The sequence below is a fragment of the Schistocerca gregaria genome, chromosome 1, assembly GCF_023897955.1.
Source record: "Schistocerca gregaria isolate iqSchGreg1 chromosome 1, iqSchGreg1.2, whole genome shotgun sequence".
Classification (NCBI taxonomy): domain Eukaryota; kingdom Metazoa; phylum Arthropoda; class Insecta; order Orthoptera; family Acrididae; genus Schistocerca; species Schistocerca gregaria.
The window spans coordinates 973,897,519-974,127,548 of record NC_064920.1 but is presented as its reverse complement, the minus strand read 5'-3'; the positions used below and the strand labels follow the sequence as shown (position 1 = coordinate 974,127,548).

The 230,030-nt window shown below is 42.0% G+C and overlaps 1 protein-coding gene across 1 annotated transcript; it reads right to left on the bottom strand.

Moving 5' to 3' along the window:
* Positions 1-55,550: 55,550 nt before the first annotated feature.
* Positions 55,551-178,157, bottom strand: LOC126282995 (uncharacterized). Its single transcript, XM_049982241.1, has 5 exons — positions 178,098-178,157; positions 148,310-148,587; positions 128,620-128,957; positions 74,878-75,039; positions 55,551-55,729 (listed from the first exon to the last, which is right to left on the bottom strand). Exons 1-5 carry the CDS (start codon positions 178,155-178,157, stop codon positions 55,698-55,700), a joined length of 870 nt encoding a protein of 289 aa, XP_049838198.1. The 3' UTR covers positions 55,551-55,697.
* Between the last annotated feature and the right edge of the window lie 51,873 nt (positions 178,158-230,030).

The following is a 230,030-nucleotide window of genomic DNA, read 5'->3' as shown; positions in this document are numbered from 1 at the left end:
AGAGGCCAGACAAACGTGTGGTTCCTGAAGAGGGGCAGCAGCCTTTTCAGTAGTTGCAGGGGCAACAGTCTGGATGATTGACTGATCTGGCCTTGCAACATTAACCAAAACGGCGATGCTGTGCTGGTACTGCGAACGGCTGAAAGCAAGGGGAAACTACAGCCGTAATTTTTCCCGAGGACATGCAGCTTTACTGTATGATTAAATGATGATGGCATCCTCTTGAGTAAAATATTCCGGAGGTAAAATAGTCCTCCATTCGGATCTCCGGGCGGGGACTACTCAGGAGGATGTCGTTATCAGGAGAAAGAAAACTGGCGTTCTACGGATCGGAGCGTGGAATGTCAGATCCTTTAATCGGGCAGGTAGGTTAGAAAATTTAAAAAGGGAAATGGATAGGTTAAAGTTAGAAATAGTGGGAATTAGTGAAGTTCGGTGGCAGGAGGAACAAGACTTCTGGTCAGGTGATTACAGGGTTATAAACACAAAATCAAATAGGGGTAATGCAGGAGTAGGTTTAATAATGAATAGGAAAATAGGAATGAAGGTAAGCTACTACAAACAGCATAGTGAACTCATTATTGTGGCCAAGATAGATACGAAGCCCACACCTACTACAGTAGTACAAGTTTATATGCCAACTAGCTCTGCAGATGACGAAGAAATTGAAGAAATGTACGATGAAATAAAAGAAATTATTCAGATAGTGAAGGGAGACGAAAATTTAATAGTAATGGGTGACTGGAATTCGAGTGTAGGAAAAGGGAGAGAAGGAAACATAGTAGGTGAATATGGATTGGGGCTAAGAAATGAAAGAGGAAGCCGCCTAGTAGAATTTTGTACAGAGCACAACTTAGTCATAGGTAACACTTGGTTTAAGAATCATGAAAGAAGGTTGTATACGTGGAAGAACCCTGGAGATACTAAAAGGTATCAGATAGATTATATAATGGTAAGACAGAGATTTAGGAACCAGGTTTTAAGCTGTAAGACATTTCCAGGGGCAGATGTGGACTCTGACCACAATCTATTGGTTATGACCTGTAGATTAAAACTGAAGAAACTGCAAAAATGTGGGAAATTAAGGAGATGGGACCTGGATAAACTGAAAGAACCAGAGGTTGTACAGAGTTTCAGGGAGAGCATAAGGGAACAATTGACAGGAATAGGGGAAAGAAATACAGTAGAAGAAGAATGGGTAGCTCTGAGGGATGAAGTAGTGAAGGCAGCAGAGGATAAAGTAGGTAAAAAGACGAGGGCTGCTAGAAATCCTTGGGTAACAGAAGAAATATTGAATTTAATTGATGAAAGGAGAAAATATAAAAATGCAGTAAATGAAGCAGGCAAAAAGGAATACAAACGTCTCAAAAATGAGATCGACAGGAAGTGCAAAATGGCTAAACAGGGATGGCTAGAGGACAAATGTAGGGATGTAGAGGCTTATCTCACTAGGGGTAAGATAGATACTGCCTACAGGAAAATTAAAGAGACCTTTGGAGAGAAGAGAACCACGTGTATGAATATCAAGAGCTCAGATGGCAACCCAGTTCTAAGCAAAGAAGGGAAGGCAGAAAGGTGGAAGGAGTATATAGAAGGTTTATACAAGGGTGATGTACTTGAGGACAATATTATGGAAATGGAAGAGGATGTAGATGAAGACGAAATGGGTGATACGATACTGCGTGAAGAGTTTGACAGAGCACTGAAAGACCTGAGTCGAAACAAGGCCCCCGGAGTAGACAACATTCCATTAGAACTACTGACGGCCTTGGGAGAGCCAGTCATGACAAAACTCTACCAGCTGGTGAGCAAGATGTATGAGACAGGCGAAATACCCTCAGATTTCAAGAAGAATATAATAATTCCAATCCCAAAGAAAGCAGGTGCTGACAGATGTGAAAATTACCGAACTATCAGTTTAATAAGTCACAGCTGCAAAATACTAACGCGAATTCTTTACAGACGAATGGAAAAACTGGTAGATGCGGACCTCGGGGAGGATCAGTTTGGATTCCGTCGAAATGTTGGAACACGTGAGGCAATACTGACCTTACGACTTATCTTAGAAGAAAGATTAAGAAAAGGCAAACCTACGTTTCTAGCATTTGTAGACTTAGAGAAAGCTTTTGACAATGTTGACTGGAATACTCTTTTTCAAATTCTAAAGGTGGCAGGGGTAAAATACATGGAGCGAAAGGCTATTTACAATTTGTACAGAAACCAGATGGCAGTCATAAGAGTCAAGGGGCATGAAAGGGAAGCAGTGGTTGGGAAAGGAGTGAGACAGGGTTGTAGCCTCTCCCCGATGTTATTCAATCTGTATATTGAGCAAGCAGTAAAGGAAACAAAAGAAAAATTTGGAGTAGGTATTAAAATTCATGGAGACGAAGTAAAAACTTTGAGGTTCGCCGATGACATTGTAATTCTGTCAGAGACGGCAAAGGACTTGGAAGAGCAGTTGAACGGAATGGACAGTGTCTTGAAAGGAGGATATAAGATGAACATCAACAAAAGCAAAACGAGGATAATGGAATGTAGTCCAATTAAATCGGGTGATGCTGAGGGAATTAGATTAGGAAATGAGACACTTAAAGTAGTAAAGGAGTTTTGCTATTTAGGAAGTAAAATAACTGATGATGGTCGAAGTAGAGAGGATATAAAATGTAGACTGGCAATGGCAAGGAAAGCGTTTCTGAAGAAGAGAAATTTGTTAACATCGAATATAGATTTAAGTGTCAGGAAGTCATTTCTGAAAATATTTGTTTGGAGTGTAGCCATGTATGGAAGTGAAACATGGACGATAACTAGTTTGGACAAGAAGAGAATAGAAGCTTTCGAAATGTGGTGCTACAGAAGAATACTGAAGATAAGATGGATAGATCACGTAACTAATGAGGAGGTATTGAATAGGATTGGGGAGAAGAGAAGTTTGTGGCACAACTTGACTAGAAGAAGGGATCGGTTGGTAGGACATGTTTTGAGGCGTCAGGGGATCGCAAATTTAGCGTTGGAGGGCAGTGTGGAGGGTAAAAATCGTAGAGGGAGACCGAGAGATGAGTACACTAAGCAGATTCAGAAGGATGTAGGTTGCAGTAGGTACTGGGAGATGAAGAAGCTTGCACAGGATAGAGTAGCATGGAGAGCTGCATCAAACCAGTCTCAGGACTGAAGACCACAACAACAATAATGGAACAAGTATTAAATCATTAGCAAAATGCGCCATAATGACTCAAAATCTGATTCAGACTGTGGTCTCGCGGTTCTAGGCGCGCAGTCCGGAACCGTGTGACTGCTACGGTCGCAGGTTCGAATCCTGCCTCGGGCATGGATGTGTGTGCTGTCCTTAGGTTAGTTAGGTTTAAATAGTTCTAAGTTCTAGGGGACTAATGACCACAGCAGTTGAGTCCCATAGTGCTCAGAGCCATTTGAACCATTTGAACCTTATTTTGGGTGTGCAGGATAAATAAGACAACCTGACGGGTGTACACCGATCGGTACTGGTAGATACCTAAAACGTGCAAGAGGGAAACCATTATGTGCTTATGAGAGTTGATGGCAGCAGACCGTATTATTCGTTTCGGACCTCTTGATAAGTATGGAGGTGTGATTACACATGTCAATCACATCGCGATTACGGGCAAAATGGGGTTCACGCCTCAGGACGTGCGCTAGCAGCGCCTGTCGGGTGTTTCAAGCGTCAACTTCGCGTCTCAATATCTCGGGGTGTAATGGGAATATTGCGATGCAATCAACGCCATTGTGTATGTGCTTTGTCATGCTATGGATTGCTGAAGAAAAAATATGAGGTCCATTTAAAAAAAAACATAAGTTTGAGTTAAAAAACACTTATGCTTTCGTTTTAGAATGTTCCCAAATATATAAATTCATGCACCCCAGCCCTACATTGATACCGGTGAAAGTCGTTTTCCAATAGCTGTAATTGTTCCAGAGATATTTTGGGTGGACAAGATAGCGGGGACACCCTGTATATTGTATAATGCTCGTCTCTCTCTATAGCTTACCCCTATTTTTCTCAGAATTTCTTACATCTTACACCATTTGACATTGTCGGCCGCTTTTTCCAGGTCGACAAATCCTAAGAAAGCGTCTTCATTTTTCTTTAGTCTTGCTTCCATTATCAACCGCATCAGACTTGCCTCTCCGGTGCCTTACCTTTCCTAAAGTCAAACTGACCGTCATCTAACAAATCCTCAGTTCTATTTTCCATTCTTCTGTATATTATTCTTGTCAGCAACTTGGGTGCATGAGCTGTTAAGCTGACTGCGTGATACTTCTCGCACTTGTCAGCACTTGTAGTCTTCGGAACTGCGTAAATGATGTTTTCCCGAAAGTCAGATAGTATGTCACCAGACTCATACATTCTACACCAAAGTGAATAGTTAGTTTGTTGCCATTTCCCCCAATGATTTTAGAAATTCTGATGGAATGTTATCTATCCTTTCTGCCATATTTGATATTAAGTCTTGTTTCTTCTTCTATTACGTCATCATACAAGTCTTCCCCCTCATAGAGGCCTTTAAAGTACTTTTTCAGCTACCCGACCTCTCATCTGCATTTAACAGTTGAATTCCCGTTGAACTCTTCCTGAATTCTTCGAACTTTTTTGTACTTCCTTCTTCCATCGATCAATTGAATTATTTCTTCTGTTCCCAATGCTAACTTCGCAGTTACCTTCCTTATACCTACGTTTCTATCCGCAAACTCTGCGATTGCCCTTTTGAGAGAACTCCATAGCTTTTCAACTGTCCTTCCTACTGAGTTATTCCTCATTGCTGTATCTATAGCGTTAGAGAACTTTAAGCGTATCTTGTCATTCCTTAGTACTTTCGTATCCTACTGCATTGCGTATTGATTCTTCCTGACTAATCTCTTAAACTTCAGCCTACCAGATTGTGATCTGAGTCTATGTCTGCTCCTGGGTACACCTTACAACCCAGTACCTTATATCGGAATCTCTGTCTGACAATGATGTAATCTAACTGAAATCTTCTCGTACCACCCGTCCTTTCCCAAGTATACCTGGTCCTCTTGTGATTCTTGAACAGAGTATTCGCTATTACTAGCTGACACTTATTACAGAACTCAATTAGTCTTTCTCCTCTCTTATTCCTTGTCCCAAGCCCATATTCTCCTATAACCTTTTCTTCTACTCCTTCCCCTACAACTGCATTCCAGTCCCCCATGACTAATTGATTTTCATTCCCATTTACATACTGTATTACCCTTGCAGCATTCTCATACACTTTCTCTCTCTTCATCTTCAGCTTGCGACGTCGGCATATATACCTGAACTATCGTTGTCGGCGTTGGTTTGCTGTCGTTTCTGATAAGAACAACCCTTTCACTGAACTGTTCACAGTAACACACCCACTGCCCTTCCTTCCTATTCATAACGAATCCAACTCCCGTTTTCCCATTTTCTGTTGCTGCTGATATTACCGTGCACACGACATATGCTGAGCTGAGACACGTTATGGCATGCCTGCCCGAACTGTTCACGTAGTCCTGTAATAGTTGTCGCTTGACGAGTCGCGCTGGTCACTTCTCGGTCCATCACAACGCACACTTTCGCGATTGGAGACACGTCCGGAGACCGTGCCGGTCAGGGAAGTTGTTACAAGTCTTGCACAGCACGATGAGTTGCACGGGCAGTGTGTGGGCGACCGTTACCCTGTTGGAACACCGGCTCACCTTCTGGTTGCAAGAACGCAAAAGAACGGGTCTAAAATCATTTTTCACGTACCGAATGCTGGTTAGCGTCACCTCCAGAAACACTGAAGGTGAACGAGGGTTATAGCTTATCGCACCCCAAACTATAACGCCTGTGATGGGGCCAGCGTGTCTTGGACGAATGCACTCTACGAACCAGCGCTCTCCCGCTTTACATGGTACTCGCAGACGACCATCACTTGCGTGCAGGTTGAATGTGCTTTCATCGCTGAAGACCTCTGCCCGCCGTTCCATCTTCCAAATGATCCTCTGACGGCATCAGTCGAGCCGTGCTCGCCGATGCTGTGGTATGAGTGGAAGACGCGTTAGAGGTGGCCGTTCCTGTACTCCCACTGCTAATAATCGGTTCGCAACAGTTCGTGTTGACACATCTGGGCCACGACCGCTCTCATCTCTGCTGCTGCAGCTGTACGATGTGCCGCTGCTGCCCTTACAATACGACGATCCCAGCGGGCGTGTGTGCTGCGCGGACATAATAACCTCGTCTATGGGTTTGAGAATGTTCACGTGACCACTGATACCAGGATCGTTGCACAGCTGTCGCTGCACGTCCAACTTGGGTAGCAATTCTCCGAAAGGACCATCCCGTCATATGGAAGCCCACTATTTGATCCTTTCAAACTCGCTCAGTTGGCCGTAGAAAGCACAAGTGCATTTCCATGGCATAGTTGCCTGCTTGCTTCACACGTTTGCACCACACTGAGCCCTAGGGCTGTAAGCATTCCCCATTACAGGAGAGACACAGTTGGCTCTTTGATTGCTATGTCACTACCCCTCTCTGTTGGCGGACGACGTTGATTTTTGGATTGCTTTGGGGGAAGAGACCAAACTGCGATGTCACCGGTCTCATCGGATTAGGGAAAGATGGGGAAGAAGTCAGCCGTGCTCTTTCAGAGGAACCATCCCAGCATTTGCCAGGAGCGATTTAGGGAAATCACGGTAAACCTAAATCAGGATGGCCGGGCGCCGGATTGCACCGTCGTCCTCCCGCATGCGAGTCCAGTGTGGGAAACATTGAAACCATTATTAGTACAACTACTGTCCTACAGACAGCAAACGCCGTCATCGGATCAAAATCGACATCATCTTTCGAGGTTTAGAAATTTTTTCCTTCAGCGTTTATATTACAAATGTAAACATAAATACAGAAGCAGCTTGAAATTAGACATTGCAAAAAAAAAGTGGTTCAAATGGCTCTGAGCACTATGGGACTTAACATCTGAGGTCATCAGTCCCCTACAACTTAGAACTACTTAAACGTAACTAACCTAAGGACATCACACACATCCATGCCAGAGGCAGGATTCGAAAACCTGCGACCGTAGCGGTCGCATGGTTCCAGACTGAAGCGCCTAGAACCGCTCCGCCACACCGGCCGGCAGACACTGCAAGCCAAAGCATTATTTTTCGTCGTGAAATGACAATAGGATGCAATGATTTTCATTCTAACATACTCTTTATTTGCAAGTCGCAGAACATCTATAACAAAAGGATTTTACACACTCCATGTCTTAGAAAGTGAGCATTACGAATCAGAGATAAAAATGTCTTGAACAGCTCAGTTTCCGACAACATATCGAATGAGCAAGTTCTGCTGGGGACCACATGTGCTTGGAAGAAGTGCTGCTCAGGAAAAAAATTTAATTACTAATTTCAGGATTCTGTTACGAAATGCGAATCAAATATCTAATCTGAGAGGAGATCTGTAGTAACGAAACGGATGCAAAGTTAATTCCCTCTCCCGTATAAGCTCAGCGTGGCACAGCAACGTTATCTATCACTCAGCTGCTCCAGTAGTGGCAGAGAGGTCCATCTCCAGCAGTATCTTCCACACAAGTGTGTGTGTCACCAGCTCCTGCTTCCACTAAATCCTCTGCCTGAGCACCCGAGGTAGAATACTTTCCATTTGGTCATACATTCATCGGTTAGACTGTCACTTGTCAAACAGACACAGGGTTAGACTTTGCACCTTCGAGCAACACGAAAGTCAGAGTACGGGCGAGAAATGATAAACTGTTGACGAGTAATGGAAAGCTCTCTCACTACACAAACATGCTAACTAGGGATGCGATTTGGTATCAAAATCGATAGGAATACTACTATGCATTATAAAAACTGATAATACAGTGTTATTAAGTCCGTCTCACCTTTCGGTATTTACTACTATTTATAACCCAATAACGCAAAAACAACTGATATGAAATAAAATCTGACTACAGCAAACTGTCAGAGGGAATTAAGACCAGATAATTCTGTCAGTCGAATAAATGAGACGTCTCAAGGATACTGATCGATGTTCCTTCCATTCATGCCCTCCAACGCATGTTGCAGCCACTGTCCAAACTACTGCAGGTGGCTAATACATTCTGATTTCTGGTAGGTATTGATGGAACTAGGCTACTGATTACAATTCCATTACCCTTATCAGCGCAGGGTAGCCGCTCGGTCAAGGGCGCCTTGCACAGTTCGCGCGGCATTCCCCGTTGGAGGTTCGAGTCCTTCCTCGGGCATGGGTGTGTGTGTTGTCCTTAGCGTGCTGGTTCGCAGGAGAGCTTCTGTGAAGTTTGGAAAGTAGGAGACAAGGTGCTGGCTTAAATAAAACTGTGAGGATGGATCGTGAGTCGTGCCTGGGTAGCTCAGATGCCTGCCGACACGGTAACTCAGCGTGTTCGGTCAGATGGTGAGCTGCCCTCTGTAATAAAAAGACGTAGGTTGCAGGTGCTACTCTGAGATGAAGAGGTTGGCACAGGAAAGGAATTCGTGGCGGGCCGCATCAAACCAGTCAGTAGACTGATGACTAAAAAAAATAAATAAAAAAACTGAGTTAATGGATCAACGATGAACTGAAATTGGTGACTTGCGACGTCCGCCCCGAGCAAATTCAACGTTCGACACCGAAAAAAAATGAGATTAAAAAAAAAGATCACTTGCCTGAGGAAGGTAAAAGTCCCGAGTTCGAGTCTCGGTCCGGCACACAGTTTTAATCTGCCTCGAAGTTTCATGTCAGCGCACACTCCGCTGCAGAGTGAAATCTCATTCTGGGGTCCATCTTTTGCTTAAATCAGTATAGAAAACTACGTAAAACCACTCTTATTCTGACCAACGCCCGTTGATGCGACGATGCTGCACTGCCGGCGTTGTTAAGAAGAACGATAGTGTTCCTTCACACAAGCATGTCCGAAGGAACACTGCGCCTGTCTTCTTCACCAGTCATTGTCTTTCAATTAAAATTTCCTCTCGGTATGGGAATTTCATAAAGTGTGTACGAGTACAGGTTGTGATGCAGAAACGACGGCATATGGAAGGTTGGCCCTGACCGTGTACACTTTACGAACAGCCTTCACTGTTCGCATTCGGTGGCGAAGCAGTGCGAACGGATCTGTTTACGTCCCTGCCGCGATGTGCGCCTCGGGGGCTGTTTACTTTCACAGCGGTATGCGTGCGTGTTAGAATCAACGATGGAATGGCCAATGCTATCGCGAAACCACACTCAAGTTCCCATTTTCGAACGAATATGCACGACCAAAGGCACTTGCCCTCGAACAATGCCTATGTGACGAAGTGAAGATTCCCCGTGAAGACATGGGCGTGTGTCAATTACTAAGGGACCAAACTGCGAAGGTCATCGGTCCCTAGCCGGCCGCGGTGGTCTCGCGGTTCTAGGCGCGCAGTCCGGAACCGTGCGACAGCTACGGTCGCAGGTTCGAATCCTGCCTCGGGCATGGATGTGTGTGATGTCCTTAGGTTAGTTAGGTTTAAGTAGTTCTAAGTTCTAGGGGACTAATGACCACAGCAGTTGAGTCCCATAGTGCTCAGAGCCATTTGAACCATTTTTTTTCATCGGTCCCTAGTCTTACACACTACTTAAACTAACTTATGCTAAGCACAACACACTGACCCATGACCTCCGGCGGGAGGGGCTGCGCAACCCGTGCATGGCGCCTCAAACCGCGCGGCCACTCCGCGCGGCGTGAAGACATGGCTGGAATATCTGTTCATCGTAAGTAGCGTGCTTTACGTCACACTGACAGTTCAAAATGCCGGTAAAGCCGAGATGGCGGCGTTGTGCCCTTACGGAACAGTACTCAGTCATGTAGCAGAGATATGGGCACACTTCACTATATACCCAGCTATCAACGGAGTGCAATAAGTCACCATTAGCTAAAAATCGTGTCCCGTATGTCTCGTCCTACCCCTCCATTGGCGGTTGCCGAGCGACAGCCATATAAGATGGTCAGCCAAAGACGTGTTCTGAACCTGGGAAAGTAGGACATGTGCAGAACGAATGTCCCCAACTCTGAATTACGCAGCTGCGGACCGACAACGCTTTCTCCCATTCCGGCAATGAAATCCCTTCTACATACCTAAGCGGCGGCACTGAGACCCGATGCCCTCCAGACACCTGGACGGTAAGTTCCACAAGATCTTTCACAGCCAGCAGCGACTGGACGAGAAGAGGCCGGCCATCTACAGCAGCGACCGGCCCCCCGCCTGGAGAACCCAGTACCGCATGAAAATGTTGACTGGCGTGAAGGTGATACGCATCTCGATACCGTGGTTGTGCCTACAGCCGCCTTGGTTCCTGAACTTGGCGACTCCATCCCTCAGTATGCTGCTCAGGCCGCGTGGAGTGGCCGCGAGGTTTGAGGCACCATGTCACGGATTACGCGGCTCTCCCTCGGCATGTGTGTGTGTGTGTTTGTCGTTCTTAGCATAACTTAGTTAGTTTAAATCGTGTGTAAGTCTAGGGACCGATGATCTCAGCAGTTTGACCGTTAGGAATGCACACACATTTGGACATATGCTGCTACATCCGGACGAAACGTATTTTCCACCATCAAAGATGCTTGCGTTCACCTAGATGAAGGGTATGACCGTCCTTTATCTTCCCAGAAAGTGACCCGAGAACATAATCAACTTTTTAATGTTTTTGCTAACTACTGCTAACTGCGTAGGGAGCATTTTTTCCAATCCACCTCGCTCTTGGAACCTACCTGTTGAGCGGTATCGAGAGGAGCATCTCTATTCTCACGGCTGTCAAAGGCTCGGCGTTCGCTTTCCGTAGGGATGTCCCCAGTCAGCGTGCATGTCCCCAGTCAGCGTCTGCAAAACGAGCGGATTTCCTGTGTTAAATAAAGGAGTTTTTTGTTATTCTTTTCACACTGCATAACGGAAACAAAGAAAAAAGAAGACCAACAAAAATTGATTCCTTAGCTACCTGTACTCTGTAATTTCTAGTCAGTGGATAAGAGTTAATTTGAGAGAAAAAGCTGTTTCATTTAAAAACTAGATTATTATGTTCATGTAAAGAAAAGCAGGCGGTTAAGGCCAAAAGTAGCCTAAAGCTCCAATAAACATGGATTCGCAAATTAGCCATTGTCGAGATATGGCATTAATTAGAGTTGGGAACCAAATGTAAACGCCCCTGGATACCGGGGTATTTACGTTTGGGTCTCAAGGTTTGGGATCCACTATCTGTTGTTTGCGCATGCGCAACTGATTCCCTTTCCCCCACCGTGCACTGTACCGTACCGGCCTCACAATCAGGTACGAACGTGAAGGCACCGTGGACAGAGATTACATAAATAAAGAGTAGGCTGAGATGCACTTAATCTATGGTAAAGCGATTTTTCCTCTCCGCAGGCAGCCCGAGAGGCGAACATTTTGCCGGTTACATCAGCGCCTTAGAGAAGCCTGGAGTTCTACATACCATGTACGAAAAAGTCGAGACAGACCCATATACCCGATGTTGAGGAATGGTTGATAGAGTTTGTACACGAACGTCCAAATACTTCAACAAGGAGGATTGCTGCCTAAGAGCGTGTCCTGGGTCATAGCAGTGTGTGGCGGATTTTACAAAGGCAAGTGAGAGCAATCCCTCAACAATGCAGACTTCTCTTCAAGACAGAATTTCTGCCAGTGCGTGCAAGAACAGAGTATCCTGAATCTCCTGTTTGTAAGCAGTATTCTTTTCACGGATGAGGCTTGATTTTCCCTGGTGGTATTTTTAACTATCATAACTGTCACATTGGGGCAGATGTCAATAATAATGCAACAACGTTATTCGTTGAACGTCTGGGAAGGACTGCTCGGAGACCGCATAATTGGACCACACTTCCTACCACAGAGACTAACCGGACTGTACTTCCAGATGTACATAAAGATGTCCCACTAAACCATCGCCTGAACTTGTGGTTCATGCACGACCGTGCTCCAGCGCATTTTCATTTACGAGTGCGCCGGCTTCTAACTCGGACGTATGGTCAACATTGGACAGGTAGATGGGCCCCAAGGTCTCAGGATTTAAATGCCATGGATTTCTGTCTGTGGGGTCATGTCAAAAGAATGATCTCCGCTACCGAGGTCAACAGTCTTGAGCAATTACTCTCCCCAGGACTGCCTGAGAGGATTCGCAAAGCACTTCAGAGACGAGTTCAGTGTTGCATTCAGACGCATGGACAACATCCCGAACACCTACTTTAACGTTTAGAGATCCCACGTATACCTAGACACTGATGAACCGCAACAGAACATGCGCTGTATCTCGACAACGGTTTATTTGTGGACCCATATTTATTGGAGCTTTTTAGCTACTTTTGGCCTGTCTTTCCATGTCTGAATTATGGACTACACTTCTGAAACTTGCTCTATGTAATAGTACACATTACTTGAACTATTTCTTTGTAAACTTGAAAAATGTTAAACTCTACCGTGGTTCGGAGTCCACGTTAACTCATTGGGCAAGTCAATACGAAGATCGAGGAAGGTAAGGTTGTATCACTTCCAATATGACGAACTTTCTGGTTCAGGTGAGCTTGAGCTTTACTTTCAAACTGTTTAGTAGATGAATAATCATACTGAAATACAAGGAAATTAGCGTTTTTCGATCAGGGAATTTAAGTTCAGTATGAAAAAAGCGCGGCGCGGTTTGGCCGTGCGGTTAGAGGCGCCATGTCACGGATTGCGTGGCCTCTCCCGCCGGAGGTTCGAGTCCTCCCTCGGGCATGGGTGTGTGTGTTGTTCATAGCATAAGTTAGTTTAAGTAGTATGTAAGTTTACGGACCGATGATCTCAGCAGTTCGGTCTCTTAGGAATTCACACAAATATGAACATTAGGGAGAAAAAAAAGTTTGAAATTATATTTCGTTAGTGAGTACTTGAAGATCGCTCAGCATGTTAGAATGATGTAAGACATAGCGTCAACTACTTAATAAAATGTTAGATGAAGGTTATAGAAACTCTAGAATATAATAATTAAGACGTCAATCTCACTTTCGTTTGCTACTTAAACCTTGTGATTTACGCTACAGGATTCTCCTTAACCTAGCAACACAAGAAAAGAGAGCACAATTCAGTAACAAAAATGTGTTCTTGGTATAGGAAAGTGACTGAAAAAAAAGGAAATAAAAAGAAAAAATGCGGTTAAAGCTACCGCTCCCGTAAAGCGGAATACCCAGGAACGAGTCCCGGTCCGGAAAAAACTTTCACTGTCGTCAGTACCTTATACAGATGATGTATTTCACGTCTGTCGATGCAACACGTAGATTCGGTCACCTTCCTGCCCCGCAAGCTAGTGTGTCACTTTTGCTAAACAGAAAAATCATCCTACCTTTTTTAATATTTCTAAATGCGGCTGCAATCATCGATACAGTAACCGCTTTATGATCGCTGATTCCCTGTTCTGCGTTAATTGTTTTAAATAGTTCGGGTCTGTTTGTCACCAGAAGGTCTAATATGTTATCGCCATGAGTTGGTTCTCTGTTTAACTGCTCAAGGTAGTTTTCAGATAAAGCACTTAAAAAACTTCACTGGATTCTTTGTCCCTGCCACCCGTTATGAACCTTCGAGTCTCCCAGTCTATATCCGGCAAATTAAACTCTCCGCACAGAACTATAACATGGAGCGGAGCTATTTCTCATATAAACTTGTACTACTGTAGTAGGCGTGGGCTTAGTGTCTACCTTGGCACAATATTGCGTTCACTATGCTGTTTGTAGTAGCTTACCCGCATTCCTATTTTCCTATTCATTATTAAACCTACTCCTGCATTACCCCTATTTATTTTATATATGTAACCCTGTATTCACCTGATCAAAAGTCTTGTTCCTCCTGCCACCGAACTTCACTAATTCCCACTATATATATAACTTTAACCTATCCATTTTCCTTTTCAAATTTTCTAAACTACCTGCCCTATTAGGGGTCTGACATTCCACGCTCCGAACCGTAGAACGCCAGTTTTCTTTCCGCTGATAACGATGTCCTCTTGAGTAGTCCCCGCCCGGAGATCCGAATGGGAGACTATTTTACCTCCGGAATATTTTGCCAAGAGGATACCATCATCATTTAACCCTACAGTAAAGCTGCATGCCCTCGGCAAAATTTACTGCTGTACTTTCCCCTTACTTTCAGCCGTTCGCAGTACCAGCACAGCAAGGCCGTTTTGGTTAGTGTTACAACGCCAGATCAGTCAATCAGCCAGACTGTTGCCCCTGCAACTACTGAAAAGGCTGCTGCCCCTCTTCAGGAACCACACGTTTGTGTGGCCTCTCAACAGATACTCCTTCGTTGTGGTTGCACCTACGGTACGGCCATCTGTATCGCTGAGGCGCTCAAGCCTCCCCACCAACGGCAAGGTCCGTAGTTCAAGAGGGGGGGGGGGGGGAATTGGATAAAAAGCTGAAATAATGTCCAATAGAAAAAACGGCAGCGAGCATTATCTAACTTTATTTCTACGCTTTCTTACAGTGTAAGTACTCGTATTTGATCCACTATGGAACAAATAGGCATGCCACCCAGTGTGTTCACTGGGAAATAATAATTGAAATGCTAATGGATCCGGTGAGGAACCTACAACCAAGATGTTTTTGATGTACCGGTGCTTTTTTTTTAAATACACACCATATTTCTTTCAAATGGTGGTTCACCATCAACTGCGGTACAAATAGCACTTCAGTTTGAATTGAATTGCTGTAGCGCTGTAATAACCATACAAATTTCTCTTTTTCATTAGTCGCTCTTGTATCATAATCTTTCATCCCCTTGAAAGAACGCACAAAAGGATTAGCGCATTCCAAATAAATAGGAATGATCTGCAGTAGATTGTTGTTGTTGTTGTTGTGGTCTTCAGTCCTGAGACTGGTTTGACGCAGCTCTCCATGCTATTCTATCCTGTGCAAGCCTCTTCATCTTCCAGTACTTACTGCAACCTACATCCTTCTGAATCTGCTTGGTGTATTCATCTCTTGGTCTCCCTCTACGATTTTTTCCCTCCACGCTGCCCTCCAATGCTAAATTTGTGATCCCTTGATGCCTCAGAACATGTCCTACCAACCAGTCCCTTCTTCTGGTCAAGTTGTGCCACAAACTTCTCTTCTCCCCAATTTTATTCAATACCTCCTCATTACTTATGTTATCTACCCATCTAATCTTCACCACTCTTCTGTAGCACCACATTTCGAAAGCTTCTATTCTCTTCTTGTCCAAACTACTTATTGTCCATGTTTCACTTCCATACATGGCTACACTCCATACAAATACTTTCAGAAACGACTGCGTGACACTTAAATCCATACTCGTTGTTAACAAATTTCTCTTCATCAGAAACACTTTCCTTGCCATAGCCAGTCTACATTTTATATCCTCTCTACTTCGACCATCATCAGTTATTTTGCTCCCCAAATAGCAAAACTCCTTTACTAACTTAAGAGTCAGCATCACCCAACTTAATACGATTACCTTCCATTACCCTCGGTTTCCTTTTGTTGATGTTCATCTTATATCCTCCTTTCAAGACGTTGTCCATTCCGTTAAACAGCTCTTCCAAGACCTTTGCTGTCTCTGACATAATTACAATGTCATCAGTGAACCTCAAAGTTTTTATTTCTTCTCCATGGATTTTAATACCTTCTACGAATTTTTCTTTTGTTTCCTTTACTGCTTGCTCAATATACAGACTGAATAACATCGGGGAGAGGCTACAACCCTGTCTCACTCCTTTCCCAACCACTGCTTCCCTTTCATGCCCCTCAACTCTTATAACTGCCATCTAGTTTCTGTACAAATTGTAAATGACCTTTTGCTCCCTGTATTTTACCCCTGCCACCTTTAGAATTTGAAAGAGAGTATTCCAGACAACATTGTCAAAAGCTTTCTCTAAGTCTACGAATGCTAGAAACGTAGGTTTGCCTTTCCTTAATCTTTCTTTTAAGACGAGTCGTAAGGTCAGTATTGCCTCACGTGTTCCAACATTCCTACGGAATCCAAACTGATCTTCCCCCAGGTCGGCTTCTGCCAGTTTTTCATTCGTCTGTAAAGAATTCGCGTTATTATTTTGCAGCTGTGACTTATTAAACTAATAGTTCTGTAAACTTCACATCTATCAACACCTGCTTTCTTTGGCATTGGAATTATGATATTTATCTTGAAGTCTGAGCGTATTTCGCCTGTCTCATACATCTTGCTCACCAGGTGGTAGAGTTATGTGAGGACTGGCTACTTCAAGTAATCACTTGCAACTTGGCGTCTAATTATCAAGCCCAGTGGACACAGCCCCTGCACTACTAGTACTGTGTCAACGTGGTACCAAACTTCACAATTCTTCGGATGATTCTACACTATCTGTTCAAGAGTGCCCCTGTGTAATGCGGAATCGAGCACTTAATGTTAAGACAGGCGGATCCGGTAGTATAAAAGAGATTGTGAGTATTTTGTTGTCAGTAGAGAAGTATTAACAGTAGAATGTGTCCACCAGGAGAACTCAGTGATTCGCTCGTGGACTAATCATTAGATGTCACCTAAGTAACAAATCCATCACACCCATTTTAGCCCTTCTCACGTTGACCAAGTTGACTGTTGGTGACGTGATTGAGAAGTAGAAACGCAAAGGAACAATCACAGTTAAGCCAACACCAGCCAAACCTCATAGCACGACCGAGAGGAATCGTCGGATGGTTTAAAAAAAATTGCAACATCTGCGGAAGGAATCACCGGTGACTTCCAAAGTGTTACCAGTAATACAGCTAGGACAGTGTGAGTAGGGATTTAAAAAAAGTATTAGGTGCAGTGCTCCAGCAGCTGATCATAAAGGTACTGACCTTTATAGTCAGTGCTAAACAACGGTTAAGGTGAGAGCGGAGCCCCTGATCAATGGATGATTGGAAACTTTTGATTTGGAGTAATGACTCACACTATGTTCTTTGGCAGTCTGACTGAAGGATTTGACTTCGGCAAGTGCCGCAAGTACATAACTTGCCATTATGTGTAGTGCAAACAGGACGTAATGTTACGGTTCGGTAGTGTCTCCAGTGGTTGTGGTCTGGTGCTCTTATTGTGGTCACCAAAACGCTAAATGCGGAATGATGTGAATGTATTTTGCAACATTATACACCCCGTATAGCAGAGAAACAAAGAAACATTTGCGACCCAATGATTTGTGAAAAATAACCTTCCTGAAATGGACTGGTCTGGCTGTAGCCCCAAAATGAGCCCAGTGGAACACCTTGGGGATAAGTTGGAACGCTGTCTTCGCTGAAAAAGCCATTGTCCAATATCACTACTTCCTCTGGTTTAAATCCCTGTTGATTCATTGTGAACCCGAAACAGATATTAATCAAGGAAGACTGCCAAAAAGCTGTATGTATTTGAGATGTTATTTTATTTTATTTTGACCACAAGTTTCGACATTTCAGTGTGCCATCTTCTCGCTACATATGCACTTCATATGCAAGTATCGATGTTGGCACATTGGAGCCATCAGTGCCTAGATATCTTGAATTCGTTATTAGTGTGTTCCCTTCTAAGATTTGTTGTCAAATATTCGAAGGACTTAATTAATCAATTGTGTTAATGGAAATTCCTTATCATTCTTTATTTTTATTTTATGCAGTCAGCTTGCGTGCTAGTAATAGTCAGGGCCAACCGGTTACGAGACTTCGTAACCGGTCACACAGCTAGTAAAATTATTGAATTTATTCATTAATATTGGTCTTTTCTTTTTAATTGAGCCCCCATGCAGTAAAAATTCTCTGGTTTCAGCTCTTCAGGAAGACTGGGCTGCTATTCTTTCTACAAACATGCATGCTGTCCGTTGAACGCGTCCCCAACAGAGTTGGAGCTGTCATAAAGGCGAAAGGTTAACGCATTCCATATTAACGTCCACTAATAGGTGTCCGGATATCTTTGATCGCATAGTGTACTTCTTTCGCTAGAATTAACGAGATCAAACTTCTGAGGCTACGCTCGAGTCGCGGCCCACTACTTAAGCAAGCCAGACCTCAGAGACTGCTAATCACGGCTGGGGCTCCGTCTGCTTGGCGGTGTTCAGTTTCTCCGCAGCCGAGGGCGGGGCGTGACTCACTGTGGGGGCGGCGGTTGGCGTGCTTCGTCAGACGCGATTCCTCGCGAGCAGGCCGGCGCGACGAGCGCGGCCCGCGTGCCGGCGGCGCTGATGGCAAATGCCAGAACGCCTGCTAATTACATACGCAGGCCATGCGTCGGCAGCTGCCGCCAACGGCGTCACCTCCAGTCAACGACTGCCAATTCTCCTCCCACGCCGGCCCCATTTTATGCCCGAATGTGGATCCCGCATGCCAGGAGCCACAAACTACCCGGCCTCTCCTAACAACACTGTACCGTTCGTGATATTAGATCGCTGCATAAGAACGTTGAGTTTCTTCCACAGGTTTAATAAAGACAACTGACTTTATTCATAAATAATATTTTCTCCTTCGCTGTTTACAAACCTTCCAGCGCTGGGTCAACTTTTCCGCGACTGTAGAAATCACGTGGTTTTGAGGCGAAGAACTCGTCGAGCCACGTTCGTAGCGCATTTCCACACGGAAAGGAAGTTGCTAGAAGGTCGTTCGACATAGAGCGGAAGAGGCGAAAATATAGGGCGCAAAATCAGGTGAATAAGTGGGTGAGCTATGACTTCCCAATCCAACTCCTGTCTAGAGTTTTTGTCAGTCTGACAGAATGTGGGCAGACGTAACTGTGGAGTAACATCACTTCAGGCAATCTTCTTGGTCGTCGGCTTCGGACTGCGCCTGCAAGACGTCTCAGCTGTTGACGATAAATGTCAGCAGTGATGGTAACACCTCGGAGAAGCAATTCGTACGGCACCACCCTGTCACTGTTCCAACAGATGCGTAGCTTTATTTTCTGTGAATGCACCCAGGTCTTTATACGGAGTGTTACTGCTTTTTTGGTCTTAACCATTCCCTTCTTTTCCTTATGTTAGCATAAAGACACCGTTTCTCGTTACCTCACAGGATAGGAATGGTCGGTGTTGATCGCGAGACAGTTGATGACGAGTAAACAGTGATGCACATAGGGCCACACGCTGATTTTTGTGATTTTCGGTTAGACCGTGCGGTAGGCATACACCGATTTTTGAACCTTCCACGCTGCTTGCAAATTTAACATTATGGTGGAATAAACAACTGCCACTTCTCGAGTACGCTGATGTGGATCATTGAGGATTTGCGCTTTTAAACGCTCCTCTTCATTGCCTGAAGGTCTTCCTGAACGTGGAGAACCACTAATGTCAAAACGATCTTCCTTAAAACGAGGAGAACCATTTTGTTGCCGTGCTCTGTCAAATGCCATTATCCCCACACACAGCGCAAATGTTTCTGGCTGCCTCTGCTGTTCTCACCTATTTATTGAACTCAGAAGAATATTCCCATTTCTGCACTTCGCGAACTTTCTATGGTCCACAGCTCCAGTCACTATCTCCAAATGAAAAGACAATATGTAAACTCAAATAGAAACAGTGAACTGTAAATAAATCGTGACTATAGATTAATAAGCGAATAGCAACCGCAATACCAACATGAAAAACAAAAACGCTACGAACTTTTGCACCAACCTACTATATCACCGCAAAACCTATGTTGACACGTCGCCAAAGGAAATAATGGAAATACTTATGACTGAAATTTCTATTACGAAATTCGCATTATAACCAAAGGAAACATTCAGAAACCTCCCCAAAACGGGGACTGGCACTATTTTAAATTACACTGCTCAATAAAAAAAGTGAAGTACACGGAAGACATGGTCGCATGTGATATAACTTCTGACACGCTCCATCGGCGGATATGTAAAGGATTAGATTTGCAGTTCTTTGTGACAGATAGAGCACCCACCAGAGAGCATTAGCTTGACAAAAAATAAAAACACCTACAGACGTCCTTACGATTTTATTTTATTTTGTCGCTACCAGTTTCGACGCTTCATTGCGTCTTCTTCAGGATGTTTTGATGTGGTACAGGTGGATACGATCCCCATGCATAACCCATCAGTTGCCAGTCTTACTGGATTTGCAGATAATCTGAAACTCACATGTCAGCACACCAGCCATCTACTCACGTGAGTTTCTGTGAATCCAGTAAGGCTGGCAACTGTTGGTTTACGCATGGGGATCGTATCCACATGTACCGCATCAAAACTGTTTGAAGATGACGCAATGAAGCGTCGAAACTGGTAGCGACAAAATAAAATAAAATCATAAGGCCATGTGTATGTGTTTTTATTTTTTGTCAAGATAGTAAACGACTGTTGTCCTAGGAATGTCCTGCTAAAAGGATGGACATACAAAAGAGAACATTACTGTTGCTCGTATTTAGTTGTGCTGCCTGTCCTTGTAGGATATAGTGTATTAGGGGTGCGAAGAGCGTCACATATTGAGTGATCTTTGTTATCGATACGGAGACGTCGCGTACTAATGTGAGACAGTTTTAGCAGTACCTTATATAGATTGAAAGAGATTCCATTTTGAGTTTCCATTTGGTCGGCTGTTCGAATCGTGAAATATCTAGCCCTTTGGGGCATTTAGAAGCGACAGTGGCTCCATGTTGGACTGCACAGGAACGTGTAGACTAGCATATTCGTCCTCAAGGTTAGGTCGACCACGTCTCACCACCACAACGGAAGCTCGCCACATTGCGCTGCAATAACATCTTAACCCCTTGCGTGCGGTAAATGCAGAAATCTGAAATATGGCGACATTATTACCAAAAGAATCCAAACAGGACTAACGTGCTGTTATTCTTTTCTTGAATGCCGAAGCAGAAACATCGATAGACAACCGTAAGAGAATGATGAATGTCTACAGGGGAGCAAGTCTATCGAAAACCACATTTGTGCAATGGTGCGACAGGCTCCTGATAAAGAAAAATCACCACACCGCAAATGTCGTAAAGTAGAAATTACAGCAACTCAGATGGGAGACATTTGATTAGCCACTCTATAGTCCTGATCTCTACTTCTTCGATCCCTTAAAAAAAGACCTTTTCCACAGCAGGAGACTCGACTACACAGGACACGTGTCTCTTGGACTGCCTGCGTGGTATTGAGCTACTCTCATGGCGAGCAAGATCCTCAGGTCTGTCCCCCATGGAACAAGTGTGGCATCAGCTCAGTGCTGCAGTATTATCGCGTGACCAGATGTCTTTATGCTCTTCCCATTTTTCTCGTGTAATGTTTTCTAACTTACCGCAGACGTCTCTCTCTTCAGACTGTCTTGTCTCTGATGACCTCGTCGTCGACGGGACTTTAAACACCAGTCTTTCTTCCTTTTGCTTCAAAGTTTCCAGTTCTCCATAACTATCAATCTTCTAACATTCCACTCCTACATTCCGATTTGCAAAGCTTAGCCTACTGCGCTCTTCTGATAACTTTATTAATGATATGTCTACGTTTTCACATATTTCTATCGAAATGATGTGGAATATCACATTTTACAGACTTTGTGTATACGATTTGTTTGTTTGTATGACTGTATGATGGGCGTTTTCAGATTACTAAATAGGACTATCGCTTAAATTAAAAATCAACGTATTAGTTATGTCACTAATCGTGATACAAGTTAAACAGAAATTTAACAACAAAGCAAACATATTTACGTACTGTACTATGAGACCGTGCTGGAAAGTAATGACTCTGAATTTCTTATGTGAAAACTATTAAACTTCTTAAATAAAACAAACTTTATTAATATTCTACACCTTTATTTTTCTTTTCAAAACGTTTATTTTTCAACATGGCCATGCTAGCAACGAACACATTTTTCCCAACGAGAGACCATTTTGTGGAAACCGTAACTGTAGAATGTTCGAGTTTGTTGACGGAGCCATAACCGCTTCATCACCAAAGTTACGTACTCAAAGGTGTTCTTTAAGTTTTGGAAACAGGTGAAAACCATATTGTGCCACGTCGGAACTGTATGGAGGTGATCGATGAAAGTGAACCCAAAGCCTCGAATTGTTGCAAATATAGCAGCGCTCGTGTGTATTGTGGCATTGTCATGGTGAACGAGAGGGTGCACCATGTGTGGGCAGTTAGAAACTTGATTACAGCACTCTGTTTCTCATGCACCGACACAGTTATGTTACACACCACCATGTTACAGCCGACAATTTGCAGCCCTCTAGTGGCTGAAGGTTGCAATATGCGCAAGCGAAGCGAGAAAGTCTGTAAGTAGGCCGCTTAGATTTTTATGTTGGTAACGTCACGTAGCGCTCTGTATGAAAATCACTGGTTGTGCTGTGTGCAGTCTGTGGCTCGTTGGAATTGTTGAAATATTCGCTATTGTGGTTTTGGTTCAAGAATCATAAAAGAAGGTTGTATACATGGAAGAATCCTGGAGATACTAAAAGGTATCAGATAGATTACATAATGGTAAGACAGAGATTTAGGAATCATATTTTAAATTGTAAGACATTTCCAGGGGCAGATGTGGACTCTGACCAAAATCTATTGGTTATGAACTGTAGATTAAAACTGAAGAAACTACAAAAAGGTGCTAAATTAAGGAGATGGGACCTGGATAGACTGAAAGAACCAGAGGTTGTAGAGTGTTTCAGAGCATAAGGGAACAAATGTCAGGAATGGGGGAAAGAAATACAGTAGAAGAAGAATGGGTAGCTTTGAGGGATGAAGTAGTGAAGGCAGCAGAGGATCAAGTAGGTGAAAAGACGAGGGCTAATAGAAATCCTTGGGTAACAGAAGAAATATTGAATTTAATTGATGAAAGGAGAAAATATAAAAACGCAGTAAACGAAGCAGGCAAAAAGGAATACAAACGTCTCAAAAATGAGATCGACAGGAAGTGCAAAATGGCTAAGCAGGTATGGCTAGAGGACAAATGAAAGGATGTAGAGGCTTATCTCACTAGGGGTAAGATAGATACTGCCTACAGGAAAATTAGAGATACCTTTGGAGAAAAGAGGACCACTTGTATGAATATTAAGAGCTCAGACGGAAAGCCAGTTCTAAGCAAAGAAGGGAAAGCAGAAAGGTGGAAGGAGTATACAGAGGGTCTATACAAGGGCGATGTACTTGAGGACAATATTATGGAAATGGAAGAGGATGTAGATGAAGACGAAATGGGAGATACGATACTACGTGAAGAGTTTGACAGAACACTGAAAGACCTGAGTGGAAACAAGGCCTCCGGAGTAGACAACATTCCATTGGAACTACTGACGGCCTTGGGAGAGCCAGTCATGACAAAACTCTACCATCTGGTGAGCAAGATATATGAGACAGGCGAAATACCCTCAGACTTCAAGAAGAATACAATAATTCCAATTCCAAAGAAAGCAGGTGTTGACAGATGTGAAAATTACCGAACTATCAGTTTAATAAGTCACAGCTGCAAAATACTAACGTGAATTCTTTACAGACGAATGGAAAAACTGGTAGAAGCGGACCTCGGGGAAGATCAGTTTGAATTCCGTAGAAATGTTGGAACACGTGAGGCAATACAAACCTTACGACTTATCTTAGAAGAAAGATTAAGAATAGCCAAACCTACGTTTCTAGCATTCGTAGACTTAGAGAAAGCGTTTGACCATGTTAACTGAAATACTCTCTTTCAAATTCTGAAGGTGGCAGGGGTAAAATACAGGGAGCGTAAGGCTATTTACAATTTGTACAGAAACCAGATGGTAGTTATAAGAGTCGAGGGACATGAAAGGGAAGCAGTGGTTGCGAAGGGAGTGAGACAGGGTTGTAGCCTCTCCCCGATGTTATTCAATCTGTATATTGGGTAAGCAGTAAAGGAAACAAAAGAAAAATTCGGAGAAGGTATTAAAATTCATGGAGAAGAAATAGAAACACTGAGGTTCCACGATGACATTGTAATTCTGTCAGAGTCAGCAAAGGACTTGGAAGAGCAGTTGAACGGAATGGACAGCGTCTTGAAAGGATGATATAAGATGAACATCAACAAAAGCAAAACGAGGATAATTGAATGCAGTCAAATTAAATCGGGTGATGCTGAGAGAATTAGATTAGGAAATGAGACACTTAAGGTAGTAAAGGAGTTTTGCTATTTAGGGAGTAAAATAACTGATGATGGTCGAAGTAGAGAGGATATAAAATGTAGACTGGCAATGGCAAGGAAATCGTTTCTGAAAAAGAGAAATTTGTTGACATCGAGTATAGATTTAAGTGTCAGGAAGTCGTATCTGAAAGTATTTGTATGGAGTGTAGCCTTGTATGGAAGTGAAACATGGACGATAACTAGTTTGGACATGAAGAGAATAGAAGCTTTCGAAATGTGGTGCTACAGAAGAATGCTGAAGATTAGATGGGTAGATCACATAACTAATGAGGAGGTATTGAATAGAATTGGGGAGAAGAGGAGTTTGTGGCACAACGTGACAAAAAGAAGGGACCGGTTGGTAGAACATGTTTTGAGCCATCAAGGGATCACAAATTTAGCATTGGAGGGCAGCGTGGGGGGTAAAAATCGTAGAGGGAGACCAAGAGATGAATACACTAAGCAGATTCAGAAGGAAGTAGGTTGCAGTAATTACTGGGAGATGAAGAGGCTTGCACAGGATAGAGTAGCGTGGAGAGCTGTATCAAACCAGTCTCAGGACTTAAGACCACAACAACAACAGTGTTGGGCAGTTGGATGTGAACAGCGCGTAGCGTTGCGCAGTTGGAGTTGAGCCGGCCTCAGTGGTGGACGTGGGGAGAGAGATGGCGGAGTTTTGAGAGCGGATGATCTGGACGTATGTCCATCAGAAACAGTAAATTTGTAAAAATGGATGTCATGAACTGCTATATACATTATGACTTTTGAACACTATTAAGGTAAATGCATTGTTTGTTCTCTATCAAAATCTTTCATTTGCTAAGTATGCGTATCCGTAATTAGTGCCTTCAGAAGTTAGAATCTTTTATTTAGCTGGCAGTATTGGCGCTCGCTGTACTGCAGTAGTTCGAGTAACGATGATTTTTGTGAGGTAAGTGATTCATGAAAGGTATAGGTTATTGTTAGTCAGGGCCATTGTTTTGTAGAGATTATTGAAAGTCAAATTGCGTTGCGCTAAAAATGTTGTGTGTCAGTTTAGTGTTGATCAGAATAAGTAAAGAAAGAAATGTCTGAGTACGTTCAGTTTTGCTCAGCTGTTTGAAAATCAAATAACGTAAGGGGTTTACCAGCACGGTAATTAATAAATTTTTCTAATGGGACGTTACAAGTCGATCGAGTAATATCCATGACACGTAATGCCTCAACAGATATTGAAAACCGAATAACAAATTCGGAAGCATTACTTTTCAGCACGCAACTGTGCATGTGTTAACAGCTTTTAATGAAATATTTTCTGTATAGAACAGAAGGAGTTGTTGGAACGACATCTTTTCGGATTGTAGTTAAAATGTGCTTTACTACTTGTCACACATTTCATGTTATTAAGCAAATGGCCAAACATGGTTTTCACTGCTACTGACATCTTTATGGATGAGTGTCGAAAAATATTTTTCTTCTGACTTTGTGATTGTGGTCATTATTACTCATTTCAAATTCCTATGGACTTGTGACTTTTTTTTTCTGGGGGACGTAGTAAGCGCAACTATATAATTTAAAGGTGGATTAGCGACCACAAGGCAGTTGCCACTAGGCTGAATACGGTAACACCCTCAACCATCAAAAGGAAACACAAAGTGCATCTGTTTAAAAAAGCTAAAAGAAAATCTCTTAAGGTCATTTTGAGGGACAGTTTCCACTCCTTCCGTTCTGATCCTGCAAGCGTAGAAAAGTTGTGGAATGTTTCCAAAAACATAGTATCGACGGCAATCGAGAGATATATACCACATAAATTAATATGTGATGCTACTGATCCCCCATGGTACACAAAACTGGTTATATCGCTGTTGTAGAAGCAACGAAAAAAGCATGCCAAATTTAAAACAACGCAAAATTCGCAAGATTATAAAAATTTTGCAGAAGTTCGAAAGATAGCGCGTACTTCAATGCGAAATGCTTATAATAATTTCCACAAGAAACTCTGTCTTGGAATGAGGCAAAAAACCCATAGAGATTCTGGTCATACATCAAACACACCAGTGGCAAGACGCAATCTATACCTTCACTGTGCAATAAGAACGGTGAAGTCACTGATGACAGTGTCACTAAAGCAGAGTTATTATACACGGTTTTCCGAAACTCCTTCAACAAAGAAGACGAAGTAAATATTTCTAAATCGCATTCGAGAATAACTGCCAAGATGAGAAACATAAAAGTAGAAATCCTCGGTGTAGCAAAGCAGCATAAATCACTTAATAAACGTAAGGCTTCCGCTCCAGATTGCATGCCAGTCAGGTTCCTTTCAGAGTATACTGATAAAATTGCTCCATATTTAGCAATTATGTTCAACCACTCTCTCACACTAAAGATTCGCACCTAAAGATGGAAAATTGCTTAAGTCACATCTATACCCAAAAAGGAAAATAGGAGTAATCCGTTGAATTACAGGCCCATATCACTAACGTAGATTTGCAGTTGGGTTTTGGGACATATACTGCGTTCGAACATTATGAATTACCTCGAAGGAAACGATTTATTGACGCATAGTCACAATGGATTCAGAAAGTGTCCTTCTTGTGAAACACAACTAGCTCTTTATGCTCATGAAGCAATGAGTGCTGTCGACAGGGGATGTCAAATTGATTCCATATTTTTAGATTTCCAGAAGGCTTTCGACAGTGTTCCTCACAAGGGTCTTCTAACCAAACTGCGTGCCTATGGAATATCACCTCAGTTGCGCAACTGGATTCGTGATTTCCTGTCAGAAAGGTCACAGTTCGTAGTAATAGACGGAAAGTCATCGAGTAAAACAGAAGTAATATCCGGCGTACACGAAGCAAGTGTTATAGGCCCTCTATTGTTCCTCATCTATATTAACGACATGGGAGACAAGCTGAGTAGCCTTCTTAGATTGTTTGCGGATGATGCTGTCATTTATCGTCATGTAAAGTCATCAAAACAGCAAAGCAAATTATAAAAAATGGTTCAAATGGCTGTGAGCACTATGAGACTTAACAGCTATGGTCATCAGTCCCCTAGAACTTAGAACTACTTAAACCTAACTAACCCTAAGGACATCACACAACACCCAGTCATCACGAGGCAGAGAAAATCCTTGACCCCGCCGGGAATCGAACCCGGGAACCCGGGCGTTGCAAATTGCAAAATGGTTTAGATAAGATATGTGTGTGGTGCGAAAAGTAGCAATTGACCCTGAATAAAGAAACGTGTGAAGTTATTCAGTAGAGTACTAAAACAAATCCGCTAAATTTCGATTATGCTACAAGTCACACAAACTTCAAGACTGGAAATTCAATTAAATACTCAGGGAGTAAAAGTTGGTACACGGCTGCACGTTCAGAGACCGTGAATAGTTACAATTGAAAGAAAACAGCCCTCGGTCACTATTTTTAACGAATTAACCGTTTTTCAACCCTGCTAGGAATGTCTTCCTCAGAATTTAAATCAAAGAATGGTCTATAATATGGTCACAGAATTATGACAAAAAACGTATGATACAGATTATAAGTTCGGAATCATCGTGAAAGACTGGCAGTACTTATATGCAATTTATAAAATAATAAATATGCCAAAAGGGCATTAGTCACAAAGCTATTTGAGATAAGGAAAACTGTGATGTAGAGCCACTAAGGGCTGCTCGTTACTTGCGAGGTGCACGTTGCAAAACGGACTCTATCTTTGTGACTAATGCCCTTTTGGCTTATTTATTAAGTGACATATAAGTACTGCCACTCTTTCACAATGATTTCGTACTTATACTCACTCTGTATCATACGTTTTTAGTCGTAATTCTGTGACCACGTTATAGACCATTCTTTGATTTAAATTCTGAGGAAGACACTCCTAGCAGTGTTGAAACCCTGTCAATTCGTTAAAAATAGTGATCGAGGGCTGTTTTCTTTCAGTTGTTAGGTATTAAAATTACAAATAACTTAAATTGGAACGATCACATAGTGTTGTGTTTAGAGCGAACCAAAGACTGTGATTCATCGGCAGAACACTTAAAAGGTTCATCAGGTCTACTAAAGAGAGTGCTTACACCACGCTTGTCCGCCCTGTTCTGGAGTACTGCTGTGTGGTGTGGGATCCGCATCAGGTGGGACTGACGGATGTCATCGAGAAAGTTGATAGAAGGGCAGCTCGTTTTGTACTGTCGCGAAATTGGGGAGATAGTGCCACTGACATGGTCCGTGAATTGGAGTGGCAATCATTAAAACAAGGCCGTTTTCGTTGCGACGGGATCTTCTCATAAAATTTCAGTCACGAATTTCCTCCTTCGATTGGCACCCACCCACATAGGTAGAAATGATCATCTCGATAAAATAAGATAATTCGAGCTCGCACAGAAAACAATTAAGTACTCGTTTTTCTCTTGCGCCGTGCGAGAGTGGAATGATAGAGAGACAGTTTGAAGGTGGTTCATTGAACCCTTGGCCATGCACTTTATTGTGAATAGCAGAGTAATCATATAGATGTAGATTAGAAGCCTCGACTCATTAAAGAGCTGCCTATAAGATTACCATGGGTAAACAACAAATATTACTTTCACCGCTCGCTTTTGTGAAATCGATACACTCATCGTTATTGATGCGGTGACTCCGTATATTACTCTGTAAGGCAGCACTGAATGGAAAAATGCAAAATATGCTAAGATTGGGAATGGATGATTATCCAATAATTAACAATTATGTGAAGAGGAAAAGTCGCTGAAATCAACTAAGTAGCTCAGTAATATTTCTTCCCATTCGCTTAGCCGCTCATACGTATGTACATGAGTCGAATGAAAGTGTTTCATTTCACTAGCTCCACAAAGGCTGCATCGACTATATTGTGACCTCCTCGTCTGTTAACACGTGCTACCATTCTACACCGATATCACACATCAGAATTATTTAAATCTAATACAAAGTCTAAATTCTAATGTGTTTTCTTAGTGATCTCCTACAGCGTGCGAAGGGTGTACCAGAAAATGACTGTAACACATATGTGGGCCTCAGATTGGTCATTTTTCAATAGGGAATCCATTTGGATACTGTGCAGCGTTGAAGCTTGAGAGTGGTGACGTCCGTGGGTCTTCGCGTTGGGTTTGCTAGCCTGAATGTTTATGCAACCTACTAGCCGTCAGTACAATGTGGTTTAACGGACTGCGCGTCCCAAGAGTCCTTTTTTTTCTCGCCTTAATTAATTGTTTCCTGTACTAGTGCAGTAACACTGACAACAATATATGGCAGGCACCAGTGCACAGGTAACGAATTGATCCCTGTATTGCTTGCATTCGGCGAAGGCAGCTGAAGGATAGCCCGTATCATTCAACATTTTCAGCAACTGAGAGAAGACTACCTCTGAATGAACAGTTGTAAGTGGACATTGTGTTTTTCGTCTTTAATTTTTCGAAAATTGTTGCATGTATATCGTTTAAAACATGAAAGAACTGACACACCACGAAGGAATTATCCGAATGGGACAGAAATCGGTAGAATTAATGTATGAGACTAACAAATGGTTAAAATTTCAGAAGAACCGGATGATTTATTCGAGGAAAACAGGTTCACAAACTGAGCAACTCAATAATGCGTTTGTTAACGTCTGGCCTTTATGTAAGCAGTTGTTCGGCTTCACAATTATTGATGGAGTTATTGGATGTCCTCCTGAGGGATATTGTGCCACATACTGTCCAACTTGCACGTTAGAGCATAAAATTCCCAAGACAGTTCGAGGGCCCTGCCCATAATGCTCCAAAAGTTCTTAGTTGGGGAGATCAGCCGACCTTAGTGGCCAAGATAGCATTAGGCAAGCACGAAGATAGGCCTTGTGCGGGCAAGCATTATCTTGCTGAAATGCCCAGGATGACTTGCCGTGAATGGCCTCAATACGGTGCATAGACTGTCGTCGACGTACTGCTATGCTATAAGGTTGCCGCAGACGACAACCGAAGGGATCCTGCTATGAAAGGGCAAAAAAACTCGGGGGAAAATTTCGTCAACATACCGCTGTGGTGTAAGAGTAACATAGATGACAACCAAAGGGGTCCTGCTACGAAATGAAATGGCACCCCAGACCATCATTGGTCACTGTCGGATCGTATGACGGGTGACAGTCAGGTTGATATCCCGTCGCTTTCCATGGCCTCTCGAGACATGTCTTTGCTAGTCATTGACGGCCAGTTCGAAGAGGGATCATCACTGAAGACAATTCTACTCCACTCAATGATATTCCGGACGGCTCTGGAGACGTCTCGGACCGAGATGGGAAACCAATCTGACTGTCGTCCGCCATATTGTCCTACAACCAGGAGTGATAGTCTGGGGAGCCATTTCTTTCCATAACAAGGCACATTTGGTTGTCATTTGTGGCACACTTAAGCTCAGTGGTAAGTCGACGATGTCCTGTCCCGCTATGGTGCCCTTCATTGCAAGCCATTCTGCAAGATACTACCCCTTGTCTTCCTGTGTGCCAGACCTTACCTTGACCAGAAAGATCGCCAGATCTCTTCCCAACTAAGAAATTTGGATCATTATTGGCAGGTGTTTTGACGCTCTAGTGTTCCAATTGAATTGAATTTGGCATGATATCCCCAAGGAGGACATTCAACAATTCTGCCAATCAACGCCAAGCCGAATAACTGATTATATATGGGCCAGAGGAGAACCAAAGCGTTATTGACTTGCTCAATTTCTGAAGCTCTTTCTCTTCAATAAACTAACTAGATTTTCTGAAACTGTAACATTTTTTTTGTCTGTACGCGTACATCATGAGCCGTGCTGCGGTTGGCGTTGGTGCCGTGTGTAGGTTTCTGCCATACCTTGTCGTTTAGTTGGCATGGTTGCGTTGTTTGTCTTCTTCTCGTGTTCACTGGCCCCACTCGGTTTTGTAAGCTTTGCCTGTCCGCTAGTGACAGCAGCGGAGCTTATTGATATGTAGTTCTGCTTCCCTATCTTTGGGGCGACCTTGTGCATCTTCCGTGGGATGTGAGTGAGGAATTCGGTTGGGGACGCAGGAGCAGAGAGGTCGGCACAGAGCAACAGTACGCTTGGACCGCTGACGGCGTGTATGGACTGCCGGTTCGAAGGGCAGTGGTCACAAGGGTGTACGACCTCGTCGAAACCGGATCCTGCACGTTTAAGTTGAGTTCATTGCAATTCGTCTAGAGAAACCTCCACCATTGTGATATTTTGCGATTTTCCGGTGACTTGCCTTCGTGTTGTTGCTCGTAGTGTTGCCGAGGCGAAAAGCAGCGAGTGGAGTTCCTGGGGAAGGCGGATCTGATTAGCCTTCCTGAGCTTCTAATTACTAATTACTGTTTTCAACTTCTTACATTTTTAAGTTCAAGTAGCGGTATTTTTCTGTCTTGTGGCCGCTACGCCCCAGTTACCTGCCATGGGGATCAGTGTATGAAACGTCAATGTACATTTCCTTGCCGTGCCGCCGCTGTCCGGTGAGGAGGTTGTGGGGCGTTCTTCTACCTTTGTGATAGTCATTCCTTCTTGTTCCGGGCACTCTGAGCACAGTGCTCTGCGGTCGGAGCCCAGACTGCCAGTTCCGGCTTTGGCGTAATTTTACATCTTGGATTTGTTTTTTTGGATGCCAGATAGCCTCACCAAGATTATCATTAGTCGCTCGTTAGACTGCCACTAGTCCGAGTTGCCATCTTGTGATCTGAATGTAAGTCTTGGCTGCCTTTCTCTTCGCTTGCCAAAGTGTTTTGGTGTGACCTACTCAGAGGTCGATTCCTGGAGCACCGTCTGTCACTGGCCCTTGTGATTTATTTTATTATTGTATTATTAAAAAAGTTACCATCATTTGTCTCACCTGTTTGGTGACCTGTTGCTTTCTTTAATTAACTTTTGCTATGCCATTCGCCGTTTGACAGTATATTTGTTAGATTTTTTTATAATTCCCATTTTGACGTTAAAGGCCTTCAGCCGTGATTGTGGTTACTTGCTTTAAAATTCTGATTGAAACCACATTGGCTTGTTTTCAAAAATTATTTGCTGTCTGTATTTTATGTACGTTTGCAAATTTTTTTTATAATTGCCATTTTGGGCATTAAAGGCCTTCAGCCGTGATTGTGGTTACGTGCCTTAAAAGTCTGATTGCGGCCTTATTGGCTTGTTTTCAAAAATTATTTATTAAAATAAATGAGTGAAATTGCAAAGCTAACCAATAATAATTGATGCGGGCCCCGTCCACAATCGTAACCCAGTCCTGCCTTCATTAATTACAAAGTTTCACATCACATCTACCGATTTCAATTCCATTCAAATAATTTGGATAGTGCATATTTTTTGTCTTAGTGTGTGCACAAAAAAGTTGCGTTTTGAATTTTTTTTACCTTCCACTGCGCTCTGTAGCACCGTGTTGAAGTGAAAAATTTATATTGTGTTGTGTAGGCCTCAGGAATAGTGTATCAGTTATTTCTTCTTTTTTGCCCCAGAATTAGGTGTGGACCACGTACGCTTGATTTTAACAGCTGTCTCTGAAGAGGAAATTTATGTACATTTCTAAGAGGAAGAACAAGTTTTCTCAAAGTTAAAGAGGAAAAGTCCTTCAGAACTTGTAAGGGAACAGTATTACATTTGTCTTTTCTATAATGTGTTGTTGGTAGCAGCAAGTCAATATCCATTATGTAAATACATCTGTTCTGTGAAACCACTGACGTTAGTTCTTTCGGACATGTCCAGAAGGACGGACACCACACATTCATGACCCCATGGTCTTTTATATATGCTAGTATCACGTGTTATCAAAATTCGACTAGTTGTGTTTATAAAGTAACGAATCTCATTTATTTATGTAAGTGATTGGAATTTATTTGCGAGCAGCTTCTTAGTCATTACCTGATCACTATGCAAATTTTTGAGTCTTACCTGACTGCTATGAGGAAAGGATTAAGAAAAGATGAACAGGAAGTGTGAGAGAATGAAAGACACAAATCAGGAAAATAACTGCTTTGTTCTACAATTTAAGGATACAAATCCCCTGCAAAAATAATATTTTTAGTAAATATTTTTTCATCGCTCGCTAAATGTCCTTGCTCGCCATGTTCACGAATATAAAATTTCAGACCATTCAAAGCTCGAGCTCTACTTGTCGCAAAATACAACTGAGCATCTGTAAAAACTGTTTGTCTCAATAATGTTGTCCTTGCAACCTATTAACGGTAATTGCAGATGTAGGTATACTTGGGAATTGTGTTCTCTGAAACTGAAAATGTAATATAGTACCCAATTAAATCACGTGTACACATGGAATCAAAATTGGCTTGTTTTGCGTGATTCCTTTTAAAACTTGGTAATCAGTAGAATTATTAAGTAAACATTTAACACACATTCTGGTACGATTACCTAATCCTCCTTTTGTGTTTATATTTCTAATAAGAAGAAAAATACATTTCATATTAATTGTTATTTATGTGGCGGTACAGAGAATTCAAAAACTTTAGTGGATAGTAATGATTAATTTCGTAATCCTTCTCACAAATTATTTTATTATAGCCGTGATAAATGTTTGCTTACCTGGTGTAGCACTGAATATAACGTTATTTATTATGACACAGTCTTCATATTTTGTGTTAGAATAACTGAATTAAACTTTGATTGTGATAAACTTTTTCTGCAATATTGCCATAAGTATAATTAATGATGTTAGTTTGATCACTGCCTGTGGTATTTCAATAATATTGTTGCTAAATAGTGGAATGTTTCTTACTTGATTGTTACCAATTTGTTTCAAAAAATCACCAGCTCTGCTTCGATGGCAATGCCCTCATATTTTTTGAGTTAAAGTAACAAGATGAAATTTATGGAACTCATTCTAATTTGTAATAAAGCTATTAAGTAAAATAGCCAGTGTCTCTGTGGAAGAACTCGTAAAATTTGTCGAAAATCACTGCACAAAACATCATTCTTACTTCAAAAGTTTTATGTTCATTACATTCATCTGTACATAGATCACTAAATAGTCTGTCTATAAGTTTCAGTATTTGAAGTGGACATATAGCAACTTCATCCGTAAGAATCAATGAATATAAATTAATGTACTGTCCAAAACTGGAACAGACAATTTAACCACATTGTGCAAGGTGCTGCCTTCATTTAGAGGAGTTCAAGCTATGCCATTAAAGGCTGTTGCAATGCAATGAAGCGTTAGCGAATTTAATTTGTGAGTAATTGCTGTTTTTGTCAATGTTTTAGCACAAACTTCATGAGCAGTTACGCAAAACGCTTCTGAGCCATTGTCATGGTGCTGGACTTCACGAATAAATAAGTACTCTGTTCAAAGTTAACTCTTTCGTAAAATTCATTACACTGTAACTCTTCATGAATTAGATCTAAAACATGTACTTACTTCATGAAATTCTGGCATTAACGTTGGAACAGTAATCCAATTAATCAACGTGTCAGATTACGACCATTGAAAATATCATCAAATTCTAATAGTACTGTTGTAAGAAACCTCTTTATTGTATGCCCTTAAGAAAAATTCGTAAATAAGTAATCTAAATTCAAGCCACCATACTAAAGCATCTGCTGGTATGTTCAATGCACAAATTATTCCAAATAATTGATGCATTTCCAACAGCGAATTTAAATCTTCAAGCCATTCATTGTCATTTGAAGCAATAGTACGAGAGTGACGTGTTTCAGTAAATGTATTGTAAGCAATTCAGTTGTAACTTCTAACATCTTCAAATGATTTAGCAAACGTGGAATAATAGCAGACTCAAATGAAAAAGTTCTATTTTCCTTGGAGACAGCCAGCCGTGGTGGCCGAGCGGTTCTAGGCGGTACAGTTTGGAACCGGGTGACCGCTACGGTCGCAGGTTCGAATCCTGCCTCGGGCATGGATGTGTGTGATGTCCTTAGGTTAGTTAGGTTTAAGTAGTTCTAAGTTCTGGGGGACTGATGACTTTAGAAGTTAAGTCCAGTAGTGCTCAGAGCCATTTGGACCTTGGAGACACTGCATAAATGCTTGTAATAATATTATCACACTACACACTCTCTTTTTCCATTTTTTTCAGTGTCTACATAATGCAAAGAGATGTCAATACAACAGTGAACATTTGCCGATGCATGAGTTTCACAGAATGCAAAGAATTACAATAAATCTTTTCACATTTTCAGCAACATCCCATTCTTGTCCTACTCTGAATTAAACTTTTTGTCTATATGGTAAATGAATATCAAGCCTAATGATAGTGCACAATAGAAAACGGATTGGAAATTCACAAATACACCATACCACATTAGTTGATCCAAATAACGGCCAATCACAAAATTGCAACTACATCTATTTAAATTTCTTCATTCCCATTTGTTATTTCATTTCCTCCTTCTATAGCTGCACTGTCATGTCCTTATATATTGAAAATGTATTTAACAATTTTAATTCTAGTGAAAACTTCAGTATTCACGTGGCAAACAAAATCAGTAAGTTAATGTAGACTCTATAGTATAATGTAACGATTGCCATGTGACTGTCCTAAAACATTAATGCTAACACCATTATTATGCCATCTGTACAATGGATATCCATTAACAGGCTGTCATGTGATTTCAGAAAAATGTTTAGTAAATGGTTTTGTGCATTTTCCATCTCTCATACATAAAGAAATTTGATTGAGTGCACCACATGGCTCATGCATTGTATGCTTCGTAACATATTTTTATAGTTTATTGTATATTATAATATGTGCAGTTTTTACATAAATGACCTTATAAATATCACAAATGTCTTCTATTTTATTTATTTCACATAAATTGATTGAATACTCACACAACAGTTTCTGGATGGAAATTAGCAGATTCATGTGGATAAATGTTAATTATTTCTGGACAATTAGGATTACAATGCATTGTAACAAATAGTCGAAGGTTTCGCAAACGTTGAACAAAGAACATTTCATTCAAGTAATTTTGGTACATATTACTTCCCAAACGATTAAATGAAGAAGGCAAAATAAGCGTTGTTCCAGTATTTAAAGTATCATTTGGGTCCAGTTGAAAATGATCATGTAAGTTACTGTAAATTTAGGACCTCAGAGCAGACTGATTTTGCCTTATGAAATGGAGTCTTGCAGCTTCCAATACATACATACATATCAAAAATCCACTGCAAAAATAAATTTGTGGATTGGACTTTGTTGTTGTTGTCTTCAGTCCTAAGACTGGTTTACTGCAGCTCTCCATTCTACCCTATCCTGTGCAAGGTTCTTCATCTCCCAGTACCTACTGCAACCTACATCCTTTTGAATCTGTTTAGTGTATTCATCTCTTGGTCTCCCTCTACGATTTTAACCCTCCACGCTGCCCTCCAATACTAATTTGGTGATCCCTTTATGTCTCATAACATATCCTACAAACCGGTCCCTTATTCTTGTCAAGTTATGCCACAAACTCCTCTTGTCCCCAATTCTATTAAATACCTCCTCATTATTTATGTGATCTACCCATCTAATCTTCGGCATTCTTCTGTAACACCACATTTCGAAAGCTTCTATTCTCTTCATGTCCAAACTATTTATCGTCTATGTTTCACTTCCATACATGGCTACACTCCTTACAAATACTTTCAGAAACGAGTTCCTGACACTTGAATCTATACTCGATGTTAACAAATTTCTCTCCTTCAAAAACGCTTTCCTTCCCATTGCCAGTCTACATCTTATATCTTCGCTACTTCGACCATCATCAGTTGTTTTGCTCCCCATATAGCAGAACTAATTTACTACTTAAAGCGTCTCATTTCCTAATCTAATTCCCGCAGCATGACACGATTTAATTCGACTACAGTCCATTATCCTCATTTTGCTTTTGTTGATGCTCACTTTATATCCTCCTTTCAAGACACTGTCCATTCCGTTCAACTGCTCTTCCAAGCCCTTTGCTGTCTCTGACAGAATTACAATGTCATCGGCAAATCTCACAGTTTTTATTTCTTCTCCATGGATTTTAATACCTACTGCAAATTTTTCTTTTGTTTCCTTTACAGCTTGCGCAATATACAGATTGAATAACATCGGGGATAGGCTACAACCCTGTCTCACTCCCTTCCCAACCACTGCCTCCCTTTCAAGCCCCTCGACTCTTATAACTGCAATCTGGTTCCTGTACAAATTGTAAATAGCCTTTCTCTCCCAGTATTTTATCCCTGCCACCTTTAGAATTTGAAAGAGGGTATTCCAGGCAACATTGTCAAAAGCTTTCTCTAAGTCTACAAGTGCTAGAAACGTAGGTTTGCCTTTCCTTAATCTTTCTTCTAAGATATGTCGTAAGGTCAGTATTGCCTCCTGCACAGTGTTCCACTGGAGTTTATCTATCATCTCCGTAACGCTTTCGCGATTACTAAATGATCCTCTAACCAAGCGCGCTGCTCTCCGTTGGATCTTCTCTATCTCCTCTATCAACCCTATCTGGCACGGATCCCACACTGCTGAGCAGTATTCACGCAGTGGGCGAACAAGCGTACTGTAACCTACTTCCTTTGTTTTCAGATTGCATTTCCTCAGGATTCTTCCAATGAATCTCAGTCTGGCATCTGCTTTACCGACGATCAACTTTATATGATCATTCCATTTTAAATTACTCCTAATGCGTACTCCCAGATAATTTATAGAATTAACTGCTTCCAGTTGCTGACCTGCTATTTTGTAGCTAAATGATAAGGGATCTTTCTTTCTATGTATTCGCAGCACAATACACTTGCCTATATTGAGATTCAATTGTCATTCCCTGCACCATGCGTCAATTCGCTGCAGATCCTCATGCATTTCAGCACAATTTTCCATACTTACAACCTCTCCATATACCACAGCATCATCCGCAAAAAGCCTCAGTGAACTTCCGATGTCATCCACAAGGTCATTTATGTATACTGTGAATAGCAACGGTCCTATGACACTCCCCTGCGGCACACCTGAAATCACTCTTACTTCGGAAGACTTCTCTCTATTGAGAATGACATGCTGCGTTCTGTTATCTAGCAGCTCTTCAATCCAATCACACAACTGGTCTGATAGTCCATATGCTCTTACTTTGTTCGTTAAACGACTGTGTTCGTCTTCTGGACGAATAGTGCGAGCTGGGTTTCACACGATCGTCGTTTTCGAAACCCATGCTGATTCCTACAGAGTAGATTTCTAGTCTCCAGAAAAGTCATTATTCTCGAACATAATACGTGTTCCAAAATTCTACAACTGCTTGACGTTAGAGATATAGGTCTATAGTTGTTCTCATCTATTCGACGTTCCATCTTAAATGGGGGATGACCTGTGCCCTTTTCCAATTCTTTGGAACGCTTCGCTCTTCTAGAGACCTACGGTACACCGCTGCAAACAAGGGGGGGGGGGGGGGGGGGGCAAGTTGCTTCGCGTACTCTGTGTAAAATCGAACAGGTATTCCTGAGGTCCAGCGGCCTTTCCTCTTTTGATCGATTTTAATTGTTTCTCTATCCCTCTGTCGTCTATTTCGATATCTACCATTTCGTCATCTGTGGAACAATATAGAGAAGGAACTACAGTGCAGTCTTCCTCTGTGAAACAGCTTTGGAAAAAGACATTTTGTATTTCGGCCTTTAGTCTGTCATCCTCTGTTTCAGTACCATTTTGGTCACATAGTGTCTTAACATTTTGTTTTGATCAACCTACCGCTTTGACGTAAGACCAAAATTTCTTACGATTTTCTGCTAAGGCAGTATATACGACATCACTTTCGAATTCATTGAACGCCTATCGCACAGCCCTTATCACACTACATGTCACTTCGTGTAATTTTTGTTTGTCTGCAAGGCTTTGGCTATGTTTATGTTTGCTGTGAAGTTCCCTTTGCTTCCGTAGCAGTTGTTGTACCACGGTGGCTCTTTTCCATCTCTTGCGATCTTGCTTGGCACATACGCATCTAACGCATATTGTACGATGGTCTGAACTTTGTCCACTGATCCTCAATACTATCTGTACTTGAGACAAAACTTTTGTGTTGAGCCGTCAGGTACTCTGTAATCTGCTTTTGTCACTTTTGCTAAACAGAAAAATCATCCTACCTTTTTTAATATTTCTAAATGCGGCTGCAATCATCGATACAGTAACCGCTTTATGATCGCTGATTCCCTGTTCTGCTTTAATTGTTTTAAATAGTTCGGGTCTGTTTGTCACCAGAAGGTCTAATATGTTATCGCCATGAGTTGGTTCTCTGTTTAACTGCTCAAGGTAGTTTTCAGATAAAGCACTTAAAAAACTTCACTGGATTCTTTGTCCCTGCCACCCATTATGAACCTTCGAGTCTCCCAGTCTATATCCGGCAAATTAAACTCTCCGCACAGAACTATAACATGGAGCGGAGCTATTTCTCATATAAACTTGTACTACTGTAGTAGGCGTGGGCTTAGTGTCTACCTTGGCATAATATTGCGTTCACTATGCTGTTTGTAGTAGCTTACCCGCATTCCTATTTTCCTATTCATTATTAAACCTACTCCTGCATTACCCCTATTTATTTTATATATGTAACCCTGTATTCACCTGATCAAAAGTCTTGTTCCTCCTGCCACCGAACTTCACTAATTCCCACTATATATATAACTTTAACCTATCCATTTTCCTTTTCAAATTTTCTAAACTACCTGCCCTATTAGGGGTCTGACATTCCACGCTCCGAACCGTAGAACGCCAGTTTTCTTTCCGCTGATAACGATGTCCTCTTGAGTAGTCCCCGCCCGGAGATCCGAATGGGAGACTATTTTACCTCCGGAATATTTTGCCAAGAGGATACCATCATCATTTAACCCTACAGTAAAGCTGCATGCCCTCGGCAAAATTTACTGCTGTACTTTCCCCTTACTTTCAGCCGTTCGCAGTACCAGCACAGCAAGGCCGTTTTGGTTAGTGTTACAACGCCAGATCAGTCAATCAGCCAGACTGTTGCCCCTGCAACTACTGAAAAGGCTGCTGCCCCTCTTCAGGAACCACACGTTTGTGTGGCCTCTCAACAGATACTCCTTCGTTGTGGTTGCACCTACGGTACGGCCATCTGTATCGCTGAGGCGCTCAAGCCTCCCCACCAACGGCAAGCTCCGTAGTTCAAGAGGGGGGGGGGGGGGGAATTGGATAAAAAGCTGAAATAATGTCCAATAGAAAAAACGGCAGCGAGCATTATCTAACTTTATTTCTATGCTTTCTTACAGTGTAAGTACTCGTATTTGATCCACTATGGAACAAATAGGCATGCCACCCAGTGTGTTCACTGGGAAATAATAATTGAAATGCTAATGGATCCGGTGAGGAACCTACAACCAAGATGTTTTTGATGTACCGGTGCTTTTTTTTTTAAATACACACCATATTTCTTTCAAATGGTGGTTCACCATCAACTGCGGTACAAATAGCACTTCAGTTTGAATTGAATTGCTGTAGCGCTGTAATAACCATACAAATTTCTCTTTTTCATTAGTCGCTCTTGTATCATAATCTTTCATCCCCTTGAAAGAACGCACAAAAGGATTAGCGCATTCCAAATAAATAGGAATGATCTGCAGTAGATTGTTGTTGTTGTTGTTGTGGTCTTCAGTCCTGAGACTGGTTTGACGCAGCTCTCCATGCTACTCTATCGTTTGTAAGCTTCTTCATCTCCAAGTACCCACTGCAACCTACATCCTTCTGAATCTGCGTAGTGTAGTCATCTCTTGGTCTCCCTCTACGATTTTTACCCTCCACGCTACCCTCCAATACTAAATTGGTGATCCCTTGATGCCTCAGAACATGTCTCACCAACCGATCCCTTCTTCTGGTCAAGTTGTGCCACAAACTTCTCTTCTCCCCAATCCTATTCAAATTTCCTCATTAGTTATGTGATCTACCCATCTAATCCTCATCATTTTTCTGTAGCACGACATTTCGAAAGCTTCTATTCTCTTCTTGTCCAAACTATTTATCGTCCATGTTTCACTTCCATACATGGCTACACTCCATACAAATACTTTCAGAAATGTCTTCCTGGCACTTAAATCTGTACTCGATGTTAACAAATTTCTCTTCTTCAGAAACGCTTTCCTTGCCATTGCCAGTCTACATTTTATATCCTCTCTACTTCGACCATCATCAATTATTTTGCTCCCCAAATAGCAAAACTCCTTTACTACTTTAAGTGTCTCATTTCCTAATCTAATTCCCTCAGCATCACCCGATTTAATTTGACTGCATTCCATTATCCTCGTTTTGCTTTTGTTGATGTTCATCTTATATCCTCCTTTCAAGACACTATCCATTCCGTTCAACTGCTCTTCCAAGTCCTTTGCTGTCTCTGACAGAATTACAATGTCATCAGCGAACCCCTCAGTTTTTATTTCTTCTCCATGGATTTTAATTCCTACTCCGAATTTTTCTTTTGTTTACTTCACTACTTGCTCAATATACAAATTGAATAACATAGGAGACAGGCTACGACCCTGTTTCCTCCCTTCCCAACCACTGCTTCCCTTTCATGTCCCTCGACTCTTATAACTGCCATCTGGTTTCTGTACAAATTGTAAATAGCCTTTCGCTCCGTGTATTTGAGCCCTGCCACCTTCATAATTTGAAAGAGAGTATTCCAGTCGACATCGTCAAAAGCTTTCTCTAAGTCTACAAATGTTAGATACGTAGATTTGCCCTTCCTTAATCTAGCTTCTAAGATAAGTCGTAGGGTCAGTAATGCCTCACGTGTTCCAAAATTTCTACGGAATCCAAACTGATCTTCCCCGAGGTCGGATTCTACTAGTTTTTCCATTCGTCTGTAAAGAATTCGCGTTAGTATTTTGCAGCTGTGACTGAACTGATAGTTCGGTAATTTTCACATCTGTGAACACCTGCTTTCTTTGGGATTGTTATCAGTATTAAATGACTGATTTGGTTATTCATCCAGTATACAACAAACAGCAGTGTCAATATCATAACCATGGAACTGAGTATAACATCGGGATAAACGTCATTGGACCAGACCTATGATAAAAAAAGTCATGTATCTTAAATCGATACACTCCACGTAATACTGTGTCTGAAATTTTGGCCTCAGGACTGTCCATACCAAATGTTGCATTGTAGCTAAGAAAATTACTGAAATAATTCTTTGATTTCTCTTGAATTTTCGGCTCATTTGAAGTAGATCTTTAATAAGGTGCATTGAAAAATAAATTCTGTGTTAACGCTGGCAAATTAATTTTTTCCCTTATAGCAACTCAATGTAAATGCCGTTGTACAACGCTGAATAACCTCTGATCCAAAACGTTTTGCATCACAAACTCTGGACTGTATATTCATCAAACCGCAACTGTAACTGTCAAAATTATTTGGAATTATCGTCAGTGCACATTTAAATGCTCAATAAAACAGTAGCATTATAATTATGAATGCCCACATTCCTATCACTTTCCCTACGGAAAATGTGTGTCTCTCGAGCTCTGTGTCTTTCACTACGACCAGTTATGATTCCCCTTCTAGACATACCCTAAAAAAAATATAGTTTCTCTATGATAGGAAAGACAGAAGTCGTAATTATTGAAAATTAAGAAATTAAAAATTAGAAACTTACTTCAAATTTTCTGATAACAGCGACAAATGACCACAAAGTTGCTCCTACAGAAAAGTAAGCGAAATTAGACTCCAAAACGCAACATTGTTTATAGACTTCGTTACTACTACATTTTGATTTCCACTACTGACAACATCATCAATCCAGCAGTTGTCACATTGTAGCTTCCTGGTATGTTCATGTTACTGCGAGTGAACCACATAAACATGAAAGTCTCTAGAATGTAGTTTCACAAAACATTGTTACTTTCGTGTGCCATTTTTACTATAGCGCCTGATCGGTGTACAGGACAGAGGTTGGAGCCACTTCAATTTTCTGTGTTTACGTATTGGAGATTGTAATGCGTTATAGAGAAGGTATCTTCGAGGTTATGAATATGAAGACGTCTACTTCCTTTTACCACTCTTAACGGCTATGTACACACGCGATTTTTCCTTTGTGCTCATCTATGGGAAAGTACCTTATGTTTCATTGGCCTTCTTGTATAATCAATATTGAAATACGTTACTCCAATTTTTGTGTTCACTTATTAATATTTTGGTGTTCACTTACTAATATTGTGATGATGAAAGAGAAATACCGACGCCAGCCGCTTGAGGGCGTTGAAATAATTCATTGGTCACAAGTGAAAGTTTATGCTGGAAATCTGTGGTGGACCGGAACTCAAACCCAGATTTCCCGCTTTTTGCGGGCGGTCGCTTTAACTTCTTTGGCTGTCGGAATATACTACCCGTCTGATCCAAATTCCCAACTTGTCGCATACTATATAAAAGACATCATATTTACGCTAGTGACTGTAGCACTTTATTTATTTCACGATTGTAGTTTCGGCCTTAGGTCATTATCAAGTGAAGATGTTATGGCCTAAGGCTGAAATTCCAATGGTGAAACAAAGTGTTACCGTTACTAGCGTAAATATGATGTCTTTTATAAAGTTCTAAATGACTGTGCATCCCAGGTATAAAAAGTTAATTTGTCGCATACTACTTCTGTAGCGCACCTCCCGTCCACCATCTCGTTTGCTAGTAGCATTTAACATGATTCCCATAAAAGGTCAGACCTAGGGTGCAACCATACTGGAGGTATAACATGAGATACCGTCAAGGCTTCTAGATACCACTATTATATGTGTGGCGCCTGTTCATTCCGACACGCTGTGAGCAGTGAGGATGGTCGACAAGTGGGTGCTATGGAAACAGTGCGTAATAAGTGGAAAATTTTGGTCGAACGGGAAGCATGTTCGGAAAGAAGAAGTGGCTCAATTGTCTGATCATGTAAAGTAAGAAACCCGGTTTCATGTCCCGATCCGGCACAAATCTTCACTTGTCGTCATTAAATTATTTCAATGCCGTCATGCGGTTGGCGTCGATGTTTCTCATTCATCATAGTGACGTTAAACCGCCATGCCGGTAAATTGTTCTTAAAAGATTATAGTATAATTTTCATTACTCCAAATTGCAAATGTGTCTTCAGAGTCTATCACAGTAGCATACCTGAATATACACTAATAGCCATGAAAATTGCTGCACCACGAAGATGACGTGCTACAGACGCGAAATTTAACCGACAAGGAGAAGATGCTGTGATATGAAAATGATTAGCTTTTCAGAGCATTCACACAAGGTTGGCACCGGTGGCGATACCTACAACGTGCTGACATAAGGAAAGTTTCCATCCGATTTCTCATATACAAACAGCAGTTGACCGACGTTGCCTGGTGAAACGTTGTTGTGATGCCTCGTGTAAGGAGGAGAAATGTGTACCATCAGGTTTCCGACTTTTATAAAGGTCGGATTGTAGCCTACCGCGATTGCGGTTTATCGTATCGCGACATTGCTGGTCGCGTTGGTTTAGATCCAATGACTGTTAGCAGAATACGGAATCGGTGGGTTCAGGAGGGTAATGCGGAACGCCGTGCTGGATCCCAACGGCCTCGTATCATTAGCAGTCGAGATGACAGACATCTTATCCGCATGGCTGTAACGGATCGTGCAGCCACGTCTTGATCCCTGAGCCAAAGGATGGGAACATTTGCAAGACAACAACCATCTGCACGAACAGTTCGACGACGTTTGCAGCAGCATGGACTATCCGCTCGGAGACAATGGCTTCGGTCACCCTGCATTACAGACAGGACCGCCTGCGATGGTGTACTCAACGACGAACCTGGGTGCACGAATGGCAAAACGAAATTTTTTCGGATGAATCCAGGTTCTGTTTACAGCATCATGATGGTCGCATCCGTGTCTGGCGACATCGCGGTGAACGTACATTGGAAGCGTGTATTCGTCATCCCCATACTGGCGTATCACCGAGCGTAATGGTAATGGGTGCCATTGGTTACACGTCTCGGTCACCCCTTGTTCGCACTGACGGCACTTTGAACAGTGGACGTTACATTTCAGTTGTTTTACGACCCGTGGCTGTACCCTTCAGTCGATCCTTGCGAAGCCCTACATTCAGCAGGATAATGCACGACCGCATGTTGCATGTCCTGTACGGGTCTTTCCGGATACAGAAAATGCTCGACTGCTGCCCTGACCAGCACATTCTCCAGATCTCTCACCAACTGAAAAGTCTGGTCAATGGTGGCCGAGCAACTGGCTCGTCACAATACGGCAGTCATTAGTTTTGATGAACTGTGGTATAGTGTTGAAGCTGCATGGGCAGCTGTACCTGTACGCGCCATCCAAGCTCTGTTTGACTCAATGCCCATGCCTATCAAGCGGCCAGATGTGGTTGTTCTGGGTACTGATTTCTCAGGATCTATACACCCAAATTGCGTGAAAATGTTATCACATGTAAGTTCTAGTATTATATATCTGTCCAATGAATAGCCGTATATCATCTGCATTTCTTCTTGGTGTAGCAATTTTAATGGCCAGTGGTGTTTTATTTCGAGCTTACGACGCCTCTCTCGACTATCGTCGTCAGGTGTCAAAACAACTGATTTCCGGGGCTAGAACGTTGTTCTGCTTATATAGATGCTACAGCGTCTGCAGCCCTCCAGTGTGGTCCGAAGTATCGCACACATGGTTATGGTAGTGGGGCAACTCATAGCAGCTCCGGCCCCTTGCGGGATCGGGTAACGTAAGGTGGCGCGAGGGTCCGGCGTCAAATTACACCTATGGGTTGTTACGAGCTGTCCATCTAGCCTACCCGCGTCTGCGTCATTTTGTCCCTCTGTGGAAGGCTCCAGACGCTGCACCTACAGAGGAGGACAAAAGTATTCAGAATTCTAAAATTTAAATGTGTTTTTAACTCAAAACTTATACTTTATTCTTTACAGATGTATAATAAAAATGTCAGTCTGAAAATACGCAGAACAACGAGTAACAATACACGCCTTATATAAAAAAAAAGGAAAATCGAAATACAGAATGAGCAAAAGTATTCAGACACTCAGAAGTCAGTATTTGGTAACGCGCTCTTTTCTCTGTATTACTGCCCTCAGTCTTTGTGGCATGGAGTAAACAACCTTTTCCGTCATATTCGAACAAATATCCACTCATTCTTCTTCTATAAATGCACGTGTACATAGTTTGTATAGTTTCGTTTTCAATTCATTCCAGGTGTTTTCGATGGGACTGACATCCGGAGATTGCGTCGGGGTAATGAGGCGATGAGGCGTGTTGTACAGTTTCCACAGTTTGACAATTTATGCAGTATGCTTGGGATCATTGCCTCGTTGGCAATAAAACTCACCTCCAAGATCACACTTTGCGGCACTTTATCGTTAGATTTTGTTTGAGTGTATCAAAATTGTGCGTGGTGCCTTCAATAAGGAGAAGCTCGGCAACACCTCTGGAAGACATCACCATCACACTGCCGCCTCCATGTTTCATGGTTGCTCGCATGTCTTTGGGCTCCCACTCTGTGTTGCTTGACGCCACACTAAACTGCGGCCATCCACGTGGCTCAAAGTAAATTCGCATTCGTCGCTCCACAGAATCTTGTCCCAAAAGGTCACATCCTTGCCGACAAATTCTTCTGCAAAAGCCACCCGTTTCTTGCGTTACACTTACTAACGAACGATTTGCGCCTTGGAACTCTGGCATTGTACGCAGCACTGTTCTAACATTAATTTTCGTACCAACGCCTTATGCGAGATCTGCTGCTATAGCAGAGGCCATTGTCTGGGGGTCGTTTTTCACCATTCTATCTTCCTCTTGTCTCTTTTCGTGAGTTTCTGAGGACGCCCCTTTCGTGGACTATTCACGAGAGTTTTTTCTTCTTTCATTTCTGGACGACACTAAATATAGTTTTTCGACTTCGGTTGACGACCTTGCCTATTTCTGCATTTGATTTTCCCTCACAATGCAACTGCACAATAAGCTTTCGCTCTTCCACTGTCGTTTCCCTGCCTTTACAGGGCATCGTGCTACACTGGTCTTTTTGACGAGACAGCTGCCGCCGAGTTGTGCCTTCAGACAGCTGTTTACTTGTCAAGCAGGGTGTCGTCTGGTTACTTTTGTCCCGCGTTCCATGTAGAGCCTACGGTGACACTCGCATAGCCGACAGCTTTAGAAATATTCCCTGCTTATGGCACATACGAGATACACATTGCGTGACTGCATCAATCACAACTGACCCATGTCTAAATATTTTTGTCCGCCTGTGTATACAGGGTGAAAATGATTTAAACCGGCAAACTCTAGGATGTTGTATGGGACACCGAAACAAATGTTTTTCCCTAATGTTATATTTCTCTGTGAGGTTTTTTTTTTTACCAGTGGAGGTAATTTTCTCTGGATGAAAATTAATTAAAATAACAAACTCTTGGAAGTTGCATGGGGCAATGAAAACCCATTTTCTATAATGTGTTTTCCTGTGAGGAAAACAAGTAACACAAACAAGGCCCGCATCTCGTGGTCGTGCGGTAGCGTTCTCGCTTCCCACGCCCGGGTTCCTGAGTTCGATTCTCGGCGGGGTCAGGGATTTTCTCTGCCTCGTGATGGGTGGGTGTTGTGTGATGTCACTAGGTTAGTTAGGTTTAAGTAGTTCTAAGTTCTAGGGGACTGATGACCATAGATGTTAAGTCCCATAGTGCTCAGAGCTATCTGAACACATACAAGTTTTAATTCTTTGTTATTCAGAGACAGCAACATTAACACAACACTATTACATCAATTATTGTAGTAGAGGTTCAAAAATACCCCCTCCCCCCACCGCCATGTAATTGTAAACGGTGGTTACTCCGTTGGGTCTTGTTCTGGCTAACACTGCTAAGACTGCAGGAGTGTCATTAATTCCTACTGCTGTTGCTACTACCCGGGCAGCTAGATCCTCTTCTGATTCAATAGGGGTTTTGTAAACACGTCACAAGTAGAAGTACAGATGGGTCAATACAGGAAATCGACTAGGCCATGATACAAGACCACCCCTGGCAGTCCACTTTTCTGGAAACAGTCGCTTCAAGATTCGACGCACAAGACGATTGAAACATGCCGGAACTGCTGGAACAACATACGCTGCCTTGCAACTAGCAGCACGTTATCCAGCAACTCCGGTAACGCTCTCGCGAGGAAACGGTAATAATTACTATCATTTTGTGGCCTAGGTAGGAGATATGGCCTAATTAAACAGTCATCAGTCTGCCCTCACATTCATGTAGAACTGCACTTGATGAGCACAAGTAAATGTGGAGTACTGGTTAACCTCATTCAAATTCGCTAACTGTGAGTATTGAAGACTCCATACCACTTGAATGTTGCTTCATCTGTACATAGTATGGAGGGAAGGATGCAGTTGAAACTCTGCTAGGTAGCACTGCGAAAACCGTGCTCTGAGTGGATTATCATCTGGTTTCAGGTTGTGCATACTCTGTGAGTGAAATGGATTAGCATTGCCTCATGATCGACTTTTCTAAGATTCGTCTGATTCGTCCCCATGTTATGAGAAATTGTACGAGTGCTGAGAGCGAGTCTCCCTCCATCGGATTAAAAAATGCTCATAGGTAATTACATTAGAGAAAATTGTTTGTTTTGGTTTTCCGAGCAACCTCCCAGAGTTCGTCGTTTGAAATGATTTTCACCCTCTAATAGCAGAACACTACGCCAATCGCGGCAGTCACTGGATTTTACTCCTGATGATCTTGTCGGAGACAGCCATCGAAAGCTCGAGTGTTTTGTTCTAAGTGAAGTGGATTAAACCGAGAACGTTTTATTCGTACATTGCAACAGACTTCGAAGACACATTAACAGTTCAGTTTGTAGTAACTAAAATAGTGCCATACTCTGTAAAGCACATATTACTTACACAACAGCCTAACATCAATAGTTTCACAGAACTGGCGTATCCATATAATCGATACTGACTTATTACTACCAACAACACAATATAGAATATGTAAATGTAATGCTGTGGACAGTTGTCAAAGTGTGGTCTTCTCTTTCCACAGTAAAGTCAGAAGTGTGGCCTCCAGCCATTGACGCAAGGGAAGCAGAATGCTTTGTTTTACCTTTCCGCGCCTGGACGTATTTTGTCAAGGCGCTGTGTGCAGTGCGCAGAAAGTTGTGACACAGTCTCTGCCAGGCAGTGTTTAAGTGCACATTAGTCCGCTCTACGCAAAGCTGATAACTGTGCAGGAATGTGGTGCAGTTTATGGAAGAATGCGCGGTTTAGCAACTTTTACAGTAGCAATTCGTGTCATATAAATCATTGTTCTGTATGCAAGGTATTTCCGGAAAAATTCCTTGTTACAATGGGTGGCACCACAGGTATATCAAGCGTTGTGAAAGGTAGACAATATGGTGTGCTTTCTCTGTCTATCTAATGCGACACGTGAAGATACTGTGAAAGCCAGTCTACACAATATTTACAACTACACTGCGACTGTAAAACCGAGAAATTTTCCATTTCGTTTTGTATGCTGTTTCAAAGCAATGGTACATTGACGATGTCCCGAAGTCACATTATTTTTTATTCGATTTCTTATAAAAAGATGAGGGGAAACGACCTACCAGCGGTTAAAGGCCTTTATTTATTGATGTTCTTCGTATTATAACTTCTGTGTTATGAAAGTATGCGGTTTCAAGGCACCACAGCATTCAATATTTATCGTTTTTGTTACGATCTGTCATCGTTAAATGTCAGGTCATACCATATCTGTGGTCCAAGCCTTCAGGACATAATGTGTGTCACCTGTAGTGTATCAGATTGAAAAGTGACCTGTGAAGTGAAAAGATTGTTTTATTCGCCGTCACGTTGTCCAAAAGATAGTGTGCTTTAATTGAATAGAGGCATACTCTGGGGTATTCGATGTTATGTATATGCAAGGGGGTCGTCGTTCATGAGTTAGTTAGTTCGATTTTGTAAATGCGCCAGGGAGCTTGGACAGCGAATAGCAAGATACTTGTCTACGTCACTGGCTGATCCACCCGCAATTCAATACAGTGACAGAACAACATAGAAGTCATGTGGACATTGGAGCACGGCGGCGTTTCAGTAACATCAGTGAAAGCGAAGCATTGGTTGTATATATTAAAAGTAACATACACGGCGTTCCTCAACCAGTTGTTCTTTGTCCAATCCACTGACGTGTCCAGAATCTTCTTTGCGATGTATCTCGCTCGTCTTCGACGATCGCTAGCAGAGCTAAGCAGCTATATCACTCACCTCCACTTTTGTAACATGTTATTTCCGTGCCGGTAACTGCCGCAAGAGAGCATTGTGGTCGCAAATGACACTTTGAAGCATGTTCCGTGCAATCTTCTTTTTTCTAAGCGTGCGCTAACCACAGTGCAAACCATGTTTCGCGTGTTTCATGTTCAGAAACACATCTCGTGTGAGGACAGCACAGATGACGTTCTTCTCATGCTAACGTGTGGTGAGTTGTCTGTGGCCAATAGACACATCCATACTAGCCACAGAAACTCCAGGCAGTAGTTCGGTAGGACTACCCAGCTTCTGCGCTATTGTATATACGGTAATACATATTACCCACATAATCCCATACTCCGGTGCTATAAATACACGTTCACTCGATACGGCATTCTAATCTTTGCAGCAAATTTATTTGGGTAGACGAAAATCCACGTACGCAGCAGGTTACATAACTACTATCACAGGTTCAGAGTCAACGTAAGGACGAGCCCTCAACCGGTGTTGGGCGGTATGAGGATGTCACGTCCAACTTATCAATGTGTATTACACAAGAAATTTCCATATTGCGCATTTGTATTTCTTAGTAGCTTTCGTTCAGTTCATACTGAACGTTAGTAGTGAATTGTCATTCTTGCGAGGTGCTATCAATTTGATCTTGTAAGTAGAATAAATTGCTATATGTGTACGCGACCCTATCACACTGTTTACGTTACGAACTCAGTAATTTTATACTTCGCATTACATACAGAAATATCACTCAGCACTATTGTCACTCATTGGTTGCATGAGGTGGCTTATATCGAAGTCAATGATGACGAAACCGCCAACAAAAGTGATCCTGAACGCAACAGTGATCACGCTACCGAATCTGAACCGAACATGTACCAGATAGTGATGAGGGTGAATGAGGTAGTGAAGGAACACTACGGAACTCTTTCAACGGGCGCAGCCGATGTAACTGTCTGCTTCGAGTGTGTAGTGAATGAAAATATGCTTAAGTTTAGAGTTTGTAGATTTACCTTCAATTAAAGCTTGCCTGATTAAACTTTGTTTTGCTTTACTTTTAGAACACTTCTGCATATAACTGCACTGCTTTTAATTATCAGAGTTATGATTTAAAGTATTTTTTCAGTAGTTAACAGATACATTGGAACTTGAAGCTAGTGCCATAACGAGATATTAATTTTTAAACAGGCCACTCTTTTCTGATTTTGTGAAGTTGTTCTAACGTCAATATATACTAAATAAAAGTGAGAACTGTCTGTATTCATTACTTTTTTATTTCATTCCATATGCCTGTCCAGAAAATGCAGTAAGAGTCTGCAGTATGTAAATACCCCACGATACAATTTACTTCATAAAACGTTCACGATACCGATCGACGACTAGGATAACCTGTGATCAGACCACGGCTAACCATACTAATAGGTCCGATCGATATCAGTTTTGTCAGACATCTTTTTCTTACATTATTGGACGAGGTGGATTCATCAGATAACACATCAGATAACACGGATGCACGATGACGAAGCTCCAGCTCCAATTGATGGTAAATATTTAGCACCTCTTGGACACTACATACCCTAACATTTGAACAGGAAAGTGGGACCTTCTCATTTGCTACCACGGCCACCCTATACTACATATGGGGAATATTTTCTATGGGGTAATATGAAGACTGTGGTATGTGTTACTCCTGCTACATCAGAGTAGGATCTTGTACCAATCTACACTTCTGTTGAAACTCTGAACGCAGGTCTGTACTTATTTGACCGTATACGTCAGTATCTACACCATAGCGTTCGCCCTACAATCTACACTCATGCTCATAAATTAAGGATAATTGCAGAATGTGGTGCCACACAATGTGGCACAACACAAAACTGGCGCTAGTAGCATAGGCACATAGGTAACACACAGGATACAGATCTGTAAGTCCACTGTATTGGTGATAAGTTGAGAAAACCATCCCGAAACACATGTGCTACAAAACGCCACTGTTTCCTGCACTTGTACCCCGACATCAATGTGGGATGTTATCACCATTCACACGTGCACAGGCCGCACTACGGGTTGGCATACTCTGGATCAGGGAGTCGACAGGGCGTCGAGCAGCTGCTGGGGTATAGCCTTCCATTCTTGCACCCCTGCCTGTCGGAGCTAATGAACTGTCGTAGGGGTTTGAAGACGTGCAGCGGTACGTCGACTGACAGTATCCCTGACGTGCTAGATGGGTTTTAGGTCTGGAGAACAGGCTGGCCACTCCATTCGCCTGATATCTTCTGTTTCAAGGTACTCCTCCACGATGGCAGCTCAGTGGGGCGGTGCGTTATCATCCATCAGGAGAAAGGTGGGACCCACTGCACCGCTGAAAAGGCGGACATATTGGTGCAAAATGTCGTCCTGACACACCTGGCCTTTTACAGTTCCCCTGTCAAAGATATGCAGGGGTGTACGTGCATCATAGTCGTACCCAACACCATCAAATGACGACCTCCATATAGGCCACTTTCAAGGTCATTAAGGGGTTGGTATCTGATTCCTGGTTCACGCCAAATGAAAACACGGCGAGAATCACTGTTCAGACTATACCTGAACTCGTCCGCGAACATAACCTGGGACCACTGTTCCAATGACCATGTACTGAGTGCTTGACACCAGGCTTTAGGGCTCTCCTGCGACCAGGGGTCAGTGAAATGCACCTTGCAGGTCTCCAGGCGAATAAACCATGTCTGTTTACTCGTCTTTGTACACTGTGGACGTCCCGCACTGTAGCGCCTGGACACGTTGCTGTCTGCTGGAATCGTTGCCATAATCTTGAGATCACACTTTGTGGCACACGGAGGGCCTGCTGTGTTTGACGAGCCTCCAGTCGCCCTAGTATTCTACCCCTCATAACGTCATCAATATGTGCGCTTCGAGCCATTTTCAACACAGAGTCACCATTAGCACGTCTGAAAACGTCTGCACACTTACTCGCTGCACCGTACTCTGACATACACCAGCACCCTCTGTGTATGTGGACTACTGCCAGCGCCACCGTGCGACGATCGCACGTCAGATGGACCGCATGGTCATACCCCTCAAACCGTCCACCAGAGCGTTGTTTCACCATGTATCAGCATTATCCTTAATTTATGAGCATGAGTGTAGTTGGGGGAGAGGGGGGAGGAAAAGTTTGATTGCCTTTGGTAATTGAAAGCGTGATGAGATTCTCTTGTCTGTTTCTTGATGAAATGTGAAACATTAACTCATCACGAACTATGACCTCCCTTGGGACCACAGCGAACAAATTATGAATTTTCTGTTACGGGTTCCGTTTTGAAAAATGATCACTTTGCCACTGTGCTCCACATACTAAGCTTTCCGCAAGTGCATTCCTTACGCCTAATATGCTCTGATAAGCTAGTAGGTACTAAATGCAGTTCGAAGAAGTTTTGTCATCACCGTTCTCAATCTTCGATATCCTTCACAACCGAAACAAATCCTGGACAAGGGCTTCCTCTCGTAAAATGCCCAGTTTTCCCTGTCGGAGAACGAAGTAAGCGCAGTTGGTATTTTTCCGACATGTCTTATATTACGACAGACTGTTGAGGATTAAAGTAACTTTTTCTGAAGTCTCTGCTTCTTATACTCAATTAGACCGAGAAATGGCGCATTGGCTAAGACACTGGTCTCACATTTGAAAGGGCAGCGGTTCAAGTTTCTTTCTGGACCCTCAGATATTTTTCCTTGGTTTCCTGAAATCGATTGATGCCGTGACGGTTTCTCTACCAAGCCGAGCTTGTGTTTCGTCTCTAATGACCTAGTTGTCGACGAGAGTTGAACCTTATCTTCCTCCCCTGCTTACACTCATTTATGAGGCGCTTTTGCTAGTTCTTGATGATAGTGTGTGCCTGTGATTTGTATGATTTCGAAGATGAACTGCATAACTGCTGAGTGGATTTTAATTTCTTGCTGTTCTTCTTCCTCTGATAACAGCGTATAGTTTAAAATAATTTTTCTGGTTTTTCGAAGTATTCTATCAATGCCTGTCGAAAAGTATTTAAGATTGTTTGATGATATTCTTATATGAGAGCGAAAAGTGTCAGAGCTCCAAAAAATGTTTGTAGTAGGAAATTTAGTGAGAAATTAGCAAATGCTTGGAAAAATTTGGCTCTCATATATGACGAGTCCCATTCTCGTTATGACAGTTTTTCTTCCTGGTCACTGTAATTAACTGCAGCAAAAGTTTTTTATATTAGATTTGAGCATAGATACATTAGCAGTAACCGTCGATGATGTTTTCAACTTCTCTAAACAAAGTATTGAGGCAATAAAACGATAACTTGCTTGAATTTAGAGGTAAATGTTTTCAAATTTTGTGTCGTTGCTGTTGTTCGCCTTTGGATTGTGCTGTTGAAACTCAGGACTGATTTACAGCACACTAGGATGATTCTGAGCAGTAGCTGTAGATTATACTATTTTCTGGATTATCACTTTCATTGTCAGAAAGTGACAATGGAGCAGAACTCAATTGTAACACCTGAAGTAACGCAAAAACGTTCTTACGAGAAGGAAATCAGATCATCGAAATGGATTGGTAGAGCGGAACAGTTTAACACGATGTAGTGTAAGGGAAGTGTAGTATGTATAGCTGCGGAAGATTAAATTCTGTATTTACCTGATATTGTCAGAAGAGCGATCTCTACATCGATGTAAAAATAGCTTCCAAAATATATTAGTTTTATATTATAAATTTTATATTATAAATTCACGTATCCGATGACATGAATATGGCAGTGTAACTTCGCTGAAACTAGTAATCGCGATATGTATAAACTGCAATCTGAGCTATAAAACTGCAATACTGGAAGCTTTTTTACACATATAAATTTTTTGTGTCTAGTTCTCATTTCACCATCGTTTTGGTCGTCTGTCTTTCACATGGAGAGGAGAGAATGTCACAAATGTAGGCATCCAACCATACTAAACTCAGGAAGTACTACAATATAGCAGACACTGTTAAGCATGAACGGAGGAGCTGCGACTTATTACACTACAGTATGTTTGACATCTGCGTTCAGAAGAAAATCACAGTTTACTTTGATGTCACGTTATTATTTATATATACATTCTGTACATCACTTGATCGTAAATTCAATGGGCAGTGTACTTGACCCAGTGATGAATATGTTAGTCATGTCGATTAGTTTGTACCAAGCTATTTAGGCTGAAACACAAATGGTACTTTTTGTATGTAAATGCTACTAACAAACCGATAAGAAAGGGTGAATAATCCAGGAAAGTTAAAAAATACTTATTTATTAAATACAAATGTTAATAATAGAAAATATAATGATAGTATTTGCATGAAATATGGGATAAATATATCTTATTGTCATGCTGGCAATTAGCGTAATAAATAACGATGATGGTCGGTGTCTTCATCTGCGTCAGCATTCGCCGGGCTTCAGCATCACGAAGTCTGCAACAGAAGAACGAAAGTCCACTGAGTCTCGTGCAGTTGCATCTTCTAATCGTAAAAAAAAAATGCTATCAGCTTTCGATGAGGTCCACTGGTTACGAGTGACGTAGGCCACGCCCGCGATAAGAGACCAACACTGACGCAAACAGCCTCTGTGCGCTAGCGTCAGAGCCGTCTTCACCGCTCCCCAGCACAAGTTCTATTGTATCTTTCAACAGATGACTCTTCCGGGTCATCTGCGGATCCTATACTAGGTAGAAATTTGGCTTTTGATGTCGTAAAACTAAGAAACGAGAGAATAATTTAAGATGCTTTCTGAAATTGATCGAACACTGTTGTAAGGTGTGCTTATTTATTACTTTAATAATTGTTTACTCGAACATTTTCTAACAATTTCTTCATGTTGAAATTTCAGGTTATTTTCACTTGGTATATATGTGAAGTACCAGTTAGTGCCTGTTAGGAAGAAAGGTTTCGAGGTTGCTTCGACGAAATATATTCCGAGGATACTTGAAAGACAAGGCATCAAATTAACACACACTTATTTAATAAACATCTAGTCTATCTACTGAAAGCGACGGCTAGATATTAATCTAGCAGTACCGTCACATTTTTCATAACATGTGTCACCAATTGGGGGATGGGGGTGGGAAGGGGGGTACTTTATGCCCACCATCTTCAAAAAAGCAGAATTTGTCAATTGTTGTTAATCTGACAACATACGATTTCAAGAGCTACTAATGTCTTAGTGTGGTCCAAAAAATATGTTTTAGCAACCTGCCAATAACGTGAACTACCAAAAAAGTTTTAGACATACAAACTTAGTTAATTATTGCTTATATTTACTCTTAACATACATTTTAAACAAATACTGATGTGTAAGCAGGGTCATAAAAGTGAAAGTGTTCAATATGATATGTACGACATGCATTGTGATAAGTCACATCTACTAGGAATTAAATTTTTGAATTAGTTAACAAAAGCAAAACGTGGATAATGGAATATAGTCGAATTAATGCTGAGGCAATTAGATTAGGAAATGAGACGCTTAAAGTAGTAAATGAATTTTACTATTTGGGGAGCAAAATAACTGATGATGGTCGAAGTAGAGGGATATAAAATGTAGACCGGCAATGGCAAGGAAAGTGTTTCTGAAGAAGAGAAATTTGTTAACATCGAGTACAGATTTAAGTGCCAGGAAGTCGTTTCAGAAAGTATTTGTATGGAGTGTAGCCATATATGGAAATGAAACGTGGACAATAAATAGTTTAGACAAGAAGAGAATATAAACTTTAGAAATGTGGTGCTACAGAAGAATGCTGAAGATTAGATGGGTAGGTCACATAACTAATGAGGAGGTACTGAACAGAATTGGGGAGAAGAAACATTTGTGGCACAACTAGACTAGAAGAAGGGATCGCTTGTAGTATATATTCTTAGGCATCAAGGGATCACCAATTTAGTATTGAAGGGCAGCGTGGAGGGTAAAAATCGTAGAGGGATTCCAAGAGATGAATACATAAACAGATTCAGATGGACGTAGGTTGCAGTAGGTACTTGGAGATGAAGAAGCTTGCACAGGATAGAGTAGCATGGAGAGTTGCATCAAACCTGTCTCTGGACTGAAGACCACAACAACAACAAACAACCGAAAAATTTAAAACATTTATGTAATCGGATAGATTGTTTTTCAGAACTTTGAAACATAAAATACCTGACTTGAGTACTATATTTTGAAAAGGTGGGCATAAAGTGCCACCTCCCCCTTGGTACTGCGAGGGTTAACTTAACTGGCAAATCATGTTCAAAGATTTAATTACATCTAAAGAGTTGTATGCCATTCTTCTGCATTTTCCGGATGGAAGAGCAATAATAATTCACCACCCCTTTAATTGTTACAGAATTTGCAACCAGCTAATCAACATAGTAACATTGCTGCTGCCATGCTAGTGTCACGGGAAGCGGACCATCCTTGGAACGAGTTGCAGCAAGTGCGTCAGATGACATACGAATACTGTACATTTAGGTCAACCTCGGGCCTGGGAACGGGAACCACATTACTTGGTGATGTTAAATGTAGCAATTAAAAATCTAACACCTTGTTATTATTTCCCTTTTGGCGAGCACAAGGATGTATTGACATAGATTGATTTACATATTTGTTTCTTTGACACGGAAAAAATTCGTCTCAACCCACAGACTTCTATTGTAGCAATGCCTTCTAAGCGTCTCATGAATTTATAAGGAGAATTTGGACCTTGGATCTGAATGAGATCTATATCCAGTAACAAATACTGTTGCTTATCTCAATACTGAGGACAAACGTAGTGAATAAAAACTTTTATGAGTGCGAAATTTTGTAGTTGTGACGCCTCTTCCGAATTATTTTTTATTGAATTTTAGAAGAATTCCGCGATGGTTTCTTGGAAAACCAGCCTAATTTTCCTTACCCACCGATATCCAATAGAGTTTTGAAATATGCAACAGCTTTGAAACGTCATTTAACTTCGTAGGGATGATTTAGAAACACCTGCTATTTGTAAAAAAAAGAATTCTTAAAAAATGGCTGCTGCTGCTGCTGCTGGTGGTGGTGAAATGATATGAACATATTGCGTTATTGACCAGGAGGCTCCATTTAGGGTAGTTCGGCCGCCTTGTGCAACTCTTCCTATTTGAATCCACATCGGCGACTGGCGCGTCGATAATAATGAGTTGAAACTATGTGTGAACATACATAACTGAGTAACAAGGCTAACCATATAGTTTGTGTATTTTGTTGATAAGAGAAACTTTTTGACATAATAGAGTTCACATATTCAGTTGCTAAACTCATGACTTTTCAGGGCTTTCCCTCTTGAATTTATTTATCATGCATACAGTTCTGCACGTTGAGGAATGTATCCTTTGTGATTGTTACCAGGTGAAATAGCGCAGTGTTATGCTTGATTCCGATTCGGAAAGAGAAGACTGGAAATCCCATCCCACCGGTATTTTCCCTGCGACTGTTCAATGCAGACGCCGAAATTAAAACGGGTATTTTCTGTTATGTACCTATGTGTTCTGCGAGAATATTATTTTCTATCCTCTATTTCTTATGTTTTTATGTAAATTACTTGTGTGTATTTGTTGATTTATTTATTTTTATGCTAGTATGAATTGTTTATAGACGTGTACTGTCTAAAATGTAAAATTTGTGCTATGTAAAAATTTATTATAAATTTATACATGTGCTCTGCCCGGTTAGGAATAATGCTGTCTGAGATTCTAAGCGAGGGGGAGGAGGACGAAGACAGTTGAAAGTCGACAATGAGTAATGGAAGTACGCTGGTGTACGGACAGACAATGTATTTCGATAAAAAAATTGGAGTAATGTTCGAACTGTCACTCGAAGAGAAGAATGCCAAAGGAAGTAGCTTAACTAGGACATAAAGCTAGTTGGTTTTAAATATTCGTTGGTGTGGAGACGAGAAATGCCAGGGACTATGTGGTGGCATCGTGCTATAATAATACAGCTCGGTGAACTTCACGTTGATCCATTGCGTGCGTAAAACTGGAAAGTGAAGCGAGGACAGAAGTATTTACTGGGTGAGATTTTACGAGCGAGAAGAGTAAAGCTCAAGAAATTTTGGAAATATTAATGGCGAATAGCATTTGCATTAAGTTAGAGCAGTTTAATAGTTAGTTGATGGACACTACAGAAAAACGTAGGGGTGGAAGGAGTACAAAGAAGCGATTGCAGTTAACCATTAATAATCTTCTTAGAAAAAGGGCTGACGTGTCAACGGACTGTGACTATTGAGCAAACTGTATGTGGCTGAATATAATATTACGTGAACATTCGGGCATAGCACGGACTTTGAGGGAAGTGAATTTCTAAATAACTGTGCACAACTTCAGACAGATAAATCCAAGTTGGTTTGCACTCTTTGTTACTACAGTATTGAGTTTTTCGTGAAAAATCTCATGAAATCCTACCGAAAGTTATCCCTTAGGTTATTTAAAACTCTCGTTCTAATCTGTGACGTTCAGGAACAAGATTTTGGGTGTAACGATTTTCAACGAAATTAGCGGAAAGAGCGGCATTTGTAGCACATAACGATGATCGACAATGACAAGAGAGGAACATAGATCACGCAACATCCTGCAGCAGCAGCTGGTGACGTAATTCAGGTAAGAAGCATAGACCACAGATAACATAGAGAGCGCATGTAGTCATTTTACTGAAACCAACATCTAGGTCACGTGACTCGGGGGACGAAGCCGAGCATGTCATTACACATTTATAGTACACAATTTACGACATTTTTGTTACAGACCAAATCCTGTGCTTTTTACTAGATGCAGAAGTGAAGACCTTCCCATATGCACAGACAGTTGTTTTATATCCTACAGATTAGATAAACTGATGAAAATCTCAGTTGTGTAAGTGAATGACTTTAAAATACTTGCTGTTGTATTTGCATAAGTTGAAAGATAGTTCGGATGTTAGTCCTTGGTTGTAAAGCTTCGTGAATGGCTAAGATTTTGAGATTACATATCGCTAATACCTAGCTCACTACACTAGTATAATCAACATTTTGTAATCCCATTTTGATATCATTCCGGTATATGTAATGGATTAAAGAAACTACAGAACACATACGCGCTTATTTTGCGTAAATACCTGACATTATGCACATAAATGGATTTCCTGTCTTACCAAAGCTGACTAAAGCATTTCACACATATTCTTGTGCAATCGTTAGAAAACTAATGCTGCGTTCGAAATTTTTATTTTGTCTTCCACTTCTGTGGACGCGGCGAACTACAATAATTAAGAGCGCAAAAACAAAAAGGAGTGTCTTCACTAAAGAACAGTCATTCTATCGCTCCTTAGAAGAACTGTCAATACGTTTCAACTTGACCACACGTAAAAACGATGTCCACTGCTTTATTATCAGGAATTTCGTAGGATCTACTAAATGTGTAAGAGTAGTACTACAGTTCGTTGAATTGTCAAAATCAATGCTTGATTTCAGCTACAAATGAGAGAAACTGTAACTGTCAGCTGAACTTGATATAGCGCGTAATGAATGATAGGAACTCGGCTTTCTACCCCGAGTCACGTGACTTAGATGTTGATTTCAAGTGTTAAGACGGCAGAGATGTGGACATGCGCGGTCTATGTTATAGGTGGTCTATGGTAAGAAGCATAGAGTACGTATCTCTGGAGTGAGCATTCACATGCGCAGAACAGATTTTGTGTTGTCAACCTACATTGCCGGCCTGGTCACGTGATCTCGGGACGTCGTGTGTTTGTCCGTATAGCGCCCTGTATTGTTTAGAATGTCACTACATCGCTAGTACAGACGGATTCTTTTCTTACGTGTCGTGGATTATTTATATGTGTTGCGCAGACATTTTAACAGCATCCATTTGATACCGGGAATAAACCAGCTACGTAACTTTTAAGGGCAAGTGATATTACATTCAGCTTCTTTGCGATAGGTGTCATAGTTCAGATGCACTCGATTTTTGGTAGTTTTTGGTATGATACCGCACTTTATAGTATTACAGAGCCTGAAGTACATTTTTGCAGTGATAGTCCTGCAAAACGACTTGACAGTACGTTAGTACTTTAGAAAGTGTCCGAAAAACACCGAATTTGCCACACATTAGCGATTATATCCCTGCTAATTCGTCCTTTTTTCTTGTATTTCTGTACTTATTTTCTCTTTTTTGCGACCTATAGCACAATTTTTCTTACTGGTGGCACTTTGAGGTATTTAGTTAACGCATTTTAAGTACTTGCTCCCAGTTTATTAAATAAATAGTAGACTGAGTAATCTATATACATAATTGACAAGTCACTGATAAGTGCACGGAGGATAGTATTTACTGAAACAACTAAACATTCCCTTTCCTGTTTCACTAGCAAATTTACGAGAGGAAGCGATTGTTTGTAAGGTTTTGTACGAGCCGTAATATCTATTATGTAGTCATAAAATCGTAGAAAAATAGGTCTACAGAATCAAGTCTTAATTACAATGCGCCTCGAAATTTTTAAACGTATACAGAGTCTCTTACTAAAATGAAAACTATAATTAGAGCTATATGGAATGTACCCATGAAAAGTTACCATTCATCCTTTCACATATTTTTCTTTGCATCCGTAGCAACAACAGTAATTCACCATCGCTATTATACTATCAACAAACGGTGAAATACAACAAAAACTCTTGGTATTATAAACTTCAAACGTTGCAGAAAGCACACACGCACAGCGAAGTCCTGAAATCACGTGACAATCCTGGTTTAATGTTGACAACATGCGCAGAACGCAATGCTCACTCCAGAGATATTTACTCTATGGTAAGAAGCACCGAGACTCATATCGCTGATCAAGAAAAGAGAAAACTACCGAAGGCTGCAAACAGAGTACAAATGTAGTTTTTGCTATTAGCGCTGTGTTTGATCACGACTCGAGCTGTTCGAACTGTTTGCGTACGGTTCGGGAACACTCTGGTTCTGTTCGATCATTCGATCGGCCTGCGATCTAGTGACTTTTGTTGGTTCTATCACAACGTGTCATAGTGTTTTTAATGTACTATGGGGTTTTAATTATAGAAACAACAAGGAAACACGAACTGAAAAATCCCCTAAGGAGCAGGTCGTATGTAACAATGGCATATAATAAATAAAGAAAAGGTTGCAATTATAATCCTATACAAGTATGTTACAATGGCATCTAATAAATAAATAAAAGGTTGCAATTATGATCATATACAATTCTCAAGCTTTTGCTCATCCCAGGATGTAGTGACGTCTGGCGGTAATGTCTCCAAGACGGGTCCCGCTATTCTAATTTTTTTTTCGTTTTGAATATTACAATATATTTTGTTTTCTCAGCATTTAATTTATATTAATTGTTTTGACTGTTTCATCTGAATGTTACTGTCGTGGTTTCAAACCGATTAAAATCTGGTAATGTTTTTATCCGTTATTCTGTGAACAGGGACTGAATTGCTCCTTTGCAACCTGCTTGGTAAACCATTAGCGCCTCTCGTAAACTAATTAAATATCATACTGGGTTCACTCAAGTAGTACTTTTTGGGGACAACATATTCGCGTTTTGTCGAATATCTTTACTTAAAAACCAGAATAAATGTTTATATACCCTACTGATATTGGATAAGAATTATTGTGGTAAATTTCAAACACTATATGAGTTTAGCTAGTGGTAGGATTTAATTAACGACATTTTCTCCATTGTTTTACGAAACAGTCAAGTTTTAAGCAGAGGAATAGGTTATTATACGTTTCCTTTAATTTACGTCTATGGTCACAAACTTCTTGTTAATAGATTACCGGTTTCGGTCTATAATGACCATCACCATTTTTATAAAAACAAAGTCCTAATGTACTACAGCCATAGTGGCATCGTCAAATGTTAAATGCCAAATCAGCACCAGCATCGTGAAATACATATAAATAACGTCACATGCACGAGTCATGTTATCAGTAGCACATGTCTACGAGGAAGTAGTCCCTTTTTGTCTCCCGTTAAACTTACTTCCAATATTTACAAGTTTATTGCACATCATACTCATTGTATGATGTGCATTAAACTTCTTACATAATTTATAAGGGTTGCGAAATTTTTTTTCCTCTAATTTCTGCGCGTAGCCACACCATTAGAAATGACTTTAAGTCATTATCAATTTGCAGTATTTTTAAAGTCTTTGCAACAGTCTGTCTTAATGGCTGACTTCTTTCTTCTTCTCTCATCGGCCAAAGTGGTGGCCGTCATACTCTGCGTCTTATGGAAGATTTTTCTCGAATGAGTAAAAATTTAGATGAATTTTTTACATTAATGTATCTTTCCTTCGGTATCATCCTTTAGAAACATGTTAGGGCGATGGCGTCCTCCACTGCAGTTCCACCAGCAGTACGTCGCAGATAGCGGCAGATAGGATGGCGTATTCTACTTCTGGAACAGCCTGCTTGGACATCCACTGCCTGACTGTGTTTTGGGGTCAGCAAAATTGTCAACATATTCCACCGTCGCACAGATGTAGCTCGGTATAACTGTCATAAACTCATCTTATGTTAAAATTAGATTGGCTGGATTATCTAGCCCTAGTATTCAAACATTTATGGGGATGTTAAATGCGTGTCACCCATATAAAACGGATATGTTGCCCATGTTCTTAAGTACAATAAAATATAGTAACTCAGAGCACATATTATTAGTTGATTTAGTGACAGATCGTGCTCTCAGCTTCCGAGCACTCCCGGGCCAGACACTTGGGTGTGGGGAACCCTAGCTCGGTTAGGGCCGTCTCTCTATCTAATCCTCCACATTGTTGGCACTACACATATGCACGAAGACCAAGCTATCTTAAACACATTAGTGGAGTTTCCTGCTCTATTCCACAAGACATAGACCTACAAGTTGGTCGGGTTACGCTATCCACAATGTTAGCAACTACGTACGTAATAAATCAGTTTTTTACATCATGCTAACAACGATTCGTAGATTCTCCTATTCCACTGTAGAACTGTCCCACAATACGTTTGGCTTCGTAATTTCCGACCAGTGGTTTCTTTACGTCAAATCAATAAAACTGTCCTCCTGCTTTACCCTGAAAATATGTATCGTCATCACGAAAACATCCTGTGCGTCAGCGTGATAACTTGCCCTTTCCTTAGTGCAGCGCTTCAAATCCACGACTTGCTATCCAAGATTTGTTTTTCATGGTTTCTATAAACCGATCAAGATAAACGACAGGATCGTCCCTTTGAAACGGACGCTGTCGATCTTCTTCTATCCATTGCCAATCCAAGCCTATTCCGCGTTTATAATGACATCGTCATTGGTGGGACTTTAAACTCTAATCTTCCTCGTATTAAATATTGTCGGCATTTATTGAGTTAATGTTCTATAAAAATCCTAGCCTTCGACAATGTTCACCATCGCCTTTGTAGAGAGAACAACTGACAATCAAAGAAGTAATGGAATCACACAGACGTAAATGAAACTTTAGCGTTCAGTGCGACAACAGATAAATTGGGCCACTAACGATACGTCCTTCACATTGATTTTGTTCTCTTCTTATTGTGTAATATAGGATACACTTCTAAGCAGTTTCTGGGTATCAAGTGCCCGCTTCCACGCATTACTGAAGTTCGTATCTCTATTAAAGTCTGACACACGTTCTAGGTTCCACAGCGTCTCTGATGATTCAGCAGCCGTAATTTGAATCGTCGGCTAGAATCCGAGTCCCCTCAAGCAAAATCTTGTGCTTATTCGTGAGGGTTTGTTTGATAACAGATCATTGTACAATATCGGACATTGAAATTGCAACACTGGGGAGAATTACGTAACTTGCATGTACAGTATAATACGAAAAATACTTGGTTAACTAGGTGGTTTACTCTACAGAGCTACCACATATGATCAACAGTTGCTCTCACATGGCTGCGTATAGAATGAAAGTTAGTTTGGATGACACAAAACGATACGTATTATGTAAACTGAAGGTGGAAGGGGGATTAAGGAAAGGGAAGGGAAGGAAAGGTAAGGAACTATTGATGTCAGCTGCAGCGGAATCAGCGGCGACGAGTGAAAGTGTGTGCCGAACCGGGATCGGAAGCCGGGACCTGCTGCTCAGTAGACGGTTGCGCTAACCCTTCACTGGTATCGTGGGTCTCTGAGTCGGCTGTCGAACATTCTGGAAGACATCTCCTCCTTTTCCGGAGTCTTTTCGCCTCTTCCCTCAGTGTACCTCTCTGTTGTAGTGCAGGCTTCTAGTTGTGAGGGTGGGATGCCGATACACAGTCATGTCTCCCTTACGTCTAGCAGATGTATGATACCTATTACGTTGTTATTATTCAGCTGACTTGTTTCTGATTATTCCGTGTTTATTGCGATAACTCTGGTATAATACGGAATGATTATTACTAGCATTATCTCGTAATTAATTTGCAGAATATCGAACCTCTACAAGGACGATCTCACCTTTCAAAACTTTCTGAACATAGTGGTTATTCAGAACCATTTTTACGAGTAAATGAACTTAACTTCGAAAATCATTCGGAAGAAATGATGAATGAAGTTTTGGACGACAGTGACATTGAGCCGGATTAAGAGATAGGAATTCAAAACAGGAAGTGGATGATGGTGATGATTGTACAACGGAGGGCGTACAAACAGATGAAGATGATCTGAGTAAGAAATAGTCATATCGCTGTGATTCATGTTTTTATGGTAGAGGAAACTGCGCTTGAAATGGAGAGAAGCACAACCAGCAACTAATGTCATAACAACACAACATAACATAGTGTAGCAGGTTTCTGATCTGCGACTTAGGAGTAATGCCTGCTGTCTTGTTCTTTGAATAAGTATGGGGTTTCCTTTTTACTCTTCACATTTCAGATGAGAATCTACAGTGATAATAAAACGCCGGCCGCGGTGGTCTCGCGGTTCTAGACGCGCAGTCCGGAACCGTGCGACTGCTACGGTCGCAGGTTCGAATCCCGCCTCGGGCATGGATATGTGTGATGTCCTTAGGTTAGTTAGGTTTAAGTAGTTCTGAGTTCTAGGGGACTAATGACCACAGCAGTTGAGTCCCATAGTGCTTAGAGCCATTTGAACCATTTTGATAATAAAACAAAATTGTTTAAGTAAAAGTAGTCTCAGAAGAACACATATTTTGCTCATGATATTGACGTTCTTGAATTGGAAGCTTTTATAAGCTTGCTGTTGGTATTCACAGGACCCTCCAAATCTGGAAGCGAATCTCAGTGCATGCAATTGGACGTATTATTTTTCATAGTATTATAAGAAGAAGTTTTTGTTCTTCTACTCGAGAACCCGGGTGACAGCGCAGCGAGGAGAAGAGTAGGTGCAACTGTCGCAGTATCAGACAGTTTTAACAGATTTATTGCGAACTGTCTGTAGTGTTATTCTCCAGGCTGTACTATTTCTATTGATGAAACGCTTGTGCCTTTCTGTGATGTAGATTTCGGGCGAATCAGTTATATGAATGCGTGGTGTATGTTATTTTGGACAGGCCCGAATAACAGACATCCCGAATTCATAAAACAGAAGGAACCGTCGTTCCATAGTGCTTCAACTCTAAGCCAGAGGTCATCAGTCGTAGGAGCTCGCGAGTCATGACGTGCCAGCCTTTACACGACACCTGATCTGTTGATTTCAGTGGGTGAGAGATCTGGGGATCGCGCTAACCCTAGTAACAGGACTCCTTGCCGATGTTTTTTTAGTAGAGCAGAGCGACCTGCTGTCTTTTGTTATCTTGTTAAAAACGCTACGGAGGCTTGACCCCAGCTGTCAGAATTACTGACTAAGAACACCAGAGGTCCTGTTGTTGTGTAATGTCTGGCAACTTCGTTGTCGTAGTAATGTCCACACATTGATAAGTATATATTGTACAAAGAACACTGAGAGTTTCGAGAAGACAGCATGGTGCCATTCTTACGTTCAGTATTGTCGTTGGGTGCACCACTGGCGACGCTACTCTGTGCTATCCCGTCAAGAAAAGACGTAACAGTGGTTCTCGCACTGGCAGAACACTTGTCTTTCTGAAACCAAGCCCATTTCCTGACTCTAGGTAAATGGCTGACTGTTTAATGAAAGTCTGCATATTGGAAAGTATGACTCGTCAACCAACGATCCCATATCCGCACGAAAGTCGTGGGATTCCGACCAACGCGAGGAGCAGTATTGCCAAACGGTAAACTGCACTTTCGACGGACCACGATCCTGCCACTTTCTTCTCGCAGACAGCTGACATTCCAATGCGATTTCTTTATGAGAAACCTACTGTATAATCTTTCTGTACAAAAAAAGACTGTAGTTAACTTTACTCCTACCTATTTTGTGTAGTTGCTATGAAATTCTAATAATTTGTATATCGAAGTTTGCCAGTTTTACGTCCATAGAATTCGGTGGTCGATGTGTCTCTGATATTCGTTACAGTGCTCGAAAATGCCCTAATAACTCATCATTCCCTTCTCGTCATAGTTAGTCAGCTACATGTTCTATGGATCGTTTTGCACGATAGATCGTAATGGTGTGGAACGAGACATTTTACATTCACATCGTAATTAATTTGTATTCACAGATACATTCTGAACATTTGTGAGCGTTTTTTTTATTACAAAAAGGAAAAAGAATACAGTCGTGAGTTAGTAATTCCTACCCACCAACTTTTACACATTATAGTAATAGAAATACTTCTACGGAGTGGAAGGAGTTGTCAAGGAGAAACTTTCTCAGTTCATTATCGGATTTTACTTTTCTGTCTGTCAGACATTTTATATAACTGGGTAAGTGATCAAAAATTTTGTTGCACCCCTTGTGTTCTAAACACAACCTTAATGGGGAGAAATGAATATCATTTTCCTTTCTGATACTGTACTGGATTTTTTACAAGAAACTTCATGAGGGAATAAATATACTGCGAAGCAGTAGTTAGAATGCCCAAATCCTTAAACAGATGTTTACAAGATGATCGTGGGTGAACACCACATTTTTTTTTTTTTCAGCACATGTTTGTCCAATGAAGACTTTCTTCCTTAAAGATGAGTTATACCCAGAACAGTATTCCATATGACATTTTTGAATGAAATTATGCAAAATGTGTCAGCTTACTGATTTGTCTCTCCCCAAGATTTCCAATGATTTTAACTGCAAATGTGGATGAAATAAGATGTTTTAGGAGTTCCAAAATGTGATATTTCCAATTTAAATTCTCATCAATAAGGACGCCTAAGAATATTGAAGTTTCTACCGAATTTATTATTTCCTTACCATGTGTTGCACTTCTCATTGGTGTAGTACCTGTAGTTGTACAGAATTGAATAATTTGGGCCTTTTTAAAATTGAGGGTGAGACCACTCGCGGAACACCAGTCAATGATGCTTTCAAGAACTTTGTTTACCATTTCTTCTGTTTCTGTATGTATGCTCGGATTGATTACAATATTAGTGTCATCTGCAAAAAGAACTAATTCTGGTTGTTGTATACTAGATGTAAGATAATCGGACAAAAATGTTGAAGGAGTACAGTGAGTATTAAAAAGAATCATCCGATTAAAAGAAATCATAACTATCATGTTATTCGCGATATGTGCTTGAACAACGTACTGTTGGAAAGAGCAAACTCTCGAGTTTTACATGGTTCCCGCTAGCTAGCAGCAATGAGCGCCCGCTTCAGTCTAGCAAAAATTGTTTCGGGAAGACAGAAAGCGTTTTGTATGCTACATTTTGCGCAGTGCGGATGAGTAATAACTGTTCAGCGTGACTTTTATAATAGGTATGTATGGTTCCTCCTACAGCACAGAGCATTGGATGACGGCATGAACAATTCCAAGAAACAGGTTGTTTGTGTAAAGGAAAACCCCCCAAGTGTCTTAGACAGGGTCCGCAAAAATCAATTCGCCGTGCAGCTCGACAGCTCAACATGCCCTCGGTGTCAGTCTGGCGTGTGTTGCGTCGACGTTTACACGTGAAACCATACAACATTAACCTACTGCAAGCTCTTCGCGAAGGTGACAAACAAGAACGTGTGGAGTTCTGCAATTTCGTTGTTGGCAAGGTGGCGGATGGCAGTTTTCTTCCACACTTCGTGTTTAGTGACGAGGCAACATTCCTTTTAAATGAGAAGCTGAGCCGTCGTAATGCGAGAGTATGGGGTACGGAACAACCACATGAAGTTTTACTACATGAGAAGGACTCCAAAATTTAATGTGTTTTGTATTGTTTCACGGGAAAAGGTTTATGGCTCATTTTCCTTTGCCGAGAACACTCTTAAAGGAAGCATATACCTCGATCTGCTTGAGAACTTTCTTCTCCTACAGCTAGATACTAATTCCAACGACTTCATTTACCAAAAGAGTGCGGCACCGCCACATTGGCACCTGGAAGTGCTGGGATCTTTAAATCAAACGATGGAGCAGTCGCACTGGACCAAATGATTCAGCCTCACATTACAGGCCTCCAGGGTCACCACACCTCACTGTATGTGCTTACCTCTTGTGGAGGCTTATAAAAGATTCTGTTTATGTGCCTCTGTTACCAACAACTATGAATGAACTGAGACATCGCATAACAGCAGCTGTGGAAGCTGTAACTCAAGATATGCTCGCTGCAGTGAGGAGACAATTTGAGTACCCCATTGGCATATGCAGTGGATCTCGAGGGAGCATATTGAACACCTATGAAAAGTTATAAAGAAACTTTTTGAGTTTCCCGATAATCAGAATCAAAATTCATTATATACGAGGGGCATTTGAGAAGTCCGTGCAAAGCCTGAGAGATGGCACCACCGGTGTGGATCGAGGTCATGTTTAGATAGTAGCACCTTTGGAAAAAACGCACACCAAGGAGACGAACACCTCAGGAGACTAAAGAGAAGCTTGATATACATTACAGTGACTCTGCACCTTCGATTAGAACAGTTAATAAGTGGTTCCAAAATTTTTGAGTCAGCCGGAGTAGCCGAGCGGTTCTAGGTGCTACAATCTGGAACCGCGCGACCGTTATGGTCGCAGGTTCGAATCCTGACTGGGGCATAGATGTGTGTGATGTCCTTAGATTAGTTACGTTTAAGTAGTTCTAAGTTCTAGGGACTGATGACCTCAGAGGTTAAGTCCCATAGTGGTCAGAGCCATTTTTTGAAAATTTTCGATGTGGCCATATGAGCACAAGTGATGCTGAACGTTCTTGATATGGGGATGGGTGACAGAAGAGTTAAGGGGCATGAGATTGTTAGTGCTGCATGCATCTCGAATGAACGGGTACATAATATTTTGCATAAACATTTGGACATGAGAAACCAGTCCGCAAGATGGGTTCCGCGATTGCTCACTCTTGACCAAAAACGGAATCGTGTGAAGTGTTGCAAAGTTGGTTTGCAGCTGTTCAGGAAGAATCCACAGGAATTTAAGCTCCGTATCGTCACTGTGGATGAAACATGGACACATTACTATACTCCTGAAACCAAACAACAATCTAAACAACAGGTTACCAAGGAAGAAACTGCACCGAAAAAGGCCAAGATCATTTCTTTGGCCGGAAAGGTTATGGCAACTGTCTTTTGGGATTCGCAAAGGATAATCCTCATAGACTGTCTGGAAAAAGGTAAAAGTATTACAGGTGCATAATATTCATCGTGTATGGACCGTTTGAAAACCCAGCTGCAAGAAAAACGCCGACTACTGGACCGCAAAAAAGTCCTTTTCCATCACGACAGTGCACCAGCACACACCTCAGCTGTTGTGGTCGCAAAATTAATGGAAATAGGATTCCAGCTCGTTTCACATCCCCCCCTATTCCCAAACGTGGCTCCTTTGGACTACTTATTTGTTCCCCAATTTGAAGAAATGTCTGGTGGGGCAAAGATATTATACACACGAGGGGGTGACTGCAGCAACTAATAGCTATTTTGCAGTCTTGGACCATTCCTATTATTCGGAAGGGTTCAACAGATTAGAACAGCGTTGGACGAAGTATATAAGTATGTGTTCAAACATCGTGAATTACGTCGAAGAAAACGGTCTATTGACACACAGTCGACATGGATTTAGAAAACATCGTTCCTGTGAAACACAACTAGCTTTTTATTCACATGAAGTGTTGAGTGCTATTGACAAGGGATTTCAGATCGATTCCGTATTTCTGGATTTCCGGAAGGCTTTTGGCATCTGCACCACACAAGCGGCTCGTAGTGAAACTGCGTGCTTATGGAATATCGTCTCAGTTATGTGACTGGATATGTGATTTCCTGCCAGAGAGGTCACAGTTCGTAGTAACTGACGGAAAGTGATCGAGTAAAACAGAGATTTCTGGCGTTCCCCAAGGTAGTGTTATATGCCCTTTGCTGTTCCTTATGTATATTAACGATTTTGGAGACAATCGGAGCAGCAGTCTTCGGTTGTTTGCAGATGACGCTGTCGTCTATCGACTAATAAAGTCATCGGAAGACCAAAACAAACTGCAAAACGATTTAGATGGAATATCGGAATGGTGCGAAAAGTGGCAGCTGACCCTAAATAACGAAAAGTGTGAGATCATTCACATGAGTGCCAAAGGAACTCGTTAAACTTCGGTTACACGATAAAGCAGTCTAATCTAAAAGCTGTAAATTTAACTAAATACCTAGGTATTACAATTAAGAACAACTTAAATTGGAAGGAACACATAGAAAATGTTGTGGGGAAGGCTAACCAAAGACTGCGTTTTATTGGCAGGACACTTAGAAAAAGTAACAGGCCTACTAAGGAGACTGCCTACACTACGCTTGTCCGTCCTCTTTTAGAGTACTGCTGCGCAGTGTGGGATCCTTACCAGATAAGACTGACGGAGTACATCGAAAAAAGTTCAAAGAAGGGCACCACGTTTAGTATTATCGCGAAATATGGGAGAGAGTGTCACAGAAATGATACAGGATTTGGGCTGGACATCATTAAAAGAATGGCGTTTTTCGTTGCGACGGAATCTTCTCACGAAATTCCAATCACCAACTTTCTCCTCCGAATGCGAAAATATTTTGTTGGCACCGACCTGTATAGAGAGGAACGATCACCAAGATAAAATAAGGGCAGTCAGAGCTCGTACGGAAACATATAGGTGCTTATTCTATTCGCGCGCTATACGAGATTGGAATAATAGAGAATTGTGAAGGTGGTTCCATGAAAGCTATGCGAGGCACTTAAATGTGATTTGCAGGGTATCCATGTAGATGTAGATGTCAAACGAGACTATGTAGAAAAATAAAAAAGGTTTACCCCCAAACACGTAAAACATGTCACCACCGGCACAGTACACAAGGCAATTATGAGAATCTCTTCCGAGGCAGTAGGAAATGATGGAGTCAGCATTGGCATGATTAAGAACGTCGTAGACACTATTATTCCAGTTATCACAGACATCTTCAACCTGTCTCTTGTCAGTAGTACATATCCTACTGAGTGGAAGCAAAGTTTAATTAAGCCTATACCCAAGACTGACAACCCTAAGTCGCCAGGTGACTACAGGCCGATCAGCATACTACCTGCAATTTCTAAAGCCCTAGCGTACATCGTCCATGAACAACTGACGGATTACCTCAAAACTCATAACATCCATGACGAATATCAGTCAGGCTTTCGAAAGCACCATAGTACAGCAACCGCATTAATCAAAGTAACTGATGACATTAAACGTGCTATGGACAGACGTGAAGCTACTATCCTAACACTGCTTGACTTTAGCAAGGCTTTTGACACAGTTGACTTCGATATATTACTAATTAAAATGAAACAGCTGAATTTCTCAAACAGCGCAATACACTGGTTCGACAGCTACCTCAAAAACAGAAGTCAACAAGTCATTTGTGGGTCGGAAAAGTCATCATGGAAAAGCGTGCGCTCTGGAGTTCCCCAAGGCTCCGTCCTTGGTCCACTACTCTTCTCACTGTACATTAATGATATTTCTTCAGTGATTCACTCCTGCAACTACCATCTTTATGCCGACGACATCCAACTGTACATAAGTGCAAGCCCCAAAAACATTGCTGGCGCAGTAGCGAGTATGAACGCAGATCTTTGCTCTGTTTCTCGATGGGCACAGAACCTAGGTCTGAAACTAAACCCCAAGAAATCCCAGGTCATACTTATATCTCATCCAAAGTTAATCAGCCAGTACTTTCGCGAAACAGTCCCTAAAATACTCCTCAATGGTACCCAACTACCATACCAAAAAACAGTAAAAGACCTTGGCATAATCTTGGATGAACACCTAAACTGGGAAGAACAAACAGTCACAGCTTGCTGGAAATCGCTCTCCTCCCTACATGCAATTCAAAAATTTAGAAAAATATTTCCAACCCATGTTAAACAAAAATTAGTCCAAACACTAGTCTTGCCTAATCTTTACTACTGCGATGTAGTTCAACTCGGCACAAATAGTGAAAATTCTAGATGCCTCGAGCTAATGATGAATGCTTGCGTTAGATACGTGTGCAATATTCGGTTGTATGATCATATCAGTCCTTCATACTCCCAGCTAGGTTGGATACGCCCACATACGGCACGCGATCTCCACACGATGTGCTTACTTCATCGATTTCTTAGCCACTGGTGCCCCCAATACTTATCTTCTCACATTAAACACCTATCATCATTCCACAATCGCAACACCAGATCGGATACGTCTATCATCTTGGCTGTACCTTTACATAACACAAAATCTTTCTCCGTGTCATTCTCCATCTCAGCCATACGACTATGGAACGCGCTCCCCTGTGATGTGCGTCTTATCCAGAACTACTCAACATTCAAGAGGGAACTCAAAACTTACATATTAGGGACGGTATAGCCACCATTCTTGTGCCCCTCCCATCTCTTACTTCCTCCTCTCCATCACAGCTTCGAATTTTACCGTTCTATTTCTCTTCCTCTAACCTATCTACCTCTTATATATCTCTTTCACCCCATTTCTATCGTCTTATGTCTCTGCTCGATGAGAATAACTCACAAGCTGCAAGAACATAACGAGAAAATTCCCAAGTAACAATGGGACTGACATTCAGAAAAGAAAAGTATGTTTACTTTCATATACATAGTCATTATTATTATTATTACTACTACTACTACTATTATTATTATTACTATTATTATTATTATTATTATTGATTGTTATAATTATTTTTTATTGTTATAATTATCATTGTACTACTGTTATAATATCGATTTTTTTCTTTAACATCAATACTGCATAACAGGCTATATGTCCTTAATGTTAAGTAGAAACTGTAACTCGTTCAATCTGAGTATGCCTGGTTAGGTGTAAGAGAGGGGCTGAAGGCCCTAATATTGCCAGGTAAAATAAATGCATAAATAAATAAATAAATAAATAAATAAGTAGTTTTTATTTTTGCACGGACTTTTCAAACGCCCCTCGTGTGTTTATTGGTTTCAGAGATATAGACATGCCAAATCGGATGATTCTATTTGATACACCCTGTAGAGGGGTAGTGTTTGAGGTTACCGTTAAAATCTAGCGAACTAGCAAGTACTGAGTGACTCAACAGGGGCGTGGGGAGCTAGTGGAACACTTGTATGGCGTCCGGGGCGGTCGGGGGCAGCTGTGCTGCGACTACTTACACTTTTTCTCGTGGCAGAGCGCGAGCTCCATGTGGCAGGCGGTCCGGAAGGTGCGCAGCTCGCCGGTGTCGTCGACGCCGCAGACGGGGGAGACGATGGGCGGGCAGCGCAGGCTCTCGCACAGCCAGCGCGGGTCCGGCCGCGGCGCGCTGCCGCCCTCACCTGCAACACGACAGCAAATGATAACTGATCACCATCTCGAGCGACATTTCTGACTATTAAGGATTTCCTAAAAGGCTCTGGCTGAAGCACTTAGTGCTGTCGTCGTAGCAACCACTAAAATTGCGGCAGGATTAAAAGGGTCTTTGGGGGAAAAGAAGCAGCTGTATGATCATCAAGAACTGAGTTGGAAAACCAGTTCCCAGCAAAGAAGGGAAAGGTGGGAGGAGTACGTAGAGGGTCTGTACAAGGTATGTTAACTTAAAGGCAGTATTATACACTACTGGCCATTAAAATTGCTACACCAAGAAGAAATGCATATGATAAACGGGTATTCATTGGAAATATATATAAATACTCTAGAACTGACATGTCATTACGTTTTCACGCAATTTGGGTCCATAGATCATGCGAAATCAGTACCCAGAAAAACACCTCTGGCCTTAATAACGGCCTTGATACGCCTGGGCATTGAGTCAAACAGGGCTTGGATGGCGTGTACAGGTACAGCTGTCCATGCGGCTGCAACACGATGCCACAGTTCCTCAAGAGTAGTGACTGGCGTATTGTGACGAGCCAGTTGCTTGGCCACCATTGATCAGTCGTTTTCAATTGGTGAGAGATCTGGAGAATGTGCTGGCCAGGGCAGCAGTCGAACATTGTCTGTATCCAGAAAGGCCGTTATTGGACCTACAACATGCGGTCGCGCAATATCCTGCTGAAATGTAGGGTTTCGCGGGGATCGAATGAAGGGTAGAGCCACAGGTCGTAACACGTCTGAAATGTAACGTCCACTGTTCAAAGTGCCGTCAATGCGAACAAGAGGTGACCGAGACGTGTAACCAGTGGCACCCCGTATCATCACGCCGGGTGATACGCCAGTATGCCGATGTCGAAGACACGCTTCCAATGTGCGTTCACCACAATGTCGCCAAACACGGATGCGACTATCATGATGCTGTAAAAAGATTCATCCGAAAAAATGACTTTTTTCCATTCGTGCATCCAGGTTCGCCGTTAAGTACACCATCGCAGGTGCTGCTGTCTGTCATGCAGCGTCAAGGGTAACCGCAGCCATGGTCTCCGAGCTGATAGTCCATTCAGCTGCAAACGTCGTAGAACTGTTCGTGCTGCTGGTTGTTGTCTTGCAAACGGCCCCATCTGTTGACTCAGGGATTGAGACGTGGCTGCACGATTTGTTACAGCTAGTGTTACGAGGCCGGCGTTCCGTATTACCCTCCTGAACCTACCGATTCCATATTCTGCTAACAGTCATTGGATCTCGACCAACGCGAGCAGCAATGTCGCGATACGATAAACCGCAATCGCGATAGGCTACAATCCGACCCTTATAAAAGTCGGAAACGTGATGGTACGCATTTCTCCTCTTTACATGAGGCACCACAACAACGTTACACCAGGAAACGCCGGTCAACTGCTGCTTGTGTATGAGAAATCGGTTGGAAACTTTAATCATATCAGCACGTTGTAGGTGTTGCCACCAGCGCCAACCTTGTGTGAATGCTCTGAAAAGCTAACCATTTGTATGTCACAGCATCTTCTTCCTGCCGGTTAAATTTCGCATCTGTAGCACGTCATCTATGTGGTGTAGCAATTTCAATGGACAGTAGTGTAATAATGGAAGAGAAGGTATATGAGGATGGGAGGAGATACGATACTGCGAGAATAATTTGACAGATCACTGGAAGCCTTAAGTCGAAACAAGGCTCTGGGAGTAGATGACATTCCGTTAGAACTATCGATAGTATTGAAAGAAACAGTTATCTCTCAATATTAGTAACTGTAACCTACTGCATATAACAAGGCGAAATTCCCCATAAATGTACAGGTACAAAATAAATGCCCAGTCTTTGGAAGCGGTAACATCGGTCAAGTATCTGTGTGTGACTACTCCAAATGGTCTCAAATGGAATGATCAGATTACACAAGTAACGGGTAAGGCAAACTCTAGACTGAGGTTTATTGGTAGAATCCTGAAGCGATGCAGTCCTTCAACAAAGGAAATAGCTTACAATACGTTAGTTCGTCCAGTCTTAGAGTATTGTTCGTCTGTATGGGACCGTTACCAATTGGGTCTCATTCAAGATATTGAGAAGGTCCAAAGAAGAGGGGCAAGATTCGTGACTGCTACATTTAGCCATCACTAGACCGTTACAAACCTCATAGAAAGTTTGAAGGGGGACACACTTGCAGATAGGCACTCCGTCTTCAGGCCACAAGTGGCCCATCGGGACCATCCAACCGCCGTGTCATCCTCAGCGGAGGGTGCGGATAGAAGGGACGTGTGGTCAGCAAACCGCTCTCCCGGTCGTTATGAGGGTTTTCTTTGACCGGAGCCGCTACTATTCGGTCGAGTAGCTCCTCAATTGGTATCACGAGGCTGAGTGTACCCCGATACATATGCAGATAGACGGCGTGTTAAACGGAAGGGTCTGCTCACTAAATTCCGAGATCCGATCTTCACCGAGGATGTAGAGCATATATTATTACAACTAATATTCAAATCGCGCAATGATCATCATTCACAGATAGGGAAAATAAGAGCTCGTACTGAGGAGTTCAGACAGTCGTTTTTCTCTCGCGCGATCCGCGAGGGGAACAGTAGGTGGGAAATATGACTTTGGAGCGAGTTGTGCCCTCCGCCACACACCGCTTGGTGGCTAGCGGAGTATATATATGTTTATGTAGACGTAGAAACAGCCACGACAAAACTCTTTCATCTGGTGTGAAACATGTATAAACAGTCGAAATACCCTCAGACTTCGACAAAAATGTAATAATTCCAATTCCAAGAAAAGCAGTTGTCGACAGGTGTGAAATTTACCGAAATATCAATTTAAGAAGTCAGGGCTGCAAAATATTAACACGAATTCTTTACAGAAGAATGGAAGAACTGGTAGAAGCCGTCCTCGGGGAATATTAGTTTGGATTTCGAAGAAATGTTGGAACACGAGGGGCAATACTGACCCTTCGACATATCTTAAAAGATAGGTTGTGGAAAGTCAAACTTACGTTTTTAGCGTTTCTGGACTTATAGAAAGCTTTTGCTAATGTTAACGGGAGTACTATCTTTGAAATTATGAAGGCAGCAAGGATAAAATATAGAGACCGAAAGCCTATTTACAATTTATTAAAAAACCAGATGGCAGTTATAAGAATCGATTAGCATGAAATGGAAGTAGTGGTTCAGGGGGAAAGAGACAGGGTTGTAGCTTATCCCGATGTTATTCACTCGGTGCATTGAGCAAGCCGTTTACCGATGACATTGTAATTCTGTCAGAGACAGCATAGGACTTGGAAGAGCAGGTGAACGGAATGGGCAGTATCTTGAGAGATAATACGAACAACAACGGAAGTAAAACAAGGATAATGGAATGTAGTTGAATTTTAAAAGCTGATGCGAAAGTGATTATATTAAGAAACGAGAAACTAAGAGTAGGAGATGAATTTTGATATTTAGGCAGAAAATAAGTGGTGAAGGCCTAAGTAGAGACGATATAAAATGTAGGCTGTCAATGTTAATGGCAACGGCAAGAGATGCGTTTCTGAAGAAGAGAAATTGTTTACATCGAATATAGATGGAAGTGTTAAGTGTTTTCCGAAGGTATATGTCTGGAGTGTAGCCACGTATGGAAGTGGAACAAACGCGAGAAACTGTTTAGACAAGAAGAGAATAGAAGCTTTTGAGATTATATAAGTAGACGATTTAACTAATGAGGAGATACTGAATAGAACTGGGGAGACAAGAAATATGTAGCACAACCTGACTAAAAGAAGGTGTTGCTTGGTAGGGCACATTTGGAGCCATCGAAGGATTACTAGTTTAGTACTGGAGGGAGTTTAGAGAGGGTACAAATCGTAGAGGGAGAAAAAGAGATGAATACAGCAAGCAGATTCAGAAGGATGTAGGCTGCAACAGTCATTCGGAGGTGATGAGAATAGAACTGGGGAGACAAGAAATATGTAGCACAACCTGACTAAAAGAAGGTGTTGCTTGGTAGGGCACATTTGGAGCCATCGAAGGATTACTAGTTTAGTACTGGAGGGAGTTTAGAGAGGGTACAAATCGTAGAGGGAGAAAAAGAGATGAATACAGCAAGCAGATTCAGAAGGATGTAGGCTGCAACAGTCATTCGGAGGTGATGAGGCTTTCACAGGATAGAATAGCGTGGAGAGCTGCTGCACAAAACTAGTTCTCGGACTGAAAACCGCAACAACATAGAAATAACTTACTGGAATGCAGCCAGGTAATGTTCTTATCTTTAGTTCGACAGCATGGAATGTCAAGACAAATTTGTGAGTCGATTAAGAATTTCCTGACTGAATCTAGCTGTAACACCTACTGCTGTCATCACAGTAACCTCATCAGAGTTATGGCAAAACAACTTTTCCAATCGCCCAGAGGTGGATTTAGTATTTTCTGTCTCATTATCAGCGCCCTTACCCAGGCTCACATATTTCTTTGTCCTTCTTATTCGAAGGAATTGATGCCAGTGTTTCTTAAACCGTCTTTTGTATTGTTGCATACCTTGTCCCGCCTTTTTCTTGTTCCTTCAAGTCCTTAGCAGCTGCAGCCCACAGCGCAGTTTCCCCCTATCGCCATTTATTAGCGTTGGATTTCCTGATATTAGTTGTAATAGTTGTATAAGCACAATTTCAGTGGTGTTGCTAATTTTATGTTTAATTAATTACAATCTAGTATCACGTACAAGTAACACCGAAATAAGAGTGAATACTTCACTGTTAGAACAATCCAATCAGTATTATCTCAGTATTCAATACAACCAGTCTACAGCCGCCCAGTGTGTGTCTCGCTTTAAAGACCTGTTGTTAGATGGCAGTCCATGGAGCAGTCACACCCGTAAAATATGTGGTATTATGCGACAGGAAATACTTAAAGTACACATTAATGTGACTAATCTTTCTGTACCACGTCAACGCGCAAGGAACGCGGAAAATCGTACACCCGTTGTCGTAATAAGGAAACGAAGCGATTTATCTAACGTCCAAAAGGGCGAGATCATTGGCTTTCGGGCCACTGGCGGAAGCTAAGTTCGTAAACTGTCTGCATGTCGCCGCGGTGTAAATGTAGCGTGCATGACAAAATGGCACTATCTACACCACTTGCCATTAAAATTGCTACACCACGAAGATGACGTGCTACAGAGGCGAAAATTTAACCGACAGGAAGAAGATGCTGTGACATACAAATGGTTAGCGTTTCAGAGCATTCACACAAGGTTGGCCGGTGGCGACACCTACAACGTGCTGACATGAGGAAAGTTTCCAACCGATTTCTCATACACAAACAGCAGTTGACCGACGTTTCCTGGTGAAACGTTGTTGTGATGCCTCGTGTAAGGATGAGATATGCGTACCATCACGTTTCCGACTTTGATAAAGGCCGGATTGTAGCCTATCGCGATTACGGTTTATAGTATTCCGACATTGCCGCTCGCGTTGGTCGAGATCCAATGACTGTTAGCACAATATGGAATCGGTGTGTTCAGGAGGGTAATACGGAACGCCGTGCTGGATCCCAACGGCCTCGTATCACGAGCAGTCGAGATGACAGGCATCTTTTCCCCATGGCTGTAACGGATCGCGCAGCCAAGTCTCGATACCTGAGTCAGCAGATGGGGACTTTTGCAAGACGACAACCATCTGCACGAACAGTTGGACGAAGTTTTGCAGCAGCATGGACTATCAGCTCGGAGACCATGGTTGCGGTTACACTTGACGCCGCATCACCGACAGGAGCGCCTGCGATGGTGTACTCAATGACGAACCTGGGTGCATGAATGGCGAAATGTCATGTTTTCGGAGGGATCCAAGTTTTGTTTACAGCATCATGATGGTCGCATCCGTGTTTGGCGACATCGCGGTGAACGCACATTGGAAGCGTGTATATTAGCCGGCCGCGGTGGTCTAGCGGTTCTAGGCGCGCACTCCGGAACCGCGCGACTGCTACGGTCACAGGTTCGAATCCTGCCTCGGGCATGGATGTGTGTGATGTCCTTAGGTTAGTTAGGTTTAAGTAGTTCTAAGTTCTAGGGGACTGATGACCAGAGTAGTTAAGTCCCATAATGCTCAGAGCCATTTGAACCATTTTTTTGGAAGCGTGTATTCGTCTGGCGTTTCACCCGGCGTGATGGTATGGGGTGCATTGGTTACACGTCTCGGTCACCTCTTGTTCGCATTGACGGCACTTTGAACAGTGGACGTTACATTTCAGATGTGTTACGACCCGTGGCTCTACCCTTCATTCGGTCCCTGCGAAACCCCACATTTCAGCAGGATAATGCACGACCGCATGTTGTAGGTCCTGTACCGGCCTTCCTGGACACGGAAAATGTTCGACTGCTGCCCGGTCCAGCACATTCTCCAGATCTCTCACCAACTGAAAACTTGTGGTCAATGGTGGCCGAGCAACAGGCTCGTCACAATACGCCAGTCACTACTCTTGATGAACTGTGGTATCGTGTTGAAGCTGCATGGGCAGCTGTATCTGTACACGTCATCGAAGCACCGTTTTACTCAATGCCCAGGTGTGTCTAGGCCGTAATTACGGCCAGAGGTGGTTGCTCTGGGTACTGATTTCTCAGGATCTATGCACCCAAATTGCGTGAATATATAATCACATGTCAGTTCCAGTATAATATATTTGTGCAATGAATACCCGTTTATCATCTGCAGTTCTTCTTGGTGTAGTAATTTTAATGGCCAGTAGTGTAGTTATAGGGTTACGTAGAATTTTGCCTCAAGCTGAGTTACTTCGATTTGAGGTTGTTGAAAACTATTGGGGTGCTGTGATACTGCAGAGATGTTACAGCTTCGATGTGAGAGATGTGATTTCCTTTGGAGTGCCATTATACTGCAGATACAGCAGATCCACGAAAGGCGGAGGGATTTTGCAACGACTGGAACATAGTCTCCATTCCTCTCATGAAGCATGTTTACAGACTAAACGGAAGTCTACGAGAGAGACAGGCTGTGGCGCGTGCAAGTGCTAGCAGCCGTATCCGGCAAGGAGCAAGTAACTATTCCAGACGAGTTTAATAATTCTTGACTGCGCGTTTTAATGCATCCAGTCTCTCTATACCACACGATTTAAGACATTCAGTGGGTGCCTTTTCAGTTACGTATTGATTTCCCGTGCGCCCTGCACGGAGCCGATGGTTGGTGAAGTGTGGCGAAATACGTAGATGACTAGTGTGACGTCACAAGATCGTTGCAGGGCCCGTATTTCTCGTGGACCCCGGTTTCTATGTCATTACGCAGTCAACTGTCATATTAGTAGTTTAGCTGGAGGGGAGGGAAGGGCAACGTCCGGCGCACGGCCCGCTTGCTGCCTCCCTCGGCCCCCTCTACCGCCATTCGCCTCGCCGTGTGTCACCGGCGCCGCGACGCGCCGGCACAGCTCGCCAGACGGCTCTCCCTTTATTTCTGTTTTTTCCCCCCGAGTGTCTGAATGCACAGACGTCGCGCCACTCTAAATATACCCATTGTACGAGACGGGCCGACGTGCACGCGCGTTGCACAACCGTCTGCGTTCCCGGCGCACACCCACCACTGCTGCCACCGAGCGAGATGGCGCAGTGTTTAGCACACTGGACTCCCGTTCGGGAGGACGACGATTCAAACCCACGTCCGGTCATTCTGATTTAGGTTTTCGCTTTCGCCAGTGCATGGATGGTTCCTTTGAAAGGGCATGAACGACCTCCGTCCCTGCCCTTCCCCAATCCGATGGTACCGATGACTTTTCGCTGCTGCCCCCCCCCCCCCCCCCCCGCCCTCCCAACCAGCCAACCACGGCTGACAATTTTTCATTTTTATTTTTCATGTTAAATCGGTATTTAGAGAAATGGAAATTTGCGGTAAGTTCCTATGGGACCAAACTGCTGCCGGCCGCTGTGGTCGAGCCGTTCTAGGCTCTTCAGTCCGGAACCGAGCGGCTGCTACGGTCGCAGGTTCGAATCCTGCCTCGGGCATGGATGTGTGTGGTGTCCTTAGGTTAGTTAGGTGTAAGTAGTTTTATGTCTAGGAGACTGATGACCGCAGATGTTTAGTCCGATAGTGCTTAGAGCCATTTGAACCATTTGAACAAAACTGCTGAGGTCATCGGTCCGTAGGCTTACACACTACTTAATCTAACTTAACTTAGGCTAAGGACAACACACACACCTATGCCCGAGGAAGGACTCAAACTTCCGACGGAGAAACTCGCGTGAACTGTAGCAAGACGCCCCAGACCGCGTGGCTACCCCCCGCGGCCGATAGTTAGAGATTTTTGAACAAAATGACGGTTAAAAGAACTGAAATGCACATCGGATTGTTGTTCAGAAATCAACTTAAAGGTTTCTTGGTATGCGTCCTTGCCCAAGTTCCCGCTCCCTTCACACGGCTTCTTGTCATCAGACTCTTGTTCGAGAACATGTACAATTCCTTTTCTAGTTGACAGCTCTGTCTGTGATACGCTTTGCGATGCTCATATGTTTTCCTCGCCTCTCGGCGTTGTTTTCCTTATATTCTCTTTCTGTCGTTCGTTTTGCTGCTCTATTGACATTCTCGAAACTTGTTGTGCCTGTAATTTGTTTTAATGTGGAACAATTAGCAGATAGGACGTTGCTGAGTCAGTAGGAATACAATCCGAATTTAATGTGAGACAGTAACTATTGGTATTTGGTTCCATGGATGTGGCCGAAACTGAAAGTGGGCCCTTGAGGTAACGAAAGAGGCCAGACTAACAAGGAGAAACAACGAAAGGAAGAGAGAAGGTGATCTTGTAAACCAAGAAGTTTATGCAACCGGTGTATTTTAGGAACAACGCAGATTAGTCATAGATAACTTGGAATTGAATTTCTAGAAAATTAAATTTTCCGACTTATTTTACGCTAAAAAAATCCGAGAGCTGGAGGTCTCAACTTTCTTTGGATGTTTCAGTGCACAATTTGGACAGTAGACTGCACACACTAACATACTGGCAGTAGGAAGGAAAATACTTACTGATTAATTACATGAAAGTAACCTTAAGTTTGATTATCAGATGCAATCTTCCTAGAATAAAAGCTTGTGGTCGAAGTGACATCATTGTAGTCTACTTTTTAGACAGACATATTGTTAATGTGTTCTTTCTCCAAGCATCTATGTAAGACAGTTAGTCACTGCATAGCTCCCAAGTATAGACAGGCACATAAAAATTTAATTTACTGATCTTCGTAAAAGAATTGAATTAAAGTCAAAGTCACAACTAATGAGATTAATTGTAGATCGTAAAGTTCAGAAAGAAAGGCTACTATTGTCCTAAAATGTTCATCCTACTAAGACATCACGTTTTTTAGTTAGAGTCGTACAAAATTCATATAAATTGTTAGTATTTTTCCAGGCGTTCACAGGCAAGTTACCTTGTGGTTATACTCGCAATGTTAATGACTGACTGATAACAATAATCACGAACAGATAAGGCAGATAATTTTGTCCGTGAATTGGCAGTTTGCAATTGTTTCAAAATACATAAGAGATATAGTGGCCAAACTCAGTGATGTGAGAGAAAAGGCAGAACTAGGAAGCATCTCGTTCGGCAGCATTGTGGTGCAGAGTGAGGAGCAGTATACCAGGATGATTGTTCCTATCATGCTGATACAGCAATTAAACACGCCGCTACTCTACCCTAACCAACGAGACCGCTGCTACATTTTACATCACGAACAAGAAGGCGGATCTCAGTAAGAGTAGTGAGTGTTTCATTTAACAGTAGCGCTCACCTCACAATAACTGTCCAAAGTGATGACAACTAACGACCGATTCAATTATTACAACTGTACGTGGTGTTTTGCCTCTCTAGAGTCTTTTAAACGGAATGTAAACAGATAATAAGCTACGAGGCACATATTCCTCCCATTGGGAAAGTTTAGCGTTGTGAGATCCAGTGGTCATATTGTTCATGGGTTGGAATCGACGCTTCCAGCGGAACGATTAGGAACGTTATTCAGTTGCCTGACAGATCATCTTCATATGTAAATAAGCGGAAAGAAAAATCGTGAATGTTTTCTACTGATTTATTTGTCTAGTTTGCCTTTTGTCTTATGGGACCATCATGTGGCAATAGCAATTACAAGACTGTTATTTGACAATAACGATGTCATTTGAAAACAGTAAAATGCTCGTGAACAGCCTTGGCAAAGGCAGCACAGACCACTGATGTGTTGTTAAATGTCGTTGGGTTAAAAAAATCTTCCAGTTTTTATAGCTGACGTGAATGAAGTTCCAAAATGTAGCACCTGTGTCCTACGGTACCAAGAAATGGTATGCGAACTTAAGCGATGAATGTTATTTGTGCATATCTACAGCCGCTCAGGGCCAGACGGGGTAACGGTGGACAGTGTTAGAGATGTTTTATTGCGAAGCGTCGCGGATAAGTTTAAGCCCTCAGTGTCTCTCAGCAAAACGCGCAACGAATTCTCCGTAGAAACAAAAGTTATCTGAATCAACAATTTTGTCGATTTCCTGCACGGAAATGCAAGAGATATTTGAGTCTGACGCCTTAGGAGACTCACTCGTCTTTGATGCCGAAATAACATTCTAGTGTATCGCCGAAACTAGTAGTATAAAAATAAAACCTAAATAACGGTTATTGGTATTGCTTTATTTGAACATTCGAATCGTCTGAAAAGGTGAATCAGCACAATTTTGTGAATTGAAATTGCAGTGGCAGTCCTAGAACATGCGTACATGGCGGAAAGATGAGATACTTTCACTGTGGCAGTTTCGTTCGCTTGACTCCTTTTTGTATCGTTCGTCCAACATTGTTTTTTTCCTTATTAGGCCTATGACACGATGCCTCTTAAGAGCAACGGATTTTCACATTTATGTGTCTCATATAAACTTAGGTATCAAAGTCACACTGAAGTTATTTGTATTTCAGTACATTAAATCTTGTACAAACTGCGTAGATTCTCTCTCATTAATTGTTTGAATTCCTTCGTCGTGTTCCGTAGACCCCATGAACGAGAAGAGCCCAGCTGTGTGGAATGACTGGACGTTATCATCTACAGAAGTGAAACAGCTTTTAAAAAATGTACAACGCACTGGCAGTAAGCTACTCGTATATAAATCAGTAATATTTCTCCTTACGCAAGCTAATTGTGATACAGTTGTTCAATCGATACATCGAAGAAGCAATAACTGAAATAAAGGAATGGTTCAGAATTAAAATTCACCGTAAAAGAATATCAATGATACGAGAATATGGATCGATAGTAAACGAAAGAAAGGCTAAACCAATGAGAAGCAATAAAACTGAGAAAAGCGAGAAACCTAACACCAGGACTGGTTATCACGAAGAAGGAATTCCGCTACCTAGAGATCAAAACAACCCTTGACAGTCGGAGCAAAGGGGACATCTAAAGCAGACTAGCACTGGCAAAAAGAGCATTCCTGGCCAAGAGAAGCCTACTAGCATCAAACATAGGCCTTACTTTGAGGAAGAAATTTCTGAGAATGTACGTTCGAAGTACAGCATTGTATGATAGTGAAATTGCGTGGTGTGGAAACCGGAACAAAAGAGCAGCATTTGTGATGTGGTGCTACAGACGAATTAGGTCGACTGATAAGGTAAGGAATGAGTAAGTTCTGCGCATAATCGGAGATGTAAGGATATGTGAAAAATACTGACAAGAAGAGAGGACAGGGCGATTGAGCATGTCATGGTACTAGTGTAAGCTGTAGAGGGTAAAAACAGCAGAAGAAAACAGAGATTGGAATACATCTAGCATATAATTGAGGATCTAAGTTGCAAGTGAAGCTACTGTTTATGAGCTAATAGAGCTAATAGTAGCGTAATACAGTATGTGATCAAAAGTATCCGGACACCCCCCTAAAACATATGTTTTTCATATTAGGTGCATGGTGCTGCCACCTACTACCAGGTACTCAATATCAGCGACCTCAGTAGTCATTAGACATCGTGAGAGATCAGAATGGGGCGCTCCGCGGAACTCACGGACTTCAACCGTGGTCAGGTGATTGGGTGTCACTTGTGTCATACATCTGTACGCGATATTTCCACTCTCCGAAAGATCTCTAGCTCCACTGTTTCCGATGTGATAGTGAAGTGGAAACGTGATGGGACACGTACAGCACAAAAGCGTACAGGCCGACCTCGTCTGTTGACTGACAGAGACTGCCGACAGTAGAAGAGGGTCGTAATGTGTAACAGGCAGACGTCTATCAAATAGTTCAAAAGGTTCTGAGCACTATGGGACTTAACTGCTGAGGTCATCAGTCCCCTAGAACTTAGAACTACTTAAACCTAACTAACCTAAGGACGTCACACACATCCATGCCCAAGGCAGGATTCGAACCTGCGACCGTAGCTGTCGCGCGGTACCAGACTGTAGCGCCTAGAACCGCTCGGCCACTCTGGCTGGCAGACGTCTATCCAGACCATCGCACAGGAACTCCAAACTGGATCAGGATCCACTGCAAGTACGGTGACAGTTAGGCGGGAGCTGCGAAAACTTTGATTTCATGGTTGAACGGCTGCTCATAAGCCACACATCAAGCCGGTAAATACCAAACGACGCCTCGCTTGGTGTAAGAAGCGTAAACATTGGACTATTGAACAGTGGAAAAACGTTGTGTGGAGTGACTAATCACGGTACGTAATGTGACGATCGGATGGCAGGGAGTGGGTGTGGCGAATACCTGGTGAACGTCATCTGCTAGCGCGTGTATTGCCAACAGTGAAATTCGGAGGCGTTGGCGTTGTGGTGTGGTCGTGTTTTTCACGGAGGGGGCTTGCACCCCTTGTTGTTTTGCTTGACACTACATTGGCATACATTGATGTTTTAAGTACCATCTGGCTTCCCACTGTTGAAGAGCAATTCAGGGATGGCGATTGCATATTTCAACACGACCGAGCACCTGTTCACAATAGACGACCTGTGGAGGAGTGGTTACACGACAATAACATCCCTGTAATGGACTGGCCAGCACACAGTCCTGACCTGAATCCTATAGAACGCCTTTGGGATGCTTTGTAACGCCGACTTCGTGCCAGGTTTCACCGACCGCCTTCGATACCTCTCCTCAGTGTAGCACTCCGTTAAGAATGGGGTGACATTGCCCAAGTAACCTTCCAGCACTTGACTGAACGTATACCTGCACGAGTGGAAGCTGTCATCAAGGCTAAGTGTGGGCCAACACCGTATTGAATTCCAGCTTTACCGATGGAGGACGTCGTGAACTTGTAAGTCATTTTCAGCCAGGTGTCCGATTACTTCTGATATGATAGTGTCTTTCCATAAATATTTTGATTGTCTATATATGTAAATACAGAGGACTGCTCAAAACCACTGATTTTATACATTATACATCAAAGTGAACTGTGTGAAGTGCTGACAGTCTAAAACAAGAAGCATTCAAAGGTAGATCTCTAACTATATGCTTGTTGTGAATTAGTTAGTCATGTAATGATCAGATGCCACAGCCACTTCACCAGAGTGAATTAGCAGAGCTGCCGGAAGGTAATGTCTAACAAATTTATATTTACTACACAAAATGAGGTGTGACAATAGTCCTAATGTTCATGTTTTGTTAAGTTTTGTGAAAGTTTCAAACTGATATTACCGAAATACATCCGGAAGACATTTTACAGTATATTCTATACTGAGTGAGGTGAGACCTTCACAGCTTACATCTAAATGTAAATTTGTGTTAGTTAATCTGTAAAACCATGTAAATGTGCCCGTATTAATGCTCATTTTAACAGCAGCAACGAGGGAATAGATGTAAAGCTAGTAGTATTTTGTTTCGTTAGGAGATACCACTTGTTAAATTCTGTCATATATTGTACGATCTGCTACAGCCTTTAGGAAGTAGACCACCCTATGAAACAAAGTGTTAAAATAATAATAAAAATCAGTGTTTGGTGACAATATAACCAAAAACAGTTTATAATAAAAAAACTAAGGAATGTACACATCCCTGCAATAACTGAGGAAGGTGCACAGATTTTATTTTTTTTTTAGTAAAAAAGCTCTTGAATATTAAATGTTTCGACAGCTTTTAATTTTGCACTCAGCTAATGATTGGGTATAAGTTAGAAACATATTGATACTGTGGACGGAATATCAATTCAGGGCCTATAGTAGGATTCGCAAGTCAAGTGTTCAAAGCAATCGCGTATTGTGGAACCTTTGTTTGTTTAGAAGATCTATCGAAAGGGAATGTGTTCCTATTAAAAGGTAATTAATATGTCTGACTCACTGAGACTACAACTTTGCTTGTGATTTGTTTTCTAAGGAAGCACACATTTGTAAAATCATTCATTTAACTATGTTCGTTTCCGCCAGTTCTACAATTCTTCATTATTGATCAAGGCTCGTAGCGTGCACCATCATGTCAATAACTACATAACTATACTGACCTGCTAATGACAGTTTTTGTATTTGGTTGGAAAGAAGTAGTAGGAAGTATTCTAAAACATTTCCAAACTAATGTGAAATATGCCTCGCGCGGAAGTAGACGGCAGATCTTACTATGACAGATGTGCACAATTTTTGGATCGGCTAAGGTTTTTAAAGTTATATATTTAAGTAATTCTTTTCCTAATTTCTATAAAAGCCGATAGTTTTATTCTCCACCGTGATATAAGTAAAAACAATAGTGTGTGAGGCAATGCTGACTACACTTACCGAACGCTGTTACCATTTAGGACACAGATACGCCGTGAATAATCTGTAACAAATTTCTGTCTGAAAACAGATATAATTGTTTGATAATGACATGATTACTAGAAAGATGCACCAAAATAGCTGATTCTAATAACTAATCTTTATACACGGTGAACTATTTCGCCATTTATGGTCATTGTCATGTACGTCTAGACTTCTTGTGGCGTCCATGTTATGTCGTTAGTGAAACGTCTTACCACTGTCACTATTTTTATAAGATGATAATTTTGCCTGCAATGCAATGGCTTTGACAGTTCCACTCTTACGACGCTGTATGTTTACCTGTAAAGTAAACATATAGCGTCGTAAGAGTGGAATTTGTCAAACAACTGTCACACCGAATTAATGATTTATTTTCCATATATGTACGTCTTTTATTACCTTATAAAAACAGTGACAGTTATACGATGGTTCACTAACGACGTAATTTGGACGTCACGTCAGTCTAGACGGACTTGGTAATGGCGACAAATGCCGAAACAGTCTGTCGCGTATAAAAATAAGTAACTATAAGCAGCTATTTTGGTGCATGTTTCTAATAATCGGGTGATTATCACACATATATTACGCTGTTGGCCCTAAAGAAAAATGTAATTGTATTGATCAGTTTAGCTTATAATACGAAAATAAAATTCCACTAGTGCTGTAACATTGTAGGCAACGGTTTTTTGAGCAAGAGTAACGCCCATATCAGTAACGACAGGCAAATGACGCAATAGCAGCACGTTCCAAGGCGCTGTTTATCACGCTTCTAATTAGAGGCAGTTTCTGTACTTGCAACTTCGATGTTTCCTAATTTGCGAGTAATCACTGATAACTACTATTTTTCGTAGCTGTGTTGTTTCTTAACGGTCGTCTCGATAGGCTACAAGGCACAGTTTCGAAACGGAGTGCTGCAGCGGGCAGGACTGTTATCTCAGAGCGTCTTCTGGAAATTTGAAGACAATCATTTACCAGAATTCCACTACGACAATAGCGGTGTTTGCATACAAACTGATCTAGAATTTGGCGTATAAGTATTCCAGGAGAATATTGTGATTTTCAGTTTACGAAAACAACCACTTGTCCGTCAATGGTTTTTTTACATCTAGTGTTTTCAAATGCCAAATAAATCTGAATGCCGTTTGGTCGTTCCTCAAGGATGAGTCGCTTTGAACCTGACTTACCACTTAAGCCTGTGACCGTTGGGTTGCTCGTTTGATACCCACTTCGTCTACATGAGCGTAAAATACTGCTTATATTTCAACATGGCTATTGCTGCCAGATATACAGTATATATACTCCTACAAGTAGTTTCAAAATGGTGAGACGTATCATCAAGATAATATATTCTATCACAGACCGGATTCTGCAGCATTTGAAATACCGGCCTAGCTATCATTTTGATCTGTACGCATTCAGTCATGAGGACATGTTGTGGCTTTTGAAGAATCCTCCATCTACCACAATGGTAGTCAATCTGTTCCACTAGTGGGCGTTCCAGTTTTCGTAGTGGGCGTTAGGCCGTAGGTGTTTTACAACTATTTCCTTAGCTGTCGTAAAGTTTAGACATAAAATATTTGGTAAATAATAATTATTATATGCTTTAACTTGCTGCAACTGTGCCGTACAAATTTTACAATGTAAAGTTACTTCCCTACTTAATGAACCGCATTTACTGTGGAACTGGTGTGCGGTCATAAACGTTTCCTACTAACAGATAAAATATGGGCGGTAGGTGGAAAAGGTTAACTACTCCTGATATACTAATACCAGGTCGGTGACCGTAACTATTGTTCAGTTCAACAGTTAACATTTATTGAAACGCATCCATTCACCTGTTTCACTGGATATCTTGTCGAATTTACGCACTTCATCGATCCATAGTAGTGTTCACTTCTCCGATAACTTAATACCCGTCTGTATTTGCACTGACCAACAGTAGCGATGGAAGAATTTAACATTGTTCTGATGTTCTTTTTTACCATAAATATTGGGACGATGTCAATGACAAGAGTAAATGGTCCCTGCATTTCGATGATACGGCACACATTCCTCGCCACGGATGACCTCCGTTCAAGAAACCCGACCGAGCGACGGTGCGCATGGAAACAACAAGAACCCTCATTCGAGAGGACGACGGTTGAGATCCCCGTCCTTTATACGGACACTTGCTTTCCGTGGTTTCCCTAAATTACTTAAGGCAACTTCCAGAATTGTTCCTTCGAAAAATACACGGCCGATTCCGTTCCTCAATCTGAACTAGTGCTACAACAGGACGTCATGTCCTAATCTTTCCATCAGGGAAACGGTTGTTTGTCACATACTCAGGCTGGCGTCTCATGCAATGTTCGCAACAATTCACTGTCTCAGTAACGTGGGTATTTCAGTGGAAATGAACGTTGTCGCCCATAAAAAGGAAGAAGCGTAATACATCCCTTCACTATATCAATGCAGCATTATTTTTGGGAGTAATGCGGCTGTAATTACATACAATGACTCAAGTCATAGGTGCGCGATACTGTATTTCTGAGGTCGTACAGGAACATTGTTTTTCACTTGCTGCCATGTCAAGTGTATATAGTAAGTACCTGAAATCAGGCAGTGTCCGTTCTGTTATTGTTTTCGTCTTCAGCCGGGAGACTGGTTTGGTGCATCGTTCCACTGTAATCACTTCTGTACCGGTCTCCTTGCTTCATCATAATTACTGGAAGCTACACCCATTTGAACTAAGTTATGTACTTAAATCCTGGTTTCCCTCTACAGCTTTTAACACACCTGCAGGCTTCCCTCCACAAACATGGTGCCTTAGGCTGTATCCTTCTCTTCATCAAGTCGGAACAAATTTCTGTTATTCGACCTATCCATGAATTTTTCTTTCTAATATAGGAAATGAATTACCCGTATCAGTCCGCGATCATTGACAATATTTTGTAATACTAACGCCTAGAAAGTTAGTTAAAATTTTTCTTTATATATTACGACGTTTCGGCAATTGTCATCATCAGATATAAAAAAGTTTAAAACTAATAAAAGACAGTTCGGTAAGAAGAACAGTCTATGTTTGCCGAAAATAATCAATAAGGTTGCTGTATCACACTCATGAAGTGGGAGGGCTGATGTAACATAAGAAGGTTCTATGTCATTAGGCACAGCTTTTACTGCTGATCCAGAACTTCCATTTATTAGTTTTAAGATTTTTATTACCTGATGAGGGCAGTAGCTGAAAATCGTAGGAAGCGATCTAGACGGTTTTATTCAGAAAATATAAATTTTTCAGCTTCCTCCTCCTTCGTTTCTTTTCTCGTTCGATCAATTTATCGTAAACGTTTCACTTCCTATAATACTAGACTAAGTCCAATACTTAACAAAAAAAGCTTGCTAGCGTTTTAAATATGTTCTCCATGTCAGGATAGCTTTTCTTGCTATTTACAGTCTCCGTTTTATATCTTTCCCTGACATGCTCAGTTGTTTCTCTCCCCACCTATCAAATCAGGTCTAATACCATCAATGATTCGTTTCCAGTCACATTCTCTCAGCATTACCTGAGTTTATTTCGACGACACTCCACTACCTTCCGTTTTCTTGTGTTCATGATCATCTTGTGACGTCTTTTCAAGGCAATATACACCCGTTAATTGACTTTTGCTGTCTCTATATGTTCTATTAGAAATAAGACGCATGGAACAAGGGTTCCCCATATAGTTTGGTAACACGGCCATGCATCATTACGTCTAAACTCTATCCCGACAAAGAATATTATTGTTGAAAGAAACATAAAAGTCACAATAAGAACTTAGGAAAACACAATTTCAACCTGTTGCATTCTTTTAGAACAATATCTCCCGAGCCAATCACGTATTTGCGAAAGAATTGCGTGTGATCACAGAGAGGTGGAGAAAAACATGGAAACACCGAGAACACCACATACCACAATGTTTAATACGTAGTAGTAAACCCGTTGGCATTCAAAAGAGTCTCCAGTAGTGTCGGAATGGATAAGTACAGATTATTTATTCTGTTTCCAAGGGTATAATATAACATCCTTCACGCAGCTTAAGCAAGCTCGGGTAACGATGACTGAGGTGGATAGCAATGATGCACCCTTCTCTCAAGAAGTTGACCTCAAACGCTCAATAATAGTGACACCTAGTGACTGTGAGGGACAGGGGAGATGCGACAATTCAAATGGTTAAAATGGCTCTAAGCACTATGGGACGTAACGTCTGAGGTCATCAGTCCCCTAGAACCTAACTAACCTATGGACATCACACACATCCATGCCCGAGGCAGGATTCGAACCTGCGACCGTAGTGGTCGCACGGTTCCAGACTGAAGCGCCTAGAACCGCTCGGCCACACCAGCTGGCTGCGACAATTCATACTCGTGTTCACAAAACCAGCCGTGGATGATATGAGCTTTTTGTGAACAGGTTACCCGTCATGTTGGAACATAGCATCATCATTGGCGAAGAACCATTGTACCATGGAACGGCCATGACCAGCCAGAATAGTCACATTATCCTTGGTAGCAAATTGGACCATGCAACATAACCACGGACCCATAAAATAGCACTATATTGTTGCCCAAATAATCACTGAATCCCCTCCATCTTCCTCTCTTTTGGTGTAAACTCGGCCTAAAGTTGGAAACAGTGTGAAATAAAACCCATCTGATTAAATGACTCGTCTATTGCTCCATAGCACAGGTTTTGTGCTTCAGCATCACACTTTTCTGTTACGAGCAGTTTCATCACTGATGTGTGATCTTGGAATTCCAGCTCACCCTGCAGTTCACAACTTATGGAGCTCCCTTCGAGATATTTTGGTGCTGGCAGGGTTCGCGAGTGATACATTCGGTTCTGCGGTGACTTTTGCAACTTGCGTCGTCTTATTTCTCGTCACAATCCTCTTCAATGACACACTTTCGTTCGCTTTTTAACTTAGAGGATGATATTTTTCCGATTTCCCTATATGTGGTGTAAATCTCCGATACGGTGCCTCATGCGTAACCAAACACATCTGTTACCTTAGTTACGAAAGGGCCCACCATTCGAAAACCAACAGTCTGTCCACGTTCGGATTCACTAAACTCTGAAATAATGCACTGACGACTACACACAACACTGTTCTGACAACAACTGACAATTACAACGTAATGATAACATTGCACAAAAAATGGTTCAAATGGCTCTAAGCACTAGGGGAGGCCATCAGTCCTCTTGACTTAGAACTACTTAAACCCAACTAACCTAAGGACATCACACACATCCATGCCCGAGGGACGATTCGAATCTGCGATCGTAGCAGCCACTTGGTTCCGTACTGAAGCGCCTAGAACCGCTCGGCCACCGCGGCCGGCTTAACATTGCATAGGTGTCGTTCGTGGTCAAATACATCAGAGCACACACTGGACTCGCATTCGGGAGGACGATGGTTCAATCCCGCGTCCTGCCACCCTGACTTAGGTTTTTCGTGATTTCCCCAAATCGCTTTAGGCAAATGCCGGGATGGTTCCTGTGAAAGGGCCGACTTCCTTCCTCACCCTTCCCTAACCCGATGAGACCGATCACCCCGCTGTTTGGTCTCTTCCACCAAATCAATCAACTAACGAAACTACCAACATCAGCGCAACCTGCAGTCAACACATACATTTAGCGCATTTACGCGAATGTAATGCGCCCTTTTTCTTGCCGTACGCAGTAATCAAAATTGGGGTACCTATACGGTTCTCTGGCGCATTGAATTCGAGTAAAAACTTGTATCCGTCCTTCATCGGTAACATCACAATGCGTTGTTGTGTTACATTATTTTTGACATATTATTACATATTGTGTTCGCATTAGGTAAGCACGAAACGGAAGGAACACAGGGAAGAACAGCGTATGATACTACTTTCAAGCCGGCCGGGGTAGCCGAGCGGTTCTAGGCGCTACAGTCTGGAACTGCGCGACCGCTACGGTCGCAGGTTCGAATCCTGCGTTGGGCATGGATGTGTGTGATGTCCTTAGGTTAGTTAGGTTTAAGTAGTTCTAAGTTCTAGGGGACTGATGACCTCAGAACCATAGTGCTCAGAGCCATATGAACGATTTTCTACTTTCAAGCGTAAAGTACCGGGTGGTTATAATTAAACTTTCCCGGTAAAGCATCAAATCTCCAACATCGCTGCGATCGGAAAAAGATCCTGCAAGAACGGGACCAACGATTGCAAGAACGGGACCAACGATGACTGAAGAGAATCGTTCAACGTGACACATCTACATCTACATCTGTAACCACTCCGCAAATTTCTGCAGATTTCCATGCTGGGCCATCAACGAGTGTCAGCGTGCGAACCATTCAACGAAACATCATCGATATGGGATTTCGTAGCCGAAGACCCACTAGTGTGTCTCTGATAACTCCACGGCACAAAGCTTTACGCGTCGTCTGGCTCAGTCTATACAGACATTGGATTGCTGACGACTGGAAACATGTTGCCTGGTCGGACGAGTCTCGTTTCAAATTGTATCGAACGGATGGACGTGTACGGGTATGGATACAACCCCATGAATCCACAGACCTTGCATGTCAGCAGGGGAATGATCAAGCTTCTGGAGGCTCTGTAATGGTGTGGGGCGTGTGCAGTTGGAGTGATATGAGACCCCTGATACGTCTAGATTCCATTGTGAGGTGACACGTACGGGAGCATCCTGTCTGATCACCTGCATCCATTCATGTCCATTGTGCATTCCGACGGACTTGGGCAACTCCAGCAGGACAATGCATCACTCCACAAGTCCAGAATTGCTACAGAGTGGCTCTTCTGAGTTTTAAACACTTCCGCTGGCCACCAAACTCCCCAGACACTAACATTATTGAGCATCTCTTGGATGCCTTACAACGTGCTGTTCAGAAGAGGTCTCAATCCTCTCGTAGTCTTAAGGATTTATGGATAGCCCTATAGGGTTCGGGGTATCAATTCCCTCCAGCATTCAGACATTAGTCGACTCCATGGCACGTCGTGTTGCGGCACTTCGGCGAGCTCACGGGGACCCTACACGATATTAGGCTGGTGTACTAGTTTATTTGCCTCTTCAGTGTAGTTTCCATGTTATAACGTGTGAAAGAGGGAAAGTGTAATTATAACCAGCTGGAAATTCTTTACGTTGAAAAATGTTGGAAGAGAAGGGTGGGAAAAGAGTTCAATGTAGCAGAGGGTAACGTTCGTTTATGGAAGAAACAGAAATTGACATTATTTGTTACTATCGCTATTACAAAGAAAATCACTGGACCTCGCAAAGGAAGTCATCCTTACATTGAAGTAAAAGTTGTGGTAATCGTCCGTTAAACGAAAAAGAATGGGCAATTCGTGACAAGTAACACCACAAAAAACGAAGCAAAAGTGGTATATACCGTTGTTAACATCCCGAGGCAAGAGCTGAAAGCTAGCGGTGGCGAAAAATTTCGACAATTGCAGCGGTATGTCCTCATCCTTCGGAAAGACAAGAATTTTCCCACGTAACAAATAGGCAACGCTGATAAGACGCCAATTTAGTTGGATATGCCACGTAATTATACAGCTGATGAGAAGGAAACAAAATAAATTACCATCAAAACATCAAGGTATGAAAAACAGCGCATAACTGTAATGCTGGCAGTCACAGCTGATGGACGCAAACTTCTCAGTTTCTTAATCTTCAGCGGAAAACAAGCCCCAGGTTGCCTAAAAATGAAAAGTTATTTCCTGATGATTTCATTGTTCAAAATGAAGAGAAGGGAAGGATCAACGAAACTTTAATGCTTTACTGCCTCCGAAATGCATGGGAATTTCTTTCTGGCAAGGTTTCTAAACTACCATCAGTACTTTGTCTTGATGCATTGTGGTCATCTCACTGACGGGGTAAAAAGATTCACAGCCTAGTCAGTGACTTTATTGTTATTCCTCGAGGAAAGACTTACGTATTAAAACACCTGGATTTTAGAATAAATAAATCTTTCAAGCTTGCGTTCAGGAACAGAACGAAAAATGGTTTTACGAACGAGACCGTGAACTGACTTGGACGGGAAAAGTTGAACGTGCTGGTTCAAAATGGTTCAAATGGCTCTGAGCACTATGGGACTTAACATCTGAGGTCATCAGTCCCCTAGACTTAGAACTACTTAAACCTAATTAATCTAAGGACATCACACACCTCCGTGCCCGAGACAGGATTCGAAACTGCGACCGCAGCAGCGCGGTTCCGGACTGCAGCGCCTAGAACCGCTCGGCCACAACGGCCAGGTGAACGTGCTGCAGTGCACATTATTGCATACTCGGTTTCGGCTCCCTGGAAATGCATCGAAGGACGAATGATCGTAGAATCATCGAAGAAATCCTGTATTTCAAGTACTCTGGACGGCAGTGAAGATGATGTGCTCTGATACGACACCGATGGCGACGGTGAGCGAGGAGATAAATCAGTATCTAATGTAAACTCCTCCGGGGACATCAGTAATGAATATAATGATGAATAACGCCTGCAATTTACGGTATGTTTCTTTGCATGTCAGTGGTAATCAAGTTAGGCGTTCCTGTATAATAATCAGGGTGTGATTTAAGCGACGAATAATTTATTTTTTATTTTTTTTTCAAATCAGGGATTCGAACGCGGGTCTCCTGCTCACTATACAGATGCACTAATAGTTACGTCATCTTCCTACTGAGCAGGAGACACGGGTTCAAATTTCGTCCTTGGTAGAAATTTCCACTTTTTTTTTTTTTAGCTCATGTGTATGTCCATTGTTGTGTAAAATAAATTGAGTCTACCAAAGAAACTCATTATTTATGCTTTTAATTTTTAAAATTAGGATGCGTGTTATATTCGACAGGGCATTAGATTTGCGTGAATACAGTATTTCAAGCATACATTCCTCGCCTTTTTGCATATGGTCGACGATCTGGTGGAAAGTGAAACCCTTACGCAAATATAGGAATATAGAATGTAACTGTTCACAAGCAACTGTTATTTGCCAGATGTCGTGCATGAATCATGATAGTGTCTGGTCCCCTGTTTTCATACCAAAGGCGGTTTCAGGAGCTGGCCGGGAGTCGCACGCGGAGGCAGCCACGGCGACGCAGTATGTTTTGGCGCCAAGGTGTGAGCCGCGATCGGCGCGCGCCTCAGCGCTGAGCTGTGAGCGGTGTGTGGGCAGGCTCGGGCACTCCCTCGTGCTGGGGCCGCGACTCCGGCAGCGGAGTGGGGGCACCCAAGACGCCGTCTGCCCTGTGACGCCACGCCGTCGTCTCCACCGATACTTTTAGACGCCTGCTGCCGCCTCCGCGAGGGTCAACACTTCCGAGAAAGACGAGGCAAGTTGCCTCACTGGTCACTCTCGAAGGCCGATGGCATCGCGCCTCGTATCTTTCCTCTCAATTAGTTACAGATGTGGGTTGAAAACAAAGCCTTTCGAAATCGTTCCGAGAAGAGGAAACAGAAACAGCTGTGTCTCTCAGAGCACTAGAGGTTGCGCACGAAACTGTCTCCGTTCCACAGAACAATGTCCGTGGTCCTCTTAGAAATATTGGACTTTGCACTTCTCCAGCTCTTACGTTTGTGAGCTGCGTGAGTCATTGTGGATGGAAGACTATTTACCGTGTGGGTACCTAATTTTATAGGAATGATGCTCAGACTGTGGGATGTATGACTTTCGGTTTTAGTAGCTTTTTTATTTTTTTATTTCTATTTATTTTTTTATTGCGCACATGCAGCCATCTCATCTACATCTATATCTACATGGATACTCTGCAAATCACATTTAAGTGCCTGGCAGAGGGTTCATAGAACCACCTTCACAATTCTGTATTATTCCAATCTCGTATAGCGCGCGGGAAGAACGAACACCTGTATCTTTCCGTACGAGCTCTGATTTCCCTTATTTTATCTTGGTGGTCGTTCCTCCCTATGTAGGTCGGTGTCAACAAAATATTTTCGCATTCGGAGGAGAAAGTTGTTGATTGGAATTTCGTAAGAAGATTCCGTCGCAACGAAAAACGCCTTTCTTTTAATGATGTCCAGCCCAAATTCTGTATCATTTCCGTCACACTCTCTCCCATATTTCGCAATAATACAAAACGTGCTGTGTTTCTTTGAACTTTTTCGATGTACTCCGTCAGTCCTATCTGGTAAGGATCTCACACCGCTCAGCAGTATTCTAAAAGAGGACGGACAAGCGTAGTGTAGTCAGTCTCCTTAGTAGGTCTGTTACATTTTCTAAGTATCCTGCCAATAAAACGCAGTCTTTGATTAGCCTTGCCCACAACATTTTCTATGATTTCTCTCCACATAGTGAAAGTGTTCTTCAGTAGTGGAAAGACGATACGACAGTGTATTTCAGGCGACTTTTACGTCAGTAATGACGATACGAATGTAAGGACAACACAACACCCAGTCCCTGAGTCGAGAAAATCTCCAACCCAGCCGGGAATCAGTTACGCTGCGGCACTGATACGACGACACAGGGTTGAAACACAAGCATCAGAATTAGTGTCGCATACAGACAAAACGAGTGTGACCAAGGAGAGCAGGGCTTTGCTCGTAAAGCTGTTTTATCAATACAACAGAAGCAGTCTTACTGCTCTCCGCAGGTACCTACACATTACAGGAATACGGGAAGGCCCTCTTTCCACAGCGGGGTTGACGAACGTGATTGGTTAGTTCCAATTAACTGGCGCCTTCGGAGTTGCTCCTGGGAGAGGCAGACGGCCAGTTGCGCCACAGATTGTTGAGAAGGGTGCTTTCATCATGTCTGAGAATTCTGGATGCAGTGAGTTATCTTCACTCAGTACTAGAGCTTTGTCGTGACAGCTGGACATTCCATTGTTCACCATTCGAAAAATGCTGCGAACAGTTGTGAAATGGAATCTCTGGTGCGGTTCCAGGCTGTCATGGATGCAGATGCTCCTCACATTGAGCAACGTTTGTAATATCGAACGTGAACATGGTACGTAATTAATGAACACCACCTTCTCACGTGGAAATTAAAACGTATTTCTTTCGATGGTTTATTGCTTATTTCTCTTCCGCATGTCCTTACTAATGTTTCCACAAAGTTTCATTGTTCCTAAGATGACTCGTTTTTCGTGAGCCCCTCTTAAGTAGCCTTATTTAACTATAACCACCCAACATTTTAGTTATGTGGAGCAAATACAGTTACTGCCATCGGCTTCTTGTACAGTATTTCTTGTCGTGATGTCCCATAGAAGTTTTCAGTAACATCTTAAACATGTGGTAGTATTACAATTACACCTTACTACAAATGTATCCAGTTAGGTTGAAAGCCGTCTGCTTTGGTGTTGTGTGTCAATACGCATATTAAGAACTCGCATGTCTCTAAGAGTCTAAAGTCACTTTCCGTCTGGTAGAATAGCTGTATCTTTGGTTGTGAACAACAGACGGTTGTCTCAAGGAAGTAGCTTAAACTGTGAGATCAGCCAAGCAATCGTACTGCCTGGTATGGAGAATCAGCAAGGTCCGCATGTCTTGTGGACATAAGGACACTCTTGCAGACCATCTGGGGAAAAATAGTGCAGCATTGCTTCCTACCGACATACTCTTACCGAACAGCGATTTTGGTAGTAGCCTCGACAACCAAAGAACCACATATTTCATTTTAAGGACAAATTGTTTGCTGCACTGTTAATTTATTTACACGTAGTGATACAAGTTACACAATAATCTCGTTTCGGCGATTTGCTATTATCAAGTTCAAACCTACCCGTGTAAATGCTATAACAGGCATAACATTGTTCCTTACGTCTATGTTAGCCTTTGACTACATATTGCACCTTATGTTTACGTCTTAGCTGGTATGGCGTAGTCCATACGACATGTTGGAGTGTAAATGTCGGTTGTCTCTTTTTTATGAAACTACCACATTATTTACATGTTAAATTTTTTATTTGTGTGATCTTTTGTAATACTCCAATTATAGAATCCACAACGAACACCCTTTTGTTGCAAAAAGAAATAGAAAAATCTGTCATCCCGACAGCGATGACAGCTACTGACATCAAAATTTACACTCTTGACAGATTGATTAACAAAAATGTTATCTTAATACTAATGCTTATCATAAAGAAAGGACTGAATGAAAGAACACCATACGATACGAAACAAAAACTTTAAAGAAAGAATTAAAAAAAATATTATTTACGAAGGTACAAGCCCAGACCATTAATTGACTAAAGATAACATTTATCCTAGAACAGTGTTGTAGCCGCATCGACCTGTAAGTTCGCTGTAACTACAATGTAACTCGGCAATGGAGATGTTAACTTCACTTCTCTCTCTTGCACTCTTGCAATAGTAGTACGCATGTTAAGCGCTACTTGATTGTTTTAGAATCGATCTCAAGTTAACAAGTTTTACGGTTGGAAGTATTAGTCAAAAGTCGGACTGAAGTAAAATCATCTTTACCGTTTAGACAGATAACGGGATAGTTGACACATGTGACAGAAAAATGTAATTGCTGATTTGTGATGTGACTTAGCCTTCGTGATACTTAACAGTCACGAACATCAAAGGATACAGAAAGAGACTGATCGCCGACATAAACTCAATTATTAGACTTGAGTAGGCAACAGATAAACGTAATAACGAAGAACTTATAATTGCTCCGTGTTGCCAGAAGCTATCGTCAAAGTCAAAATTGCTGATGTTAACAGACGTAATTTCCTGAATGAGAAATCGGTGTGTGTGCTCGGCGTAGGGACAAATATTTACGAAGAACAATAAACTTTAATTCAACTTTAATTCTTCGTTTAACGGACATTTAAAGTGTATTTGCGGAATTAACTGATTCTTCGGATAACATAAAAGTGAAAAGTGATTTAGTGACAATTAAACAGTAAACAGCAATAAGTATGCAACGAAATACGACGCATTCTGAACATTGCTCAAGGGTATGTTACCTCTGGAATTACGTCGTGTAGTTGTTGAATACACGACGTAGCGACTCCTTGACGAAGGAATAGTAACTAACAACTCAATATCCTTTCAGAAATCATGATATAACATCGGCTTGAATGATGGATTGATGATTCAAGACATTATATTTTCAACGTTCGAGTACCCATTCTCAAACCGGGCATAAGAACTACAGTCAGCAAGTTCGCGTAAACTGAAAAGTCTGTCGCGAACAGCCAAAGAACTCTTGGTTATCATTTCAGATCAAGGGAGTCATCGCGGTATCGAGTGGTGCAGTCGCTATATTTTTAAGTGGAGAAGATCAGTAGACATTGAACACCATTCCTTTAATTACAAGCAAGGGCGACGCACACATTCCGGCGTGCTGCTCCATCGAGACGTTGATATCAGTTTTGGGAGACAGTATCTGGAAAATAACCAAACCTCGCAAGGAGTTTGTTTTTAAAATAGTTACAGATTGGCGTTGTCGTGATCGACGGACGCCGTTCCACATCATCTAGACTGGGACAACCATCACTATCAAGCCGAGACAAAACGAGACGTCACACTTTTTAAGTTATTTCTTGACAATTTTTCTGAGAGATTCGGCTCCAACGATGCTACATATTTACGATGAAATTTCTGTTTAGCGGAAAGTCAGTGACTACGTTTATTTTTCAAAGATAGCATTGTTTTGTTTTTACTCATAGATGTAAAAAAGAAGGGAATTATGCTATACGTTGTTTTGAAGCCAGAGTGGGTGGTGGCTGCCCGCATTTTACGTAGTCCAAAACATTAGCAGACTGCTGTTTACGAGTGCTTCTTGTTCATTATATCTGTCGTGTGAGTCCAGAGACTGTTTTAAATACTAACAATTACAGAGCTTACAAGAATAACAGTGTCAGGAAGGCAATTGCGAACGTTTTCCTGCTCTTGAATGCGTATTTGCTCTAGTAATACAACACAGTCAGAGTGACATCAGGGGAAAGTGGCACCGCGATGAAATGTGGGGGTATGAGTGCGGTGAACGTAATGTTTTCGGCTAGTTAAGATCGGCACCAAGTTTGTGACGTAATACCAGGTCCCTTGTCTTTTTTACCTCCATGTTTTTACGTGAATGATATTTGTTTCATTGTTTTGTGTTTATCGCAATGTTTTACCCTTTTTCTAATAATAAATAAAAATGTTGAGTTATTTCTTATGTTTAAGATCTGTTTGTTCGTTGAGGATGTCTTCTGGGTATTTTACTGCGTGAGTGTAAATTTTCATTTCCTCAAAATGTTCACTGTGTGTCCTATAGGCACTTCGTGTAAAATTTTAGGGTATTTTCAATATCTTCTGCTTCATGTCGTTCGATTTTTAAATACAACTAAAATGTGGAATGATTGCCTTAGCTGTTTCGTGTATGTTCTTTAAATTTGATTCCAAAATTCCCGCTTGTTTGTCCGATACAAAATGTAATGCAATCGTCAAATCAACGTATCTACGAACATTCTTGTGTAACTTAATACAACCATCCAAGCACAGTTACACTGTACACTATTTCAAAAATTGAGGACCATTTTTCTCTGAGACTACCTCTTAGTTCCGTGAATATATCCGTTGCCAGATATATCTGCTGTTTCATCCGTCTTTGTAAAAGGGAACTTTAAAGTTTAGGGCCGGCCGGGGTGGCCGAGTGGTTCTAGGCGTTACAGTCTGAAACTGCGCGACCGCTACGGTAGCAGGTTCGAATCCTGCCTCGGACATGGATGTGTGTGATATCCTTAGGTTACTTTGGTTTAAGTAGTTCTAAGTTCCTTGGGTTTAATGTCCTCAGAAGTTAAGTCCCATAATGCTTAGAGCCATTTGAACCATTTTTTTAAGTTTAGGGATCTATTTTGATGTTTCGTTAGGTATTGGTACCTGCACCCAGACAACGTGGCTAATTACGACCATGTAAATACAGCCGAACCGATAACTGAGCTATTTTCGTGACTGGAAATAGCCTTGTTAACAAGTACGATCCACATTCTCAAGTGCCCATCAGCCTGAACCAGTTGAAAGAGGAATTCATCGGACAATGCTACAACAAGCCACCAGTGGCTATGTACCGGGTCCCATGGCTTTCACTGAGCTGTGTGCCGAGGCCCACATTCAGTTTGATGACGATTAGCTCACAGCCTACCATCAGCCGTTCTGTAACGCCCTGCGAAGGTGATGGGACGTCGGTTCGTGAACACTAGCGGACGTCGTGTGAGGTGTTTTGCGCATCTGGAAACTCTGTCTTCCCGATACTTAAAATATGTCCTAGACACTGTTGACCTCGGAAATTCGAGTCCTTGTGTAATCTCAGTGTATGACCCACGCGCCGTTTATCTTTTATCATGCCACGTTCAAAGTTAGCAGATTCTCCACGTGCTACCACGGTCATTACTCATCTGTCTGCAACAGATTGCTCTGTCATCATGTATACACTCGCGCCATAAGCCTCAACGTTCTGCCTTCACACATAGCATATCTTGACAACCGACAACTCTTTCCGTTATTTTTGACCAGTCAGTCTACAACAAAAATGACAAACATGGTTCCCAGCGGTAATACTAAACCACAATTTGCGATGTAAGGATTCTGAGTTTTGCGGTTGTAATAGTGAATAAAGTATTCCCGGGCTTCCATCCGCGTCAATATGCGATGACTACAACCAAAGGTGGATGAGTTTGCAGCATTTAGGCGCTAGATATATAACAGAGTAGCCGAATTAAACAACAATAATTTCGAGATATGTACGTCAGCTAATCCACCTTCCATTTGCTATGGTCAGAGCCCGGTACATAAAAGTTGTAGGATTGACTCCTGTCGTCAGCGTGTGTGTGTGGTGAACAAAATGCGAGTTTACCGAGTATCGGATCACATTTATGTCTGGATTCGCTGACTTCCTAAGACAAAGAGCTCATTAGATTATTCTTAACGGGACGAAAGCGACAGATCTAAAAGCAATTTCTGTAGTAACACAAAGTAGCGATATAAGGCAATACTGTTTCCACTATACTTAAATAGCTTCTTACAAGCGACGTTGATGTCTACAGGAATTTTGCAACGGCTGACGACTGTAGCGAAATGCAGGGAGACGTGCGGGACATCGATGACTAGTGCAGCGACTGGCAGTTGACCCTCAGTGTAAATAAACGTAATACTCTGAGCGTGAAAAGGCGAATTGATATTTAAAGAATGGTAAGGAAATGTTTTTAATCCACGAAAGAAGTGGCTTAAAAACGCCTGTTCCATGGATTTTGGAGTACTATTAAGCTTACCAAGTAGGATTAACAGAAGAGACAGAGAAAATCGAAGAGCGGCACTTTTCGTCCCGGGATTGCTTAGAAGGCACGAGGGCGTTACGGTGATGCTGAACAAGCTCCAGACGCAGTCGGTACAAGGGAGGCGTTGTGTATCACGGAGAGGATTGCTGTTGAAATTCCCAGGACGTACACAAGAAGAAGAGCTTGTGACATATTGCCTTGTCCTACATATGTCTCGTGAAATGAATACAACGAGAAAATCAAAGGAATTAAAGTTCACGCAGTAGCTTATCGACAGACCTTCTTCCCACGCACCATTTCGGCATGGAACAGGGAAGGGGCAAACTGATAGTTCTACGATAGGTACCCTCCACCAAACACAGTAACGTGCACAAACTTCCAGATAAGATGGATAAGGGTAAATGTATTAATTTGAGGAAAGGGAGTCTTGAATGGAAACGACTTGAGTCGAAAGTTATAAGCCAAAATCGTTATGATACCTCTGAAAGAGGAATGAATACATGTACCGGTACATTTAGAGTTGGCAACTTCCATATGTGGTAATGCATAAAAAAATCCAGTAAAGGTGGGCTTTAAAATGTCTACCTTAAGAGCTATGAACAATTGTTTATGTCCGCTAAAGTGCAACACACTTCTACTATTGGACAAGTACCCATAGATCGAAAAGTATGCATTTGAGAACCCATTTCATTAGACTTTTTTGTTGTTTCGGTATATACTACCACCTCAAATTTGCCTACCCTACAATCTAACAAAAACAGTATCGGTACATGTATTCCACTGTCAGAGGTATCAGAACGATTTATTCCCGCTAATAACTTTTGACTCGGTCGTACCCGGACCAAAGTCCTTTGCCTCAAATTGATACCCTTCTCCATCTTGCCAGAAGGTCTGTACCGTCATCACGGAATCTTTCTGTAGGTGTAAATATCAAAACACTATCTCCTCCGTAAAAATGATATACTGTCTTCTCGAGGTGGCAAAGCATTCCTAACGATGTAGTCTGCAATTGTGACTTGATATGAAAACGCAAATGCAGTGTAGAGGATCATCGCTGGAATTTCAGAAGTTTAAAAAAGAGAAATGATGGTGAGGGGGGAGGCTATATCGTATGGATTGGGAGTATATGATGCAGTGGGTTGAGTACAGCGCTCCACTTTGGTACAAAGGTGCCTCCTTATGAAAATATGAGTCAACAAGAACTGATTAATAATGAGAAATTTGAAAGAAATACAAATGTTCATCTGTGGGATACACGATCTGGAGCCGGTATTATTGTTATACAAATGGGTACTACTTAGAGGAAAACATTGCATGTGAAGCTGTTTGCGAAACACTGTCAAGAGAAGGTAAGACCACGTGAAAAAGTCTTTTCTGATAAAAAGGAAAGTTCTCCCTCGACAGATTTAGTAGTTCTTTCCACAAGGAGAATGTATTTTAACGAATTGTAAAGGAGTGATAGAAGTTGGAAAGGAACAGCCTAAGAGTAGCACATAGTGTACAGCGTGTTGTGGCTTAAGGAGTATGTATGTAAGTCTAGAAATAGATGAATCTGTAGCACATAAATAGTACGTTTCACAATAGTGCTGGGAAAAAGAATTCACTCGTACAGTAACAGATAATAAGTCACAGTTACACAAGTAGGCGCTCACGACGCAATTTCCTCTCAAATTATTACGAAAGCATTCTCTGCAAGCTATTTAGAACAGAACGGTTAGTTGCCAAGGCCCGTGCTTATCAGAACCGTCCTTTAGTTTGTGAGATTTCTTAGAAAGCAAAGTTCTTCCTCGACAGACTTTGTACTCCTTTCCACAAATAAGTTTTGAGGAAACGGAATAAGCAAGTGACTGTGCCATATTTAGAAGAATTGTAGACGAAACAGTTGGCAGAAACATAAAACCACTTGATATGTAGAGTTAACACCAAAATAGATTTTCTATGAAAGACGGAGCTACCACAAAGCTATCAACATCGTCAGCCACTGCTCAGGAGGAGGCACTTTTTATGTAACTCACATATTTGGTTACTAGTGTCGTAAATACGATTTGCAGACTTTTAATGGTAATATGCTGAACAAAATCAAACTTAGCTATGTGTGTCTTGACTTTGTGGAATGAGTGGTTTTCAGTTTTTACATCCACACCAACCATAGCAGAAGTTGCAAACTGTGCCGCCCAACTGATAGATTGCTCATTAAAATGTACACCTAATGTGGGAATTAATTTGATACACTGTTGGATCTACAAGTACATCTACGTGATTACTCTGATATTCAAAATGAAGTGCCTGGCAGAGGGTTCAAAAAACCACGTTCAAGCTGTCTCTCTACCGATCCACTCGAACGGCGCGCGGGAAATACGAGCACATACATTTTTCTGTGCAAGCCTTGATTTCTCTTATTTTATCGTGCTGATCGTTTCTCCCTATGTAGGTGAGTGCAACAGAATGTTTTTGCAATTGGAGGAGAAAACTGGTGATTGAAATCTCATGAGAAGACCCTGTCGAAACGAAAAGCGCCTTTCTTTTAATGATTGCCACTCCAGTTCACCCCTATTTCACGATAATACAAAACGAGCTGCCATTCTTTGAGCTTTTTCGATGTCATCCGTCAGTCCCACCTGATGCGGATCCCACACTGCACAGCAATACTCCAGAACAGGGCGGACAAGTATTGTGTAAGCAGTCTCTTTAGTAGACCTGTTGCACCTTCTTAGTGTTCTGCCAATGAAGTGCATTCTTTGGTTTGCTCCACCCACAAATTATCTATGTCATCGTTCCAATTTAGGTTATTTGTAATTGTAATCACCAAGTATTTAGTTGAATGTACAGCCTTTAGATTTGTGTGACTTATCGCGTAATCGCAATTTAACGGATTTCTTTTATTACTCATGTGTGTAACTTTTCACTTTTCTTTACTCAGGTTCAATTGCCACTTCTCGCACCATACAGATATCTTATCTAATCATTTTGCAATTAGGTTCGGTCATCTAACGACTTTACTAGACGGTAAATGACAGCGTCATCTGTAAACAATTTAAGAGGGCTACTCAGATTGTCTCCTATGTCGTTAATGTAGATCAGGAACAATAGAGGGCCTGTAACACTACCTTGGGAAAATCCGGATATTATTTCTGGTTTACTCGATGACTTTCGGTCTATTACTACGAACTGTGACCTGTCTGACAGGAAATCGCAAATCCAGTCGCACAACTGATGCGATGTATTCCACAAGCACACAGTTTGGTTAAAAGACGCTTGTGAGGAACGGTGTCGAAAGCCTTCTGGAAATCTAAAAATTTGAAGTCAATTCGATATCCCCTGTCGATAGCACTCCTTACTTCGTGAGTATAAATAGCTAGTTGTGTTTCACAAGAACGATATTTTCTGAATCCGTGCTGTCTATGTGTCAATAAATCGTTTACTTTGAGAGAATTCTTAATGTTCGAACAGAGTACATGTTCCAAAACCCTACTGCAAATCGACGTTAGTGACATGGGACTGTAATTCAGCGGATTACGCCTATTACCCTTTTTGGGTATTGGTGTGACTTGAGCAATCATCCTGTCTTTAATTAAGGATCTTTCTGTGAGTGATCGGTTGTATGTAATTGCTGCATATGGAGCTATTGTATCAGAATACTCTGAAAGGTATCTGACTGGTATGCAATCTCGACCGGAAGCCTTGCCTTTATTAAGTGATTTCAGCTGCTTTGCTACAAAGAAATGGTTAATGGCTCTAAACACTATGGGACTTAACATCTGAGGTCATCAGTCCCCTAGACTTAGAACTACTTAAACCGAAATAATCTAAGGACATCACATACATCCATGCCCGAGGCAGGATTCGAACCTGCGACCGTAAAACAGCGTGATTTCGGGTTCAAGGGCCTAGAACCGCTCGGCCACGTCGGTCGGCTGCTTTGCTACACCGAGGATATCTATTTCTATGTTTTTCATATTTGCTGTTGTTCTTGATTGGAATTCAAGAATATTTACTTCATCTTTTTTGGTGGAGGAGTTTCGGAAAACAGTATTTAATAACTCTGCTTTAGCGGCACTGTCATCAGTAACTTCACCGTTGTTATCGCTCAGTGAAGATATTGATTGCGTCCTGCCAGTGGTGTGCTTTATGTATGTCCAGAATCTCTTTGGGTTTTCTGCCAGATTCCCACAAAGAGTTTCGTTGTGATTATTATTAAAAGCATCTCGCACTGAAGTACGTGCTATATTTCGAACTTCCGCAAAACATTGCCAATCTTAGGAATTTTGCGTTCTTTTAAATTTGGCACGCTTTTTTCGTTGCTACTGCGACAGCGACCTGACCCTGCTACTACAGAATCGTATAACAAATAAGTAGTTTGTGTACCACCTGATTACTCTTTCGTAATCAGATTAGACGAAACATGCTTTTATGATGTAAAAAGCAGTACGAGATGTATGGTAAATTAAAAGTTGTGGCCACACGAAATGAAAGGGTTCCACATTTCTTGTTTTTGAGAAACGTAATATTCTATACTTTGCTGACACCTGTTAGAGGAACCATTCTGGCAGGTGGAGGAGGTGAGATATTCTCGGGTGGGAAGTGTTTAATGGGGTGAAGATGGGGCTCGTGTTATGGTATCTATTCGCATCAACGAAATAAACAGTAACCTTCTCCTCAATCTGTGTAACCACTTGATAGCATACAACAACTCAAGACGATTTTTAATGCCATTGCGTTTGGTGCTCTGCAGCTTGTAGAAATTATAAATACGTTATAGGAATAATTAATTGTTCAACGAAAACTGTTTGTTGGTAGTTATTTTACTGCGATAGTTTCGGTCGTTGCCCGTATCTGTATTACAAAATGTACATAGTTCTTATAATACAGTATTTATAGTTCGAGCCGGCTGGGGTGGTCAAGCGGTTAAAGGCGCTAAAGTCTGGAACCGAACGACCGCTACGGTCGCAGGTTCGAATCATGCCTCGGGCATGGACGTGTGTGATGTCCTTAGGTTAGTTAGGTTTCATTACTTCCAAGTTCTAGGTGACTGATGGTGACTCTTGACTTCAGAAGTTAAGGCGCATAGTGCTCAGAGCCATTTTTGAACCAGCCTGCTTGCCCCTGTCAGAGCCGCAACCATTCAAGCAGCTCAACCTGCCGGAACGGAGACACAAGAGCGGACGTGTACTGAAACACAGTGGTTAAAACAAGACAACTTGAGTTTCCGCAAGCCTGGCAAGCTGAAGGGGATCCATTCAGCCTGGTGCGCCTTACAACAGGTTGCGCTGTCAGCCCAGCGTTGCTATACAATAGCCAGATATGTGTTTGCGAAGGTAGTTTCACTGCAGCTGAGCTATCTTAACGATGGGACCAGCTAAATTAACAAACTAAACTTAAGGAGATTGTGGAGAAATAAAGAATTGGAGAATACATAACAGTCACGAAACAATGTCAAGGAAAGTTTTCGTGTGTTTATGTCGCAGTTTCAAGTAAATCGGTAGGTGTCTCGCAATGCAAATTGTATAAAAATTGTCTAAACACTCATTCGGGAATTTCGAGTATGTCACGACATGTTTGTAAATTTGACCAGCGGTTTCTTCACTCTATAATTTTATTTATAGAGGACAAAGACTTAATGGCTGACAATTGTGTGGAAATGTGTGCTAAGGACTTGCTGCCATTTATCACTATATAAGCTTTCTAAATTTAGGGCAAACATTGATTGAATAGGAGAAATATATGTTGCTGGCATGTAGTGCGAAGAAAGCTTAGGATGAAAAAAAAAAGCTTCTTCTTTCAGACATGTACTTTTTAGGTTGACATAATATGAAAAACCAACTCCGTGTTTGTAAAAATATGTATGGGGAATTTAGAATGAAGTATTTTAGCCAGTTAGAATAAATTCAGTGAACACAAAACATTTATCTTGGAAAAAGTGATTAGAATTGTTGTCACTGGGTTTATATTTGGCTGAAAGACACTAAGGTTATATGAAGCAGACTTGAAAAACCTTACTTTAGTGGGCGTTGCGTTATATTATACCTCTTCCGGTACTCATGTGCAAAGGATCTCGACATTCATAAATGGTTCTGCTTACAACACAAAACACGCATTAGGGGTGACATGATAATGGTTCGAATTGAGGATAGCCAGTACAAGGAGGAGGAGATTAGTGTTTAACGTCTCGTCGACAACGAGGTCATTAGAGACGGAGCGCAAGCTCGGGTGAGGAAAGGATGGGGAAGGAAATCGGCCGTGCCATTTCAAAGGAACCATCCGAGCATTTGCCTGAAGCGATTTAGGGAAATCACGGAAAACCTAAATCAGGATGGCCGGAGACGGGATTGAACCGTCGTCCTCCCGAATGAGAGTCCGGTGTGCTAACCACTGCTCCACCTCGCTCGGTAGCCAGTACTACTCCAAACACGATGAAGCCGCAGACAAAACCGATCAGATCAAGGTAAACAAATAAGCCCGAAATACGCCGAAAATAAAAAGAAAAGACAAATAAAATATAAAATCCACAATTTTCTGGGTTACAAGGATCTGGAATGAATATACGTGGTATAGTGGGCTTCGACATCCGATACTCGGGTAAAGCACATACTCGTAAGACTACAGTAAAAGCGTACAGAATAAACTGCTCCGTATCTTATCACTGATGGAAGACGGGCAGGCAGGCAGACAAGCAAGATTCCATTAGCCTGTCTGGGTTGGTCGTTGCTCGGCTTGGATGGGAGTAAAGTATCCTGCCCGTTTGGCTGGTAACATGAGACAGCTTGCCTACCAGGCCAACAAGCAACCACGGGCAGGTTAAAAGCGTAACGTGTACACCTCTGCTCTACACACACACACACACACACATCTACTTGCTTTACCGATGTCCGCGCCTTACTCCATATACACACATCAAAAAAAGTTTTCCATCATCCATTCCGGTTCCCAGAAATCCTGAAAATAGACTTTGACTGTGGATATTGTATCAACGACACAGTCCCTTTCACTGTTCAGAGATGCCTCTAAACCCGCCCAAAGATTTAAATAACCATACATTAGCAGCGCCTATTAGACGGAGGGGGTCGGACGGCTGATCAGTTCCAGTCATTCCACCAGTTAGGAGGTACACGGCTCGTGTTTTCTGTAATTCCACCATGCCTAGACGGTCAATACCGGGATTCGATCGCGTCCACATTTCTGCTTTTTGCCAGGAAGGGATCTCAACAAGGGAAGCGTCCAGGCGTCTGGGATGAACCAAAGCGATGTTGTTCGGACATGGAGGAGATACAGAGGCACATGAACTGTCATGTGAAAATCAGGTTTTGAAATTAGTGCCAGTACTGTCAGACAGAGTCCTTGGCACCAAGTATGGCTGTGAAGACTTGCTCGGTTTTGCTTGACGTTGTCACCGTCCTGGCACGTGTTAGCTTACAGAACCTGCCTTGTGATTGGTGGACGTGTAGGGGCGGGTCCGGCGGAAGCCGTCGCAGCAATCCCGTGACAGATTGCGTCAGTCAGCTCACGCCACGCGAGTATTTATACCGGCGCGCCTGCCTGCAGCGCGCCAATCTTGTCGCGTGATGATCTTACATCAGACAGGTCTCGCTCTACCTGTCTCCCCAGCGTCACGCGCGCCTATTCTTGCCCGCTCCCGATGCAGGGAAATACAACCGAAAGTACGACTGCAGGCCAACAGACTGAAGCGCCAGCCCCGTATCGGTACCTTCCTATACTCTTTACTCTATCGATTGCTTTTTCCTGTGTTATGGCGTCCATGTGTGCTAAAGTATATGTCTCGCAATAATATAATTTTGTAGCTGCATTTAGTGGCACACGTGGGTGGTATCTGCAAACTGTGTTGCGAGTAGAGTTAGTAGCAAAGAAGTTATAAATTAAAACATCATACCTAATGCTGAAGTTTGACTACATGAACAGAAAATACAGTCAGCGATAAACTTTCTTGCTTTCATTATTTTGCTGGTGTGTCAACGAGAAAGAGTTCCAAAAATGTTTAAAATCACGTGCAAGGTTTGTTTCCATTCTCAAACACTGGAAAAATGTGGACTGCGTAATTGGGGCGGCATGAGTTAAGCTAGCTCAAGACACATACCCATTTTCTAACTTTGGTATGTCACTTGTTATGTTAAACCTTTAACATTATGAGTAGATTCTGACAGCATTTAAAATTTTTAAATTTGGTCACTGTTTCTATGAAATGAAATTATTATACGGTATCATGAAATAATACTAATTTTTGTTGGCCCTGGAAATTGTTAAACAGGCAACCTGTTATGGGGCTCCGTTATTTAACCTTTTAGTAATGCAGAAGTGTACATCCACACACCAAAAATTTGATAAGGATTTGCACACTTTCCATTTCTCGACCACTGCACTGTCTACTGCTGCTTACAGTCAAAATTAACTATTACTGAATGGCTCTGTCCATTTTGCTGATAGGGATTGTCTATGAATTTTTTGCTCACTTTCCTTTCTACTACATTTCATATATGAATTATAAGAGGGCCATTTCATGACTAATAGAAATAATTTCTGTGTTCAACCACATGTTTACTTTACAGCATCTTTTTTATAGGCCTCCAAACAGCTTTCCTGGTTCTCAGTGACTGAGTTCTAACTTCTAGGATGCTTTGTTATTTCACCCCAGACACCATTTCTGGTCGTACGTCGAGGGGCTCGGGCAACGGGAGCAGGAAGCTCTTCCGTAGAAGAACACAGATCCTTGCTACAAATTCCGGCAGTCATCAAAATAAAATGCGGCAACGCAAGACGTAGAACGTGGAATTCCGCCACAATGAGTTTTTGGTGGTCATAAGTAAAGATCAACACTTATTTGACATTTTACTTAGTTCGTCGATTTATTAAGCATAACTTATCCACTCGTTGAACTGTTTCATACATTCGGCTCGAAGTTACACGTTCGACCAACAGCGACATTTTGCATTTCGATTGAAGAATGCTTCACTTCCAACCTCGAATCCTTCTTTCAGTAACGGTACGTTACACAGACGTATCTGTTTCTTTCCAACGGTCAAGTAGAGAGAATACCACTATGCAGAAACATTTATCTTATCTTAATCATACGTTAAAATTCGCATCGATGAATTAGTAATTCGTATAAAACACAGAAAGTTCATTTGTTGGTTGGTTGGTTGGTTGGTTGGAGAGTACCAAACAGCGGGGTATCGGTCCCATCGGATTAGGGGATGATGGGGAAAGACGTTGATCGTCCCCTTTCAAAGGAACCATCCCGGAATTTACCTGAAGCGATTTAGGGGAATCAGGGAAAACCTAAATCAGGATGGCCGGGGGTGTGTTTGTACCGTTTTTTCCCGAATGGGAGTCCAGCGTGCTAACCAATGCGCTATCTCGCTAGGTCCCTCCATTTGCCGCACGATCATCTTGATAAAGAGCAGCTGTCACAAGTGTTACTCTATAATCATGAGCTCTCTGGTCTTTGGTCATAATTCATGCTCACACAACGCCGGCCGCGGTGGTCTCACGGTTCTAAGCGGTCAGTCCGGAACCGTGCGACTGCTACGGTCGCAGGTTCCAATCCTGCCTCGGGCATGGATGTATGGATGTGTGTGATGTCCTTAGGTTAGTTAGGTTTAAGTAGTTCTACGTCCTAGGGGACTGATGACCACAGCAGTTAAGTTGCATAGTGCTCAGAGGCATTTTTTGCTCACACAACCAACACGGAAACAGTGAGGGCACTGCAGTTCATTTTACTGTTACATCAGCGTAAATGTCACTAGAAGCATTAAGATTTTTCGTATAGCTTTTGGCCTTTACAGTTGTTACCATAAGTGGCCGCGCGGAGTGGCCGAGCGGTTTGAGGCGTCATGTCACGGATTGTGCGGCCTTTCCCGCCGGAGGTTCGAGTCCTCCCTCGAGCATGGGCGTGTGTGTTGTTCTTAGCGTAAGTTAGTTTAACTTAGGTTAAGTAGTGTGTAAGAACAGGGACCGATGACCTCAGCAGTTTGGTCCCATAGGACTTCACACACATCTTAGCATTTTTGAGTTGTGATCTTCGACAGTCACAGAGTAGGACAGCATCGCAAGCTATGTATTACGCACGTATTTCTTAAAATCTAACAGTGCTGTGTCTGCTACGCTTGCTTCTTTCTCCAGCATTCGGCTAAAAGTTAATGTAATGTCACTATCGTTCGTAGTCCAATCATCGGTGTTTCCGTGCTGTGAATTATTTACGAAATAATACCTGTCAAATATAAACAAATAAAAAATGAACAGGCTTATTTTGCAGGTTCATATTTAGTGTCTGATGTTACGTCTACTTATACACCAGGACGGTGTACCTCAAATACACTACTTTCTGTTGACACTAGCGTCTTAAAGAGAAGGTTTTTTGAAATAAAATCTATACTTTAGAATTGATTCTACTATTGTTTGAGAACTTATTTATCCGGAGGAATCATCACTTTAATTAAAGCAGCAGCGTGAAAATACGTGAATGAGGAAACGAAGCTTGACGTGTGCTGTCTTACGGCTACTGCAGTTCACGTAACTAACTTCTAAAAAGTCCTTTGGTGTACGTCTCACCTAAGACTACAGTCATTTTGTCTCACATAAACATAATGCACTTACAAGGATAGGTCCCAAGCGGTGAGTTCGCCTTTTTGAAGCCATCTATGTTGTGATGTAGACTAAGGTCCCAAGTGTCACATCTAGCAACCAATTCACCCTGGTGCCCCTCGTTTTCAAGTAATCAAGAAAAAAACATTTTGGCAGTTTGCTTGACACTCTACAGCTTTAAGAAAGAAATGTTATGCAGACTAGTTACGTAGCGCAATGGTTAAGGCAGAATCCTCAAATGCAAAAGTTTATGTGGTCGTGTCTCATCAGATGCTTTGAAACTTCATATTCTTAAATCTTTATTGAAATGACTTCGATAATTATTTTTATTCAATTAATTGGTTAAATGTAATTTCCTTAAATAATGTTCCTTTGTCACATCAGTTTAATCACTGTATTGCCTTTTTCAATTGCACCCATTTTTTCTTCCTATCATTCCACTAGAGTATTTGTTCATGTATTGTGGAATGGTTGACACTGCCATACAGCGAACAGCAGGTTGCCCCAGAATTGCATATCTATGGAAATGGATGTCATTTAAATCAGTAAGCTTGCTATCAACGACTGTTAACGAAATAAACAGCAAGAAAATAACGTGAATGGATGTCAGAACCTTTCGAGCGTCCCAGACAAGAACACTCACATGGGTCATGTTTTATAAACTAGACCTTCCACTAGGGAGGGGGCTATATATATATGACATAAAACAACACTTGAAGAACGCAAAACAAGAAATCTTCAACAATTAATGGAAAAGAGAAAAGTTCTTACAATTTGTAGACCTTATTAAAATGCTGTATTTTAAGTCAGTTTAAAAGTTTTGTGATGCCTGTTGCTGAAAAATTCCATACAACACTTCTTTTTTTAAGCTACGAAGCATCATCCAAAATTCGAATTTTTTTTTTTCGTCGATCACAAGCAAACGAAGACCTACCAGGGTGAATGGCTGAGCGTGTGATACCTGGAACCTTACGCTACGTAATTATGTAGATAGTTTCAAAAATTCTTCCCACTGCTGAGGACCTCTTCTTGTTAGGAACACTTAAAGTAAAACCAAGATGACGAAGTGTTCGCTACAGATATTCACGTAAACTTAAAATTATGAACCAGACTGAGATTTGACTCTGGAAATATTCCTTTTTCATCCATTGGTTTTACACCTATTCATCCGACCTGTTAGCCTTTCATTTCTTAGAAGGCCCTTAGCAGATAACACATGAGTGGAAATATATCCTCAAACAGTCTAAATGAAGAATATTAGAGAATATATAACCATGGACGAGCCAGAAGAGATTAAGAAGACAGAGCGTGCGTGGAAAAAATCTTCATTCCAAGCCAACATCTACAAATTGTGGAGAGCTTAACAGATATACGTTCTGTTTGCAATCTACACAAAGTAGTCTAACGCAGAAAAAAGCTAGAGGAAAAACAAACATGAAAAATTTAGTCTATCGTTAGGTTGGAGGAAATACACTGGTCAGCCAGACCATTATGAGAACCGACCTACTACCGATATAAACCCATCCAGCTGGCGAGAAATGACTGCTACTTAGACACACAGCACGGTGCACGTAGTATCATTGAGTGCGCTGCCCATGTATAGACTGGGGACGGCGCGCGATTGATCTGTGTTTGATCCACATGAGATTGTGACGGCCCGGCGGCTCGGCACGAGCATTTCGGAAACTGCACTACTTGTCAAGTGTTCGAGGAGTGATGTGGTGAGTGTCTTCAACACGTGGCAAAACATAGCTGAAACCATGTCCGGATGTCATAGGGTTGGACGATCACCCACCATCAAAGGTGTCGTCCGTCGTGGGCTGGGCAGACTGGTGAAGCAAGGCAGGCGGCGAACTGTGGCGGAACTAACATCAGACTTTAATGCTGGGCAGAGTAAAAGTGTGTCCGAACAAAGACTCCATCGGACACTCATAACAAGAGGCCTTCGCAGCCGATACCCATGCATGTGCCAGTGTTAACACTAAGACTAAATTGGCACGTGACCATCGGCACGGGACGTTGGCGCAGGGGCAGAGCGTTGCATGGTCTGATCAATCTCGATACCTTCTTCATCATGCCGATGGGTCGGCGAGAATCCGTCGTCTTCCAGGGGAACAGTTCCTTGACAACTGCATTGGGAATTTTTTGGGTGTGTTTTCAAATACATTCCCGTGAATTAACCTTCGCACTAAATTTTTTTTATAAATTTTAAACCTAAAACTTACTCAGATATTTTTCTTTCTTTCTCATGTCTGTAAATTATCAAGGTGTAATATCAGATAAAGAAGCAATTTCAGAATCACTACTAAATTTGAGAGAAGGTTGTAGAAATTTAACTCAAAATCTCCTTTCTCTGGCTCTTTCTTTCATTACATCTTAGGCTGACGAACTGTTGAATGTTTTCATTGACGGCGTCGACTTTTCACTGCGCCATTTCAATGTTCTTCGTCTTTTTGACTGATACGCATATTTTCATGTTGCATGCAGGTTCTACTCTGTGGTGATGTCGACGCTGGATAGTAATTCGTTGCGGGCTGCATCAAAAGAATCGGAATTTTTGTTTGTTGTCAAGTGTAATCCAGTCCACCCAAGTAATTTATTTTAGGAGTGAACTGGTCTACATGGAATCTATAATACTTATTACTTATAATTATGTGCTTATTTTCGCACTATGTATCCAGTATTCTTGTGTAGTCTGTTTCTATTCTGAAGGATATGAGAATAACGAAAACAACTATTCCTGTTTTCAAGAACACAGCGGCTTTGGGAGGTTCTAAATCTGATCGTTGTCAATAAGTGAGATGTCTGAACAGATTCGCACTCGGAAGAAACGGATTTCAGATAGTTGTGCATAAAGCTAACATGAGTTTACCGAGTTTTATCTAAGTCCGTGCGGCCACGCCCATTCCAGTTTTCTTGTTCAAATGAGTCAGTGTTCATTCTCTGAATACGTGTTAAACTGAACAGAAATGTTATCTACACGCCTTCATTTTTCCTGATCTACACTGAATGAAGATAATATGCGATATGCTCGATATTACTCATCCTGTCGGATGGCCAGGTATAAGAGAAGACACAAGTACGAAGATTGGTTGGAGCAAGTGTATCTAAGAAAGAAAAGGAAGATGTAAGTTTAATGCCCCATCGACGACGAAGTCGTTAGAAGCGGAGCATAAGCTCGGTTTGAGGAGGGCCGGGGAAGGAAGTTTGTACTATTTTGAAATGACCGTACGGCATGTACCTTAAACGATTCAGGAAAACCTCCAAAAATGTACACCTGGTTGGTCAAATGGCGATTTTACGCGCTGTCCTCCCCAATAAGAGACCAGTGTCAGCCCACAGCATACCTTGCTTCGTAGGAAAGACTACGAGAGTGTTGTGTGTACGGTGGCAACTTTGATTCATTTGCTCTTAAACTGATTGTACGATAATTCGGTCATTATCCCTCCTTGCCATCTTCCAATTGTGTGGATGGTATCTTTGCGAAAGTGTGATGATATCTCCAGTTTCATATAATCCACACACCAACTGGAATTAACAGAGTACAGAATATGAACTGAATGTAAATTGAAGAAAGACTAAAATAACAAGAAGTACCAGAAATGAGAATAGGGAGAAACTTAACATTGAAATTGGTGACTACGAAGAAAATGCAGGAATTCTGCTGTTTTGGAAGAAAAATACTAGTAACACATGGAGGAAGATGCAAAGAGCAGGATGACACAGGTAAAGAGGGCTTCCCTGGCAAAAAGAAGTCTCTGAGTATCAAACGTTGGCCTTAATTTGACGAAGAAATTCATGAGAATGTATGACTGGAGTACAACACTGTATGGATATGAATAATGACTATGAGAACATCTAAAAATGAGAGAAATGAAATGTGTGAGAATTGGTGCTATAGATGAATGTTGACTGGTCAGATAAGAGAAAAGGAAGTTCTCCACATACCCGACGGTGCTTTCAAATGGCTCTGAGCACTATGGGACGCAACTTCTGTGGTCATCAGTCCCCTAGAACTTAGCAGTACTTAAACCTAACTAACCTAAGGACATCACACACATCCATGCCCGAGGCAGGATTCGAACCTGCGACCGTAGCAGTCGCACGGTTCCGGACTGCGCGCCTAGAACCGCGAGACCACCGCGGCCGGCATACCCGACGAGGAAATGAGTACGTAGAAAACATCGGTATGCTGAGGAAAACGAACGATACTATATGTGCTAAGATATCACGCAATAATTCTCATGGTACTAGAAGGAGCTGCACACTTTAAAAGCTATAGGGGAAGATAGACCTTGGAGAAGACTGATGACCCAAAACAAGAGGCCTAAGAGAAGGGACTCGCATGGCATTTGTCAAAAAGAAAAGAAGAACTAAAGCGTTACACAACATAACTCTATTATTGTCCAAATCAACGCTTCCTGCAAAACCTTAATCCTTCATGAATCAGACAATATCTCCGAAACTCAGAACAGGTTTCCCAGTCACAGATTTCAACTTCACCGTTGTGATCAATTTGGCTCTGGGCTCATAAAGAAGAACTCCACGAAGTAGCTCTTTAGGTGTGTATCTATTGTGTGAACTACTGTGACGATTTCTTGCACAATACAGTGATGTGTTCCTATTATTCTGGACGATTACATTTGTTAAGGAAAAGGAAACTGGTCAGACCTGCGGTAGGTGGTGCATAACCCAATCGTGTTTAATAGTATCGAGAGGGTGGTAGGGCCTATCTATCCGATAGACATTTCACTGTCAACAATATCACATATGCTCATTCCTGGAATTATGAGTTGTAGTTTTGAGTGTAGCCCACAAGAAATGCTTGCAGTCTTTCAAAAAGGGGGATTATTTCAGCATTCTTTCCTTCCCTAGGAGCCCTAACACTGATGACTGAAATTTCTTCCACAAATTTTTCACCATTTGTCACTGTTTCCTGACAATAATTCGGGAATATGCCATGTCACAGTGAACGTAAAGTCTGATAAAGACCAATATGAAATATCCGCCTCGATTAGAACCATAAATAGTCGCAGAATTCTAAAGGACTCCAAAATGGATTAAATAAAATCAACCAAATCTGATTATTATGACAACGTTTATCCATGAATTTGTGTTATGAATGTAGATGCATGACGTTCGGAGAGATTTTTTTTGTCTTGCTTCGCCGTAGCACGATACCCATTAGAATATGAAGGCTCTGGCCATTTAAGAAGTCAGTGCATTTACGATTTTTGATTACAGGCTCTGGTTGCTTGTAGTATAAAGAGTTGGTGTTCTATTTTAAATTGACATGTAGCTGTATTGTATGATCATGCCGACAGCTACGCATGTAACAGAAAATACAAAAAATCGCTCAGACGTAGAAAATAAACATTAAAATCCACTCAAAGAAGAATCTAAGGCTTGTTATGCGTCGAGCCATTTAATTCTCAGAGACTGTTCATTTGTACTGTAAATTCAGTTAATGTTTCTGGGAATTGGTAACAGACACAACCATGATACCACGACAAAATACGTGTCCACAGGTAAGCCAAAATCGCTCCCATAATGTAGGCAAATCGAGTACGTCTAATAAGATACTCACTCAAGAAATTGCTCTTCTAAAACATTAAGGAGAAAATTTATAACTTATTGAAAATGAATTAACAACCTTCCAGGCCTAAATTCAATAAAACAAGACTGTCTACATAGAGCGGGCTAGTGTTAAATCCTATAGCCGATCTGTGGCTGCAGCAATCAGTGGAGACATTTTAGAGTCTCAGATTAAATTTCAAGCATATGTATCTGGTAATTTAATGAATTTAAACTTCTACAGTGGGAAATTGTTTGGTAATTTGAGAGTTTTACTAATATGGTCATCTTCATTACTATTATTCAGCTGGCTACGGAAAATGTGTTGTAAATTTGTTGTTGTAAACCGACTATGAAGAACTTAGAAAAACGTCACAGGAATTGAGCATCCTTAAGAAACCATTTTAACTACTGTCTGTCGGAAGTACTTACGGTTCAGCGATGCCTTCGACATGGGGATTTAATTTTTTGGTCCTACAAAGTAAATGCGATCCTCATGGGTGTGAAACAAACCCACCGAAAACTTTGTCCGAATTTGGTTTGACTTAGTGCAACATGGCAAGATCGTTCCCATCAAAGAACGGCGAAGCAGCTGCCACGTCCTGTAAAGTGACACCCCATGATTCTCACGCACAAATTTAGAGGAAACTGGCCGCGCATGCTCCGTATCTGAAACCAGTTTATCCTGACAACTTGAGTGAAGGTCACTGTTGTAAGAGAAAAGCTTGAGGAGTATGAACATCAGCATCGGGTTGTGGAAAGTACTTGGGTGCTTATCTGAGTGGCAGGCACGAAGGGTTAACTTGCTACGAGGTCAGCATGGTGCTTAGGCTATATGATAATTAATTTATATTAATATGTCGTGTACTGAGTTGCGAAGTAATCATTCTTATTTTTATCGAATGTGTATTACACTGAATATGCGAAGTTCTTGTTAAAATGGCTCCGTTGCACACACTCAAAAAATAGTTAGATTTTGGAAAGGGGATATAAACACCCATATATCGGTGAACAAACTACGAAGTATCCACAGAGCGTAGCGTTCTGTCCTGCCAAAGCCGGTCGGAGTGGCCGTGAGGTTCTAGGCAGTACAGTCTGGAACTGAGCGACCGCTACGGTCGCAGGTTCGAATCCTGCCTCGGGCATGGATGTGTGTGATTTCCTTAGGTTAGTTAGGTTTAATTAGTTCTAAGTTCTAGGCCACTGATGGCCTCAGAAGTTAAGTCGCATAGTGCTCAGAGCCATTTCTGTCCTGTCAATATTGAGGACATGAAGCACAGCTCCCCAAATCAGGTGGACAAGGTTCTGATGGAAAATCGAACGTGGTCTCGTTGCAAGAAATATTGTGCCATTTGTTGAAATTATTTAGTGACCTCGGAAGGCATTACTTCGTTAAAAATATCCTATAAAGCTAAATATCTCGAAGCTTGAACAGAGTTCGACAATGGTCTATCAGTCGATAATCAAGTGTAATTACCCACTACCAGCCACACATAACAACCGCGGTAAATAGCCCGGAAAACCCACCCTCCGAAGAGGGCGACGTTTAGAACTTGGAAGGAAGCAATTAGGCTTCTGGATAGTGCTCACGGGGATCCTCGCGGAGGCGGTGACGCCGAAGTATGCGTACTGTTAGTACAGATCGAGGGCCGGAGTTGAAAAATATACTTACGTTACCACCAGTTGCCGTGCAGCCCATGGTAATTGTAACTAGAGTAGTCGGGACGGCGTAATTTATATTCCCGTCGCTGCTGTATCAAGACTGCCCTTTTCTGCTGAAAGTATCCGCACGTTAGCCCAATACGATATTGCAGTGTCAGTGTTATTCTGATTACGATGCAAAGTTCTTTGGACATGCATGGGAACAGAAACTGTTACGACAACAACCGTTAATAAATACATTAAATGTATTCGCAATTGCGAATAAGGACAACCATCAGCTATAGAATGGAAAGACGACAATGAAAATTTGTGACGGACCGGGACTCAACCCGGATTTCCCGCTAATCGCGAGCGGTCGCCCTCCCATTATCATAATTATTTTTATTTTGTTTGTCTCGAATGCTGATGATGAAATGATGAAGGCAACACAAACACCCAGTCTCCGGTCAGAAAAAAAGTCCCCCATCCAGCCGGGAATCGAACCAGGTACCCTGTGATTCAAAGTCAGCAACTCTAGCCACTTTTTTTTTAGACACAAATTTCAATAAAGCCAGCAGCGAAAAAGCAATAAATAAATAGGAGCAACAAACAAGAACTGTCAAACATAAAATTTTTCCGTAAACATCTTAAGATGACGCATGATACTCTCACAAGACTTAGCTGTAAACTAAAGGTAGCTGCCTTCACCTAACAATGACAGTACTGTCCTATAACGCAGGTATCACAGCTTCCAACCAGTGTGTTCTAAAAAGCAATGCTACACCTATTTTACAATATGTGCTTCCATAAAGGTCAACTAACAGAAAATATTACACCTCGCTCCGTTACTTACAGTAAGTTGATGGCTCTCTCACAAGGAGGGTATCACTAAAGTGAGTTCATAAATGACACTTGGGCACTTCTGTATTCTCATTTAACAAGCTGACGCATTTCTATTATCAAGAGCTAGAAATCTCAGCTTCTTCTAAATCTGACAGCAACCGCCGTTCATCCTCAAAGTCCAGTACCCTCACGCTGCACGTGATGTTACCCAACGAATGCTGCTCACTCCTGAGGTGCTACGCCACCGCCGGTGAGCCGTTATCTTTATTATATTGCTCTTTAGACCTTATTTTAAAATTTTAGCCGTTTTCCCTACGCACTTATTTTCACAATTCTGACACAATATTACTAACAAAACACAGCATAAAAACTTTTGTGCGCGCAGAGTACAGCAGTGCAATAAATCTTTTGTAACATACCCGAGTTTGTAACGTTTCCCTGTACATATTACATGTGTTTTTACAACAGACCGATAAAAAAATTAACTTTACTGTACTACGGTTGTCTTGACACGTTCAAAATTCCATAGGAGTTTTTAAAATGTATCAAGGCAACCGTAGTACAGACAAATAACATCTTTTTTTTGTTGGTCTGATGTAAAAACACATGTATTAGTACAATAAAACATTACAAATGAGGGTATGACCAAACTATTTGTTGCACTGCTGTAAGCTGTGGACACGAAATGCTTGTACTTTATGTTTTGTTAATAACATTGTATCTTATAAGACGGGTAATGGGTTGAGAATGAACGATAAGTTCGAAACTAGTCACCAATAAAAATGTTATTTGCAGCTTTGATGGAAACCTTAATGAATAAATTACAAATATTTTGAATTGCTGATCCCGATACCAACACAGAGTTAGAGTTACGTAATATTTTCTGTTGGCTACTCTTTATGCATGCACACATTGTAACAAAGCGTACTTTTGGTTTGTAGTACTTGCTAGGACTTGACATCTAACATTCAAAGATCAAATAAATTACGGAAGTGCAGCCGGGTGACGTAGTCGACAAGTATCGATGGTTGTCGGTGACGTCACCCGGGTGCATTCCCATTATTGATGTGAGCATATTATACGTTTGCAGCAGCTCACGTGTCACAGCTTTCAAAGATCTTACGATACACAGTAGCATCGTTTGTGGCTGTGATACATACGTCATTGGACAGTAGTGTCACTGACAGTGAAAGACAGCTGCCTTTAGTTTACAACTGAGCCTTGTGAAAGTGTTTGATACAGTTCCCCACAGCCGTTTAATGACCAAAGTAAGAGCAAATGGACTATCAGACCAATTGTGTGATTGGATTGAAGAGTTCCTAGATAACAGAACGCAACATGTCATCCTCAATGAAGAGAAGTCTTCCGAAGTACGAGTGATTTCGGGTGTGCCGCAGGGGAGTGTCGTAGGAACGTTGCTATTCACAACATACATAAATGACCTTGTGGATAACATCGGAAGTTCACTGAGGCTTTTTGCGAATGATGCTGTGGTATATAGAGAGGTTGTAACAATGGAAAATTGTACTGAAATGCAGGAAGATCTGCAACGAAGTGACGCATGGTGCACGGAATGGCAATTGTATCTCAATGTAGACAAGTGTAATGTGCTGCGAATACATAGAAATAAAGATCCTTTATCATTTAGCTACAATATTGCAGGTTAGCATCTGGAAACAGTTAATTCCATAAATTATCTGGGAATAGGCAATATGAGTGATTTAAAATGGAATGATCATATAAAGTTGATCGTCGGTGAAGCAGATGCCAGACTGATATTCATTGGAAGAATCCTAAGGAAATGCAATCCGAAAACAAAGGAAGTAGGTTACAGTACGCTTGTTCGCCCACTGCTTGAATACTGCTCGGCAGCGTGGGATCCGTACCAGATAGGGTTGATAGAAGAGATAAAGAAGATCCAACGGAGAGCAGCGCGCTGCGTTACAGGATCATTTAGTGATCGCGAAAGCGTTACGGAGATGACAGATAAACTCCAGTGGAAGACTCTGCAGGAGAGACGCTCAGTAGCTCGGTACGGGCTTTTGTTAAAGTTTCGAGAACATACCTTCACCGAGGAGTCAAGCAGTATATTGCTCCCTCCTACATATATCTCGCGAAGAAACCATGAGGATAAAATCAGAGAGATTAGAGCCCACACAGAGGAATACCGACAATCTTTCTTTCCACGAACAATACGGGACTGGAATAGAAGGGAGAACCGATAGAAGTACTCACAGTACCCTCCGCCACACACCGTCAGGTGGCTCGCGGAGTATGGATGTAGATGTAGTGTGGTGCGTCAACATGAGGTGTTTAAGGAACAGTTCTATTTGACGGTGCATGTTTGCAGATGACTTCTTACTGTTGACCGTGCACAACGGCATACATGCTTCGAGGTATACTACAGTACGATATAAATATTTACATAGCCGTCAGTAGCTGCACTATTACGATGTATTGTTTCCTCATTTTATAGCACCTGATGGGATGACGTAGTCCCAAAATATATCGTAAATATATTACACATTTAACAACTGATCCGTAATATTGTCAGCACTGGTGTGTTTCAAATTGGACGGTATTCCTCCGAGGAATGGTTCAGAAATACCATACCAAACGCAGTTGGGAGGGAAAATCGTTCATTACATAGCAGTGCTTTGAAGAAGAAGGAAAAGTGAAACTTGGCGGGATAAAATGAACCTACATAAGGCCTACATAAGGGGAAAAAGCCTACATCTACGTCTACATGGTTACTCTGCAATTGACAGTTAAGTGCCTGGCAGAGGGTTCATCGCACCATTTTCATACTACTTCTCTACCATTCCACTCTCGAATGGTGAGTGGGAAAAAGGAACACCTAAATCTTTCCGTTGGAGGTCTGATTTCTCTTATTTTATTATGATGATCATTTCTCCATACTTAGGTGGGTATCAACAAAATATTTTCACATTAGGAAGAGAAAGTTGGTGAATGAAATTTCGTAGCCGGCCAGAGTGGCCTAGCGGTTCTAGGTGCTACAGTCTGGAGCCACGCGACTGCTACGGTCGCAAGTTCAAATCCTGCCTCGAGCATGGATGTGTGTGAGTCCTTAGGTTAGTTAGGTTTAAGTAGTTCGAAGTTCTAGGGGACAGATGACCTCAGAAGTTGAGTCCCATAGTGCTCAGAGCCGTTTGAGCCATTTTTGAAATTTCCTAAATAGATCTCGCCGCAAAAAAATGGCCTTTGTTTCAGTGACTGCCACCCCAACTCGCATATCACATCAGTGACACTGTCTGACACGTATTGCGCGATAACACGAAACGAGCTGCCCTTCTTTGCACTTTTTCGGTGTCCTCCGTCAATCCTACCTGGTAAGAGTATTCCAGCAGAGAACAGACAAGCGTAATTTAGGCTGTCTCTTTAGTGGTTTTTTCGCATCTTCTAAGTGTTTTGCCATCAAAGCGCAGTCTTTGTTTCGCTTTCCCCAAAATATTTTCTCACCGAGCGAGGTGGCGCAGTCGTTAGCACACTGGACTCGCATTCGGGAGGACGACGGTTCAATCCCGTCTCCAGCCATCCTGATTTAGGTTTTCCGTGATTTCCCTAAATCGTTTAAGGCAAATGCCGGGATGGTTCCTTTGAAAGGGCACGGACGATTTCCTTCCCAATTCTTCCCTAACCCGAGGTTGCGCTCCGTCTCTAATGACCTCGTTGTCGACGGGACGTTAAACACTACCCACCTCCACCAAAATATTATCTGTGTGGTCTTTCCAACTTAAGTGGCTCGTAATTGTGATTCCTAGGTATTTAGCTGAATTGACAGCCTTTAGATTTGTGCGATTTATCATCTCCGTAAGCATTGGGACGAGAGTCACCAAAGCGGGAATAGATAAATTTGGTATTAACACATCACCGTCAGTGTATTTGCTGCAAGTCGCGAGTGTACACGAAATGGTGTGACAGTGCAAGCAGTGCAAGCAGTGCGTGTACTTACTGAAGAAGGCGGCTAGCAGCAGCGCGAGGAAAGCGGCGACGTGCAGCTTCATGTCGGGCGAGTGTCGGAGCAGCGCGGAAGAGGCGAGGCTGGTCTGCGGGAGGTCTGCGGCGGCTATCCGGAGCGTCTGCGTGCTGCGGCGACGGCGGGCGGCGGCGGATTGCTGCGGAGGCTGCCCGCGGCCGCCAGACGTACTCCCGTCGCGACGCCACCCCACCACCGCCGGCGCCACCACGTGCTGTTTACCAATAAGCGGCCCGCAGCGCCGCGCCGAGCGCCGCTCGTACGGCCCCGCCGCCAGATGAATGGAGCGTGCCCTCTTGCGTAAGGCCTGCGCGCTTTTCGGCGCAGTTCTCGAGATGCATACGTGATCGTCTTATCGACACCTCTTTTACAGCTCTCGCTATCTGGCTGTTCCTTCACAGTCAACGCCTTCAGGCTGTTATTTCACGTAAAGACAGTACTTCTTTTTGTACAGTGTGCTAAACGGCCGACCGTTTCCAAGTAGTCGGAGAACCCAATAGCAGCTTCCCAAGAAAATTAATAATAATAATAATAATAAAAACACTCTACCACAGGGCTCAGTCCTTGCCCCACTTCCATTCAGATTGTACATAGCCGCGCAGGATTAGCCGAATCACGGTAACTCATCGCGTTCGGTCAGAGGGTTAGCTGCCCTCTGTAATAAAAAGAAACTGAGTTAATGGAACAACGACGAACTGAAATGGGTGTCTTGCGACGTCCGCCACGAGCAGATACAACGAACGAAAACGAACAAAATGAGATTTTTAAAAAAAGCCGGCACGGTAGCTCAGCGTGTTCGGTCAGAGGGTTAGCTGCCCTCTGTAATAAAAAAAACTGAGTTAATGGAACAACGACGAACTGAAATGGGTGTGTTGCGACGTCCGCCCCGAGCAGATACAACGAACGAAAACGAACATGCCGGCACGGTAGCTCAGCGTGTTCGGTCAGAGGGCTGCTCGCCCTCTGTAATAAAAAAAAAAAATAAAAAAATAAAATAAAAAAAATAAAAAAAACTGAGTGAAGGAATCAACGATCAACCTGAACGGATGTCTCGTGACGTCCGCCCAGACCGAACGCAACGAACAATACCGGCGGTCTAAGGCGCTGCAGTCATGGACTGTGTGGCTGGCCCCGCTAGAGGTTCAAGACCTCCCTCGGGCATGGGTGTGTGTGTTTGGTGTGTTTGTCCTTGGGAAAATTTAGATTAAGTAGTGTGTAAGCTTAGGGACTGATGAACTTAGCAGTTAAGTCCCATACGATTTCACACAAATTTGAACATCATGTGTGTGATGTCCTTAGGTTAAAAAAAATGGCTCTGAGCACTAGGGGACTCAACTGCTGTGGTCATTAGTCCCCTAGAACTTAGAACTACTTAAACCTAACCCATAGTGCTCGGAGCCATTTGAACCATTTTTTGAGCAGAATGCGGCCTGGCATGAATTGCGGAGTAGCATCAGTGCACTACACCGTCACTGTTCCACCAGAGGCGTAACATGATTTTCTGTGGATGCGCACAGCTCTTTGTACGGGGAGAAGCTCCTTTCTTTGGGGTCAACCTTTCCTTTATTTTTCTTATTTTAGCATAAAGACGCCATATCTCGTCGCCAAGAACAATACAGGATAGGAATGGTCGGTGTTGTACGCAAGCTAATTCATGACGACCAAGCAGAGATGCACATATGGACGCCGCTGATATTTATGATATTGATTTACAGTATGCTGTAGCCAAAGCCGATTTCTGAATCTGTCCTATCACATGCAAATGTCGCAAGATGGTGAATAACCACAGTTCATCACATGTAGCACTTTTCGAGTACACTTGCGTGGACTGATGTGTTTAGATTAGATTTTAGATTAGGTTTACTTTCATTCCAATTGATCCGTAGTGAGGAGGTCCTCCAGGATATGGAACATGTCAGAAGAACAAGAATAGATGACAAATATTTACAACTAAAATATATAAGCTAATGTACCATTCCAAAGGTCCCAAGTGGAATGATGGTCATTTTGTAATGAACACTGTATGAAAGAGTCACTTTACAAATACTAATGCACTGAATTTGAAATAAAATAGTTTATTTATTTATTTATAAGGTAATAAACATGTAATACAACTACTATAATACTTATTTACAATGAGCACAACACTGCACTGAAATGGTGCGGAAGTTATATATATATAGTTGGTTTTACAGAGAAATTCATCAATGGAGTAGAAGGAGTTGGCCACCAATAAATTCTTTAGGCTTCTCTTAAACTGAATTTCATTGCTTGTTAAGCTTTTTATGGCTGCTGGGAAGTTATTGAAAATGTGTGTTCCTGAATAATGCACACCTTTTTGTACAAGACTATGTGACATTAAATCCTTGTGAAGATTATTCTTATTTCTAGTATTGATTCCATGAATTGAGCTGTTGGTTTGAAAAGATGATATATATTTTAATGACAAATTTCATTAAGGAATAAATATATTGGGAAGCAGTAGTTAGTATCCCTAGTTCCCTAAACAGGCTTCTGCAGGATGTTCTTGAGTTAACACCACATATAACTCTTACTGCACGTTTTTGTGCCCGGAAAACTTTAGCTTGGATTGATGAATTAAACGATCTTCATCAAACCCCGACGGTCTTCCCTAACGTGGAGAGTCACTGATGTCAAAAGGATCCTTCTTAAAACGAGAAAACCATTTTCTTGCCGTATTCTGTCCAATGGCATTATCCCTACACAGGGTGCAAATGTTCCTGGCAGCCTCTGCTGCCGTCACTCTCTGTTAAACTCAAACAGAAAAATACGTGGGAAATGTTATTATTTCCCCACTTGGCACTCCATTTTCTAGCGTCCACGGCTCCACTCACTACTTCCACATGAAAAAAAATGACAATATGTAAACTTAAACAGCCAACATTCAACTACAAATAAAAAATAACAATCGATAAATAAACCCATAGCAACCGGAATACTATGCAAATCAAAAACGCTGTGAACTTATGCACCTACTTATTAGGTAAACGTGTAGTAACAAAGAAATAACAGATAGGGTAATTCAAAGGTCTGTATTTATTACATTGACATTCTCTTTTACATCAAATTACGTTGGGTCCTGAAAATGGCTTCTTGTACTTTAGTGCTCTTTTGCATGCGACCTAACATATTAATATACACTTCACGCATATCTACTTCATCAGTTCTCAAAATTTTACTACGAATATTGTCCTTCAAGTCTGCTAACATTATTAGATTATTTGCATACACTTTTCCCCTTTGGACTGCCCCACAAATAAAAGTTACAACTGGTTAGGTGCGGCGAACGCAGAGGCCACAATCCTTCGGTGGCAATCGGTGATGGCGGTGCAGTCTCCATAATTCATGAAATTGCAACTGACACATCCTCTTACTTCGTGAATGATTCACCTGATGGTAATATTATCTTTGGTTGCATTCATTTAGTCATGAGCTGGTGGGACCTATCATTGTTTGGTAGAATCATTTTCGTATGTGTGCGATTACAACGTTCCATACACACTGTAAGAGGTCCATGACTAAGGAATTTATTGCTAGCGCACTCGAGAAGATGTAACTTCGATGGACTGCTCATGCGCTGCAAGCGATATGTGAGCTATAATGGAGTCACAGACCAGAGAGCAGTGTCGGCAGGAGTAGTGATATTAGCTCGCAGTCGGGCGCTTGGGTCAGGTCGCTCTTAGAGTGCAGTTGTCTAGTTGTATAGCTCACACAGAGCACTTGTGTCCTGTATGGAGTTGCCGGGGCCAGTCGTGGAGAGCGATGGCGGTGCCTGACTGCCTGACCGATGTAGTATAAGGTAAAACCAAAAATTACTACTTATAGCCGCGCGTATATGTAATTTCTAACAACTGATTTTGTACTGTTGTTATATCAAGTCTCATGTAAATTTAAAAAAAAAATCATTTAATAATAGTGTTTCTTATAAAGATAACTTTTGACAGTCTTTCATCTGAATATAAAGTTTTTCCTAATGTCTCCTATCCATAGTCATGCTAATTATCGTAAAGAAAAATCTGTTGTTTCTTTTTATACATGACAAATGTAGCGGCCAGCGTTGCACTGCGCTGTGCCAGAAAAATTTCTTATAGGAGCAGACATATACGCATTATCCGGCGGCTTTATTGAGGTAAGAATTTTCAATTTATTCAGAATTCTTCACGATAAAGGATGACAGCCAAAACAGTTGCAGGATAAAAATTTTATTAAAATCCTTGACCAAGGTTTCGGTACATATAAATATACCTTCATCAGAAGTAAAAAATCTAAAATTACATCATGCATTGGAGATTAATAAATCAATTGTGCCAAAGGCGTCGTCAATAATTAAGACATCTTCTCCATTTGTACAACATGACTATTGGCACAGGGTCAACGCGAACAGTTTAGCACCAGTACTTCGCCTATGAACTATCGAGACAATCTCCATTGCATGATTTAATTTTAGATTTTTTACTTCTGATGAAGGCATATTTATATGTACCGAAACCTTGGTCAAGAATTTTAACAACATATTTATCCTGCAACTGTTTTGGCTGTCATCCTTATCTTGAAGAATTTCAACAGTTGCTGTTGCAGCCATGTTTAAATCTTGAAATTATTCAGAATGATTTTTCAGGGCCATGACGCAGCACAAGCTGACGTCCAGATTTACCAGTTTAGCTTCACAGGCAGTTAATTATTGAAAGGTTATATATGAGTCACATTTTCATTGGGAGCTTAGTCATTTTTTATTGCGAGGTTACAGGATTTAATCTGTTGGTAGGTTACAACTCACGTTCCTGTTTCTAGAGTACAGTACACAATTTTATAACAGTATACAATCACACACGACAGTCACACTTCAATCGCATAAGCATTGTGACTGTTGTTTATAGTACTCAATGAAAAATCACAATATTCACAGGCTGACATTATGCTTCATAACGTCCATGTCCAAATTCAGTAAATACCTTGACCGAAAATTAAGAACTTGGCCACAAATTTTCAAGTGCCTCTGTGCACCACGGTTAACAACACATGCGCATGCTCCACGCCACAGCATACCTACCCAATGTCGCTTTTCGACCGCCAATTATCTATATCGCTGTCGCAGCACAGCTCATACAACAGTGGTGCCTATTACATTTGGTTTCACACATTTGGTTACGCAAAAGCGTTTCAGAGAAGGTCAAACATACATTGACATTTTTGCATACTCAACCAAAAGAGATTCATGGAGCAATATCAATAAAGCAAGAAACAGTTACCTTTCTTACAACAAAACAAGACAGCAAATTTTCTAAAGCATCGAAGATATACGTGCAGAGTAAATAGAGCAAAAAACAAGAAAAAGATAAAATATATCTCATATGATTAGCAGTATTTTCGCAAAGTGTACATCACATCTACCAATTACCATTACATTCAGGTAATTCCTTCGTGCTGCGCCTTTTTTTTTCTTACAGTGCATTATGCTCTACACTCTATGTATTTTTTTCTTCTTCAGTTGGTGATAGCGCCATACGATAAATAATAAATCAATAGTTTTTGTGCAAACTTTGGCAGCACGTTTTGAGCTGCCCGGATTACAGAGCACGGTAAGGCGTCGTTCAAGCATTCATGGTGGCCAACCTGTCGTGGATCGAATAACCTCAGGAATTAACGGAGAGGGCTGGTGAGTCGACCAGGAGCAATGTGGGTTTTAGGCGCTTTCCCATATTAGGCCAGACGAGTATCGGCCATGTACCCACGTCCCGTCTCAGTTACACTCTAGGCAGACCCGTCGTAAACGTTCTCACACTCGAACATGAGGTTTACTCTAGATGCAAGCAGATGGTGTACACAGCTTCGGTCCGGGAGGAGCTGTGGCGTCAGGAAGAGACTCCGTTTCCCAAGTGTCACTAACAATGTCACATCGTGCATGACAATGCCGATCCCTAGGAAACGACAGAAGGCAAGGAACAAAAAGAATAAGACTGGCAGCACGCTTTTGACCTCTTGGAAACACCATATATTAGAGAAGGTGCAAACCAATCTGCAGAGGTACACTCCACAACAAAAGTATTGTTGTTATGTCGGACATGGTAGACAGTAACATGAATGCAGTTTAGACACACTTTCCTCGTTTCACGACTACCAGACCCAGTACCAAGCGTAGTAACCTGCCTACAGCGTGAGCGCAGCATCATTTCTCAAATGAGCTTTCAGATCTTCCTCGCCTCTTCTTAACAACGCTAAATCGCTGAAGCACGAGTATATCCCTGTTGCGGACTCGACATTCCAGATCTTTTCATAAGTGGGCGCCGTTTGCTCCTGTAGCCACAAGTGTCGATGAGTGGAACGTTAACGTTGTTAGTTCTTTTTTTTTCTGTCATTTCGAACTACTATGGACCACGAAGATTTTTATCTCTTCCCTGATTGTGTTTTCCTCTTTTTCCAGTAGAAAAAAATTGTGAGTGAAATCTTATGGGACACACACACCCACGCCCGAGGGAGGACTCGAACCTCCGCCGGGACCAGCCGCACAATTCATGACTTAGACCGCGTGGCTTTTGCCAGTCGATTTCCACAGTCCAACTTCCGCCACCATATAATGCTGTGCTCCAAATTTCATCCTCAAATTAAGGCCTGTTGTTTGATACTAGCAGATTTCTCTTGGCCAAGAAAGTCATTGCTGTTTTTTGCATTATCCTTGCTCCGTCCGTAATAGGTTTGTAATAGGTTATTCTGCTGCCTAGGTAGAAGAATCCCTTAACTTCATCTGCTTCTCGATCAATAATTTTGATGTAAAGTTTCTCGCTGTTCTCATTTATAATACATCTTATTACTTAAGTCCCTCTTCTATTTACTCTCAATCCATATTCTGTACTCGTTAGACCGTTCATACCGTTCAATTCTTTCACTGAGGATAAAATGTCATCAGCGAGTCTTGTCATCGGTATCCTTTCACCTTGCTTCTAATACCACTCTTGAACACTTCTTTAATATCTGTTATTGCTTCTTCGATGTATAGACTGAACAGTATGGGCGAAAGAATAATCCCTATTTTACACCCTTTTTCAACGGAGCATTTCGTTCTTCGTCAGCCAGTCTTATTGTTCGCTCTAGGTTCTTGTACGTATTCAACACTGCCCGTTTTCCCTACAGCTTACCCCCATTTTTCTCGGAATGTCAAACATCTTGCACCATTTTACGTTGTCCAATGCTTTTCCTAGATCGATAAATCCTATGAACGTGTCTTGATTGTTCTTCAGTCTTACTTCCACTATCAAGCGCAACGGCAGGGCTGCCGCTAGGTCTTTACGTTTCCGAAAGCCAAACTGATCAGCATCTAAAACATCCTCAGTTTTCTTTTCCATCCTTCAATGTATTTTTCTTGTCAGCAACTTCAATACATAAGCCGTTAAGCTGATTCTGCGGTAATTCTCGCACTTGTCAATTCTTGCTATTTTCGGAATTGTTTGGATGATGTTTCTCCGTAAGTCTGATGGTATAATGTGTCTCATAGACCCCCCCCCCCCCCATATGAGAATAATCGTTTTGTTGCCACCAATGATTTCTGCATTCTGGGTCGAATTATGAATGACGTTGTTAAACGATCTATCTTGCCATTCACTTGAATGGAAAGTCATCAGAGCTCTAACTCTGTTCGTGCAATATGAGGCCACTGTCTCAATCACTGCATTCTTAGCCCAGTGAAAACACTTCTCTGGCAGCTAAACGTTTACCTGGATAATAAGAAAAAGGTAGTGATGACGACTGAGTTGTTTCTTCTATGAATAGTATAAAATTCGTGTATGGAAGCTCTCAGATGTGGCTTACCCGAAATACTCTTCCAGACAATGAAGTTAAAGAAATTAAAAACTCCTACTTTCCTTTCGGTCAACATCATTTGCAGAAGCTAAGGGAATTTATATCGAATAACTTGGTAGGTCTTTCTTCCAAACTAGATGGTTCCATAAGAGAGAGAAATAGTTTTAGTGGCTGTACGAAATAATTTTGCATCTGGTTTATTAAATAATTGAAACACGAAAACATTAATTTTTAATCTGGGAAAAATTGTCTATGTGAATGAACTTTTTCCGTTAACCTAGCAGATTAGTCGATTGACGGTGAACAATTTCACTTAACGGAGAAGGCAAACTCGCACAGAAAGACTGTCTTGCTAAGAGCAGTTAAGACTAAGTAAGCAGCGGCTGTTCCCTTATGTAAGAATGAAGACCGCTATTGCATCAGTTTGGTGCCTTAGATTACGTGATACGTACAGACGCTTGATATCAAAAGTAATTTCCTGGCTGCAACGGACGCGGTTAACCCGATCTCTCGGCGCACAAGATTCTGACGCAACTTCCCAACCTTGGACAGGAAGTGGGGGTCCTCTCAACCAAGGGTACGCAGCACATGGTGCGTCGGTCTCGTATGAATTACTTCTCCGCAGTTGTATAACATATCGCACAATCAACAGTGCTCTCCACAGCACACTTTGCACTGATTTGCAGAGAAGAAATGCAGACATCAATATGGTATACGATTGTGGATGAGTCGTATAAAATTTAGAAATGCAAGGAGCATATTGTTGTGGATCGTTCAAAACCGAAAGGTGTTCGCGGCCCGACGATACATCCCTGTCGATGGTAATTATATTTCTGTGCTCCACTTACAAATCAAAGAATTCGAGTTGTACAGGACTTACTTTTTAATAGTATTGTCCGAAGGACCTCAAGTCAATGATGTCGCGCTGAAACGGCCCTAACTTCTTCTTAGCGCAGCTATTCGGTTAAGATTGTTTATGTAAAGTTGCAGGAACAGTCACTCTTCTTCGTGTTCTATAATGATACTCACCATGTCCCACAAGCAAATACTCAGCTGATATTTCCCCCACCTTGTCATTTAGCTTGTAAAATTTGAAAGTGCCTTAATGCACGTAACATTTAAAGGTTATTAGGAAACGGTTCACCAAACCCCCTCGCAAACTGTTGTGGTTAAAACATCACACTTCTGTCCATTTAATCCAACTCCTAAACAGACTGGTTCTATCCTGAAATAATATGTCTAATCATCTGTCTCTAAGAACAATTGACTGAGAGCGCAGATGTAGAACGTAAGCGTACTTATGTCACATACAAAATAAATACAGGTAAACAGATAAAATACAACTTAGCAAAAGCTGCTGTAGCAATAAACAACTATGGAAATGTGGGTAGCCAGTGCAAGTTTGTTATCTGATCTGGCTGTAGATAATGTGTCTGTAAGGAGTTTTGATTTCAAGTTCGTAGTTAAGTAATTATAAAATCCTGGCATAAGCAGTTATATCAACACACTTTGTAATGAGACAACGATGTAAAGTTTTTACATTCGAAAGAGCCTTTTACAGCACAGAACATAAATTTAATCTGTGGTGTTACTGGAGAAGAATTGCGAACGTTAAACTGAAAACTGACTTGAACTTAGTAATGAACTTTAATAACGTTTTTCGATAGGAATTCGTATTGGTAAATCGCAGCAATTTTATGTCAGTTGACAATTGGTAACACTAGTAAACAAATATAAACTTTTTCCTGCATCTGGTTTGTAAATGGGTGGATTTACCTAATTTTGGGGTGTTGAATATAGTGGTAAAATCAGTTTTTCTCTATGACGTCAAATTTAATAGATACACAGCAGAATAAAAAAATGGTAATAGCGAAAATTGGCACAATTAAGTCAAACAAAAATACAGATTTAGAACGTTTGAAATCAATACTATTTTGTATGTATATAGGGGCATGATACCAATAAAAGATCAAGATTAGATCAGAAGATATTTTCGCCTTTAATCGTCTTTGGTTTTTTGAAAAATGCGACTACGGAGCTCTTCTTTTGTTTTCCGTTTCATCACTCTCCCTAACAAAACCCCAGCAATTGTCACCCGTCATCGAAGGGTTCCAATGGCCTTGGTAACGGTGTTCCTTGGTAAATATATCTTGCTGAAAACATTCACCATGCTCATCGCTTAAGGCACCCAAATTTTCGGAGAATAAATCAAGGTGGGAATGTAAAAAGTGAATTTTAAGCGACATTCTGCACGTCATGTTCTTATAGTTGTCCAACAGATCATTCAAAATGGTAACATAGTTTTTGTCTTTTCTGTTATCCAAAAAGTCCTTTACAATTACATTAAAAGAAGACCAAGCAGCTAATTGGATATCTGTTAGTTTATTATCAAAGGTTTGGAGCTTTCAGCAATTTTCTTATTTCTGGTCCCACAAATATACCCTCTTTCAGTTTTGCCTCACATAATTTGGGAAACTTTTTTTTAAGTGATTGAAAGCCCCATCTTCTTTATCCAGAGCTTTTACAAAGTTCTTGATAAAGCCCAACTTGATATGAAGGGGAGGCAAAATGATTTTATCGGACTCAACCTTTGGGGTATTATTCACATTTACGTTTCCAGGAACGTCCTTATAGGCTATTCCTTGACCGTATAGTGGTTCTTGGTATCATGGGTGTCACAAAGGCACAAAAAGCACCAGTATTTCGTGAATCCAGGTCTTAAACCTGTAAGGAGTGCAACAACTTTTAAATCACAGCAAAGCTACCATATACTTATGGTATACTATATCCTTATACAGGGTGTTTCAAAAATGACCGGTGTATTTGAAACGGCAATACAAACTAAACGAGCGGTGATAGAAATCCACCGTTTGTTGCAATATGCTTGGGACAACAGTACATTTTTAGGCAGACAAACTTTCGAAATTACAGTAGTTTCAATTGTCAACAACAGATGGCGCTGCTGTCTGGGAAACTCTATAGTACGATATTTTCCACATATCCACCATGCGTAGCAATAATGTGGCGTAGTCTCTGAATGAAATTACCCGAAACCTTTGACAACGTTTCTGGCGGAATGGCTTCACATGCAGATGAGATGTACTGCTTCAGCTGTTCAATTGTTTTTAGATTCTGGAGATACACCTGGTCTTTCAAGTGTCCCCACAGAAAGAAGTCACAGGGGTTCATGTCTGGCGAATAGGGAGGCCAATCCACGCCGCCTCCTGTATGTTTAGGATAGCCCAAAGCAATCACATGATCATCGAAATATTCAGTGAGGAAATTAAAGACGTCGGCCGTGCGATGTGGCCGGGCACCATCTTGCATAAACCACGAGTTGTTCGCAGTGTCGTCTAAAGCAGTTTGTACCGCAACAAATTCACGAAGAATGTCCAAATAGCGTGATGCAGTAATCGTTTCGGATCTGAAAAATGGGCCAATGATTCCTTTGGTAGAAATGGCGGCCCAGACCAGTACTTTTTGAGGATGCATGGACGATGGAACTGCAACATGGGGCTTTTCGGTTCCCCATATGCGCCAGTTCTGTTTATTGACGAAGGTAAAAATAAGCTTCGTCAGTAAACCAAATGCTGCCCACATGCATATCGCCGTCATCAATCCTGTGCACTATATCGTTAGCGAATCTCTCTCGTGCAGCAATGGTAGCGGCTCTGAGGGGTGCCGCGTTTGAATTTTGTATGGATAGAGGTGTAAACTCTGGCGCATGTGGCGATACGTGGAGGTTGGCGTCATTTGGACCGCAACTGCAACACGACGAACGGAAACCCGAGGCCGCTGTTGGATCACCTGCTGCATTGCTGCGCGTTGCCCTCTGTGGTTGCCGTACGCGGTCGCCCTACCTTTACAGCACGTTCATCCGTCACGTTCCCTGTCCGTAGAAATGTTTCAAACAGATCCTTTATTGTATCGCTTTTCGGTCCTTTGGTTACATTAAACCTCCGTTGAAAACTTCGTCTTGTTGCAACAACACTGTGTTCTAGGCGGTGGAACTCCAACACCAGAAAAATCCTCTGTTGTAAGGAATAAACCATGTTGTCCACAGCACACTTGCACGTTGTGAGCAGTACACGCTTACAGCAGAAAGACGACGTACAGAATGGCGCACCCACAGACTGCGTTGTCTTCTGTATCTTTCACATCACTTGCAGCGCCATCTGTTGTTGAAAATTGTAACTACTGTAATTTCGAAAGTTTGTCCGCCTGAAAATGTACTGTTGTCCCAAGCATATTGCAACAAACGGTGTATTTCTATCGCTGCTCGTTTAGTTTTTATTGCCGTTTCAAATATACCGGTCATTTTTGAAACACCCTGTATGTGATCGTCTCTGGCAGCAAAGCCATGGTTTCAAAAGTTTCTTTCATGTCTACTGCGTAAGCCAATGGTAGCGATGGAAATGGATAGCCATTATGCAGTGATACTGCTTTCAAGCTGGTTTTACTGGAGTCAATAAATACGAAGGTTGGAACTTAAATAGTGGCAACTATATATTTACAACCGATACAAAAGAGTTACATGTTTGCACCTATTACTATCCTTCGAAGTAGTGTATACGAAATTTATATGAGAGCCGAGTTCATAAACAATTTATACCTACCTTTGTGAAAAATAAACGGGCAGACTGCACGTCAGAATGAGATTAAATCGAAGTAAGACGAAATTAATGAGGAGCAGCAGAAATAAGAACAGCGAGAAACTTAACATCAGAATTGGTGACCACGAAATAGATGAAATTAAGGTATTCTACTACGTGGGCAGCAAAATTGCCAATGATGGACAGAGCGTAGAGGACATAAAGAGCAGACTAGCATTGTGAAAAGGGAATTCCTGGCCAAGATAACTCTATTAGTATCGAATCTAGGAATTTGAGGAAGGAATTTCTGAAAAAGTGCGTTTGGAGCACAGCGTTGTATGATAGGGAAACATGGACAGTGGGACAATTGGAAAAGAAGAGAAGCATTTGAGATGTGGTGTTACAGAAGAATGTTGAAAATTAGAGGGTGTGATAAGGTAAGGAATGAGGAGGTCCTCCGGAGAATCGGAGAGAAAAAAGGTATATGGAAAACACAGAGAACAAGAAGGGACAGGATGATGGGACATCTGTTAAGACATCACGGAATACCTTCCATGCTATTAGAGATGCGTAGAGGGTAAAAGCGGAAGAGGAAAACGGCCATTGTAATACGTACAGCAAATAGTCTAGGTCGTAGATAGCAGGTGGTACTCTGAGACGAAGAGGTTGGCACAGGAGAGGAATCCATGGAGAGCCACATCAAATCAGTCAGCAGAAGACTGATGGTAAAAAAATACAAACAAGCTTAGGCAAACAAATTATGATTTTTAGGAGTGATGCTGGCAGTTAGTAACTGTTGCGAACCGTGTAGTTTCATGGAAACTTTGATGGCTTGTTGACGATTCAACATGTGATGTACTTTAGATAAAACGATTTTGGACATTGAGCGGCGTCACCGTTACTTCTGAAACAGTTAAGTTGCCGATGTTTCCACCGACTTGTTGCGGTCCACTTCAGGGCTGTTCCCTGCTGTATACTGCATTCACCATGGTTTAAGTTTGCAAGACGAGTATGTTGAAAAGGAAAATAAATTTCAGGCTGGTAAAAATTGCTCTGATGCCTCTTTCCCATTTGTCGACTTGCTTTTTACTCACCCTCGTATATTTATGTATTTAAACAGCACAACTATTGTAAAAAATTTGCTTGGTGGAGAAGCCTATTTCATTTCACAGCCAGAGAAACTCTGTTTTTCATTATATATTGCTATGTGAATGATCCATGACTCACATTTAATCAGGGATAACCTTTTTTAATTAATTTAGCCCGTTGCTCACACTTCGATTTAAGTATAGGAATCTTTGGAAGTTTACGAATTACAGACGACTACTATCTCTATGCTGCAGCGTGGTTTATTCACTGGCTATTGCTATGTAATCCTGTGGTCGTCATGCTGACAACCAGTTTCTCTGATGGACTTAGCACACTTTGGAAAACGTGTGGATATAGTCCAACCACCTTTGTCACTACGGCAGCCAGTACTCGAGAAGGGCGCTTCCTTGCATTTCCTGACTCTTCTATGTACTGAATCAGTCCTTACGACAGTCATTTCTTTTTCGATTTCTTCACATTTTTCATGAGGCCATTTCACCTTAGCTTCCTATTCCTATTCAAGTCATTCCTAATTGAAGGAGTGCATCATTCTGGTCATTTCAAAGCCATAAGTACATTTTGGAAAATGGTCTTGGGAGGGGCGTTCAATGACTAATGCAGCACGTTCCTTTTCTCGGCCAATTTCGGTTGGAAACATGCGAAATTTGTTGTGGGACATTGTGGAATGTTCCCGCTTCAGCCCCCATAGTTTCACGAAGTTCCGCTTGGTGGCGGCGCTATACGTAGTCCTCAAAATGGCGTCTGTAATGGAGGTGGGTTCGAAGCAGAGAGCAGTCACTGAGTTTGTATGGAAGAAAACCAGAGCATCTCAGATGTTCATAGTCGCTTGTAGAATATCAGCGAAGAAATGACAGTGAACGAAAGCGAGGTGAGCGCCTGGGCGAGGCATCTGTCATCCTCGCAAGGTTGCGCAAAGCTGTCCGATCTCCCGCGTGCCGGCCGACCGCACACAGCTGTGACTCCTGCAATGCTGGAACGTGCGGACACTCATTCGAGGTGATAGACATATAACAATCAATCACGTAGCTGAGGAATTGGACGTCTCCGCTGGTAGTGATGGCAGATTCATCTACCATTTGGAACACTCAAAGGTGGGTTCGCGCTGTTTTTCTCGCCGCGTGATACAAGACTGTAAAGAGTAACGAAGGACCATCTTTTCGGAATGGCTTGCGAGTTACGAGGCTGATCGTGACATTTTTTTTCTAGAATAGCGTCACAGGCGATGAAACATGGGTTCATCACTTCCAACAGGACAAAATACGGCAGTCCATGGAATGGCGCCACACCACCTCTCCTCCGAAGAAACAGTTCAAAGCTGACGACAGTTGTTCTGTTTCATGTCCTCCCTCATGGTGCAACGACCAAATGGAAAGTGTATTGTGTCACCCTTAGGGAACTGAAGAAACAACCTCAGCTTGTTCGTCGCCAAAAAATGCAAGCGAACCTCTTCTTGTCCGTGACACGCAAGGTCTCACACATGTCTGTAAACCCGAAAGGAGCTCACAAAACTTAAATGGTATGATGTTCTTCATCCATCCTACAGCCCTGACTTCGCACCTTCCAACTTTTTGGCCCAACGAAGGATGCACTCCGCGAGAAGCAGCACGTCAGTGATAGGGACGTTGTCGTTGCAGCAAGACGCTGGCCCGACGTCGAGCAGTAGAGTGGTAGCATGCTGGCAAAAAGGCCCTCCCAGTAAGGAGGCTTAAGGCCGGTGCATTGAACGGAGAGTATGTTAAAAAATAGGGTTTTTCAACCAGAAGACTGAGGTATGATATGGTGTATTGGAGTCCTGAATAAAATAAAACCCACCTGCTATCGGAAAAAACGAGATTTTCAAGAACACATAGATGCACTCCGCTTAACAACCTGCATAAGTCCAGCTTTGCCTCACATCTCGCACAACACAATCATTCTGCAAACTACATCGAACAAAATCTCCAAATACTCCATTTTGCCAACAAAGGCACAATAATTCACCTTCTTGAAGAAATTGAAGTACTTATCTACTCAAATACGGCACCTGACTACCTACTCAACGATCAAATTGAACTGAGAAACAAATTTTTCCTTCAGAAGTTTGAAGATCTTCTAGTTCAAAACAAGTAACTACTCAACGAACCCTACCCCCCCCCCCTTCCCAACGACGTCCCCCCTTCCTCTCCTTACATCCTAACTACACTGGTGTCAATTTAACATCTTACCACAGAATAAAACCTGTACTACATTTCTAAAAGTTAAAGCCCTCTACTGTTAACATAATTCAGTACTTTATACAGATTACTTCAAGCTGGAACAAACAGAAGCTACCTTTAACAATAGTCCAGATCACTTTAATGTAAGAACAAAAATAAGTCAACAGTTAAAGAACATTTGTTCATTGTTTTTTAAATATAAAGTGTACAGCCATACAAACAGCTTTAGTCCATTACAATCACTATAGCCTTTACACATATGCCTTTAGCTAAAATAAACAGTATCTACTCTTGCTAATACCCCAGAGCATGTGAACATAACAACAGAACTAAGTCAGCAGTTCATCTGAAGGTTTGTTATTAATTTAAATTTAAATATAAAGGTCCTAGTCTTACAGACAGCTGCATCTCACTGCAGATGCAATAACTCAGTATCATTGATTCCTGGACAGTCATGTTAATGCCAATCATGATTAAAAAAATTGCTATAAACTGCCTGTATTATATGTAGCATACAAATCGAAATAAGATATCAAATCACGTTAAGTTTGTTCTTGTAATTTATTTATTTATTTTATTTTGTGCTCTCACGTTATCGCCAGTCTGATCAAAATATTTTACCTTATATCGACGTTAATACATGTAAAGAAGAACAAATTACATCACTGTGCACAGTAGACCTATGCCATATCTATCTGTCAAGATTTTTGTTACCAGCAACAACTGTAGAGCGCATGCTGGATGCTGGAAAAGTCTCACAGTCAGAGTGTAAATTAACATAGTTCTTGGGAAGTGCGTGTAGTGATATAATAACTGGACATCAAAATGGAGGCAGATAGATGTACACTAACCGCAAAAAGCCGCCTATACTGTTCCAGCAAGTAAAAAACTAAATTTACATCCATATCGACAGACAAACTATAGTCTACATCTACATATATGCTCCGCTAGGCACGAAGCGGTGTGTGGCGGAGGGCACAATTCGCGCCAAAGTCATGTTTCTCCCCCACTCTGTTCCACTCGCGGATCACACGAGGGAAAAAAGACTGTCTGAACGCCTCAGTACGAGCTCTTATTTCACTTATCTTTGAATGATGATCATAACGCGATTTGAAAGTTGGTGGTAGTAATATGTGCTCTACATCCTCGGTGAAGATTGGATTTTGGAATTTAGTGAGCAGCCCCTTCTGTTTAGCGCGTCGTCTATCTGCAAGTGACTCCCACTTCAAACTTTCTAAGAGGTTAGTAACGCTCTCGCGATGGCTAAATGTACCAGTCACGAATCTTGCCACTCTTCTTTGGACCTTCTCAATATCTTGAATCAGACCTAACTGGTAAGAGTCCCACACAGACGAACAGTACTCTAAGACTGGACGAACTAAGGTATTGTAAGCAGTTTCCTTTGTTGAAGGACTGCATCGCTTCAGGATTCTACCTGTAAACCGCAATCTAGAGTTCGCCTTACCCGTTACTTGTGTAATCTGACCATTCCATTTGAGATCATTTCGAATAGTCACCCATATACTTGAGAATGTTAACGCTTCCAAAGACTGGGGATTTATTTTTTACTCATACATTAACGGGGATTTTCGCCTTGTTATACGCAGTGGGTTACACTTACTAATATTGAGAGATAACTGCCAGTCATTACGCCACGCATTTATTTTCTGCAAATCCTCATTGATTTGTTCACAACTTTCGTGTGATACTACTTTCCTGTAGACTACAGGATCACCGGGAAACAGTCTAATGCCACTGTCAATACCATCAAGCAGATCGTTTATGTAAATCGTAAAACGCAGCGGCCGGTCGAAGAGGCCGAGCGGCTCTAGGCGCTACAGTGTGGATGCCTCGGGCATGGATGTGTGTGATGTCCTTAGGTTAGTGTGGTTTAAGTAGTTCTTTGTTCTAGGGGACTGATGACCTCAGATGTTAACTCCCATAGTGCTCAGAACCATTTGAACCATTTTAAAACGCAGCGGACCTATTACGCCGCCCTGGGGCGCATCTGAAGTTACTCTTGTTTCTGTTGAAGTTACCCCGTTCAGGACGACATACTGCTCCCTGTCTGTTAGAAAACTTTCTATCCAACCGTATATGTCATCAATGCGGCATTGAGTCGAACGCCTTTCGAAAGTCAAGAAATATATCAACCTGGGAGCCGGTATCTAGAACCTGTTGTATATCATGCACAAAGAGGGCTAGCTGTGTCTCGCATGACCGTTGTCTCCTAAAACCGTGCTGGTTTCTTGCAGATGAGCTTCTCAGAGTCTAGACAGGTCATTATGTCTGAACAACAAATCGACGTCAGTGAAACTGGCCGGTAATTATGTGCATCCGATTTTCTACCCATTATATAGATTACTATGACCTAGGCCTTCTTCTAGTCCCGTGGAACTTTCCGCCGTTCCAATGATCTCTGATAGATGAAGAATAAGAATGGTGCATATACTGTATTCAAACATTATGAATCCCGCCGAAGGGAACGATCTCATTGATACGTAATCAGCATGGTTTCAGAAAACATCGTTCTTGTGCAACGCAGCTCTTTATTCGCACGAAGTAATGGCCGCTATCGACAGGGGATGTCAAGTTGATTCCGTATTTCTAGATTTCCGGAAAGCTTTTGACACCGTTCCTCCCAAGCGACTTCTAATCAAGCTGCGGGCCTATGAGGTATCGTCTCAGTTGTGCGACTGGATTCGTGATTTCCTGTCAGGAAGGTCACAGTTCGTAGTAATAGACGGAAAATCATCGAGTAAAACTAAAGTGATACCAGGTGTTCCCCAGAGAAGCGTCCTGGGACCTCTGCTGTTCCTGATCTGTATAAATGACCTGGGTGACAATCCGAGCAGTTCCTTTAGGTTGTTCGCAGATGATGCTGTAATTTACCGTCTAGTAAGGTCATCATAAGACCAGTATCAGTTGCAAAGCGATTTAGAAAAGATTGCTGTATGGTGTGGCAAGTGGCAGTTGACGCTAAATAACGAAAAGTGTGAGGTGATCCACATGAGTTCCAAAAGGAATCCATTGGAATTAGATTACTCGATAAATAGTACAATTCTCAAGGCTGTCAATTAAACTAAGTACCTGGGTGTTAAAATTACGAACAACTTCAGTTGGAAAGACCACATAGATAATATTGTGGGGAAGGCGAGCCAAAGGTTGCTTTTCATTGGCAGGACACTTAGAAGATGCAACAAGTCCACTGAATAGACAGCTTACACTACACTCGTTCGTCCTCTGTTAGAATATTGCTGGGCGGTGTGGGATCCTTATCAGGAGGGATTGGCGGAGGACATCGAAAGCGTGTAAAAAAGGGCAGCTCGTTTTGTATTATCACGTAATAGGGAGAGAGTGTGGCAGATATTACACGCGAGTTGGGATGGAAGTCATTAAAGCAAAGACGTTTTTCGTCGCGGCGAGATCTATTTACGAAATTTCAGTCACCAACATTCTCTTCCGAATGCGAAAATATTTTGTTGAGCCCAACCTACATAGGTAGGAATGATCATCAAAATAAAATAAGAGAAATCATAGCTCGAACAGAAAGGTTAAGGTGTTCGTTTTTCCCGCGCGCTGTTCGGGAGTGGAATGGGAGGGAGATAGTACGAGCGTGGTTCGATGAACCCTCTGCCAAGCACTTAAATGTGAAATGTAGAGTAATCGTGTAGATGTAGATGTGGATGCTATATTTGTAGCATAGTCAACATAGTCATGGCGATACACTGAAGTGTGTTCCATCTTTTTGGCGGAGAGCGAGCACACAGCATTATGCTAGCAAGAACGATGTAACTTCCTGAAACCATGTGGAGATGAAGCTGAAAATGTTCGAAAACCGGTTCATGGAATAAAACAAAATCATTAAAAAAGTGACTGGTTGAATTTTTTTTTACAAAAAATGTGTTGCATTACTTATTGAAGGCCCCTCGTATATAGACAGCACAAAGTTGCGGGAGCTGCAGTTGGTGCTGGCGGTCCGGCGGCGTTGCGTCACGGCGGCAGCTGCGCCGCCGCGCGCGTTCGGCGGCCGGGAAACCCGCGCGGCACGCCTCGCGCTGACCCGGCCGCTGCTCGGCGCGCTCCACTTGCCGCGCCGCGCCGTGCCGCGCCTCGCGCTGCCCGCGCCCGTCGTTCCGGGGTCGGCCGCCCGACACACTGCGCAGTGACTCAGCGACGCACAAAGCCGCCGCCGCCGCCGCCCGCAGATGCTCCCCTGGGCTTCTCCCGCCCTAATCGCACCGCGGCGCGCTTCTCTCTTCTGGGTTCTCCCCGGCAAAATGGCTCCAGCACTTCCGCTGCTGACAACGCGCTACTTCCTCGCAGTGGCAGTGGACTTTGTTCTTATTTCTTCGTTCGCGTTGCGGTAGTGTGCGTTTGTAAATCACGATTCAGAACTACGAGAGGATAAAACAAGGATGCCGCTTATCTCCTGTGAGACGCCCTGCTAAACCCGTAGGACAGGACACGTAGTGTAAGCTGTGGTCCAAAATGGCTCTGAGTACTATGGGACTTAACTTCTGAGGTCATCAGTCCCCTAGAACTTAGAACTACTTAAACGTAACTAACGTAGAGATATCACACACATCCATGCCCGAGGCAGTATTCGAACCTGCGACCGTAGCGGTCACGCGGTTCCAGTCTGTAGCGCGTAGGACCGCATTGTCACCCAACCGGCTGTAAGTTGTGGGGCCAAAATACGTGGCTGTCAGTTACACTCGAACGTAAAACCTTTTATTTGACCAAAAAAAAAAAAAAACAGCTTTAATTTTGCAACTTAATTAGCGGATGAATGCGCCGTACAATCTCATGCCTTAAGGGCAAGACCACTTTAATTTAAATTCCAATTCGGTTTTACAGAGAGTAATCTACTGCCTTGGCTCCTTACTTAGCTTGCATTTATCGCGAATCTCTTGCACAACGTAAAGTCCCGAGCGACTGGAAAAAAGCGCAGGTGACGCCTGTATATAAGAACGGTAGAAGGACGGATCCTCAAAATTACAGACCGATATCCTTAACATCGGTTTGTTGCAGGATTCTCAAACATATTCTCAGTTCGGATACAATGAATTTCCTTGAGACAGAGAAGTTGCTGTCCATGCGTCAGCATGGCTTTAGAAACATCGCTTCTGAGAAACGCAACTCGCCCTTTCTTCACATTATATCTTGCGAACCACGGATGAAGGGTTTCAGACGGATGCCATATTCCTTGACTTCCGGAAAATGTTTGACTCGGTGCCCTACTGCAGACTTCTAACTAAGGTACGAGCATATGGGATTGGTTCCCAAATATGTGAGTGGCTCGCAGACTTCTTAACTAATAGAACCCAGTACGTTGTCGTCGATGCTGAGTGTTCATCGGAGTTGAGGGTATCATCTGGAGTGCCCCAGGGAAGTGTGGTAGGTCCGCTGTGGTTTTCTATCTACATAAATGATCTTTTGGATAAGGTGGATAGCAATGTGGTGCTGTTTGCTGATGATGCTGTGGTGTGCGGGAAGGTGTCGTCGTTGAGTGACTGTAGGAGGATAAAAGACTACTTGGACAGGATATGTGATTAGTGTAAAGAATGGCAGCTAACTCTAAACATAGATAAATGTAAATTAATGCAGATGAATAGGAAAAAGAATCCCGTCATGTCTGAATACTTCATTAGTAGTGTAGCGCTTGACACAGTCACGTCGATTAAATATTTGGGCGTAACATTGCAGAGCGATATGAAGTGGGACAAGCATGTAATGGCAGTTGTGGGGAGGGGGGATAGTCGTCTTCGGTTCATTGGTGGAATTTTGGGAAGATGTGGTTCATCTGTAAAGGAGACCGCTTGTAAAGCACTTATACGACCTATTCTTGAGTACTGCTCGAGCGTTTGGGATCCCTATCAGATCGGATTGAGGGAGGACATAGAAGCAGAGGAGGGCTGCTGGATTTGTTACTGGTAGGTTTGATCATCACGCGAGTGTTACGGAAATGCTGCAGGAACTCGGGTGTGAGTCTCTGGAGGAAAGGAGGCGTTCTTTTCGTGAACTGAGGTAATTTAGAGAACCACCGTTTGAGGCCCACTGCAGTACAATGTTACTGCCGCCAACTTATATATCGCGGAAAGACCACAAAGATAAGATAAGAGAGATTAGGACTCGTACAGAGGCATATAGGCAGTCGTTTTTTCCTCGTTCTGTTTGGGAGTGGAACAGAGAGAGAAGATGCTAGTTGTGGTACGAGGTACCCTCCACCGCGCAACGTATGGTGGATTGCGGAGTATGTGTGTAGATGTAGATGTAAGAACTGCTGAAAGCCAATAATGTAAAGCTCAACTAAAATCAGAAATTTAAAAGCAAAGCCTTACCTTAAATCAGTTCCTTAATTAGGCTGAAGGCCCAAAGAATCTGACACTTTAAGAGCAGTCAACTTAAATTCAGAATCGGCTGAAGGCCCAACACGTAAGACTCAATAACAGTAATTTTAAAAATGCCAAACGCTTCATGTAAAACAGTTCTTAAATTAGGCTGAAGGCCCAAACCATCTGACGCCTTAAGGGCAAAACAGCCTTAATCTAAAAATCGGCTATAAGCCTGTAACGTACCCTCTCTGTTATGTTATTGTTGTTTTGTGTTATTGTAGTTGTAGAGATATGAAATTATTGTAGCGGTTTGCTTAGTCAGCCGTACTTCGGAATTTTTGACATTAAATGGAGACTGAAACTTGCGTAACAAATACTTCGCATGAAGTGCGATTTGCGGCATAAACAAAAATTAATTGCGGAGATGCAATCCACTGAATATTAACAGAAAAGCTTTAGAGCAATGCGCACGACTGACTAGACACATTCAGAGGGTACGTACAATCGCTTGCGAGTGGTTGCGATATGATCAGAAAGATCTTCATTTTTTTCCTAAAATAATTACGTCGTAACACACTCGGGGATTGCGAACGTACAATGAGGGTAGAGGCACGTACGTTCTATCATTCCCCGTGGCCTGGGTAAAAGAATTGCAGTAATTTAAATTTAAGAATCTTTCTTTTCCTATCGGACTCCTATTTTTATACGAAAAGGAAGATTGCAGGTTCTGAATGTCTCGGCAAAAACACATCGGAATTAATCTTAGAGGCCACCAAAGGAAAGTAGTGAGCACAATCACGTATCTCTATTGTTGAGCAGCGCCGTCGTGAACATTGTCGCCTCCATATAAAATTCGCCTTCTCGAATTAATAGAATAATTTGTACTCCATTGGTATGGAATTTAGGCTTGATCTTGACAGAAATGATAAAACACATTTTTCATCATTTAACACCTTCATTTAATACACACATAGACATGAAATTATACATACGTCCTTACACCAACACATCAGAACAAAAAGTAGTTAATACTAGAAGTAATAAAAGAATCTCGGAATTAGTTCTTTGTCTATCAAGGATAAAACAGTTTTTCAGAGTATTCCTCTGGTACGACAGTCGAACAAATTTTCTTCTTGTATCTTTGAGATTAAGTTACATTATTATTTTAGTTTCTTTTCAAGCTATACAAGTATAAACAAGAGGAACAAACAAGAAAAGGCAGTACACTCAAGGGAGCTCAGAAGTTCTGGGGGTCGGCCTGATATACAAACACTAACGTTCGCTTAGGTGAGTCAGGCAGGCGGCCCAACCATTGTCGATCCGACGACAACCCAACCGACAGACAGTCAACGGACCCACCGACAAGATAAGCTCTGCTTCACCGGACCAACACACAACAGGGAGTTCAATGGCACAATGCAGAAAGTATTGGTGCGCACAACCAATTATACGCTCCTGGAAATGGAAAAAAGAACACATTGACACCGGTGTGTCAGACCCACCATACTTGCTCCGGACATTGCGAGAGGGCTGTACAAACAATGATCACACGCACGGCACAGCGGACACACCAGGAACCGCGGTGTTGGCCGTCGAATGGCGCTAGCTGCGCAGCATTTGTGCACCGCCGCCGTCAGTGTCAGCCAGTTTGCCGTGGCATACGGAGCTCCATCCCAGTCTTTAACACTGGTAGCATGCCGCGACAGCGTGGACGTGAACCGTATGTGCAGTTGACGGACTTTGAGCGAGGGCGTATAGTGGGCATGCGGGAGGCCGGGTGGACGTACCGCCGAATTGCTCAACACGTGGGGCGTGAGGTCTCCACGGTACATCGATGTTGTCGCCAGTGGTCGGCGGAAGGTGCACGTGCCCGTCGACCTGGAACCGGACCGCAGCGACGCACGGATGCACGCCAAGACCTTAGGATCCTACGCAGTGCCGTAGGGGACCGCACCGCCACTTCCCAGCAAATTAGGGACACTGTTGCTCCTGGGGTATCGGCGAGGACCATTCGCAACCGTCTCCATGAAGCTGGGCTACGGTCCCGCACACCGTTAGGCGTCTTCCGCTCACGCCCCAACATCGTGCAGCCCGCCTCCAGTGGTGTCGCGACAGGCGTGAATGGAGGGACGAATGGAGACGTGTATTCTTCAGCGATGAGAGTCGCTTCTGCCTTGGTGACAATGACGGTCGTATGCGTGTTTGGCGACGTGCAGGTGAGCGCCACAATCAGGACTGCATACGACCGAGGCACACAGGGCCAACACCCGGCATCATGGTGTGGGGAGCGATCTCCTACACTGGCCGTACACCTCTGGTGATCGTCGAGGGGACACTGAATACTGCACGGTACATCCAAACCGTCATCGAACCCATCGTTCTACCATTCCTAGACCGGCAAGAGAACTTGCTGTTCCAACAGGACAATGCACGTCCGCATATATCCCGTGCCACCCAACGTGCTCTAGAAGGTGTAAGTCAACTACCCTGGCCAGCAAGATCTCCGGATCTGTCCCCCATTGAGCATGTTTGGGACTGGATGAAGCGTCGTCTCACGCGGTCTGCACGTCCAGCACGAACGCTGGTCCAACTGAGGCGCCATGTGGAAATGGCATGGCAAGCCGTTCCACAGGACTACATCCAGCATCTCTACGATCGTCTCCATGGGAGAATAGCAGCTTGCATTGCTGCGAAAGGTGGATATACACTGTACTAGTGCCGACATTGTGCATGCTCTGTTGCCTGTGTCTATGTGCCTGTGGTTCTGTCAGTGTGATCATGTGATGTATCTGACCCCAGGAATGTGTCAATAAAGTTTCCCCTTCCTGGGACAATGAATTCGCGGTTTTCTTATTTCAATTTCCAGGAGTGTACATTGAGCTGTCAAACTACACACTGTGCTGGACAGGGACAACATGATGAGGAAAATACACTGCCCGAATTTACCTCAACGGCCTCGGCAGGTGACCGGAACGTTAACGGCCACAAGGCACGAGATTCGTCTGGTGCACTTCAGTTCCAATAACCAAGTAGAGTTAAACTCCACCGGAGGGTGGCTAAAATTTGCTCCAAGGAATATCCCAACAGCCGACAATGAACTCTAAACGACACAATGTGAACAATGGTGACTTGCTGGTAGATTAAGTCAAAACTCAACTTTCATTTCCTGGATCGGTGAGCCACGAACCTCTTAGCAATGGAAACAGCACCACACACTTCGACACCGCATATAGGCTGCCAGCAGTCCCAAGCAAACCACACACTGTAGAGATTTCCTCGCTCCTCCAAGCCAACCGACCAACTTAACAGGCCCAGAAACGGTGGAAGGACCAAATATACGTCAGCCGATGAGACGACCAACCGAACGACCAACCAACGGTCGTTCCGCTCCAATCTTCCTCCGTCAGACAGTTCCTGTGGGTCGCCAGCGGTCGGCGAGCACTGGCCGTCCGCACCTCCCCGGCGCTCCGTCACCCGACAGCACTGCTGCTACGTCCCGACTCCACTGATGGTCCATCCCCAACCGGCTGCCAGACACACGACGACCCGGTAATACAATCGGTCTTTCCAGAGATGGTACGACAGTGCACTACCGATACACGGGCAAGCAACGCAGGAAGTCAGTGATGCCAGTAAATGGAGTAAGAAAACGAGGCAGCAGTACCGTAATAGACGATGACAAACAATAAATGGGATAAACGCGAGCTCATCCTGCGTTGTTTAAAATATACACTACTGTTTACAAAAAAGGGGGAGTACCAACAGCGACAGCTGTGATCACTATGAAATTTATTCCACAAATTAGGGGCATGACTCTACACGAATGATTAGCATTACAAAGCTGTACATGCACAGTGACTGGGGAAGTTCAGCAAAAGGCACGTGCGGCAATCAGAGGCGCGAAACGTCGTGGCATGTAATCAAGTAGTGCCGGAATATCCTGCTGGGGAATACTTTGCCACGCAGTTTGTAGACGCGTCCCCAGAGCTGTAGGGGGACCTATTCGAACAAGTTGCCCTCTGACCCTATACCACATATACATGCTTTTTCAGCTGCGTAGAAGGACTACCACCAGCTGTATAACGGAATGACTATGAAACTTTCTGGCGGACTGGGACTTGAAACCAGATTTCCCGCTTCTCGCGAGCGGTCGCCTTACCTTTTGGGTATCCTAGCACGACTCACGGCCAGAACTCAACCATGTGTCTACAACCTGTACTCGTACATCCATTATGTATATTCCCGTACAGGAGAGACATTTTACTTCAAAGTCGCTTGCCCGGTGTCGGCGGATAAATACGATATTACAATTTCATGTTCCTTCGGACATGCATGAAGGAACATTACAGTTAGGAAGGGAAGCAGCAGTGCTCGCCGTTCTCTGAAGAACACTTGCAAATTCCTCGCGCCATGTGGTCGCATCTATCCTGCTGAAATATGGCACATGGAACAGCCTACAGGAGAAGCAGTGCCTCGCGCCGTAAGACCTCTTTGACGTAACTGTAGCAGTTCAGATTGTCCTCAAGACATAGTAGGCGAGCTCGAATGTTACAAGCAATGGCGCCCCAATACAGCACACGTGGCGTTTGTCCGCTATGCCGCTGAACAGTACAGTCCGCCCGACTGCGTTGAGCACTGCGGCGTCGAATGCGTATTGACTGTATGTCAAGCTGAAGCGGGTCTCGGCCGAACACACTACATTTTGCCACTCATCATGCAGGTGTCGCTGTTCACGTGCCATTAGATATAGACATGTCCACACCTGTTCAGTGCTCCAAAGTTGCGCCATCACTGTGGTCGTAGCTGTTCCGCCCGTTACGGACAAGATGGCGGTAATCTTGTGCTATGATCACATTGTGTCGTCTAGTAACCTGGGAGCGCTGTATACGGCCCTCTTCTCTCCACGGGCTCCACATACTCCTCACTGTCGAAGCAGCGTACTCTCTACGAGCCACAATGTTACTGAACGACAGACCCGCCTCCGGGACACCAACCATTCTAACCCCCTTCGAACGCACTCACATTCCGATATTCCACCTTATGATGTATGACGACTCCGCTGCGTAATGCAGATCTGTCCGGTCATAGTTGGACCTAAGTGCACACCGCCTCTCTGGCATTTGTTGTGGTTCCGCTGTTCTACACGTCCTCTTATCACGGCTGACCATTGCTTCTAAATGTTTCACTTTTTACGAACAGTAGTGTGTATCCAGAAAACCTTAGACCTGCGGAGTAAGAAATGTACAGAAATGGCCTTTCAGATAATAAAGGATCAATGTTTATACACCTTGTTCTTAGCAGATGATCAGGTAATGGTGGCCAGTGAAGAAGATGATATCTGCTTAACGCTAAGAAAATTATGAGACGAATATGGTAATTGGAGATTAAAAGTAAATTTTCAATAGAAAAGTGGACAAAATGTAGGAAACTTTAGAATAAAGGTCCAACATATCAAGGCATATAAAAGTTTTAAATATTTGGGCAGAATCCTATCAGAAGATAGAACATTTAATTGGGAAATACAACAATGGGTAGCTCATGAGGACGCAACAACCCAGAAGCTAAAATCTACGTTGATGACCTTCGAAGGTAAGTTGGAAAGTAAAGAAGATGCTATATAGCAGGTTTGTAGAGCCTATAACGACATGTGGTTGCGAGCGCTGGGAGCTTACTGGAAAAAAATAAAAACAAATTGAGAGTTGTAGAAATCGACCATCTCAGAATGTGAAAAATACCTCGGACAAACTACATAAGATATACAACAATTAGGGGAAACAACCCACACTCAAGGAAGACTGAAGAACACCATCTCGCCTGGTATGGACATACAATGTGAGTAATAGATGTCAGATGGCCAAGGAAGATCTTGGTGTAGCTTCCTCCGAGAAGAAGGAGAGACCGAGAGTTACCCGATTATGTCGGAAAAAGGAGGCCTTGAGCAAAAGAGAAACAGAAGAAGACGAAGAAGTAAGAGAAGATAGAAACTTATGGCGACAGATATGTGGGATGCGGCCACAATTACGGAAACAACATAGGAGAGTTTTTCCATATCGATTCACTCTCACGGTGGCGAGGCCTAGCCCAAAAAAAGAAATGAGCTTATCGTTTATCATGTCGCCTCTTTTAGTATGTGACGAAATGACAGGTAATTCATTGACAACTTTTACACGAATTCATGGTGTTCAAAGTGCATACAGGTATTATCACATATCATGAAGGTGTTGATGGATTAATGATATATGAAGAAGGCAATAACTTACCTAAATCGATAATGTGAACATTGTAGATAAAATAAATGTCGTATGGCTAGGTCCTCTCGTCGGGTAGCCGGTCGCCGGGTGCAAGTCTTTCGATCTGACGCCACTTCGGCGACTTGCGCGTCGATGGAGATGAAATGATAATGACTAGGACAACACAACACCCAGTCCCTGAGAGGAGAAAATCTCCGACCCAGTCGGGAACCGAACCCGGGGTCTTAGGATTGACATTCTGTCACGCTGTCCATTCATCTACCAGGGGCGGACGTAATATATCACGTAATATATCACGTTGTTAAACAAGGGGTCGGAAACAGACGAGTCATACGTCTTTCCTGGTTGACCCAACGAAATCGTCAATTATGACTGCAGTGGACACGGTATACTCGAGATTGGACCGTATCACAGTGGAAAAGTGTCGTTGGGACAGATAGATCACGTTTCTAATTACACAAGGTCGATAGTCGTTTCCGGATAGGCCACATTGCAGCCGAATGGGTGCCCGAAACATGCAGACCGGTGGGGACAGTATTATGCTACGACGGACATTAACCTAGGCTAAGATAAGACACGGTAACAACTACGGACTTCCTTAGATTAACTGAAAATAAGTTATAGGTGTACTTTTGCAAAAAAAAAAAAAGAAAAATAAGTGTTTTTATAAGAAACGTGTAAGGTTACAGGCACACGGTCGCGGTCTTTTGTTTTATTGTAGGATAAAAATTAGTTCATGCTTACGTTTTCGAGCAATTCTCAGGGTCACTGTTTATGTTCGGAGCCAGTACAATTTGTATAAATTCTTACATGCCTGTATAACTATCAAAAAGCTCTCACCTCTTTAATCGTATCAATAGTATCGTTAAAGTGTGTGGCTCTCACTTTGGGTTTTTGTATATTTATTAAACGTATTAAAAGACTCTTTAATTTTGTAATTATCTATATACGTTATGCCTGACATATGATCGTTGTGGTAATCCATTTCACCTGAATGGGCAAATGTTTGAAATAGTTATTAACATTTTTATCATTATAAATAACTTATTGTGCAGTTCTTTGATTTACTATTTGACCCTGAGGACACCACGGCGGACAAATTAGTACCTCCTACAGATAGTGTCTGCTCCATGTCGATGTTACCTTACTAGCACTGCCAGCCTGGCGAGTTAGTGTGACGGTCTACTCACCTGAAGATGGCGGTCAGGTGGACCGCTGAAATATTGTGTCCAGACTACGATATGTTCCGTCTGGAGACCTGACATGAATACATGCAGCACTACCATCCTGCCTCTGACAGTTATGTACTCAACATGTACCTTCCGTTCATCTGAACAACCTGATATATTTGATATGTGTTCATTTTGTTGTAATCAGTGATTATTCTTCTTCATACGGCATTCACTGCTATAAAAAATTTTCATTTCATGACGATGTACCCTTCATTTTTACAATATGTAATGATGAGTAGAGCCGAAACGCACTGCAATTTAGTCATTTGTTCACAGACTGACAACATTTCATTGAGTGATCTATGCAGCACTTGTACTGTATTGTTTAACTCATGCAGTTTGGTCACATGCTTCTTACACGACTTTCTGCCACACCTTCATTTAAATGTGGGCTGTACCAACACTACCTGCATTCTTTCGTGCTCGATACCTTCCCCAACCCTTTCATACTTGTTATGGCATACTCCGACTGGATAGTTACCAGTGTTATAAGCCAGGACCGCGCTACAGAAAACATATAAGTGAACTCACTTTTATTTGTTGGCCACCAGAATTACCTGATCTAAGCTTGTCGTTAAATGTCTAGGACTCTATCGACAACCAGATCTGTCCCTACAAACAACTGGCCTCTAATTTATAGTAAATACCTGACGTGTTTGTAGACCTCTTGTGACATATCCATTGGAAAGTCTACCAAGTACTAGTCGATTCGTCAATCTCTATAACTGGGTGCTCAGTGAAGCTGACTGTCATGCAGAACACAGGTTCTGGATCCTCTGTGCTGCCAAGGATTTTTCCTGAATGGTAGGAATGGAACGGAGTGCACTCAGCCTCGTGACGCCACACATAATCACTGTTTTGCGTTCCAAAGGTGGACCAACACAATATTCATCAAGTGACCATTAAGTCTTGGCTCATCAATGCACTTTTCGTTTCAATGTTGTATCTTTTCTACTGATTTTGATTGTGACTGATATTATATTCAGCATGTCAAGATTTCGATTGGTTTGATATGGGGCCTCGTTTCTAAGCTAGTCGCTCAAAAGATATAGACTACTGAACCAATTAGCACCGTATATCATCATTAACATATGTCGTGTATCAGTATATGTCCATGCTATAGAACACTGTTCAGACATTGCTGGTTTCATAGTTTCAGACTTTTCAATTGCTTCATTTCCATAGAGTGCTGCATCACTGTAAGTGGGCAGTGGTTAAAGGTTGGTAATTTATGGAAGAAGTGGGAAAGTGGCTACTGTATCTAAAATATCTTAATTAATTATTCTCCAAAATAATTAATTAGGAATTCTATGACTATTAAATGAGAGAAGAAACGAAATCACTTTGGTTTATTCTGATAAAGTCATTATTAACATTTGACAAACAATGTCAATATTACTATTACGTCACCTTGGCACGTCTAATAAAGGGGTCAGGGAATGGATGTTAATAATTGTGAAAATGAATTAATTGCAGCTGTGAAGTGCACAGTGATTATCATGGTGTTAACTGAAAGGCAGACAGTACTACAGAAGACATCGCACCTGAGGTCAGAGTTGAAAAGAGACTGTTCACTGAATCAAAATACAGGTCTTGAAAGTGAAGGTTGAAGTAATCGAAATGTTATTAAATGACTTTAATTTCCCTATGCGTCGTCTCATGTTTGTAGCTTGACCTCATCATAGTGTTGTAGACGGAAGTGGGTGCAGAACCAGCCACTGGCGGCACCAATGACCCTCACGAATGCCAAAGTGCAAATCAACCCGAAATTACTCTCAAGTCTCTCGATAAACCAGCTCTGGCGGTGGTAGGCTCTCAACGGCTCTCACCGGAGTGTCAAGTCCAAGATGAAGTACAAGCTGAAGTAGGAGAATGAAAAGAGATTTCTGACCGAATTTTTCCTTGTACTGCTTTTTGGCTGAGCTTCAGATCTTCCAAGTACCATCTGATAACATAGATCCTTAGAATATGCTACCGCTTTCCCTGAGCTGTTCTCTATTCAGTTAACCAGTAATGTGCATTCTACCATCCTCCACAGAAAAATAGCATCTCACTCTCCCTCCACCTCTCTCTGTGAACGAACTTGGCACAGCAAAGCTTCTCTTTCTGACCTCTGGTTTATTGACGTTAGCCAATCTCTGTGATTCTCGAAACGCGTGAATATTTGGATTTTGTGAAATCGAGACGTCCGGCGGCATCTCATGCATTCAAAGGCCCGAAAACTGCGGGGCCTCTGGGGCATCCAGTGCTTTACAGAGAAAGCCTTAGCTTTCTACTTTTGAGCACAATTATGCTTTCTGCTAGAAACGATACTCCTCCTTCACCTCTTCTTGGTTATACAATGTTTTGAAGCAGGGGTTGCACCATACGAGATCCTATTGGGCCTTAGGAGATCGTATCTGTGTTCATCCACGATATTTTGGGCACCCGAGCGTGGCAATAGAAAAAGCTGCCAAGACTATTGACCTGCACCTCCTTCAGACGTCCTTCTGCAAAATGGCTCTGAGTGCGGTGGTCTACTTTTGCTTCCCTGGCAGCTTGTGTGTTTCTACAACGTCTAGAGTACTTTCAACATCCTCGCATTTATATAAGGCAAGCAGTTGTGAATCAAGAGGAAACGAAGAGTGAAGTTACATAGTTGACTGCCGACAATCACTGGTACTGTGGTTTATCGTATTCTTTGATCCTGATTAAATATTGTGATTAAATGACTCTTTCGGTACGAATTTACTTGCTTTACGTGACCCTTCCTGGAAAACGGTCGCAAAAAACCGCAAACTACCAATAGTTAACTCAAGCAAATATTAGACAACTACAAATCTCATTTCTCTGAAATAAGATTTATTTCCTTCTAAATATATCTTTCTCATTTTCTTCTTGCTTTGACATTGATGTGTAATCTGTCTTACAAAATAATTAAATATTTCCAGTTTTCTTTCCTAAGCAGCTATATTAAGTTTAGTTACTTCAGTGTTATCTGCTGTTTTTTCGTGTCTTTCATTGAGATACATAACTGTAACAATCTATAATTTAAATACTCAAAAGACATCAGTAATTTGGAGAAGTTGTACTCGGAAATTGCGTCCTCGATGAATTAGCTGCGGTCACATGTCTCTAATTGCGATGTGTTACCAGTGTTGTTAACCACTATCGGTTAGATGGGCATTGTCAAGTGGGACAGTGGTTAATGCACTGGAGTTATATTCTAGAGGAACCTGATCCAATACCCGTCAACTGTCATGCCTTAGGTATAATGCGATTTCACAAAATCGTGAAAGACGAATGGCTGAACTGTTCATTAATTGAGTGCATGGCCGATTTCTTTGTCCTATCCTTGTGTACCACGGAGCTGTGCTCAACTGAGCTCGTCAGGTATGGGATATTAAATCCTAAAATTTCCGCCTTCTTTTTTTCAGACGAAAGTACTAGCTCTGGAGAGATAAAAGCCTAATTTCGCAAGGTCCACATCACATAAGGAAAAATACTCCCTCTTCAAATCGATGATTTCACAAAATATGGTCAGCCACCTTGGAAATTGATGGCTTTTAACATCTGAGAAATTTCTGTGTAATCGAAAGCCCCGAAAAGATAGGAGCTAGGAAGGACCATAGAAGTATCTTCATCCGTGCAAAATGCAAAATAAAACTGTGTTAACTACGGTGGAATTATAGTTCGGGAAATCACAAGTGTCTTAGTGAGAGCTGATTCCGATGAGAAAGGTTACGTTAAACCATTGCTTTGACTCACGATCGATATTACAGATGGTAGGAGTGAAGCGATTTTATTGGTGAGACCTTTAATTTAGGTTTAAATCATACACAGTGACACTGAAGATAGTTGAATTGAATGAATTACCTCCAAATAGAGCGTGGAAATACTTGTATGCCTGGTAGTAGCACGAATTTTTTTTTTATTATTTAACAGTTTGGAATGTCAACTTTTTATTCGGGTTTGGATGTACCTCTGTTTCATGATCTAACTTCTTTGCGAACTCATCCTCTTTCAGACTAGAACTTGAGTGTCGCTGCTAGCATTGCCGAGCTTTCTACGCACCTCTTGAACTAGGTTAGTACCATTGTCTATAGAATTGATCTGTTTAATCTTTTTAATTCTTTGCACTAACTGTATCTATATTTTTGATTTTGGAACTTCGACATCTCAAGAAATTCTGGACTTTTTCACACACATAATTTTGCAATCTGTGATGTAGTTTTGTGTGTTTGTTCCAGTTCATTTTGTTTTGCTGGACTGATCCAAGTCATACTTCTTATGTAGTGCAACAAAATCACCATATTTTTTCCAGCTGCGCAGTAACGGTTTTCGTCATTTGTCTGTATTTGAGGGAAGTTGCTTTTAGTATATGAAGTGAATGTCTTGTCAGAGTCTGAATTCTCCTACAGTTACTCGCCGAAGATACTTTCCTGCACACCTCAAACAATCTCGAAAGTACTTGTCGCACTGACTGAGAAGTACATACGCAACAAGCTGAAGAGTCACTTTTTCTAAACCCCGTAATTGTCTCCCATTGCAACGCAGAAGTTTCAGAGTTGGTTCAAAAGAGCTGACACTGTCCTTTTGTAACGGTGCAAAGGCGTGGCAACCTGCGACGTCACCCTCGAGCATGACAACGCTTGAAATAGTGAGGTGTCGACACAGGCGAGAAAACGGCCAGAGTTCTGAAGCTCGTGGGTTAATGATGTCATATTGGCACCAAATTTTGCCCCAATTCTACTTAACGCCTCCGTGGACGTGTCACACGATGAGGAGGTGGCCACATCCCCTCTTACCCACATTTCACCCCTTCTCTTGACCTCATTGCTGTGGAGGTCAGAACCGCAACGCCCAGCGTTGAAATGATGTAGTTTTGTTACGGGTGGTCAAGGAAAACATGTCAGACACACAGCCTCTCAGAAGCAATGTGGACTCAGGAGATGGCGTAAAGAGCGTCAATGAAACCACTCATTCCCTTGGTGGGTAGATTCCTACATATTTCGCTGTCGAAAATGGCTGTTCGCCAGGCGCTGTGCAACAAGACGTCGTACGTGACAACCTTTAACCCTGGATGATTAAATTCTTCTCTAAGGATATCGTGTTGCCGCAACCATAAAGTGAAATTACAAAGAAATCCAGACGATTATCTGCTTACAGGCGTTGCTAAATATCAGTGGGGACAGTGCCCCGACCGGAACTCGAACCCGGGATCTCCTGCTTACATCGTAGACGCTCTATCAGTTTTTTTTTATTTTATTTATTTATTTATTTATTTTGCATTTTGTCGTTAATGTTCATTGTATTTGATCGTAGCGGACGTCACATGACATCCATTGAAGTTCGTTGTTCATCGTTTCACTCAGTTTTTTTATTACTGAGGGCAGCCAGCTCTCTGACCGATCACACTGGGCTACCGTGCCAGCATGAGGCATCCAGGACAAGCCGGCTGCTGTCGCCGAGTGGTGCTAGGCGCTTCAGTCCGCTTCAGACCGCTACGGTCGCAGGTTCAAATCCTGCCTCGGGCATGGATGTGTGTAATGTCCTTAGCTTAGTTAGCTTTAAATAGTTCTAAGTTCTAGGGGACTGATGACCTAAGATGTTAAAAAAAAAGTCCCATAATGCTCAGAGCCATTTGAACCATTTGAAAAATGGCTCCTACGGTCCAATTCTTATATCCCAAAGGATAAAACTAAGAAGTTCTTGACAAAGTCGCAAGGACCGTATCATGTACTGGAGATGACTTCACCAGTCAATACCAAGTTTCAGTTACCGATGAAAACATTGATAATACATATTAGTCAGATAAAACCTTTTATGGATACGATATCGCAGTGCCTGTGTTGTTCAGGAACAGGCACTATGGCGGCTACAGCATTATTAAATTCATGAAATGTATTCGCAGTTGCGACTATGGACAACCATATAATGGAATGCCAATAATGAAAACTTCTGCTGGACCAGGACACGAAACCACATTTCCCATGTGTCTCAAGTGGTCACCTTTCCATTTGACTACATGAGCACAGTTCATACCCAGACTCAAACTGTCATACGTCATTCACCATGTGTCTACAACCTGTACTTGTACATCCATTATGTATGTTCCCATACAAGGAAGACATTTTTTAATTGAAAGACGCTTGCCCAGTGTCGGCAGATAAATACGATATTGTAGTGCCTGTGTTGTTCAGAAGTACGACATGATGTTCCTTCCGACATGCATGCTATTTGAACAACACAGCAGAAATTAATAGTCGTTCTCAAAAAGGTAAAATTCTCTTCGTACCATCACATAGCACTGTCATCTTCTGTGTCGAGAATCTGACTTTGGAGCAGTCTGTAAGTAGGCTGTAGAAGGCTGTTTAGCTTTTTATGTTAGTAACGCCACGTAGCGCTCTGTTTGAAAATCACTGACTGTGCTGTGTGCAGTCTGTGGCTGGTTGGGCTCATTGTTGGAATATTCGTTTGTTCAATGTTGGGCAGTTGGATGTGAATAGCACGAAGCGTTGGGCAGTTGAAGGTGAGCCGCCAGCAGTGGTGGATGTGGGGAGAGAAATGACAGAGTTTTGAGAGCGGATGATGTGGGTGGGTGTCCGTCAGAAAAACGAAATTTGCAAGACCGGATGGATGAAATATATATGATGACTTATTATTAAGGTAAATGCATTGTTTGTTCCTTATAAAATATTTCATTTGCTAACTATGTCTATCGGTATTTAGTGTCTTCAGTAGTTAGAATCTTTTACTTAGCTGGCGGTATTGGCGCTCGCTTTATTGCAGTACTTCGAGTAACGAAGATTTTTGTAAGGTAAGTGGTTCATGAAAGGGATTTTTGAAAGTCAAATTGCGTTGCTCTAAAAAAAATATTGTGTGTCAGTTTAGTGTTGATCAGAATAAGTAAAGAGCGAAATGTCTGAGTACGTTCTATTTTGCTCAGGTGTTTGAAAATCAAATAAAGTAGAGGTTTTCCAGCAGTGTCATTCATAACTTTTACTAAGTGGACGTTTCAAGTCTTCCTCAAAATATCAGAAATTAAATGTCTTCCAAACTTCAAAAGGCAACTAATGATCTAACCTGTATCACAATAGCCTACTGATGAGAATGAGCTGCACAGAATCTCTTCTTGATACCTCCTCTTCCTTCATCCATTCCCTTTCTGATAATACTAAACTTGTATCTGAATGTCCTAATCTATCCGGTATCATTGTAAATGCCATTTATATTAATGATAATAATAATAATAACAAAAGATGTTACATAACTACACAATAATAATAATAATAATATTGGTAAATTTGGTAACATCTTTTGCTTGTGTTGCACTTGGTGAGATGTAAGAGAGGAACGTTAATGCCCTAATCTGGTCAGGCTAAATAAGTAATAAGCAAATATTTTCTGTTGTCGTAGATTCTGTGGAGAACCTCCTCATTCTTTATAAGTCGACGTAATTTTCAACATGCCACTGTAGGACCACATGTCAGTCGCTTTGATTTCTTCTTTATGGTTTTTCCACAGTTCTTGATTCACTACCATACAATGCTCTGTTCCAAACGTAAATTCTAAGAAATTTTTTCCTCAAATTAATACCTTTGTTTGATACTGGTAGACTTCTTTTGCCCAGGTATGCCCTCTTTGCCTGTACTAGTCTTCATTACATGTCCTCCTCGCTTCGTTGGTCATGTATTATCCAATGTAGCACAATTCCTTCGCTTCGACTACTTCGTGGTCACTAATTTGCTTGCAATTTCTCTTTCAGCTACCCACAGCACTTTGATTTTCTTTCGATTTACTCTCAATGTGTATTCTATACTCGTTCTATACTCATTACACTTCATCCCATTTAACACGTCATGTAACATGTCTTCACTTCTACTGATGATAGGAATGTCAACAGCGAATCTCGTCACTGATATCTATTCGCCATAAATGGGCCACACCAAAGTCGTATGTTACGGATTATTTATGGATTATGTAAGCCTATTTTTTTAAAAAAAGAAGAGCATGATGCCAAGGTTTAAGAAGAAGCGTACCGTTGAGGACCAATGGGAGTGGGTCAAGTCTGGGTTGATGCAAGCGGTTTCAAGTGTTTGTGAAGGCGAATTGACCGAAACGGTTTCTGCCGATCGTTTTAATGCTTACAGAATTAAACTGTAAAGGATATTAAAATCATTGTAGGGAATTACCAGAAATATATGACACCCCAGAAGGGTTTTTAGAATCAACGTTTGAAGAAAATTTGCTTGTTTCACACGTGGGAGTTTATGGTTAACGTCGCTAGCTAAGATTGAGTTTCTGAAGATGAATTACAATTTGGCAGGAAATTTAAAACTGCCTCACGGATTTAACAGAATAAATAAATTGTCAAGTAACGATTTTTATCAAAACTTAATGAAGTATCACCCAGAACTGTATTAAAGAAGAACTTAGTCCACAAATTTAATGTGTTGTTTCAGTATAAATTGACCACAAGTTGAACTGTCTTTTACCCAATGTTTTCTTATTATCTTGTACTTTTGATGTGTAAATGGATGTATTTTTTGAACCACAAAAACACCTTTTTTATTTTAAAAAACCCGTATTTTGTTTTATGGTCCGTTTTATCTGACACTCTTCTTGAGATCTTGAATTGTAAGCCTTAGAAAATATTTTATTGCTTTGTGTCGTTTTGATTGGAAATCTTTTTGTTTGCCACTTACATCAAAACAAATATTCAAGTAAAATTTTTGTTCTGTTATATGACATTTTAAAACAACAACGAAAGTTTTATACTGATTTTGGCTTAAGTAGCCCATACATAGAATACTTTCCATACCTGGGCAGCTGTCTTTCAGCAAATGCAGATATTGTTGCTAAAATACAGACTGTGTTTATAAATGAATATCGGGATTTTAACGCTTTATAATATTTATTACATTAAACTTACAGTTATAAATAATATGTCAAATGAAAGAGCAACTCAACGGGCTTAGATCATAGGTGTGCTGATGTCCATATTTAACGTCAGCTTACCTCCTGAAGATGACAGATTGTTCTGTTAAAAGCGGTAAAGTGAACTGAAAATTTTTGTGCAACTGATGAAAGATGTTATTTTGTGAAAAACAAACAGCGTAATTTATTCGAAGTAGATGTAGCGTGGTATGACTCCTCTACAACCGTGCAAAGTGAATCAGAATTTCATGTTGTATCTCGATTATACATCACCGCGACAGCAGCACTATAATTATTCTCATTCATTTGTGAAAAAACCTAGTTCGTGATAGTGGTACAAGTTTTTGACGGAAGTTTGTATGTTTATGGCATGTAAGTATGTACTACAAGTGTATGAAATCTGAGCGAAATCGGTGACCCACTAAACTACACTGAGGTGACAAAAGCCATGGGATATCTCGCAATATCTTATCGAACCTCCTTTTGCCCCGCATAGGGAAAGAGAAGCCTGCGAGTATAAAACACAGCTACTAGAGATTTCTGAGAATGTACGCATGAAGCTCAGCATTAAATGGTAGTGAAATATGGACTTTGGGAAAACCAGAAAAGAACTGAATTGCAGCATTTGATACTTGGTGCTACAGAATAATACTGAAAATTAGGTGGTTCAAAATGGCTCTGAGCACTATGGGACTCAACTGCGGTGGTCATTAGTCCCCTAGAACTTAGAACTACTTAAACCTAACTAACCTAAGGACATCACACACATCCATGCCCGAGGCAGGATTCGAACCTGCGACCGTAGCAGTCGCACGAAAATTAGGTGGATTGATAAGGTAAGGAATGAGGAGGTTCTCCGGAGAAGCGGTGAGGAAAGGAATGACAAGAAGAAGGGTCGGGGTGGTAGGACATCTGGTGAGAAATCTCCGAGTAACTTCCATGGTACTAGAGGGATCTTAGAGGGCAAAAACTGTACATCAACATCTACATCTACATGGTTACTCTGAAATGCAAACTTAAGTACCTAGCATACTTCTTCTCTACCATTCGACTCTCGAAGGGAGCGTATTAAAAAGGAACACCTAAATCTTTCCGTTTGAGCTCTGATTTCTCCTACTTTATTATGATGATCATTTCTCCCTACGTAGGTGGGTGTCAACAAAATATTTTCGCATTCGGAAGAGAAAGTTGGTGATTGAAATTTCGTAAATAGATCCCGCCGCAACGAAAACCGCCTTTGTTTCAGTGACTGCCACCCCAACTCGCGTATCATATCAGTGACACTCTCACCCCTATTGCGCGATAATATGAAACGACCTGCCCTTCTTTGCACTTTTTCGGTGTCCTCCGTCAATCCTACCTGGTAACGATCCCACACCGCGCACTAATATTCTAGCAGAGGACGGATAAGTGTAATGTAGGCTGTCTCTTTAGTGGGTTTATCGCATCTTCTACGTGTTCTGCCAACAAAGCGCAGTCTTTGTTTCGCCTCCCCACAATATTATTTACGTCATCTTTCCAATTTAAGTTGCACGTAATTGTAATTCCTAGGTATTTAGTCGAATTGACAGCCCTTAGATGTGTGCGATTTATCGTAAACCCAAAATTTATTGGATTTCTTTTAGTACCCATGTGGATGGCCTCGCACATTTCTTTGTTTAGTGCTAATTGTCACTTTTCGCACCTTACAGAAATTCTCTCTAGACAATTTAGTAACTGGTGTTGATCGTATGATGATTTTACTAGACAGTAAATTACAGCGTCGTCTGCAAACAATCTAAGGGGGCTGCTCAGATTATCACCTAGATCATTTATGTAAACCAGGAAAAGCAGAGGGCCTATGACACTACCTTGCTGAACGCCAGATTTCACTTGCGTTTTATGATTTGTCGTCTATCACTACGAACTGTGACCCCTCTGAGAGGAAATCACGAATCCACTCACACAACTGAGACTATAATCCATATGCACGCAATTTTATTAATAGTCGCTTGTGAGAATCGGTGTCAAAAGCCTTATGGAAATCTGGGAATATGGAATCGATCAGAGATCCCTTGTCGACATGGCTCATTACTTCATGGGACTAAAGAGCTAGCTGTGTTGCACAAGAATGATATTTTCTGAATCCGTGTTGGTTATGTAACAATAAGTCAATTTCTTCAAGGTGACACATAATGTTCGAGTACAGTATATGCTCCAAACTCCTACTGCGAATTGAGGTCAGTGATATGGGTTGTAATTCAATGGGTTACTCCTATTTCCTTTCTGGAATATTGGTGTGACCTGCGCTACTTTCCAGTCTTTAGGAACAGACCTTTGGTCAAGTGAGGGTTTGTATATGATTGCTAAGAAAGGCGCTATTGTGACTGCTTACGGTAGAGGAAGACAAAGATTGGAATACATCCAGGTAACAGGTTGCTTTCTTTTCTCTGAGATGAAGAGGTTGTCACAGGAGAGGAGTTTGCGGCGGGGAGTGTCAAAACAGTCAGAAGACTGATTTGATAAAAAAAAAAGAAAAGAAAGAAAGAAAGATAAAGGCCGCAGCGACTCGACGTGGAATGGACTCAATAAGTCGCTGGAAGTCGTCTTCAGCCATGCTTCCTTTATAGCCGCCTAAAGTTACTGAAGTGTTGCGGCGCAGAATTTTGTTCACGAACTGATCTCTTGATTATGTCCCATAAATGTCCGTTGGGTGGCCAAATCGTTCGCTCGAATTATTCAGAATGTTCTTCAAACCTGTCGGGAACAATTGTGGATCGATGGCTTTCCGCATTGTCATCTAGAAATGTTCCATCGTTGTTTGGCAGCAAATGGTCTCTAAGTAGCCGAACATAACCATTTCTAGTCAGCTGAACCAAAAGATCCAGTCCATTCCATGCAAACACGGTCCACACCATTACGAAGCCACCTCCAGCTTGGATAGTACCTTCTTAATAACTTGGGTCCATAGCCCCGTACGATCTGCGCTACTCTCGAGCCCTACCATCAGTTATTACCATTTACAATTGGGACTCCCCCGAACAGGCCACTGTTTTCCAATCGTCTAGGGTCCAATAGATATCGTCACGTGGCCAGGAAAGGCGATGCAGACTATATCGTGCTGTTAGCAAGGGCACTCAGGTCGATTATCTACCCATTAACGCCACATTTCGCCGCACTGTCCTAACGGATACGTTCATTGTGCGTCCCAGACTGTTTTGTGCGGTTATTTTGCACAGTGTTACTTGTGTATTACCACTTACAGCTCTGCGCAAACGCAGCTGCTCTCGGTCTTTAAGTGAAGGCCGTCGGCCACTGCGATGTCCGTGGTGAGAGGCAATGCAAAAATTTGGTATTCTCAGCACACTCTTGACACTGTGTGTTACGCCGGGGCCAAAGCAACCCCTGAGGGCCGGCAACCCGTACTACACCACAGAGGACGGGGTTGTCTAAGTCCAAGGCGCACCGAAAGCACCATGGTAAACACCGGCTATTTACATACAAGATAATCGGAACAGTCATTCCCAGCACTACTTCCTGCAGGGGGAGCTCGAGCAACGGCCTGCAGGAAGTATCAATACGCCAAAACCTGACTGGCTGGAGACAGCTATTTAGGGGCTAGACAAAGCCCCGAAGTTCAGGTCACTCCGGACGCCGAGCTCGTGGACTTCGTCCGCTGAAGATTACGTCTTCGTCTCTCAATTGGAATTTTACTAGTGTGTGTGTGTTACGACGAACCTTTGTGGAAAATTGGAAGTGAACTTTTGTTTGCCTCAATTAGGAGACTTTTACTGGCATCGTTATTGTTACGTTTCTTTTGTTGTTCAGTCATCATCCTTGTAAACTTAGAGAAATAAAAATTGTGTTTGTGAAAAATTGCGAATTGTCAGTCACAACACTGTCAATCTCGGAATATTGAATTCCCTACGATTCCTAAATAAAATGTCCCATGGGTCTAGCTCCAACTACCATTCTGCGCTCAGTGTGTGTTAATTCCAGTCGTGTGGCCATAATTACGTCGGAAACGTTTTCGCATGAATCACTTGAGTACAGATTACAGTTCCTCCTATGAACTGCTCTTTTACACCACGCCATACTACCGTCATCTACATATGTGTATATCACTATCCGAAGAGTTTACTAGGTGTACGAAAACGTACTGCGAAATGACGGCCCACAGTTCATTAGAGCTATGAGCACCGCGTGACTTCAAACTGTCTCTGGTTGGGCGTACTTTTCTCTTGCTAGCAGTAAAGTCATTTTGTACTGTGATTACAGATAGATTAGTAATCTTTCTGGTGACTGAGGTGTACATAACACAATTATTGATAATTTCCATAGCAGAGTCTCGTTGCTTTTCTGCAACAAAGGGGGAAACCATCACTGCGTGGTGGCCCAATTTGGGACTGCGAAGTACCGGGCCTGCACTTCACCTTGCCCTGCACAGGCGCCAGAGGAGTGCGGACGCATGCAACAGCGCCGGAACCAAGCTCCAGTACAAGTTGCGCTCCATGAGGCATGTCGTGATGCGATGCGATGCGATTCGGAAACTGCGCACCACGCAGGCGCGAGACACAGGCGCCTGACCCGCCTGCAGGCGGCGTGCCCTCGGCCGTGGCGCAACGTCCCAGTCCAGCAGCAACGCACCGCACAGCATGCCTGCTGCTTCCCTCTCCCGCGTTACGTCGGTCCATCCAAAGTTCGGCTACGTGTCCAGGGTTCAAAACTACTCTTCAAGTGCTTGTTTTCTGAATCAAAATCTGTTCAGCTCCCAGTGCGCCCACAACCGATCACAAAGGTGACGCTTCTGGACCTTCCCCAAGAGATTTAGTAAGAAAACTGGTCTGTAGAGATGTCGTTTCATTATCCTTTCTCTTTTCGAATACTACTGACCCACTTGTTCTCCAAATCGCCGGGATCCTACCTATTCCCATCGGCTCGTTTAGTAATACCGTCAAAAAAGGCAATATCAGACAAAAGCTCAGGATCGAGCCATCCAGATCTGGTCCCTTTGCAGTTCTGAGCTTGGAAATTGTAGAGACTTCTTCCAGAGCAAAAGGTAGCTCCAAAATCTGATTGACGTATTTGTTATCTACTCATAAATTAAGGACAATTGCAGAATGTGGCTCCACACAACGTGGCACTACACAAAACTGGCGCTAATAGCATAGGCACATAGGGAACACATACGACACAGATCTGTAAGACCACGGTATTGGTGATAAGTTGAGAAAACCGTCCTGAAACAGATGTGCTACAAAAAGCCACTGTTTGCTGCACATGTACCCCAGCAGCAATATGGGATATGATCACCATGCACACGTACACAGGCCGCACAACGGGATGACATACTTTGGATCAGGGGGTCGAGCAGCTGCTGGGGTATAGTCTCCCATTCTTGCACCAGTGCCTGTCGGAGCTCCTGAAGTATCGTAAGGGTTTGAAGACGTGCAGCGATACGTCGACCGAGAGCATTCCAGACGTGCCCGATTTGTTTTAGGTATGGAGAATACGCAGGCCACTCCATTCGCCTCATATCTTCTGTTTCAAGGTACTCCTCCACGATGGCAACTCGGTGGGGCCGTGCGTTATCATACTTCAAGAGGAAGGTGGGACCCACTGCACCCTGAAAAGGCGGACATACTGCTGCAAAATGACGTCCCGATACATCTGACCTCTATCAAAGGTGTGCATGTGTGTACGTGCACCAATCATAATCCCACCCCACACCATCAAACCACGACCTCCACACAGGTAGCTTTCAAGGACATTAAGGGGTTGGTATCTGGTTCCTGGTTCACGCCAAATGAAAACTTGGCGAGAATCACTTTTCGGACTATACCTGGACTCGTCTGTGAACATAACCTGGGACCACCCATGTACTGCGTTCTTGACATCAGGCCTTATGAGCTCTCCTGTGACCAGGGGTTAGTGGAATGCACCTTGCAGGTCTCTGGGCGAATAAACCATGTCTGTTCAGTCGTTTGTAGACTGTGTGTCTGGAGACAACTGTTCCAGTGGCCGCGGTAAGGTTCCGAGCAAGGCTATCTGCAGTACTCCAGGGTTGTCTGCAGGCACTGATGGTGAGATATCGGTCTTCTTGTGGTGTTGTACACTGTCGACATCCCGTACCTTAGCGCCTGGACACGTTTCCTGTCTGCTGGAATCGTTGCCGTAATGTTGAGATCACACTTTGTGGCACACGGAGGGCCGTGCTACGACCTGCTGTGTTTGACCAACCCCCAGTCGCCCTAGTATTCTACCCCTCATAACGTGATCAGTATGTGTTCTTTGAGCCAGTATCAACACACAGTCGCAATTAGTACGTCTGAAAATGTCTGCAAACTTACTCGATGCACCGTACTCTGACATGCACCAACACACCTCTGCGTTTGTGGACTGCTGCTAGCGCCACCGTGATACGACTGCTGGTCAAATGCACCGCATGGTTATACCCCGAGGTGATTTAAACCCGCAAACCGCCCACCAGAGCGTTGTTTCGCCATGTATCAGCCCTATCCTTAACTTATGAGCATGAGTGTATTTCGCTTCGAAGCTGTGCATGTGTTTCAGTAACTGTGTGTTATCACCAAGAAGTAAGGCGGGTATCAGATGTTCTGGTGACTCCATTCAGTTGTCATTGAGCCATCGTCTCTACGTATTGTGGACATGACAGTAGCAAAAAATTATATTGTCTTCCCTATATGTCCCAGTGTATGCCTTTAGTTTCCTGAAGCAATTTTCGCAGCACATCTAAATTGCACTGTATTCACGGGATACTACAGTGTGCTCTAACAGGCCTAAAGCGCGTTCATAAGCTCTTCTTCTTGATTTCACCCTTCGCCTCAAGATGGGAAGTTCTGGGCTTCACTGGAATGTTGCCTGACGATTTAGCTTTTTGTTAGGGATGTCAGTAACCTGTGCCTTTTGCAAGAGTCCAGCTAGTAGCTGCACACCACGTTTACTCGTACCGGAAGTGATTCCACTGTAAGTGCTGCAGTGTAGTGTATTAAGAAATCCCGGATTGTTTTTATGACACCTAACACAATTATGTTTTCCCCTGCTTGTCTCCCTCTGTTGTCGCTACTTTCCCCTTGGACGACAACTGCGTTATGGTCATTTAATGTTGGATGTTGCAACACTTGCCAGTACTATTGTCTGCTCCCATCCAGTGTGCTAAAGTGACATCTTCAAGGGGCGATCCAAAAGTTTCCGTTCGAAGGCACAGTCTGGAATCGGTATGCCAGTCAGCCAAATTCGCCGTGAGCATTGAAGCTATAATTCCACCGACACACTACGTGGAAGATACCCGTTTTGTAAAATACCGTAACTCCTTGCCGCACATCTTTGTTCAGCAGGAACCCTCGACCCTTCGAGGCCTATTTAAGGGACCGATGGCGTGATAATCGGATGGGGAGGGATCAGGACTAGAGGGCGGTTGCTCGAGTGTATCACACATAAGTTGGGGTAACTTCTGCCTTACTACATCTTCCACATGGGAATGTCCGTTATCACGAAGTAATTACATACAGCACAGCATTCCACAACGGTGGTTTTGCCCCTTACACATCCTTCATTCCAGGTGGATGTCTGTCGGTGTTTGTCCTTCGGCAGCCAAGAAAAGAATAACAACACGTTGGCGCTATTTGGACGCACTTGCTAACAATGTTGTCGTAGTTCACGTTTCCGTATTTACCACACACTAATCCTTTGCTCACATGTCGGTGCTTATATACCCGCATCGGAGTCACCCTACGTTTTTTGAATTCCTCTTATATATTGTTAGCAAAACCTGGTGGTTCCTCGAATGTATTCGGCTGGTCCTCTAGATTTAAAACAATGGAGTCCAATTCCTATATTGCGTCCTCTAGTATCTGATCTCGTTCGTACTTCACTTTCTGTGCAACACACGTTTGTTTTACCTCAGTCACAGTGAATTTCCTAATTTTAATGAGAATGGCAGGCGTCATCTCATTATGGCCAGTAATCGATAACATATCAGCAGGTAAATGTTGATGCCTATTGTTTCTGTAGTAGCCTAACTCGTCGATTAGCTTTCATATTTCATTCTTAGGCTACACCCAGTTTAATTCGTTCAATATCAATCTATAGAATTTTCATCCTTCTATATGAATCGAGTGCGAACAAAGCACATCAGACAGGGAAGGTTTGGGTCAAAGTACACACGTCCATACGCTTTCACAAAATTCCTGTACAATTACTCGATGTCGAATTATTTCGTGAGCAGCTTCTGAAGTAGGTTACGTAATGGTACAAACTCTACTGGTAATCAGTTCAGTCTCAAAAGTATCTTGTCTGATGCACGGAGTGCTGGATAACTGACATTTCCGTTTACGATCTCCAACTTGGATAACACGCCTAAGGGTAACCTGCAGTACAATGGCATCCTAAATATGCACCAGACGGCAATGCAGTGCTGATACTGCGAACGGCAGTGGATTCGCACCGATGGGCAATGGATCGAACTTCTTGAAATCGATGCACAACTACGTCCGACCGCCTGCAGGAATCTCAGAGCAACAAGCATGGAGGAAATGGACAAGGACTGCCAATAGGTGTCGGTGGGAGTGTGGGTCGGCCTCTACGCGTTACGAGATAGTCCTCACAGTTGCGATAACACCGTGTCCCGAATGGCACAGTGGTGAACGCACCTAGTAAGCAGGACACCCCGGTTTAGAATTCCTGTCCGGCACACGTTTTTCCTCGTCGCTGCTGACTCCGTGTAATGTCCCGATGTAGCTAGCATCAATAACTTCTTAAATTTGTACATAATGGGCAATAAGTACTAGTGGCGTGTGATGCTGCCCTCTGGTGTTTATGGAACACCTGTCGCGGAAGGCGCTGCTGTAAAAGGGGCTCTCTCTGGTGGCTGTTTTCGCGACTTGAGGCGTGCAGCGGCCAGAGAGCCGATGCTCTCTCGAGTGACAGGGACAAGTGAGGTTGTGGTGATAGCTTTCCCTCGTTGTATTGCGGAGGCGCGAAGTAATGTATTTAGAGATTGATGTGACAGGCTTTTCGTTGTGCTGTAATGGGCAGTACAGTGGACTTGGTGCACTGCCTAATACACTATGTGATCAAAAGTACCCGGACACCCCCAAAAACATGTTTTCATATTAGGAGCATTCTGCTGTCACCTACTGCCAGGTACTCCATATCAGCGACATCAGTAGTCATTAGACATCGTGAGAGGGCAGAATGGGGCGCTCTGTGGGACTCACGAACTTCGAACGTGGTCAGGTGATTGGGTGTCACTTGTGTCATATATCTGTACTCGAGATTTCCACATTCCTAAACATCCCTAGGTCCACCGTTCCAATGTGATAGTAAAGTGGAGAGGTGAAGGGACGTACAGGACAAAAGCGTACAGGCCGACCTCGTTTGTTGACTGACAGAGGCCGCCGACAATTGAAGAGGGTCGTAACGTGTAATAAGCAGACATCTATCCAGACCATCACAAAGGAATTCTAAACTGAATCAGGAGCCACTGCAACTACTATGACAGTAAGGTGGAGGTGAGAAAACTTGAATTTCATGGTCGAGCAGCTGCTCATAAGCCACAAATCACGCTGGTAAATGCAAAACGATGCCTCGCTTGGTGTAAGGAGCGTAAACAATTGACGATTGAACAGTTGAAAAACATTGTATGGTACGCAATGTGGCTATCCGATGGCAGGGTGTGGGTATTGCGAATGCCCGGTAAACGTCATCTACTGGCGCGTGTAGTGTCAACAGTAAAGTTCGGAGGCGGTGGTGTTATTGTGTGGTCGTGTTTCTCATGGAGTGTGCTTGCACCCGTTGTTGTTTTTCGTGGCACTGTCACGGCACAGGCATACTTTGATGTTTAAGTACCTTCTTGTTTCCCATTGTTGAAGAGCAATTCGTGGATGACGATTGCATCTTTCAACACGATCGAGCACCTGTTCATAATGCACGGACTGTGGCGTTGTGGCTACACGACAATAAAATCCCTGTAATGGACTGGCCAGCATAGAGTCCTGACTTCGGGCCTAGCACACTACACACCATTGCAAGCATCTGTCTGAGACCACAGCAAAAGAAACGTGAATCAAATTCAGGAGACGACTTTAGAAGATATCTACATCATATAAAAGTCAACTATAATTTTAGATTTTAGCAGTTCCGAAAGAAATAGTGAGTACGATAAGATCAGCACTAGACCAGACCGTTAATTAAGGATGTACAAAAGTTCTGATCGAAAGTATACGGATATCCAACTGGCCAGTTGTCACGCCGGGTGGAGCCGCTAGTATAAAAAGAGGCAGGGAGCATTTTGTTGTCAGTAGAGAAGGAGTAATAGCAGAAAGGGAGGGGCCAGAGAGCTCAGTGACTTCGAACGTGGACTTGTCGTTAGACGTCACATGGATAACAAATTCATCAGGGCCAAGTGGACTCTAGGTCACGTGAATGAAGTGGAAAAACAAAGAACAACCACAGGTACGCCAACAGAAGTCAGACCTCGTGTGCTGCGTACAGGGAGCTCGAGAATTGCGTACCATGGTTGTAAAACGTCGTATAAAATCAGCGAAAGGAATCTTTCGTGCTCCCGGCAGCCCAGATAATAAAATGGCTGTACTTAGGGAATTAAAAAGAATGGGATACAGTGGGCGACCAGCTTCTTATTAGCCACACATTTCTGTAGTCAATGATAAGTGATGCTCGAGGTGGTTAAAGAGCGACGCTACTAGGTAGTGGATCACTGGGAACGAGCGATTTGTGCGATGAACTCGCTTTACCTCTACTGGGCTTAAGAAAACGAAGGATATGACCACGTTTTACGGCACTGTGTATTGTCTACAGCAGAGGAACAACTCTAGTGTTGATCTTATCGTATTCACTATTTCTTTCGGAACTGCTAAAATCTGGAAGTATAGTTGACCTTAAATATGATGTAGATATCTGCTAAAGTCGTCTCCTGAGTTTCACTCACATTTCTTTTGCTGTGGTCTCAGACACACGCTTGCATCATTCCAACAAAACTTACGTAGTTGGTGGCGATGGTGTGTTTTGTGCTAGGCCCGAAGTCAGTGCTAGGACACTTCATGTTCGGATACTGGAGTTAATATTGAAACCTTTAGCTAGTATTCGTTTTTATGAATAAGTATTCTTTAACCAACGCGTCATGCACATTTTTGTCAGTTTTTAGCTTGTTGAGATTGCTCCGTATTCGAATTAGTTTTTCGCTATTATTTGTCGCACCGGTACCCATCAGATAACCGATGTTAAGCGCTGTCGGGCTGGGCTAGCACTTGGATGGATGACCACCCGATCTGCCGAGCGCTCTTGGCAAGCGGGGAGCACTCAGCCCTTGTGAAGCAAACTGAGGACCCACTTGATTGAGAAGTAGAGGGTTCGGTCTCGAGAACTGACATACGGCCGGGAGAGCGGTGTGCTGACCACATGCCCCTCCATATCTGCATCCAGTGACGCGTCTAGACTGAGGATGACGCAGTGGCCGGTCGGTACCGTTGGACCTTCCCAGGCCTGTTTGGACGGGCTTCTTTTATTTGTATCTATAAAGCCCACATAGTCCACATATATGCCTTGCATGAAAATTTTCTACATTTATACACAGTCTTGCTAAGGGAGTACCATGGATTCATTTTAATGGCGAAGAACGCTGTTAACAAAGGCTAGCCTGGTCTTACCGAATTTTTCACCTTTATTTCTCTACTTGGCTTTCATTTGTCAGTATTTCTAACCCTTGAATGCATGATTTTTTATTGCAAGCTGTAAAAATTACCACGCTTAGTATATAGCGCCTACATTACCAAAAAAATATTGAAAGTTTTTTAAAATTAAATTAACAATTGTTGACAATTGCTACAATCACAAAAACAGACCTTATTTCAAATCTATCGTAAAGACACTCGCATTAACTGTCTATACCATATCTAGCTACGTTTCCAAAATAAAAAAGTAATTTTCAAACCAACAAATCAGTGCACAAACACTAGAAAAACGTCTCTACTTTCTGCCAAAACACATGCGCGGCAGTACATCCACAGAGCTGATTGTCGAACTGGTTCAGTTCATCCTGCCATTTACGATCGCTAGGAAGAACTAGCAGCTTAGAAGCTACAGTAGAGTGTTTACACTTAACTACATAACGAATGTGTTACAAAATGTTTCTCAGTATATGATACATCGAAGAAATGAGGTCGGTAGCTGATCAGCTACACTATGCACTAAAGGGTTAACACTGTTGCATCTTAACGTCTATAAAACCGTTTTGAAGCCCAGGTCCGGCCAAGATTTCGATCGCGGGCCCTGCCTGGCCCCTAGTGCCAAAGCACCCACCTTCACTTCATGTTTCCCCCACCGCCACGCCAAACTGTCTGAGCACGAAGAGGGGGAAGAGGGGAAAACAGCGAACGCGCCCCAATTAAATGGCAGTACAGACGTACAGCACAAGAATTGTTCTATAGCTCCCATTTCTGGACAACACAGATCAAAAACAAAATAAGTTTCAGGATTAATTAATTATTTTTAGTGCGATGAAGACAATTTTTTCTGATACTAACTGTCGGCATACGAACAGATGCAGACAATTTCAGACTTTCGCTCTCAAGTTGCCACGTAATCGCGACTTACTTAATTTCATAACCGAAAAAAGATCTTTCATACAAATACGTCGATCGAAATACTCTACCACATTTCGAACCTTATTATGAAGACTTGGAAATCCACTTGAGAAAATCAACGTAGACGTCCTTGTCAGTTTTAACGTAAAATGATTTGTGATTATAACTGGTATTACCGTGCAAGTCAATCAGTTACGTCTGCACATGCACAGGAGCGCTTTCAACTGGCTCAGCAAACGGCCTTGAAAACTCCTCGAAAACAGCTGTAAGACTGACTGTGTGCTCAAAACCTTTTGTAAAACTATCATTCAAATCCTTGCAGGGCCGCAATGAATTCTTCAAACCTCGCGCTTTCTTTAACGCCAGCGAACTTAGGGAAGTGGATTGTCTTTCAGACTTTCTTTTTAAATGTTTCTTCATCAAATCAGAAGAAAGTTACCTTGCAGTGTCTTGCTGTGGACAGTGTTCGGTCAAGTCCACATAAAATACGACGTTTCCAATCCATTCCGAATGTCCTAATTTTTGTTCCTGCTCTCCTTTTTCCTTCATAAATTTAACAGCAGCGAGATTTGAATCGAAAAATCGTTCCAGACATCCCCCTTCAGTTAACTAACAAACTTTGTAACAATATACGAGGTCTGCATACTCGTAGTTCATTTCCAAAGTAAACTGTTGCAGCTGAAAATGGAATAATGAGTGCGATTTCAGAAATTTTACTATTCGTACCATCTAATTCTTCAAGAGCTTGATGCCTACAAATTTAACACAAAGTAGTTCTTGATCTACAGAACAATGAATGCCGTCTGTCGATCTGTTGAAACTTTTTTGCTTTTTCATTGTCTTCTAAAAGATTAAATTGATTCTGCATGGTACTATAATGTCGTTTGTAACAAGTAAGCAGTGCGTGCCGCTTATGCGAATTGAGAATTCTCATCCCCTCTCTTCTATCATTCCCAATCATTTCAAAGGACTGTGGCGATATATCGCTAGAATGCGTATTTTTGTGCAAAAAGCCTCTGGACCTGCGAACGTCGATCATACCACGAACGAATAGAGGCAGTACGATTCTGCCGAACTGAGACAGCTGTGCTGACCGAAAAAGGCCGCTCCGCAATGCTGAATGAAGTGTTGCGCTGTTGCGGGTACCGCCGGGAATGACCGAGTGATAGGCCGGGCCTTGGCCAATCCATCGGAACTGTGGAACGGGGTTAGGTTCCGTATTAGTTTAGCTCTTTAATTGTTGATTTTAATCGACTTTCATGTTCACTGTAAAGGGAAAGCACAGCACTTCATCCTCGTTGAGGATAGCGCCCACACATACATGGCTGTTACGTAGCACGTCCCTTTCAGCGCTGCATATTTCTGCTGCATGCGGCATTTGCGGTAACTCCTTTGACCCAAAGTGTCGAAGAAGAGTTACACGTAGATGCAGCAGAAAAGTATTTTTTTTCCTTGTAATAATTATATATTTCGCAGCTGGCAAACGTGTTCGCTGTTACTTATTACTGCGTAATTCATCAGGCACAAAGTTACAACTGAAATGAGAGAACACGTAATTCTGTGAATAGTCTGTGGTATCCTAAGTCTCCAGGTACCGTAACTTATATTTGGCGGATGATTGATTGGACGGATATATGTATGCCTATACACACTGAAGAACCAACTGAAGAACTGTGTAGGGCCCCCAGAGCACGCAGAAGTGCCGCAACACGACATGACGTGGAGTCAACTAAGGTCTGAAGTAGTGCTAGAGGGTACTGACACTATGAATCCTGCAGGGCTGCCCATAAATCCGTAAAAGTAAGAGAGGGCGGAGATCTCCTCTGAACAGCACGTTGCAAGGTATCCCAGATACTCATGTCTGGGGTGTCTGGTGGCCAGCGGAAGTGTTTAAACTCAGAAAAGTGTTCCTGGAGCCAGTCTGTAGCCCTCAGGACGTGTGGGGTGTCGCATTGTCCTGCTGGAATTTCCCAAGTCCGACGGAATGCACGATGGGCGTGCATGGATGCGAGACAGGATGCTTACATAGGTGTCACCTGTCAGAGTCGTATCTAGAAGCATGCGGGATCCCATATCAATCCAACTATAGACGCATCATATCATAACAGAGCCTCCACCAGCTTGAACAGTCCGCTGCTGAAATGCAGGAACTCTGGATTGATGAGGTTCTTGCAGGGTCTTTTTTCCGGCCGCAGCGATGCCGACGTATGCGGGATCCCATACCACTCCAACTACACACGCACCACATCATAACAGAGCCTCCACCAGCTTGAACAATCCGCTGCTGACATGCAGGAACTCTGGATTCATGACGTTCTTGCAGGGTCTTTTTCCGGCTGCAGCGATGACGGAGATTCGATGTTTTATCTGATTCCTGATATTCACGATACACTCGTGGAATGGTCGTGCGGGAAAATCCCCACTTTATCGCTCATGCGCCGACTATAACACCATATTCAAAGTCACTTAAATCTTGATAACCTGTCATTGTAGCAGCAGTAACCGATCTAACAACAGTGCCAGACACTTGTTGTCCTATATAGTCGTTGCCGACCGCAGCGACGTATTCTGCCTGTTTACACATCTCTATATTTGAATACGCATGCCTATACCAGTTTCTTTGGCGCTTCAGTGTATTATTGTGATTCACATTGAGTCTGTCGTGCTATATTGGCGACGTTGGTAATATAGAAAAGTGAAATTTAAAGTGGCTGATGAATTTGAAGTCTGTACAGCCGTGAAGATAAAATTCACGAATGGTTAACGATTGGAGTGAGTTAACATTAATTACATTTTCTCTGAGTAGATCATACGTGACTATTCTAGGTAATGAGCCTTAAATTATATGTTTAATTCGTTTGTCATTCTCGGTGAGAGACAAGGAAATACTGATCTCCTTTTTCCAAGTGATGTCCATATGACATTAATTCGGGTTTGAAAGGGATATGAGTTGTTCTTAATAGTTCGGGAATAAAAGTGAATAAATTTCATTTTAATACCAGTTCCTAAACAAACACAAGATTTCATTCGTGTTTTATTGATTTCACTTTCTGAATTTTATGGAAAGAAAATACCTATAGCTCTGAAAGTAAGAACCGGCATTTCTCTTTTTAGAGTAATCACGCCTTAGAGCTGCTATGTCTTCTTACACTACTTTAGTGACAGACATCACATGTGTTAACAGTTTACTCTCAACTAAATTTGTTTTCTCTCAATAGGTCATAATTAATTGTGGGAATTACCGAGGTTGGTAGTCAAGTAATATTAATCATGAACGTAAGCAAAACTCAGTGTCTCCTTTCTTCAGATCATAGTGAGAAAGGCCATAATATGGTTATCAGAGGTAAAAGTAAACAAATTGGTAAATATCATGACCATCTAGGAGGGAGGACTACCGTGAATAAACATTATGAAAACATGTATATTTAACGACCAAATTTTAAACGAAGTACTTGTGCCAATAATAATGATTTGCATTATCAAAAGATTCATTTGATAGAATCTAACCAAGCTGGAAGTAAAAAACAATATCCACCATCCCACTATTGTTCATGTGAGTGTCAGGGTTACAGTTAGGATCTGGGTCTAGTTTAGACCCAACAGCCAACTCAGTTGTCCCCCATGGAACTTCAGCAACCTTCCATGGGCTTTCATGATGATCACTTACCGCTTTGCCCTCAGCACGGTCATGTGTCTCTATAAGTGTTACTTCAAGAGCAAGAGCGTTAAATAATGTCAGAAAGAGATAAAGCCTGGGGCAATTGATGACCTAATTGCTGGCTTTCGCAATGCAAGAAGTCTTAACGACTGTTGACCTCAGTGCAGCCTATTGGTAAATAGTGTTACATCCACAGTGTCAGAAGTATACTGCAGTTTTCGTCGAGGGAAAAACATCTCAGTATAAGAGGCTACCATTTGGTATGAAAAATTGTACCAGTGCATTTATTTGCACCTTGAATTATGTTCTAGCACCAATTATGAGAGCAGAACTGTTTAATTTTCTTATAATTTACAATGATAAATGATAGCTGCTCCAGATGTATCATTACATAATAAGACCTTAGTTAAATATTAGGCCATTTTCCAGAAGCGGTAGTGATTATTGATTTGAAAAAGTCGAGTTTCTGTCAAGTTGAAATTCATTTCCTGGGCCATATCATAACCATGCTGGATTAAGGCCTAATCCTGAGAAAGTAATGGCTTTGCAATTATTCCCAGTGCTCATAAATAAAAAACTGCCCAGATCACTTTTTGGTTTAACGAGTTTTTATAAAAACTTTATATCTAATGACATACTGCAGTCAGAGAATCTGGGGGGATTATTTATTTATGTGGAGTTGGTCTCTTAAATTTCAAATTAATTTTGAAAGAATCGAAACACCGATAATAAATGTTCCAGATGGACTTCAATATTCAACTGATAGTTCGTGTTACGGTCTGGATTTCGAGCTTTTTGACTTAGAAAATGTCGACGGGATTCAGGAATATTACATGAATGTATTCACAAGTAGAATCCTTTCGTCATATGAGAGAAAGTAAATGGTATCAGGAGAAGGGGCATTAGCAACTGTTTGGGCACTTCAAAAATTCTGTAATTATGTTTGTGTGAAAGATTTTTGTTCATTCAGACCACAAGGCCTTACAATATCTAATGCCAGCTAATTGTCCCATGGGAGGTTATCACATTGGGCATTGCTTTTACAATACTTAGAAATTGTAATCCAACACATTCCTAGAAAGAACAGTTTTGTAGCTGATTGTCTCACTTGGCTACCCATTTTTGGACCTACATCAAGGCCAGTAAGGATTTTTTCACATCTAGTAGTAGTCATAGAACTGTTTTCCAAATATGTGTTGCTGTTTCTGCTGAGGAAGGCCACCAACAGAGGGGTCACATCATAAGAAGAAAAACTTTATCTGTTTATCTGGATATCCTAAACATTTCTACTGATAATGGATGACAATTCAACTCTATCACATGGAAATCTATGTTACAAAGGTATAACATAAAACCAATTTTTATATCAAAATACCAGCCACAAGCGAACACAGCGGTAAAGGTGATATGCAAAATTCCCTGATATTTACCACTATATTGTGGTAATAAGTAAAGATCATGGGTTAACCACATTAAAGATCTGCAAATGATGCTTAGTGAAGCACACCATGGTAACACTGTATATTCCAAGACAGTTTTTATTTGGGGAAGTCCCAGAAGAACTTATTAGATTACAGATGGAGTTTCCAAAGGAAATCAAAAGTCAAATGCATAACAAAATGATAACTAAGACATTAAGAAACAGAAGGACTAGAGCAACAGCCCAAATTATAGACACAACAGTCAGTTAAAGATAAGAAATTCTGAAGAGGGAGGCCAGGTACTGGTTGGAAATCGCAGGCAACCCCAGGAAGCCTTTGGGACAAATGCAAAGCTATCAAGCATATTCATAGACCCATTTTTAATCAATAAAAAAGTGCATTGTAACACCTCTAAACTAGCAAATATTCACTGCAGAAGACTTACTGGAAAATAGCATGCATCATTAATGAAGAAATTTGTACCTACTGATTTGAAAATAAAGTTTGCTTATGGTAGAGGAAATTGTCTTCTGTCATGAATGCATTGGACTCCTGCACTTTTTACGTAATCGCGTTGGAGTTCAGGTGTTTGATTAGTGAAAATGACAACTCGTGATCAGTATCATTTTCAGACCCATTGATTCTTCAATCCAGGTCGGTTTATTGTAAATGTTCCGTGATTTAATCGACCTGGCGTTGCATCAATTTTACCTTCCTTCAGCTTTTAAATTTTGTGTACCTGGAGCAGTTGCGGCCCTCAATTTCACTGTTAACTTAAATAAGTCAATGACATTTACTAAATTCACCATCTTTCATCTTTTTTCGATGGGGGGGGGGGGATTTAGCTCAGATTTTTAATGACAGAAACAGTTTAACACAGTGGGACATAATATTAAGGTATGAACACCCGTATGAATACAGACCATTTTGCCTGGTCAGCTGAATGATATGTGTTTCTGCATCACGGAACTGAAACTGTTCTACAAACTTCATAATATGTACCACTGTGTGAATTACGAGTCAGACATTGTTATATATATTACGCAAACAGACAATCATAAAATGTTTATAGATACAACTACTGTTAATTAGTATTTAAATATTATATAATTACCTAAACATAACCTTTTAAGCACACGTTAGAAGTATATGCAACCTAAACATGTTTGCAGAGCGTGCAATCAAAATGGGTACTAAAATTTCCTCACAGCCTACCAAAATTACAAAAGGATTGAACAAACTATGCTGCTTGTCTCTCACATTGTTCAACCTGTACATTTAGGAAGTCTTAGACCTGTAGGAAAAGCGTAGGAATTGGCATTCAGATAGCAAAGGATCTTGTTCTTTGCACATTATCAGATAGTGGTGGCCAATAAAGAGGATGATTCTGCTTTATGGTAAGAGAATTATTAGAAGGATTCAATAAGTGCGGTGGGAAAATGTAGATAGCATAACAGCAGATCAGCACATCAACAAACGTAAAAAAATTACAAAAGAAAACAAAAGTGAGTAACAACAAATATATACCTAAAATATTTTGCCACACCAAAATCCCTTTTTAGAAATTAAGGGATGTGTTAACTCGCTGATGAAATTTACATTTACATCGTTTGGTTTGCAGATGACAAGCTGCCAGTGCAGGACACCATACATATGGTCCGTATAACGCAAAATCAAAGTAAGAACAAAAATTGTCATTTCAGAGTTGCCGAAACGTGATGCGTTTGGGTCACAAGAAAACAGTGTTTTGCACAAAAGGTGGAACGTATATCCAACAAAAATAGAAATATTTGGGTAGCATCCAATCGGAAGACAAAATACGTAATTGCGAAAAAGCAAAAAATAAATCGAGCGTTGCGCTGATGAACTATTTCAGAAGATCGCGAAGAATATCTCGTCGATGCCACATAAGAAATACGATTAGGGAGATAATCTAGACTCTAGATATCATCAAACATGGAACAGAGGAGACGCAGCTCGCCTGGTATAAACATACAATGCGAATGATAGATGACTGGTTGCCGAAGAAGACCTCGATGTACAGGAAGATCGAAGGTTGCCTCGTTAGACGCGACAAAGGAGACCGTGGAAAACAGGGAAACAAAAGAACAAGAGGAAGCATGGAAAGATAGAAACGGGTAGGAACAAATATGTGGAGTGTGGTATGTGGTGACAGCTGTGGGAACAGCACAGGAATGAGGCGGCTTAAAATCGTGTCATTTCACCATAACTTTCGCATGTGTGTTTGCCGTGCTTAATGCTGCGTCTTTGTTGACGTTTCCGTTTGCTTCAGAACACGTGGTCACTAATATCCGTCTCTGAGTTAAGCATCAGTAAACTTCAGAGACTTACAAGCAGAATCTCTCACTCTAAAGCATATTTCTAAACGTTTTTATGCCTTTTTCCTCATTTTGTACCACAATTTTTGTGAATGGCGTTAAATGTTCTGATTTCGTATTTGTTCGTAGTCACAATGGTTAAACTGTATATCACATCTGTTCATGGATTATATGATATTTTTCATACATTTGGGCTTCGTGAATTCATTATCTCTCACCTTTACTTTGTTCACAAGATATACCACATGTGCTTTGCCCCTTGTCTGAATATTTAATACCGGTTTCTTTCACTTAAATTGTATTTTGCACAGGGTCTACACTGCACATGTGTGCCTTGCTTTTTATAAGAAATTTCAATAATCCAGGTGAGATGCTGTTCTTCGAGGTATAGGGCAGTAAATTATTGCTTTCATCACACAAGCGTTCTGTTTTGAGGTTGTTAGGTATTGTAGGCAACAGGCATCAAAAATATTTGTCCTTGCATAACTCGGTCGTACAAGGTGCCATTTATTACACTTGGAGATTGTGTAGTATAAGATTATAAGATTAAAAGTTAATAGTCTAGTTCAACACTCTGTTGCACTACGCCCGAGTAAATCCCCCCTTCGCCCCCCCTTTCGGCCACCCGTTGGGTGAAAGTCTGAGTACTGTTGCTCTAATGAATTGCGTATTTTATGTGAAATTTTGTTTGTTTACTGTGAAAACTTCTTTTGTTTTGTTGGTGGGTGATAGCTATTCACTGCTTTTAAAAAGAACAAGATTTAAAATATGAAATACTGATTATCCAGCCCGGTTGCGTGTCTGTAATTGTGAGCAAATAGTCGCCGCACGCCACAGGAATTTCCCACTCGTAAGCCAGCTATCGGTTTCACGGTTATTTACCACAAGAAAATACACTGCATAAAACTCTTTTTAAAATTCTTGCCAAGGAACTGGGATGTTTATCTGGAGACTACGCTTCGTTTGTTAAAAGCCTACATGATTTTCATGCTGCAGAATTTTCCACTTTCGATGTAGCGTGTTGCGTTCTCTGAGTCATTGGTGGAAGAGATAATGATGTATTGGGCTTCTCATAATTATCTTTCTAGTAGCGGAACGCGTACCCTTCCTTTTGCGTGTTTCAGAGGATGCACGGCTCATTTGTTACGTGTACCTGGCACATTCTCGTCTCTTCTTAGTGAAAGAAATTTCGCATTACGTCCTGCGCGGACGAGCAAATTCGCGGTTAAATTATGTTGGAGGGCGCAAAAAAAGCAAGAAGTTATCAGTATACCAGAATACTGCTAAACGTATGAATGATTTTGGATTCAAAAATGTGGGAAAGGGCTGACAAGCTTCATTCGTATCGTCCAAAGATCCAGAATAATGATTAATGTTCAGCTGTCAAAGTTTTCATTCACAGGAATTGAAAACACACTGTCTAATTCAAAACTTGTGGATAAATCTGACGACAGGTTCTACACTGAAGATAATGTGCACAAGCAACAGAGTCAGACGCTTGGGACATCTCACATACTAAAATTTGCAGTGCTATTTGATTTGATTCATCGGAAATGATTTGCGAAAGCCTGCGACTGTGAAAACAGTGGGTTTGTTTATGAGTAAGTTTTCTGCTGCCAGTCACGATTTTATTTTAGTGTTATTTATTTTTATTTACATTTTACACGACATGTGTCGTGGTATGATTCTCATTTTCAAGTGCGCTTTATTTTCTGTGTACTATGTCATTTTTTTAAATAATTTTTTTTGGTGTCTGAGGTTCTGCTTTGTTCTGTCGACTTTTTTGCAGTATATAAAAACTCGTAATTTTTAGTTGATTGTCGACCTGTATAAATAGTTAGTGGCGAAACTGGGAAGAACTTGTGTTTGAAGAGTCTTACCCATGTTAAACATAAACGTTAATTAAAAGCTGAACGTTTCTTATGTGTAGCAGTACAAAGTAGAACCTCCCACATCAAGAACATCACGAAAAAATGGCATAGTAAACAGAAAAAAACGTATTTGAAAATAGGGTTCATTTCCCGAAACGCATTGTGCAAAACGTAAGAAATAAAAATCGTGACTCCTAGCAGAAACGTTATTAGCAAACAAACCCACGGTGATTTCTAAAGTTATTCAGATAAATAAAAAAATGAATAAAAACTAAATTTCCTAGATACTAAACTGCTCAGTTAAGTTTGTTAAAAATTTTCAAAATTCTATTTGTACTGCATGATATCTTTTAATGTTATTCAGAGGACAACACAGAGAAACATAAACATCTACACAATTAACATTCCACCAGTAGCATTCTAGAACTTCGACGCATAGAAATACCGATTTCGAAACAAAGATGAAGCGAAATCTTTTATCTGGTAGAGGTAGGGGAAGGTGGAGGCAGAGAGTAAGTAAATGCAGGTTACGATGGCGATGTAGAACATGTACAGAAAGGTAATAGAAAAAATTTGACGAATTTATTGGACTCTGAAAGAAGCGGTGAGAGAGGGATACGAAGTCCTAGGGATAAACAGAGCAGAAACATGACAGTATTAAGAGAAGTCATACTGGAAAGGGGGAGATATTGAGAGCTGTGACCAGGATGAATATGGATAGAAATAATGTGACATTTTCTCGAGGAGGCTGTCTTTATTTAGATTTCTTCTTCGTTCCACATTTATTTTCTGCTCTTTAAGGCATCATCGATTGCTCAGCTTGAGACACGTATAGAGTGGCCACCTCATCGTGTTTAGTTGTATTTCGCTGAAAGTAATTTGCCCTGACATTTTGCTGTTACAGTTGCGCATTGGAGTTTGCAATATTTCGCCAGGTTGGAGTTAGTTTCATCTCTGATGATCTGAGGCCAGCGATATAGTCGTTTTCTTAGTTGCCACCCTCAGCAAGCTAACTTAATCGTCGGCTGATACTTACTCATGCACCCTCTTGGCCACTGTGATGTACGATTGAAAAGAAGGGGGAGGATAGTTCGTTCTTAGTATGGTAACGTACAAAGCCACTCTTCCTGCCACCACCGAGATGATTAAATTTGAACATCGGGGATTGCTGCTGAAGTAAATCCTGCATCGCTCCACAAACTGCTGGCTTCGTTTACGTTTGAAATACTATGGTATGTCGTGGCTAGTGGAGTTAAATTATTGAATTTATTATGGAATTATTTTATGGGTTTCAAGAATTGAGATATCATGTGCTCTATAGGTAAAGAGCATCAATATTCAGTGAGCCAAGTCAGTTACAGCTATGCTACACATACTTTGCTCTGCATTTACGTTAAGCGTTTTCTGAATTGTTTTTTGCAGCTAACTACCTTTGTGTTAATTATAAAATGCCATTTGAAACTCCACGTGGTTACGATTACTTTTGGTTTCCGCGGGGATCCAATAGCGTCTACATTTGGCATTACTAGTTTGCGTTGACTTTATCACTACAGGGAGGATCTTGGCATGAAAGAGATTATTTTTAATAAATTATAGCTATGTGTAAGTTCTTAAAATGATTCAAACAAATGAATGTATAATTTCAACCCGTGAATAGAACTTCTTCATAACCAACAAATAATATCCTGTTTCTTTTGTGAAAACGGTAATACTTAGGTGTTCTATTAAGTTAGGAAGAGTGTTTTTAGATTAGATATTGGAACAATGGTCTGATTAAATCTATTGCAATGGTTATGCATTGCAATCTATTGCAATGGTTTTTTCATGGTCAGATGATTCGAATAACAACTCACTGGATCTAGATTGTGTTTCCTGCTTGTGTAACGTAGATGGATAGATAGTCAAAAAGGCCACTTCATTACCGCTGAGAAAACACAGAGACGTGAACGAAAATTAACGGAAAGATAGTTACTTACAGAGGCGTGAACGAAAATTAACGGAAAGATAGTTACTTAGAAAAAGTGCTATACATATAGAAATGGCAATGAATTCTCATAATATACTTCCATTCGGATCTAACTGCTGTTTTCGTTTTGATTAGCCGTAAGCAGAATGTGAGTAAAATTATCGAAACACCTACCACTTTGTTGCTCAGTTTGTTCGTTGGTAAGTGTACCTGGTTGATTTTTAAAATAATTAAAAATCTCGTTCTCATCTAGATTATGATTTTCTTCTCGTTATTTGCCTGATGAGGGCTTTAGAAATTATTGTTACTTTTCCAGGACGTATGTTTGTGTTTGAGATACACAGCGAACGCACCTTGACCAGTGTCGTTAAATTTCGGGAGTTCCTTCAAGTAAATCCGGAAGTTCCCTCCAAGTACACCAAGTCAAAATTATCACATCTAGTTTTGTATGTCACTAATTTACTTTTTCGTTCCGCTCTACAGGCGTTCTGTAATGTAGTACTCTTACTACCGTATTTTTAATAGAAGCTAATTTTGATTTTCACCTTTTTTAAAATTTGGATTACGTTTGTCGAAGTGTTACCGTAATACGTAATAGGACAGAATTGCGAAGCTAGTTATTCTATTTACCGTTCTTTCCCTGGAGAGTTTCGTTGATGGCTGACTTTGGGCGGGAAACAGTACTCTTTTATGTATTATTGGGTGGCACATAATGTTACTGATTAATACGCACAGCCAGAACAACCGTTCTTCCCATGATCCGTTCGCGAATTCATCAATGATACACAAGGAAGTATTCTCCGTCACAAACATTAAGGTTTTGTATGTGAAAACTCCCAAAACGTTTTAAATAAAACGAATTTTGTTAACATTCTACATCGTTATTCTTCATTTCGACATATTTATTTCGGAACATAGTCACCGTGAGGACGAACACATTTCTCCCAACGAGAGACCAGTTTGTTGATACTATCATGGTAGAATGTTTGCCTTTACTGAGCGAGCCACGAACTCTCCTCTATTTGCACCGCTTCATTACTATCAAAGAGAAGTCCTTGAAGGCGTTCTTTAAGTTCTGAAGACAGATGACATACAGGACTAAGTCAAGACTTTATGTAGGATGATCAATGACAGTCAACCCAAGGTGTCGGATTGTTGCAGACGTCGCAGCGTAAGCGTGTGTTCTGGCACTGTTACCCTGAAGGAGAGCGAAATGCTATACCGACGTACCGGTAGTTATATTACACACCGCCATGTTATGCGCTATGATTTGGAGCCCTCTAGCTGCAGCAGGTTGTTAACTTGCGTCAGAGATGGTGGGAAGTCGACCAGGTAAGATGCATGACATGTATTACCTTGACTGTTACTGAGAACAATTAAAAAATCGGGGGCATTATCTATCAGCAGGCCCCTGTAAATGTGCTTTTACTTTTTGGATCCCAAAAAATCCCGAATTTCTGCAATTAATCCTAATTTTAATATCTAAATTTTAGAACAGTTTCTTCCTTCGACTTCACTTCTGATTTAGATCTGATCAGGCATATTATTTAGCTGTGAATGCACATTAGCAATGTCATCTTCTATACCTCTGGCAGATATCCATTTCTCAAAAATAGAATATAATTTTCTGGATAAAAAATTAAAATGTAATATACCTTCGAAGCCCCATAATACTGTGATAAAAACCTTACAGTTAAAACAATATTACTAGACATAGGGCAACCCCTCATTATAGATCAAAACAAATTTACTTCCAAAATCCTTAAAGTAATTTCAGAGGAAGTAAAGAATAACAACAAAGACAGTTACAATGTAGGAGCAGACCACTGTACACTGAAAAGTATTAACCAGAAAATAAAAGGACATGATGTGATATAAAAGCTGTTAAAAGCAACAAGCTAGTTATAATACAAACATGTGATTAAAAACAAATTTTACAAATTTTTGAGAACTTGTAGATGAATTTTTAACAAAATTTATATGAACAAATTTAATGTGCAAATCAGGTAGCCCTTAAAAGGTAGTTATTCTTCCCAGATAACTAAGAGAATGCATGATACAAACTCCAGAACCCAAACAACCAAATATTCTTGAAAACAAAAAGTTCATCCAACCTGTCATTAACAGGCGCCATTTCTATATTTTAATAAAAGGACAATGTTTACTCAGTAAATTCTATAATATGATAAGAAGGTGATTGTAGTGAAAGATAATATTACAAACATTGTGATAAGCAATGGCTCCAATGGGTTGGTCCTGCGCCAAAAAAGCCAGGAGTGCAAAGGAGAGAATGACCTAAAACATGTGAATCTCTTGATAACCAAAACTGCATTAGCAGAGTGAGCCGAAATGTGATATAACAGCTGATCTCCGAAGACTGAAGGAAGTGGACTGGATCGAAGAAGACCACTTAAGGCGGCATTTCATATTCTGGGCTTGTGATCGCTGGTTGATGATGATGCTGACTATGACTTGTTATAGTCTCCCTTTTCCCCTTTCTGTTAATTTCATGTAGCATTATTTCAGTGCTGCCAAGAGCTGCCGATAAACCTTTTTTAACCACCTATTTTGATCATCTGAACATCTTTAGGTCTCAAGATTATTAATAACACCCAGTATGGCAGCATTTTTACTGCAGTACTATACAAAGTATAAACTATCCAGATCTCTGTTTGACATCACACTAAGAACGACCCCAGATAGGCCGTTGTTGATAACTTTGTTATATCTGAAGACGATCAGATGATCAAAACCGGTAGTTAACATAGAATAATTTTATCATAAACTCTTTAAGGTATTCAAATGTGACTTATTTCAAAAACTTTCGAGCGGGGCCATCAACTGCAACTAAAATGGATCGTGTATAAAAAAAAAGAAACAAGTGCCAGAAGCGGTAGGGATTTATTCTTGACATCAAAACATTACCAAAAGTTCAAATGAACTTGGGCCCAAAAGCTTTAATTTTAATTTTAATAACCAACAGCCTCAGTTGCACCGTTTACCTAGAATTTACCTAGGTTTCAGTCGGGATAACCAAACCTTCTTCAGAATAACGGTAACTACCCTTTGTTCATGGTGGTCATCGTCAAACTAAAACTACAAATCCATGAATTATTAAGTTTTACAATCTGGCGATAATTCATGGATTTGTAGTTTTAGATTGACGATGTCCACTATGGACAAACGGTAGTTACTGTTATTCTGAAGAAGGTTGGGTTATCCCGACTGAAACCTAGGTAAATTCTAGGTAAACGGTGCAACTGAGGCTGTTGATTAATAAAATTAAAATTATTATTTATACAGATGCGAAATGTTGAAGATATTCAAAATCTTTATTAGGGAGCTACGAAAGGCAAATCCTGTAGTTACTTCTGGTTGAGTAATGTACCTCAAATGTGAATTTTTACTCACTTCCTTGTTACAGTTGGTCAAAGTATTTGTTTGTTTTATCTGATTGTCGTTTTTTTCTGTATGAGGGTAACTTACACTACAACACATCACAACGATTATTCAGTGTCTGAAATGACAGGTGTTTAATAGCAGAAGGGAATGCGGACACAGCATGTCAACTTTATACTCAACGATTGCCTGGGAGGCATTTATCTCATGTGAGAACGTTTGCAGGACTACTCCAGTGCTTGCTGCGAGAGACAGGCTCATTTGAGAAGAGAGCTGCATATTGCTTGCTGTGACGTAAATATTCCCTATTGCTGTTGCAAGATCACTCACGCAGAAAGAATAGCAGATGGTAAAGCACTTCCAACTTCTCACAGCACGATAGATAATTTTCCTGACAGTTTACCGTCCAGATTAATAGTCGGCATAAATGTATGGGAGTGCGTTAAGGTAGTGATGTTAGTTGATCTTCATACAACTCTCTTGGTTTATATGCATTCCCTTTTCAAATTCCGATAGGTCGGAGTTAAAAACAAATTCCTTACTGAACGATGGGGTAAGTTTGTGTACCTCATCTACAAATTTTCCTGCCGATTCCGCAGTTTGGTGAGCATCGTCAAATTGACGTTTTTTTTTTTTTAAATTTTCTTACCTTCCGTCTTCCAGTTCTGTAGCACTGTTTGAAGTTATGCAATAATCCACTGCTTCCCTTGAAATCATTGTAATCTATGTCACGCGCGATTTGATGCGCTTAACGCAGCAGGTCACTACCATGCACATCCTATACATTGTATCGAGAATCTTTGAAACGCGCAAACACCAGTTTTTGTAGAAAGTGTGTCTCGTCCTCCCTTGAATATCCGTAGTTTTTCTGATGCACGACACGTTCATATTTCTGCGGACTTACTAGAAATCTGTTCATTTTTTTTAATACACTGTAGATGATTTTCCATGTACCCACTGGACAACGATTGTCCTCTATTACCTTTCACTGGAGACGGGATTCGTGGCTCTCTGTCCGACAAGGATGATGAACTAGTTGGCTCGACACCTGTTTCAATGTCATTTTCACTTGTTAAGCACGTATCGTTATCTTTGTACTCCCCACGTACATTGCCCGCACAGTAGAGCGTTTACGACACCATACATTCCACTGACTCATCTCGTAGAAACGCAAATATTTCATCTGCTACTTCTTTCTCAATTTGCGAAATTCTCTAGGATCGTTTCTGACGAAATGTCAACTTCGGCTACTGTAGTAGACATAATACAATGTTTCCTTTGTTTATTGTTGCCATTGCTCTGCTTTGTATCAGTACCACTAGCACTGTAGCCATGTTCTGAGTTACTCGTCCACTAAGCAGTTAAACTACGCTCTGTAGCCTCACCATTGGATATCTCGAGTCCCGCCCCCTGTTTCCATTAGCAGCCAACATTGTGGTTGCATGGCACACAATATGTGGGTCGCCAAATGCCGCAGACATCAATGGCCTTTTGTGAATTGGCACTCAACGAGTTACTTGTCAGATATGAAATGCTTTATTTACTTCACGATGTACCTGTAGATGTCATCCAACGAAAGTGGTTTATGTACACGATGGTGTTGTACCTCACTTTACACTTTGCCAGTATGTCGATAACCAGTTCCCAAACAGGCAGGTTGGTCGAGAGGAATTCATAGCATGGCCTGCCCGATTGTCAGACTCAAATCTCATATATTTATCCTTCGAAAACATTTAAAGTTCTTGGCCTATTCAACCCCCGTGCCGTCATCGATGTTGTGTGGGAGATTATCAAAACTGTATTTGGCCAAATACGGATCATACCAGAAGTTCTCCATGACATAAAGCAAAGTATGGGACGCAGGCTCAGGGGATGCATGGAAAGAAATGGTGCTGACCCTGAGAAATTTCTGTAAATGTAAATGTGTATCGTACATGTGTCATTTTTTTGCCATGAATAATAATTCCTTTCAAGAATGTAAATTTGTTTTGTAGAAGTATCATTTTTGTGCCATGAATGGTAAATCATTAGGACGGGTCCAGTGTATGACAAGAGAAAGGCTTCCAAAGAAGATGATGATGGGACATCCTGGTGGTAGAAGAAGGAGAGGGCGACGGCGTGTGAGATGGCTGGAAGATGTGGAAGCCGACCTGAGAGCAGTGGGGGTGAAAAGGTGGCGCAGGCGTGCTGAAGACCGAGACCACTGGAAATCTGCGACTGAGGAGGTCAAGGTCCTCAGAATATCGTAGTGCCATGGAGTATGTAAGTAAGAATGGTAAATCCTTTCACACCTCCCTAACGACGGATTTAAGGACCCATATTGACATGGACTTTCCGTAATGTTTTGACGTCAACAATAAATCCCTAAAGTGTCTGACACATGTTGTTGTACATTCTGTTGTTGTTGTTGTTTGTTGTTGTTGTGGTGGTGGTCTTCAGTCCAGAGACTGGCTTGGTGCAGCTCTCCATTCTGCTCTATCCTGTGCAAGCTTCTTCATCTCCCAGTACCTACTGCAACCTACATCCTTCTGAATCTGCTTAGTGTATTCACCTCTTGGTCTCCCTCTACGATTTTACCCTCCGCGCTGCCCTCCAGCACTAAATCCCTTGATGCCTCAGAACATGTCCTACCAACCAATCCCCTTCTCTAGTCAAGTATTCCCACAAATTTCTCTTCTCCCCAATTCTATTCAATACCTCCTCACTAGTTATGTGATCTACCCATTTGAACTTCAGAATTCTTCTGTAGCACCACATTTCGAAAGCTTCTGTTTTCTTCTTGTCCAAACTATTTATCGTCCATGTTTCACTTCCATACATGGCTACACTCCATGGAAATACTTTCAGAAACGAATTCCTGACATTTAAATCTATACTCGATGTTAACAAATTTACTTCTTCAGAAACTCTTTCCTTGCTATTGCCAGTCTACATTTTATATCCTTTCTGCTTCGACCATCAAAATTTCTTTTGCTCCCCAAATAGCAAAACCCATTTACTACTTTAAGTGTCTCATTTCCTAATCTAATTTCTTCATCATCACCTGACTTAATTCGTCTACAGTCCATTATCCTCGTTTTGCTTCTGTTGATGTTCATCTTACATCCTCCTTTCAACTGCTCTTCCAGCTCCTTTGCTGTCTCTGACAGAATTACAATGTCATCGGCGAACCTCAAAGTTTTTATTTGTTCTCCATGCATTTTAATTCCTACTTCAAATTTTTCTTTTGTTTCCTTTACTGCTTGCTCAATATACATATTGAATAACGTCGGGGATAAGCTACAAACCTTTCTCACTCCCTTTCCAACCTCTGCTTCCCTTTCATGCCCCTCGACTGCCATCTGGTTTCTGTACAAATTGTAAATAGCCTTTCGCTCCCTGCATTTTACCCCTTTGAAAGGGAGTATACCAGTCGACATTGTCAAAAGCTTTCTCTAAGTCTACAAATGCTAGAAATGGAGGTTTGCCTTTCTTTAATCTATCTTCTAAGAGAATTCGTAGGATCAGTATTGCATCACGTGTTCCAATATTTCTACGGAATCCAAACTGATCTTCCCCGAGCGACCTGCTTTAAAACAGATGAACATCCCAAGGAGACAGCTGTTGTAGTTGTGTAGCAAATAAAGAAGTCGAGTGTTCGTGAGCTATCCACAGCGCCTTGCGTCAACACTGGCAGCCGAGAGATACCCACTTAAGAACGCCAGTCTGTTATTTGCAGTGACCCGAGGGCAATTATCGGTTTGTGAAATTCGTTCAGTGAAAACGTACAGTGATGTATGATTTATTGAGTGCTGACAAATAGACTGAGATAAGCTTAGGTCACCTCTATAAATAGTCAGTAGCCTTCACAAATGCTCGTTCGCTGTCACGTCCCGTTGTTAGCTGCATAAATCTGTTATCACTGAAACGTTCTCATGTTCTTCAGTATCATACACTCTATAAAGCAGGCCCACATTATGAGATCAGCGGACACTGTAGTGTCTCCGTTAGATCTGTACCGTCCGCAGCTCGTGGTAGTGCGATAATGTTCTCGCTTCCCACGCCCGGGTTCCCGGGTTCGATTCCCGGCGGGGTCAGGGATTTTCTCTGCCTCGTGATGACTGGGTGTTGTGTGCTGTCCTTAGGTTACTTAGGTGTAAGTAGTTCTACGTTCTAGGGGACTGATGACCATAGATGTTAATTCCCATAGTGCTGAGAGCCATTAGATCTATACCTGGCCTGACACTCAGACACTTCTCCTTTTCTTGTTTGAGTTTTACAGAATTTGACGAATAGGCAGACAGGCATCAAGTGTTCATGAAATCCGATTACTACTCTTGCTGTGGGCAATATACGATCTACACTATTAGGTTCGATCGCTTCATTGTCGTAGCTGCCGTTCGTACGCCAGCGCTATAAAGCCCAAGCGTTCCTTGAAGACCGCACCCTCAGATCACTAAATGTACTAGGTAGGTTAGAGAAATAATTTACGTCTACATAAATGGCAGAAATAAATCCCGTGGGATTAATGATGTCGTCGAACTTGAACAATTACCTATTCAATCAGACAAATGTTTATTGCAAATAATTCACACTTTTGCGATTGGTGGCCTTTCAGAGCTGCAGAACCAAATGACAACAAAGGCAGATAATAACTGATGTCGTACAGAAGAGCAACGTAAATTGTTTACTTATCTAGAAAGTTCTTTTAACACTTTTAACAGGGCATTAATTACGATGTCCGCAAAACCAAACACTCAAAGTCAGACAGCGCTGTTTCTCACTATTAACCGCAACATAAAATTAAAATTCGTTATCCTAAACAGCAACACCAAAAGCAAGCACACCAGTCCATCGTACGCAAGTCTCAATATTAATTGCAAAAAATTTGTTAAGGTTGGAATCTGCCTCAAGTCCCACAAAGCCGTTAATATTCGTATGTGCACTCAAACTCAGTCACTGGAAACATCCTTCAAATATTGCACGAACAGCGAAAAGTTAAAGCATGAAACTGGGCTCTTTCAGATCACTTCTGAATCCAAAGGAATGTTAAAATATTAAAATGGTTCCACCGCGTCTGATGCCCGCTGCTGTACAACAGTATAGTAAGTTACATGAACTGATAATAAATAAGGAGGTTCACCCTAGAACCGACAAGGATAGAAATATGTGAAAGACGTTGGTAAGTAGAAAAGAGAGGCTCTACATCTACTCCCACACCTACATGACTACTATGAAATTCACCTTTAAGTGCCTGGCTGAGGGTTCATTGAATCACCATTTCTCTGCCAGTGGGGAAAAAGTGATAATTTTTTCCTTGCGTCTCTGATTTCTCTTTTTTTTATTACGATCATCATTCCTCCTTATGTAGGTGGACGTCAACAGAATATTTTCATATTCGGAAGAGAAAATAGATAACTATAATTTCATGAAAAGATGTTGCTACAACGGAAAACGCTTTTGTTCTAATGACTGCAACCCCAACTCGCGTTTTGTATCCGTAACACTCTCTCTCCGTTTCGAGATACTATGACGAGCTGCCATTCCGTGAACTTTTACTATGTCCTCCGTGATGCCCACCTGGTAGAGATCCAACACCGCACTGCAGTACTCTACCTGAAGACGAAAGGGCGTAGTGTAGGCAATCTCTTTACTGGATGTTGCATCTTGTAAGTGCTCTGCCAATAAAACGCAGTATATGGCTCGCCTTACCCACAACATTATGTATGTGGTCGTTCCAGTTCAAGTTGTTTGTAATTGTAACCCATAGGTATTTAGTCGAATTGAAAGCCTTTAGATTTGTGCGACTTACAGGACATGTGTCAATATATCAAGTAAGAGCTTACATGGTACAAGAGGGAGCTGTAGATGGTAGAAACTGTAGCAGAAGAATTCATCCAACTAATATTTGCGGGTTTTGAACGTCTTTTTAGTTGCTTGCAATGCACAAAAGCCGTAATTACAATAGCGCAATAAAACAGTCTAAAGATTGAGCAAGCAGTAAAAGAAACAAAAGAAAAGTTTGGAGTACCAATTAAAATCCATGGAGAAGAAGTAGAAACTTTGAGGTTTGCCGATAACATTGTAATTCTATCGGAGGCAGCAAACGACATGAAAGTTAATCGGGATGGACAGTGTCTTGAAAGAAGGCTATTAGATGGACATCGGCAAAAGTAAAACGAGGATAATGGAATATAGTCTAATTAAGTCAGGTGATGCCGAGGGAATTAGAATAGGAAATGATACGCTTAAAGTAATAGATGAGATTTGCTATTTGGGGAGCAGAATAGCTGATGATGGTCGAAATAGGGAGCATATAAAATGTAGTATGACAAGACAAGTGTTTCTGAAGAAGAGAAATTTGTTAACATCGTGTATAGATTTAAGTGTCAGGAAGTTTTTTCTCAAAGTATTTGTATGGAAGTAGCCATATATGGATGTGAAACGTGGACGATAAGTAATTTAGACAAGAAGACAATAGAAGCTTTCGAAATGTGGTGCTACAGAAGAATGCTGAAGATTAGATGGGTAGATCAAATAACTAATGAGGAGGTACTGAATAGAATTAGGGAGAAGAGTAATTTGTAGCACAACTTGTCTATAAGAAGGGATCGACTGGCAAGACATGTTTTGAGGCATGAAGGGATCGCCAATTTAGTATTGGGGGGCAGTGCGGAGGGAAAAATCGTAGAGGGAGACCAAGAGATGAACACACCAAGTAGATTCAGAAGAATGTACGCTGCAGTAGTTACTTGGAAATGAAGAAACTTGCACAGGACAGAGTAGCATGGAGAGCTGCATCAACCCAGTCTCTGGACTGAAGAACACAACAACAACACAACAACGCTCATAGGTGATACATCTGAACTCTGTCGACTTGTATAGCCTGTTTCTTACGTTTGCGATTTTTATTAGCTCATACAGACAATAAGAAATGCAGAGCGGATATATTTGCTTGTCTTTTACTTATATCATTAAACTCTTACTGCCGATCAGGACATACATAAAATATCAATATGTATTGTAGGCATTTATCTTCTGTTGAAAGCACAATCTGTGTTAAGAAGCAGTGATTCCAAAGCTGCTCATGTGTTCTGCAACTTCCGCTCAATTTGAACAAATCAGCCAACGAAAATACAGTGACAGTTATTTGGAGAAGAAGCTTGGCAATCTGATGGTTTCTTATAGCCCAGATGATTGTACCTTCAATAACTAGGGTCTCGAAAACCTGCATACTTATCTATATTACAGTAACTTATTATATGATAGTAACTGATTTAAAGCAAAATGAAAACTGTAAGTACACAGGTTTTCGAGACCCTAGTTATTGAAGATACAATCGTCTGGACGATACGAAAGCATCATACTCATTTCCAAGCTTCTTCTACAAATAATTGTCTTTTTTTTTTTGATAGGTTTGTTCAAATTGTGTGCAAATTAATTATCACTATTTCTGTTGGTAGGTTTGTTCAAACTGAGTTCAAATTGCATATATATATTCCTGGAAATGGAAAAAAGAACACATTGACACCGGTGTGTCAGACCCACCATACTTGCTCCGGACACTGCAAGAGGGCTGTACAAGCCATGATCAAACGCACGGCACAGCGGACACACCAGGAACCGCGGTGTTGGCCGTCGAATGGCGCTAGCTGCGCAGCATTTGTGCACCGCCGCCGTCAGTGTCAGCCAGTTTGCCGTGGCATACGGAGCTCCATAGCAGTCTTTAACACTGGTAGCATGTCGCGACAGGTGGACGTGAACCGTATGTGCAGTTGACGGACTTTGAGGGAGGGCGTATAGTGGGCATGCGGGAGGCCGGGTGGACGTATCGCCGAATTGCTCAACACGTGGGGCGTGAGGTCTCCACACTACATCGATGTTGTCGCCAGTGGTCGGCGGAAGGTGCACGTGCCCGTCGACCTGGAACCTGACCGCAGCGACGCACGGATGCACGCCAAGACCGTAGGATCCTACGCAGTGCCGCACAGGACCGCACCGCCACTTCCCAGCAAATTAGGGACACTGTTGCTCCTGGGGTATCGGCGAGGACCATTCGCAACCGTCTCCATGAAGCTGGGCTACGGTCCCGCATGTATCCCGTGCCACCCAACGTGCTCTAGAAGGTGTAAGTCAACTACCCTGGCCAGCAAGATCTCCGGATCTGTCCCCCATTGAGCATGTTTGGGACTGGATGAAGCGTCGTCTCACGCGGTCTGCACGTCCAGCACGAACGCTGGTCCAACTGAGGCGCCAGGTGGAAATGGCATGGCAATCCGTTCCACAGGACTACATCCAGCATCTCTACGATCGTCTCCATGGGAGAATAGCAGCTTGCATTGCTGCGAAAGGTGGATATACACTGTACTAGTGCCGACATTGTGCATGCTCTGTTGCCTGTGTCTATGTGCCTGTGGTTCTGTCAGTGTGATCATGTGATGTATCTGACCCCAGGAATGTGTCAATAAAGTTTCCCCTTCCTGAGACAATGAATTCACGGTCACGGTGTTCTTATTTCAATTTCCAGGAGTATATATATATATATATATATATATATATATATATATATATATATATGTATATCACTCACACATGCAGAACATTAGTTCAGTAATAACCATTAACATAAAATGACATGGCATATGTAAGCTGCGTTGGGTCCTCGTCTTCCACTATGCGATACTGACCAAGCTATCTGAAAACTTACTCTGTAACGAAATGTCTGCTGCTTCACAGTAATATCAAATGCTGATTTATGCGAAATGTTGATATTAACTACAAAGTCCGACAATGAGCGTCAGTAATTTCTAAGTACGAGCGTGAATTGCGTCAACTGCAACATCATAAGTGCTTGTCATGTCACGCCCGTCTCTTGAACCTTTAACAGTTCGGTACCAGCATTTTCTCCTGCAGATAAGACTTAGTTTCTCTTCCACTTATATTCCCTTCTGATATTAATAGCTCGTTAACCGATACATAAGTTCTGGCGGATTCGAGTGCACGATGAACGAAAAAACAAGAAAATAACAGACTGACCATTAGAGTGTTTTGCATTCGTAACATATCGACCACTTCGTATTCGACTTTAATAAGTTCTTTAACTGCTTCAGAACAAAAGCAGTACCGGTTGCGAAATTATTTAATGTCAGTGACGCGTTTCACCCATATCATCATATTTTGTGAAAGTAGCTGGATACGCGACCCATCAGTCACAAAACTACATATAATGTAAAATGAGCACCAACGTAACGGGATATATAATCCATCCATCATGAAACCCCTAAACCATGAAGTGGACCCTGTGTACAACAGCCGGCTCCGCCATGGCAGTGCGAGATTGGGCCACGCTTACAAAACCGCGCTAAGAGGCGCACACGCCACAATGTGTGTATTCTCATAGTAACGTTTGTGCGCGCGTCAATATTCCTCCGCAGATACGAGGACATGAAAGTGTCCCCAGCAGAGTTCAAGCCGCCACAAAGACGAAGCGTGGACACACCTCGTCTTAGAGTCTACTAATAGGCGTCCGATTACTTTTTATCAGATAGTGTATATGTGGGTGTGAGCAGTGGGAAGTAGAACTGAGGGGGTGAAAGATAGGAGGCAGATACACAAACGTCTCTGGGATGTGGGATGGGCCACGGAGTGGAAGAGGGGAAGAGATGGAAGAGTGCATCACTGATGTTGGGTGTGATATGAGCTGATGAGGCGGATAAATACTGGGGCATATTTCATTGCCTTGGGTAAACAGGCGGGGGAGGGGGGGGGGGGAGGATGAAGAGGTTAAAGTTACGTTGGGGTGGTTGGTTGATTTGGAAGAGGCGGCCAAACAGCGAGATCATCGGTCGCATCGGATTAGGGAAGGATGGGGAAGGAAGTCGGCCATGCCCTTTCAAAGGAACTATCCTGGCATTTGGCTGAAGCTACTTAGGTAAATCAGGCTGGCCGACGCAGGTTCGAACCGTCGCCCTCCCGAATGCGAGTTCAGTGTACTAACCACTGCGCCACCTCACTCGGTCACGTTGGGATAATGTACGGATTGGGTTATAGAGACGGTAAGGTGTTTTCTCAGTTTGCCAGGATTGCTGACCAGAGAGGAAAGAATGCGGTTGTTGGAATGTAGTTTGCGGCTAGTGCAGGAGTCTAGACCAATGCAACGTGTTGTTTGGAGTGTGTCCATAGCCATTGTAACTGTGAGTGCAAACGTCATGGTCGTAATAAAAACTTGCACGACTAACACCATTAGTACGATAGGACGTCACAAATTGAGACTTACATGTATTTCCAGATAGCATCACCCTGAGCTTAAACGCTATGTCCGCCCATTAGTTAATGTGGGCTGTGGACGCTCTTCAGATACTCCATATTAAAGAGACTTAGATGAAGACCGCATAGCTTTTTATGTGAGAGATATTAACCTTGGCAGTGTATGTTAAAACGAAAGAAAAGAGTATGTGACATCTTTTACATGTGCTAAGAAATAGTTGTCCGAATTTAACAGATTCTTTTCAAGGTGAGTACATGTGGGACCATTCCATAGGTAGTCGCATCCTCTCGGATTTACTGTGTGATATCCAAATTACGACAACCGCACACAAAACAGTAGTGAATGTCATCTTCTTCCTCCACGGCATTATCTTTGCACTTTTGGTTTTGAAATTTCAATGGGCATTCTGTACTGGTTTGTTAACACAACAGGGCTGCGATACTCATGTATCACATTACTTAGACAGTAGCAAAAGCAGTATTGCCACCATCCGTTAAAACTTACTTTTCTTACTTTTTACGTAAATGCAAACTTCCACACAGATGGCTTCAGTAGTAGGCGCACACGAATCAAGATGACCACTGCTGCCCTCTGTTCTTGATATCTCACAGCAGACTGCTTAGCTATAATGAATTGCTCAACTGATTTATTATACATGTCACGTACAAACATAAGCACAAGCATGACTCATGTCCCTGTATGTAAGCTCCTCTAAGGGGAAATAATATTTCACAGATGATAGCCTTGGTCCTGCAGTGGTAAACATACGGATAATATTTACAGCGAACGATTTCAAATGTTTCCCAGTTGGCAGTGGAAGTTCACTAGTGACCGAGTTTTTCGGTTTACAGTAAACAATCCTGTCTTATGAAGATAGCTCAAGGTACCGCAATAATATGTTTTGCTGTCTGCAACACTGTTTGATAGTTTTGGTGTCTAGACCTGCCACGTCCTAAGAGAATTAATGGCACTGAACGTGTGACGTCACAAAGGATCTGCCTATTAAGGCAAGACGGGGGCAGGGCTAGCAATTAGAGTTTAGCGCTTCCCCGAGATTGGGGTGAGTTGGACAAGAAGTTGAATGTAGTTACTGCATTCACTACCGTTGAATTGCTCTAGCGCAGTACACTGAAATTTGTTGGTATAGGTGTCATATAGATTTCCACAAAACATCGTGAAATCAAGTGGCTTTGGGGTCTAATGCTGCAGTTCGAGAACCATACGCCTCTTACGGATAATGGACCGTCGAGGCAGCTGAGTGTTACGGAATGTGCATACAAGCAGACCCCAGTCCAGGTGGTTGTGCTCCACCAATTGAAAAATGAAATTTTCGGAATTTTGTCACAGCTGAGGAAAAAAAAGGCATACTTATCACATACACTCTAAGATAAAAAAAGATGAAGGAATACTCCGAACTGGACGAAAATTTGTAGTTGCTCAGAAAATATAAAGAAGAACACATGATTACAATTTCAGTAAAATTAGATGTTTGATTCAAGAGAAAGAGCTTTACAAATCGAGCAAGTCAATAACGCGATGCTCCACCTCTCTCCCTTATTTTACTTAGCATTGATTGATAGAGTTGTTGCCTGCCCTCCGGAGGGATGTCGTGCCAAATTCTGTCCCACTGGAGCGTTAGGTCGTCAAAATCCCGGGCTAGATGGAGGGCCCCGCCCATAATGCCCTAAAAGTTCTTGGAGTAACTATAGACAGCCTTCCGAAATTCCTTCACCAAAGACGAAGTATATACTCCAGAATTCGAATCAAAAACAGCTGCCAACATGACTAACGCAAAAACAGATATCCTCAGAGTAGTGAAGTAACTTAAATCACTTAACAGAAGCAAGTCTTCCAGTCCAGGCTGTACACCAGTTAGTTTCTTTCAGAGTATGCTGATACAATAGCTTCATACTTAACAATCATATACAGCTGTTCGCTCGACGAAAGATCCGTACCCGAAGACTGAAAAATTGCGCAGGTGACACTACTAATATTCGAAAAAGGTGGTAGGAGTAATTTAGTAAATTACAGGCCTTTATCATTAACGTCGAAATGCAAGAGGACTTTGGAACATATATTGTGTTCGAACATTATCAATTACCTGGAAGAGAACGGTCTACTGACACAGTCAAAACGGATTTAGAAAAAATCGTTCTTGTGAAATACAACCAGCTCTTTACTCACATGAAGTGTTGAGTGCTACTGATGAGGGATTTCAAATTGATTCCGTATTTCTAGATTTCCAGAAGGTTTTTGACACAGCTGCTTGTTCTGAATTTGCGTGCTTATGGAATACCGTCTCAGTTATGTGACTGGATTCGTGATTTCCTATCAGAAAGGTAGTAATTGGCGGAAAGTCATCGAGTAAAACAGATGTGATTTGTAGCGTTCCTCGAGGTAGTGCTATAGGCCTTTCCTGATTTAGGAGACAATCTGAGCAGCCGTCTTAGGTTGCTTGCAGATGAAACTGTCGTTTATCGACTGATAAAGTCATCAAACGATCAAAACAAACTGCAAAACGATTTAGAAGAAATAACGACATAAATAACGCAAAGTGTGAAGTCATCCAGATGAGTGCTAAAAGGAATCCGTTAAACTTCGGTTACACGATAAATCAGTAAAATCTAAAGACCGTGAATTCAACTAAATACCTAGGAAACACAGCTAAGAACAACTTAAATTGGAAGGAACATACAGAAAATGTTGTGAGGAAGGTAAACCAAAGCCTGCGTTTTATTGACAGGACCTTAGAAAATGTAACATATCTACTAAAGAGACTGCCTACACTTCGCTTGTCCTTCCTCTTTTAGAAAGCTTCTGCGCGGCATGGGCTCCTTACCGGATAGGATTGACGGAGTACATCGAGAAATTTCTGTTATCCCGAAACAGGTGAGAGAATGTCACCGAAATAATACAGGGTTTGGGTTGGACATCATCAAAACAAAGACGTTTTTCGTTGCCGCAGTATCTTCTCACGAAATGTCAGTCACCAGTTTTTTCACCCAAGGGAAATCAGAGCTCGCACGGAATTCCGCGCGCTGTACGAGATTGCAATAATAGAAAATTATTGTGAAAGTGATCAGATGAATCCTCTGCCAGGCACTTTTATGTTATTTGCAGAGTATCCATGTAGAATTGAGGAGAGATCCGGCAACCTTGCTGGCCAAGATAGGATTTGGCAGGCACAAAGACAAGCAGTAGAAACTGTCACTGCATGCGGGCGGGAATTATGTCCCAGGATTGCTTGCCATGAAGGACAACAAAACAGTGCATCTACTGATTTTCGTCCAGTTCGGATTAATCCTTCGTCTTTTTTTTATCTTAGAGTGTATGTGATAGATATTAATTTTTTCCTCAGCTGTGAGAAAATTTTGAAAAATTTCATTTTTCAATTGGTGGAGCACAGCCATCTAGACTGGGGTCTGCTAGTAAGCGCATTCCTTATCATTCAGCCGCCTCTTCGATCGATCAGCCGTAACAGGCGTATGGGTCTCGAACTGGAGCACTGGACCCCAAGACCACTTGATTTCACGATGTTTTGTGGAAATCTGTATGACACCCATACCGACAAATCTGAATGCACTGCGCCGGAGCATTGTAGCAGCAGTGAATGCAGTTAACTGCATTCAACTCACAAGGGAATGGTCAGACTTGTCATGCCGAAACATGTATTGCTTTTTTTAGCACTGTTGTTTAACTGTGCAAAAGGTCAGTATGCGAAATTGTAACTGCTGACATGAACTGGAAGTCACCTAAAAAAAGTCACGAATGTGGCTGTTTTTCCTGCTTGGCGCTTGCAGTGAGGCTGGCCACCCCTGGAAATGGCGAGTCGCGAGCATTGCGCACATGGTCGGGCAGTGCGGCCATCTTACCGCGGTGTTCACCAAAGAGGAATATCGCTGCACGGTTTTGGTGGAAAGGGGAATCGAATATTCGTTCCTGTGGCATGCACGTCCTTTTAATTTCTGGTATGTATTTCGAAACATACCGTCCTGAAACTGGTTAGAGATGTGAAAGATGTTCTGTACATGTTCATCTATACTCCGCAAGCCAATTTACGGTGAACATTCAATCCCCCCTCACAGGTGATGGCGAACCCTGTTGATGGCGAACCCTGTTGTTGGCGAACCCTGTAAATGTTTTGCTGCTTGCCATGGAGATATACCACAGATGCCAAATGAAGCAATCAACAGAAAACACGCGTGAAGACTATGTGTTGTGCGACATGGTTGTTAAACTTCTAGACGAGCATGTAAATGGTGCAGACATGTGGCTAGAAACAACTGAAATACTCGATATTGCAGACTGTGAATCTAGAGACGGCGAAGACACCGACGAAAGTTGCACTCATGAAGACTCTTCGAGTGATAGTGCCACCTGTTATTATCAATTATCTCCGAAAGTAACACCAGCAATTACAATTACCTTCTCAGACAAAGAAAAAGCGGTGACGTATTGGTTGAACGAAAGTGGTAAGAAACGTCTACGTGTCAGTACTGTTCAAAATAAGTATCGCTTTGTCCGTTCTGAACGTGAAACAGGTAGGAAAATGAAGTGACAAAAATCGAAATGATAGAAGCTTTTCTTATGGATGCAAAAAAATAAGATCGCTAGTTTTAGTGAATCGTATGTGTACATTGCAGACCAGTCAGGTTTTATAAAAGAAATGCGTGCGAAAAGAACACTGTTATTCAAAGGGGAAAAACATATTGAGGCGACTGCGCAGTCCACGACTGCACTCACCCATTCATACACTATAATGCTCATAATTAGTCTGGATGGTTCATTGCTGCCTAAACTAAGTGTGTCTTCAAGAACTAACTGGACGTTTTGAACCACGTGTCAAAATAACAGTGTGCTACGCAAACAATCTTGTGGTAGACGCATCGAAGTCTGGAAAAATGGAAAATGACAACGTTACACTTTTCATGCGTCATGCTTTTCTTCCGTTCTGCGGGAACAAATCTATTCTTCTTCTAGATTCGTGGTCATGTCATAAAAGGTCTGATTCATTAAAATCTGTATTTCGAGCCCACCCTGACAAAGAAGTAGAGATACTTCAGATTCCAGCCGGCGCGACAAACGTAATTCAACCTTTAGACAGAGAATTTTTCCGTCAGTGGAAGGCATTTTACAGAAAACTAACAGAGAATCTTATTGTGTGCAGATCACTGCAATTTCCTGTCTATCATTGTGACAATATTCTCAAGTTACAATCTATAGTACATTATCAATTTTCCTCCCCACGGTTTCAGAATTTGATTAAATATGCGTGGCACTCCTCAAAATATACTGATACTATGCCTGATTCATTCCTATCACCAGCCCAGTTTTGTCTACGGACATCTAACAACGTCTGTGATTCGCAGTGCTGTCATATGTTGTCTGTGCTTGTATGTTCGTGGTGCACAAAAAAACCTATGTTTTGAACATTTTATCAATAATTCGCATTTTTGCGGTAATTACAAGAAATAAAATTTGGACGTGTTCTAAACCGTATATTTATCTGTGTCTATTTCATAGCTATTTGGAAAGAATGTTGCACATAACATATCAGCCATATTTGTCAACGAATGTTAAAGTATCATACGATCGCTTTCACTGGGGGAATCAGCTCTCTCACTGCTGTGGCAAGAGAGCGGCGCGTAGCTAACGCCACCTTGTTCATAGATGGCTTTGGTATAACGTAGCGAGAGAGGTCAGGGTTGTACAAGAGGTAGTTATAAGCGCGGAAACCATGCGACAATAATGTCTTATTTCATAAAATTGTTTACAGACTTCCAGGTCATGTCAGCAGCTAAAATTCTGCATACAGACTTCATGCAATGTTAAATCACAGTGGTAAAAAAAGCAACACGGGTTTCGACATGACAAGTCTGACCATTCCCTTGTCAGCTATTGTCGACGTTTGTTTTAATGAATGCGCTTTTTTATCTTGCATTTTTTATATTTAGGAAAACTGGTGAAAGAATAAATTTAACCGCAGTTTCTTTCAAGTAGAAAAATATATTTTGTGAGTTTCGATGTTTGAAGACAAGTGTGTTGTGACAGATTCAAAAAACTGTCACTGATGACCTACTGTTGCTATTAAGTTACGGGAATAGTTTTTCATTTTACCGTAACTGACTTACATTTTAACTGAGCTTTACTCCAGTATCACATTGTTACCTAGGCGTTTCTTTTTTATGATTAAATATCTTGAAAGGTGTCTGCATAATCCACAGCCTTTCATCATCACAAAATATTTACGCTCGTCTGTCGTGCAGTACTATATAGTTTAAAAAATAAACACGCCATTCGCAAACAAAGAGAAAAAAAATGATTCAAATGGCTCTGAGCACTATGGCACTTAACATCGGAGGTCATCAGTCCCTATAACTTAGAACTACTTAAACTTAACTAACCTAAGGACAACACACGCATCGATGCCGGAGGTAGGATTCTAACCTGCGACCGTAGCAGTCGCGCGGTTCCAGACTGTAGCGCCTAGAGCCGCTCGGCCACCGCGGCCGAGAAACAAAGAGAAACTATAGTAGTTACTTCTTTAAGGAGAATCCTGAAGGGGCGCGAAAAGAACATTTGAGTATAACGCACAAACGTATCCCAACAATGTCCAACGATAATAACAATTCAGTGAATGTGCAAAGAATTGTCAATGGTCGCCCACTGAAATACTACGCGGAGCTTAAGGAACAAGTTTGCAGCGAGTGGAGTGAACGAAACAGGTGTGCTGGTAACGGTTGCTCATAATCCATATGTTACCTGCAGAGAAACTGTGAGTACCTTTGGAATACGTCAGCCCAGCATTGTTCGCGTTTTGAACACTAACAGCTTCCATCCCGGTAATGTGGTACTTCACAGGCGGGTTAACCAGCGGAATGGCAGAAGACTCACGGAATTTTGTCGCCCGGATCTGAAGCGACATCGAGACAATAGGTTCTGTCTTCAAAGAATTCTCTTTACTAGTGAAGCTACTTTTAGAAATCATAGAAAGCGGCATGCATTATTGGTTCGTTGCGAATCTGCAATGGCTGAGACAGACTGAACGTCAGAGGTAGTGCAGTTTGAACGTCTGGTCGTCCTCACGTAATTGATGAAACCTTAACGGGCCAAAGTTAAGGTCAGTATCGTAGCGAAGTTCTACCAGCTCTCCTACGCGAACTACATCTTGAAATATGTAGATGTACGTGATACCACCACCCCGATGGGAGCCCGGCTCATTACCCGCCTGTGGCTAGGAAAGCGCACACCAATCTCTCTCAATCAATCTCGCTGGAGAGTGTGTCGTCAGTTAGCCTGCACGTTCGCCTGATTTGACGCCAGTGGTCTTTTTTCTTTGGGTAAACTCAACGATGAAGTCTATCACAGTTTTACGCCGACACAACAAGATTTAAAACCACTTTGTTGTATCATGTGCACTGATATCGAATGAAATCTCTTTCGAGAGTCGTTGTCCCAGAGATTGCAGACGCGTACTGCAGTAGATGGTGGGCATTTCGATAACTTGATGGAATTTTAAGGAAGTGTTCGTGACCACATTCTGTTGTGATTCACTTTTTGTTGCTGTTGCTGATGTAATTTTGCAATATATATGTATGCGTTGACATCAAACTTAACAATACTTATACCTCAATTCCGTGTTTTACAAATCCTTTCAATTTCTGCCGTGTAGTTTTTTTCGAGACTCTGGCACAAAAAAGAGTATAGCTGTTGTCGTACTTAACTGGTGAGTCACCCTTAGATGTCACTTCCTTTGCCCACAAATTGGTGTGTCGATCCAACCTAGGTCCGTAGAAATATAAGTTGGGTAGTAACCGTACTGTGCCGCTATTGCATGCGCGAAGCCCACGAGAAAGACAGGCCGCGACGCTTACGTCACGAAGGTAGTGCTGAACTCGCTCGCTCAGCAGACAAACTGCGTTTGTAAACCTGTTAAGTGGCAGCTGGGCCTGTAAGTGCTAATGAAAATTTGCATCTTACACTGGAATCTGCTATTATGAAGTATTAGTGATTAACAGTACTACAACAAAATTTTATTTAATATCAATACTCGACATAAGTTGTAGAACGGCTTACTTATAGCATTTAGCCTCCTCTGGTTAACAGTTTTCATTTCATACAAGAAGTGGTGCCTAACGCAACTGATAATCATTTTCGTATGATTTCAGTTTTGTTGTACGCTATTAAAGACTTAAGAAATTATAAGCAGGCCTATGACTACCGACCATTGTAGGACTAATAACAGTAAGACTCAATAGCGGATTCCAGTAGAAGATGCAATTATCATTCGTACGCACACACCTAAATACGAGTTAACAGGTGTAGAAACGTAGCTTGTCTTTTGAGTTGAGGGAGCGGACGAGCTCTGGCCTACCTTCGTGACGTGCGCGCCCGCGGCCGGTGTTGTTACATGCCGCTGTGACGTCACTAAGGAACAGCGTCTGCCTCGTGAACAGTGCGTAAGCATCTTGGCCTAGCATTTATACGATGTATTTATTGTAAACCTGTGGTAGGTTCCTATGGGACCAAACTGCTGAGTCATCGGTCCCTAGGCTTACACACTACTTAAACTAACTTTAACTAACTTACGCCAGGGTCAACACACACGCCCATGTCCGAGGGAGGACTCGAACTTCCGACGGGGGGAGCAGCGCGAACAATGGCAAGGCGCCCTTAGACAGCGCGGCTACACCGCACGGCGCGATGTATTTCTTTTATGTTTTAGTTACTACTGCAATAATGAAATGTAAATTGCCACTGTGCTAGTACTAGAATATTACTGCTACATTCTCTAAGGTGTCGAGCTTTTAACCAGTCACTGCTAACATGAAAAAAAAAGTTAACTGTCTACAGAATCGTAACATGAAAAGAGCCAGAGAGAGATAGACATCGTAAAGATAGTCTTTTTTGTAGTGTTACGTCAAAGGTAAAGGTTCCAAACGACCATGCAATTTTCTAAGCTGACTCTGAGATAAGTTTTAAAGAGTAAACAACATCTTTATGACGCTCATATTCATTTTGTATTCGTCAGAAGTTTAAAAGAACTGCAGTTAGTAGGTGGTAAGTCTCTTTTTTACACAACGAATATGGAAGTGTATTATTTGTAGAAAGCATTTGAATTAGCTAATCCAACTAAAACGCTTCCTGAGTGACAGTGGAAGAGCGGTTTATCTGAGAAAGCAAAATTGTCGATATCCAATTTTTTTTTTCTCTCAAACGGCTCGCAAAGCAACCGACCTCAAAATGTCTACTTCAACCCATAAAACCCGTTTTGACCCATGAAGCAGCGTTCTGATTTGATTAGGTGAAAATATTTCGTCTAGTATTCGTTTAATTTTACGAGACACAAGTCCATTTATATCATTTTCTTCATAGTGCGAACGTCGTTTCGTTAGTGACAACTGACTTCGAAGTTATTTATTACTTGCTCTCAGTTTCATGTATATGGTTTTCAAATGAGCATTTCTGCTCTTTAATGCTGTTACGAATTTTTTAAAACTAACATGATTGAATCGTTACAGACAACGTAATCCGTAAATGTACATTTTTGTGCACTCTTGGGAAAGCTGTTCTAAATTTCCTGAGAGTCTTCTACGAATTCCAAGTTTGGCGAAACGTTCCTTCTTTCCCTCTGTTGTGCTATTAATAGCGCTATTACTACAAGGAAAATTGCATGATGGAAATGCGTCACTGTTAAGCATTCGGTTTCGAGGTAAAATTAGCATTTCCGACCGCACGCGTCTGACATAATCAGTTTCTTTCCAATGACGAGAGAATATTCTAGGATTTGCAACATTTTCAAGGTCTGTTCTACAGCAAACCTTTTGCAAACCTGCATCGCGGGCATGAAACACTACTTCAGGTCATTTAGCGTTGCGATTGTGGGAATTGTAGCCAACATCAGCCCAACATGGAATTGCTTGCACACATTGAAAATACTTTTATCTGGAAAGCAAACACTACGTAAAACTAAATGAGCGAGACGGACAGCACTGTCACTGATGGAATCAAACAACCTCCAACTGTAAGCTTTCTATAAAAAAATCGTCTGTATGTAATTTCAAAAATCTCTCATAAGCAACGATGAATGAGCAGGTGCATTGTTGTGATGCATTAATTGTTTTTCCATAAATCCGGAAGTTTTTTGCGTATTGCTTCTCGGGAACGGCGCATATCAAGCTGGTACTCCTTATTGACCGTTCCACCTTGAGGCAAAAATTCATGCTGCACCACGCCACGTTAATTGAAAAAAAAAAAAAACAGTGATCAAGACTTTAACATTTTATCGAACTTGGCGTACTTTTTTTCCGTTCTTGGTTCTCCAGGATGCTTCCATTGGGACGATTGGACTTTGTTTTGGACGTCATAGCCGTAAGCCCAGTTTCATCACTAATTATGACCCTTTTGAGCAAATCAGGATCATCATTGACGTAATTCAGGAGCTCCTGAGCGATGCTCATGCGTAGGTTCTGCTGATCAAAACTGAGAAGTTTTGGAACAAACTTCGCTGACACAGTCTCATGCCCAAAATATCCGAAACAATTGCATAACTGATATGCCAACATCCTCAGCAACTTCTCTTACTGTAATTCGACGATTTTCCAAAACAATTTCCTTCACAGCTTCGACGTTATCATCTGTTGTTGATGTGCTGGGGCGTCCAGAGCGAGGTTCGTCATTGGCATCTTCTCTGCCATCTTGGAAGAGCTTGTACCACTTGTATAGATTTCTCTTACTTATAGCAGACTCACCGTATACCAATTTCAACACTTCAGGTGTTTAAGAGCGCTTGATTCCATTTTTCACACAAACTTCGGTGCAAATTCTTTGCTCAGTTTTTTATAATACATAATCAAAAATCACTGAGCACACTAAAACACGCTTTACCTTTCTATCTGTACATTTTAAACGGTGAACATACGTTCCCGATATGTGTACCTACATAAAAAAGATCGATAGTCGATTGTACGTCGTCCGCGCAATTTGGAAAATCACCTTACTCTTTGAACAGCCCTCGTATGCGTGGACCAAAAACGGTTAATTTGCTGCTAGATCAACAGACGAGATTTACACAAAGTATAGTTGCTTTCTTTGCTTGATGGACAGCCGAGAGAGGTACTGAAACCAGAAGGTACCGACCGCACGCGGGACTCTCCAAGACGGTACACCAAATATTGTCAATGATCCAGTTGTCAGTCGAGAAAAAGTAACTTCCCCTCCACTCCATATCTGACTGGGTTTGATTAAACAGTTATTAAAGCATTAGGTAGATACTGTGAATGTCTCAAACATATAGTCAGTGCTCTTCCCGCTTTTCCTAGGGAAGATCAAGGCTGGTGTGTGTAATTGACCGCAGGTTTTGACACTTGTACGAGGTAAGGAAACTGTCACAAAGATGAACTTCAAGGGAAGGGCTACAGGGGTGTCATTCGTGGCAGCAACGGAAAGCCTTGTTGGTAATAAAAAGCTGCTAACTACGAAAGTGTCATAGTTGATATATTACCAGCATTTTATGTCCTCGGATGTAATATGAGTGCTGAACTCTGTTTCTTGTATAGTCATCATGTTAACTTCCCTGACGACTCAGAAGGCATCAGTGACGACCGAGGCGAGTGATTCCGTCATGACATAGAGACTATGGAAGAGCGCTATCAAGGAAGATGGGACAAATATATGATGAGATTATTGCTGGAGTATGAAGCGACATCTCCTTGAAGTAGACCACAGGCGGAAGAGCTTGGAACGAAAATTTCTGCCTCAATACAATGTGTTTGTTATGAGTCACTTTTATCTAACTGCAGCCTTCGTCATGATGGAATATTTTTCAGTTTCTGTCACTGAATAGGTTTAGATTGTGTTTCTATTTAATTCACTTTAATTTGTATCACTCAGGTAAGTTCAAGAGACGTAACTCAAACATTTACCGGCCTACATTATGGTTTAACCGTGAAAACGAGAAGTATTGGCATTTGGCGATTGTAAAAAGAAAATTGGAGCTCTCAGAAAAATACCAACCTCAGATCTGAAATCAGCACCCTTAAATTGCTGATAGCAATGGAAAAAAAATATTGTTGAACAGTGTTATAGATGCTCAATGTGGGCACCGTGCCGGCCGCGGTGGTCTCGCGGTTCTAGGCGCTCAGTCCGGAACCGTGTGACTGCTACGGTCGCAGGTTCGAATCCTGCCTCGGGCATGGATGTGTGTGATGTCCTTAGGTTAGTTAGGTTTAAGTAGTTCTAAGTTCTAGGGGACTAATGACCACAGCAGTTGAGTCCCATAGTGCTCAGAGCCATTTTTTTTGGGCACCGCTTGTGACACAGGAAATGTAAATACATTCATGCGCACAAATCATTGAAGTCGCTGGTACGCATTGCTTGTGGGGGGGGGGGGGGGGAGGAGCGACAGCAGCCTGCTTTGAAAAATCTGTTTACTGTGTTGCCTGTTGCCTGTCTTCAGGCGCGAACTAATTGGACATGACATCATGACGTTACGGAGCGGATGAATGTTTGTGTGCGTTCTGCCATTCCTGCCGCCTGTGCAACTACTCTGTAGCGCATATTATGAATTGGTACTTGGAGAGACGCTGTATATGTTATTTTTCCCACAGTCTCTGCTGGATCCGTTGAAGTACTTATGAATAACCCTGTATATTGCAGCAGAGAGGGTATAGTGAAGTTGGACATTGTCTCCATTTATTTTGATTTAGAGGCCGTATGTAAAGACAGAGTTTAGAGATAAATAATAATACTGCTACACTTACGTTTTGTACTATCGAAAAGCTTGACCAAGAAGCGTGACCGTTTAGCGTTTTACAGCTGCAACACATACGCACGACGACCTATGTACTGCACAGGGTCACATCAGTTCTGACATCCTATTGCTTCTGTAATTGACGATTCGATATGGACGTGCACAACACACGCCACTGACGATGGCCGCTCTGCCTGAATACCGGTCTGTCTGTTAATATTTTACGTACAGCTCTTGGTGTAGAGCATGATGTATTTTAACAAATACAAACTGCGGAACGCCAAAATTATGATTTTCACGTTTTATTAAAATTTCATACTACTATTCGTTCGCAAATTATTAGTACTTTCGTTGGCAATGTGTGTTATTTCAGTTTTCTCGAACTTTTAAAATAGTATTAAATCCAAAACTAATATTTCCTACGATTTCTGAAAATTGAAGTATTAACAATTACGGTTTTCATAACCTAATGTGTTCCAGCAGTCCGTTTTTAAAGTTTTGTATCATCTAGAAACTGGCTCTCTATTGCGTATTTTAAATGAAGTTTAAAAAGAAATATTTTGGAAAAATTAGAAGGAATAACATTATTACTAGCATTTTTGTTGATATTAGAAATAAACACAGTCAATGCTAGTAAGATAATGTAATTAAAATTCTATCATTTTCGGAAAATGCTTGGAACAAAACTAGTATTAGCATAACCTACGTCAAAATTATTACTTACATGTTTAATTTTATTTACGTGATTGTAACAAAAAATTGACTGTATGGATAAAATAAGTGGAATGTTTACGAATGAAACAAAATTATGCAAAACAAATTGAAATGTCGTAAAACACTCACATTCTTGGGAACTCTCGCCATATGGAATTTTTTCAAAGCAGTTCAGTTCTGGACTCAGTGCAGACAAGATGCTTACGTCAGGAATTGTTTTGAAAAGGAGGAACTTTTGTGAATCAGTACATGTCAGCATGTCTGAACGTTGTTGGGACGAATGAAATTTTGGGAACATTTAAAGATAAAACCTGAAGTATTTCATTTATGGTTGTAAGCTAACACGTTAAAATCCATTGAATATTTTTCAGCAAGCAATCATTCCTTCGACGACTGAGGCATCAAAAACAACAACTGAATGAGGACGATCCAAAAATTTTCATATTTGTTGGATGTTTTTTACTTATCTTGATATAATGAGTTTACTGCAGCCAAATATCCATACAGTTTCAAATTAATTAGAAAGTAATTAGAAATTTTACATGTTGTGATTTGTCTAGTCGCTTACTGGCCGTCTCTTTTTGTTACAGGGTTCTATATGGTACCGTTTACATTTCGGTGGACACATATTGTGTCTGGTTCAAGGTATGACGTGTTGTTGCAAATAAGGTGGTGAAAACCATAGACTGCCATTCTGGTGATCACGTGTCTCATTTAGAAGTTTTCCTTTACCAATGTTCGGCAAATCATGGCGCCTATGCTGTAAAATTCTGTAGGTACGTCTTCCCTCATTTGCTTCAATGTTTTTAGTAGACTTTTCGAAGCTCTGGTGTTATGTAGCATCAGGTTTGAAACATCCTGGCTGATTAAAACTGTGTCCCGGACAGAGACTCGAACTCGAGATCTTTGCTTTCGCGGGCAAGTGCTCTACCAACTGAGCTACCCAAGCACGACTCAGTGCTGCTGTAAAGTTTGGATGGTAGGAGGCGAGGTACTGGCGGAAATAAATCTGTGAGGAGGGGGCCTGAGTCGTGCTTGGGTAGCTCAGTTGGTAGAGCACTAGCCCGCGAAAGGCAAAGGTCCCGAGTTCGAGTCTGGGTCCGCACGCAGTTTTAATCTGCCAGGAAGTTTCATATCAGCGCACACTCCGCTGCAGAGTGAAAGTCTCATTCTAGCATCAGGCTTGTCCGTAAATGTTCAACGAGGGAGAGTTCCCTCGCCACCAGATATACAACCCTGGATCATGTTGTTCTGGACACTCCTATTGCTTTCTTTATATAGGTCGCCTTTACTCTTTCTAGTGCCGTTAGGTTTTTCACTGTAAGATGTGGTCCGATAAATTCGTTACCGTACGTCAGTACCGGGAAGATTTTGGCTCTGAACAGTGTCATTGCTGTCTCTAGGATGAGCGATCTAATCTATTCTATTTCATTGATTGCCATTATTGCTTACATTGCTTTCTCTGTTACAAGTTTGGTGAAAGTTTTGCAGTAGTTTGCATTAGGACACCTAGGTACTTGAAGTCTCGTACAATTTTCTGTGTTCCTCCCGTATGAAGATTGCGACTAGCTCTTCGTCCATTTCGGAAAGGTATCCAAGTTATATTTCAATATCAAACATTTACCATTGTATTATGTGATACTGTAAATTGGTTTGTCAATCTGCAAAAAAGAAATAGTTCTGGCAGGTTATCAGGGGTAATCGCTGCAGAGTTGAGTCGCACATGAATTCGTTGCGGAACTTTTGCGCCTAAATTTAATGAAGCAGTTTGCATGTTTTCTTACACCTATACAGGGTGGTCGATTGATCGCGACCGGGCCAAATATCTCACGAAATAAGCGTCAAACGAAAAAACTACAAATAATCATACTTTTCTAGCTTGAAGGGGAAAACCAGATGGCGCTATGGCTGGCCCGCTAGATGGCGCTACCATAGGTTAAACGGATATCAACTACGATTTTTTTAAAAATAGGACCCCCCATTCTTATTACATATTCGTGTAGTACGTAAGGAAATATGAATGTTTTAGTTGGACCACTTTTTTCGCTTCGTGATAGAAGGCTGTGTAATACTCACAAACATATGGCTCACAATTTTAGACAAACAGTTGGTAAAAGGTTGTTTCTTTTTATTAAAATACAGAACGTAGGTGCGTTTGAACATCTCATTTCGGTTGTTACAATGTGATACATGTACCTTTGTGAACTTATCATTTCTGAGAACGCATGCTTTTACAGCGTGATTACCTGTAAATACCACATTAATGCAATAAATGCTCAAAATAATGTCCGCCAACCTCAGTGCATTTGGCAATACGTTTAACGATATTCCTCTCAAGAGCGAGTAATTCACCTTCCATAATGTTCGCACATGTATTGACAATGCGCTGACGCATGTTGTCTGGCGTTGTCAGTGGATCATGATAGCAAATATCCTTCAACTTTCCCCACAGAAGGAAATCCGGCGACATCAGATCCGGTGAACGTGCGAGCCATGGTGTGTTGATCGACGACCAATCCACCTGTCACGAAATACGCTATTCAGTACCGCTTCAACCGCATGCGAGCTACGTGCCCGACATCCATCATGTTGGAAGTACATCGCCATTCTGTCATGCAATGAACGTCTTGTAGTAACATGGGTAGAACATTACGTAGGAAATGAGCATACATTGCACCATTTAGATTGCCATCGGTGAAATGGGGGCCAATTATCCTTCCTCCGATAATGCCGCACCATACATTAACCCGCCAAGGTCGCTGATGTTCCATTTGCCGCAGCCATCGTGGATTTTCCGTTACCCAGTAGTGCATACTATGCCGGTTTACATTACCGCTGTCGGTGAACGACGCTTCGTCGCTAAATAGAACGCGTGCAAAAAATGTGTCATCGTCCCGTAATTTCTCTTGTGCCCAGTGGCAGAACTGTACACGACGTTTAAGTCGTTGCCATGCAATTCCTGGTGCATAGAAATATGGCACGGGTGGAATCGATGTTGCTGTAGCGTTCTCAGCACCGACAGCAAAGAACACAAATTGCTCACCAGTACCATGGACCTACGAACTTACGAGACTCAAACAAGAAGCAAGACGCAAACGAAAATTATATCAAAGGACGATAGCAGATAGGGACAGACGAATAAGACTTGAAGCATATAGGCATGCACAAATATAGACAGACCCTATACAACACGAGTAGACAACAATGGGAGCTATTTGTAACAACACAAACAGAGCGAAATATATGGGGGACCCATACAAAATACTGACAGAGAAGATAAAAAGCCCACTAGTTCTGGGAACGCTAAGGCAGGATGACGGCACGATGACTAGGGGATGGAGGAATACAGCGGAGTTTCTGCTGTATAAACTGCTCCCTGCCGACGTTATCGATACAGACACACAATATCATGCAACACTAAGAGAAAACCTACACACACCATACAACACTGCAACTGTCACCTGACCTTTTGCGCAAATAGGTTGCGCTAGCAATCTCAGAGCTCAAAAACAAAAAGGCACGTGGTCCAGATGGTGTCCACTCGGAAACACTGAAAAAACTAGTACCGCGGATCACCCCGTTCCTAACAACGTTACTGAACGATGCCTTACGGCTGGGCAGGGTACCTACAGTATGGAAAACCTCCAAAGCAGTCATTATTAAGAAATCAGCGGACAGGGATCCTTCAGATCCAAAGACTTACAGGCCAATATGCCTAATAAACACCCTAGTAAAGATTCAGGAGAAGCTACTGTGTAAGCGTCTGCAAACACACAGAGCTCTCAGGGGTATGAGCCAACACCAGTTCGGCTTCAGATCTGGCAGATCAGTAGATGATGCCATTAACCAGGCCCTGCACATAGTTAACACCACAAAACAGAAATACGCAATGGCAATAATGATTGACATTGCTGGAGCATTTGATAATCTTTGGTGGCCAGCACTGTCTCAGAGGCTAAGACATCTGGAGCTACCGCAATCACTGTACAACAGTTTTGTAGACTACTGTAAAAACCGAGTAGTCGAATGGCAGATGGACAGCCGGAAAGTAATTACAAGTATTACCAAACGCTGTCCTCAAGGATCGATCTGCGGCCCCATCTTCTGGGACATAACAATCGAACCCCTCCTACAGCTTCTGGATGGGGATGACAGGTCAGACGGAATTGTCGCCTACGCAGATGACCTATTAGTTGTAGTCACTGCAAACAACGGAGCCCAGTTAGAAGAGAAAGCCAGTGGATTACTACAAACAATTACTCAGTGGTTTCACAACAACAAGGTCAGGATAACCGAAAACAAAACAACATACACTTTACTGAAAGGATCACTCCAAAGGAATCCGTCGGTTAAAATTGGGGACACAAACATCAAACGAGCGCGCATTACGGGCTATCTTGGGGTACACATAGATGAAAAATTGAATTTCCACGAACACATAAGGCTAACAATAGACAAAGCAGAAAAAATACTCCACAAACTAGTGGGGCTAAATTCAAAACAGTACAGACTACCTCTACCAGTCATACGTACATACCACTGTGCGCTCTTCGAATCAGTACTCCGCTTTGCAGCTAGTACGTGGGCACATAGACTGAACGTGGTCACCAACAAAGCATCCGTCAGACGAGGGCAGAGAAGTGTCCTACTTAGACTGTCTAGAGCCTTCGGTACCACCTCAGTGGATGCACTGTGTGTGGTGCTCGGAATATGCCCCATAGATATCACGATCAAATACAGAGCTGCAAGGTACTGGTTAAAGGTGGGGAGACTAGATAAGGTACACACAATAACCGGTGTGCCCATAGAGGCGATACGTCACCTTAAAAGTTGGCGTTTGGATAGACGGCAAGGGGAGTGGGATGTAAGTGATAAGGGACATAGACTGCGCGACTTCCTCCCTGACATAAGGGAGCGGTTGAGAATGAGACGTATCGATCCCAGCCGCGGTATGGTACATTTCGTAACCGGACACGGACCTCATCCCACGCACTTTAACCGCGTGAGTCTGAGGCTGACACTTACGTGCACAAATGGGGAAGAAGGTTCCCCAGAACACACTGTCTTTTTCTGCGGGCAATACGCGAACAATACACATACACTACACTTAGATTACACAGATACAGACATAGATATAGACACAGTAATAAGAAACGAAGAACAATGAGCACAATTAAACGCACTGACAAACAGTATTTCATAAATAACACATGAAGAGTATATGCGGACACGACATCACAGACATGCCTATGTGCAGCGTAACAACAATCTCGAGAGGATGGACAGCCATACCCACAGCGAAAATAGTGACAATGAGGAGGAACAGGAGGAGGCAGCTGAGATGTGACAGTAAATAAGCAAATTGCTGGCAATCTAGCCAAGAAAACACCAAATGCTGTACATGGATGCGCACCTAAAGTAGTTGATACATAGGATTAGTAACAAATAGGATAAGCAACATTATTTTTCTACTAATAACCATTTGTATGTGTGTGTGTGTGTGTGTGTGTGTGTGTGTGTGTGTGTGTGTGTGTGACTGGCGGTCAACGACTCGAAGAAACCATTCCGAGGTATTCACCGTCAGTCACACTCGGTGATGGTACTAACAAATCTCTCATCTATCCTGTCTTATTTTTATGTTCTTCTTAAAAAACAATAAAATTTTATTTATATTTCAACCTTAAATTATTGTTATTTAGAAAAGTATCATTCTTTGTAAATGTTGTAAATAAAACAAAAGGAAAGAAAACTATAAAAAGATGAAAAACGAAAATTGTAAGATGTACAACCTGTTTTAAACATCAGGTAACAGGTCTATAATTTGGCAATAAATAAATAAATAATTCTCAGCACCGACGATTTTGAGATTCCCGATTCTCGCGCAGTTTGTCTGCTACTGATGTGCGGATTAGCCGCGACAGCAGCTAAAACATCTACTTGGGCATCATCATTTGTTGCAGGGCGTGGTTGACGTTTCACATGTGGCTGAACACTTCCTGTCTCCTTAAATAACGTAACTATGCGGCGAACGGTCCGGACACTTGGATGATGTCGTCCAGGATACAGAGCAGCATACATAGCACACGCCCGTTGGGCATTTTGATCACAATACCCATACATCAGCACGATATCGACCTTTTCCGCAATTGGTAAACGGTCCATTTTAACACGAGTAATGTGTCACGAAGCAAATACCGTCCACACTGGCGGAACATTACGTGATACCACGTACTTATACGTTTGTGACTACTACAGCGCCATCTATCACAAAGCGAAGAAAGTGGTCGAACTAAAACATGTAATAAAAAAGTTGATGTTCCTATTTAAAGAAAACGCAGTTGATATCCGTTTGACTTAAGGCAGCGCCATCTAGCGGAACAGCCATAGCGCTATCTGGTTTCCCCCTTCAAGCTAGACGAGTTTCGTTCCTTGCAGTTCTTTCTTTTGACGATTATTTCGAGAGATATTTGGTCCGATCACAATCAATGGACCACCCTGTATATATCCCATTGCCAGCGATGTGAAACTCGTGGGACACCGTTTGCAGCTTTGTTGATAGTTCGAATAGAGCAGTCTTTGGTTCGAAGAATCTCTCTAACCGTTCTGGAACGAAGTTCTCCGTTCGTTTTAGGGATCCAGTAAACTTGCAACCTGATGGCTGAATCTATCCCTCTGAAACGGGTAGCGCCGTGAGTAAACATTCCCCGTATGACAGCTTGTCCCCGTAGAGACAGTATCGTAATGCATCGCCACGGAAGCGCAGGTGACACGCTAGGAGGGTGGTCGTGGTGGTGTGGGGCCGCCTGTGGAGGGGGCCCGGCAGCCTCGCCGGTGTCAACGAGTAGTTGACCCAGCAGGCATGTCTGGGCGTCTCGCGGGCCGCTTGACCCCGCCCAGTGTCAACTGTCAATTGCGGGAAACTCCGGAACGCGACGTCTCGACGCTGTCAATTCCTTCGAGAAATAACTGTGCCATTGCATCAACCGAAGCGTCAGCCATCAGAAATAAAACTGATTCCACGCTCCGCTGCCACTGCCGCCGCAGGATTCCGGGAGCTGTGGCTGCTGAGTGATCATCGCGTCGCGTCCCCAGTGCCTGTTAACCCTGGGGCTGATCAGGCGGGGCAGTGAGCAGTTCCGCGTCGGCCGCCTCGCGCTGGTTAAGCGTAGTGGGTGGACAGGGGCTCGCTCCAGGAAGGATTCTTGTCATATATTGCAAGGAGCGTATACCTGTTTTAATGAGGATTCAGTTACGAGTAGAGTTGTAAAACTACCGTAGGCTACCGTAGACCAATGTAAGTAAGCGTAGACGACGGTAGTTTTCCTGATATATTTGGTCATTTTCGATTGCAAACGCGTTACATGTATGTTAGGTGTGTTGCATATCTTTTGGGCGTTACCTCATTTCGATCTCTTTGTTTGCGTATGCAGTCAGTCTCTTACTAGATTCCCCTAGAAACCGGAAACGGTAACCATCTAGAAAATTTGTGAAGATATGTGAAGGGCCACTTATCCTACCTTTACTTTATCTACTGTTACCTAAACGGCTGTAGACGTGGTATAGGGGTAGCGTCTTTAATTCATAATCAAAACGTCTTCGTTCCTGGGTTCGATCCCCGCCGCTTCCTAAATTTTGATAAATAATCAGCATTGGCAGCCGAAGGCTTCCGGCATAAGAAGTCAGCCTCATTCTGCCAACGGCCTTGTCAAAGAGGGCGGAGGAGCGGATAGAGGTTCAGGGCACTCTCTTGTGCTAGGGGTGGGAAATTGCTCCTAAAGGCGGAAGAATCAGCAATGATCAACGACATGAGGGTGCAGGAGGCAATGGAAACCACTGCATTAAAGACACGTAACATGTATCCACAGGACATGTGGCCTGTTGTTGAAGAAGTGTCATGATGATCTCTCCATTGGCAAAAGATTCCGGAATAGTACCCCATTCGGATCTCCAGAAGGGGACTACCTAGGGGGAGGTTGTTGTTGTTGTTGTTGTCTTCAGTCCGGAGACTGGTTTGATGCAGCTCTCCATGCTACTCTATCCTGTGCAAGCTGCTTCATCTCCCAGTACCTACTGCAACCTACATCCTTCTGAATCTGCTTAGTGTACTCATCTCTCGGTCTCCCTCTACGATTTTTACCCTCCACGCTGCCCTCCAATGCTAAATTTGTGATCCCTTGATGCCTCAAAACATGTCCTACCAACCGATCCCTTCTTCTAGTCAAGTTGTGCCACAAACTTCTCTTCTCCCCAATCCTATTCAATACCTCCTCATTAGTTACGTGATCTATCCACCTTATCTTCAGTATTCTTCTGTAGCACCACATTTCGAAAGCTTCTATTCTCTTCTTGTCCAAACTAGTTATCGTCCATGTTTCACTTGAATACATGGCTACACTCCAAGCAAATACTTTCAGAAACGACTTCCTGATACATAAATCTATATTCGATGTTAACAAATTTCTCTTCTTCAGAAACGCTTTCCTTGCCATTGCCAGTCTACATTTTATATCCTCTCTACTTCGACCATCATCAGTTATTTTACTTCCTAAATAGCAAAACTCCTTTACTACTTCAAGTGTCTCATTTCCTAATCTAATTCCCTCAGCATCACCCGATTTAATTTGACTACATTCCATTATCCTCGTTTTGCTTTTGTTAATGTTCATCTTATATCCTCCTTTCAAGACACTGTCCATTCCGTTCAACTGCTCTTCCAAGTCCTTTGCCGTCTCTGACAGAATTACAATGTCATCGGCGAACCTCAAAGTTTTTACTTCGTCTCCATGAATTTTAATACCTACTCCAAATTTTTCTTTTGTTTCCTTTACTGCTTGCTCAATATACAGATTGAATAACATCGGGGAGAGGCTACAACCCTGTCTCACTCCTTTCCCAACCACTGCTTCCCTTTCATGCCCCTCGACTCTTATTACTGCCATCTGGTTTCTGTACAAATTATAAATAGCCTTTCGCTCCCTGTATTTTACCCCTGCCACCTTTAGAATTTGAAAAAGAGTATTCCAGTCAACATTGTCAAAAGCTTTCTCTAAGTCTACAAATGCTAGAAACGTAGGTTTGCCTTTTCTTAATCTTTCTTCTAAGATAAGTCGTAAGGTCAGTATTGCCTCACGTGTTCCAACATTTCGACGGAATCCAAACTGATACTCCCCGAGGTCTGCATCTACCAGTTTTTCCATTCGTCTGTAAAGAATTCGCGTTAGTATTTTGCAGCCGTGGCTTATTAAACTGATAGTTCGGTAATTTTCACATCTGTCAGCACCTGCTTTCTTTGGGATTGGAATAATTATATTCTTCTTGAAGTGTGAGGGTATTTCGCCTGTCTCATACATCTTGCTCACCAGCTGGTAGAGTTTTGTCATGACTGGCTCTCCCAAGGCCGTCAGTAGTTCTAATGGAATGTTGTCTACTCCGGGGGCCTTGTTTCGACTCAGGTCTTTCAGTGCTCTGTCAAACTCTTCACGCAGTATCGTATCTCCCATTTCGTCTTCATCTACATCCTCTTCTATTTCCATAATATTGTCCTCAAGTACATCGCCCTTGTATAAGCCTTCTATATACTCCTTCCACCTTTCTGCCTTCCCTTCTTTGCTTAGAACTGGGCTGCCATCTGAGCTCTTGATATTCATACACGTGGTTCTCTTCTCTCCAAAGGTCTCTCTAATTTTCCTGTAGGCAGTATCTATCTTACCCCTAGTGAGATAAGCTTCTACATCCTTACATTTGTCCTCCAGCCATCCCTGTTTAGCCATTTTGCACTTCCTGTCGATCTCATTTTTGAGACGTTTGTATTCCTTTTTGCCTGCTTCATTTACTGCATTTTTATGTTTTCTCCTTTCATCAATTAAATTCAATATTTCTTCTGTTACCCAAGGATTTCTAGCAGCCCTCGTCTTTGTACCTACTTTATCCTCTGCTGCCTTCACTACTACATCCCTCAGAGCTACCCATTCTTCTTCTACTGTATTTCTTTCCCCTATTCCTGTCAATTGTTCCCTTATGCTCTCTCTGAAACTCTGTACAACCTCTGGTTCTTTCAGTTTATCCAGGTCCCATCTCCTTAATTTCTCACATTTTTGCAGTTTCTTCAGTTTTAATCTACAGGTCATAACCAATAGATTGTGGTCAGAGTCCACATCTGCCCCTGGAAATGTCTTACAATTTAAAACCTGGTTCCTAAATCTCTGTCTTACCATTATATAATCTATCTGATACCTTTTAGTATCTCCAGGGTTCTTCCACGTATACAACCTTCTTTCATGATTCTTAAACCAAGTGTTAGCTATGATCAAGTTGTGCTCTGTGCAAAATTCTACTAGGCGGCTTCCTCTTTCATTTCTTAGCCCCAATCCATATTCACCTACAATGTTTCCTTCTCTCCGTTTTTCTACACTCGAATTCCAGTCACCCATTACTATTAAATTTTCGTCTCCCTTCACTATCTGAATAATTTCTTTTATTTCATCGTACATTTCTTCAATTTCTTCATCATCTGCAGAGCTAGTTGGCATATAAACTTGTACTACTGTAGTAGGTGTGGGCTTCGTATCTATCTTGGCCACAATAATGCGTTCACTATGCTGTTTGTAGTAGCTTACCCGCATTCCTATTTTCCTATTCATTATTAAACCTACTCCTGCATTACCCCTATTTGATTTTGTGTTTATAACCCTGTAGTCACCTGACCAGAAGTCTTGTTCCTCCTGCCACCGAACCTCACTAATTCCCACTATATCTAACTTTAACCTATCCATTTCCCTTTTTAAATTTTCTAACCTACCTGCCCGATTAAGGGATCTGACATTCCACGCTCCGATCCGTAGAATGCCAGTTTTCTTTCTCCTGATAACGACATCCTCCTGAGTAGTCCCCGCCCGGAGATCCGAATGGGGGACTATTTTACCTCCGGAATATTTTACCCAAGAGGATGCCATCATCATTTAATCATACAGTAAAGCTGCATGTCCTCGGGAAAAATTACGGCTGTAGTTTCCCCTTGCTTTCAGCCGTTCGCAGTACCAGCACAGCAAGGCCGTTTTGGTTAATGTTGCAAGGCCAGATCAGTCAATCATCCAGACTGTTGCCCCTGCAACTATGGAAAAGGCTGCTGCCCCTCTTCAGGAACCACACGTTTGTCTGGCCTCTCAACAGATACCCCTCCGTTGTGGTTGCACCTACGGTACGGCCACCTGTATCGCTGAGGCACGCAAGCCTCCCCACCAACGGCAAGGTCCATGGTTCATGGGGGGGGGGGGGGGAGGTTACCATGAGAAAAAGATTGAATAATCAACGACAGGATAATCTTCTACGAATCGGGGCGTGGAATGTCAGAAGCTTGAACGTGGTAGGGAAACGAGAAAATCTGGAAAGGGAAATGCAAAGGCTCAATCTAGATATAGTAGGGGTCAGTGAAGTGAAGTGCAAGGAAGACAAGGATTTCTGGTCAGATGAGTATCGGGTAATATCAACAGCAGCAGAAAATGGTATAACAGGTGTAGGATTCGTTATGAATAGGAAGGTAGGGCAGAGGGTCTGTTACTGTGAACAGTTCAGTGACCGGGTTGTTCTAATCATAATCGACAGCAGACCAACACCAACAACGATAGTTCAGGTATACAAGCCGACGTCGCAAGCTGAAGAAGAACAGATAGAGAAAGTGTATGACGATATTGAAAGGGTGATGCAGTATGTACAAGGGGAAGAAAATCTAATAGTCATGGGCGACTGGAATGCAGTTGTAGGGGAAAGAGTAGAAGAAAAGGTTACAGGAGAATATGGGCTTGGGACACGGAATGAAAGAGGAGAAATACTAATTGAGTTCTGTGACAAGTTTCAGCTAGTAATAGCGAATACCCTGTTCAAGAATCACAAGAGGAGGAGGTATACTTGGAAAAGGCCGGGAGATACGGGAAGATTTCAATTAGATTACATCATGGTCATACAGAGATTC

Coding starts and splice junctions, on each gene's coding strand:
- LOC126282995 (XM_049982241.1), bottom strand. CDS start 178,157: ATGAAGTGTCCTAGCACTGACTTCGGGCCTAGCACAAAACACACCATC. Junction 148,588..178,097: donor ACACCATCGCCACCAACTAC/GTAAGTTTTGTT, acceptor CGGTGCGATTAG/GGCGGGAGAAGCCCAGGGGA. Junction 55,730..74,877: donor GCTCTGCCACGAGAAAAAGT/GTAAGTAGTCGC, acceptor CTTCTGTTGCAG/ACTTCGTGATGCTGAAGCCC.